Source organism: Diabrotica virgifera, chromosome 10 (assembly GCF_917563875.1).
Source record: "Diabrotica virgifera virgifera chromosome 10, PGI_DIABVI_V3a".
NCBI classification, from domain to species: Eukaryota; Metazoa; Arthropoda; class Insecta; order Coleoptera; family Chrysomelidae; genus Diabrotica; species Diabrotica virgifera.
Window position 1 is genome coordinate 141877671 of NC_065452.1, and position 248163 is coordinate 142125833.

General features: G+C 33.2%; 1 protein-coding gene across 4 annotated transcripts; it reads left to right on the forward strand.

The window, feature by feature from the left end:
- The first annotated feature begins 14599 nt into the window (after positions 1-14599).
- On the forward strand, positions 14600-233642 carry LOC114332769 (fibroblast growth factor receptor homolog 1). Of its 4 annotated transcripts, XM_050663222.1 has the most exons (13): positions 14601-14924; positions 159508-159609; positions 167794-167933; positions 167990-168383; positions 185138-185331; positions 195710-195857; positions 208536-208668; positions 215486-215606; positions 221072-221303; positions 223607-223908; positions 224145-224382; positions 224467-224782; positions 233114-233642. In XM_050663222.1, the coding sequence occupies exons 2-12, from the start codon at positions 159528-159530 to the stop codon at positions 224772-224774; spliced, it is 2292 nt and encodes a 763-aa protein (XP_050519179.1). In that variant the 5' UTR covers positions 14601-14924; positions 159508-159527; the 3' UTR covers positions 224775-224782; positions 233114-233642. The 4 variants fall into 4 exon arrangements, with proteins under 4 accessions (XP_050519181.1, XP_050519179.1, XP_050519178.1 ...); XM_050663224.1 differs by having other exon boundaries at positions 14600-14924; positions 195713-195857; positions 224467-233642; XM_050663221.1 differs by having other exon boundaries at positions 224467-233642.
- The last annotated feature ends 14521 nt before the right edge of the window (positions 233643-248163 follow it).

Below are 248163 nucleotides of genomic sequence, written 5' to 3' on the forward strand. Positions count from 1 at the left end.
GTCTTTCCCAAAAAGTTATATATCCTTTGAATTAAGCTAATTTTGTGGAGCACTGTACATATTATAATATTACTCCAGCTATTTATACTTTGCGACTTTTTCAGTATATTTGCTTTTACACGCTGTGTATCAACACAAGCGTCAAGCGTTTATGAATGTTCTACGTTGTAGAGTTCGTCGTCTCAAGTTCACACTGGATCTATTATAGTAATGGCTGAATATCTGTGAATGAATATTTCGAGAACTACTAACAGAGAAGCAAAACATTATGAGATGGAAAGAATACTTCGAAAAAAACCTAAATGCAGATAATGAAAATGATCAAAACAAAACAATATATTATACGGCTGAGCAGAACACTGAAAATCCGAATTATAAAGAAGTACATAGTTTAAATGATAAAAGTAACTTAAAAATAATAAAGCGCCAGGAACGGACGGAATGTCGGAAGAATTATTAAAGCATGGAGGATCCGAACTCTGGGAAAGAATTCGTTACTTAATAACATTAACATGGACCAAGGAGCAAATGCCGGAGGAATGGACAGTTGGCCTTAGGCCGATGCCACATTATGCGTTTTGACCGGATGCGTTTCCGCCGCATCCGGTGAAAACGCATAGTGTGACAGATCGATCCGGTTGCGTTGGAAACGGATGCGTTTTGAGTCATCGGTACGCGCTTACAAACTGCACCAGACTAAACGCATAGTGTGACAGGTCGGTCCGGTTGCGTTAGAAACGGATGCGTTTTCACCGCATCCGGTCAAAACGCATAATGTGGCATCGGCCTTATACAGCCAATAAATAAAAAAAAAGAGATAAGAGGGAATTAGAGATAAGAGGCCAGAATTATAGGCCAAATAAAATTGCTAAATATAATATAAATATACAATTCTTCCTAGTATAATCTACAATGTATTGTTAGAATACTCCGAAAATATAATTGGTGATTATCAAAATGAATTCAGACCAAATAGAGCCACTATTCATACTAAAAACGATACAAGAAAAAGCTTGTGAATACGATATAGAACTACTATAATATAATATATGTATATAGGCTTTAAACAAGCTCTTGATAGTGTGAAAAGAGACAAAATGCTGGAAGACCTTCGTAATCTAGGTATATCTAAGAAATATATATCAGCCTCATAAAAATGGCGTTGCAGGGTTCAAAAGCCGCAGTCAGTGTAGATGGACAACTGACTCCCCTGTTTGACATCAACATGGGAGTGCGACAGGGAGACGCTATCAACCATGTTATTCAACCTAGTTCTTGAGGCAGTCATCAGAAAAACCAATGTAACCGGCCATATAAACACCAAAACAGTACAGGTTACTGCATACGCAACGCAGACGATGTCATTAGTAGGAACAGGAACAAGCCACGACTAATGGAAGCGTTCAAAGAAATTGATCCTGAAGTGCGAAAAAGGAGGCTTAAAATAAACGAAGCAAAAACGAAGTACATGAACGTCAAAAGAACACCTGACAATGAAAATAATATAGCAATAGACAACTATACTATTGAACGTGTGGACGCCTTCCCAAATCTGGGCACAGAAATCGAATCAGAAGAATTCCTAAGTAGCGAAATTAATGCAAGTATTTCCAGCGAGAATCGTACATACTGTGATAATAAAAGATTGATGAAATCGAAATTGTTAGACAAAAGAACCAAAATGACTATCTACAGAACTTTGATTAGACCCGTAGTAACCTATGGTTGTGAAACCTGGGTAATGATTGACGAAATAATTACACTTTTATAAAAATAACTTTTTTATAATAAAACGTTTTTATTATTTATAGGATACAAAATATTTTGACGATATAAAATGCTTAAAATTACAAAAATTACACTATAACAAAAAAGTACTTTTTATAATAACACGTTTTGTTATATACAGGACACATCATGTTTTGAAAGAATAAAATATGAATTTTTAGTCGGTGTATTCAGTTAAAATTATAATTCCAAAAATTACACTAGTATAAAAAAGTAGTTTTTATAATACTACGGTTGTTTAAAAGTGTAAATATAATATTTATATGTGTAATAATTAACTTATAAAATATGAATTTTAAGTATATCAACTTTTAATTATTTATTAAAAAAAATTAAAAAAGATACGCAACAGCCATGTTCGAATTAGGGAACTCTCGATCTGCAGTCCAATGCCGCTGACCCACCATCAATTTGTAGATATCGATTTATTAACGTACTTTAAAATATCATTGCATTAGTCACATTTTTAAAATAGCTTGAAATAAAAAAAAAATCGATTTATCCATACAGGGTGATTTATTAGTGGGGTAAAGAAAGCTCCGTAGATCCGTTATAGTAATATATAGCAATAAAAGTTAATAAAAAAATTGTAGCCAACTTTGATTACACATTGATAAATAATCAGTAATCGTAAATTGTCAGTTTTAGACAATTCAGTCATGGTTTACCTAAAATTTGGATAGATTTAGAGATTTAGACCCGTAATTAATAATTTGCTCTGAAAAATGAAAATATCTCAAAACTAATAAATTTAGACATAGGGAATGTTATATAAAAATTAAAGTACGATAATAGTACTTTTCGATAGTGATATTAAATACAGGGTGTTTCGTTTAAAATACTGAGAAAATAATGTAAGGTAAGGTCGCCAATTAAGACCACCTTAACGTTTAAATATCTGTAATATTTTATTCAGGAAGAATATGGGGGAAAACTCTTGTATACGTATTGCCTAACATTTTAGCTATCGAATTTCAGGATAAAATACTTACTAAATAAATAAAGAAATATAAAATTTTAACATTGAATAAATCTGGAATATTTGGCCTTATTAGGAACTGGTAGCTTAATAAGGCCAGTTTCATTTTTTACGCAAATTGAGGTGGATAATAAATTTTAAAACTAAGAATTAAAGAACAAATACAAAATTTAGTGAAAGAAACTTTTATTCATATTAAAAACAAAAATTTGTCAATACATTAAGCACACATATCGCACATTTACACACATCTAGGACAATTGGCTTTATTAGGACACTGTCTACTTTTCTTATTTAACATAAAAAAAATAATAAAAAGCAATATAGAGAAAAAACAGTTCCAGTTCCTTAAAAAGTATTAATTTACTATCGCTTTACAAAGAAAAAATAATTGGCTTATATTCATTAAGTACCATTTTAGTAATTTTATAACTTACCTAAAATTTATAAACGAACTTCCGCACCGTAACAAACACGTGTCTAGTCTACTTGGCGCTGCTATGTGATACTACCGGAAAAATTTCAGATTGATCGGAGTAATATTCGACCCGCTTTGCCGCGTTTTCGCGCCAGCACTCTTGAGCGTAGTGAGAAACGTTAAACAACTGTTCGCCTTCTCTTTTGTAGATTACTCCGCGATTCAAAAAACATATTCCAATGTTCATCACTTTACGATTTGGCAGACAAATAAGAAGATGAAGATGCAGTTGTCAAAACTTTACACGCATTTTTCTCAAAACTGCTTTTTCAAATGCGGTGGACATTGTAACTGAAAAATTACTTGACCGATCTACCTGAAATTTTGCATAGATTTTCGTTAGACATTTCGTGAGGTAACGTTGAGATATTTTTCGTTTTGTTCACAAAATCTGTTGGTTTTCACAAAATTTTTATCAAAAATTTCGTATTTTTCACTTCTGAGTGATACCAAAAATTCAAAAATCATTAAAAATAAAAAACCCGACGTTGTTACCTCGTGAAATTCATAAGCTAATTAAATCTTTTTGAATTTTTTGTTTCGTATGATCCAGTGATGAGTTCTGATGTCCACCGCAAAATCCATTTTTTTTTAGATGCCTGCCAAAATTTGTCACTATTGGCTTATTTTTCAATATTTTGGATATAATTTTTTCTTAAATATTCTTTGAATTATACTTAATATGTTTATTTAATTTAAAAATAAAATAATTCTACCATAGCTTCGAAAAAAATTCACAAAAATGTGCTTGATATGTTGATTTCAAACCATACCACCCCTTAATAAAAAGATGAAGTCCAAGTCCAACTCAGGACACTCGAGAGAAACATACTGAGAAAAGTATATGGACCGGTGCAAGAGAAAGACGGCACATGGAGAAATCAGGAGAAACTACGAGGTTAATGAATTGAATGAGGTTATGATATTGTAAGATTTGTGAAAAGTCAAAGACTGTCAGAGCTAGGACCAACGGCGTAACCAGGATGATCCTAAGGGGGGGGGGGGTGTTACAACTACTGGAAGGACTCTGGGAGGTATGGTGTTAAGCGTATAGAACTCAAAGTACATCCCAATGGGGGGGTTATAACCCCCCTGGTTACGCCTATGGCTGGGATCAGAGACAAGACGATGCAAAAAGAACAAAGAAAATATTACAGTGGAAGCCGATAGGAAAGCGAAAAAAGGAAGGCCCATAACGAGATGGTTGGATGACGTGGAAGACGATCTGAAAACCATGAACATAAGACAATGGAGAAGAAGGGCACAAGAAAGATATGAATGAAAGGACATAGCCAGACAGGTAAAGACCCATGCCAGGGGTTATGATCCCAAAAGAAAAAGAAAATTCAATCATATTTTTTTATTTCGTTACGACTTTGCTCCAAAATTAATCGTTATAAAGTTATAGGCAAAGAAAGTAGAATAAAAAATATGAAAAAAAATATTTTTAAGAAACGCTTTTCTTTAGTTACGAGTGACTAAAATTAAACATATTATAAAAAAATCAACCAAAAAGCAAAATATAAAAAAAAAAATAAAAAAAAATCTAACACATTCGTCAAAGAAAAGCTTGGCGCGTCTTCATCGAATAAACGGTTTTCGCACCAAGCTTTTCTTTAACGAATGTGTTAGATTTTTTAAATTTTTTTTATTTTTTGCTTTTTAGTTGATTTTTTTATATTATGTTTAATTTTAGTCACTCGTAACTAAAGAAAAGCGTTTCTTAAAAATATTTTTTTCATATTTTTAATTTTTTAATTTTTAGTCTTACACTTTTCAAACATTAAAATATATCGTCATGTTTATTAAAATATGTATAAAACATATGATGTTGAAACTTTATTGTTTGTTTATGGAGCATAACGTAAAAAGTGAAATTATGTACAGTTCATATAATTAGCTACAATCTGTAAAAGTTTCAAGTTTCTTCATTGTAAAAAACAACAGAATTTAAGCATTTTCCGTTAAAATCGTTTTTTTTTATTTAAAATTAATAAACAAAAAAAATTTTTATTGACTATTCGTGTATTGTTCCCGCGACGCGAATGCATATGTCTGCAAATTTTTAGTCATTTGCATTGAAGAAAAGACAGTGAAATTAACGTCCAAAGATTTGACCCAAACGATTGAACTAAAGAAAAGCGTTTAATAATTAATTAATACGACAAAACGAATTCTAATGTTAATTGTAGCACAAAACGTCTCTACCGGTGGTTTTTCTAAGACTACGAGCAAAATAGCGCAAGAGATGGAAAACATAATACATTGCCAAACAAAAAGAGATGAAACTAGTGGAGGTGGAAATGATCGTTATAAACGTATAAATTAACATTACATTACATAGTTTCCCACCTTTAGACGTATCAGAGGAGTAAGACAACTGTCAATGTGATAGTAGAATTTTATAAAATACTCCTGTCACAGACGTCTAAAGGTGGGAAACTATGTAATCTAATGTTAATTATTTATACGTTTCTATCGGTCATTTCCACCTCCACTAGTTTCATCTCCTTTTGTTTCGCAATCGCAATGTATTATGTTTTCTATCTTTTGCGTTATTTTGCCGGTTATTAGCGCGCTCATTACTGTATAAACAAATATATGAGCGTTCAAAATTTGAAACTTTATTGTTTATTTATGAAGCATAACGTAAACAATTAACGTAAAAAGTGAAATTATGTATAGTTCATATCATTAGCTACAATCTGTAAAAGTTTTAAGTCTCTACATTGTAAAAAACAAGAGAATTTAAGCATTTTCCATTAAAATCTTTTTGTTTATTTAAACAATTAATAAACATAAAAAATTTTTTTATTGACTATTCGTGTATTGTTCCCGCGAATGCATATGTCTGCAAATTTTCATTCATTTGCATTGAAGAAAAGTCAGTCAAAGTAACGTCTAAAGATTTGATGCAAACTATTGAAGTCAAGAAAAGCGTTTAAAAAAAATCGATGGTTTTAGTAATTTTTAAATATTTTAATTTTTTTATTTGTTCCTGACCTATATGAGAGGGGTCAATTTATTATTACTACTGAAGTTAGTACCTATATAAATTTTTCTGCAAAAATCCGAATGCCACCTCTCACGTCCAAATGTACATGTTTATTTACAGGTCCGCCCTGGTCTACATGTAATTGTCGAAATATGGAACAACAACGAATTCGATTATATTACTTGGCAAGATTAGTAACTAATAATTACAAAACTGTGCAAAACACTACCGAAAAACCCTACTTTAGTCGTTTATACAGTAAAATTTCAAACAAATAACATTAAAAATTTTTCAGTTTAATAAATCTAACTTTATTACTTTCTTTGCTCTTCAAAAACGGTTATTTTTGATGAGGTGATTTGTATTCAGTAGCTAAAGATTTTCCACTATTCTTTGCTGTGTGCTATATGATGGCTTGATGCCACTTTTATACTACCTATAATTTATTGTAGTGTATTCACCGCCTCTGCCTGCAGTCCCTACGTTTTGTTCCATTCTTCACAATAAGTTATATTTAATTTGATACCACATTGGCGCGTATCTTTTTTCGAACTTATAAACCCGAATTTGAATTTTTGGATTCGAAAATACATATTATATCTTACAAGCCTTTCTGCATTTACCGAATTCGCAGTGGATATAGACAAAGAGCAATGTACTCTTAATTTTTATTTTAATACAATTTTTTTAATATTTAATATTTAATACATATTTATTTTTTCCCCACACGATTACTTAATTTTTTTATAAAAAAATCAAATTTGACTATGAATAATTAAAAGTTTGGTAAATAAAGTGAAACATAGATTTAAAAAAATTAACTTTTATTAAAAAAATTTATTTTTTTTAACAAATATTTTTTTACCCAATCAACTGATTTATTTAAACTAGAAAAAAAATCAGGCCCGGATTTAAAAAATTAGTTCGTTTGGGTGTTAAAAAAAATTTCACCCTGTATACGCTTTTTGAAAACTCTAATATGAAGTTTACAAATTAGACAAATAGGCAATTAAAATGGCATATTTATTTTTTCCCCACACGATTACTTAATATTTTATTAAAAAATCAAATTTGTCAAAATCGGAATTTTAACCTAAAAATGAAAAAAAAATGAAATCATGGTTTAATAAACTCGCTACAACTCTGTTCCATTTTAATATTTTTTTTCTGAAATTTTTACAGCACATATCTCTTACCATTGTGAAGACTAAGAAAATTGTTGTAGACTTTAAGTCTTCTTCTCGTAAAAGTTATGAATTTTTAAAAATAAAAGGTGCAGATTCGTGAATTGCAAAGTTAAATCTCAAAAATAAGTAAAAAATTTAAAATTTATCTATTTGATCACGTCTATGTTAAACTATAGAGTCTAAAGAGAAGTGTTATGGGGAATTTTAGATCTAGACGTGTCAAAGAAAAAAAAATGGTGAAACTTTTAATTTTAAGAAAAACGTTTAATTTTTTTTATTTTTATGGTAAAATTGCGATTTTGACAAAATTGATTTTTTAATAAAAAATTAAGTAATCGTGTGGGGAAAAAATAAATATGCCATTTTAATTGCCTATTAGTATAATTTTTAAAATTCATATTAGAGTTTTCAAAAAGCGTATACAGGGTGAAATTTTTTCTAAGACCAAAACGAACTAATTTTTTAAATCCGGTCCTGATTTTTTTCTAGTTTGAATAAATCAGTTGATTGGGTGGTAACATAAATTAAATATTTGTTCAAAAAAAAATAATTTTTGTAATAAAAGTAAATTTTTTTAAATCTATGGTTCACTTTATTTACCAAACTTTTAATTATTCATAGTCAAATTTGATTTTTTTATAAAAAATTAAGTAATCGTGTGGGGAAAAAATAAATATGCCATTTTAATTGCCTATTTGTCTAATTTGTAAAATTTATATTAGAGGTTTCAAAAAGCGAATACAGGGTGAAATTTTTTCTAAGACCCAAACGAACTAATTTTTTAAAGCCGGACCTGATTTTTTTCTAGTTTGAATAAATCAATTTATTAGGTGGTAATAGTGTAACGATTGGGCCAAATAAGAGACACATCGATCTGACCGTTCAAAAATTATGCCGAATACAAATTTCTGTCAAAATGCGAAACTCGCCCTGTATATTATTAAACAATGGGAGCAGACACTTTTTAATGGTCATTTGTTATTCCCCATAGGAGCCTCTATACGAGGTAGGAGTATGTACAGTTCCTCATGACTCACCCTGTATACAGTGAATACAGTGAAACCTCGGTATATGTATTTATTACCTTAATAAGTTTTTGAAGTTTGGAGTTTTTTTTAGACTTTTTTGACTTTTTAAAAATTATTTTTTGTCTCTGAGGCTAATTAACAAAATAAAAGGCCACAAAAGTTTTAGATTGATTTGATTGAATAATCATATTAGGCTATTGATTATGTTCCAAATAAGAGAGCTATAAGGAACTACAATGTTAACGGGATTTTATTGTCTCATATAATCAGTGGACCTCTAAATTTGAAAAAAAAGGAGAGTGCTACCATTTAAATGGGTGCGTTTTTGAGAAAGGGGTGAATTAGGGTGACTTCTATGCATTTTTGGTACAAACACGTCTACAGGAAAATTGTTCCAGGTTAAATTTACTATCGAAATATCACATTTTAAAGTAAAAAGTATTTTCTTTTACAAAATATATTCAAAAGAAAAGCAAGAAAAAAACACGAAAGAAAGCAATTTTGTTTTTTGCCCCATAACTTTTTTCCACAGGGATATAGGTATAGGTATTGCTTCAGCGAAAAATAACTTCCATTCTTCCTCTTTAAAATAAAATTCGGTAAAGGTCACTAGGATTTATAGTTTGTTTCGCAAACATTGTTCTGTGACTCTTTTTTACGCATTTATAGGTATATGCAATGGTACATTTAGTAGAAAGAGAAGTCAATTACCTTTAAAATGATCTACTGTATAAGGTTATACGGCTCTTTTTAAGCAAGTTAGGCTTTTTCGAGGTTTTATACTTTTAATGATTTTTGATATTTTTAATTAGTTTTTAAATTTCTCATTATGACTTTTTTTCTTGTACATTTAGGTATATACATTGTTGCATAAAAAATCTTATTTTCTTTACTTTAAAATGGCAAAAAATTCTGGGACTATTTTTAAACAAGATATCCGTAGGATATCCAAGGGTATCCGTAATTTGAGAAAAATTTAATTTTTTTTTTATTTTTTTCAATTAGAAGAATATAGTTTCATATTGTAACATTATTTTTAATTCCAAATAACTTTTCTGAATAACACTTTTCCATATTGTGAATTATAAACGTACTTTACTCTTGAGCGAAATACGACATATCTCGTACACTTTTGATAACATTTTTATCTGTTGATTGCATCTGAGGTTTTAGACTATGCAGAACATTTTATAAATAATAATTTTTTTTCATATGGTTCCAACTTAGTGGGACCTATTGCATGTGCATATGTCACATTTTGAAAAAGCATATATTGTTTAAAAATAATCATGTGTAAAAAATGAGAAATTTAAAAATAATTGAAAATAGTCTATTTTAAAAGTAATTGACTTTTCTTCATACTAAATGTAACATTGCATATACCTAAAGCTATGTAAAAAAAAAGTTACAGAACAATGTTTGAGAAGTAACAAGGAAAATGGGCCAAAATCGCTGTGAGTGACGAACTTAAAAAAAACATATTTTGGAAAATATAAATCAAAGAGACTTCTACCAAACGTCATTTTAAAAAGGAAGGATAAAAGCTTTTTTCTGTGAAGAAATGCATATACCCATATTCCCGCCGAAAAAAGTTATGGGGCAAAATCAAAATTGCTTTCTTTCGTGTTTTTTTCTTGCTTTTCTTTTGAATATATTTTTGTAAGAGAAAATACTTTTGACTTTAAAATGTGATATTTCGATGTAAATTTAACCTGAAACAATTTTCCTGTAGACGTGTTTGTACCAAAAGTGCATAGAACTCACCCTAATTCACTCTGTGGCTAGGGATTAATTCACCCCTTTCTCAAAAACGCACCCCTTTAAATGGTAGCACCCCGTGGGTTTTTCATATTTAGAGGTGCATTGACTATATGCAACAATAAAACCCCGTTAACATTGTAGTTCCTTTCTAAAATACATAATAATCAATAGCCTATATTACAAAAATACCGTATTGAGTTTCAGTTTTCTCATACTTAATCAATCTGATAAAAATTGTTTTAACCATATTACTTAAATGAATTTATTTTTATATACGTTTTATACATATCTGATATCTTGAGAACAAAGTATCTATGAATATGTTTGCCAACAGATTTTCGTGCATTAGAAGAGAAAAATGTCTTCTTCTCTTCAGTTCATGGGTCCTAGGTATTTATATTTTTTATCTGCGAGTTCTATTTCTTGCCCACCAATACGGATATTCTGTTTGGGTATCAAATTTGTCATTATTTTTGTTTTCGAGATGTTTATATTTAAACCTACATTTTTGTAGCCACAACGAGTTCTTGTACCATCTCTCTTGCCATTCCTTCAGCTATTATGACTCTATACTATATCATTAGCGAAACGTAAGTTGTTTAGAGAATTCTCCTTCTATTTTTATTCCCTTTGTTAGTCAATCCAAATTCTTAAAAGCATGTTCCAGCAGCGTATTACAAAGTTTAGCTGACATTGGATCTATCTGTCTAACGCTCAATTTTTTTAAGCGCCTGTAGTGTAGTATATTTAGTATTTTGCTTAGCTCAACTGTGCCAAAGGCTTTGTAAAAATCGATAAATATTAGCAATAGAGGTTTATCGTATTCCGTTACTTTCTCTATTCGGGTTTTTATAGTTTGTGGGTGGTCATTAGTTCCGTAACTTTTTTGAACTCCTGCCTGTTCTCTTGGTTGATATGTCTCTAATTTTCTTTCTATTCTGTTAACTATTATTCGCGTAAACAACTTATATATGATTGAGGAGGCTAATCAGTCTGAAATTCTCTAAATTTGCTTTGTCTCCTACTTTATGTAATCGAATCATAGTAGTGTTGTTCCAGTCTGTTGGAATATTGGCGTTGTGATCAGACCACTTGTGTGAAAATACAGACCATTTTCGTGACATCATTGACCACAATCTGCAACAAATCAACGACGAAACACAGGCCGAAGTTTTAAACGAAAATATAACACGCTTTTCTTTAACGAATGTGTTAGATTTTTTCAATTTTTTTTTTGCTTTTTAGTTGTTTTTTTTTTTATAATATGTTTAATTTTAGTCACTCGTAACTAAAAAAAGCGTTTCTTAAAAATATTTTTTTCATATTTTTTTTTATTTTTTACTTTTTAGTCTTAGGGGGCGGTCAAGTATTACGTAACGCAATTTTTGAAGATTTTTGACTTCCACTCCCCCCTATGTAACGCATCGTAACGTTTTTCTGTACCCCCTCCCCGTTATGTAACACTTAAGTGGCCATTTGAACTTGAACCTATGTAAATAAAAACAATTATGTTGCGAAAAGTACCCGAATGTCGATAAAATAACTTTGTTACAACAAATTTTAACGTTACATAAATAAATGTTACAATTTTTACTGCCGTAACGTTTTACAAGACTCCCTCCCCCCCAAGCTGCGTTACGTAATACTTGAACCACCGAACAACGTTGTTCGGTGCTTGAACGCCCCCTTGACACTTTTCAAACATTAAAATATATCGTCATGTTTATTAAAATATGTATAAAACATATGATGTACTGTTATGATCTGCTTTCTATTACTTTTATATTAATCATTATTTATTTGATTAATTATTTAATTGTCGCAAATCATACATAAAAATTAATAAAAATTCTCAGGGTGCCTTTTTGTCATAAAAAAAATAATTTAATTAGATTATACTTATCCTTTCTCGTGGCTTCAGTATCTCTTAGTTGATCCTTATCGGGATAAAAATAGGAAAAGGAAATAAATAGAAATAACATAAATAAACACATACAAATACCTTTATTATCAAAAGCAATGCTCTGTAAATTCATCAATTAAATTCTGTGGGCATAATTGTCCAAATGAAACCTTTATCATATAAATTAATCTAATTCAAAAAAATATTTATCGCTTTGTTCTCGATACCATTAATAAAACAAGCTAAAACAAACAAATTTGGTATTCGCAAAATTACTTATACTTCCTATTAAATTTTTGAAATGTTGGAATCTTAAATGCATATGCTTTTACGTAAAAAAATTAACTTCTGATTATAAAGAAAATCTATCACATAGGTTATTGACTGACCTTTTTGATTCACATACAATGATGTCTCCTCTTGACCCAAACAGCTCCTCCTTGTTGATTATGTTAGGCTACCAATCAAAGCCCTCTCCGTTCTCAGCAAACAATCCAGCAGGATACCAGCAACTATTTCTCCAAAACACAAGCCAGGCCTCTTTTTGCCAATACTCGTTCAATAAACTCCAAAACTCTCTCCTCTCTTTCTCTCAACAATAATCTCCTGAGACCCAAGTATCTTATTTACTTGGTGTCACAAATAATTTTAATAACGATAATTCTTGTAACTTACTTTCTTGGACTTTACAGAATCAAAGAGGTATTTCTTCTCGATTTGATTTGTCTGTTGTTCCACTTTTCACGTACTCTCACTATCAAAACAACCACTAGTACTTGCTTCTGAACTACTCACGAAAACTTTTGACTGCTCTTCTCGAATGCCGGTAACACAGTAATCCCTCTTTTTAAAACTATCTGAAAATTCAACCTTCTCTCCTTCCCATTCCAAATTTCCAAACCAATCAGAGACATTTCTTCTTCCCCACTCTTTTTTCATTCGAAAAACCCACTCATACTTTCAAAAATATTCCTAATATCATAATAATTACTTTAGGGAAATTCTACAAAATTTACTCGGGGTCAAACAAAAAGAGATTAAAATTCCAAACTTTCTTTACCTTAATTTTCTAAAAACTAATTACCTATGGCTTCTACCTTTCCCGTAATAAACAATCGGTTTAAATTAATAATCCTAAATAACTTTCACTTCACTTTTATTTACAAATGTCTTTAAGTCTTCATGGAAAAATTCATTAAGGAGAAACCACCTTGCGTGAAAGCTAACTTCTAATAAATATTTACAAATCAATATACAGGGTGTATCAAATTTATGTGCCCGCGTTATATTAAAAAATTAAAATTTTTATTCTATCTTTGATTGATAAATTGAAACACAATAGTACAAACATGCAAAGTAGTCGGAATCGGCAAAAAATGTGAAACTTTATTATTTATTTATGAAGCATAACGTAAACAATTAACGTAAAAAGTGAAATTATGTATAGTTCATATAATTAGCTACAATTTGTAAAAGTTTCAAGTTTCTTCATTATGAAAACAAGAAAATTTAAGCATTTTCCGTTAAAATCGTTTTTTTATTTAAACAATTAATAAAGAAAAAAATGTTTTATTGACTATTCGTGTATTGTTCCCGCGAATGCATATGTCCGCAAATTTTTAGTCATTTGCATTGAAGAAAAGGCAGTCAAATTAACGTTAAAAGATTTGACCCAAACGATTGAACTAAAGAAAAGCGTTTAATTAATTAATACGACAAAACGAATTCTAATGTTTTTTTTTTTTATTTTTTTTAACTAAGTTAATGGCACTGGCGTAGCCAAAAGGCCAGTCATGTAATTCTAATGTTAATTGTGGTTTTTCTAAGACTACGATAAAAACACGAGCTTTATGAATTCGAGTTTTGGTTGAAGTTTTGTTTCGTATCGTATTGAAATTTGACACGAATAAACGCCGATTTATATATAAACAAATATATGAGCGTTCAAAATTTGAAACTTTGTTGTTTATTTATGAAGCATAACGTAAACAATTAACGTAAAAAGTTAAATTATGTATAGTTCATATCATTAGCTACAATCCGTAAAAGTTTCAAGTTTCTACATTGTAAAAAACAAGAGAATTTAAGCATTTTCCATTAAAATCTTTTTTTTTATTTAAACAATAATTAATAAACATAAAAAAAATTTATTGACTATTCGTGTATTGTTCCCGCGAATGCATGTCTGCAAATTTTCATTCATTTGCACTGAAGAAAAGTCAGTCAAATTAACGTCTAAAGATTTAATGCAAATTATTGAAGTAAAGAAAAGCGTTTAACTGAAAAAGAAATATAAAAATACAATACATATATGTATATTTATATACATATTATAATAATATATTATATTTACATATCATATAGGTCAGAGTGAATTATTTAATTAAAGGAGGTATAATTCGGGAGAAGGGTCAAGAGTGGTAAACAAATTTGAGATTGCAAAGTAACATCTGTGTAGGAGAGGGAGCGCACATTGCTCAGTAGCAGTAGAGTCGGCCGCCTTAGTAGAAAATAGATTTCCTAAATAAGTCGTCGAGAAGCCATCTCAGTCCGTAAGTCGTAAGTCAGTTACATTGTAGTTGTGGGTTCGCGTAGATGTTAGAGAATAAAACTTTTATGAAGTGGCTGTATAATAATAAAGTTTGAATAGTCGTGATTCCGAAAACCCGCATCAACTATATCAGGGATTTATTTCGTATTATTGTTCCATTAAACCACCCGTAATCGTAGGATTTGTGGATTTAAACTCAAGTGCACGCAGTTATCTTCAGACTAAAAATGCCTTTCTTGGTTTTTTACTGATGGGTAAGCTATATTTTTCTAACATTATAAGCTAAATCATTAAAAAAACTTTCATGTTTATATATGCGATCCAAACAAATCTATAGGTGAATTTATTTTTAGATTATTTTGCCGAAATTTATTGAAACTGTTCAAACTAAACCATGGCCAGATTTCTGTCTATCATATAAATCAAGCACATAATTTGCTATTTTTTTCGTAAGATCCGAATCACATAAACAAAATTAAAAACTGTATGAGTTTTGCCGTTCAAAACAAACACGCGAAATAGAATGAAATTGATTTCCAGAAAGCAAATACACACTAGTTAAGTATTTGCGATAGTCTGTTCATGTTTCTTTTCATTAAATTCATTGTTTCTTCTGTTTTTGCACCTTTGAGTTTCTTTGATATTAATTCTATCGATATATCTTGTATATTGTATACTTGAATTCCTCTTGCCATCCGTTAATTTTAGAACATATTTTTAGAGTAAAGCGTCTTTCATCCCTTAAGTTAAGCTATCTCTCGGACCATTTGAAAAAGCGCAAATTAGTGTAGAGTCTAGAACCAATATAGATGCCATCTATATTAAGAGAAAAAAACAGAATTACTAATTTCTATAAATTTTATTCATTTTTTGTTCTGCATACTTGTGCATAACTTGCTTTTTGTTTTCCCCATGCATTATATAAATATGTATTTTTCATTAATATATACAAAAAGTAATGAATACCTTATTTTTAAAATCAAATTTATTCCCCTTAGGCCTTAGAGGGAGTGGGAGCGTATGGCTAAATCTGAATAATAATAATATTTAAGCAGTACGAAATGGCTTGGTGTAAGATTCTTTTCCATTTTCTTTTGTCAGTTGTTTTTCTTTCTCAGTTCGTTACCTTAGGGTAGGGTGACCAAACGTCCCGTAAAAACGGGATTGTCCCGTTTTTTAACGATTTGTCCCGGAGTCCCGAAAAAGAATCTCGGGACGCCTAAATGTCCCGTATTTGCGTTGGGTTGAGTTTTTTTATCTGACTCTATTTTCTCTCTTTAATTTTTCTTGAATTTCTGCATTTGTTTTCATTCTTATTTCTCCCTCTTTTGTTACATTGTGGCCCAGTATTGTTCTCATTATTTTTCTTTCAAATTTCAGAAGGCTATCTTCCTCTTTCTTGTTAATCGTCGTTGTTTCCATCCCATATGTAACACTAAGTCTTATTAAGGTCTTATGTAGGTTCATATTATACTTAGAGTCTTGCTTCTCAGCAGATTTCTACCGTGTAGATGTTTTTCTGTCCTTCAGAATTCTTTCCCCTGTTCTCTCTTTTCCGGTTTTCCCTATTTTTACTCCTAAGTAGCTAAAGGTGGATTACAGTTTCAAATTTATGGTTCTGTGTTATTAGATATTTCTGGGAGGGGTCATCTTTCCCTATCGCCACGTATTTTGCTGTGAGCTGGTTTATCTCTAGTCCTATTATTCTCTTCACTTCCTTATGTAATTTTCCAACTGCAAGTGTTATCTTCGTCTTCGCTGTGATGACTGAATCATCTGCATATATGTTACTAAAATACCTACTATAGTACCTGCGTTCCAATCGGCTGGTAGTCTGTTTTGTTCATATTTGTTGTATTAGCTGGTTTATGCCTTTACGTAATTCTTTTCCTCCGTATTTTATTCCACAGTTATTTCATCTTCTGTGAAAATGTTTTCTTCGTCGTTATCTTGTACGTCCTTACTTCTTCATCGCAGTGTATTTCCTTCACAGTGAATACCATTTTTTCGTAATATTCTTCCCATATTTTGGTGATCTGTCTGTCCTCAAACAAGGTTTTTCTTTTTTTGCTTTTTTAGTCCTCTTGTTTTAATGCTGGGCGTATTTTTTGCTGCTTTGACTTTTTTGTAAAATTATTGTTGTATTTGATAGTTTTCTCTGTCTTTTTCAATATCCTCCAGCGAAACCAGTCATTTTTCTTCTTTTTATTTGTTGAGTTGGCTTTGTTTCTCGATATTTTGTATTCTTCCCTGTTTTGTTCTGACGGGTTGTTGATCCATGCCATTCTGGCGGAGTTTTATAGTTTTCTGTTTCGCAGTCTTGATCGTACGTAAATTACACATTCAAAAGTAAATTGAAAAGTATTTATAGGTCCCAAATTAGCTAAAAGACCATGTTTTAATTTCCCCTACCTATTTCGGTATCGCTCCAAACACTCATTGGCAGTGGCGCACCCAGGGGGGTTTTGGGGGTTAAACCCCCCAGGGCATATGAAAAATATACAAAAAATCGTAGGAAAATACAACATGTCTTTCACAAATAATACAAAAAAAATTCGACGCCCAACCAACCCTCTCCCCCCAGAGAAAAATTCTAGGTGCGCCACTGCTCCTTGGATGTGTCCCGTTTTTTCAAGTTTATGATTTGGTCACCCTACCTTAATAATTCTTCTTATATCGTCTTTTACTTCGTTGTTCTTTACTTTAACTCATCTTGACCTAGGTTTTTCTCTTCGCCTTTTTCCCGCGAATCTTCTTCATAAGCTTTCATCTTCTATCAAAGGTTGGATATCAACATGTCAATTCTTATTTTACTTACAGCAGCTCTAAATAGTCTACCCATGATATTCATAGCATTCTTCGACAACACTAACGCTCAAAAGCTTCCAATTTCTTAATCTCTAATAGCCACTTTACACCATGCAGTGCGAAATTTATTGCATAAGTTCTTGCAGCAACAGAAATTGCATCGTGTCATACGAAAATTGCAGAGAAAAGCTGCAACTTCTTGCTGCAAGAAGTTGCAGCTAAATAGAACCTGCTCTATTTTTCATGCAATTTTTTCTGCAATTTGGTTATATTTTTAGTAACTTTTAATGCTACACTGTTTGTGTTTTATTTTTCTGTTAAGCTTCTGATGACATTGACTTTCTGTCATCCTCAGTTTCAAACTAAACAAATGATTTAACAAAACTAGAGGAACTTCTTACCAATTTCACGTTTCACAGATAACATTATTCTGGTGGGTAACTTTAATAAAGGTGGATATTTATGCAACACAGGGATAGAAAACTATTTTCTATTTTTATTTCTTACAACTTGTTTCTCTTTGTAAATGAATATAATATATGTATATGTACTTGGGTTATTGATTGATTTTGATATAATACATAATAATATATAATTTTCTTAAATTATAATCCAACATCTTTAATTTAATATCTGATCACTCTGCTCAAAAAATTACATTTGATATTAAAAACATGTTTATATCGATAATAAAAACAAACTACCTAACCGCTAACCTAAAATTTTCTGTCTATTTCATGACAGTTTATGCAATTGTTTCCACCGTGTAATAACTTTATTGCCGATAGTTGAAACTTATTGCATAAGTGTTTGCGCAAGAAATTCTGCAATTAATTGCGAAATTACTTGCTTCGTGTAAAGTGGCTATAATGGCTTTAATGTCCAGGCCTTAGATCCGTAGAGCAAAGTTGTAAAAACGTAGCAGCGCAACAACCTTATCCTTAGATCCATTCTTAGGTATCTACTGTAGAGATTTAACATATCGGAAAAAAACGGGAAAAATTGGGAAAAAACAGGTTTTTTTCCGTTTTTTTCCAGACCATTTGAAAAATTGGAAAAAATGGGAAAATTTAAATATTTTTTAATTGAGACTTAAAACGTGAGAAAATACCAATTTTAAAGTCGTGTAATATAATTTTGTAAAAATAAATACATAAACATACTTGAATAATATCTATTCATATCTTAGATATAAGTACAAACATGTATATAGGGTCAAAAATTATAATTATTATATAATAATTGAAAGTATCAAAACCGAAACTTCAAAGGTGGAAAGCACATTACTTAACCAAAGAGCTCAGTGGTATATTTTCATCCTAGTCTGAATCTTCAGACCAAGCCTATGATTCAGACTCGATCCCCGCTTCATCATCCTGGACGGATAAAACAACATTATTTTTGTCAGTCTCTTCTAAAAGTGGATCTGGTTTAGCACCGTAAATAAAAATCATCTGTTTTTCGTTTATAACCAAATTTAAATGAATAGCAACAACTCCTGAATTATTTTATCCTGTTATAATATATCATATTATCTGAGGATAAAATTCAGAAGTTGTTGATTATCAATTTCTGTTGCTTGCATGTATGAGGCCGTGTAAAGACCAGGGTCCATTTAAGATTCGGGAGGCAATTAGCATAAGTGGCTGTGATGTACACAAACCTTGCCACTGTAACGGGATAGTACTACTCGCACTATCACATAAAGAATTTGGACTAAAAAATCCAGTTTTTGTTCTAAATTGTCCTTCCAGATTTTACACCACCTTCCCTACATCTAGATCTAATGAACGAGTCATTTTAGAAATGAAGTCCATGGCTTCCATTATTTGATCTTCATTCAATTATTCTGCTTTAAAGCGAGCATCAAGAAGATTGGCTGCAAGGTGAATCGGCTTAGAACAAAATTCGTAACGTTCTTCAACATATTTTAGCAAATTTTGGATAATAGTCTGGTCAACCTGTTGGGGAATATTATATAATATTGTGTCTTTTATCTTATCCTTGATTGAATACACGTTTATTCAATCAACGCTTTTGTATACTTAAAGACAAAAGGCACGTGTGATAATATAGATTATCATCATTCTGCATCATGGGATGCAGAATTTGTTTTGTATTATTACAAATTTCAATTTTTCCGTAATTTTCTATTTTTTCCTGTTTTGTTTTTGGAAAAAACAGGTTTTTTTCCTGCACTCAATTTTTCCGGAAATTTTAAATCTCTACTACTACATAACAGATGTTTCATTTTCACAAACCTTGCTATTTCTATACGGTTTTTAATCTCTTGTGATTGCTAATGCAAGCTGTTATGGGAAGTCTAGATGGAATGATTCTTTGAACATGGCTCAACCTTTTATATAAGTATTTGGGATTGAATTACGGATAATATTGTAGGTTAGGAGCTCAGTTAGCTGTTAGCTCCCAGCTTATCCATTGCTCATTTAAGTTTTTCCCGCCAAACTACTCTTGGTGTTTTTTTGTTGTGGCCCATGTTTCAGAAGCATATGTCACGATAGGCCTTATTACGGTCTTGTAGGTCCTTAATTTTGCTGTTCCAGATATATTTTTGTTCCAACCTATTGAAAGCATATATGGTGGGGTTGTCCGATATAATTCTTTTTTGTATTTCTTCTTCACAGTGTTCTTGTCTGAAGAAAGTTCCTAAGTATTGCCCTCCATAGAATTGCTTATTTTCCCATTCCATATACTTTGTTTTTGCTTCATTTATACAATCCTTTGATTGCTGCCCTCTCTTCGAGTCGTCATCAATGTTGTTTTCATTAATCAGTTATATTTTGCTTCTAGCCAAGATTACCAAGTCGTCTACAAAAATGCTAAGCACTGATGATTTTTGTTGGTAGATCAGATCTGTTTTATTAACATTTGCTTCCTGTATAACCTTTTCTAATATTATGATAATATATCACTCTATTGCACTCCTTATTTGATCTCAAAGCTTTTTGTTATATTTACTGTTGTTAATCTTGACTTTATTCACTGTCCTTTGGAGAGTTAATTTGACCACTCTAATAAGCTTTGGACAACTTCTAAATCTTGCAATGCTGTGAGTAGTTCCCTTCTTTTGACTCGATCGAAAGCCTATTTAAAATCGATGAAAAGAAAAAAGAACCGAAGTGTCTTTAGTGTATTCTAGCCTGTACTTCTCGTAGTGTGAAAATGAAAATTTGATCTGCAGTACTTCTGCTTTTCTGAACCCATACTGATATTTTCCTATGTTTTTATCAACCTTCGTTGTTAATCTGTTCTTAATATGCTTAGCCAATATTTTATACGCTATGTTGAGCATCGCCACACCTCGAAAATTCTGGCATTTGGTCATATTCCCTTTTTTCTTGATAGGGTACAGTATTGCTTCTGTCCATTTCTCAGGTATTACTTCTTGTTCCCAGATATCTTTAATTATCTTCTCCAAATTTAATTATTTCATCCGTTATGCAGTCGCTTCCTGGCCACTTTATAATTTTTAAATTCTCGATAATATTCTGAATTTCGCTAATAGTCGAATCTTGTTCTTCGTTCTGCTAGTTTTGTGTTCTTTGCCAGATCCATTGCTTCCTCATTATTATTAAACGCTTTTCTTTACTTCAATAGTTTGCATAAAATCTTTAGACGTTAATTTGACTGACTTTTCTTCAATGCAAATGAATGAAAATTTGCAGACATATGCATTCGCGGGAACAATACACGAATAGTCAATAAAACAATTTTTATGTTTATTAATTGTTTAAATAAAAAAAACGATTTTAATCGAAAATGCTTAAATTCTCTTGTTTTTTACAATGTAGAAACTTGAAACTTTTACGGATTGTAGCTAATGATATGAACTATACATAATTTCACTTTTTACGTAAATTTTTTACGTTATTCTTCATAAATAAACAATAAAGTTTCAAATTTTGGACGCTCATATATTTGTTTATAAATCGGCGTTTATTCGTGTCAAATTTCAATACGATACGAAACAAAACTTCAACCAAAACTCGAATTCAAAAAATTCGTGTTTTTATCGTAGTCTACGTGATCGTGTAATCAACAATTTGATTATTTTTATAGCTTTTCTCTATATTTTTCAGCTTAGCTTCACAGTGTTTCTTTTTTCTCATAGTATTTTTGGTTTCTTTGCTCGATGTAATTTTTCTGAGCTTCTTTTGCTCTTTGGGTTACTTTTTTATCATAGCATGGCTGACTCTTTCAGTTCTTGTTCACGTTCTTCATCAAACCATCCTTTTTTTCTTTGTGTTATGTCAATGGTGCTGGAAATATTTGCTTTTTATATAATATGTCTTTTCTATAAATGCCTCTTGGTAGTACGTACTTTTCATAATGAGTTCCTTTGCTTTAGCAAAATCCACTAAGAATTATCGTATTTTTTCAGGTTTTTTTAATTTTCTGCTCTCTAGCCGTTTTTTGGCTTGTATTTCCCTTTAATCCTTTGTTAAATCATCATTTACAATATCCTTTTTCTTTCAGTCGGTTAAACTTCCGTTTTATTTTGCACTACTTTGGACTCTTCGTATTTATTATCTAGCTCTACTAGATATGTTTTATCTCTCAGCTTTCTTGCATCGTGCACTGCTCTTTAACTCTCATTTCCTTTTCTATGAAAAATCCTATTGCATTCTTTAGCATATTTGGATTGTCCGTGTCAATTGTAAGTCCTTGAATCACAATATTTCTTTTTCGCTTCTCTCCTTTTAGGTTTTGTAATCTTTCATTAGTAATGTGGCTGATTGATCGGTTTGCCTTATTTTAGAGTTTTGCAGCAACAAATTAATAGTACAACTTTTGGCAATCGCCATTTTAAAGCTTTGTTATGTTTTAAACGTTAAAGTTTTGTAATTTTACCTCAAATAATAAGATTTTTAATGATAAGCAGAATCCAAAAAAAACGAATGTGTGTGTACTTTGTACGCAGGTAAGAAGTTATACTTCTATTATGTGATTTCAACGAAATAAATATACTTTCAACAGGTTATTTGTACTTTATTTAAAAATTAAACTAATTTTTACTTACTACCTTCCAAAAAAATTTTTATTAAAACAATACCAAAAATACAAAAAAAAATTAAAAAATACACGGATTCGAACCGGGGACCTCTCGATCTCCGGTCACACGCTCTAACACTGAGCTATACTCCCTTTGCTTTGACAGGTTACAAGATTTCTCATACATACTGACAAATTTAATAGACCAAGTGAAGTATACAAAAATACTTTAAATATACTTACTATTATTAAAAATACTAAGACAAATTATTATAAAATACTAAGACAAATCCACAGACATAAAAATTATAATAAATATATTTACTAAAAACACTAATAATATATTCTTTTCACGCACACCTTATTTGCGCTACATAAAGATGTAGCGACTAATATCATACCTTCGGTGTGCGCATGCGCCCAGTAAAATAAAAATTCACCCTCGTGCCTAAAGAAGGATAACTTCAAAAATGGCATTTTTTACACTAAATTGTTAATATTTAAAAAGAAAGACGTCGAAATCTTTGAAATAAACCTATAGGTTTTCTTTATATAGGCCTTAATAACTAAAAAAACATTCAGATACCTGGGTTTATCATAATTACGAGAGAAATCTTTTTTCCGAGCTAAAACCGTAATGTCATGAATTTACAAATCGGGTATAACTCTATTATTGTGTCGTTTTATTTGATATTGTAATTAATTTCATATTTTTCAAAAGCTTCGTTGATTTTTTCTGATATTAGTAGATTTTTTAAAATTTATTTCTGCCTGTTTTATGCGAATTTTCACGGTTTTTTTTCTTGTCGCAATTCATCATTGTAATGATTTCTATGTCATGAATAATTACTTACATACATGAAAATAAATAAAACTGAGTCAGCAAATACAATATTTACAACGCGTTGAAATGTTTGTCTCTTGGTAAACATAAACAACAATTCATAATTGCAAATATATATGTGAGATTCCTTGTTAAGATGCGATCTGATATCAATATTTCATAATTATTATCCTCATGGATTATATATTATCTATTTCAATTAAAAGTGTAAATGATAACAAGACTAATACTTACCATTATCTACCTATTTTGTAATACCTATTTCCTTTCTCTGAAATGATAACCACCTAATACGAAGAATTAATTGCCACTTCCTGATAGGAGAAGAGGGAAGGACATGTCTGAAAGTGGGAAATATATTGGTAATGGTCTCGACACAGATAATAACTTATGGAGAAAGTTAATTAGGGAAATCAACCCCCTATAGAGATAAGGACAGAGTGAATGATCCTTGTCTTCTTTTGAGTAGTCTACTAAAGAGATCTAGATTCTAGATGAAACCAACCTTGGATTTAGGAATATGTTGCCTACACGTTAGGCATTTTTTGGTTTAAATGTATTTCTCCAGAAATGCCGCGACCAAAGTAAATATATTTTTATGGCTTTCTTCGATTACGGAAAGGCTTTTGATAGGGTGCAGCATGGGCTTTTGAACATATTGAGAACCAAAGGCATTGATGGTAGAGGTCCACGTCGTATCATAGAAAACTTGTATTGGAATCAGAAAGCAGTCGTACGAGTCGATGAGATATTAACTGACGAATGTTGCATTCAAAGAAGCGTAAGACAGGGATACATTTCATCCTCGCTATTATTTAATATAGAAGAATGCTCCGAATGCCTTAAGCAGCGATGCAGACCAACAAACCTGTGTTGAATAGAGCAAATGTCCTTTTTGACTTACTGAAAACTATTACAATAAGAAAAATTTCATACTTAGGGCATGTTCTTAGAGAAAACCGGTACAGAATTTCTTCAGTTTATCATGAAAGGTAACATCGAGGGCCTCAGAGGTATTGGAAGGAACCAGATGCCGTGTGAAACTCAAGAACATTTGCTATTGGACAGAAATATGCAGTACCGAACAACTATTTCGATTAGTTGAACACCTTGAAAGAAAAAGTCTGCTAAACCCCATATCAGTCTGTGCTCCCCAGTACCCAGCATAGTACAGACTTGGCAAAGAAGTTCTCATCTTTGACAAGGCGCGTCCCAATGGCTAATAGGAAACGTTCTACGGGCACGGGTATATCAGAAAATAAGATGACATGATAGGTGTGAATAAGATATAATCAAATAAATACCCTCAAATAAACTGATAACATGAGATAGATAGTCCAGAGAAATAAGGTTTTTGTCGGGACACTTGAGCAGCCAGGTTGCAAATGGATTTTTTGGGTACTATATACCTAATACATTATAAATACAAAAATGCCCGTCACAGTTCGGACGAGAAACTTAGTTATTAACAAATAAGGGTCAAAAATGGCAGTTTTTCGTTTAAATCGCTACAGGTACAAATAGGGTAATTATATATATATATATATATATATATATATATATATATATATATATATATATATATATATATATATTATTTAGGGTATTCGTATTTTAGTAGATCAGCCAAGGTTTAAAATGGCACTTTTTGAATTATGGTCCGATCATTTTTTGCTTCGGAAATTGCAATATAAGACTAAAATTTCAAAAATAAAAAATGTGCTATAATTTTTGCAAAAATGGCCTTTCATATTGCACGAAAAGTTGAGTCAAACATTCCATATAATGCACAAAAAATTTTAAGACGATTCGTCAATTAGTTTAAATTTTATTCAATTTGTTTATCGCAAAGAGCTTTTGTTCGCAATGTTATTGTTCAGAAAATAATAATGACATAGCAATTCAGTGGAAACCACATGCAAGAAGAATAGTTATATTTTCAAAGTGTTGAAAAAATCATTAAAAAGACGTTTTTATCACTCCGAAAAAATTTTAGTAAAATAGAGTCATCTTTGGCTTATAAATAATTTAAATAGCTTTGTTAATATTGACTATAGAGTAAACCTAATTTAGAATTTCAAAAGCTGGTATTTTTACACGAATTTTTAGAAAAAACTTTTTGCCTAGTTTAATTAGGTTCAAAGTTAGCCACTTTTATTATTTAATTCGCAGTTATTTCTATATACATCAAATTCTTCTGTAACAGTGTTAGCTACCATACTACTCCGAAACGGCTTGGCCGATTTTTATGAAATTTTACACGTACAGTCAAACCTGCCATATCCGGATCAATGTGGCGACAGACCGATCCGGATATAAAAAATCCGGATATCAAGACCACTACTTCTTTTACAGTCTCTGAAACGTTTTCTCCTCATACATTCCAGTAATCAACGCCGTCAATAACTTTCGTCGATAGACACGTTTTATAGATTCTATAATACATTATTTCGCCATCTTTTAGTTCTTCTTTTAGTGCGTTGTCCAACAGCAAGACTGCCTTTCTCGGTAGATTTCGGTAGATCCGGACGGCACAGAACCGTTCGGATATGGGGAGGTCCGGATATGACAGGTCCGGATATGGCAGGTTGTACTGTATATCCTATAGGACGGAGAAGAGGTTTTAACCTATTTTTTATACCCATAAGTTATAAGGGGGCTGCCCCCCTGACATTTTTTATATTTTTTTGGACAAAATTATCTACCTTAATTTTATATGATGTAGAATTAAAAAATACATTCAACCCTTAATTTTCACTCTTTTATCACCAACCCCTATTTGTTAATAGCCATCTATATATTTACATCTATAAAATTCTCCTGTCACAGTGTTTGTTTCCATACTCCTCCAAGACTGCTTGACCGATTTTTATGAAGTTAATGTATATTCGGTAGGTCTTAGAATCGGTCGTAATCTATTTTTCATATCCCTGAGTGATAAGAGGAGTTCCCCCTAACATTTTGTAATGTTAGGTGGGGATGTGTGTACATAACGTACTCTATAAGACTACGAGTACATACAAATTAAAAAAAATTATCAAAATCCTTCAACAAGCTCCGGCGATATTAATCGCAGCATATGTTTGCAAAATCAATTTCATTTTTTGAGTGCACGGATTTTATTAATTCCCCTCCACCGAACACGAATTAATTCCGTTCGAACGCCATTTTTAAAACTTTATTAACCACTCTGTTGAGGTTCAAAGTTACTTAAACTTTTACACATAAACTATATATCTTCAACTTCAAAATAGCTCAAGTTAGGTTAGCAAAGTAGCCGTCAATTAAATAAAAAAAAGTGACTAACTTTGACCGTAATAAACCTAGGCGAAAAGTTTTTCTTTGAAAATTCGTATAAAAATACCAGTTTTTCAAATCCCAGTGTAGTTTTAGCCTACAGTCAATATTAACAAAGTTATTCAAATTGTTTATAAGCCAAAAATGACTCTATTTTAGTAAAATATTTTCTCAGTGATAAAAATGACTTTTTAATGATTTTTTTTAAATGCGTTGAAAATATGACTATTGTTCCTTCATATTGTTTTCACAGAATTGCTATATCATTATTATTTTCTGAACAAAAACATTGCGAAAAAAAGCTCTTTGCGATAAACAAATTGAATAAAATTTAAACTAATTGACGAATCGTCTTAAAATTTTTTGTGCATTGTGCGGACTGTTTGACTCAACTTTTCGTGCAGTATGAAAGTCTTAAATTCATTTTCGCAAAAGTTATAACAAATTTTTTATTTTCGAAATTTTAGTTTTATTTTGCAATATTCCAAGCAACAAATGATCGGACTAAAATTCAAAAGCGCTATTTTAAACCTTGGCGCATCTGCTAAAACAAAAATATTATAAATAAGATATTTAAACACCCTATTTTTACCTGTAGCGATTTAAACGAAAAAACTCCCATTTTGACCCTTATTTGTTAATAACTAAATTTCTCGTCTAAACTGTGACGGGCTTTTTTGTATTTATAGTGTATTAGGTATATAGTACCAAAAAACCCATTTGCAACCTGGCTGCTCAAGTGTCCCGAACATGGTATATTTTTGCCTTATTTCCCTGGTGTAAGAGTAAACATGTAAAAACACCATGCACATACACAAATACGCATCTATGTACATAAATCATTCCCAATCAATTATGTAGAGAAAAAAGTGGTAAGCGAAGCCTAGAGCCAATCTGTGAAGGATTATAGCCGTGTCATGGTGTGAGCGCATTGCCCATAGATGCCCTTGGGAATAAAAAGTTATCCCAGAAGATAACTTAGAAATGAGTGACTCTTCGAATATACAAATAAAGATGTAAAGGGAAGGAGCAAGGAGGAGAACCCTGTCGCAGAATCTGTCTTTGTTCCAATTAGATATCACTGACTCCAATCAGTGTGTTGGTGGAGAGCTTGTATGTAGCAGATCTGTCAAAGTAGAATTTGTTTGCTAGAATTATCCTTCGTTTTATTTCTTTTGTGATAGAGTTTTCATTGGCCACAAGGGAGACTAACTAATACTAGACTAAATATATCTTGATCTAATAAGTCGGATACACCTGCAATCAAATTGTGCAATGGGAAAAACCTCCGTTGCGCAAATATTATCGCAGGTATATAAGACCTATACCTAGTAGAGGATCCGATATTAGGTCGAACAGTACCGATCTGTTTAAGGAATAAAAATTATTTGATATGTAATTTAGTATGGTAAACATTATAAAAACAAGGGGTGTCCGATATAATTTTGTTTTTTTACTTTATCGTACTATATACGGAGTATAAGTATAATAGATAAAGTTATAGGATCGTGCAAATTTTTTTTTTCAGATTTCACTTTTTTTCGACGTTTTGAGTCCCCCTGAGTCTAAAAAGCAAATAAAAAAAACATGTCGGAAGTATGTACGTACGTATGTACGTACGTACGTATGTCGCCACTGCCCAGCAAAAACTACAGGACCGATTTCGATGAAATTCGGTATGAATAAGTTTAAGAGAATTTTGTCGAGAAACTAGGCTTTTAAAAAAAACCTCTCAAAGGGGGCCGAAATAGGGGGGTTATTTAGGGCCCATTTTTGCAAATTTTGACCGAAACGAATGGAATTTAACTCAAAGTTAGCTCATCGATAAGTAAATACAAATACGGAATTTGACATTTCCAAATTCAAAATGGCGGCCAACATGGCCGACCGCCCACCCGACACATTTCCCTACCTATCTAAAAACTTGTTTAAGATAAGTTTAATTTGAAAAAGTCGTTATATAGCCTAACGATGGGGCTATAAGAAGAATATTATCGTTTTTCAGAAAAAGTTATGGGTTGCCTATATTTAAGGGGTCAAAATTTGACATAACTTTGAACCAGATTTTCTCAAAAATGGCTCCAAGGAATTTGTTTATTTTTTGATATATTTTTGATATCCGATCGGTAAATTGAATGGCATTAGTCAGATTTCTTAACTCCCCATAGGAGGGGAGGTATGAATTTTCTATTAAAAAATATTGGAGTGTCCGTAACTTCCTTTCTAATAGAAACTAAAATTTGAAATTTTGCAGACATATATGGTACTTTATTATCTGTTATCACAATAAATTTTACCCAAAATGTGGCTTCCGGTTGAACCGGAAATGAAAAAAATCTTAAGTTTTTCAGAAATATTTTGACATATTTTGAAAGAATGCAAAATTACCTTTCAAATGATATAAAACTAGTTGCTATAGCTCAAAAACTCGAAAAGTTACAGTAAATATAAATTTTGCTATAATCTTGTGTGTGTCCTCTTTCACGAGATCATAGCAGATCATTATTATAGGGCAGTCAATGAGGGTATTTGGCTCCGAATTCCATCCTACTACATCGATGTACCTACTTGAGTACGCATAACTCAATACTTTTTGAGTTATGCGTAGTTGAAAATTGGCATTTTCATTGAAAAGTGATTTTTGATTGACATTTTTTAGATTATAAATAACAAAGAGATTCGGTCCTTCGTAAATGTGCTATTTATAATACTAAAAGAGATATGGTAGGTGAAAAGAGTTTGTTTTTTGGTGCATGTTCAAATTGGTGTATTCAACTTGAAATAACAAAGGATCGGTAGGTTTAGGTGTATAATGCTACCAACGCCTTTTGTAGTGTTTGAAAAGGCCTTTAAAACGAGCACCATTAAATGCCGGTTACATTCAAACTAAGCGAGATATGGTGCAAAAAAATATATGACTAATGTACTTAAAGGAAAAATGAAAAGTACATACATTTAACCCCTCATCCACCAGAATTTAAATGCATTGTTTTTCTTCTGCAATACCTTTTAATATAGTGTTATTTCTACTTTCAAAAAGTTGAACGGGTTTAAAATGAATGGTTTTTGTAAAAAAATGTGATTAAATTATAGAATGCATTTTTAAATTTTCTTAAAAATCTTCTTTTTCTCCATGTAATTCGAAAATAAAAATGTTCCACCCCCGAGAAGTAGTGGGAACCGCCCCCATGATAAAAGCGCTATAGTATATAAGATAGACTTTGAATCAGGAGATTGGGTTACTCCCAAAATTTCATTAAAATCCATGCAGTAGGATAGAATTCGGAGGTAATATCTTGTTCTTAATCTCGCGCATTGACTGGCGTAATAGAAATAGAGTGGAATGCAAATATTGTAAACTATTAATTTCTGAGAAAAATGAACTATGTAATTTGAAATGAAAGTATGACTATAATATTCTATTGATTTATGCAATAATCTATACATCTATAGTGTGTCCCCGAAATATGGCATCGAACATTTTCTCAAATGTAGGAATTAATGATGCGTAGAACCATAAAATATTTTCAAGTATACAAGGTGTTTCTAAAATATCAAAATAACGAGTAACTTTGCTATTTTTATAGAATGCCAGTATCTAGTACGATAACGATAATAGATGGGTACGATAAAGTTCTCGGGCGGCCCTTCCGTCCAGCGTTTTTTTTTATTTACAACAATCCGCTTCAACCTAATAAGGTTATTAGCGGGATAGTTAACAGTTGATTACACTTTGTTTATCAGATTACAGTCTTTTAGATACAAAAGTAGATTATTAGTGTTGTTATTGTCTAAAATGTCTTTAAGATTGTTTGCTAAATGGTGTTTAATTCTGTCTATTGAACTTTTCACACTTTTCCACTAGCACATGCTTCACTGTAAGGGGTGAACGGCACTCATCACAAATTGGAGGTCCTTCTATTTTAAGCAAATGTTCATTAGAAAACTGGGTATGTCCAAGTCGTAAACGGGAAATAATTGTTTGCTATCGTCTGGATACCTCGGGTGGTTACCATTTTCCAATCTTATTTTTTACCTCCTGAAGCTTTGATGGTGTGGATTTTCATTTATTGTTCCAGTTTTCGAATAGATATTTTATGAAGTAGGTTAATGTAGCTTTTATGTTTTATGAAGTAATTTTGTTCTGAATATAATTAATTAATATCTAATTAACACCTTGGTTGCTGTAATGTTAAAAAAAGTTGCACCCTACGGCCGCGAGTAGGTATCCCGTTTCTATGCTTTTGAGACAACTATGGTGTGTCACGCGGCTCTTATTAACAACAACATAAAACACAACATTTGTGTCTAACGGCAGCTAACGTGTTAAAAAATGAGTTTTTTTATAAATAAAAAAATCTTGGCTCGAGCAGATATTATTTTAGATTTTTTGGATCATTCGAAACCAAAAAGGTCTTTTGTAATTTTTTTCTTAAGTTGATCGTTTTCGAGTTATAAACAATTTGAAACTAAAAAAAACTAAAAATGACGATTTTCAAGGCTCAAAATAATTTTTTTTAATTGTTAATGAGAAAGGTTCCTGATGGGAAGACGGGCGATCGAGCTGTATTAACAACTAAAAAATAACGTTTTAAAATGAAATGAGTACAAAATACTTAAAACTTTAAATTATTTTTAACTCGAAAACGATTAGGGCTTACAATACTATTTTTTACGATTTTTATGATTTTTACGATTATTTTAAATTAAATTTATATTGTGCATAAATTCAATTTTTATCAACTAAAATGTAATACCAAAATACCGGTATTTTTACATAAATACCGGTTTTTAATACCGGACAAAAATCGTCCGGGATTCCGGTATTCGGGATCCCGGAATCGCGGTATTGTAAGCCCTAAAAACGATCAACTAAAGACAAAAATTACAAAAGATCTTTTTCGTTTCGAATGATCTAACTAAAAGATCTAAAATAATATCTGCCCGAGCCGAAAACTTTTTTTTAATTTAGGGGCCGTTCAAGTATTACGTAACGCAGGTGGGGGGTCAAAAATCTTCAAAAATTGGGTTACGTAATACTTGAACGCCTCCTTATAGAAAAACTCGTTTTTTAATTATTATATCGAACACCCCTTGTTTTTTATAAATTGTTAAAATACTAAATTACATATCAAATAATTTTTACCCATTAAACAGATCGGTGCAGTTCGATCTTATATCTTATCTTAGACTGCTAGAAGGTTTTTACAGGCAGTTGTAATTTGCAAAAAAATTTTAATAATTAATCTAGCTCGAATTAGTTCTTTTTGTTTTGCATAATAATATATTTGAGCTAAATCTAGACAAATCCTCAAGTATTTTTCTTCTCTTTTTTACGAGACTTGTTTACTGTACCTACCTCAGTAAATGAGAGTTTTTCTTTCCATTTGTATCAATCTTGGATTTTAAATTGTTTCGATGTTTTGGGAAGCGACGATTGTTTTATAGAGTTGCGTAAAATTAAACGTTTAATTTAAGATTTTAATTGCTATGAACACTCTATTAAGTTAATGAAATCACCGTAAATAGTTTTGTTGTCAGATGGATAATTAACTGGTTGAATTTTTATGTTTTTGCTTGATTTTTCAAGAGTAGGTATTCAGTATGAATAGATGCCATATTTGGGGATGAAAATAATTAACTATGTTGAGAAACATTACCGAGATTTGTAATACAAGGATTTTTAGTAGGTTTATGTAGATAGATAGAATCACTTTTACATAACATGTTTGTTTTAAGTCCGTATAAAAAATACAGTAAAACACATAATGTAATATAAAATAGAAATATCTGCAAAATATTAGTCAAAAAGTGATTTAAACATAAATGTTGTTGAAAATAACGTTTATAACCATACAAATATGTAACCGCCAATAAAAAAAATATACAAAACACAATAAAATTCCTAAAATAAACATTAAAATTACCACGCTCTGTAAATAAAAACAGTTTTCCACAAAAAATTGAATACTGAAAACTCAAACTGACACTTTTTACACGAGCACGATGTCTCGTGCCTATCCATTTTTCGCCTGCGATTTTTCCCTGTCCATGATTGAAGAGCTGTTTTCTGGAACTTTACGTCTTGGTATTTGTAATTTTTCCAGGATGTCTTCATTTATACGGCATCAAATGTTTCCCTCAGACCCATAAATGTGAGATACATTTCCCGTCTTAACATAATATGCTTTGTTGACTACCAGAAGGCAGTCGGTTGTGTAAGCTAAATAAATTTTTGGTCCATTTAAAAAGATGGGTATACAGATATCCCTGGTGACACTTTAAAATATGCACCAGTCCGACTATGACAACAGTGCGACTAGATCAGAAGTTTTCAAGCCAATTCAGAGCAAAGACAGGCAATTTAAAATTTTCCTACTCCTAGAAATAGTAACATTGGAAGTGGAACACCCAACAACAATGAAAAAGAAGAAAACAAACTGGACAAACTTCAAGAGATTAATGAAGGAAGGAATTGAAAACATCCCAACAATAGAAAATCCACGAGATCTAGAAGAAAAAGTCCTAGAGTTTGAAAATATAAATGAAGCTCTAAGAAACAGTACCAGAGAAGAAGAGCATACGATCCAAAGGGATAGGCTTAGACAAATAAACTCGCAACTAAGATAAATACCATGTTTGCTTTCTGGGAAAACCATGTTTCCTTCTGAATGTGTTTCGTTTTTATTAGTTGGTTCATCTCAAGCGAAAAGCAATTTTTTTTAAATAACCATTTTTTTATATTTTCTGATAGTAGTAAAATGTATTTTGAATTAAATAAATTACATACATTCTTCTTTTTTGTGTCAATTAATTTAATTAAAAAAAGTTTTTTTTTGGTCATCCTGAATAAATTATTATGTTAATCAAAAATGAATAACCATTTTCAATTACGTTGCAAAACGAAAATACAGCCGAACCATATTCCAGTCCAATCAGAGAGTGCAGCAAGCACCTCTACCGGTTTCGAAACTTATTAGTCTCTCATCAGGAGGCACATATGTTGCTCTCCCTGATTCAACCAAAACAAACCCCAGCGTGGAGTCCCGGATTGCAACGAACGAAATGGCATAGATGCCCTAGCGGCAACTGCTAGCAAAAAGACTAAGTTTTCACTCTAATGGCATATAAAACAACATAATGCATATATAATAATATATAAACAACATAATAACATATAAAACTACATCCCACCAGAATGAAAACAATGGGAACCTTCTCTGGTTACACCTCCGAGGCTTCTACAATTTGCAAGCCATACGGATGCTGAGACTAAGGAAGATGAGGGAATTCTACAATTTACAATTTACGTCCCATCTGCTCAGCGCGGTAAAGTTCCAACGAGAATGGTTCCCTTCATACTCCAATCAGAGTAAATGTAAATCAAAAATGAATAACCATTTTCAATTCCGTTGCAAAACGAAAATACAGCCGAACCATATTCCAGTCCAATCAGAGAGTGCAGAGTTTTTTTCATTCTGGTGGGATGTAGAATAGCATTAGTCTTTTTATTATGTTAATGTTTATATTACTGAATAGAGAATTGCATAACCTTTCTAATGAGCTGTCACACAACCCCTATTCTCATTTAAAAAATCATCGATTAAGTCATTGCGCTCAGATAGATGATGTCACAAGTATGACATATATGCCAGAAAGTCATAATTTAAAAATAAAAATTGACCTGTTTCGGGATTTCTTTCCAAAATCACCCATTTACGAAAAATGAATTTATTCCAACCTTTACGTGCTCACTGGATATAGACGGGTCACTCTAGTAGAGTATAGGTCGCTCAGGTTTATGAGCTCTTTTAATCGATTTCATGTGATGGATTGGTCGGCATAAGTCCTCTTCATTATCGTTTATAGATTTTCGTGTTATTTTGCTTTCTCTGTGATCTGTTTTCATTCTTTTCTATTCTGTATTTTTTTTCTCCAGCCTGTAATTACCATATTGGATATATGATATATCATCTTGCAGTTGATCTTCCCATCTTATTTTCGGTCTTCCTTTAGGTCTGTTTATTACTGGCGTCCAATTTGTTATCTGCCTAATTAGTTCATCCGCTCCTCTTCTTTAAATATGGACAATCAATTTTGGTCTCTGTGCTTTAATGAATTTCACTATGCCTTCTCCTTCCATTAGATTTTTTATTCCTTGATTCATCAAAATTCGCATTTCTCCTTGATCTGTCTTAATTGGACCATGTATTTTCTTCATAATTTTTGTTTCTATTATTCTCAGTTTTTCTTCATCTTTTTTTGTAAGGCACATTACTTCTACTCCATAGGTGATAACTGGTCTAATTGCCGCTCTATATATCTTTGTCTTTGTTGTCTTGCTCAGGTTTTTATCTTTAAGTAGCTTGTGGTATTTCCAGAATGCCCTATTCCCTGATTTAATTCTTTCATTTATCTCATATGCTTATTCTGTTTTGACCATCTACTATCACTCCTAAGTATTCAAAGCAGTCAACTCTTTTGAATACATTATCACTTATTCTTAATTATTTTATTCTATTTATTTGGTCTTGATTTCTCGTATTTATTAAGTATTTTGTTTTTTTTTTCTGATTGATTTTTAACCCCCTGATTTTTGCCTCTCTTGTCAATGTTAGCAGTGCATCTTCTAGACTTCTCTTGTTACGGGCTATCACACCTAGGTCATCTGCATACCCTATTATTTGTGTCGAGCTTTGGATTATTGTCTTTTTTGTTAGTCCTGTGTTTCTAATTACTCCCTCCAAGGCTGTATTAAAGAGAGTTGTCGATAGGCTGTCACCTTGTCTTACCCCATGTTCTATGTTGATATTCTTTGTTTCACCATCCATTGTTTTAACCTTTGGTGTTGAGTCCTTCATTGTCATTATGGTCAATCTTATTAATTTTGCAGGTATATTCATGTTTTTCATTTCTTTTAGTAAGCTGTTTTTTATAGATGCTGTCGAAAGCCTGTTGGAAATCAATAAACAATATGTGCAATTATATGCCATGCTCGTAACTTTTTTCGACGTGGATTGCATCACGATGGCGCTTTAAAGCATCGAATTCTGGTGTGTTTCGATGTCATAACACTCCACGAATATGTCTATGATGACATAGATTTACGCCACAGGCTGGCATAATAATAAAAATGTGTTCGTCCTTTGTATAAACACAACAATTTAATAAACTAGGCAATAATTTACTCTTACATTCGAAGTGTTTTTCTTTTATAAAAATGACAGTAATGGAGTCGCTGTTTTTCTGTTCTGTTTTAACAAACCACTTCAATTTGAGATTGATCAGTTATGTTAGCCGATTTGTTTCACATGTGTATTTAAATATAGCGCGATACCGCAAAACGGTGGGTTTATGTTCTACAAATGTTTGATTTTATTTTTATATGCAACGTAATAAGGTTAATATAATAAATTAGCGGTTTAGGTGCAATGGTATTGATCACATTATGCTGGATATATACAGGGTGGGGCATTATTGTGCGATTACTCGTTTGTCGTAAGATATACAAAAAAAAATTTAGGTAGAAGTTGGGGCACGCACAGGACCATAATTTAAACATATTTTCAAATATACAGGTTCCCCCGTATTGACAGCATTCCCACCTTACATCTCCCTTGTAAATCGGTACTTGTAATCTGCGCTTCTGCTTCCTAAGGGTTTTCATCTCTGCTGTTTCTAGTAATATTTATATCTAGAGGACAAAATTCACTGTGTCCCTCATTCTGTGAGGACACACTTTGGTCGTGTTTCTGTTGCGTATGTAATTATTGGTCTGATGACTGTTTTGTAAATTCTGCCTTTCATTTCTTTTCCGATATTTTTATTTATCAATATTGTTTCATTCAAGCAACCTGCAGCTCTATTTGCTCTATTCACTTGGTCTTCCACTTCTGTTTCGAGATTTTAGCCCGATCAAGGAATACAAAACTTAACGAAAACCTCCAAAAAAATTAAGAAAGGATGAAAATTTGGGAATACATAGATAGTTAAAATTGTCTATTATTATATAAGAAAAAGTTTACAATTCTACATCCTCTGCATTTTACAAAAATGGAGGGGAATACACCCTTCTCGGGGGTGAAAATATACATTCAAAATAAGTCCGGAATTGGATAAAATAACTAATTCTAAGCAACTTTCGTTCTATAGAGTTTTTTCACTAAGCCAATACCTTTCGAGTTATTTGCAAGTGAATATGTTCATTTTTAACAAAAAAAAACATGCTTTTGGACGGTTTTTCGCAAATAACTCAAAAAGTAAGTATTTTATCGAAAAAAGTATTCTTAGAAAAAATAAAGCTTATAAAATAGTGAAACAAATGGTGTACGCATAAAGTCTGTCGACCCAGTAGAAGCAGAGTTGTAGCTAATGAGGAGTAGATTCTTCTTCGTCAAATTTCAAATATCCAAATATTTCGACGTGAAATATCCAAAAAACGGAGCACTTTTCAGGGAAAATTAATTACAACTTTTTTAAAGTGTTTAAAAAAGGTTTATTTTTGTTTTTTAAAAGAACTTCTAACATTAAAAGTAAGTGAGTTACGCTCAAAATATTGTTGGTCCCTTTTATTTTTTGGTATAAAAATCGCGAAAATCACCCCCTAATTAGCATCCCAAATAAATTTAATCGTTACCGCTTCACACTTTACTTTTCTTATGTATTCTTTATATGATCTGTAAGTTTCATCGGTTCAAAGTGCTTCTTTTTGAAAAGGATGTAGTTAAAATGGCTTGAACAAGTCACAACAGTCATAGCATAACCAATTTTTGTCTACCAGGAAAACAAAAAAATCCAAAATAATCAGAAAAGCAAAACGTACATTTTATTACTGTTTGAAATTTTTGGTATTATGTACTAATAATTTTTAAGTTATTTTGAAAAAAAAAAGAAATTTTTTTCAAAATCAGGAAAACATTTTTATTTTAAAACCAATTTTTTTTCAAAATTGAACAGTTTGAACCAATAAAACTTATAGATCATTATAAAGAATACATAAACAAAGTAACTTGTGAAGCGGCAACGATTAATTTTATTTGGGATGCTAATTAGGGGCTAATTTTCGCGATTGTTTTTACCAAAATATAAAAGGGGACAACAATATTTTGAGCGTAACTCACTTACTTTTAATGTTAGAAGTTAAAAAACAAACAAAAATAAACCTTTAAAAAAGTTTTAATGAGTTTTCCCCGGAAAGTGCTCCGTTTTTTGGTTATTTCACTTTGAAATATTCGATTTGGAATTGGACGAATAAGGACCTACTTTTCATTAGTTACAACTCCGCTTCTACTGGGTATACAGACTTCATGCGTACACCATTCTTTTCACTATTTATAAGCTATATTTTTACTAAAAATATCTTTTTCGATAAAATACTTACTTTTTGAGTTATTTGTGAAAAACCGTCGAAAAACTTGTTTTTTGTTATTAAAAATGAATATATTCACTCGCAAATAACTCAGAAAGTATTGACTTAGTGGAAAAACTCTATAGACAAAAGTTGCTTAGAATTAGTCATTTTATCTAATTACGGACTTATTTTGAATGTATATTTTTTCACCCGCGAGAAGGGGTATTCCCCTCCATTTTTGTAAAATGCCCTCCATTTTTGTAGAATGGAGGGGGTGTAGAATTGTAAACTTTTTCTTATATAATAATAGACAATTTCAACTACCTATTTCCAAATTTTCATCCTTCCTTTATTTTTTTTGGATCAGATTGTTCTTTGATTGGGCTATTTCCGTAGCTAAATAGTGTGATGCCTAGATATTTAAACTCCATCACTTGTTCTACTATCTGACCCTACAGCTCTAATTTACATACACCTTAGTAGATTGGCTGTTATAATCATGCTTTTTACTTTTTTAGGGAAACTAACATGTTAAATTTTCTAGCGGCTATATTAAATTGGTACAGCATACGTTGTAAATCTTCTTCTTCTTCTTCTTAATGTGCCTTATCGAGCCTTATCTGACGTTGACTAAGCTATTCTCACGATTGTTCGACTATCCGTATCCTGGTCTATTCTCTGACATTATTCAACCAAGAGGCTTGTTTTCTACCAATTCCCCTGCGTCCTTCGATTTTACCCAGTCGACGAATATTATACTGACTTCCACGCATGATATGTCTAAGATATGCTATTTTCCTGGATTTGATGCTACATATCAATCAGCTAACGAGTAACTTCTGCTCTCTTGAAAACTGCTTGATTTGCTAAGCCGCCCAAGTATTTTTAGTGTTAATTCCTTTATTTCCTAATATTTTAATTAACTTGTAATGATGTACTTACTCTATCGAATGCCTTTTCATAATCAATAAAACGGCAAAGACATCTTTACATTGATCTCGACATTTCTGTAGCAAAACATTCCGTACAAAAAGTGTTTCTCTAGTTCCCAATCCATCTCTAAATCAAAACTGCGTTTCATCTTGATCTTCACACTTATTCCTTATTCTACTGTGGATGATACGTAGGAATAACTTAAAAGTGTGACTCATAAGACTTATAAGTCTATAGTCGATACTTTTTTTCGGAAAATTGTTTTCCGAAAAAGCTACAGTGTTTTTATGTTCTGCATCATAATTATTTACTCTACTTCTAGGAAAGAGATGCCTCTATAGTTGTCAAATAACATTCCCTTCTTTTTTGTGAATCGGGCATATCCTTTTCTTAATCCAGTTCCCCGGCATTTGTTTTTATGTGCTTTTTATTAGCTCATGTATGTATTCAAGTAGTCTTTCTGTTGCATTAAGCATTTTTGCTGATATTTCCTTTATCCGTGGGCTTTTATTATTTTTCAAATTCTTCCTGTTATTTTCTATTTCTTGCTCTGTGGGTGACATTATTAAATAATCCTCATCTTCTATTTCAAGTGATTCTTCATGTCTTATCACCTAAGGCTTTCTAATTAATATAATATTATCTTCTTCATTTCTCATGTCTGACTTATGGTTCTGGTAAACTCTTTCCAGAACTTCTTTAAGAAGTATTAGGCATACAAGGTAAAGAAAGAAGAACAAGAACGAATGACTGGTTTGACGAAGAATGCCAGATTATAACAGACAGAAAAAACAGAGCATATTTACTGATGCAACAGGGGCACAGAACCCGACAAGCAGAGGAAGAATATAAACAACTACGCAAAGAAGAAAAGAAGACTCACCGAAGAAAAAAGAGAGAATATATGAACAAAGAACTTCAAGAACTGCAAGAACTAAGTAGATCGACAGAGACAAGAAAATTTTATCAGAAACTGAACAAAAGCAGAAAAGACTTCAAACCGAGAACGACGATGTGTAGAGATAAGGAAGGTAATATATTGACAGAACAGCAAGAGATACTAAGAAGATGGACAGAACATTTTACGGAAAAGCTTGAAGGAGATGGGAGTGAGACGAGCCCTGATATACCATTAGACCAAGCAGACAACAGAGAAAAGAGTCCACCAACAATAGCCGAGATTAGAACAGCAGTAGACAAATTAAAGAACAATAATTCACCGGGATCGGATCAAGTAGCATCGGAATTACTGAAGGAAGGAGGAAACGCACTACAGAAAACAATACATGAATTGATAACAAAGATATGGTCAAATAAACAGCTACCAGCGGAGTGGAATAGTGGTATTATTGTACCATTACATAAAAAAGGGAATCAGTTAGAATATGGAAACTACCGTGGAATCACGCTGCTGAATGCAGCATACAAAATAATGTCCAACGTCATTTATGAAAGACTTAGACCACACTCTGAAAAAATAGTTGGCAGGTACCAAAGTGGCTTCTGTAGACAGAAGTTAACAATAGACCAGATATTTGTTCTGCGACAGATCCTCGAAAAAACAAGTGAACATAACATCGACACACATCATCTCTTCATAGACTTCGAAAGCGCATATGACAATATAAACCGAGAATTCTTAATAAAAGCAATGAAAGAATTTAATATACCAACACAACTAATAGAACTGATAAAAGAATCTCTAAAAGTTGAAAGTAAAATCCGGATACAAAACGAACTAACGGAAACAATAGATGTGAAAAAGGGACTACGCCAGGGAGACGCTCTATCATGCATCTTGTTCAATATCGTACTCGAGAAAATAATGAGGGACACAACAGTCAATACTCGAGGAACAATAATTAATAAAAGCATGAAAATACTAGCATTTACAGATGATGTTGACATAATCACAAGATCAAGAAGAGAAAAATGATAGAGGCATTCAATCAAATAGAACGAGCTGCACAAAATAGTGGCCTTAAAAGCAACCAGAACAAAACAAAATATATGCAGGTAAGTAAAAACACAGAAATAAGGCAGCCACAAAGTATAACAATAGGAGAATACAACATTGAGGGGGTAAAAAACTTTACATACTTGGGATCCCTAGTCACATCTGATAATAACGTAGCAGAGGAAGTGAAGAGGCGAATATTTATTGCCAATAAAAGTTACCATGGCTTAATTCGGCAACTAAGATCAGACAACGTCGCCGTCGCAAGGAAAACAAAATGCCAAATATACAAAACCTTAATAAAACCGGTACTCACATACGGCTCAGAAACCTGGACACTCACTAAAAGAGAGGAAACATTGCTAGCCACCTTTAAAAGAAAAATATTGCGACACATATATAAGGGCACAAAAGAAAATGGAATTTGGCGAAGAAGGTACAACTTTGAACTATACGAAATATACCAGGATCCGGATATCATAACATTCATTAAAATAGGACGGCTGCGTTGGATGGGACATGTAGAAAGAATGGAAGAAGGCGAAATACCAAACAAAATATTCAAACAGATGCCAGTAGGAAAAAGAACAAGAGGAAGACCGAAGCTGAGATATTTAGAACAAATAGAAAATGATATAAAAACCTTAAAAATAAAAAACTGGAGAAAAAAGCACGAAACAGATCAGAGTGGAGAAGAATCCTGGAACAGGCCAAGACCCAGAAAGGGCTGTCGAGCCAATGATGATGATGATGAAACTCTTTCCATTTTTTGCTTCTTGGTAGAAGGATCGTATTTCAATTTTTTGAAATCTATTTTTGACAAGCTAGATTAGAATTGATTTAAAGTACCAAAGCCAAATTGTGACTCACACTTCGATATTTTTACGAACCATTGTGTTTGATTGTTAGAAACAGTTTTAGAATATAGCTCAAGTTTATGGATTCGCAATTTTGTAACACATTAATCTGCTTGGAATTGCAATAAAGGTGGAATTCAATGATTCATTCGTATTCGTATACTTCAAATTTTATAAATTACAATAAAAAATTTCGAAGTATTTAAGTGCAGTTTGATTACACTAGCGTAGCGGAATTTTATTGTAGTTTCTTATCGTTACATAAAAGTTCATCATCTAGTCGTTATCGTCCACTGCTGAACATTAATCGGCCTCCTCTAAGTTTCTCCATGTCTCGCTATCTTGAGCTACCGTCATCCAATTCTCGACAGTTCTCTTTACCTCTTCTCTGTTTCGTTTGTCCGCCCGCGGTCTTTATTTCAGTAATCTTCTTGTCCACGTGTCGTTCGGTGTTCTTGCCACATGACCTGCCCATCTCCATTTCTTTTTAGCTAAATGTTCTATTATGTTTCTAATTTTTGTTCTTTGCCTGACGGTATTATTCGTTATTATGTCTCTCCTACCAACCAACAAAAATAAATAGAGGAATTAGGCAAGGGGACACAATATCACCAAAATTATTTACACAAGTACTAGAAGATATGGGAAAAAACCCGAATGGCACAACAAAGGAATCAACATCAATGGACAACTGCTGAATAACCTGAGATATGCAGACATGCAGATGACATAGCCGTGATGTCAGACAATATGAAAGATCTTAACGAAATGATGACACAATTGGACAAGGAAGCAAACGATATGTAAAATAGGTCTAAAAATCAACTACACAAAAACTAAATATATGAAAAACGTAGAAGAGGACAACAAAAGCATGCAAATAAGAACAAGTACAATACAGACAGTGAAGGAGTAGGGGAGAGGCTTGTACCTTAAACCGGTTTTTTCAAAGCTCAATTATTTTTAAGTTTTTAAATTTCAAGGAAAAATTTTTGGACTAACTTGTAGTTTACACACCATAGTATACTATATTATTAAAAGGCCATTTTAATAAAACAAAACCAAACACATTTTTTAGAATTTTATTTATTAGAGCTAATTTGGTCCAAGGTACAAACCAGTCCTGTATCTTGAACCACGTAGTCCTGTACGTTGAACCACCCGTAAACCTTTAAAAAAAATATGTACATAAAAAAATTGTGTTATTCAACATTGAACCTCTCAAAATCTAAGTCAAACACATGTACTCCATTTTGCCTTTCAGACAAACCAGCCAGATTTGGTTCTTTAACATCTTCAATGTCAGTGTCAAATTGTTCACCACTTGGGCCAGAATATTTATTGCTGTTCAGAATTCTCTTCAGATACTGGACCGTTAAGTAGGGACTTACAGCAGTTACTTGTGCAACATAAAACTGTGTCTTCTTTTTTCCCATTAATTTTGTACGGTCCACCGTACAAGACTTATATAACTTGTACAACGACCTGTACGACTTGTACAACGTACAAGACGTATAGCGGTCCAAGGTACAAGACTCGGCCGAAAAGAAAACAAATGTGAATTTAACCTAATAAAACGGATTTGTTATATTTCTCTCTGTGTTTTTCAACTACCTATTAGTAGGGGCATATACACCTTGTGATTTAATTTACGATACCTGTTAATACAAAAATTAGAAAAGAAAATTTTCTATCCTATAAATAGTTACTTTTTACGAAATAAAACACGATATTTTTACGATAGCCGCAAACGATTTCTAATCACGTTCAACAACTATCCACAGAAAGACGACGATTATAGAAGAAATTTAGATAAGAAACATTGACAGTTCGCTCGCAAAATAAAAGAAAAATGGGGTGGCCCTTGGTACAAGCTGGCCCAAGGTACAAGCCTCTCCCCTACATAATCTAGGGCAAATAATGAAACTGAGTAAAGAAAATCAAAGAGCAGAAATCAAAAAGGATAATAATACTCGCATGGGTGACATTCGGAAAAATGAGCTATATCCTGAAAAACCAGAAATATGCCCAATACCTCCGCACAAAACTATATGATCAATATGTTCTACCAGTACTTACATATGGAGCACAAACATGGACCTTCACAAAGGAAAATATGGCCAAGACTCAAAGGGCAATGGAAAGTCAAATGCTGGGTATCAAGCCAAGTGATAAAAAGAAAAATACATGGACCAGAAATAAAACCAAAGTGAAAGACGTAAACAAACATGCAGCTACTCTGATAATTGAAATTTGCAGGACACAACAGCAGACAAAGAGACGGAAGATGGAATGAAGCGATAACCCACTGGAGACCTTGGGAGACCATAAAAGAGGAAAGGGCAGGCCACAGATGAGATAGTCGGATGACCTAAAAAGAAGTGATAAAAAGAAAAATACATGGATCAGAAATAAAACCAAAGTGAAAGACGTACACAAACATGCAGCTACTCTGAAAATTGAAATTTGCAGGACACAACAGCAGGCAAAGAGACGGAAGATGGAATGAAGCGATAACCCACTGAAGACCTTGGGGGACCATAACAGAGGAAAGGGCAGGCCACATATGAGATAGTCGGATGACCTAAAAAGAAGTGATAAAAAGAAAAATACATGGACCACAAATAAAACCAAAGTGAAAGACGTAAACAAACATGCAGCTACTCTGAAAATTGAAATTTGCAGGACACAACAGCAGGCAAAAAGACGGAAGTTGGAAGGACTGGAGACCATGAAAGAGGAAAGGGCAGAACACAAATGAGATGGTCTGATGACCTAAAAGTATACGCAGGTACCAGATAGACAGGATTAGCACTGAACCGAGAAGAGTGGAAAAATAAGGGAAAAGCCTGCGTTCAACTTTGGACAAGTGAAGGGCAATAGATAGATAGATATGTCTCTCCTTGTGATAACTAGCATGGCTTTCTCCATGTGCCTCTGGGTCACTCTTAAATTTTCTGCTGACCTTTTAATTAATGTTAGGGTCTCTGCTCCGCAGAAAGATGTTATCATTGGCAATTCGCACTGTTCATACACTTTTCTATTCAAATATATCATCATCATCATGGCATCTACACTCCTAGCGGAGTGATTGCCGCCCTCTTTGGGCTCTTCCGATTCGTTTGTCGCGGTGAATCAATCCGCATTAACATATTGGTTTTACAATTGGTTGTGTGACTTGGCATCTTCTACAATTTTTCTCCATTCGTTCCTCTTTTTGCTTCTGGTTACCCATTCTCTGACTCCCATCTTCTCAATCAAAGTTTTTAAACAAAGCAATTAGTTATTGCGGATTTTATGAGTGTTTTTATTTTATTAATAACATTTTAATTTTTAACGTTAATAAGTAAAAGAACATTCGCTCATTGAAAGCTGTTAGCAGCGAGTTATCGTCAGCAATGATGTTAGAAATTCCAGTGGCGTATCAACCGAGCAGGTAACATGAACAACTTTTCAACAGGCTTTTATTCCCAACCAAATTATGAACAAAATGTAAAAACCATGGCTCCAATGATCCAAAATCCTATACAAATTTCCACTTGTTCCCAACAACCTAATGATTCACTACAAATAAACCAAACAAATGAACAAACAGCCAGTATTGAAGAACAGCAATGGAATGAGGTTACCGGAAAAAGATTAAGAAGCAGCCCAGAAATGCCTAGAAGTAACAAAAGACAAACAAAACTTGGTGAGTACTGGTTAAGTAAACCTATAACAACACAAAATAAATTTGAAGCACTAAGTTCAATAGATGAAAGTGACAGTTTGGAGGACACAGTTAAAAATACAGATGCAAAACCAAAACCACCTCCAATATTTGTATCAGGCGTGCAGATCTGCAAGCCTCTTATCGATCTATTGCAACAAGTAGCAGAAAATGATTTTATCACTAAAGCTATCAACAGCGAACAAATAAAAATTCAACCAAAATCAGACAAAGCATACACCGCCATAATAAATGCTCTAAAAACAAAAAACACGGACTTCCACACTTATAAACCTAAAAGTGAAAGACACTACCGAGTGGTTCTTAAAGGCATGCACCCCACGACAAATGTAGAAGAGATAAAAGAAGATCTTAAAACCAAAAACCATAATGTAATGTTATAAATATATGGAATATATACATAACCAAACAAAAAAAATCGCTGCCTATGTTCTACATTGATCTAGAAACAAAAGATAATAACAAGGACATCTATAACATTAAACAAGTAATGCATTCCATAGTAGAATTCGAAGCACCGCATGTCAAGAGAATAATTCCGCAATGTAGTAGATGTCAAAAATACAACCACACAAAAAAATTCTGCAATAAACAACCGTGCTGTGTCAAATCCGCAGAACCTCATTACACTAAAGAATGTCCAAGGAAAACCAGAGACAGTAATGTTAAATGTGCTAACTGTGGTGAAAATCACCCCGCAAATTATAGAGGGTGTGAAGTTCACAAACAATTACAAAAACTTAAATTCCCTAACTTGAGACGACATAACGCGAGGACAAACCAAGATAGAACTACAACAGTCAACTACGTGCAACCTGGAATAACATACGCACAAGCAACGCAAGCAGTTAACCAGCAAGCCTCCAACCAAACTACTACACAACATATACCAAATCAAACTAATAACCACACAGACATGTCAGAACTGAAAGACATGTTAAAAAACTGACGGAACAAAATGAGCACTATGCTCAACCTCCTGACCATGATTCTCAACCAGAAATGACTCAGTTACTAAAGCTAGTATTATGGAACGCCAATGGCTTAAGTCAACATGTAGAAGAATTAAAACTATTTATTAACACACAAAAAATTGACATAATGCTGATTACAGAAACTCATTTTACATCTAAAAACCACATTAATATTCCACGATTTACAACTTATCATACGCACTTATCATATCCCAACGAAAAAGCACATGGAGGCACTGCAATAATAGTTAGTAATAAACTAAAGCACTACGAAATACAAAAACATGAATGTGACTATCTACAGGCCACCAGCATTGTTGTGGAAGATCAACTAGGCCCACTAACAGTATCAGCTATATACTGTCCGCCAAAGCACAATAACAAAACGGAACAGTTTGAAAATTTCTTTAAAACATTAGGAAATAGATTTATAGCAGGAGGAGATTTTAATTCTAAGCATACTACCTGGGGATCCAGAAATATTACCACAAAAGGCAGAGAACTTCTTAAAGCTATAAATGCGACCAATGCAAATTACCTCACCACAAGGGAACCAACTTACTGGCCTACCGACAATGCAAAAATACCTGATCTACTCGACTTCTATATTGTTAAAGGAATTAATGTTAAATTGGCAAAAGTAGAATCTTGTTACGATCTACCCTCTGACCACTCTAGCGTAATCGCGACATGGTATGCACAAATAACAAACAGTACTAAACAACCATCACTATATATAGTAACAAAACAGACTGGAGCATTTTCAAGACTAAACTAGATGAACTAATTGACATAAACATCCCATTGAAATCAGAAAGTGACATCTACGCAGCAGTAGAAAATCTTCAGAAATCTATACAAGAAGCTGCTTGGTATGCTACCCCTGACTGCTACCAAACAGAATTTAAAGAGAATTGCCCAACTGTAATAAAGGAAATGATTGCTAGAAAGAGAAAAATAAAGGAGGAGTGGCGAAGAAAAAGAACACCTGAGAACAAGACGAAATTAAATAAAATCACCAACGAAATTAAACTACAATTGCATAATATCAAAAATAACAAAATACAAGAATATCTTACAGGTTTATCAGCAAACGCAGATAGTGAATATTCCCTTTGGAAGGCCACGAGAAAAATCAAACACCCGAAACAACAAATACCGCCAATACGAAACCAAGAGGGAAACTGGTGTAGAAATAATAAGGAAAAAGCCGAAGCATTTGCAAATCACCTCACTAATGTATTCCAGCCACATCCCATGGAAGATGGTAACACAGAGGAAGAAATAAATGACTTCCTGGAATCGCCCTACCAGATGGACTTACCTATACACAAAATCACCACTAAAGAAGTTAGAAATATGATCCAGCATGAAATCAGTCCAAAAAAAGCTCCAGGGTATGACCTGATCAACGGGAAAGTACTGCAGCAATTGACATGCAAAGGTCTGAAAATGATAACGCAAGTATTTAATGCAATATTTAGGCTAGGTTACTACCCAGAACAATGGAAAGTTGCTCAAATTATTCTCATACCTGAGCCAGGGAAAAATAAAACTCAGGTGACTTCATACAGACCAATAAGCCTGCTACCTGTTCTATCAAAAATTTTGGAAAAACTTCTCCTTAAACAATTATCCCCAGTTATAGAAGAAAGGAAACTAATTCCCCAACACCAATTTGGGTTCAGAACACAACACGGAACGATAGAACAGGTACATAGACTGGTAAAACACATCAGAAGTGATCTAGAAAATAAAAGGTATTGTTCTGCTGCATTCCTGGACATTGGTCAGGCCTTCGACAAGGTATGGCATGCTGGTATACTCTTTAAACTAAAGAAAAACCTTCCTCATCCTTTTTATCAAATCTTAAAAAGCTATATTTCCAACCGACATTTCCTAGTCAAGCAGGATAATGAATACACAAGCCTAAGACCAATAAAAGCCGGAGTACCACAAGGAAGTATCTTGGGACCGATATTGTACTTGCTCTACACTGCTGACCTACCCACAAGTAACAAAACAACGTGTGCAACTTTTGCTGATGACACTGCTGTACTAGCCTCTCACCATGATCCAAATACAGCATCGAGAACCCTTCAGAAAGACCTTAATAATATACAAATATGGCTTAAAAAATGGAAGATAAAGGCGAATGAGAGTAAATCCATCCATGTAACCTTCACCATGAGAAGACAAACATGTCCATCTGTAACACTAAATGAAACTCAACTCCCACAAACCGATACTGTCAAGTACCTAGGAATCCATCTTGATAGGAGATTAACTTGGCAAAAACACATTTTTACAAAAAGAAAACAACTAGGAATAAAATTTCGAGAAATGTACTGGATCATCGGTCGTAAATCTCAACTATCACTTGAAAACAAACTGCTGATATATAAAACTATATTAAAACCAGTGTGGACCTATGGTATCCAACTTTGGGGGACAGCCAGTCAAACTAACCTAGAAATATTGCAGATATTCCAGAACAAAGTCCTTAGAACAATGCTGAATGCCCCTTGGTACGTGCCAAACTATGTGATAGAGCAAGACCTCAATGTGCCATCCATAAAAACAGTAATAACGGAATATTACAAAAAATATTCCAAGAGACTAGAATCTCATCCAAACGAGTTAGCCAGCAACCTCACTGATGACCACAATGATGTACGACGCCTGAAGAGATTCAAAGTAGTGGACCTAGCAAGAAGATTCGAATAATCTGTGATAACTAAACTTATTTTAAAATTGTTTTAATTTAATTTATGTAAAGAGGGTGATCACTGGATCTCCCTCTACAGGTCAAATTTTCAATTTTTGTCTAATAATTTACCTATTGTTCTTAGTTGAGGACAGATTGTAAATATTACAACATTAAAAAAAAATCTTAAGGTCCTCCACTATCTGGTTCTCCCATCTAGTTTTGGGTCTTCCTCGTGGTCTGTATGATACACGTCTCCATTTGTAAATTTTCTTTATAACGGCTTGTGGATTTCTTCTTTCTATGTGTCCCATCCATCTGAGTCTCTGCCTTGATAATTCTGACGATATCTTTTCCTTTCAGAAGTTTTCTTACTTCGTGGTTCATCAGTTTTCTAAACGAATTATTACCTAGTTTAGTGGGCCTGCTATCCTCCGAATTATTTTCCTTTCTAGGAATTCAGACATATTATGGACACATCATTTTTATATATTTCCCGTAGCTTACCAAACGCAGCCCAGACCAAACCTATTCTGCGTTGTATCTCATATCTCATCACATATAAAAGTTATGAACTCTTATTCAACATAGAAAAAACGTGCATAATAACAATAGCCATTTCAGATTAATCAACTTGTCTATATCTTGTGTAATTTAGAATACACCGATTTGATTGAACCAATTAAGGAATGGCTCATCGACTGAAAGATTGTACAACAATAACAATTAATTACCTTCAGGACATAGCAGTTTTTAACATACGATATTATGCTCTTTTAATCAGTCTTGGAATTTCAAAATAAATATTAGTACACATAGTGTAAAAAATCTAAAATCTATTAAATAGATTAAACTGGCGTCTGACCCCTATTTTTTCAGTTACGCTTCATTATGAATTTTCTGGTTATGAAGTGTATTAGAGGTCATGATTATGACGCGGTTCCAAATTTTTAAATATTTGTAATCATAACAGGATTCCCTAATATGCAATTATATTTGCTAATTTTCTAAACACTGATAAACATCAGATTATTTCGAAATCTTGCTAATTGTTTATTAAAATCGTTCGCCTGATGCATCGGCGCCCATACAAAAATTTTCAGGGGGGAGGGGCAGACATGAAAATGTTGCACATTACAAGGTGTAACCAAAATACAGGTCATAAATTAAATCACATATTCTGGGACCAAAAATAGTTCGAATGAACCTAACTTACCTTAGTACAAATATGCACAGAAAAAAAGTTATAGCGCTTTGAAGTTACAAAATGAAAATCGATTTTTTCGAATATATCGAAAACTATTACAGATTTTTTATTGAAAATGTATATGTGGCATTCTTGTGACAGGTGCATCTTAAAGAAAAATTATAGTGAAATGTTTTGTTCCCTTAAACCCCCCCAAAATTTTCTGTACGTTCCAATTAAATTATTATTGTGATACCCTTAGTTAAATTCAATATTTTTAAAACTTTTTTGGCTCTTAGTATTTTTTCGATAAGGCAGTTTTTATCTAGTTGCGGCTTCTTTTTTAATATGTTTACATAAAAATTTTATGGGGGTTTTGTTCCTTTAAACCCCGCAAATGTTTGTGTACGCTCCAATTAAACTATCATTGCGATACCATTAGTTAAACAAAATGTTTTTAAAACTTTTTTGCTTCTTTGTATTTTTTCGAGAAGGCACGTTTTATCGAGATATGGCTTCTTTTTTACTACGGTTCAAAATATACCTAAAAATGTAAATCATACATAAATTTTCATATTATTACCAAAGCTCCATAATCGTACTTAACCATATACAAATATGTCGTGCATTTGACAAATATTCAAAATATCTCGATAAAAACTGACTTTTCGAAAAAGTACTAAGAGCCAAAAAAGTTTTAGAAACATTGTGTTTAAGTAATGGTACTACAATAATAATTTAATTGGAACGTACACAAAAGTTTGGGGGGGTTTAAAGGAACTAAACCCCCATAAAATTTTTATAGGGTGTCCAAATTTCACTATAATTTTTTCTTAAGATGCTACTGTCATAAGAATGCCATATGTCCATTTTCAATAAAAAATCTTTAATAGTTTTCGATATATTGAAAAAAATCGACTTTCATTTTGTAACTTCAAAGGGTTGTAACTTTTTTTATATGCACATTTGTACTAAGGTAAGTTAGGTTCAATCAAACTATTTTTGGTCCCAGAATATGTGATTAAATTTATGACCTGTATTTTCGTTACACCCTGTATATTTTGTATACTTTGGATAACCATAAATAGATTAAAGCACCCGAAAAGGTAGGGGGGTCCACGCCTCCCCCCCTGCCCATAAGTATGGGCGCTCATGGCCCGATGCACTTTGATGTTAGGTATACACCAAAACAAGAAAACAAAAAAGTCCGTGAAAGTTCAACAGTTATTTGGAAGCCTGTTTTCTTCCATTCTAAATACACTCCTGGCCAAAAAAATGGACACCTTAAAAATAGCTCATTTTTGATGTCTCAAATTTTCTAAACCTGTCGTTCGATTTAAGTAATTTTTTTAATATGTTATAGTCTTATTCTTTAGCAATATCGTTGTAATAATATTGTTGCTAAACAAATAAATTTTAATTGGATACCGAGAGGACCAATCAAACTGTTTTTTTCTAAAAGTGTGCAAGACCCTCTGGAATATTTTAGCATTTATAAAATACTGAAATTGAAACCCAACTATAGCCACATGTTTTCTGAACATTCTGTTTTTTTATTTATTCGCTTATGTTGGATAATAAAAAAGGTAGGTACTTTAACAACTAGCCATATTTTTCAACAATACAGGGTGTTTTTAAATAAGTATGACAAACTTTAAGGGGTAATTCTGCATGAAAAAATAATGTCAGTTTGCTTTATAAACGTATGTTTGCAAATGCTTCGTTTCCGAGATACGGGGTGTTGAAATTTTTCTTACAAACTGACGATTTATGTATTGCTCTAAAACCGGTTGAAATATGCAAATTAAATTTGGTGGGTTTTAAGAGGTAGTTATTGCGCATTTTTGACATACAACTAATAATTTTATATTCACCATTGGCGCGCATAGTGGTAATGGTCTAAATCTTTTATAGAAAAAATTAGTACGGCACTGAGATATTTCAAATTAAAAATAATTTTTGAAGCTCTCGTTCAATTTAAAATAAAAAATTTTTCTTGCCGTGTTTTCATATGAGGCGCCCTTTTGGTGCAAACAATAAAACATCTTAAAACTTATGTACAAAGTATTCGAGGTAGTTTCCATATGCATATAAACTTATTTCAAATACTTTGTAAACGTTAAGATGTTTTATTTTTTTCATAAAAACGGCCCCTTTTTTAATTTGAAATATCTCAGTGCCATACTAATTTTTTCTCTAAAAAATTCAGACCATTATTCGTACGGGTCATATTATCCGTATACGCGTCAATGGTGATATAAAGTTCTTAGTTGTGTCAAAAAATGCGCAATAACTACCTCTTAAAACCCCCCAAATTTAATTTTCATATTTCAACCGGTTTTAGAGCAATACATAAATCGTCAGTTTGTAAGAAAAATTTCAACACCCCGTATCTCGGAAACGAAGCATTTGCGAACATACGTTTATAAAGCAAACTGTCTTTATTTTTTTATGCAGAGTTACCCCTTAAAGTTTGTCATACTTATTTAAAAACACCCTGTATTGATGAAAAACATGGCTAATTGTTAAAGTACCTAACTTTTTTATTATCCAACATAAGCGAATGAATCAAAAAACATAATGTTCAGAAAATACATGACTATAGTTGAGTTTCAATTTCAGTATTTTATAAATGCTAAAATATTCCACAGGGTGTTGCGAACTTTGAGAAAAAAACAGAGTTTGATTGGTCCACCCGGTCGGTATACAATAAAAATTTACCTTTTTAGCAACAATATTATTACAGCGATATTGTTAAAGAATAAGGCTATAACATATTAAAAAATAACTTAAATCGGACAACATGTTTAGGAAATTTGAGACATCAAAAATTACCCATTTTTAAGGTATCTGGTTCTTTTTGGCCAGGAGCGTATATGAAGACGCTGTATGCGAGCTTACTGAGATAAAGGTGGTTCTTTATTATATATTATATATTTCTTAGTTGTAGAGAGACTTTCAAGATGGGAGAAAATATGTAGGACGGCCTAGATCCTAGAGAAAAGTGGAAAGATGCAGTCAGAGGAGATCTGAAGAAAATAGGAATTAAACAATGGGAAATAGTGCCACAGGACCGATAAACATTGACGTCAAAGTAAACGCGGCAAAGACGCGTTACAACGCAGAGTTGTAACGCCATTGATGATGATGACCTGTTTTTCAAAAATGACCATACGGTTTACACAATTTTGAGTCAATATTCAAGTTTCACATCTATAGCTCACTATCTTTGTACTTTCTTTCTAGAGAAACAGTGTACATTAAATTATCACCGTGACGAAGATATTGACTTTATTAAATAAGTCGAAGAACCACAAGCAGAAATGCCCGAAGACCAATAGGGGATAATTATCCCAACATCTCCAAAGGAAATAAGACGAGTTAATCAGCTAAAGCTCGCCAAAAAAGTACCTGCACCGCACAAAATAACAAACAGGGCTCTAAAATATCTTCCAATCCAAGCCATAGTTTATAAATATCAGAAATGCAATATTGGGAAATCGATGGGCTTTTCATCGATGGAAAGAAGCCCAATGATTTACAAACCAGGGAAGAACAGAATTTTCCCGCAAAATTACGAGTCGATTAGCTTTTTCCCAGCAATCATCAAAATAGTAGAAAGAGTCGTATAAACCAGACTCCAAACAGAGACAGCTCAACTTGGGATAATTCCTGAACCACAATTTGGGCTTCAAGCGGGCATCAAGTACTCCAACTGAATACATTGCAGCTAGATTTAACGATAGACAATATACAGGTGCTGCTTTCCAGGATGTAAGCGAATCCTTTGACAGAGTATGGCATCAAGGGCTAGTATATTAAATAGTAGAATAAGGATACAGCGGGACCATGACAAGATTAGTGAACTTATACCTTCGCAACCGGAGGTTCAAGATCCGAATAGGATCAGTCCTGTCTAAACATGGAGCCAGAGTACCACAGGGGGCAGTATTGTTACCTCTAGTGTAAGACAGATGTCATGACTGTGTCATGGGTGTACATGACTTACATGACCCAGACTACAGGCTGGGTTAGATTCTATTGCTGCTTGCTTGATTAAAATTTAAAAAATTGGAATAATTCCTTTGTAAAAGGTATAAAATTTTATTATAAGATGTGGTGTGAGGTGTGAGGTCTCTGGGACGCCCAGCCCTTCTTATCACACCTCATTACAGTAAACAATTCTGATATCAAACCATAAATTTTTCATTATTCATTAACTAATATTTACCAACAATGCCAGCTTTATCCCAAAACACCCTCATACATCCATCCAATTTTAAACCTTTTCAATTTAACTCAGTAACTTGTTAAAAATATCCCTAATTCTTAAAACATTTTTAGTCCTAGATGTCTATGATACATAAAAGGATCTCGCATTTCTACCCAAGTTATTAGTTCAATTGATATCTTGTTTTCACTTCCAATTGAAACACCCACCTATCTATAGCCAATCAACCTACATATCTTTATATTAATATCATATCAGCCTCCTCCTGTAACTTACTTATACTGTATACTACTTATAATTTCAACACTACTTTGATATCAGACCTCCACATACTACAGACTATCTAATTTACTCTTACAATTAGTACAATTAAACCAACAGCCCTCATTTTTCATTCATAGTAAACTCAACTTTCATCAACACAGTTGGACTTGCTTCCATTTTGAATACGAACCACAATCATCAACCTATACACATAAATAAAACATCGTAGCAAAAAAATTTTTCCCACTTAATTACTAGGTCCCAGATGTTCCTCAACATAAATGGATCCATTTTCGCTAATTAATTCTTTTCATTATCATTTACAGATGGTTGCATACAATCTGGCTAATTGTCCATCCACACTATAAAAATCATTTTATACTCTAATACATCTTACATAATTGGAGTAACCATTATTATAGCCACATCTTTGTTGATGTTCGTTTTTACTGTTGGAAATTTAAAAAAAATCTTATCACAATCAGTTGGCTGAGGTAACACGTGGTAACTACTACGTCACATTGTCACATTGTTCGGTTTGATTTTTGACACCTTTCAGAAACATCACTCAACTTTCATTCAGTTGCCGTAAAGTCATCGAAATGTAAACAACTCAATTTTTTGTATCCCACCTGTTGGGAAGTTAAATACCTTACCTTAGGGCATTATTCCTGTTGCCATTTGCCCGTCACAAGGCATTTTATGTAAATATGCATCTATAAAGCATAAATTTTATATTTGAAGGGTTATTACCCCGATATTTCTTTGGTGGCTCAGCTAGCATCCAGACTGTGAGTATAACCGCTTGTTTTTAACCTTAGTCATAATTTAAATATCAATTTTACATTAATAAAATAAGTTATACTTACTTTTAGGTCTTACACTGATGATGATTTTGTAATAAAATCGAAAACGTTTTGTTCTGATGTAGCCCTTTAGGGATTTTAATAAAATTTTATACCTTTTACAAAGGATTTATTCCTATTTTTGTGATTGATGGTATACAGCCAACTACAGGAAAGATTTTCTTTCCTTGTGGATTTTGATTAAAATTGTTTTATTTACGTAACATAATAACATTGATGAATTTTAGCTTATATCTACATTTCTCACGATTTTGGGAGATACTAAATATTCTTTTTGAGAAGTATAACCGTAAAAATAAAAAATGGAAATGGGTACATTTTCTAGAGAAATTACAAAGTTAGCAACATAATACTGGAGTGCAATAAAAAAGAATGAAAGCCATATTATCAACGTTTTACAGTAAGAGGAGATGGTATTTACGAACTAACTTTAATGTAACTTCCACCATTTACAAATGTTTCTGTTTATGATTCCAAATATACTGCACTGAGATACCTACTATTTAACTTTTAAGCCTAATAAAAGAACAGAATTTGCTATTGAATAAAACATTGTGTAACAAGGGTTGAATCGTAATTCGAAACGACTGTAAGATTTCTATCTTTGTTTTTATTTTTCACTTCGGATTTATGAATTCTTCCATAATTTCTTGTTGTTTGTTTCGCTTATTTAAAAACGAAGACAAATCGAACAGAAAGACAGTGGCGTAGCGTGCACTAATCTAGACGTGGGCGAATTCGCATTAGTGAGGCCTTTCTCTTTAAAGAGGTGAATTAGTCCCTGGGCACAGGGTGAATTAGGGTGAGTTCTATGCACTTTTGGTACAAACACGTCTACAGGAAAATTGTTTCAGGTTAAATTTACTATCGAAATATCACATTTTAAAGTCAAAAGTATTTTCTCTTACAAAAATATATTTATATAAAAGAAAAGCAAGAAAAAAACACGAAAGAAAGCAATTTTGTTTTTTGCCCCATAACTTTTTTCCACGGGAATATGGGATATTTTTCCATTTCTTCACAGAAAAAAAACTTCCATCCTTCCTCTTTAAAATGACGTTTCGTAGAAGTCTCTTTGATTTATAGTTTCCAAAATATGATTTATTAAAGTTCGCCACTTACAGCGATTTTGGCCCATTTTCCTTGTTACTTCTCAAACATTGTTCTGTAACTTTTTTTTACGTAGCTTTAGGTATATGCAATGTTACATTTAGTATGAAGAAAAGTCAATTGGCTGTATGAAGAAAAGCCAATTTTTAAGCAAGATATGGTTGTTCAAAGTTTTATACTTTTAATGATTTTTGATATATTTTAGGATTATTTTTAAATTTCTCATTTTTTACACATTTTTTATTGTATATGTAGGAATATACATTGTACAATAAAAAAGAAAGCTTATTTTATTTACTTTAAAATGGTGTATTGTAAAAAATTCTAGGATTATTTTTAAACAAGATATACTTTTTCAAAATGTGACATATACACATGCAATAGGTCCCACTAAGTTGGAACCATATGTTCTTTATAAAATGTTCTGCATAGTCTAAAACCTAAGATGCAAGCATCAGATAAAAAATTTTATCAGAAGTGTACGAGGTACCTATGTTAAAAAATATGAATTTCGCTCAAGAGTAAAGTACCTTCATAGTTCACAATATGGAAAAGTGTTATTAAGAAAAGTTATTTGGAATTAAAAATTATGTTACAATATGAAACTATATTCTAATTGAAAAAAATTAAATTTTTTCTCAAATTACGGATACCCTTGGATATCCTACGGATATCTTATTTAAAAATAGTCCCAGAATTTTTTGCAATACACCATTTTAAAGTAAAGAAAATAAGTTTTTTTTATTCAACAATGTACATATATACCTAAATGTACAAGAAAAAAAGTCATAATGAGAAATTTAAAAAATAGTCATTAAAAATATCAAAAATCATCAAAAGTATAAAACCTCGAAAAAGCATAACTTGCTTAAAAAGAGCCGTATAACCTTATACAGTTGACCATTTTAAAGGTAATTGACTTCTCTTTCTACTAAATGTACCATTGCATATGCGTAGAAAAAAGTTACAGAACAATGCGAAATAATAGGGAAAATGGCTCAAAAATCTTATTTCGGAAACTATAAATCCTAGTTACCTTTACCGAACTTTATTTTAAAGAGGAAGAATGGAAGTTATTTTTCGATGAAGCAATACCTATATCCCTGTGGAAAAAAAGTTATGGGGCAAAAAACAAAATTGTTTTCTTTCGTGTTTTTTCTTGCTTTTCTTTTGAATATATTTTTGTAAAAGAAAATACTTTTGACTTTAAAATGCGATATTTCGATAGTAAATTTAACCTGGAACAATTTTCCTGTAGACGTGTTTGTACCAAAAGTGCATAGAAGTCACCCTAATTCACCCTGTGCCTAGGGACTAATTCCCCCTTTCTTAAAAACGCACCCATTTAAACGGTAGCACTCTGCGGTTTTTTCAAATTTAGAGGTCCATTGATCATATGAGACAATAAAATCCCGTTAACGTTGTAGTTCTTTTTGGCCCTCTTATTTTGAACATAATCAATATATCAATTATATCTTTAGTTATCTAAAATTTTACAAAAATAATGCCCCTCGGCTCTTTACTTTGTTAAAGTTCTCTTAGTAAGGATTTGTAATATATGTTAGAAGTTAACTCTGCTTTGATTGATAATATTCCTAGAGAAGACAGTCGGTCCTGCTTCATCGTCTTTTTCGTTAGGTGTCGTCTTTAATGGAGATTGGTGATGACTTCTGCAAATTTATCTCTATCCTGTGGTTTTCTTATTAAGTTTGGAGATCTAGTTCTGTCCAATCCTTGATGTTACGCAGCCAAGTTATCTGTCATCTGCAAAGATAAAACAGTTAACAAAACTTTAAAACAGAAAGAAGCATAACATAAACTAATATTGCGTGTTTTCCCCTCTACTTCGAATAACAGTTCTGATCGACGCTTAAGAGTAATTTGTCGAAAATGTGAGCGGTATGCACAGTGTAATATAAGAGAGACGAGATTGTTTAATGGAGGCTCTGTGATGTTTTGTAGAATTTCCTTGACACCAAGAATGGATTTGGTATCTTTACGTGTAGGCTCTTTAAATAGCGAAAGGTACATTATAGAATGTTTCTTTGAACACGTTGTTCCTTTCGCACCATATATAGGAAATAATTCAATCTTAATGCATGATGACGCAAGGCCTCACGTATTGCGTGTCCTCACTGAATATTTCAGTGAGGTAAACATTCAGAAATTGAATTGGCCTCTTACAGTTCCGACATCAATCCCATTGAATAACTATGGGATGTTGTAGGTAGGCAACATTATTATAAAAAATAATTTTAGTTTTTAAGAAAATAATAGCTAGTTTTTAAGAACAAATCTGACTCCACAGGCCTTCAACTACGTCATAATCGTACTCAGCAAGCCCGAAAATCCCCGAGTACTCTGTTTGCATTAGTTTAGTGCAGGGGCGGCTCGTGATAGTAGAAGGTGGTGAGGCACACTACACCTGAGGAATTTTATTATGATGGTTAGCTTCTCTTTAATGGCCGGAAGGTCGATTTTGTGACGTCATAACGCTAGGACGAAGCTAGGACCAATAATCCCGGACAAAAAATCCCCACAAATTATCCCTGGACAAAAAATCCCCAGACAAATAATCCCCGGACAAAAAATCCCCACAAAAAATTCCGGGCGAATAATCTCCACAAATTATTTAGACAAAATATTCCGGACAGAAAATCATTAAGAAATATTTGCTGCCGATTAGTTCTCTAAAAGTTTTCCCGTGAATGCGATCGACTCAAATGCTTTCAGCCTCAGTGTATAGAGTTACTTTGAATTCCAATTCCATATCGAAAACTTCAAATTTTACGTAACAAAAGAGTGTGAGTTTTTTCAAAAATCGTGGAAGATATGGGGAATGAGGTAAGGCTGTGAGAGTCATGTTCCAATATTATTTGCTTAAATCTTTTGCTCACTCTAATTTGAATAACTATGTTCAAAACATTGCTATTGTCCAAAAAAAATTGTGGGGATTTTTTGTCCGGGGATTTTGTGGGGATTTTTTGTCCGGGATTATTTGTCCGGGGATTATTTGCCGAACCCTCGCTAGGGCGTCTACAGAACGGCGCCGTATTTATTTTAATGCTTATCTATTAAAATATTAAATAACCATTTTATTCGCAAAAGAATAGCAACGAAAGCTCTAAGCCTCCAACAGGTTCACACTCATAGGAGCTGTTTTTTAGCTAAAAATAATTACTATAATACCAGATAATATCAAACCAATATGAATCAGATGTTTCGTCAGTTTATTGGTCTCATCAGCGTCGTTGTACAGCCATATTAAGCAAACTTTACATTACATCAGTTGCCAAATAGTTATTTATGTACCAAGTCAGTAAAGTGACTCTTTATCGAACGAGTCTGATATTATGAGCCGAGCGAGCAAGGCGAATAACAGACGAGTTCGATAAAGAGTCTTTACTGACGTGGTGCATACAAAATTTTATCGCCAATCATAAAAAACCATTAATATTAAACAAAAAAGTTTTCCTTACGGGGGATTCGAACCAAGTACTGACACGTCCGTAATTAGACACACATACCGCTAGCCTACGCAACCACTTGGTAGACGGCCGATATTACTTATAATAAAAAGAACAAATAGGCAAGTAAAAAATGTAAAGAAAATAATTGACATCAAATGAAAAGACATTAAACATAAATCATGGGAGATTCAAGGATATGAAAAAGAACTTTACGTACAATATAATATGTAATAGTAATTTTATTTTTGTTGAATTACCTTCATCATTAAAAATAATCGTTATCAGGTGCATTTAATAAGAAATTTAGCACTTCTTCGTGCGGCAGGGTTTTTGATTTTTTGGGAATGTAATTCCTTCCTTTTTGTTTCAAAAAAGCTGTAAGTTTTTTATAATTGCTTATATCTATGTCTTTATTTGTGGTCAAAGTTGCCTTTAACATTGAATAATAGGACCACATAGTCGATGGAGAATATTCTTTAGGCAATTCAGAGAAATATGCTAGTAAAACACTTTCACTAGAATTTGTAATACAATTTTTGTTACGCCATGCTTCAAATATGTCATATTGCCTATTGTATTTTTCGATGGATTTTGCTGGGAGAAGCTCTGAAATTGCCTCTAACGATTTCTTGCGTATTTCAGGTGGCGTTCATGTAATTTCTTCCATTTCCAAAGCAGTACTACTGTACTATAATTTGATATTCGTTTTAACACTTTTATTACAATAAATACAATTTTCAATTTAAATTTTTTAAATAATATGACAGTGATGACAGGTGACTTCTGCATGCCGCTTTCGATTTTTAATCGATAGATAGTTATCAATATTGAATAATTACTAAATCGGTAAAAATTTGATTAATTTTATATGAATATAATTGCAAAATACTACAGAATTTCACTTTTTGGCATAAATTTAATTAATAATAACGTAAATTGTGTATAATATTTTCAATAATTAAAGTAAATAAATTTTAAGTTCACTCAAATAAATAAGCGATTACTGCCATCGACCACTTACATTCAATCTCGGTTAATTTGATTAATCGCGGCAGGTAAAGTAAAATTCTTCTTTCAGTACAATAAAGTGTTACTTTACTGCCGCAAATGAGGGCAAATGAGTACAATAATGAATGACTTTAATGACGGTTGGCGATAAATGAAATTATTGTACGCAAACAATATACCCATAAACAGGTGATAACTTCATTTTAAAACCAATCTTATATTGTAAATGTATTGAATATAGGGAAATAAAAACAAGCAAGTAAGCAAATTACTGTTATATTATAAGATTTTATGTTAAGTACACTAAGGGTTAAACTTTGTTTTTTTGGTATTTTATTTTATGTTTTTTTTATAAAAAGCGTGCTTATAAGAAAATAAATCATTATAAAAGAAAGCATGATTTCTAAATTTTTTATTTATTTATTTAATTGGCATTGATAAATGCCACACAGCCAGTATGACATTGATAAAATCTTCTAAACATAATCTAAACTAATATAAAACAATATCTAAAACTACTTTACAAGCGTCTATAGCAAATAAGGGAAGCAAGGTCAAGTACTTAACTTCACAACTAAAAAAACACATGTTTGAAGCATGCCTCAAGGATGGGTGAATTTCGTTCCCAGAATTGGTGGCACATTTTTCAAATTTTGCCGCTTTTACTGTCACATTTTAAGAAATAGTAGTATGCTAGACAAAGAGAGGTTTGAAGCAAGCCTCATCTGTAATGATTTGAGAAAGTTGGAATGAGATGCATGATGCATATAATACTGGCACGTGGAAGACGGATACAAAGATAAAGATTCAGGGCCGTACCGATTTTAATTTTTTTCATAAAAGTAAAGTTACTTAGTAAATTTCAAAAAACTAAATTGTATTTAAAAAACTGATTATGAAATAACGAAATAACGTAAACAGTCAATTGATATACTGGTGAGGCACTGCTTCACCTGCCTCATAGGACAAGCCGCCACTGGTTCAGTGTCGGAAAGCCTCAACTCAAAATTTCAAAAGATGACGTGCGCAGCAGGCACCCTGGGCACTAGGTGCTCCGAGGGTCCGTTCTGATGTCATATTTGTGTTCAGCAACTCCAAAAACCCCCGAGGAATCTGTTTGCATCAATTTAGTGCCAAAAACCCTCGAAACTCCAGAAGAGGTTGTGCTTTAACAGTAATCTTGGGCACCAGGTGTTATTGGGGTCGGTTCTGATAGCGCAGTCATGTTCAGCGACCTCAAAAACTTTCGAGTAACAAAATCTGGCGCTTAATATACTGATTTTGATATACTTTATGTACTTTTGGATGCATTTTTTTTCTTGAAGTCATCCTGAACACAATGCATAAAGTTGCAAGTCTCTGTCTAGTTCTGTTACATAGGATCTAGTGAATAATAAAAATACTCCGCCTTTAAATTGATAAAACCGGCAGCATAATAACGGCTATCATAGATACACTTGTGAAGAATTCTAAATGTATTTTTTCTATTGCAATATTCATTCGCAAGGTGTACAGAAATGCTATAGGAATACAGAGTAGACATAACTAGCAGTCACTCTGAGCACTAGGTGCTCCGTGGGTCGGTAATGACGTCCTATTCGTGTTCGGCAACCCCAAAAACCCCGAGTGATCTATTTGCATTAATTTAGTGCCGAAAACCCTCGAAAGTCCTGACGACTTACCTTAGCAGGAACCCTGTGCACCAGTGCATCAGGTGCTCCAGGAGTCGGTGCTGATGGCGTATTCGTGCTCAGCAACCCCAAAAACCCCCAGAGTAACATCTGGCCCCTAATACAGGGTGAGTCATGAGGAACTGTACATACTCCTACCTCGTATAGATGCCCCTATGGGGAATAACAAATGACCATTAAAAAGTGTCTGCTCTCATTGTTTAATAATATACAGGGCGAGTTTCGCATTTTGACAGAAATTTATATTCGTCATAATTTTTGAACGGTCAGATCGATGTGTCTCTTATTTTGGCCAATCGTTACACTATTACCACCTAATCAACTGATTTATTCAAACTAGAAAAAAATCAGGTCCGGCTTTAAAAAATTAGTTCGTTTGGGTCTTAGAAAAAATTTCACCCTGTATACGCTTTTTGAAAACTCTAATATTAATTTTACAACTTAGACAAATAGTCAAATAAAATGACATATGTATTTTTTTCCCTACACGATTACTTAATTTTTTATAAAAAAATCAAATTTGACTATGAATTAAAAATTTGGTAAAGTGAACCATAGATTTAAAAAAAATTAACTTTTGTTACAAAAATTAATTTTTTTAAACAAATATTTGATTTATGTTACCACTCAATCAACTGATTTATTCAAACTAGAAAAAAATCAGTTCCGGCTTTAAACAATTAGTTCGTTTGGGCCTTAGAAAAAATTTCACCCTGTATACGCTTTTTGAAAACTCTAATATGAATTTTACAAATTAGACAAATAGAAAATTAAAATGGCATATTTATTTTTTCCCGACACGATTACTTAATTTTTTATTAAAAAATCAAATTTGCCAAAATCGCAATTTTACCATAAAAATAAAAAAAATTAAACAACGTTTTTCTTAAAATTAAAAGTTTCACCATTTTTTTTTCTATAACACGTCTAGATCTAAAACTCGCCATAACACTTCTCTTTGGACTCTATAGTTTAACATAGACGTGATCAAATAGATAAATTTTAAATTTTTTCACTTAATATTTGCGATTTAACTTTGCAATTCACGAAGCTGCACCTTTTATTTTTAAAAATTTATAACTTTTACGAGAAGAAGACTGAAGGTCTACAATTGTCATAGTCTTCACAATGGTAAGAGATATGTGCTGTAAAAATTTCAGAAAAAAAAATTAAAATGGAACGTTGTAGAGAGTTAAACCGTGATTTCATCTTTTTTTTTTCATTTTTATGTTAAAATTCCGATTTTGACAAATTTGATTTTTTAATAAAAAATTAAGTAATCGTGTGGGGAAAAAATAAATACGCCATTTTAATTGCCTATTTGTCTAATTTGTAAAATTCATATTAGAGTTTTCAAAAAGCGTATGCAGGGTGAAATTTTTTCTAAGACCAAAACGAAATAATTTTTTAAATCCGGGCCTAATTTTTTTCTAGTTTGAATAAATCAGTTGATTGGGTGGTAACATAAATTAAATATTTGTTAAAAAAATTAATTTTTGTAATAAAAGTAAATTTTTTTAAATCTATGGTTCACATTACCAAACTTTTAATTATTATTCATAGTCAAATTTGATTTTTTAATAAAAAATTAAGTAATCGTGTGTAAATTACTGGGGAAAAAATAAATATGCCATTTTAATTGCCTATTTGTCTAATTTGTAAAATTCATATTAGAGTTTTCAAAAAGCGTATACACGGTGAAATTTTTTCTAAGACCCAAACGAACTAATTTTTTAAAGCCGGACCTGATTTTTTTCTAGTTTGAATAAATCAGTTGATTGGGTGGTAACATAAATCAAATATTTGTTAAAAAAAATTAATTTTTGTAATAAAAGTTATTTTTTTTTAAATCTATGGTTTACTTTACCAAACTTTTAATTCATGGTCAAATTTGATTTTTTTTTAAATTAAGTAATCGTGTGGGGAAAAAAATAAGTATGCCATTTTAATTGCCTATTTGTCTAATTTGTAAAATTCATATTAGAGTTTTCAAAAAGCGTATGCAGGGTGAAATTTTTTCTAAGACCAAAACGAAATAATTTTTTAAATCCGGGCCTGATTTTTTTCTAGTTTGAATAAATCAGTTGATTGGGTGGTAACATAAATTAAATATTTGTTAAAAAAAATTATTTTTTGTAATAAAAGTAAATTTTTTTAAATCTATGGTTCACTTTACCAAACTTTTAATTATTATTCATAGTCAAATTTGATTTTTTAATAAAAAATTAAGTAATCGTGTGTAAATTAGTGGGGAAAAAATAAATATGCCATTTTAATTGCCTATTTGTCTAATTTGTAAAATTCATATTAGAGTTTTCAAAAAGCGTATACACGGTGAAATTTTTTCTAAGACCCAAACGAACTAATTTTTTAAAGCCGGACCTGATTTTTTTCTAGTTTGAATAAATCAGTTGATTGGGTGGTAACATAAATCAAATATTTGTTAAAAAAAATTAATTTTTGTAATAAAAGTTACTTTTTTTTAAATCTATGGTTTACTTTACCAAACTTTTAATTCATGGTCAAATTTGATTTTTTTTTAATTAAGTAATCGTGTGGGGAAAAAATAAGTATGCCATTTTAATTGCCTATTTGTCTAATTTGTAAAATTCAAATTAGAGTTTTCAAAAAACGTATACAGGGTGAAATTTTTTCTAAGACCCAAACGAACTAATTTTTTAAAGCCGGACCTGAATTTTTTCTAGTTTGAATAAATCAGTTGATTAGGTGGTAATAGTGTAACGATTAACAAAAATAAGAGACACATCGATCTGACCGTTCAAAAATTATGACGAATATAAATTTCTGTCAAAATGCGAAACTCGCCCTGTATATTATTAAACAAGGGGAGCAGACACTTTTTAATGGTCATTTGTTATTCCCCATAGGAGCCTCTATACGAGGTAGGAGTATGTACAGTTCCTCATGACTCACCCTGTATACTGATTTTGACAAGTTTTCATAAAATTCGATATGGCCCCAAAATTAGCATGCACATTTGGATACATTTTATGCACTGCAAATGAAATCATGTATTTCCACTAATTTTTCTATTGTAGACTTTTCTGTTGACGTCATCTGGAACACAATGTATATATATTTTTTGTTAGTTTTTTGTTCTAAATGTCCTGGTCTATAATTTTTGGTGCTGCAAAATTTTTGCGGTTAAGTACGTGTCACGACAAAAATTCTTTGCATTGTTTAAGTCTACAAACAAAACAATATAAAGTAAATAATATTTTGTTATATAATTTAGTGGTACAGTTCTCTTATACATAATCTAGTGAACAATAAAAATACTTCGCCTTTAAATTGATAAAACCGGCAGTATATAAAGCCGAACGGCTATCATAGATACACTTGTGAAGAATTCTAAATGTATTATTTTTCTATTGTAATATTCATTCGCAAGGTGTACAAGAATACTATAGGAATACAAAGTAGACGTAACTTAAGCATATAGAAATTGTTTAAACGTCGCCTTGCATCTTAATAAGCAGTAAGATTTGAATTGCCTGTTAAGTGACATCCGGTTTTCGATCCAAGTACCACTTGTGTACTATAGTCTTTCTTTCTTTTTTAATATACTGAATTTTTGATTCTGTTGAGAGATATAAGGGAGGTCTACATGTGCGAATAAAACTCTAAAATTTTTATACTTTATTTATCTTTAAATTAAACAATTGATATCCAATTTGAGAGGCTATAACATACTAATATTTTTACAGCTTACATAATTTCTTTAGTATACGCCAGTCAATAGGAAAAACATTAAAAAATCTTATACATACAGGTACATAATTGAAGGTTTTTAAAGGTATTTGGGAGGTAGCTGATTGCAATTCCTTGAAGACATTTTGCTTTGTTTCTTTTTTAACAATAATTATAAAGAATTAACAAATAATTTTTTGCGTATCAAACGTTTCTTATACATTTTCATAAAAATGGTTCAAATAAATGTTGTAGATATGTAGATCATAGAAATTCTTTAATTTTGAAGTTTCCAAATTAAAATACACAAACAATTGACCGAGATAGTTGCAAAAAACCCTTTGCAGTAATTTATAAATGTTAATAACTTTGTTTTTTGCATAATAACATGTATTATAATCACCCGAAATTGTGCCAGTTAGTTGATGGAGAAAATAATTTATAACTACAATTCAATTTGTTTGATCACGGAGACCCTTCACTTTGCGTGGCGATATTTTACGAGTATTTACCCTCACCTTGACAAGGTTTTTACTCATTCACTGCATATGGTGTTATACTATGCAATAACCATAGTTTCTACATCTTGCTGGGAAGCAGAAAGGGACTAAAGAAGGGTCTACCGATAGAATAGAATAGAAATATGCTTTATTGTCACTGAAAATTTTTACAATTTTATGGACAAAGCTTACATACAGTCAAAAGAAAAATAATATCAATAACAAATAACAACTACAATTTCCTAAAATTAGATAAATCGTCAATATACAGTATATAAGATATAAAAGCAAAGATAAAAACAATTTATTGCAAAATTTATATAAATTGCAAATTGAACATACTTACAAAAAATAAATAAATAAATAAAATACAACATTAGGAACTGACAAGCTACTGCGTATGAAACCCAATTTTCTTAGTTATTCGTTAAGAAATTCTTCTATTGAATAGTATGGTCTTTTAGATAGATAGGCTTTTGTCATCTTACGGAACTTTGGGAAAGATGTTACAGATTTAAGTTGTAAAGGGAGATGGTTGTAAAGTTTTTTTGCGGAATATAGTATAGATTTCTTTACTAACTCAGTGGATGGGATCGGTAAATAAATATCAAAGATTGAATTTCTGGTGGAGTAATAAAGGTGATTGGGCCTTGCTGGAAAGACATGAAGGTGTTTACGAATTAAACAAACCGTTTCTAGAATATATATAAAGATGGAAGTGTTAAAATTCCGTGATTTCTAAAGTAACTTCTGCAATGTGTAGATCTTCTGAGGCCAAACAGATATCTTATTGCTTTTTTGCAATTTAAAAATAACATCAAATTGGGCAGCTGTACTAGAACCCCAAAAAGGAAGACTATATCGAAGATGAGACTCGAACAACGAAAAATATGTTATTTTAGAAGATGCTAAATTGAGTTCCCTTGAGACAGATCTTATTGCATAGCAAGCTGAGGCGAGTTTCTTACTTAACGAATCGATATAAAGGGACCATTTAAAATTGCTGTCTAAAAAAATAACAAGAAATTTTACAGAATCGATGGTACTGATCTGGCTGTTATTAAGAGGCAAAGGTTGAAGAGCTCCTTTATAGGATAATGCTACTGTTTTATCTACGTTAAAAGAGAGTAAATTAGAGTCAGACCAGGTCTTTATCGTCAGTAGATCAGATGATATAGTTTCATAAAGAGATGCACCAAGTGATACTGGTATCATCAGCCAAACAAAAGAAAAATTTTCCCATCGATTTTTAAATTAGTGAGGTCATTTATAAAGATAAGGAACAGAAGAGGACCCAATACTTGTGAACCTTGTGGTACTCCACATACAATGTTTTTGAGACTAGAGTCAGTATCATTTACTCTAACTAGTTGTTTGCTATTATTCAAGTAGGATTTGAACCAATTCAAAGAAATACCTCGAATTCCATAGAAATTTAGTTTTTTAATCAAGATGTCGTGATTTACACAATCAAAAGCTTTGGCATAGTCACAGAAAACAGTGGCATTATAACGATTATTGTTTAGTGCTTTGTAAACCTCATGTAGTACAGAAAACATGGCATCAGTGGTACATGTATTAGTTAAAAAGCCGAACTGATTTTGTGATAAAATATGGTTATCAACGATAAGGGACATACGTGGAGTTTTAATGAGTCTCTCAATAATTTTGGAGAGTACCGGTAGTAAGACAATAGGTCTATAGTTGCAGGCATTAGATTTTTCACCACCTGCTTATGATATCTAATAAGCGTTCAAGAGGATTCATGTCTAGTCTGTTAGAGGGTCAATTCAATTTTTCAATACTTACTTCCCTTAAACATTCTGTAAAGACTAGAGATACGTGAGGCCTTGCGTTTTGCGTTATCCTGCATTAATATGAAATTAATTCCTTTACAAGGTGTAGAAGTAACAACATGTTCAAATAAACAAAATTTCTGCCTACACGTAAAGACACCAAATCTGACACAAAAGACCAAAGACACAAAATATCTAAAATAATTAGTAATTTCATACTCCAAGAATGTTTTCATTTATTTTTGATGTGAATAGAACAAAATTAATTCGATTTCAGGATTCGTCTAGCAGGAGGACCCTGTACTTAAACGTCAAGATTTTACGTAGTGTGATATTATGTCCAATTGCATCTTGTGGACGAGAAACATTGTACATTGGAGACCATGAGAGCACAATCGTAGTAGAGGAAGACCATAAAAACGATGGCTAGATGGCATCAAAGCAAAAGTGAGGAGAAACTAGCACCAAATTAAATAGCACAAAACAGAGAAGACTGGAGAACTCATGGGGAGGCCTTTGTCCAGGAGTGGATGCAAACAGGCTTGAGAAGAAGAAAATATTATATCCGAGAAGATTATCCTCCCTATCATGAATATAACTTTTATCGGAAAATCTGTAACGTTTTATCCAGGACCATAAGAGCGGAGAGGGGCGGTGCTCCACGGCGCCAAACCAAAAAGGCGCCGGCAGGTGCTGAAAAAAAAAAAAATTTGACAATACCGAAATTACCAGAAATATTAGTAATATTTTATTATCATGCAAAATTTAAAATTTACCAATCGTAGGTAGATATAAAAATAGCAGTTATTATTACTTTTATCCCCTAAGTGCACGAACCGTTTTCTCATTAAACTGAACTGCATTCACTCACGGTAAATTATTGCAAAACCTCTGAATTTTAAAGAACAACTTGGCTGTTTGGCATACACATAACTAACATGTCAAAGAAGAAAATGATATTGTGTCGACGTATGTGCTTTTTCCCTAGGGGAGTGCCACCCCTTCACGGGGGTGAAAAAATATGCGTTTAAAATAAGTTCGGAAGTGGATAAACTGACGAATTTTAAGTAGCTATAAAAGGTTGTTCTATAAAGTTTTTATATTATAATTAACTATTTAGATAGGAAATAAGCCACAATTAAATTGAAAAAAATAATTTTATTAATGTTTCGACACCCAAATCGGCTGTCGTTGTCAAAATACAAAATATTACTAAATTGAACAAAAATGTTGTTGCTTAGTAAAAAATTCTTCTAATAATTATATTTTTTATATTATGTAAGTACTTAAGTCAATATCTACTTTTCGAGTTATTTGCGAGTGAATATCTTCATTTTTCAACAAAAAACCACGTTTTTAGATGGTTTTTCGGAATAACTCATCGAAATTTTATCGAAAATATATTCTTAGGAAAAATTTTGAAAAAAGGCCATATCCTTCAAAATTTCAGATTATTTTTTTTTATTTAAAACAATTTTTTTTTCAAAAATAAACACTTTGAAATGGTGAAACTTCCAGATCATATAAATATACATAAGTGAAGTACATTGTAAAGCTGTAACGATTAATTTCATTTAGGATGCTAATTAAGTGGAAATTTTTACGATGCTTTTTACCAAAAAAGGGACTGACTTTATTTTCAGCGTTACTGACTTAAACTTGTTTTAAAGCTTAAACTTGTTTTCTTTAAAAACAAAAATAAAGCTTTTTCTAAAGACTTTAAAAAAGTTATAACGAGTTTTGCCCGAAAAGTGCTTCATTTTTTTATTATTTCACGTTGAAATATTCGACTTGAAATTTGACGAATAAAAACCCACTTTTCTCGAGCTATAACTCTTCCTCTACTGTATCTACCGACTTCATGCGTGCACAAGTTTTTTAAATTTTTTTATAGGCTATATTTTTGCTGAGAACATTTTTTTAAATAAAATACACACTTTTGTGTTTTTTGCAAAAAACCGTCTAAAACCGTGGTTTTTATGTTGAAAAATGAACATATTCACTCGCAAATAACTCGAAAAATATTTACTTCGTGAAAAAACTGTATATGGAACCAAAGTTGCTTAGAATTAGTCAGTTTATCCACTTCCGGACTTAATTTTAACGTATATTTTTTCATCCCCGACGACGAATTATCAATTTTTTTCTTTGTTAGATCGTTGACTAAAATATTAGATATATTTCAATCAACGGTTAGAAATAAATTAGCTATGCGTATGCCAAATTTCACGTCAATCCAAGCGGTTCTTTAAAATATGGAGCAAGAACCGTGAGCAAATGGACTATAATAATAATTATATATTTATTTGTTCTCTGATAATGTAATCGTTGTTTTCTGTAAATATTTGTATTATTCATAATAACTTATCAGTATATTACTTTCCTGCTGCTGACAATCTAAGAGCAGAAAATAAGGGTTAGAAAATAATGGCCCCAGAGGGCTATGCTAAGAATTACAAGGAGACAGAATACCAAATAATATAAGGCAAAGAACAAAAATTAAAGACATAGTAGAATTAGTAGAACATGTAGCAAAAAAGAAATGGAGATGTGCAGGTCATGTGGCAAGAACACCGAACAACAGCTAGACTAGAAGATTATTGGAATTGCGACCGTGGGTGGACAATCGGATAAACGAAGCAGAGATCGACCAACAACGTGCTGGAGTGACGATGTAAAGAGAACTGCCGGGAACTGGTAGCTCAAGATAGGGAGACATGGAGAAACTTAGAGGATGCCTATGTTCAGCAGTGGACGATAGCGGTCAGATTATAATGATGATGATACTTTCCTAACACAAAAAATAGTTTGTAGGTATACCTTATAACGATTCACTAAGATACAAAAAACTATTTACAAAGGAAGGAGGAAAGGGGCGCCTAAAATTACTTGCCCCGGGGCGCTTGAAAGCCTTGGCGCGGGCCTGGTTTTATCTCTTTTGCGCGTTCACTCTTTCATTTTAGTTGTTTGTAGTAGTTTGTACTAATGTAAACCATATAGGTAAACAGCCTACATTTATTTCAAATTTGTATATCTGAGTAGGTTTCACAAAATATGTAATTATACTCAGATCTCGTTCTCCGTTTTATGTTTTTTTGAAGTCTACAAAGTATCAGAAGCATTCTCATCATACCACCATATTTATTTAATGAAGTTTCTGTTTTACCGCTGTTGTTTGTGATACCTGCCCTCTTTTTACCCGACCTTTATTATGATACATCCCTGTTTGAAGGCGTTTTATGGTACCCCGTAGGAGATAAAATTCCGTTTAAGATTTTATCTTATTTACAAGGATTATGAGTGTGCATTTCCGCGCCCCAGACAGAAAGGAAAGGAAGGTAATCTCGAGAAAAGACAATGTGCAGGTTACAGTACATAATGTTATGAGTTTTGTATTAGAATGTGAATCCCTGACAAAGAATATAAATATAGAGACTTGTGTCTATCTCCAAACCTAAATATAGGATTAATTATTATAATTAGAATTTTTCTGTGAATATAATGTATAATATTATAATAATCTACATGGTGGGCCAAAGAAAAGAGTCCACCTCGATATTTGGCAGTAGTTATTAGATTTTAAGGACATGTCGAAACAGGTCGATTTTTGTTCTAAGGGGGACACATTTTTACGATACATACAACTGTCATTTATCAACCCCCTCCCTTCCACGTCCCTAATACCTTATTTTGAAATAGGGAATAGGGGTGGTGTGGTAGCTCATTTGAAAGGATATTCAATTCTCTATTCAGTAATATAAATATTATCATGGGTATTTATACGGGGTGTCCAAAAATTTTTTTGATTAAATTAGTTGACAAAAAAAAGAATGATGTATTTTATTTAATTTAAAATATATTTTACTGTTGTCAAAAACAGAAATAAATATTTATTTCACAAATAAACATTGCTTTTCGCTTAAATTAAATGTTCAAACTTCCAAGAGACAGGTGGATGGCGGGAGCTGGTTTGAACATTGAATTTAAGCGAAAAGCAATGTTTATTTGTAAAATAAACATTTATTTCTGTTTTGTGACAACAGTAAAATGTATTCTAAATGAAATAAATTACATTCATTCTACTTTTTTTGTCAATTAATTTAATTAAAACATTTTTTTTGGACACACTGTATAAATAATTACGATAATGTTTATATTATTGAATAGAGAATTGAATACCCTTTCAAATGAGCTACCACACGACCCCTATCCCCTATTTAAAAATAAAGTGTTGGGGACGTGGAAGGGAAGGGGTTGACAAATGGCAGATGTCTGTATCGTAAAAATGTGTCCGCCTTAGAACAAAAATCGACCTGTTTCGGCATTTCCTTAAAATCTAATAACTACTTACTCCAGGCTGTGGGTGAAAAATAGGTCGATTTCAGGATATAATTCAGGAATTTTTGAAACCTATCAGGTGTTGTAAAGGACGATGCCAAGAATAACTTCTACTAAAATGTGACCAAAAATATTGTGATCTTTTTTTTTATTGCGATTTTCATTTGTTAAATTTGCAATTTTTAAAGATTTTTAATTTTGCAGCTTAGGATATTGATTCTAGAGAAAAACTTTTTAATAGAAAGTTGTAGTAAATTAAAAACCTACAATTTGAGCTATGGTAAGTTTAATTTCGTTTATTGGTTATTGCAAAACAGCTTGCGAAAGGTCCAAAATGGCCGTTTTTTACAATTGCGTTATTTATTGTACAAATAATTTTTTTTATTTTTTAAAGCTTTAAAATGAAGATCTTTCAATTCCAAACATAAAACAAAACAAAATTGTAAGGTCGGATTAACGAATTTGTTGCTTAGATATTATAAATTGTTTATCCCAAGAGGTCAAATGTCGAAGGCTATAACTTTTTGAAAAAAAATCGTAGAGAGTTGGTGAAACATCCAATCTCCTTCTAAAGAGTTATATTTTCATATTCTGATGTAAATAAATGCGTAAAATATTTTTAAACCTCTAATTTTTGGGTTTGAAAATAAGAGGGCAAATTTCGTTATAAACATTTAGAGCTGAAGCGGCCCTGTACATCCTATGAGTTTTTAACTTACAGATTATTGTTGCTGAAGACGAAACGAAGATTTATTAAAAATAAAAAATTTCTACGACCAACTGAAGCCGAGATAATTGTTTCTTTTTTTTTAAATCGTAGTGCCTTTATTTATAACAATTAAGAAATTATTTTACAGTCATTGACTAAAGAAAAACTTATATTATCTTAAAATAAAAATTATTATAAAATATAGTTACATTTAATTATTAAAAATTATTTTTAAAATCGGTGCTTTTGCGAGCAGCCGTATTTTGCAAATCGCCCGGCTCGCTTCAAATCCGCGCGCTCGGATTTTGACCGAAAATATATACCATATACCAGACAATATATTACCATTATAATATACTGTCTATTTAGCACTGTATTTGTTTTTCTTGATAAACTTTCATATGTGAAATCTCATTTCTGAAGAAATAATATTACAAAAATGATACATATATATGAAATATATAACTATATTTTAAATTTTTTCATTGTTATATAAATATAATAATAATAATGTTACTTCTTATTATACAATATAAAACTTTTTCTTCTTGTAGTGACTATCCGTTTTGGATGTTGGCGACCATCATGGCAATCTGTACTTGCACACTAAATCGGTACTGCTGCTCTAAAAAGATTTGTACTTGTTGTGTTGAACGACGTACGTAAATTTTCTAGCAAGGTAATCCTTCGCCTTCCTGGTTCTGTTTCCAAATGGGGTTTGCCAAATTGCCATGATGGTCGCCAACATACAAAACGGATAGTCACTACAAGAAGAAAAAGTTTTATATTGTATAATAAGAAGTAACATTATTATTATTATATTTATATAACAATGAAAAAATTAAAAATATATATATTTCATATATATGTATCATTTTTGTAATATTTCTTCAGAAATGAGATTTCACATATAAAAGTTTAACAAGAAAAACAAATACAGCGGTAAATAGACTGTATATTATAATGGTAATATCATTAAACTGTTTTCGGTGAAAATTTAATACAAGTTACGTAAAAATTTTCCGAGCGCGCGGATTTGAAGCGAGCCGGGCGATTTCCAAAATTCGGCTGCTCGCAAAAAAAAATAATTTTTAATAATTAAATGTAATTATATTTTATAATAATTTTTATTTTAAGATAATATAAGTCTTTCTTTAGTCAATGACTGTAAAATAATTTCTTAATTGTTATAAATAAAGGCACTACGATTTAAGAAAAAAGAAACAATTATCTCGGCTTCAGTTGGTTGTAGAAAATTTTTATTATTTTATAAATCTTCGTTTCGTCTTTAGCAACAATAATCTGTAAGTTAGAAACTCATAGGATGCACAGGGCCGCTTCAGCTCTAAATGTTTATAACGAAATTTGCCCCCTTATTTTCAAACCCAACATTTAGCTCGGCTTCAGTTGGTCGTAGAAATTTTTTATTTTTTTTATAAATCATCGTTTCGTCTTAAGCAACAATAATCTGTTAGTTAAAAACTCATAGGATGTACAGGGCCGCTTCAGCTCTAAATGGTTTTAACGAAATTGCCCCCTTATTTTCAGACCCAAAAATTAGAGGTTTAAAAATGTTTTACGCATTTATTTACATCAGAATGTGAAAACATAACTCTTTAGAAGGAGATTGGATGTTTCACCAACTCTCTACGATTTTTTTTTCAAAAAGTTATAGCCTTCGACATTTGACGTCTTGGGATAAACAATTTATAATATCTAAGCAACAAATTCGTTAATCCGGCCTTACAATTTTTTTTATGTTTGGAATTGAAAGATCTTCATTTTAAAGCTTTAAAAAATAAAAAAAAATTATTTGTACAATAAATAACGCAATTGTAAAAAACGGCCATTTTGGACTTTTCGCAGGCTGTTTTGCAATAACCAATAAACGAAATTAAACTTACGATAGCTCAAATTGTAGGTTTTTTAATTTACTACAACTTTCTATTAAAAAGTTTTTCTCTAAAATCAATATCCTAAGCTGCAAAATTAAAAATCTTTAAAACTTGCAAATTTAACAAATGAAAATCGCAATAAAAAAAAGCTCACAATATTTTTGGTCACATTTTAGTATAAGTTATTCCTGGCATCGTCCTTTACAACACCTGATACGTTTCAAAAATTCCTGAATTATATCACGTTTTTTCACCCACAGCCTGGAGTAACTGCCAAATTTCGAGGTGGACTCTTTTCTTTGGCCCACCCTGTATAACTGAATGTACCGGGTAGACAACTAAGAACTGCTATTGAGAATGGATTTTAATACAGGTTCTTCTTTTGCATGTACCATGTCCTTTCAGAACATTGCTTATCATCGTAGCTATCTTAATTTTATTCACTGCCACTCTAAATAGCATGCTTGTATCAATGCCATACCAATATCGTAAGTTCTTTAACCATGAAGTCCTTCTTCGTCCTGAACTTCATTTGCCTGCTATTTTTCCTTGCATAATATTTTGTATCGACCGATATTTGGACCTCTCATTGCATATTCCAAATAATCTAGCTTTCTCTTCGTGAGGCTTTTTATAATCTCAGTAGTCTTGCTGAAACGTTCTAGTATTGTTGAGTTTTGAATCTTACCCGCCCAAAAACTTTTAAAATTCTTCTATAGATATGATATGAGATGATATATCAATTTTATTCACAGTCCAAGACTCGACACCATAAAGCAAGACCGAGAACACGTAGCAGCGAAGTAGACGAATCCTCAATGCCAATTTTAGGTCTCTGTTAAATACATAATACCTTTGACATCCTTCTGAAAGCCTCTGACCTGCGCTCTATTCTGGATCTAATTTCACCGTGACTCTGTGCGTTATAATTTAACTAAGGTCAACAATTTGAGTTTGGGTACTATTTACATATACACGGTTTTATATTCTGTTGGTTTTTCGTATGTTCAGATCTAGACCTGCTTCCTTACAACTCTCAACGACACTATCACGTAATGTTTGCAGATCTTCTTGAGTAGAAGTATGCGTCGCCTGCATATCTCAACAAATTATTTGTGACTTCACCATTCACAATACAGGTTCGCGATAAAAAATTATTTAGGCTATCTAGCGGTGGACCTAAATAGCTCTGTAAATAATTTCCAGGTTGTTGTCGAGGTCACTTTCAGAGTCCTAGGTAGATCTATCTATCTATCAGCGAGGTTCCTACAGCCTCTGCGGCTTCTCGCATTTCGACTGCTATCGTTTTCTGTCCATCCATTCGTCTTCTTTGATGGCTCTATCTTTCATGATGTGCCGTACATTTTCTTCCCAGGCAACTGAAGGTCTTCCCCTTCTTCTTCTTTGGTGTGGTATGTAATTTAAAGCTTTCTTTGGCCATCTATCTTCATTCATTCGTTTCACGTGACCATACCACACTAGTTGTCTAGTTTCAATTTTATCTACACTGGAACATACAGTATGTGTCCTCCTTCTAATATCTTCATTCCTGATGTGATATTTTTTAGATATACCACACGCTCTCCTTAGATAATCCATTTCTGCTACTTCTATTCTTTTCCTATCTTTTTTTGTCATCTGCCAAACTTCTGCCCCATAAGTCATAATAGGCTCTACCAAGGTACGATAGATTGTCAATTTCGTTTCTTGCCTTATATCTTTAGACCACAGTAGAGAGCTCAGAATGTTTACCGCTTTTTTGCCCTGCTGCGTTCTCTTTTCGATGTCTCTTTTGGTAGTGCCTTCTTTAGATATTATAGATCCGAGATATTTATATTCATTACATCTTTTCGTGGTTCTAATTTCTAACTCTGGATCTTCTTCATCATCCCCTATTTTAAGATACTCTGTCTTTGACATATTCATATTGAGGCCCCATTTTTCATATTCTCTCTTTAGTTTTCTAAACATGTAGTCCATGTCTTCCTCATCATTCGCTACGACTACCTGATCATCTGCAAAAAACAAAGTTGTTAGACATTTACCACTGCCTATGTCTATTCCCATTCCGGATACTTGTTTCCTCCACTGCTCTAGCGATGATTGAATATATATTTTAAATAAAGTCGGAGACAGACAACATCCTTGTTTAAGCCCCTTTGATATAGGGAATGATTCAGATATAAAGTTTCCTTCTTTAACGACACTTCTTGCATTTTTGTATATATTTGCGATAGCATCCACATACTCTCTACTGAGACCTACCTTCGTCAATGTTTGAAACAGTTTTTTCAAAGGTACCGTATCGTATGCCTTCTCCAAATCTACAAACAATAGGTGGGTAGATAGATTCCTTGCCTTCCGTTTTTCTATTACCTGCTGCAGAACGAATATATTATCAGTGCACGATCTTCCTGCACGAAATCCACTTTGTTCTTCCATGTCTTCGTATTCTGATTCTATTCTTTTCTTTATTATTCGACCGTACAACCTCCCTACTGAGCTGGTAACAGTTATTCCTCTATAATTAGAGCATATGCGTTTATCCCCTTTCTTGACTACTGAGCTGATGTATCCAACATTCCAATCATCAGGGATATTTTGTCATTTTAAGCATTTATTAAATAGTTGAACCAACATCTCATGTAATATGTTTGGTCCGTACTTTACCAACTCAATTGGGATGTCTCCAGGTCCTGCTGCTTTACCGTTTTTAGATCTTTTGAGGGTTTCGCTTAACTCTCCGGTTGTTATCTCAACTATTTGTGTATGTTCGGCTAATTCTTCCATTTCGATCTCTTGGAATTTACATATATCTTCTGTCAGTAAAATCTCATAATGGTGTTTCCACTGTTTAAGATCTATTAACTTTATGTTAGATTTTTCCTTTCCTTCCCTCCGGAGAGACTTTATTACCTTCCACGCTTGCCCAACTGTTGTTCCACCCATATATCTATCCACTTCTGCGCATTTTCGGTCCCACATCTCATTTTTACTTTTCACTACTTCTCTTTTTACATCTCGATTTAATGCTGCATATCTCTTGTGATCTTCCTCCTTTCTTGTTGACATCCATTTCTGATAAGCAGTTTTCTTCTTGTTTACTAACGTTTGCATATTCTCCGACCACCATTCTGTATTTTTTATTTCATGTTTTTATTTATACCCCAAAGCTTCACTTGCAGCCTCATGAATGTATTTTTTAATTTGCTGGTATAAGTCTTCCGCTGTTATATTTTCTCGTCCCACATTTTGTAATTTTGTGGCCAGTCGTAATTTATATAGAAATTTCGTTGAGTCTTCTTTCAAGCTTTCTAGGTTATATTTATGAGATCTTACTTCTTGTCCCTTTTCTATATTCTGTACCTGAGTATTATTGTTTTTGCGATAGTTAACTATCACGTTGGCCATAAGTAAACGATGATCGGATCCACATTCTGATCCACGGTATATCCTTACGTCAGTGGTTTTCAGATGGGAAGTTTGACGTTGAATTACATAGTCGATTATCGAGCGCAGATTCCTAGTAGGTTGTATCCATGTAAATTTGTGGATGTCTCTATGTTGAAAAAATCCATTCATAATCTTGAGAGACATTGTTTCACAAAAATCTCTAAGACGCATTCCGTTGTCATTGGTTATTTGTTCCCCATATCTTCCTACGACTCTATTATTTTCTTCTCTACCTACTCTGCCGGTTAAATCTCCTAGTACATAGATTTCACAGTTATCTTTAACTTGAGAGATTATTTCATTCATCTTGTCGTAGAAATCGTCTTTACTTTCTGGATCTGCATCTTCATTTGGGGCATACACTCCGACAATTACGATATTGTGCCCATTCTTTGTCATTTCCAGCATCAGCAGTTGTTCATTTACTTCAGTCCACGATTTAATATTATTTTTAAGATTTTTTCGAATAGCAATAGAGACTCCTCTCTTAGCTCTGTTATCTTTGCTCACTCCACTGAAGATATGTATATACTCTCCTATCTCTTCATTTCCTTTTCCCTTTTTCTTGGTTTCGGTAAGAACACATACATCTATTTTTCTTTCCGCTAATTCTTTGAATACTTCTGCTTGTTTGGTTTTAAGTCCTTGCACATTCCATGTAGCCAATATCATTTTCCTTTTCCGTTGCATTAGTCGTCTTTGTTTTGATCCGTCCGCATTCCGAGGCGTTTTGTCGAAATTTGTAGCATTTATTTCTTTTGACAAGGGACGAGTTGCTAGCCCATCGCCTCAACCCTCCTCCTTTATCCGGGCTTGAGACCGGCACCGGCATTTACTGAGCTACTCAATCCACCCAGCACTTACCGGAGGCGGAGTTACCTAGGTAGATATATTCAGAATTTGTCCTAGGTAGATATATATATTCTTGGACTTGTCTCATCTATCAACTTCTGTCTCATTGCCATTTATAATTATACGTTTGAGGTCATCTGTGTTTGTCACCGTTTTTGTTTTTGTTATATGTATTCGTTTTTAGGCCGACGTATTGAGAGCTATCTGCGAGGCTTCTTGCACCGGTACATTCTTCTTCTTGATGTGCCTATCCGTGACGAATATTGTGATAATCATGACACTCTTTATTTTATCTGCAACAGCCCGGTAAAGCTGCATAGATGTTGAGTTGAACCAGTTTCTGAGGTTCTTCAACCAGGATGTTCTTCTTCTTCCTGGACCTCGCTTTCCAAATTTTTTTCCTTGCAAGATGGCTTGTAGTAGGGCATATCTGGATTCATTTCGCATAATGTGTGACCCACTCCTTCAAATTGTATAAAACTAACAGAAACCACAATGGAGAATACGCCATAGATAGATGATGATAGAGATAATAAGATAAAGATACCAACCTATGAAAGATATTTAAAAGTCATAAAAGATAAAGCAGAACAAACGCAATAGTTCACATGAATCTCCGTATTGGAAATTTGTTCAATACTAGCATGTTATCGGTATTTTAAGGTATTTGTCTATCATTAATAACATTGCAACAACATTTAGAATAATCAACAAATTGAGATTTATTTTATCTGAAACTTAAACCAACAATGAACTAGGAAAACAAAGGATTATGATGTATATAATTTGTGTAAAAGTGTTTTCTAAATAGAGATTGTGATAAAAATACCTTTTGAATATGAAAACTTCGATTTGAGTGGAATTAATAATTTGACCACGCAAATTTTTTCTTCATACATCAGCTTATTGGATAGTGGAATGTTTTGTAATTTTATTTGGCAATAAAAATTAAAAAATATTTTAATTAAAAACTTTTATTTAACAGATATCTATAGAACAACTGCAACAATTGGTCTTCCGGTGTGTCCTGCCTCGTCTTGACTCAATATCAGGGACAGACTAGCTCAAAAAAGGCGCCAACCTTTTCTAAACGAGTGGCACCAGACCTCTTCTAAACATTTATTTTTAAAAAGGTGTGAGTACAATATTTCAACTGCATTTACAGAAGAATTTACCCGTTTAAAAAATTTGAAACCAAGGTCATTGATGGTCATTAGAATTCCTTTTCTGTTTTTTTTTTTAAATTCTTTAATGCGCTCGAAGCCTCTATCAAAAATGGGAGTATTCTACACTATATGAACATAGCTTTCACCGGTGTAATTTTATCTTCTTGAGATAATACTTTGATTTGCGCTCAAAACTGGAAAAAGGGAAAACCAAAATTCGAAAATTTAGAAATAAATACCCAAACAGAAAAAATGCTTTATATAAATGCTATACTCCCTTTGGAGTGATAAGCCCCTTGAACCCAGACAGATGTATATAAGCGTAATAATACTATTATATGCATCTCCCTATATTTCCCATTACTCTGTAATAAGATAAAGCAGAAGAAACGCAATAGTTCACATGAATCTCCGTCAAAAAAGGAGTGAATCAAAAAAGGAGACAAATCGGACCCGGAGAATTACAGAGGAATTAACTTATTAAACACAACATTAAAATTAACAACCAAAGTGTTAACAAACAAATTGAATGAAATTATAACATTAGCAGAAGAACAACAAGGTTTTAGGTCGGGAAGGTCATGCACTGACGCTATATTTATAATAAGGCAAGTTCAAGAGAAATCGTTGGAATACAACAAACCGGCATATTTATGTTTCGTGGACCTTAAGAAAGCATTTGACAGGGTCACATTAAAGGACGTTATCCATTTGTTATACTCGAGAGAGGTACCTCTAGGAATAATTAAAACGATCGAAATCATCTACCAGAACAACACAATAAAAGTAAAAGTGGACGATGAATTAACTGACCCAAGTGAAGCCGGCAATGGAATAAGACAGGGGGATTCCTTGAGTCCTTTATTGTTCACCCTGATCATGGACGAAATAATAAAAAAAAGAACTAAAAAAGGATACCAAATGGGAGAAAAACAACTTAAAATAATCTGCTATGCGGACGATGCAATACTAATCTCTCAAAGTGAAGATGATTTACAACGTGTGCTGCACCAATTCAACATAATCGCCAGAAAATTTAACATGTTAATTTCCTCACAAAAGACAAAATGCATGGTTATAACAGCAGATCCAATAAGATGTAAATTGGAGCTGGAAGGTCAGATAATAGAACAAGTGATGGAGTTTAAATACCTAGGCATCACACTATCTAGCTACGGAAGGCTCGAAACAGAAGTGGAAGATCAAGTGAATAGAGCAAACAGAGCCGCAGGTTGCCTGAATGACACAATATGGAGAAATAAAAATATCGGAAAAGAAATGAAAGGCAGAATTTACAAAACAGTCATCAGACCAATAATGACATACGCGGCAGAAACACGACCCGATACATAGAGGACAAAAATATTGCTCTAAACAACTATTTCCCTTCCAGACCCTGAAAATCTAAATGAATACTTTGTTAATGTGAGTAATAGCTATTTGTATAACAAGGGAGGAAAGTGCTACTTTTCCTCCCGAGAATGAAGTTTACTGCCCGACGCGTAGCGGAGGGCAGTAATCATTCAAGGGAGGAAAAGGCACTTTACTTCCATGTTATACATATGGTTTTTCCACCTTCCTCAAATAACAAGTAATTCTTTCATTTTTACTTAATTTATTTATGTAACTAACCAACAAAATTTATTAGAACTAAAACTAACAAGTACGTACAATATAACTGTCAACTGTCAAATATAAGTCAAATTATTAATGTAAACATTGTTAAATCAGAATAACAATTTACGGTTTTTTACCATTCTGCAAAATACAGAGTGTTTTTAAATAAACGTTAAAATGTATAAATACTTACGTAATAGAAAATATATATTGTACAGGGCGTCAATAAGTTATATTTCATGAATTAAATACCATGACGTCACTTTTACTTTTCCTCCCTAGGGAGGAAAAATATTTTCCTCCCTAGGGAGGAAAAGTACAACTTTGCTCCCTACAATCAGGTCCGGAAAAATATACTTTCGGTAGAGGTAGGTGGAAAAAATATTACATCAACTATTTTGCCACAACAAGATCCCATTTCCTATCTCCCTAATTCAAGAAAGGTCTCGAATTCATTCTTTATAAAACCAGTCGATAAATCTGAACTGATCCAAACAATCAATAGTATCAAAAACAAAAATCTTCCTGTAGTACTGATGGTCTATCGATAAAAATTTTTTCTAATCTTCCAGAAAATGTGTTAAAAGTCCTCATCTCACTAATTAATGATTCTTTTGAGAAAGGTAAATTTCCAGAGTGCCTGAAGACAGCCATCATTATTCCTCTTCATAAGGGTGGTGAAATATCTAATACCTGCAATTATAGACCTATTGCACTACTACCGGTACTCTCCAAAATTATTGAGAGACTCATAAAAGCCCGACTTATGTCCTTTCTAGTTGAAAACAACATTTTATCACAAAATCAGTTCGGCTTTTTAAATAATAAATGCACCACTGATGCTATGTTTTCTGTACTACATGAGGTTTATCAAGCACTGAACAATAATCTTCACACTGCCACCGTCTTTTGTGACTACGCCAAAGCTTTTGATTGTGTAAATCACAACATTTTTATAAAAAAACTAAATTTCTACGGAATTCGAGGCATTTCTTTAGATTGGTTCCAATCTTACTTGGATGATAGGAAACAACTGGTTAGAGCAAATGATACAGACTCTAGTCTCAAAAACATTGTATGTGGGGTACCTCAAGGTTCAGTATCGGGTCCTCTACTTTTCCTTATCTTTATTAATGACATCACTAATTTAAAAATCGATGGAAAAATCTTTCTTTTTGCTGATGATACCAGTATCACATGGAGCAACTCAAATATTGCAACTCTTCATGCTACTATAACTTTTGATCTACTTACAATAAAAACCTGGTCTGACTCAAATTTACTCTCGTTTAACGTAGATAAAACAGTAGCATTGTCTTATAAAGGAGCTCTTCAACCCTTACCTCTTAATAACAGCCAGATCAGTACCGTTGATTCTGTAAAATTTCTTGGTATTTTTTTAGACAGCAATCTTAAATGGTCCCTCCATATCGATTTGTTACGGAAGAAACTCTCTTCAGCTTGCTATGCTATAAGATCTGTTTCGAATGAACTCAATTTAGCATCTTCCAAAATAACATATTTTTCTTTGTTCGAGTCACATCTTCGTTATGGTCTTCCTTTTTGGGGTTCTGGTACAGCTGCCCAATTCGATGTTATTTTCAAATTACAAAAAAGAGCAATAAGATATCTGTTTGGCCTCAGAAGAACAACACATTGCAGAAGTTATTTCAAAGATCACGGAATTTTAACCCTTCCATCTTTGTATATTTTAGAAACTGTTTGCTTAATTCGTAAACATCTACATGTCTTTCCACCAAGACCTAATCATGACTACTTCACGAGAAATTCTACGTTTGACGTCTATTTGCCGACCCCGTCCTCGGAGTTAGTAAAGAAATCGATATTATATTCCGCAAAAAAAATGTACAACCATCTCCCCCTACAACTAAAATCTGCATCATCTTTCCACAAATTCCGTAAACTGACAAAAGCCTACCTGTCTGAAAGACCATATTATTCAGTAGATTTTTTTAGTCAATAACTAAGAAATTACAGTACCCTTTGCACAAGTAGTATTTTTATTATTTTTTTATCTATATTTGGGTGTCATATGCAGCAGCTTAACTCTTTAACTTTTAAACCTTTTTTATTAATTATTAGGTACACTATGCATTTGCAATTTATTTAAATTTTTGCAATTGATTATTTCTGTTTTAACTTCACTATTATTATTATTTAAATATATTGACGATTTATGTAATTTTAGTAAATTGGATTGTTACTGTTTTGTTTTTTTGACTATTTATAAGCTTTGTCGATAAAATTGTAAAATTGTTCATGGCAATAAAGCATATTTCTATTCTATTCAACAGCGGAGATGAAAACCCTTCGAAAAATCGATGGTAAGACTCTATGGGACAGAGCTAGAAGTACAGGTATACGACGGAGATGCAAGGTGTATAACATTAATGACTGGGTAAGAAACAGAAGAATAGAATGCAATGACCACATAAGCTGAATGGCAACAAATAGGATAGTCAGTACAGCGAGAGCGTTTCCCCAATAGGAAGACGATCAGTGGGAAAACCACGAAAACGATGGAATGACAACTTACTAGAGGCATATTGAAAAAACAGACAGAGTCATGTCTATACAAAAAGAAGAAGAATACTCTGTAATACCGATCGTAGGTACTTAAAACTCACTTGTCACAATCATTTCACCATCCAACGATATCATTTTATTTATAGTAATTCCATCTTTAAACTAACGTTCCAAATACTCTGTCTTTGTTTAAAATTTTTTTTTACTAAGTTTTAAACCTTTTTCCTCAATAGCTTGTCTCCACTGTTCCGGTTTTTGTTCTAAGTCGCCTTCACTATTTTCCACAATACCACATCATCAGTATACATTAAGCACCAAGGAATGTTACCCTGTAGTTTCGCTGTTATCTGATTTTACCCTGTGGTTTTGCTGTTATCTGATCTTACCCTGTAGTTTCGCTGTTATCTGATCCAAAACAAATGAGAATAAATACAGACTAAGCACTGAGCCTTGGCGCAATCCTAGTTTCACATGAAACTTATCAGTCTCTCCCCCACCTGTCCAATATATGTATATCCAATCATTCTATTATCAGCTATTGGGTATATTATATTGAGAGCAACAAGCAGCATACAAGAAAACATTGTTAGGATTTGGGTGCCAGTTGTTGGATCCACCGTTTTTGTTATGTTGTACTTACCTTACTCACTTTACTCCTCTTGGTTCCATTTGAAACATAGGGCCTCTACAGTCCCCCTACATTCATATCTGTTTTTAGCTAGGGTTTCACCTCTTTCCATGTTAACTAGTTGTCGTTTAGCTCTTTGGTAATATTTCTTTTCCAGGATGTCATTGGTCTACCTTGATTTCTTTTTCCAGTTGGTTGGTAATCCAGGGCTTGTTTGGTTATATCATATGTTTATATAGGGTGTCCCAAAAGTAGTGGAACGGTCGAATATTTCGCGAACTAAACATCGGATCGAAAAACTGAAAAATACGTGTTCAATCATTTTCAAAAATCTATCCAATGACACCAAATACCAACCCCCACTACACCCCCTGGAGGTGGGGTGGGGGTAACTTTAAAATCTCAAATGGAAACCCCTAGATTTTCTTGCAGATTTGGATTCGTTACGTAAAAGTAAGCAACTTTTATTCAAGACATTTTTTCGAACTGTGGATAGATGGCGCTATAATTGGGAAAAACGATTTATCCTGATACCATAGGTAAATTATAGAAACGGTCTAATATCTCGAGAAATACACTTCCAAATTAGAAACCAAAAAAACACGTTTTTAATATTTTTCGAAAACCTATCGATAAACACCAAAAATTACCCTCCAACCCACCCCCTGGAGACGGGGTGGGGGTAAATTTAAAATCTTAAATAGCAACCCCCACTTTTTATTGCAGATTCGAATTCGTCATGAAAAATTAAGCTACATTTATTCGAAACATTTTTTAAAATTGCTGATAGATGGAGCTAATAAATCATATTTTCCAATTAAAGCCCCATCTATCAACAATTCTAAAAATGTTTCGAATAAATGTTGCTTAGTTTTTCATGACGAATCCGAATCTGTAATAAAAAGTGGGGGTTGCTATTTAAGATTTTAATGTTACCCCCACCCCACCTCCAGGGGGTGGGTTACAGGGTCATGTTTAGCGTTATTCGATAGGTTTTTTTGTAAAGTATTACAAACCTTTTTTTTGGTTTCTCATTTGGAAGTGTATTTCTCGAGATATTAGACCGTTTCTATAATTTACCTATGGTATCAGGATAAATCGTTTTTCTCAATTATAGCGCCATCTATCCACAGTTCGAAAAAATGTCTTAAATAAAAGTTGCTTACTTTTACGTAACGAATCCAAATCTGCAAGAAAACCTAGGGGTTTCCATTTGAGATTTTAAAGTTACCCTCCACCCCACCTCCAGGGGGTGTAGTGGGGGTTGGTGTTTGGTGTCATTGGATAGATTTTTGAAAATTATTGAACACGTATTTTTCAGTTTTTTGATCCGATGTTTAGTTCGCGAGATATTCGACCGTTCCACTACTTTTGGGACACTCTGTATAATCTGTTTGTTATTAGTAGTTGCCGCTTACTATTTTACTCGTATCTGAATGTTATCAAATCTCGCTTACTTAAGTGAGATACGCGTAAAATAGTAAAACCTAAAGTGTAAGGGCGCTGTTTGTTATATCCACTGGCTACGTTATGTAGGTTTCTGGGGCGCAATAGTCAGCATCCACTCCTATATGTATAATGAAGTTAGTGAGCATAGAAAACTGTATATTTTAGGCCAATTGTGTGGTAAAACTGTTAAATCTTAACAGAATCAGCGGATATTGATACTAACGGTGCCCGAATCGTAAAAATGGTCTTCAAGGGCGTCGCACGTCGCATCTAAACCTAAACCACCGAACCCTAAACTATTAACACAAAACCCTGGGTGCCATTTTCGAGCTATGTGTATTTCGAGCATTTGATTCTTTTATACGTGATGCGAGTTTAAATTTGCAAAAAAACGCCATTTGAATGATATTTAATTGACATTTGCACCAATCAACCAAGTTTAAAATTTTAGGGGAACAGTAGCTGCATCATCTTTGGATAAAGGTTCAAAACATTTTTCAGCATTAAAGGTTTTACGACGGTTGTCTTTTTATAGCCATAAAGACAAAAACTATATGGACTTCAAAGTACTCTATTGCTTTTCAAAATATGTCCCACTAAGATCGATACACTTTTGTATACGTTAAAACCAATTGGTAAAACAGTTATTCCAGTCTTCAGTTGACACCTGCAATATCGCTGTTTTAAAAGGCATCGATGGCTTCTTCTGGGGACTGAAATCGCTGCCCACGCATTGAATTCTTTATCGTAAGATGATGATTCGCCGTTGTGTGTTGCTTTGTCGGAGTTTCGCGATAATAACCGTTCTTCGATCTTCTAAAGCAATTGTTGCCACATGACCAGATTTTGACACAAAAGTTGCGACCATTTTCTTTGACACACTTCGAGAACGGATCACTTTTGTCGGTTTTCCCTCATCGTGAAACACCCACACAGTGGATTAGCGTTTATTTTCTGGTTCATAGGAGTAAATCCAATATTTATCACCATTAACAATACTATAACGTTTTTGAGCTTCCTTTGTTAAACCGTTTCAATGTTTTTCGACACCAATTGACGCGAACCGCTTTTTGCTCTTCTGTTAGCAAATGAGGGATCCAATGGTAAACCAACTTCGTAACACCCAGTTCTTCATGTAGGATCTTTTATGTCAAGCTCTTTAAAATGTCCAAAGATGTCTCTATCTCCCGGTGTGTTAAACGGCGGTCATCCTTAATTGGATGACGAACCGCATCAATGTTTTGCTGTGTGACCGCTGTTTTGTCGTCGCTGAAACTGGAGCGACCACATTGAAATTCGCAATACAGCGGGAAATAGTTGACTGGTGTGATGCTTAATTCCCAAACACAGCAACCATTTCAGCAAGACATCGCTGTTGGGATAATCCTCTTCGAAAATTTAAAAAAAATTATTGCTTGAAAATGTTCTCGGCTAATCCATTTTTCGACCGACTTGCTAATTTCAAAAATTCACTGTATCTACACTACACGACTTGTTGTATCGCAATTCGCAATGAAACTCTGGATTTATGCCAACAAAAGATTGAAGTTACATTTGTGTTAGAAGGTTTTATTGGGGGTTTCCTCTAAGCAGCTACATGGAAAACTAAAAAAACAAACCTCTATGCATAGATGCTAACAAAGGTGAACCGTCACGCGGGCCAGACCGGACCTGCTTAATATACATATTGTATTTTAAGCAACATAGCAAATATATGTTTTACTATATAAGATTTATCTCCTTCATCCTTTTATGAGTAATGACATTTTCTAACAAATTTCATTTGGCAATTTTTATGGGTCATTGTACACTACGTGGACGTAACCGTTATGTTATTCATGTACACTGTTCTTTCGGACTATTGCCGGTATTATTGGTGTAAATGTGTTCAAAGACTCCACTCATCAATGAATCACTGTTTATTTTTTTTAATAACGGATCTAAGTCGTTCAAATGTGGATTCTTCCGATATAAACCGCAATGTTGTTGCTAATTTCTTTCACTTTTAAGCGAAATCTGTTTCTGGTTGATGTGTTTGTTTTTCTCAACGTTCTAATTTTGACCAGGAGATAATTAAATTTCTAATAGTTGATTAGAGTCAATGAAACTGAGCGAAAATACATTTTATAAATAATAAAGCATTACTCGAAATGGATAAGGGTCTCTTGTAAACTGGGAACACTCAACCCCAATATCCTTGATAACAAAACGAAACCCCGTATTAATAAGAAGGGGAGAAATGATCGTAAAGATACAAGTTAGGGAAATCCTGGCATTACTTGAAATGGCGGATTGTAGAGCCATAAAGAAGATGAAATAAATAATATCCTCTAATTACCATATTCATTTGATATAACTGCTTCTGATTTTCTCTATTAAAGTTGTACTTGTAATTCAGCACAATATATTAACATTAAAATTAAAACTACCATAACTTTGGTTCTCGACCGGCTAAAGTCTTGTTAAACGCTTAAAATTTAGGTTTTGTTATCTATTTTAATAATTCGTTGAGTTCTAATATTGTTGAATAATTAAACAGATAAGAGAAGTCATTAACGGCAACCTGTGTTGGATTACCTACTTATGAAGCTGAAAGTTCAATTTTTCATCATCATCAATGGTGCTACAGCCCTAGGAAAGAGCCTCGACCTTCCCAAGTATATTACGCCAGTCATTCCTATCCATTGCCAACCGTTGCCAGTTTGCTGCGCCTATTTTTCTCCCATCCTCATCTACACCCTCCTTCCATCTGGGTTTTGGCCTACCCCTATTTCTACTTCCCACAGGTTGTGACATAAGGATTCTTCTAGGAGGGTTGTTATGCTGTGATCTTGCTAGATGTCTTGCCCATCTTAGTCTTCCTATTCGTATAAGAGATACTACGTCTTTACCACCAAATATATGTTTATATCTGTGGTATACCTCGTAGTTGTACCTCCTCCTCCAAATACCATTTTCACAGATGCCACCGAATATGCCTCTCAGGATCCTTCGTTCAAATATAAGCAGAAGGTTTTCATCTGCTTTGGAGATGGTCCATGTCTCCGATCCATATGTCAACACTGGTTGTATAAGGGTTTTGTATATGGTTATTTTTGTTTTTTGGCTTAAGTTTCTGCTTCTCATATGTCTACTTAGTCCAAAATAGCATTTGTTCGCTAGGATTATCCTTCGCTTGATTTCTTCTGTCATGACGTTCTCCTTGGTGATCAGGGAGCCTAAGTATGTGAATTTGTCCACCACTTCAAAGGTAGAGTTATCAACAGAGAATTGGTGACCGATGTTTCTGGCTCTATTGTTGGGTGTTGATGCCATCATCTTAGTTTTCTCCTCGTTTACTTTCAGGCCCTTATTTTTTGAGGCATTTGAGAAGGTGGTATACATTTCTTCTAGTTTGCGTGTTGTGCGGGCAACTAGGTCCACGTCATCGGCATATGCCAAAATTTGGGATGATTTATTAAAAATATTTCCTCTGTTGCCTATTCGGGCATCTCTGACCGCCTTTTCCAGAGCTATGTTGAAGAGGAGACACGCCAGCGCATCTCCCTGTCGCAGCCCAACATTCGTTTCAAACGCCTGTGATTGTTCACCCTGTATTTCGACTTTGCAAACGACTTTACGCATTGTAGCCTTAACCAATCTTATCAGTTTGTCAGGGATGTGGAATTCATCCATGGCTTCATACAATTTATTTCTTAGGGCACTATCATAGGCCGATTTACAATCTACGAAAAAATGGTATGTGTCGATATTGAATTCATTAGTTTTTTCCACTTTGATATTCTCCAAGAAGCTCCTCTGAATATGCACTTAGGCGACCATATAAGATGCTCGAAAATATTTTTTAAGCTGTATTAAGGAGGGTTATTCCCCTATAGATTCTACATTCCAATTGATCACCCTTTTTGTGTAGCGGGCAAACGATTCCAATACACCACTCTTCCGAGATTTGTTCCTCATTCCAGGCTCTCAGTATTATTTTATATATTTGATTAGTCAGGGTAGCACCTCCATATTTAATAAGTTCCGCGGATATACCATCACTTCCTGGAGATTTATTATTTTTTAGGTGTTTTATTACATCCCGTACTTCTTGAATTGATGGAGGCTCTAATGGTGTATTGTTGGTTGCTCTTGGGTTCGGTTGATTTGGATCTTCTACTTCGATGGTAAGTAGTTCTTTATAGTGTTCCACCCACCTTTTCAATATTTCTTCTTTTGTATTGAGTATGTGCCCCTCCTTATCCTTACATAGTCTTAGCCTTGGTTTGAATTCCTTTCTTGCATTATTCAGAGTTTTATAGAATTTTCTTGTTTGATTTTCCTGTTTTAATGCCTCAAGTTCTTCCAGTATTCTATTTTCATAAATTCTCTTTTTTCTTCTATGAATGTACTGCTCTTCTCTTCTAAGGTCTTTATGTTTTTGTTGTTTTTCTCGGGTTCTTCTTTGCTGCATCTTTTTATATGCATCCTTCTTTCTTCTTGTAATGTCCTCACACTCAGCATCGAACCAGTAATTGCGTGATGGTGGTTTCTCTGGCCCTAGAATATTATTTGCTGCGTCTTTAATATTACTTTTACACATTTCCCATTGTTCGCTGGTTGTTAGAATCTCATTAATTATGCAGTTAGTTTCGATATAGTTTTGAAACCTTTCTACCGTTTGCTGATTTTTGAGGAGTTCAATATTAAGGCACGTTGTTTTGGTACTTCTCTCCTTCTTCGCGTTTGAGATTCTAGCTCGAATTCTTGTGCCAACTAGAACGTGATCTGAATCAATATTGGCGCCTCGATAGGTCCGGACATCCATCAAGTTTGAGAAAAGTCTAGCACATTGATATAAAAACACCCAGGATAGAACCTATGAGCAAAATTCTGGCGTCCAAAGTAGCTGATAAAAAGTAGCTAATAACTTGACATAACAATGGCCGACTCTTGGTTTCCGGAATAATTTCTTGATTTACCAACAGAAATGCATTAAATTATTGGTTTAATATTTCCTTAATACATAATGTTACCTGTTTTACAATGTATTTTACATTAAAATATGTCACCAAATAAAATATTTATTATTTATTAACCACAAAAACACCTGTCAACGCCAACTTCACGTCAGAAATTGTAAACAGTATGTGACGTCAGTTCCGTCGCAGATCAGATGCATGTAAAATTATACACAGTTAGACCGCTTGGTCTAGCATCTATGAGCATATGATCAATTTGGTTGTTCGTTAATCCATCGGGCGAGGTCCAAGTTCCCATATGTATTGTTTTGTTTAGAAAACATGTGCTTCCTACGATCATGTTCTTTGCGGCTGCGAAGGTGACTGCTCGGTGCCCATTCGAATTGGTGTTATTATGGAGACTATATTTACCGATTTGTGGTAGATATATTTCTTCCCTTCCGATTTTTGCATTCAGATCACCGATTACTATTTTAATGTCACTTCTGGGACAACTGTCATATGCTCTTTCTAATTCATCATATAATTCGTCTTTTTCTTCGTCTTTCTTGTCCTCTGTTGGGACATGTACATTAAGAAGACTTATATTAAAGAACTTGCCCCTGATCCTTAAGCAGCTCATTCTTGTATTAATCGGCTTAAAATCTGTAACCAAGTGCTTGACTTTATTATTGACTATAAAGGCTGTCCCAAATTCATGTCTAGTTCTATGGCAGCTATAGTACATGTTGTAGTTTGTTTTTTTTTAGTTCAATTTTTAGGCGGTCAAAAAAATAGTTAAAAGGTGGGGCCACGAAATCCAATAAGTAGAGATTGTTGTATACATAAAAAACTACCTTCACCTAAATGTTTATGTAATTTTAGGAAAAAGTACTATCTGTCATTTTACAAAAATGATAAAAAATTCGATTTTCGAAAAACTGGTTATTTTTAAACAGCTGTATCTTCGATGATACTAGATGAATTTTAATTGACGAATGCTCGTTTGAAAGGTATTTAAAAACCCTTTGATTTACCGGTTCCTACGTTTTTTTGCACCGATTCGTTAAATTTTAACCCTCAACTGGTATGGTGGGTCAATATTGACCCAACAATATTTAGTTTGACAATTTAACCAATATTACAACCGGCACACGGCACTGGCCAGCTATAAATTCTATTTTCTACAGTACTCTTAGTTAACCTAAGGGAGCGTTCAAGTATTACGTAACGCGATTTTTGAAGATTTTTAACCCCCCCCCCCTACGTAACGCACTCTTATGGGAGTTTAATTTCGTAACGCAATTTTTGAAGATTTTTGACCCCCCCCCCCACAACCTGCGTTGTACGTAATACTTGAACGGTCCCTAAGACCAGTGCGCGCGGGCGACTGTTTTTTTGAAAACTTCAGTTTTCGAATAATTTCAAGGTACAAAACACACTAGACTTTTTGACATTTTGACTAAAATTCTTAATTTTTTATTTCTTTTTTTACAGGACGAACATAAATAAGTTGGGAAACAAGTATTTAATCAAATTGGCGTTTTTTAAATATTTCTATTATTATTTCGTTAGTTTTTGTGTCAATGTGCAAAAATGCAATGTTTATGTTTAATTCATAATAATAAGGTATATAATCTCTGTATCTATTTATTTTCTTGTTTATATTTTCCTAAACGTTTAATTAATAGAATAAACTACATAATTACAACATTATACAACTACTCAACATACCTTAGGGAGCGTTCAAGTATTACGTAACGCAGTTTGGGAGGGAGGGGGGGGTCTTGTAAAACGTTACGGCGCGTTACATGGGGGGAGGGGGTTCGAACAGCGCGTTACGTAACATTCTTTTTTAAAAAATTAGTAAATCCTTTATAAAAGGTATATATTTTAAGGTAAATATATACCTTTTATAAAGGATTTACTATTTTTTGTATTACATGGTATACAGCCAACTACAGGATAACTTTTTCCTTGTGGATTCTTTTTTAACTTAAATGAAAAAAAAACTACGGAATTTCATTTATGTTTTACATAGACCCCTGAATTGTTTTATGTTGCACTCTCACGCTCCGTTCATGTTCCGACAAGAGGACAATACATAATAGTACGTTTTCAAGTGAAAAAATCTTAAAATTTGTAATACAGATGAAGCACAGTAACATTTGTTTCCAATAATTAGATGGACCTGTCTCCACAACAAAAGATTAAAAGATACAGATGTTATTTAAGAGGTTGCAGAAGGGAACTACATGTTCATAAATCTTGTATGTTTTCGGAAATCGTTTTCTGCAGTAGGTATTCATTAATGTTTTAAATACGCAAATTTTCAAATTATTTAAAAATGTGTTTAAATAAAAAGCATTAAATACAAAACCCACTATATTGATGCTTAGTTTAGAAAATTGATAGATATTTAAAAAAATAGTACCCTTATTTAAAGTGTTATTTCAAAATTTCACCTTGCATTATTCATAATAGACCCTACATAATACACATTTTTGAGATGAGGTTGTTAAGCAGCTTCTAAAAACAAAAATATACAGGGTGTTTAATTAAAATTAAAGATAATGGACTATGCTAGACTTGAGTGAATCAACCTGTATATTCAAATTTATGTTTAATTAGTCCATAGTTGAATTTAAAAGTTGACGTATCCTAGCGTTTTTATAATTTTCTAAAATAATGACACATGACAAAAACAATTTTATTCCATAAGTGGTTTCCATACATTATAATTTTAAATGATCACCCTGTATTATTCATAAAGACCATAAATTCAGATTGTTAAGCAGCTTTTAAACATAAAAATATATAGGGTGTTAAAAAATAAAGCTTATGGACTACGGTAGTCTTGCATAAATCACCCTGTACATTTAAATTTATGTTTAAAAAGCACACATTTTTATATATTAAAATCTACGGGTCTCAGCGTTTTTTAAAATTGATTAAAACATGGACAGAAATAATTTTATTCCATAAGTGCCTTCTTACATATACAGAGTGTTTCAGAAAAAGGTAACACGATCTCTAAGATAGGTGAAAAACTGAAAAATAATTGGGGTTTGCTTAGTATAAAATTTTTGTAACGGCATGCGTTTTCACGATATAGGGCGTTGAAGAACAAAAAGTTTTACACATTTTTTTCACTATTTTTCCGAAACTACTGGCAACATCGTATATTATTTGTTATACAAAAATTTTTACTAAGCAAAATAAAATATTGAAATAATAAATATGTTATTTTATTTTAAGTTTTTATTAAAGAAGATCAAATAGAAGAATGCATGAGAAGAACAATAAAGGATGAAGCCAAAAATGTATGTAAGGATGGGGCCAAGCAGGGAAAATGTAAATGTAAAATTAGTAATAAAAGATTATTATTCTAAGTTTTGGACATATTTCATGTCATGGGACATGAAATTACGATTGGCAGGGATAACCAGACACATGAACTAAAAAGAAGAATCGTTCTTGGGTGGGCAGCATTTGGAAAACTGAGAGAAACTTTTAAGAGTGAGTTGCTCATATGCCTAAAGAGAAAGGTATTTGATCAGTGCGTCCTCCCAGTCTTGACGTACGGATCAGAAACACTTACCTTACCTAAAGCCTCGGCTACCAAACTAAGAGTAACGCAGAGAAGAATGGAGCGGTCAATGTTAGGAATAACTCTGCGAGACAAAATCAGAAACGAAGAAATCAGGAGAAGAACAAAGGTGACTGACGTCATCAAAAGGATAGCTAACTTGAAGTGAAGATGGGCAGGACACATAGCGAGAATGACACATGGTCGATGGACAAAAAGGTTATTGGAATGGAGGCCAAGAGAAGACAAGAGAAGCGCCGGTTGACCGCCTACAAGATGGACAGACGACGTAAGAAAGCTAAATAAAAACTGGATGAGAGCGGCGCAGGATAGACGTGGTTGGAAATGAGGGGAGGAGGCCTTTGTTCAGCAGTGGACTTTTGAGGCTGGATGATGATTGTAAGTTTTTATTATTACCTCAAATGCGATTAAAATAATAATTACGGTACTTTTCGCAACCTAGTTTTCCATTTAGGTTCAAATGGTGACTTGGGTGTTACGTAACGTTTAGGTAGGGGGAGGGGGGGTACATAAAAACGTTACGGTGCGTTACTTGGGGGGAGGGGGGGTCAAAAATCTTCAAAAATTGCGTTACGTAATACTTGAACGCTCCCTTAGATTTTAGGTGGCTAACTAAATCACCATACTAGAGTGTGGTGGGGCTGCGATGTTGAAACATCTTTTTTGTTTTATAGAGCTTATATACGATCCATTATAGATTATGGTGCTACTCTCTACGGTTCTGCTTCCAAAAACCTTTTAAGAAAAATTGACGTTTTCCAAAATTCGGCCTTGAGAATCTGTTTAGGTGCTATGAGATCTACTCCTATACAACCAATACATGTTAAAGCTTCTGAGCCTCCTTTGGAGATTAGAAGAAATTTACTAAGCGAAAAATGGGTACTTAAAGCACACTCTACAAATTTCGAATTATTTTCCTGTATATGTCATCTTAACGAATCAGATCTTACTCAAAAGTATTGGATTGAAAAACCATCTCCGCCTTTATGTACTGCATTACAGAACAATCCTATTTTTTCAAAGGAATTAAACACAGTAGACAAAAACTTAGACTACTTTGCTCTCTTCCATAAAACTGATGTAATAATACCCACATACAACGAAAACAACATAATCAGCAACAATATCCTAAAATCTATTTTGAACTGCTACAGTTACGCAACAATTATATACACAGATGCATCTAAATCAAGAGAAGGGACTGGGTGTGCTTATTTTTTACCCTCAGGAGGTTTCGAATTCAAGTACAAACTTCCCAATGAGTTTTCAATTTTCACTGCGGAATCATTGGCCATACTCGAAGCGTTGAAATATATTAAAAACTCTTATACTAAAAAAACGTTAATTATTTCAGACTGCCTATCAGTTTTACAGAATATCAAAAATACTTTTTTGCCCAAAACATCTAATAATCCTTACATATTTTTAATAAAGGATATGTTAAAGCATTTAGAATTTTAGAAGACTCTGGCTTCAATATAACATTTATTTGGTTTAAGGCCCATATTGGACTCAAAGATAATGAGTATGTAGACTAGTTAGCTAAATCCAGTATAACATCAGGCACTTTATTGTCATATTCTTTATGTGTATCAGATGTTATTACTATTTTTAAAAGAAACCAACTATCGATATGGAAAGATCAATGGAATCTTTACTGCTTAACAAACCCCACAAGATACACCACTTTACAACCAGTGATTCCACAAAGTACCTGGTTTAAGAGTTTTAAAGCTCCACGTAAATATATAACAACTATAAATCGACTACGTTTAGGGCATGCTTGCTATCCAAGTCATTTATACAGGGTGTTTCATTAATAATTGTCCATATAGTAACTGGAGAAACCTTATCACAAAATACGAAGATTTAACCTAAAACACTTTAATAAAATGTGGTTCCTTACTTAGTTACAGGGTGTTTTATCTAAAAATTTAAAAACTATTTTTGCTCAGCATTTTAAAACTATTCGACGTATCCTTTTCATACTTGGCAGAAAGTGCGAATACTAGACACTCTACTAAATTATGATAAACAAATGTTTCTAGCTACTACCAAAGGCGTACGACAGGGGATGGTGAATGGTTGACACTTCTCAAATTCTACGCCACTGGAGGAATCACTATTTTAGTGCCATTTTTAGATTCTACAATACTTTCTACGTAAATAATATACTCTTATTGGTTACGATAAAATCATTAGTTTTCGAGATATTTGAAGTTAAAAATGAAACGGCACAGTTATTTTGATTAATTTATGATATTATGATTCATAGGATTAAAACAAAAAATATTTGTACCCAGTACTTTAAAACTATGTGGCGTATCCTTATCATACTGGGCAGAAAGTTTAGGTACTGTACAGTGTACCCCCTACTAAATTAAGATAAATAAACGTTTCTAGCTACGACCAGAGGCGTACGACAGGGGATAGTGGCTGGTTGACCCTTCCCAAATTCTACGCCACTGACGAAATTGTTATTTTAGTGTAATTTTTTGATTTTTCAATAGTTTTTATGTAAATAATATACTCTTCATTCGTAACGATAAAATGATTAGTTTTCGAGATATTTGAAATTAAAAATTAAGCGACACAATACACTGATCAAAATAACCGTGTAGTTTCATTTTTAACTTCAAATATCTCGAAAACTAATGATCTTATCCTTACGAATGAAGAGTATATTATTTTCATGTAAAGTATTGGAGAATCCAAAAATTCAACTAAAATAGCAATTTCACTAGTGGCGTAGAATTTGGAAAGGGTCAACCATTCACTTTCCCCCGTCGTACGCCTCTGGTAATAGCCATAAACGTTTGTTTAACATAATTTAGTAGCTTGTACAGTACCTATACTTCCTACCAAGTATGAAAATTATACGACGAATAGTTGTAAAATGCTGAGCAAAAATAGTTTTTAAATTTTTAGATAAAACACCCTGTAACTCAGTAAGGAACCACATTTTATTTAAGTGTTTTAGGTATTTCGTATTTTGTGCTAAGGTTTCTCTTACTATATGGACAATTATTAATGAAACACCCTGTATAAAATAAATGTGATTGAAGACGATAATTGCAAACATTGCGGAAAGCAGGGTGATCTTGATCATATCTTTTTTGAATGTACCAAGTTTCAACAGCATTCAAACTCTCTCTATAAAAATTTAATCAAACTTGATATGCATGCACCATTCAATATCCAGTCTCTGCTGGTTACAGGCTCACAACAAATATACAATATCATTATAGATTTCTTGTCAGATACACGCACGGTCCTATAAGATTTGTACGGGGCATGATATTTTTTATGATTTAAGTTCAGATTTGCATCATTTTTTATCATAATTGTTATATCACTTTATCAGAGATCCATTACTGTTTTTATTGTATTATTATTGTATTGTATTATTTATTGTATTACTATATTGTTTCTGTTTAATTTTGTATTAGGGATAGGATTGTATATTCTTTATTGCAAGTGGCTGAATGACTAATGTCTATGCCATTAAATAAAAAAAACTAAATCACCATACCAGTTGAGGGTTAATAATTAGTTGAAAATCATAAAATTTTGTAAGTTTTCTTTTCGTTCTTCTTAACCTATAAAATAAAACGTATCTCTTGCGGGTTTGCAAAATTATTTCATCAAAAAGTTGACAATAGGTTTGTTCGTAGTACGATCCAATCGATCAGAAACCGTTGCCAACCATCAGACGCATGCGCAGTTAACAGTTAGCGCTACGCAGTTGACAGTTCGAGTTCGTAGACTACGAACGCGCTTGCGTCTGACGGTTGGCAACGGTTGCTGATCGTTCTACGAACAAACCTATTATAACATGCGCTATAAAATGATACCTTGTACGGTAAAATCGGTCTACTGGGATATCTCTTCAAATATAGATTAAAAAAGGCTATTTTTGACCCTTTCGAGTAGCATATATCAGGCCTAGAGTTACCTTGAGGGCTACAAAAATAGCTATAGTACTTCTTTAAGGCACAATACTATACTAAAATTTGGTCAAAATATGGGTACCCCCTATAAAAGTGGTCGAAAAGTAAAAATATTGCTCATATTATATCTTCTTTTATTTTTCGTTTGGTTAATTGTAGTGTATTTTGGGTAAATATTGTCTTATTTGTCTTGTTAGTTGTAATGAATAGGCTTTATTTAGCATGTCATTAAAGCTAACACTAATATAAATAAATCGCCAGAGTACGTTATTTTATGGGTACATGTGGCTTGGTAATAAAGGAGTAGTTCATCTCATGTGTTCTGTGATTTTCATGGTTGATTAGCCCAGGAAAAATTCTTACAATAAATCCTGTTTCTCTAAAACATGAGTAATCAGAAAATATTCAAAAAAACGGTTATTATACAGGGTGTAACAAAAAGGCAGGTCTTAAGTTAAATCACGTATTCTGGGACCAAAAATAGTTCGATTACAGTGAAATTAAATTATTATTATGGTACCATTAGTTAAACACAATGTTATTAAAATATTTTTGCCTTTTAGTACTTTTTCGATAAGCCAGTTTTTATCAAGATATTTTGAACATTTGTGCATGTTAATTATTCGACCCAGTTGTTACATATGGAAGTGAAACATTGACTCTACATCAGCGGAAAATAAATACACATACCCAAATTTATATAGAATCATGTGATATTTCTTATTATTTCATGCAAATTTAAAAAAAAACGAACACACGAAGTCAAACATAATTTATTTTAAAGCAATTTAATAACAAATACGTAACAAGTAAATAAAACAATAAAGTATTTAACAAACAAACTAAAACTAGTTGTTTTAAAGTCAATAGAATATAAAATTTCAATGTAAAACTAATAATGTTTAAATTGTTTTTATTTTTTTTATTTTTGAAGTTATACTTCTTTAGGCGCGATTAAGATCAAGGGTGAATTTATATTAATCTGCGCGCATGCGCACACCGACAGTATGGTATTAGTCGTTATACGGGCTCTGATTAGGTGTTGAAATGATCTGTCAATAATAAATAATTGTTCAATATGAAGGTAAACAAATGTATAATATATTAGTTTTATTGTTGTGAGGACAGAAACAAAAAGTTTATAATTGTAGTGACTTTTAAATAGTTTTTAAAAGCAACAGGTACGTAATAATTGTAAATTTATCATAGGTACCTACCTATTTGAACCTACCAAAATACATAGTATGTAATACTTTTATTTACATAATTTGATTACCTTCAAAATTTCTATCAATATTCACCTAATATATTGTTTCTTCTCTATGTACTTACTCTACGTTTTGTTGTATTTTTTCAATTTTATATCATTTCAATTCAAAATTAAAATAATTTGATTTAATTCAAAAATGTCAAAAGTTTAATCCGTTTAGTTAGTCGATCTTCGCACATAATGACACATTGCCTCCGTGGCGAAGCGTTTAAGGCAAATGAACCCCAATACCAACCGCGCTGATAAGCTGGTTCGAATCCCAATAGAAACTTATATTTTTTTATTTTTTTTATACATTTTATGATTGTAAGTATATTTATTATATAATTTTATTTTCAGAAAATACGTATTTAGTTAAAAAATTGTCCGACAATTAATGTTCAGAAATCATTTGTGGCATTTTTAATGTGTTTGTGTGTGTTTTATTCTTTTATTATTTTAATTTTTGGCACTGTTTTAATAAATATGTTTGAGAAGTAGTAAGTATAAATTAGTTTAATATTTAAATAAAATATAAATAAAAAGTATATTAATTTCGTTTAAATAATATGATAGAAGTATAACTTAATGTTGTTCTGAAGCTATTTTCTTGTGGCATTTTTATAATCAAGTATATTCAAATGGGAAATAAGCCACAATTTTACCTAAAAATGATTTTATTAACGTTTCGACGCCCAAGTCGGGTGTCGTTGTCAAAATACAAAATAATACTAAATAAACAAAAATGTTGTTGCTTAGTAAAAAATTCTTCTAATACAGTAGAACCCCGCAAATCCGAACTAATTGGGGGGACAGCCTGTTCGGATTCCGAAAAGTTCGGATTATCCGAAAGTTAGCCTAAGAAGCTAAGATGATTTTTAAAAGATTTGGATTGCCACCGATCCCTTTATGAAACTCTATCCGCACGTTTATGCCTCCAATATTCTAAAGCTGAAAAATATTTAGATCACTGAAATATTAAATCGCTAACGCCCTAGTTTTGTTTGGTCACGGGACATGGGAATTCGGCCATGTAAATGATTCATTTAATTTGTAATCTGGATATTAATTACACTATGTTTCTCATGTTTCTTATCTTTTTTAATGTTTTCGTTTATAGTATACCACGGAAAATGTGTATTATGCACATTCCTTTATTGATTGTGTTTAGTCTAACTCGACGCTTTTATTCACCCATTAGTGTTCCAGTGTTTAATACTGTACTAGCATCTTACGTAATTATTTTCTCACATAATAAACATGTTTTTAAATTTTTATTTTGAATTTTTAAAATTTTTTTTCACTTTCCGTTGGTTCGGATTTGCCGAAAGTTCGGATTTGCGGTGTTCGGATTTGCGGGGTTCTACTGTAATTTATTTAATCTGACTCATTTATATCGGCAATTCAGACACGTATTATACATTTTAAAGTAGACGACTTTAAAATGATATTGCCAATATTGATGAGTTGCGTTCCTGGGACGACTTTACTAAAAGATAGTTCATTCGATTACATGAAATCAATCCCAACTCAAGAATATCCGCCACAAAAAATCATAGCATGTGATCTGTCTTTAAAAAGACAACCAAATGCAACGGTGGCACTGAAATTCTCGCGTTAGAGATTCCATAGTAAATTATGGTTATTATTATTATTCATTAATAAAATCATTTTTAGGTAAAATTGTGGCTTATTTCCCATTTGAATATACTTGATTAGAAGTATAACTTCTTACGTGCGTACAAAGTACACACACATTCTTTCTTTTTTTTGGTAGTCAGTGTTATCACCTCTAGTCCTATGCAAGATTCAGTTTGCGTGAGCACGCTCCTAATCAAATTTCAACATTTTGTTGTGGTAGGTTGCTCCATTCTTCAAAAGCAGCTTATCTAGCCGTCCAGTGTTTTGTGGATTATCCCGGCGAGCTCTAATTTTTCTTTTAAACATATCCCACAAATACTCTATAGGGTTAAGCTCGAGTGAGCAAGCAGTCCACTCCAAACAAGGGATACCTTCTGCTTCAATGATGTCTCTAGTCACTCTAATGGTATGTGGAGGTCCATTATCATGCATGAAAATTAAATTTTCTCCTGTTGCATCTCTCCAGAGCCTAACTACAGGTTATCAACATACCTGTGAGCAGTTAAAGTTGATTGGATGAAAATTAAAGAAGTTTTTTTACTGATCACAATTCCTCTCCAGAACATTATTCTTCCCCTTGTATATTTGTGAACAGATCTGACAGTTTTCGTTCTTGCTTGTCTTCTTCGACCTCTAAGTACACGATTTCGTGGGTCATCTGATTTTACATCAATCCTGACTTTTTCTGAAAATAGCACATTTTGTCAATTCCCAATGTTCCAGTTTTGGTGGTGAAGACACCAATAATTTAGGCGATCAATCTTGTGCTGCCTAGATAACTCGGGAACTCGTATGTATGCTCCTGCTGTATACTTCTTGGCACGAACTCTTCTTCTTATCGTTTCAACTGAAAAAGTTACACCTGTAGCTTCCAAAAGCTGCCTTTTGAGCTGCAGGTGAGAAATGGTGGAGTGTTTTCAATCTGATTGGACAATTAAACGATCGTGGCGAGCCGTTATTACTTTTTGGCGACTTTCTCTTGCTTTATTTTTAAGTTTTCCTAGTTCCTGTTACCTTTTTTTTTGGATTGAGTTGGAACGCTCTTAGCAGACTAGGGAAGGTGTCCCTAGTACTGTTGGACTCGGGGAGCGTTCAAGTATTACGTAACGCAATTTTTGAAGATTTTTGATCCCCCTCCCCCCAGGTAACGCACCGTAATGTTTTTATGTACCCCCCTCCCCCTACCTAAACGTTACGTAACACCCAAGTCACCATTTGAACCTAAATGGAAAACTAGGTTGCGAAAAGTACCGGAATTATTATTTTAATCGCATTTGAGGTAATAATAAAAACTTAAAATCATCATCCAGCCTCAAAAGTCCACTGCTGAACATAGGCCTCCTCCCCTCATTTCCAACCACGTCTATCCTGCGCCGCTCTAATCCAGTTTTTATTTAGCTTTCTTACGTCGTCTGTCCATCTTGTAGGCGGTCAACCGGCGCTTCTCTTGTCTTCTCTTGGCCTCCATTCCAATAACCTTTTTGTCCATCGCCCATGTGTCATTCTCGCTATGTATCCTGCCCATCTCCACTTCAAGTTAGCTATCCTTTTGATGACGTCAGTCACCTTTGTTCTTCTCCTGATTTCTTCGTTTCTGATTTTGTCTCGCAGAGTTATTCCTAACATTGACCGCTCCATTCTTCTCTGCATTACTCTTAGTTTGGTAGCCGAGGCTTTAAATAAGGTAAGTGTTTCTGATCCGTACGTCAAGACTGGGAGGACGCACTGATCAAATACCTTTCTCTTTAGGCATATGAGCAACTCACTCTTAAAAGTTTCTCTCAGTTTTCCAAATGCTGCCCACCGAAGAACGATTCTTCTTTTTAGTTCATGTGTCTGGTTCTCCCTGCCAATCGTAATTTCATGTCCCATGACATGAAATATGTCCAAAACTTAGAATAATAATCTTTTATTACTAATTTTACATTTACATTTACATTTTCCCTGCTTGGCCCCATCCTTACATACATTTTTGGCTTCATCCTTTATTTTTATTCTCATGCATTCTTCTATTTGATCTTCTTTAATAAAAACTTAAAATAAAATAACATATTTATTATTTCAATATTTTATTTTGCTTAGTAAAAATTTTTGTATAACAAATAATATACGATGTTGCCAGTAGTTTCGGAAAAATAGTGAAAAAAATGTGTAAAACTTTTTGTTCTTCAACGCCCTATATCGTGAAAACGCATGCCGTTACAAAAATTTTGTACTAAGCAAACCCCAATTATTTTTCAGTTTTTCACCTATCTTAGAGATCGTGTTACCTTTTTCTGAAACACTCTGTATATGTAAGAAGGCACTTATGGAATAAAATTATTTCTGTCCATGTTTTAATCAATTTTAAAAAACGCTGAGACCCGTAGTTTTTAATATATAAAAATGTGTGCTTTTTAAACATAAATTTAAATGTACAGGGTGATTTATGCAAGACTACCGTAGTCCATAAGCTTTATTTTTTAACACCCTGTATATTTTTGTATGTTTAAAAGCTGCTTAACAATCTGAATTTATGGTCTTTATGAATAATACAGGGTGATCATTTAAAATTATAATGTATGGAAACCACTTATGGAATAAAATTGTTTTTGTCATGTGTCATTATTTTAGAAAATTATAAAAACGCTAGGATACGTCAACTTTTAAATTCAACTATGGACTATTTAAACATAAATTTGAATATACAGGTTGATTCACTCAAGTCTAGCATAGTCCATTATCTTTAATTTTAATTAAACACCCTGTATATTTTTGTTTTTAGAAGCTGCTTAACAACCTCATCTCAAAAATGTGTATTATGTAGGGTCTATTATGAATAATGCAAGGTGAAATTTTGAAATTCACTTGAAATTTTTGAAATTTTGAAATCACATTAAATAAGGGTACTATTTTTTTTAAATATCTATCAATTTTCTAAACTAAGCATCAATATAGTGGGTTTTGTATTTAATGCTTTTTATTTAAAGACATTTTTAAATAATTTGAAAATTTGCGTATTTAAAACATTAATGAATACCTACTGCAGAAAACGATTTCAGAAAACATACAAGATTTATGAACATGTAGTTTCCTTCGGCAACCTCTTAAATAACATCTGTATCTTTTAATCTTTTGTTGTGGAGACAGGTCCATCTAATTATTGGAAACAAATGTTACTGTGCTTCATCTGTGTTACAAATTTTAAGATTTTTTCACTTGAAAACATATTTACTATTATGTATTGTCCTCTTGTCGGAACATGAACGGAGCGTGAGAGTGCAACATAAAACAATTCAGGGGTCTATGTAAAACATAAATGAAATTCCGTAGTTTTTTTTCATTTAAGTTAAAAAAGAATCCACAAGAAAAAAGTTTTCCTGTAGTTGGCTGTATACCATGTAATACAAAAAATATTAAATCCTTTATAAAAGGTATATATTTACCTTAAAATATATACCTTTTATAAAGGATTTACTAATTTTTTAAAAAAGAATGTTACGTAACGCGCTGTTTGAACTCCCCTCCCCCCATGTAACGCGCCGTAACGTTTTACAAGACCCCCCCTCCCCCCAAACTGCGTTACGTAATACTTGAACGCTCCCTCGGACAGGAGAGGAGAACACGCTTGGCCCCACAGACCAGAGTATGGTTCATGCGTCCCGCGTGCCCCCCATAACCAGCCGCCTACCAACTAAAACCACCCCCTCTTCCGACCCGAAACATCCCTGGACGTGTTCATTAGTGAACGATACATAGGGATATTCCGCGCGGTCTGTTACCTAGCATAGGTTTTGGACAGAACGCCCTGTGTTACGCATAGCTCTACAGCTATGTCCCTCTGAAAACATTACTTTCTCCACAAGACCAATATCTTTCCCCGTTGTAAGTTCTATAACCCCACATGAGGCATATTTTCGTTTTTGGACGCAAAAGTTAGTTTATTTTCGTTCAATTTGCAACTCTAGCAAATAACCTATATCGTACCAAGCTGTACTATCTGATTGTCTTAGCGATTTGTTTATTTTCAATAAAAACCTTTAATCTTAGCAACAATAACAAGTTTGAGTGTGTGTAAGCTGTTGGTATTTGAAAGGAACGTTCTCAGAATGATATTTGCCATTCAAAGAGATGGATTGACAGGAGAGAAGGCGTCGTAGTGCTGATTTGGTGACTCTGTATGGTACTGAAAACATTGTCAGACATATAAAATCTAACCGGATAAGATTGGCAGGTCATGTGGTAAGATCAGAGGAAGACAAAATGTTAAAGACAGTATTTTTTGAGAGACCCGTCGGTAGAAGATCAGTAGGCCGTCCCAGAAAGAGATGGAAGGATGATTTTAAAGCCGATTTATCTATGATTCGGGTACAACAATGAGAAATGGAAGCTGAAGATCGTAGAAGATAAAGCGCTATAGTGAATGCGGCGAAGTCGCCCCGAGTTGTAAAGCCAGTCAAGAAGAAAAAGAATAATAATATGAATGGCCCTGTATAGGTGGTTAAAAATATTTTCGAAGTATTTCGAACTATCCGTTCTCCAACTTTTACCTAAATATTTTTTTTCCTATCTCTTGCGACAAATCAGTACTAGTACATTATTTGACGGTTTTTGCTGTAAATTTTAAAGAACCGTTTGGATTGACATAAAATTTGGCATACGCATAGCCAACATGTCAAAGAAAAAAAGTGATATTGTGCCGATGTGTGGTTTTGCCCTGGGAGTGAGTGTCACCCCTTCTCGGGGGTGAAAAACATACGTTCAAAATAAGTCAGAAATTCGATAAAATGTCTAATTCTAAGCAACTTTTATTCTATATAGTTTTTTCACCAAGTTAATACTTTTCGAGTTATTTGCGAGTGAATATGTTCATTTTTCAACAAAACAAACACGTTTTTAGACAATTTTTCGCAAATAATTCATAAAAAAAGTATTTTATCGAAAAAACTGTTGTTAGCAAAAGTATAGCTTGTAAAAAAGTGAAAAAAAATGGTGTATTTATGAAGTCTCTAGACCTATAGTACAAGCAGAGTTGTAGCTAAAGAAAAATAGGTTCATATTCGCCAAACTTCAAATATATATATTTCAACGTGAAATAACCAAAAAATTAAGCACTTTTTGGAAAAAACTCATTACAACTTTTTTAAAGAATTTAAAAGCTTTATTTCAATTTTTATAAAAAATATTCTGACATCAAATGTGAGCAAGTTACGCTCAAAATACAGCTGATCCGTTTTGTTTTGGCATAAAAAAATCGTGAAAATCACCCCCTAATTAACAACTTAAAAAATAGAATTAATCGTTATTGCTTCACATGTTGCTTTATTTATGTTGTGTCTATATGATCTGTCAGTTTCATCAATTCAACGTGCTAATTTTTGAAAAAAAAAGGTTTTAAAATAAAATTTTAAAAATTTTTAATTTTGAAAAAAATGCTCCTTTTCAAAATAACTTAAAAATGATTAGTAATACCAAAAATCTCAAGAAGTAATAAAATGTAGGTTTTGCTTTTCTGAATATTTTGGACTTTTTGTTTTCCTGTTAGACAAAAATCGGTTATGCTATGACTGTTCAAAATTTGCATACACTAGGGATTAGTGACTCGTTCAAGCCATTTTAACTACAGCCTTTTCAAGAATAAGCACTTTGAACCGCTGAGACAAATCGTATAAAGAATAAATAAGTAAAGTAACTTGTGAAGCGGTAACGATTAATCTTATTTGATATGCTAATTAGGAGGTGCTTTTCGCGATTCTTTTTACCAAAAAATAAAAGGTACCAACAATTTTTTGAGCATAACTCAATTACTTTTAAGGTTAGAAGTTTTTTAAAAAACAAAAATAAACTTTTTGTTAAACACTTTAAAAAAGTTAAAATTAGTATTCCCCGAGAAGTGTTCCGTTTTTTGGTTATTTCTCGAGGAAATATTCGATTTGGAATTTGACGAATAAGAACCTACTTTTCATTAGCTACAACGTTGCTTGTACTGGGTCTACAGACTTGATATATGCACCATTTTTTAAATTTTTTTATAAGCTATATTTTTATTAAGAATATTTTTTTCGACAAAATACTTACTTTTTGAGTTATTTGCGAAAAACCGTTTAAAAACGTGGTTATTTTGTTTAAAACTTAACAAATTCACTCGCAAATAACTCGAAAAGTATTGACTTGGTGAAAAAACTCTATAGAACAAAAGTTGCTTAGAATTAGTCAGTTTATCGAATTCCGAACTTATTTTGGACATACATATACTTTTTCACCCCGAGAAGGGGTGAAACTCACCCCCAGGGCAAAAGCACACCTCGGCATAATATCACTTTTTTTCTTTGACTTATTAGCTGTGTACGCCAAATTTCATGTCAATCCAAGCGGTTCTTTAAAATTTAGAGGTTTTGCAATATTTTACCGTTAAAGAACGTACTATACTTGGATTTTGGATATCCTCGTACTGATGCCGCATCCTGTATATATTATTTACAAGATAATTGACTATGCATTCGTTATTATTTTAACTGAGACCTAAACAGATCTCTTACAAAAACTGGAACCTTTTATGTATAGCATAGATGGTTCAGTAGAATTCATAATAGATACCCAAAGTTCCTGGTAGGGCTATAAACAACGATTTTTATTCAATATCTTCAAACAGATGTGTACCTCACGGAGTCTTTCTTAATAGGTAAATGATGTGTACAGCTATAACTACAAACTTTGTATTATTAAGTGGAAGAACGAAGAATAGCAAAGGCATTTGTCGCCCACATGTCATCAGGTTAAAATCAGTGGAACTGAACTTTCTATAATAATTTTATTTACAGTAAACAGTGGGTTCGTATTTGTTAGGTGGTATTTTATGATTAATGTTTGTAATGTATTTTATGTCGGGATTAGTCTGAGATAAAATTTATGCATCACGGTTTAGTTTTACATACTATTATTTATTTACTAGTAATTTTTACAGTGAAATTTCGTGAAATGTTGTATTTAAGTAACTTATGATCTCATCTGTCATTGTACACACACTTGAAATCATTTCACGTTTTGAATATTATGTGTTAAATTTGTTTTTTATTATTAGTGTTGACTTTGTAAAAAGCTGTTAACACAAATTGTTCACTTAACTTTTGTTGATCGTTTGTTTGATTTATCGTTATTTAAAAACAAAATATGCTATCCAGGACAGTAGCAGTTTTACACTTTAACCTTCTTCTTCTTTAAGTGCCGTCTCATAATCGGAGATTGGATATCATTACTACTATCTTTAGTCTATATACAGCTGCTCTAAAGAGTTCGATTAAACTGCATTTAAACTAGTCCCTTAAATTGTTTAACCAGGGTCTAGGACATTTCGGCGTCGCCGTTTCGGCGTGGCCATTTCGGCGTGGCCGTTTGGGCGTAGAGCCGTTTCGGCGTAGGCCGTTTCGGCGTCGGCCATTTCGGCGTCAGAGATTTTATTTTAGTTGACTAAATACCTACATTGGAGTCTATTAGTAAGACATTATTTTGAAAAAAATCTTTTAATATAGTTATTTAAGTAGATACATTGGAGTCCATTGATCACAAAATTTTAATATTAATGGTAGATTTGTATATGTCAATTTTATACTTATGTGTGTGTGCTTGTTATTTAGCTCATAGTTAATGTAATATCTGTAATTGGCTTCTAGCTGTAGATATTATATATAAATAAATGAATAAACAAGATTTTGGAAAAATGAATATTTTATTTTAGTTATTATTTACATGTTATAATTAGATATGTGCTAGTCCAATTAAAAATTCTGAAACATTTATACTTACATACAAGACATTTATATTTAACCTACAAAACTTATTCACGAAATATTAATTAAAATAAAGTACCTACTTACATATTATAATTATGTGCTAGTCCTCTTAAAAATTAGTCAACTAAAATAAAATTTCTGACGCCGAAATGGCCGACGCCGAAACGGCCTACGCCGAAACGGCCTACGCCGAAACGGCTCTACGCCCAAACGGCCACGCCGAAATGGCCACGCCGAAACGGCGACGCCGAAACGTCCCATTCCGGTTTAACCATGATACTTTCCTTCTTCCTAGACTCTTTTCTCCTATTATGTTTCCCTATATTATCACTCTCCCCCATCGGCGGATAATTATCCGATTTGCGTACCTTTTTGAGAGTTGTCGTATCTTCTGCGTATCTTTAAATAAATCGGATATTTGCGGATATTTTTCAGTGTATCTACCATCGACTAAAACTTTCTCATCCATATATTCCCAACACCAACAACACATTAGTTTTGTTTGATTCCACCCAAATTTTTATAAATAGCCTATACTGGATGAATGTTAGTGACATCCGATACTTTTCATCTTTTGACAAAAGGAACATGTGCCGATTCTTTTGTTTAGAATTTACATGCACAAGTGCATCCACTTAAGGCATACTAATTCAATTCAAATTTCAAAAACCGTCTGCAGTCCGATGTTATTTATGAGTTTTTAGTTTTTAGTCTTTAAACTTATGAAAGCTAATTCACCCACGATTTAGTTTTATTTTTATTTTATGTAGTGCAGTGCTTAAGTAACTCAGGACTCGAAAAAAATAATGCATTTTAAAAGCATTGACCAGAAATTTTACGCCTATGCCATTAATGTAGCTGTAGTTTATTTTGTATTGATTTATTTATTATTTATTTTTCCAGTACCTAGTTTTAGGTAGTTATTACGTTTTAATAAAATAATATTTATAAGTATTTTTTTTTACTTAAATAATTATAATAAATTAATATAACGATCCAAACAGATTATTTATTTAAAATTTAACACTTACGATAACACAAAATACGAATAATATAATAATAGTAAGTAAATAGTATTTACATACATGAATTAGGTAATAATCAGCTAGGATACGAGATTTTCATCTATAAACGAAAATTTTTAAACCGTGAAATAGAGAATCTAGTAGATTAAATTGGGGAGTGCATATAGATTTTCACTTCGGAAAAAATCAAACAAGATAAAACTTTTTGTAATTTCATTAAGAAATGTAATTTTTGAAATCTTCGTAGTTTTATAGAATTACCACCATTTTAAGAAGGTATTACTCAAGTTTGAACAGATCTATTACAGTTTTATAAGTGTTTTTTTAAAGCTTAGGATGTAATCTCTAAAATGCACTAAATTATTTTACTTTAGAAATGAAATAAACTATTCCTCTTTAAAAAAATTAAGAAAGATAACAAAAATGTAATACAAAAACCGAAAATTACCAGCTAAAAAAATGTTTGTACAAAGTGATCAAAATGTTTTTCTGTAAAACTTACCTAAAATACATTTAATAATAAGCTTCAACAATAATAAATATTCAGCAAAAAACATTTTTTTAGCTCTTATACAGTATGTCTGCGTAACTTGAAACCTATTGATAACATTTTTATTATCAGTTTTACGAAAAAAAGGTATTGTTTATAAAATACTCTGCATCGTATTTAATCTAAGATGCAATCATCAAATATCAAATTTAGTTAATGTTATACGAGCTATGTCAAAAAATATGAATTTCATTCAAGAGTAAAGTACCATTAGATTTCACAATATCGAAAATTGTTATTAAGAAAAGTTGTTTGGAATTAAAAAATTTGTTTTAGTGTTCAATTACATCCTTCTAATTATAATATTGTGAATAATAAAGGCACTTAACTCTTAAGAAAAATTCATATTTTTTACATATCTCGTATAAAATTAAACAAGTTTGATGTCTGATGGTTTTATCTTAGATTTTAGACCAGGGAGAGCATTTTATGAAAATTAACTTTTTTTCGTAAAAGTGATAATAAAATGGTTATCATAATTATAATAAAGTGATGATGAGTATCCGTAATTTGAGAAAAAAATTTAATTTGTTTTTTCGATTAGAATGATGTAATTGTATATTTAGACATAGTTTCTAATTTCAAACAACTTTTCATAATAGCATTTTTTGATATGCTGGAATATAAAGGTACTTTACTCTTTAACGAAATTCATATTTTTGACATAACTCGTATAAAATTGATAAAATTTGATATCTGATGGTTGAGTTTTAGATTTTTGACTATTCAGAGCATTTCATTAAGAATAACTCTTTTTCGTAAAATTGATAATAAAAAAGTTTTCCATGTGGTTCCTAGCTACGCAGACACACTGTATAAGAGCTTCTGTATAAGAATTTTCAAATTGTAATGCCATATTCGGATTCAGCATAATCAAAAACAAAATAGAAACATATTTGATCAAAGTAAAATGATGAATTTAACGATATTTTTAATATTATTTATACAAAACAATTGTTATTGTTTAAAGAATTAATAAACAATTGCCAAATCTGCGAGTAGAGCTTTTTACTTTAACATGTATATAAACTAACAAAAAAATTTTTAGAAAAATATAAGCTTGTTTGAATTTTTCCGAAACAATGCATTTTTTCGTTCTAATTGCACTCCCCTAAAAGGGTCGGTTGTTCGAACGCTAATCAGAAATGGAATCAACTGATCATTATCAAATATTTAATTACTGTCAATGTCAACTTTGATTGGGTTGCTGAAAACATAATTGATTACAATTATGAGATTAATTGATTAATTAATCAATTATGTTAATAATTGTTACGTTAATTGATAATTAATAATTAATTCATCAATCAATTATGTTAATTATCATAATGATAATTGATTACAATCAACTGATTGGCGTACGAACAACGGATTTTGTTATTTGATGGTTGTTAAGGGGACTAAAAGAATAACATTGGCAACATTGATTTTAATAACAGAATAATTTTTGACCTAGCGTACCTTTTCGTGACAAATCGGATATTTTTCGAGCGATCATCGGATAATCTAGAGAAATGCGATTGGCAACACTGCTCCCCTCATTACATGTCCCAGATATTGTAGCTTTCTTATTCCTATTCTTTGCCATTTCTCGCAATCCTCCCGTTTTCATTTTTTTTCTGTGTCCATACTGTCGTCCATGCTATTCTAAACATCCTTCTGTAACACCATAATATTAATATTAACACCATAATATTTCAAATGACTGTAGCTTATTGATGTGTTCTTGCGTCAGTATCCAGCTTTCAAGTCTATATTGTATTATTGAAAATTGAAAATACATATCATATCAGACCTCTGTTTCTCAGTTATAAACTAAGGTCTTTATTTTTATTGCAGAGAATTTTTTCCATTTTTATAAACGCATTTCTTGTTGTTTTTATCCTTGCCCTTATTTCTGTTGTTCGATCATTATTTTCTGAATTCCAGGTTCCCAGGTATTTGTACTTATCAACTCTTTCTGTCAGTACATCTCCCAAATGTATTAGTTTAGTACATTCTTTCACTTCACGGTTTTTGCTGTAAATTTTAAAGAACCGCTTGGATTGACATGAAATTTGGCATACGCATAGCTAACGCTACACGACAATTAGACCGAAATCATTAGACCGAAAGCAGTAGACTGAACTCATTAGACCGAAAAGCACTTTACCGAAACCTCACTAGACCGAACAGCATTAGACCGAAATGGTAAATAAATAAAAAGTTTGCAGTAAATTATGCTAAGATTTTGTATATCTGTCTTTTGGTTTATTGTATTTTTTTTGTATTATTTTATATATAGACTGTGTAAATTGTTACTCTGTACTGTACAGTCTGATATGAAATAATTTTCATCCGTTAAACAAATTAGTGAAGGTAAAAATAAATTAAGGGTAGAGTGACGTTAACACCATTTTAAATGTTTATAATAACCATCCAAATGACATTTAGTTGTAATTACATTAGTCTTATTTCTTTTACTGCGACAAGTAAAAAGAACTACTTTTCGGTCTTCTGCTGTTCGGTCTAGTGAGGTTTCGGTAAAGTGCTTTTAGGTCTAATGAGTTCGGTCTACTGCTTTCGGTCTAATGATTTCGGTCTCTTTACAGTAAACCATAGCTAACATGTCAAAGAAAAAATGTGATATGGTGCCGATGTGTGCTTTTGCCCTGAGGGTGAGTTTCACCCCATCTCGGGGGTGAAAAAATATATGTCCAAGATAAGTCCCGAAATGGATAAACTGACTAATTTTAAGCAACTTTTGTTCTATAGAGTTTTTTTACCATATCAATATTTTAGAGTTATTTGCAAGTGAATATGTTCATTTTTCAAGAAAATAACCACGTTTTTAGACGGTTTTTCGCAAATAACTCAAGTTATTTTGTCGAAAAAAATATTCTTAGCAAAACTATAGCCTATCAAAAAGTGAAAAAAATGGTGTAAAAAAATATATTAGGCATCTATACCTAGCAAAAGCCGACTTATAGCTAATGAAAAATAGGATCATATTCGAAAAATTCCAAATTGAATAATTCAATGTGAAACATCCAAATAATGAAGCATTCTTGAGGAAAACACATTACAACATTTTTAAAGTGTTAAAAAAAGCTTTATTTCTGTTTTTATAAAAAAAATTTCTGTAAGCAAGTTACGCTCAAAACAAAGTTGGTCCCTGTTGTTTTGGCAAAAAAATTCAGGAAGATCACCCCCTAACTAGCAACCTAAATGAAATTAATCGTTACCGCTTCACAAGTTACTTTACTTATGTTGTGTTTATATGATCTGTAAGTTTCATTCATCGATTCAAAGTGCTAATTTTTGAAAAAATTTGGTTTTAAAGTAACATTTAAAAAAAATTTAATTTTGAAAAAAATGCTTTTTTTCACAATAATTTAAAAATTGTTAGAGATACCAAAAATCTTAAACAAAAAAAAGTCAGCTTTACTTTTATGAATACTTTGTATTTTTTTTGTTTTTCTGTAAGACAAAAATTGATTAAGATTCGGTGTTTCTAAATTTGCATACACTTGTGATAAGTGACTCGTTCAAGCCCTTTGAACTACAGCTCTTTCAAAAATAAGGACTTTGAACCGATGAAACTTACAGATCATATGATCAATACGTACGCGAGTAAAAAACTTGTGAAGTGGTAACAATTAAGTTCATTTGAAATGCTAATTAGGGGGTGATTTTCCCGATTTCTTACCAAAAAAGAGACCAACTTTATTTTGAGCGTAACTTGTTTAGTTTTGATGCTAAAAAAATTTTTTTAAAAAACAAAAATAAGCATTTTTTAAACACTTTAAAAAAGTTAAAATGAGTTTTCCCCAAAAAAATGCTTCGTTTTTTGGTTATGGCACGTTAAAATATTCGATTTGGAATTTGACGAATATGAACCTATTTTTCATTAGCTATAACTCTGTTTCTACTAGGTATAGTGACCTAATACACCATGTTTTTCACTTTTTTACGTGCTATATTTTTGATAAGAATTTTTTCTCGATCAAATACTTACTTTTTGAGTTATTTGCGAAAAACCGTCTGAAAACGTGGTTATTTTGTAGAAAAATTAACATATTCACTCGCAAATAACTCGAAAAGTATTATTTTGGTGAAAAAGCTTTATAGAACAAAAGTTGCTTAGAATTAGTCATTTTATCCATTTCCGGACTTATTTCGAACATATATTTTTCACCCCCAAAAAGGGGTGAAACTCACCCCTAGGGCAAAAGCACACATCAGCACCATATCATTTTTTTTTCTTTGACTTGTTAGCTATTTGTATGACAAATTTCATGTCAATCCAAGCGGTTCTTTAAAATTTAGAGGTTTTGCAATATTTTACCTTTAAAGAACTTACTATATGTTTGTATAGTTGTTCTCTTAGGAGTGGGGAGCTGTTTGTCTCGAGACAAACAGCTCCCCACTCCTCAACCTCTTCAGTTAAAGACTTTAAAAAGGCAAACACATTGTAAACTATATCACTTGAGAAAGGCACTCTGCCGAAACCGCTGTAGTCACATAGTTAAAATAAATTTTGTGGAAGTATAGAAAACAAACGTTTTCAGTGTTTTATTGTTAGATAAAATGAACTTCCATCAAGTAACGGTCGAATCCATCAATGATTATTAGTTATAGAAAAACCTTGTATATGGAAACAAGAATAAAAACGTGGAATGTAAGTTAATGTAAAATTCACTGTGACTTTTATTAATTGCATTGGATCGAATAAGATACATTAGATCTTCATACTTTTTTCTGGTTATTGGAATTTTATTTTGATAGATAGTATTAATTTCAATGTCTTTAAAAGATAATATTTTGTTAGGATTCATGGTTCGTATTTTTTTTAATAAGTTGGCCATTTTAAAATAAAATTCGTTAAAGGAAGTTTTATACAGGAAAATGCTATGATTATCCTTTTCGACTTTCAGTATTGAAACATCACTTAACAACGATTTCTCCCTAAAGAACTAAAGTAATACATAAAGTTGAAGTGAAAAAAACTTTGCACACCCTCACTTTTGTATCTTGTTTAACAAAATAAAAAGCATTGTTATTGGTTCTTCCACCAATCTTTGCTGCATGAACCTGTTCCATCAATGCCATTATAATGTAGTTTAGCTCCTTGGAAATGTCTCCCAAATCCCAGTACAACTTAAAAACGCTCGTCTCTCTTCTTTTGTGCATTTCCGGTACATGTTTGCCTGCATTTTGTGATGTCACACGGATCTTTTGCTGATCTGGCTGGAACGTCTATCTTATTGCTGTACATTTGATAAGATTGTCCAGAGTTTCGGAGGCGTTTAATTCGGTTTTGTATCCACTTCTTACATTCTTCTTCTACTTACATTCTAAGTGAAATATAAGAAAAAGTAAACCTATACTGACACAACTTTGTTCTTTTATGGCATAAAGTAAAGTATTTGAATTTAAGTAAATTCTATACCGACACAACCTTATATTTTGGTGACACAAAATAGTATGTTTTTGTCAAAAAATTCATTCCATACTGGCAAAACTTTTAATGTGCCGGTATAGACTAAAAAATAAGATATTTTGATTTAAAGTTATAAAAATTATAAAATGGCATAACATTAGTTTTATTAAAATGTGCCGGTATTCCACGTAGAAGCAACACAAACACACCTAAAGTCAACGGCATATTAAATATGTGACGGTATAGTGCTACCGCTCGAGCGAAATGGAGGGAAATATGCACGTGGTACAATAATAGTCCAGAGAAATAAGGTTTTTGTCGGGACACTTGAGCAGCCAGGTTGCAAATGGGTTTTTTGGGTACTACATACCTAATACATTATACATACAAAAATGCCCGTCACAGTTCGGACGAGAAACTTGTTATTAACAAATAAGGGTCAAAAATGGCAGTTTTTTCGTTTAAATCGCTAATAAATATCTTATTTATAGTATTCTTCTTTTAGTAGATGAGCCAATGTTTAAAACGGCAGTTTTTTAATTTTGGTCCGATTATTTGTTGCTTCGAAAATTGCAAAATAGAACTAAAATTTCGAAAATAAAAAATTTGCTATAACTTTCTCGAAAGTGACCTTACGACTTTTATATTTCACAAAAAGTTGAGTAAAAGAGTCCATATACTGCACAAAAAATTTTAAGACGATTCGTCAATTAGTTTAAATTTTGTTCAATTTGTTTATCCCAAAGAGCTTTTTTTTGTAATGTTATTGTTCAGAGAATAATAATTATATAGAAATTCTGTGAAAACCACATGAAAGAGCAATAGTCTTGTTTTCAAATTATTGAAGAAAATCATTAAAAAGTAATTTTTGTCACTACGAAAACATTTTACTAAAGTAGAGTCATTTTTGGCTTGTAAACAATTTGAATAGCTTTGTTAATATTGACTGTAGAGTAAATTTACCTTGGAATTTCAAAAGCTGGTATTTTTACGCAAATTTTCAAAAAAAAACTTTTCGCCTAGGTTAAGTACGGTCAAAGTTAGCCACTTTTATTATTTAATTCACAATTACTTCAATATACATAAAATTCTTCTGTAACAGTGTTAGTTACCATACTACTCCGAAACGGCTTGGCCGATTTTTATGAAATTTAACAAGTATATCCTATGGGACTGAGAATAGGTTTTAATTTATTATTCATACCCATAAGTTATAAGGGGGGTTGCCCCACTGACATTTTTTTTTATTTTTTTTGACAAAATTGTCTATCTTAATTTTATATGATGTAGGATTCAAAAATACATACAACCCTTAATTTACACTTTTCCATCACCAACCCCTATTTGTTAATACCCATCTATATATTTACATCTATAAAATTCTCCTGTTACAGTGTTAGTTGTCATACTCCTCCGAGACCGCTTGACCAATTTTTATGAAATTATATACATATGTATATTCGGTAGGTCTTAGAATCGGTCGTAATCTATTTTTCATATCCCTGAGTGATAAGGGGAACTCCTACTAACATTTTGAAATGTTAGGTGGGGATTTACGTACATAACGTACTCTACAAGACAACGAGTACGTACAGTTTAAAAAAATTATGATCAAAATCCATCAACAAGCTCTGGAGATATTAATCGCAGCATATGTTTGAAGAATCAGTTTCATTTTTTGAGTGCACGGATTTTAATAATTCATTTCCACCGACCACAAATCGATTTCGTTAGAACGTTATTTTTAAAGCTTTAATAACAACTCTGTTAACGTTTAAAGTTTACTCAAACTTTTACACATAAACTGTATACCTTCAACTTCGAAATGGCGCTAGTTGGGTTGCTTAATTGTTATAAACAAAGTAGCTGTCAATTAAAAAAAAAGTGGCTAACTTTGACTGTAATTAACCTAGGCAAAAAGTGTTTTTTGAAAATTCGTATAAAAATACCAGCTTTTCAAATCCCAAAGTAGTTTTAATCTACAGTCAATATTAACAAAGTTATTCAAATTGTTTATGAACTAAAAATGACCCTACTTTAGTAAAATGTTTTCGGAATGATATAAATGACTTTTTAATATTTTTTTTAAAATACTTTGAAAATATGACTTTTCTTCTTTCATGCGGTTTTCATGCGGTCACAGAATTGCTATATCATTACTATTTTCTAAACAATAATATTGCGAAAAAAAAGCTCATTGGGATAAACAAATTGAATAAAATTTAAACTAATTGATGAATCGTCTTAAAATTTTTTGTGCATTATATGGAATGTTTGACTCAACTTTTCGTGCAATATGAAAGGCCATTTTTGAAAAAATTATAGCACATTTTTTATTTTTGAAATTTTAGTCTTATATTGCAATTTCCGAAGCAAAAAATGATCGGACCATAATTATTTTAAACCTTGACTCATCTACTAAAAGAATAACAGTATAAATAAGATATTTAATGACCCTATTTTTACACGTAGCGATTTAAACGAAAAAACTGCCATTTTTGACACTTATTTGTTAATAACTAAATTTCTCGTCCGAACTGTGACGGGCATTTTTGTATTTATAATGTATTAGGTATATATATATATATATATATATATATATATATATATATATATATATATATATATATATATATATATATATATATATATATATATAGTGGCTAAAACACCCCCGTGGGGGTAGCGCCGCCTTCACAGGCTCTCTAGATCCATGTTTTCGAGGTGGATCAGTTAGGTATATAGTACCCAAAAAACCCATTTGCAACCTGGCTGCTCAAGTGTCCCGAACATGGTATATTTTTGCCTTATTTCCAACTCTATCTAGGGGATTCTATGCAAGCTACCTTTATGCCGGTTTCGTTCAATTATAAAGTGAAATTTCGTGATTTTTAAGTACGTAGTGGTTATCACAAAACACCATTTTTTGAAAATGTGCCACTATAGAACTCAGTGAGCGATATGCGTTGTCTTGTTTGAGCCGCCCTGTATCCTTGAAAGTTCTTCTCTTCTTCTGCTTTCTCTTTATAAGCAATTCTGCTGGCGGATTGGTACCTCTATGGAAGGTTGTCACTCCATCTTTTGCGCGGTCGGCCGATACTTCTTCTACCGATTGGTGATTTATCTCGTGCTATTTTGACCACTAACAAGTCTTTTTATTCTCAAAACTTCTCCCCTGAGGTTTTTCCAAGTATTTCAATAGCAGCATCTCTAATAGTACCAGTACCATCTTTTTACAATGACTTTCTTTTACGTTTCAGCTCATTTGTTCTACTGTTCTTGATACGACTAAACTCATTTCTAACCTCTTAAAATCCATTATTTGATATTTTGGTTTGCTTTGCTTTTTACTTCATCATAATATATTTTATAATCTTTCTTATAAGAGGAGTATGATATAAAAGTATAAATTTTGTCGGGGCTTGTTGTTAAAATTAACGAGATGGTCACTGTTGTATGGTATTAATACTATTTTAGCTAAGGGTTAATTAGAAAATCTAAGAATAATAGTAAATACTAATAGACGACGTTTTAGAGCGTTAAAAAAATGTTTCTAGTTTCCTGTTGAAATAAAAAATAAAACCGGCAAAAGTAAATATAAATAGCTACAAAATTTTTACCGGAAACGAAAAATTTATCACTTGTATCTATTTCTATATTTAAAAGATTGACTTTTTCTTATATTGTGTTTGAGGAAACACTAAATAGCTGCATCCATTAGTTTAGATCATCCAAACGGAAGTCACAGAATGAGCATTATAATAAACTTTTAATTATATAGCTCTATTGATACATTCCAAGAATAATTGATAGACGGATACGCGGAGAAACCGAAATATCCGATAATCAATTTGGCTTTACGCAGGACAGACCAACAACAGATGCAATTTTCATTATAAGGCAGTTGATGAAAGAATGCAGGAATAAATAAACAAATGCTCATATGGTATTCATTGATCTTAAGAAAGCATTTGATAGAGTTCTTCGAGAGATTCTGTGGTGGGCATTCGTGAATATGTAAATATTGTGAGAGATATGTATGAGGGAGTAACTAGTGTTACGACAGGTGTGGGAGAGACTGATAAGTTTCATGTGAAAGTAGGATTGCACAGAGGCTCGGTGCTTAGTCGTTATTTATTCTCGTTAGTTTTGGATCAAATAACAGCAAAACTACAGGGTAATATTCCCTGGTACTTTGTATGCTGATAATGTGGTGTGGGTGGGAAATAGTAAAGGCACTTAGAATAAAAACTGGAATAGTGGACAAGCTCTTGAGAAAAAAGGTTTAAAACTTAGTAGGAAAAAGACAGAGTATTTGGAAATTTCGTTTAAACATGGAGTTACTACAAATTAAATGACATCTTTGGATGGTGAAATGATTGTGAAAAGTGAGAGTTTTAAGTACTTAGGATCGGTATTACAGAGTAATGGGGAAATATATGGAGATCCACGCAGTGGAATTAGGGTTGGATGGATGAAGTGGAAGGAAGCGAGTGGTGTGTTGTGTGACAGAAAAATTCCAATGAAGCTGAAGAGAAATTCTATAAAACAGCCATAAGGCCGGCTATGATGTACGGAACTGAATGTTGGGCAGTTCAAAAGAAAGAAGAACAACGAATGCATGTGGCGGAAATGAGAATGCTTAGATGGATGAGTGGAGTGACAAGGAAGGATAAGATTAGGAATGACTATATTAGGGGAAGTTTAGGTGGGGCAACAATTGATGCCAAAATGAGAGAGCATAGGTTAAGATGGTTTGGTCATATTCAACGTCGAGACTTCAGGAACCCAAGACGAAGAATTTCTGAACTGCAGGTTCCTGGAAGGAATAGGATAGTGGTGTAAAGCGCCAATACATTATAATACAATACAAAAACAACTCAATATTAATATCCAACTTAATCTTAAACTTAACCAATATTCTGCTATACATTAGGTACAAATTTACAGTATCCCGAATAAAGTACGTGCCTCCTAGTGGCGGGATACGGGCAACAATACATTGGCTTATAGGGCAGTCCTTACAGTAGGGATCCTGGCCTATATAGAAAAATGCAGGCGGGTGTGGAGTAAAACTGCACTTTGGTTGCATTGGTGGTGTATTGGCTAAACGTGAAGGGCAGGATATGGTGCTGATAGAAAAGGCTTTCAGGCATCAAATATCCAAACAAAATCTTTTCAGGCCATAATAATGAAAAGACCTTCTCCAATGATATAAAAACTTATACTGAAATGATGGCATCTCCTGAGGTAAAATATGCCGGAAGTAAAATGAGCCTCCGTTCGGATTTCCGGGTGAGGACTATCTCAGGGGAAACACCATTGCAGGTTAGAAAAATCAGGATAGGGTCGTGGAATTTTGGCAGTCTTACAGGTAAGAGTCTGGAGTTAGTGGATGCGCTCAAACAAAGGAGAGATCAAATTGCTTGTATTCAAGAAACTAGGTGGAAAGGACAAAGGGCGAAAGAACTAGGTGAAGGATACAAATTGTGGTATGCAGGGAGTAGTAACACTAGAAATGGAGTTGGTATAATTGCTTATAGTGAAATGAAAGATAAGGTAGTGGAAGTTGTAAGAACGAGTGATAGAATTATGTCAGTGAAATTTGTAATTGATAAAGAGGTATTGAATGCTGTGTGCGTGTATACTCCTCAAACATGTCTGGGTGAGAATGAAAGAAGAGCTTTCTATGACCAATTAGGAGACGTACTGAGTGATATTCCGTCAGAGGAGAAAGTTATAATAGGAGGTGATTTCAATGCACATGTGGGCCAAACCAAGACAGGATACGAAGCAATACATGGGGGATTAGGCTTTGGAACTACAAATGAAGCTGGAGATGATATGCTGGAATTAGCAACAGCACTAGATATGGCGATTGTTAACACATTCTTTAAAAAGAGAGAAACTCATCTTATTACGTACAAAAGTGGACAACATCAATCCCAAATAGACTATTTCATGATAAGGAAAGAAGACATACGTTAATGCAAGGACTGCAAGGTAATAGTTAGTGAGACAGTAAACCAACAACATAAGCTGCTTGTTCTGGACATTGAAGTAAAAAGTGAAGCTAAACCAAAATATCGGAGAGGACCACAAAAAATCAAGTGGTGGATGCTAAAAGATGAGAAAGAAGGTCTATTCAGAGAAAGAATAGTAGAAAAAATATGTTGGAACATGAAAGGATGCCCTAATGCAATTTGGAGACAAATGGCCAGTAGTATTAGAGAGACTGCTATTGAAATACTTGGGAAAACGTCAGGAAGAAAGTTTGAGGATAAAGAGACTTACTGGTGGTCAAACGAAGTACAAGGAAAAATAAAAGAGAAGGGAAAATTATATAAAAAGTGGCAAGAAACCAGATCCGACACAGACCTTCAAAACTACATAATATATGGTGTATATATGGTGGCGAAAAAGGAAGCGAAAGTAGCAGTAGCAAAAGCCAAAGCAGAAGCGTATTCAAACCTATACGATCAACTTGATACCAGAGAAGACGAAACGAAGATATATAAAATAGCCAAACAGAGAACAAAGAAAGCAAAAGATTTTAATCAGATTAGATGTATCCGAGATGAAAATAATAAAATACTAGTTCACGAAAAGGATGTCAAAAAGAGATGGAGAAAATACTTTGACAGCTTATCAAATGAAGAATTTTGGTTCATAGGTTCATTGTCTTTTGAATTATATTATTAATTTCGCTTTCCTTTCTTTCGTTGTCTTCTAATTCTACTCAAATATAAAGACATCGTCAGCGAATGCTCGTTTACATTCCTTTACAGCCTTACATGAAATCACCCTAAACGACTATCCCCAAAGGTATGATGATCTATTAGGCAAAACCTTTTTTACTAACCAATGTTGGTTTCATCTAACTAGATACACAAATATTCAGAATATGAGGATGTGGAGTCCAGATAACACGCATTATTTTATTGAAACTCCTTTATATCCACAGAAACTTGGAGTTTGGGCTGTTATAAGCAAGCGACGTATAGGACCCGTATTTTTCTAAGAGATTCTAAATCCTGAAAGATACTGTCAAGAAATTTTAACTCCATTTATAAATCAATTGATGGATGATGAATATTAATACAAGGATATTTTCAGCAAGACGGGATCCGAATTCTTACAACGCTGCAAAATTTGAATTTTATTATGGATTTTTTCGACAATAGGGTCACAAGTTTAAATACTCCTATGCCCCTCTTGATCCTGTGATTAGACTCCCTGGGATTTCTTTCTGTGGCCACATTTAAAACATTCGATTTTTAAAACTCCTATAGCAGATTTGGAAGATTTTAGATAAAGAATAGAGAATCATATTGAAGAATTACATAATACTCCGTAGGTCCTAAACAATGTTATAGACTCAATGAGAAGAAGAGTTACGTTATGTGGAGATATTAGTGGTGGACATATAAAGCATGTTCTTTGTTTTTTTTATTATTGTTACTTATAATTTTGTTATTTTTGGTTGAAGTTCTGTATTAAAGGTTTTGGCTGATTTTTATGTTTTACAATGGTAATCAAAATTAATTTATAAACCAATGATACAAATTCAGATTAAAACAAGACATACGTAATTTTTTGCTTGAATAGCTTTGATGAAAATAATTGTGGATCGCTCGTTAGTTTTCTGGTCTTTTGTTTTGTAAGTATGTTTTCCAAGCAATTTTCTTTATTTTAATTTATGAGGTACAGGTTTAGATATTTTTTCGCACGCCCCTGAAAAGTTAGAACACAAAGAATCATGGCGAATACCTAGAGCACCTTCAAAAATGAAACACGCAAGGGGTGTGGAGGCAGGGCAAGCATGTCCTGTGCCTAAAAACAGCAGCATGTGCGGAACAGATGTGATGGAGTTGCGCGAGTTTCCATACAAAAAGATGCTGCTTTTAGATGTCAGCGGACGGTATATACAGGGTGTAACGTAACTCGATTTTTCTTTCCAAATTTATGTCCCTTTCGATTTTAACTTTATAAAACCGTGCAAATAATGCGAAAACAGGGTGACAGTTTGAAAACTTCCCAACGTTAATATCTTCATTCCTGCAAATAATATGAAAAATCGACAGGTTCCTTTCGTTTTTATGGCTTGTTTATATGCGGGCGGTTTGCCAACGTCGACTGCGCGGTTCACCTGCTTTCCCCCTGTTTTTCTTGGTATTAGGGTGAAATTTCAAAGGCGGCATTAGGGGGAGATTAAGTAAACAGATAAACCGCGCAGTCGACGTTGGCAAACCGCCCACATATGGACAAGTCCTTAAGGGATAAACTTTCAGAGAATATACAAAGTCCTCAATGTTCAATCCCCTGACAAGGCTAAACGTTCTTCTTTTTCTGGTAGCACTACAACCCGGGGTGGGTCTTGACTATGGACATGGCTAGCCCATCTTAGGCCGCGTTCAGAGTGGACGAGCAAAGAGCAAAGCGGAGAAATCAAACACATACTGGGAAATGGAGGTACACAGAGTGCTAGCAAAGAGCAAAGCGGCGAAACCAAACAAGTTTGATTTCTCCGCTCGCACTCTTTGGTCAATGTGGTGAGACCGCTCCCGTCCGAAAAAATTTTTGATTCGGTTTCTTTGTCAATTCCTATTCAAAAATGTCCCCTTTAAACAAATCTGAAGAGCACCGGGCGGAATTTTTGGGCAGAAATTGTTTAAACAATTTTATCTACTCTATGTTATATTATGTGTAAGTTTTTAGTTTGTGAAAACTGTCATTCTAGATAGCAGTGCGTGAAGTGTTTAAAGTGAGCGTGAAGTAACAATGTATTTTAAATGGGACTTACTTTTTCGCACTGTTTTTAACACACTTTCATATAATCAAATATCCTTAACTTTGGCGTTGTCATGGTGATGACATAATGAGCAATAAATTACGACAAAAGTTTTTACAGTTTTGTGGTTTGAAAGAAGTTAGACTTTTTAAATGTCAAAGTTCTAAAAATTGTAGAATAGAAATGAATTCCAGTGACGAAGAGTTACAGTTTTTTTATTTGTTTATGGTAGAGTAGATAAAATATTGTATGAAACTGTGCGTGAAGTACTTTTTGCGAACTTACGCGATGTATAGCACTCGCTTCGCTGTCGCTCGTGCTCTATAAATCGCGTGCGTTCGCAAAAAGCATACTTCACGAACTGTTTCATAAATAACTATTTTTAAACAAATACAAAAGATCACCTTTTTTGCCCCGAAAAATATTTTTTTAGGTTTTTAGGGTCATTCTAAACAAGAAAGGTATCTTGTGATTTTTCTCAAAAATTGATAGTTTTCTAATTATAGGCGATTTAAAATATGAAAAATGCGAAAATACGCATTTTCAAAGCTTAAAAACTCATATTTAAATTAGTATTTTTGAGGTTGTCAAGTACTTGAATTGTCACGTTTTTTCACGTTTGCAATTGCATCACTTTTGCAATTTTGCAATTGATCACGTTTTTTTGCTCCGGAGCATATATTTTTAGGTTTTTTTGGGTTATTCTAAACAAAAAAGGTTTCTTGTAATTTTTCCCAAAAATTAATAGTGTTCGAGTTATAGGCGATTTAAAATCTGAAAAATGCGAAAATACGCATTTTCGAGGCTTAAAAATTCATATTTCAATTAGTATTTTTGAGGTTGCCAGATACTTAAATTGATGATTAAACATTCAGCTTCGATTCTGAAGAGTAATCGCGTCTAACCTTAATTTATACCCTTGTTTTTTAATTGTTAAATATGCGTGTTTATCCGATTTTTTTGCCGGTGCGGCGCGATCTATTTCAAAAATCTCCCATTTCCTCCGAAAATTATTTTTTCTAGATTTTTTGGGACATTCTAAATAAAATAAGTTTCTTGACATTTTTTTCAATAGTTAATAGTTTTAAAGTTATAAGTTAATAAAATACTCATTTTTGGATTTTAAATCGCTTATAACTTTAAAACTGTTAACTTTTGAGAAAAATGTCAAGAAACTTATTTTATTTAGAAAATCCCAAAAAATCTAGAAAAAATAATTTTCGGAGGAAAATAGGAGATTTTTGAAATAGAGCGCGCCGCACCGGCAAAAAAATCGGATAAACACGCATATTTAACAATTAAAAAACAACGGTATAAATTAAGGTTAGACGCTATCACTCTTCAGAGTCTTGAAGCTCAATGTTTAAACTTCAATTTAAGTATCTGGCAACCTCAAAAATACTATTCTAAATATGAGTTCTTGGGCCTCGAAAATGCGTATTTTCGCATTTTTCAGATTTTAAATTGCCTATAACTCGAAAACTATCAATTTTTGAGAACATTTACAAGATACCTTTGTTGTTTAGAATGACCCACAAAACTTAAAAATATATGTTCCAGAGCAAAAAAAGTGATCTTTTGTATTTGTTTAAAAAAATTGTTTAAACAATTTCTGCCCAAAAATTCCGCCCGGCACCCTTCAGATTTGTTTAAAGGAAATTTTAAAATATTTTTAAATAGGAATCCACAAAGAGACCGAATCGAAAATTTTTTTAGACGGGAGCGGTCTCACTACATGGACTACTGTGAGAGTAAAGAGCAAATATCCTACCCTGCCGAGTGGAAAAGAACTAAACTCTCGTCTAGCGTAACTACCCGCTATTAGCACTTCTTTGCTCTTTGCTCTTTGCTCGTCCACTCTGAACGTGTACTTTTTGCTCTTTGCTCTTTGCTCTTTGCTCGTCCACTCTGAACGCGGCCTTAGACGTTGAGAGTTAATAAGGTCCAAAGATTCTTCTGATGATTTTTCTCTCAAAACATCTAAGTTTCTTTTCAATTGCTTTGATGAGAGTCCACGTCTCACACCCATACATGAGCATCGGTCTAATCACTGTTTTATAGATATATTCTGATCTTTGGTGCTCGTGTTAGGCTCTTAGATTTAATAGTATTGCGTAGGCTATACATACATCATACATCTGTTTGCTGCCTGAATTATCCTTTTAATCTCTTCCGTGATATCGTTATCTGCAGTGATTGTTGCTCAGTTGCTCCGAGAGATTTAAAACTCTCCACCTACACTCTTTCAAAATTATATGGGGCCCTGATTCTAATTCAAATTTAGACTGAAAACAAGTCGCAATCAATATGGCGACGTTGAAATGCGACTGTGCGGGCCTTGTGGATTTTAGTTGAACTAACGAAATGATGTCATAAAATAACGACTTATCGAAATTAATAGCGACTCCAAAAAAGTGGTTGATATTATAATTTCGAGTCGAAATTATTGTGACACGAACATGAATGAATGGCCGAAAGCGAGGTTAGGTTTAGTTTAAGAGATGTGTTTTGTTGTTTCTTGCAAGGAAAACTAAAGCAAAAGGTATTAATATGGCTGGGTTTTATGGAAATTTGCTGGTTTTGGAGGAATTAGAATAGTATTAAATTAGAAATATAATAATTGAGAATGTTTACAACGTGAATTATCAACTCAATGAAAGGTGTACGGTAATAATCCGGGAAAATTAGTATAAAACAAGGAGAATTATGTACCAGCTATTTTATTACTGGACATGTTGAAATAAAATCTTAAGATTTCATATATTAGTAATATAGCTATGCAAAGTCCGCAGAAAGTGTGCTATTTGGTTTATAAACAAATTAGCGCTCCGAAATCTTTTTTTCAATTATTGCTCTGTAACACAGAAGATTTTAACGTTAAACCAAAAACACTCACATAAAAATTCACTGTAATTTAATTCTGCACATAGATATTTTTTTTTCGATTTCCTTCGGCAGAAATTTTCCTCGGAAAATTCGGGTTTTCCAAACAAAATCTTTAATTTTCAACTAAAATTTTAAGGAAGTAATTATTTATGAATAATTAAATAACTTGGTGACATAAATCTTTTTTGTTATGAGTGTCTTGAAGATATGAAAATTTGTATGTACAAAGAGGACCGGAATTAAAAGGTATCTAATGGTTCAAAGATTGAAATCCTGTTGTTTATAACTCTGTCGCAAATGCCGGTCAAATTTGACCGGTTATACCTGGAACCACTCAATTCGATTTGTTTTTTCTTCGAAGAAGAAGCCGTGCCGTTTTCAAGAGCGTTAACTTAATTTAATTTAATCTGACATTTTCTGAGGCGTTCCATTTGTTTATAAGCCAAAAAATTGTTTCAACGTAGAATGAAGTAAACACTTCTGTTGTATGTAGGTATATAATTTATTAAAAAATTCTTAAAATTTATCCACAAGGGAGTGGAAGTACAACAAAACGTTTTCGGTCAAACTGACCATCCTCAGTGTAAACGTCCAGTGTACAAGTAACCTATTCAAATGGCTAGTTTCAATTACTTGTACACTGGACGTTTACACTGAGGATGGTCAGTTTGACCGAAAACGTTTTGTTGTACTTCCACTCCCTTGTGGATAAATTTTAAGAATTTTTTAATAAATTATATACCTACATACAACAGAAGTGTTTACTTCATTCTACGTTGTCTTAACAAAGGTATACAGCCAACTACAGGGTTTACCCTTTTAAAGTTTTAAAAAATTGTTTCTTTATAACATTCCTGAGACCGCTCAAATAGTCCAATTTCAATTCTGTAAAGTACGTTGAATAGGTATATGTAGTGCTTTTTTATACGAAAATCATAGTTATTCTGGTGTATCATAATCTGTCTGGTTATTATTTCGACCGAAATTTTTTAATTAACATTTTCATTATTGCTAAACTTTTGGTTAGATTGTCGCCGGCCTCCTTATATATTATCTACTATAAAAAATCTTTCATGTCACCAATTTATTTAATTATTGATAAATAATTACTTTCTTAAAATTTTAATTGAAAATTGCAGATTTTTTTTTGGAAAACCCGGATTTTCAGAGTAAAATTTTTGTTGAAGGAAATCGGAAAGAAAATTGTGCAGAACTAAATTGCGGTGAATTTTTATTTGAGTGTTTTTGGTTTAAAGGAAAAATCTTAGGAGTTACAGAGCACTAATTGAAAAAAAAAGAAGATTTATGAGTGCTAATTTGTTTATAAATAAAATAACACACTTTCTGCGGACTTGTCATACCCCATATTACTAATATATTTATGCAATCTTAAGATTCGATTTTAGCATTAATTCCCAAAATGACATTTTTTCGATTTGCCCAGACTATCAATAAACGTTGCGGTGGTTGCATAGCCAATAAATCCAATAAACAGGAGGACCAACCCAAATTCTGAACAGTGTCAAAATGATAACGTTAATATCCCCAGTTGAAACTAATATCGAAATGAATAAGAATCTAAAGGACTAAGTTTTTCAACCTAATGAAAATATTTGTGGTCCAGGTAAAAATTTTCGACATATTAATCCCCCATTGCAACTGAAGAGAAGGTAGTAGGTGCGTAGCGGCATCTGCTAAATAAAAGACTAAGTTTTTCAACCCAATGAAAATATTTGTAAATGAAATATTTTTAAAAGATTTTTAATTGAAAAACTTATTGGCCCATCTTCCTGGTGACACCTCCAAGGCTTCTACAATATGCAAGCCAGATGGATGCTGCAGTGAAGACAAAAGGGAAGGAATTCTACACTATGCAATTCACAACCGCCGTCTGCAGCGTGGTAAAGTTCCAACGGAAAATGGACCTAGTTACTCTATAGGAGTAATACTAATATAAAAATAAAAATGTATACCATTTTTATTCAGTTGCAATGCGAAGCCAAAACTGTCTTAATTTTTACTTAGATCAGAGAGTGCAGCCAGCACTCTTATCGACGATTTCACCTCTTGTTAGAGGTTCATCAGAGACTGCATAGGCTGCTTCTGTGGTCCAGGTAAATATTTTCGACATATTAATCCCTCATTGCAACTGACGAGAAGGTAGTAGGTGCGTAGCGGCATCTGCTAAATAAAAGACTAAGTTTTTCAACCTAATGGAAATATTTGTAAATTAAATATTTTTAAAAGATTTTTAATTGAAAAACTTATTGGCCCATCTTCCTGGTGACACCTCCAAGGCTTCTACAATATGCAAGCCAGATGGATGCTGCAGTGAAGACAAAAGGGAAGGAATTCTACACTATGCAATTCACAACCCCCGTCTGCAGCGTGGTAAAGTTCCAACGGAAAATGGACCTAGTTACTCTATAGGAGTAATACTAATATAAAAATAAAAATGTATACCATTTTTATTCAGTTGCAATGCGAAGCCAAAACTGTCTTAATTTTTACTTAGATCAGAGAGTGCAGCCAGGACTCTTATCGACGATTTCACCTCTTGTTAGAGGTTCATCAGAGACTGCATAGGCTGCTTTCTCTGGTCCAGGTAAAAATTTTCGACATATTAATCCCCGGGGATTAATATGTCGAGAATTAATAATAATCGGGGATTAATATGTCGAGAAAATTTTTACCTGGACCAGAGAAAGCAGCCTATGCAGTCTCTGATGAACCTCTAACAAGAGGTGAAATCGTCGATAAGAGTGCTGGCTGCACTCTCTGATCTAAGTAAAAATTAAGACAGTTTTGGCTTCGCATTGCAACTGAATAAAAATGGTATACATTTTTATTTGAATAAGAATCTCTATAAATTGCATCTGTCATGGCGGAGTCGAAATTAAATTGCGACATCGAAATTAATTAGAATCAGCCCCTGGGTCTGTCGTAACATTTTGCCCTATTCTATCTCGTCTCTTTTGTCTGTTGATGCAGATGTATTTGGTTTTCTCTTCATTTACCCTTAAACCTTTCTTTGCCTCTACCTCCAATTTATTGAAAGTCTCTTTCAAGTTCCTGACTGTGTTTCCTCTAATGTCAATGTCATCTGAGTATGTTAGTAGTAGTTTTGGTCCATTTACTGTCAGTCATTCTGTTCTAATGTGCTGTTCTTACTACTTTCTCCAGGATTATATTAAAAAGGAGAGGTGATAGCGCGTCTCCTTGTTTCAGGGAAATGCTTATTTCGAACGATTTTGAGAGTTTATTACTTATCCGTACTCTGGATCTTACACATATCACAGTTTTTTTGGAACTGAAAGTTACAGGTAGGCTAAAAGTAACGTTTACAATTTTATAGAAAGGGTCACCTCGTCCATGATTTTGTCCTCCATAGTTTTAGTTCCCCTTTATTTCTTCTAAGCCTAGCACTTTTACTTAGCTCTGACTCTATCCATCTCTGGATAAAGTCAGAGAGTCCTCTTTGTTTAGAGTCAATCCTGCCTCTCATAAGGAGTAAAGTAGACCCCTTTTTCTCTTTCTCATTGAGATTGTTTATGACATCATCGAGGAACCTCGTCAACTCCTGCGAGACAGAAAGAGTGGAATACACGGATTCGTCTTCTTCCTGAGGTTCCTTATGGAACATTCAATCGGTGTTATCTTCTTTCCTGTGCGAGGTCTTGGGTGTTTTAGGTCTGCCTTGTTCTCCATCATTCATCCACGTGCCACCCCTGGAGGTACTGGGTAATATTTCCCGCGGGGGTGAGAGTCAACCTGTAAAAGAATACAATATTAGAAAATGGTAGCGACTCACCTACTGAAACTGTCGATGTGGTCTTTTTCTGATTCTTTTTTCCTTCTCCATGACGCAGGTTGAGATCTTCTACCTGAAGCAATAGGAACTGAGTCCGGCCTCGTTGTTGTATCGACGTTCGTAATGGCCTGAATTCTAGTGGCAGCACCACATCTGAACCGGGATTTCCGAGGAGAGAGGCTGATGGATTCCTCTAGCTTCCTAGTATTCTCCCTTTCCACATATAGTACCTACAGCTGCTTGTTCCTTCTTTTGGTCTCTATAGTGCTGAAGGCCAGCTCAGTTTCTTCTATTATTGTTTTTAAGAACGGAGTGTTAAGAGGCTTTCTGTTGAAATTCGTTGCTAATTCTTTTTCTTATTGGAAGCCCCATCCTCCAGCAGCCTTTGATACTCTTCTGGATAAGACATATAATTTCAAAGGGGATTTATTTTTCTCTGAAATGGTGGCGTAGTCTAATATTTTCTTTTCTATTATTTTTCGATTCATTATTCCGATTACCTTTCCTTTTGTTTGTTCAATTTCGTTTATTTTATCTATCCGTTTTCGTCTTGGTCTCTCTCCTTCTTTTCTTTGTTATCTTTGATGGTTCTAGGTTGAGATTAAGGCTCCATTTAGCGTTTTGTGATGTTTTAATCGAAGAGATACATTTCGATGCATCCTATATTCATCCATCTATAAATCCATCCTATTCATCTATGAATGTCTGTATATCAGTTTGTTTCAGAAAACCTTTAGGTGCCTGAGGGTACGCCAAATCCAATAATCTTTTAATATTGGCTTCAAATTCTTGCAGGCTTTCGTCATGTTCTTAATTTCGAACATTCAGTTGACTTTAGAAAACCTGCTTTAGATGCTGCTGGTCAAACGAGAGGGTGCATCCTGGAGAAGAAATTGCAAAACAGTCGCTGCCTGTCCTCGAAGCGACACTACCAAGGAAGTTGCCATTTCTTTCTTAACCCGGGAGCAGTCGCGCTCACTTCTGTAACGTGAACAGTCGCGTGTTAGATTTTATCTCACAATACGAATTTAAATACGAATTTACAACAAATTTTTATTTTATAGCATTTTTATTTACTTGCTATGTTAGAAATATGACTTCTAACAATTATTAAGCTAATTAACTCTACCCAAAGCCATACATTCCACAAAAAGAAGAAGAAGAAGAAAAAAAAAATACCTACGCATTACTGTATCCTTCCTCGAGGCACTTACGAAATTTTTTCAAAATTGCAAAATTTTTCATCAAGTTATCGCGAAAAAGGAGAAAATGTTAGATTTTATCTAACGGCGCGATTGCTCGCGGGTTAAGCTTTATTTGCACTTGGCAAGTTTACTGGTTGAAAGTTCTTGCGGCTACTAAACTTGCCAACAGGAAAGTGCACTTGCTAGGACTTTTCTGGTGTTTACACATGGCAAGTTTAGTGGCCACAAGTACTTTCAGCCAGTAAACTTGCCAAGTGTAAATGAAGCTTCAGTCCAGCCACTCGCTTTAGCTGCAATTAATTGAAAACAATAAGTTTTCCATGCCTTTTGACCATCGAATGTGGATGGTTTTAAAATTTTGAGCCCTAGACTCCAACGTCCAAGGCTACAACCTGTGAGTGGTATGAGGGGGAACGACAGCAGTACGATTTCATTTTCTCGACACAGTTTTATTTCTTCCACAGAAATGTGGGATTCATGGTTAGCTACAAGAAGCAAAACCCTATTTTGTTAAGTACAATTTACATGATTGACGAAGTGTTTTATTGCCCCAAGAAAAACTTAGGATGTCATCCACCCCCTTTTGTGTTCAAAAGCAATAGATGAGGCTGAATATTCATCTCCTAAGTATTCTTCTGAGTTTACATACTTCTGAGTTGAGCTCTATTTAAAATACCTACCTACAAAAGTAACAACTTTTTTTTCTATATGGAATAAATATTACGAAACTATCGAAACAATATATTCTTACATTCCAATCTCCTATTATTATGATTTCATTATTTTCTTTTCCCTAACGTTTCGATTTCCACCTCAGAAAGATTCGCCATTGTCAATACAATAAAACTGATTTGAAATAGAACATTTGTCGTGTTTCTAAATCCCTTTAAATATTTCCTACTGACACATTATCAGCATAGATTAAACACTAGGGACTGTAGTTATCATCTGATCCAGCACTAATGATAATAAATAAGGGCTAAGCCCTGAATCCAATCCTATTTTCACGTGAAATTTGTCAGTCTTTTGCATACCTGACACTAGTTATTAATCCCATTTGCTATGACAAATCTGTGTCGATTGTTGATTTATATTGTTGTTTCCCTGTGGCTCTTTCATTGATCATCTTCTATTCTCGTTAATAATTTTAATCTAGATTCAAGCAACGTTATTTCAATGTAATTTCCTGGACCATTATTAATCCGTATTCGTGTATAAGGGTGGTTTATACATCCTCTCTATTTTTGTGGTATGGTCCAATATCGTACAATTTTTCAAAGTGGCTTCATTAATTTCTTCAAGCTCGCTGGACGTTTAGAGTTATGTTATCGTTTACGGGCGTTTTCGAGGTTTATTTGATTGATTACCATTTACACCTCTTCATTTTTTATATGCTTATCTTTGTTTTTTTTTGCGGTGTCATATTCCCTGTTCTGTGGCGTTGAGATTTGAAAAATTTTATACACACGCTCATATAACATAAATTGTATATATAGATATATATTTATACAAAAAAAGGTTAATGCGAACCAATAGTAAAATCAAGATATATCAGCATGTCTCACAGCAAGGATGAAAAAAAAGCAAAATATGTATAAGATGGAAAGCAACCGAAGACACGTGTTTCTGACTCATTAGTCGTCATCAGTATGGTATAGGGCATAGGCAAATTATAATAGGTGTATGTTAACTTGAGAAAGATCACTAGAAATGCAACCAATTTGTGGCTGTAATGTTAGAAGGCCCTGAGGATTCCAGAGCAACAACTAACACATCCACGGAGGAAGCTACAGCTAACTCGCATTGACCTTTCCTTGTTATTTGATTGTTTGAAACGTTTTAAACGTTTGGCATTCCTTTCCTCACCTCAGATAGCGGTAGCTTCCTCCGTGGATGTGTTAGTTGTTTCTATGGAATTCTCAGGGTCTTCTAACATTACACATTACAGGCACAAATTGGTTGCTACAAGAGTGTAGTGATACTTTCCCAAGTTAACATATAGGTACCTATTCTAACTTGGCTATACCATACTATAGAGGAATATCTCTATTGAGTACAATATATAAAATTCTAACAGCCCTCATCAGACAAAAACTCACTCAATTCACAGAGAAAAAAATTGGGGACATTCAGAGAAAGCAGATCCACTACAGATGCGATCCACATAATTACCCAGACAATCGAAAAATGCCACGAACACAACATAGAACTCCACATCCTTTTCGTAAACTTCAGGACTTTCAGGACTATACTTGAATCTCTCCACTGAACTCTATGTTCATTATCCCATGCGTGCTGACATAGAGTTCACTGGAGAGATCCAAGTATAGTCCTTAAAGAAACAGATAGTAAAAAGAGAAAAATCAAAGAAGCGGCTCTAATTATGCTAAATGAAAACAATTGTGTCGCAAATTCCTCGGTAGAATGCAGTAGGATGTGGTTACCCATACTAAAAGTGGAAGTCAGTAGAAAGAAAATACCACGATTAATAAGTCATTAACATATCGAGTTAGTACATATTTTATATATTAGTTTTATTTATATAATATCTATGTATTATTAATGTTATTTATAATTTAAAATAGCATATATACATTAAAGTCAGAATTTGGTATTAGTTTTGAGAGCAAACTAAATGTAAGCCCAAATACTTACGATGTCGGGATAGTATCACGAGGTTTTTTCCTGGTTTTCCCTCGTGATTTACTATGGAATCTCTAGCAGAATTTTACTGCCATCGTTGCATTTGGTTGTCTTTTTAAAGGCAGATCACATGCTATGATTTTTTGTGGCCGATATTCTTGAGTTGGGGTTGATTTCATGTAATCGAATGAACTATCTTTTAGTAAAGTCGTCCCAGGAACGCAACTCATCAATACTGGCAATATAATTTTAAAGTCTTCTACTTTAAAATGCCTGAAATACATGCCTGAATTGCCGATATAAATGAGTCAGATTAAATAAATTATTAGAAGAATTTTTTACTAAGCAACAACATTTTTGTTTATTTAGTATTATTTTGTATTTTGACAACGACACCCGACTTGGGCGTCGAAACGTTAATAAATTTTTTTGGTAAAATTGTGGCTTATTTCCCATTTAAAATAGTTCATTAAAAAATGCCACAAGGAAATAGCTTCAGAATAGCCTTGATGATGAATTTAAGGACCAAAGATGATTGATGTAAGTTATGATGTGATGTGAACAAAGTTATGATATAAAAAACTTTATGTCGTTTTATACACATTTACCCTACATAAGAATTTCTTTAAACCATCTGTTTATCGCATTTCCGATAAAAATCGGGGATAGGGTCAAGACAAATCAATATCAGGTGCAATTCTCATTAGGATGTAGGTAATCAAAAGATCTAGTAATTGCGTTCCTGACGGTATGCTTATTGTCCTCTGATATGGCTATTATAATTTTCGATCCCGTGCCCTCAACGACTCGATGCATTCTAAAGACAGCCCTTAATTATTCGTGACCTCATATTTCTCTTTAGATCCAATAGACCAGGGCGCATCTGTAAAAATATTAGTACATTTGGATGTTGAGAGGTGACTCATATTTTTTTGCAGAAATTGCTTGGAATTAACTCATATAATAATAATTGAGTTATCCTCCCACTCAAAAAGTCCGGAACATTGTTTAAATAATCAAAATATCAAAAAATTAAGGAAACCTTCGATTTTTTTCTTCGTTTTTTGATTATAACTTTAAAAGTATTCATTTTCGGGAAAAATTGCACTAATATAAAAGTTGCGTAATTAAATTTCCTACAATATAGGATTAGTTAAAAATTTTAAAAATTGTCACCCTTGTTGCAAAATAGCAATAATTGCGAAAAACCATAAAAAACAATTATTCGCATTTTACGTTTTTCAACCATTTATGCTACACTTAGGACCTTCATATTTCACCCAGAAAAACTTTATGATACAATAAAACAATTCTGTAAATTTCATTAAAATCGGTGTAATAGATTTTGCAAAATAAATTTTGCAATCCAGCTTTCGCAAAAAAATTCATTTTTTCAAAATGTTGCAGGACTGAAAATAAAGCAGATAGCAAGTTGAATTTTTATACATATAGAAGAATACTGTACCTTTCATTTGCAATTTGCAAAATTAAAATCAGTTAACTACCACGGCGCCGTCAGGAATTTTTTTAAATAAACATTAATTTTTTGTGCTACGCGCAGGACTGCGGATATGTTTGCTCTGATTGGGCATTCCAATGACCTTTGATAATGATTGATAAATTTTAATTTTTAGTACATTTCGATATAAATAAATAAATTTGTTTATTGCAAAATAAAAACACATACTCTGTCTTTTGAAATAACACTTTTTTAGAAAAAACTTTCTTTGTTCATATATTTTAACTTAGAGTTCTTTATACAAAAATAATATATTAGATAAAGATTGGAAGAAATTTTGGTGGAAATCAACTTGTGTGAATCGAACACCGCTGTCCTGCGCGAAGCACCAAAAATTAATGTTTATTTAAAAAAATTCCTGACGCCGCCGTGGCAGTTAACCGATATTAATTTTGCAAATTGCAAATGAAAGGTACAGTATTCTTCTATATGTAAAAAAATTCAACTTGCTATCTGCTCTATTTTTAGTCATGCAACATTTTGAAAAAATTAATTTTTTTTGCGAAAGCTGGATTGCAAAATTTATTGTGCAAAATCTGTTGAACCGATCTTAATGGAATTTACAGTATTGTCTTATTATATCATAAAGTTTTTCTGGGTAAAATATGAAGGTATTAAGTGTAGCATAGATGGTTGAAAAACGTAAAATGCGAATACATAGGTACTTGTTTTTTTTATGTTTTTTTCGCAATTATTGCTATTTTGCAACAAGGGTGACAATTTTTAAAATTTTTAACCAATCCTATATTGTAGGAAATTTAATTACGCAACTTTTATGTTAGTGCAACTTTTCTCGGAAGTGAATACTTTTAAAGTTATAATTAAAAAACGAAGAAAAAAAAGCGAATTTTTCCTTCATTTTTTGACATTTTGATTATTTAAGCAATGATCTGGACCTTTTTGAGTGGGAGGATAACTCAAATATTATTATATGAGTTAATTCCAAGCAATTTCTGCAAAAAAATAGGAGTCACCTCTCAACGTCCATCTCAAAACAGATGCGCCCTGGACTACAACGGAAATACGGGAAGAGAAGGGACCTCAAAATGCATACAAGGATTTCAGAAACTACAGCTCGAAATATTTCAAAAAATTACTGCTGTCTTAAATGTATCTTTGGTTCGATATTTATAGTGCTATGAAGTGCAGTAAACAACAAACCTGTAGATATTTTTAGGTTTATTATGTGAAGAAATAATTGAAATTTGAATAACGGATGTAAAGGATTTATGGGATCTACAACATAAACTTATAATTTCGATTCTATTTCAAAACATGAAAACAATAATTCTATTTCAACATTTCAAAAATGGCGATAAAATTGCAGAACTACAATACACTTGATTGATATATAAATAGGTAGGGAATATGAAGCTGGTGACAGAAGTTTTTGGAGAGAATAATAACTTTATATTTACATTCGTATTTATAGATTTCAAACAAGCTTATATTCACAAAAATGGTCAAAACTCCCAAGCTTTTAGAACAAACAACGGTAGGTAAAGTAACGACAAGAAACGAGATTAGCAGGATCAAACTGACGTGGGTAGCAGGATCAAAGAAGGAGCTAGAATATAATTATTTTTATTTTATTTACAAGATATACATTTTTTCTAAAGAAAATAGCCATATATAAAAACAGAAAACAAAAGATTTTAATCAGATTAGATGTATCCGAGATGAAAATAATAAAATACTAATTCACGAAAAGGATGTCAAAAAGAGATGGAGAAAGTATTTTGACAGTTTATTAAATGACGAATTTGACAGACAGCCTGTAGAGTCAACGGAGACAGTAGCAGCAATGGTCACCAAAATAACAAACGAGGAAGTGGCTCAAGCGCTTCAAAAAATAAAGAAAGGAAAAGCGGTAGGACCAGATGATATTCCTGGGGAACTATGGAGAGCATTGGGAGAGATAGGAACAAGGTGGTTAGCAGGTCTATTTAATATAATTATGGAAGTTGGACAAATGCCAGACGAATGGAGAAGCAGTATATTAGTACCTGTCTACAAAAACAAGGGAGACATACAACAATGTACAAACTACAGGGCTATAAAACTACTTAGCCACACCATGAAAATATGGGAGAGAGTAATTGATAGACGGATACGTGAAGAAACCAAAATATCCGATAATCAATTTGGCCTTATGCAGGGCAGATCAACAACAGATGCAATTTTCATTGTAAGGCAACTGATGGAAAAATACAGGAATAAAGAGACCAACGCTCATATGGTATTCATTGATCTTGAGAAAGCATATGATAGAGTTCCTCGAGAGATTCTGTGGTGGGCACTCAATAAGAAAGGAGTCCCTGGCGAATATGTAAAGATTGTGAGAGATATGTATGAGGGAGTAACGACTAGTGTTAGGACAGGTGTGGGAGAGACTGATAAATTTCAGGTGAAAGTAAGATTGCACCAAGGCTCGGTGCTTAGTCCTTATTTATTCTCATTAGTTTTGGACCAGATAACAGCGAAACTACAGGGTAGCATTCCATGGTGCCTAATGTATGCTGATGATTTAGTGTTAATAGAAAATAGTGAAAGAGACTTAGAACAAAAACTGGAACAGTAGAGACAAGCTCTGGAGGAAAAAGGTTTAAAACTCAGTAGGACAAAAGTAGAGTATTTGGAATGTTCATTTAAAAATGGAGTTACTACAAATAAAATGGTAACTTTGGATGGTGAAATGATTATGAAAAGCAATAGTTTTAAGTACCTAGGATCGGTATTACAAAATAATGGAGAAGTAGATGGAAATTCATGCAGTAGAATTAGGGCTGGATGAATGAAGTGGAAAGAAGCGAGTGGTGTGTTGTGTGACAGAAAAATTCCAATGAAGCTGAAGGGAAAATTCTATAAAACAGCCATAAGACCGGCTATGATGTACGGAACTGAATATTGGGCAGTGAAAAAGAAAGAGGAACAACGAAAGCATGTGGCGGAAATGAGAATGCTTAGATGGATGAGTGGAGTGACAAAGAAGGATAAAATTAGAAATGAGTATATTAGGGGAAGTCTAGGTATGGCACCAATTGATGCCAAAATGAGAGAGCATGGGTTAAGATGGTTTGGTCATGTTCAACGTCGAGACGTTAATCACCCAATACGAGGAATAGCTAAAGTGCAGATTCCTGGAAGGAGTAGAAGAGGAAGACCAAAGAAGACCTGGGGGGAGACGATAAGGCAGGACATGTTGGTAAAGGGGATTAACATCGATATGACCCAAGATAGAATTGTGTGGAGAAATGCAATTAGGAAAGCCGACCCCGCATAGGGTTAAGGCAAAGAGAATGATGAATGACATTTCTAAAGAAATAGTAGCTGTTCTAACGAACTGTTCAAATCCGTTTGCAGTGGCAGATCATCATCATTGACCCTACAACCCATAGTGGGTCTTGGCCTGTTATAGGATCAGCTTCCATTCCTTTCTATCCTTCGCCTTGATTTTCCAATTTCGTACTCTTAACACCCGTAAGTTGTCTTCCATAAGGTCCTTAAATCGTGCACAGTGGTAGATGAGTCCACTGTTTATTCGATTATATACATCTTACAGGTCCTGACAATTCTAGCCTTAAGCACTTGCCCCAAGTTGCTTTATCCATTTTGTGTCCAGTTCTTTATTTACAGATATCTTAAATCACTTTTAACTTGGTTCTACCATTGTATCTTAGGTTTTTCCTTTTAGTGTTTCTCCTTTTTGGTGTGCATTTCGTTAATCCTCTTTAAGCTGCTTTTTTGCTTTCTTGAATATATATTCGCACTATCTAATTTTTTGTGCTTTTATTATTCTTAGAATGTTTTCTCCCCGCATTATATTATCTATTTCAAAAGTCATTCATTATCATCATCCAGCCTTCTGCATCCAAAGTTGAACATAGGCCTCTCCTAATTTCTTCCAGTTTTGTCGATCTTGGGCTTTCTGCAACCAATTCCCAGCAATCCTTTTGACGTCGTCTGTCCATCGTGTAGGTGGTCTACCTCTACTTCTTCTGTCTTCTCTTGGTCTTCACACTATAATTATTTGGGTCCACCTCCCGTCCTTTATTCTGGCTACATGGCCCGCCCAATTCCACTTCAGCCATGCTACTCGCTCTATGACATCTGTGACGCCTGTCCTTCTTCTGATTTCTTCGTTTCTTTCCCTGTCTCTGAGAGTCAGTCCAAGTAGTGACCGTTCCATTCTTCTTTGGGCCACTCTAGTTTCGTTGCTGTGGTCTGGGTTAACGATAATGTTTCGGCGCCGTAAGTCATGACTGGAAGCACACATTGGTTCAACGTCTTCCTTTTCAAATAATTTGGCAAGTTGCTCTTGAAGATGTCTGATAGAGCTCCATATGCGGCCCATGCTAAGGTGATCATTCTCTGTAATTCGGCAGTTCGATTGTCCCTGGCAATTTGGATTTAATGCTCTAAGTATTTATATTTATGGACCAATGCTATTTCGTTGACGCCGACTTTTGGATTTTCGTTTGGTACCAGGTTTGTCATGTATTGTGTCTTTCCAAAATTTATGTTTAAACCAACTTTTTTACAGGCGGCATCTAACTCAGTAAGCATAGTTCTAATCTCTTTTAAGTTGTCTGTTATAAGAACTATGTCGTCTGTGAATCGTAGGTGGGAGAGCCTTTCACCGTCGACATTTATTCCTTTGGCGTCCCACTCCAATTGTTTGAAAGCATGTTCAAGTACTGCCGTAAAGAGTTTGGGAGATAACGTGTCTCCCTGTCTAATTCCTCGTTTGATTTTTATAGATTTGGTATCTTTGTGTAGTCGGACGGTCATGGTTGCATTATTGTATATGTTCGCTATCAGTTTGGAGTACGACTTTCCTCCAATGCTCTCATTATGCTGTTAATTTCTATCGTATCAAATGCTTTGCGAAAGTCTACGAAAGCCAGGACCAATGGTCGGTTGTATTCGATAGATTTTTCTATAATTCCTTTTATGCAGTGTAGGTGGTCGTTAGTGCCAAAGTTTTTCCTAAAACCCGCCTGTTCTCTAGGTTGGTAAAAATCCAATTTTGTTTCCAGTCTATTTGTTATTATTCTTGTGAATAACTTGTAGAGGTGGTCTAATAGGCTTATGGGCCGGTAATTCTCGAGGTCTGTTAGATTGCCCTTTTTGTGTAATAAGATAATAAGTGCACTGACAAAAGTCATTAATTAATAAAAGTCTTACTTCGTTTTGGTTGATTTACTTGGGTCCCATAATCATTCTAATAATTTTTCTTTCGAAGATTTAAACATTTCATCTTCTTTATAAGTAAGCCTTGTAATTTCTGTAAGCTGCTCTATCCATTTTGGTTTTCTTGGGAATCTTTGGTTTCCCTTTTAGCCTTTCTCCTTTTTGGTGCCTACTTCGTTAATATTCTTTGAGCTATATTTTTTGCTTTCCTGGATGTATATGTTCGCACTATCTAATCCTTTGTGGTTTTATTATTCTTAGAATGTTTTCACCCTGAATTATAATATTATGTAATTCAAAAGTCATTAATTATCTTACTTCATTTTGGTTGATTCTCTTAGGTCCAATAATCATTCTAATAATTTTTTCCGAAGATCTTAACATTTCTTCTTCTTTATAAATAAGCCTTGTAGTCTCTGTAAGTGGCTCTATCCATTTTGTGTCCAGTTCTTTATTTCCAGTGTTCTTAAATCACTTTCAACTTGGTTCTACCATCGTATCTTGGGTTTCCCCTTTAATCTTTCTTCTTTTTGGTGTCCACTTTGTTAATCTTCTTTGAGCTGCGTTTTTTGCTTTCTTGAATACATTTCTCACTATCTAATCCTTCGTGCTTTTATTATTCTTAGAATGTTTTCTCCCGTCATTATATTATCTATTTCAAAAATCATTAATTATTTTATTTGGTTTTGATTGATTCTCTTCGCCCGATAATTATTCTAATAATTTTTCTTTCGAAGATCTTAATATTTCTTCTTCTTTATAAGTAAGCCCTGTAGTTTCTGTAAGTTGCTCTACCCATTTTGTGTCCAGTTATTTATTTCCAATGTTCTTAAATCACTTTCAACTTGGTTCTAATATCGAATCTTGGATTTCCCTTTTTGTCTTTCTCCTTTTTGGTGTCCACTTTGTTAATCTTCTTTGACATTACATACTACTACACTTTTTCGCACCATCTAATAGTTTGTCCTTTTATTATTCTTACCATGTTTTCTTCCTTCAGTAATCTATTTCAAAATTAATTAATTATCTTATTTGGTTTTGGTTGATTGTCTTGGGCCCCATAACCATTCTAATAGTATTATTAATATATTATATATAATAATATTCTCAGTTTGGTATTTTCACTTTATTTTTTATATTTTAATATCTTTTTATTTGAAAATACTGTTTTATAACGTTGTTGTATGCTTTGCAGTATTTCTATTCATTCATTTCTTCCAAGGATTTACCATACCTGCCAAGATAAAATAGTAAAAATCCAATTTTTTTTCCATTGTACTAGTGTCTCGTTCATAAGAGGAAATCTTAGAATCTTAAACAATCTTAAACAGTCACTATAAATATATTTGTGTAGGTACTGAATGAATTAAGGCTAATTACATATGTAGTATAACACAGTTCGTCGTCACTTTTAAGAACCTACCGTTAAAACAACACCATTAGAGACGAAGGACGGGCTAATTAACCAAAATGAAATTCCAATGTAATTACTTGATATTTTGCATTGTATTATTAATTTTTGTCTTTTTTTTTTTTTTTTATTTACACACATAAACCCGCATCAACCACTAGGGGTTATTAGCGGGGGGACATACACAAACAGTAAGATACATATTATTATATAAACATGCTTTACAATCTGGTGTATTGTTTAGTCATTTTGAGATAATTTAATAAGGAGTTTAGGTTTGAAGTCAGTACACTTTTAATATTGTCACTAAGAGCACACGCGATCCTTTCTTTCTGGTACACTGGACACTCGATAATTATATGTTTCACTGTCAGTTGCGTGTTGCAATTGGTACACATCGGAGCGGCCTCCTTGTTGAAGATATGCTTGTGTGTTAGTAACGTATGTCCTATTCGGAGTCGGTTGATGATGACTTGGTCTTTTCTATTTCTTGGTAACATGAGTTTAGTTCCTACTTGACTTAGGCATTCTTTTAGTTTGTTGTTAGTCTGATCCCAAGTAGTTTGCCACGTTCTGTGGACATGACCTTTGATATTTACTTTGTGATCAGTCCAAGGTATTTGATCTGTGATAGAAATACTTTGGTCGGTAGTTGCATTGCTTGCTAGAGAGTCCACTTCCTCGTTGCCAATTATTCCCATATGGGAAGGTACCCAGATGAAGAGAATATCTTTCTGTTGATTCCGTAGATAAGATAATTCTTCTTTGATTTTGAGAAGAATAGCGTGAGTTGTATATAGCTGTTTTATCCCAAGTAATGCGCTCATTGAATCGGTGATAATCACAAATTTGCTTTCATGGATAGAACCACATTTTTTCATTGCCTGGTGAATTGCTGTAAGTTCTCCGGTATATATACAACAATTTGTTGGGATTCGTACGGTAGACTTGATGTTTCCGCAGATATAAGCTGCAGCATGTCCTTCATCACATTTGGAAGCATCAGTGAAGATTCGATGAGTTGTTGGGTATTTGGAAATTAAATTTTTAAAAGCTTGCTGGATAAGGAAAGGATGTGTGGAATGTTTAGGGAGATCTTTTAGAGACATATCTATTTTTGGAGGATTGATCATCCAGGGAGGAAAATTTACATGAATGGGTATAGTGAGACTGAACTGTTCTAAATTAAAACCAATACGTTTTGTTCGCTCAGGAAATGGTAGCATATTTCTTGCAATGTTTTCGTAATGATCAGAAGATATATTTGTTCTGTAGAATATTGTTGAGTAGGTTACGTTGCTTTTGTTTGCTGAAATTCTGGCAACGTAATTCAGTGATAGAAGTTGCCTTCGTTGGCTTAAAGGGAGTTCATTAGCCAGAACTTGTAAACTACTTACTGGACTAGTTCGTGTGGCACCTAAAACCAATCTCAAGCACGTATTTTGAATGTAGTCAAGTTTTTTTAAAGAAGTTTTGTTAGCAGTATCGTAGCATAAACAGCCGTAATCTAATTTACTTCTTATTAATGATCTATATAGATTAAGTAAAGTTGTTGTATCAGCCCCCCAAGAGGTATTTGACAGCATTTTTAGTAGGTTAATTCTGGATTGGCAAGAACGTTGCAGATTCGTTACGTGGTTTTTCCATTTTAAGTCACGTTCAAAAGAAAGTCCTAAGAAATTTATTTCTTCTGACTGCTTCAGCATAACTCCGTTAAGTGTTAATTGAATATTAGGATAGTCTTTCCTTTTGCTAAAAATTAAATAACGTGTCTTTTCGCCAGAAAATATAAAACCCGTGTTTTGCGACCAGTTTTCAATTGTATGCAAGGCCGTTTGCAATATATGTGATCCCAGAGTTACATTATTTGTTTTTAGATAAATGACTAAGTCGTCTGCATATAGGCTAGTAAATACAGGCAGCTTTATTTGATGTATAATACTATTTATTGCAATCAGAAAGAGTGTAGGACTTAGAGTAGATCCTTGTGGAGTGCCATTTTGCAGTACTCGTCTGGAAGATGTGAATCCATTGGCTCTAACTCGAAAAGTTCGTGTTTCTAGAAAATTTTTAATAAACGACAACATATGCCCTTGGACATTCCATTCTTGAAGTGTTTTTAGTATAAGATGTCTCCATGTTGTGTCAAAAGCTTTTCTTATGTCAAAAAATACGGCAATAAGTTTTTGATTGTGCAGAAAAGATTCATGTACAGCTGATTCAAGGGTTATTAGATTGTCTGTTGTGGATCTACCCGTACGAAATCCACTTTGTCTGATACTTATTAGGTTATTGTTTTCGAGATACCATTTAAGACGATAATTAAGGATTTTTTCTAAAAGTTTGCAGGTACAGCAAGTAAGTGAGATTGGACGATAGGAATTTGGATCGTCTTTTGGTTTATTATATTTAAGGATTGGAATTATAGTTGCTTGCGACCATAGATCAGGAAAGTCGTGCTGAATGAAAATATTATTAAAAATATCAACTAATATTAGTTTTGCATTTAGAGGAAGATTTCGTAAGAAAAGAGGGTGGATATCATCAGGTCCTGGCGTCGAATTTTTTGCGCTTAAACAAAATTCTAATTCTTGAAGACTTATGGGTTTGTTTATTGGATTGTCGCTCTCGGTGATTTGTATATTTGACGATTCCATTAGATTTTTATATTCTAAAAAAGATATGCTATAGTTGGAATCACTAGAATTAAGTTCATATATATCTGCTAGTATTTCTGGAATAGCTACCTTGTTTGAATGCATTTGGTTATTGTATGATAGCGTATCTATGCCTCGGAAGTATTTTGTTCCTTTTATTCTGCGTACTTTGTTCCATATGTCGCCTATGGGAGTGGAAGGATTTATTGAAGCCACATACTTTTTCCAACTGTCTCGTTTTCCTTTCTTGATCAATTGTCTGCTTTTTGCTCTGAGATTTTTAAAAATTATAAGGTTATCGATAGTTTTATGTTTCTTATAAACGTTGAAAGCGTGTTTAGACAAAGTAAGTGCTTGCGCAATTTCGTTATTCCACCAAGGAATTGGCTGCCTTTTACTTGATTTTGTTTTCCTCACTGCGATTGTTGCTGCAGAAATAATAATATTATTAAATAGTTCCAGATTTTCGTTTGCGGTATTGGTTAAATTAAAGTTGTTTGTTTGTCCTTCTATAAGTGTTCGATACAAATCCCAGTCAGCTGACTTTATTTTCCATGTTTGGTGAATTGGAAAAGTCAATATATCATTAGTATCTATGTTTATTGTGATAGGGAAATGATCACTATCATATAAATACCCCAATGTGTCCCAGTATAATAAAGTAGCTAGCGACGGACTGCATAAAGAGAGATCTATAGCTGAAAATGTACCATTGTATGAATTGAACCTAGTAGATTTGCCAGTGTTCAGTAACACTAAATTTAAATTGTCGATGAGATTGTTTAAGAGATTACCACATTTGTCGGTTTTGTTACTTCCCCAGGTACTGTTGTGACAGTTAAAATCGCCTAATATTATTTTTGGGTGTGGAATTTGGTTTAAAACATTGCTTAGTTCAGTTATATCTACATCAGTAGGATGAGGTAAGTATACGTTGCAAATATTGATTTTCATTTTGTGGGTGACTGACACTGCAACTATTTCCAGGTTTGTTTGCAGTTGTATTTCGGTTGACTCTATGTCATCCCTTACGAAAATTGCTGTTCCGCCGCTTGAATGATCTGTAACTCGGTTTCTTAGAAAAGGAACATAATTTTTTAATGTTACATTTTGATGTTTGAAATGGGTTTCTTCTATGCATATGACTAAAGGAAGATAATCGTTTATAAGAAGCTTGATGGATTCTATATGGGTAAAATAACCATTGAGGTTCCACTGTAATATGAATGTATTATTGGCCATTTTAACTATTTACTTGAGAACTTGATTCGTAGTCAGTTTCGTCAGTAGAAGAAAGACTGCTTAGAAGTAGTTTCTTCTTCAATCTGGTAATATTGTTTTTTAAACTTTTATTTTGTGTTTGAGAATATATAAAGTTTAGAAGTTCTTTGATTTCATCGCTTTCATTTGAATAATTTTTAGCAATAAGTTCAGGATGTTTTGAGTGAAGGGAATTTGACAGAAAATCACATATTTCATGAAAAGAAAGTGTGAAGGAAGGGATTCTATTTTCAATTTTTTCTTTAATTTCATTGAGAATATCTGGAATAGAATCTTGAGTTTTAGGCTTTTTATTTTTTTGTTTTTCAGTAGTGGGAGGAGGTAGGTCATTTTCAAGGATTTCGGGAGAAGTGGAAATTTGTCTTTTAGTAACATGAATAGCTTCAGAGATTTTTCTATCGCTTTCAATTACTGAATCTTGGGATATTTGTGGTTGTGACGAAATCTGTAGTTCTTTGTTTGTTTGTATGGAAGTGGTTTGGTCGTTTGTGGCTGATGTTAATTCGTGATTTTTTGTAATGTTAAGTTTCGGTTCCTTTAATGTCTGGGTACCTTCTTCGTGTTCTTTCCGTGGTTGTTCTTCTGGCTGGCTATATTCTTTATTGGCAGAGTTGAGTACGTTCACTTGATGGTCAGTTTCCGTTTGATTAATTGGACTACTTAATGATGATAAAGAAGGACAGTCAGAATCTTGATGTCCGACCGTCTTGCATCTGGAGCAGTTTAAACCGTCTATGGAAATGTATATTCTATATGATGTATTGTCGAATGAAATTAGGAATGAGTCAGGAATCGATGCATTTTCTAAAGGACTTATGAAGATTTGCCTTCTAAAGCTAAGCACGTGGCTATATTCCGGGTCTTGCATGCCTACTCGTAGAAACGTCATGTTGGAGACGGATTTTATACCCATAGTTTTTAGATGGTCTTCAATTATGCTATTAGGTATAGTAGGACATACACTTGATATGATTAATCTCTGGGCAGGAGTTATTAATCTTCGTACTTCAATTTGGTTGCCGTCAATAATTACATGTTTGTGGGAGCTAAGAAATTGGTCAACTATATATTTAGACGAGAGGTAGATGCAGATGCGGTTGTTTGCGATTCTGGATGCCCAAATAACGTTTTTGGGCTGTACTATTGATCCAACAGCTTTTACATATTCGAAAACTTGTATTCCTTGTATGGTTGAAAGTATGATACCTTGGTCTTTTGAAGGATGTTTAAAACTGTTTAATGCATGAGAGTAAGAGATATGTGACGTAGTCGGTGTATTTCGTGAAGTAGTAGCTAATTCCGGTTCAGCCATCGTCCCGTTGAAAATTTACATGCATTGGAACAGCGGATCTGAAGCCGGACCTGGCCTCTTAACAAAATTAGACGGCAGCCTAATTACTTGAATCAGCAAAAAGTTGTTGTCGATAATCGATAATTTGGATTGAAATCGATAAAATATTGCCTTTTAACTTCTGATTTTATGGTTAGATATAAATAATGCAATTTTGTACTCACAGAATCGTTGGTTTTTTAACACACTGTCACATTTAAACTTTATCTTGCAAACAATGTAAAAATTAAATTATATTTCAACTTTTAACTACTTGAATTTATAAATTTGTCAGGAGTGATATAAAGCTGTAAGATTTGCTTGCTATCAGGACCGGACTCACCTTTTTGTCTTTTATAGAATAAAATCAGGTAAAAGGAATTTATATGAGCAATATTTTTACTTTTCGACAACTTTTGTAGTGTGGTGTTCGCGATTTTTATCAAATTTTATTATATTATTGTACCTTAAAAAAGTAGCCTATAGGTAGGGTTACCATAAGTCAGGATTTCGTCCGGACAGTCCGGATTTGAAAGACATGTCCGGATTGGCGTCCGGATATGAGAAATGTCCGGATTTTTTCTTTACTAAAAAAATATCTAAAAAAACATATTCAACAAATTACTCGAAGATCTCAAAAGATGCAAATTTTATTACGGTTACAATTGATAGTTCAAACAAAAACGAATTCAAACTGACTCCGGTATGTGTTCGTTATTTTAAGCAAAATGAAGGTGTCAACGTGAAACTTTTATTTTTTGATGAACTTTCGGCTGAAACTTCTGATCTTTTAGTAGAACATGTTTTAAAATGTATTAAAAAGTACTCTATTGATTCAAAAGTAGTTTGCCTTTGTGCTGATGATAATACTAATACTAACTTTGGGGGTGTCAAAAGGCAAGGGCAAGGATATGTTTTTTTCCTTGAACTACCCCTGTCTGGATTTGGCCTTAATAAATTATGGTAACCCTACCTATAGGTATTCTTTTTAGCTCGCTAGGTGCCCGTGGGCCTCAGATATGCCCCTCGAAACGGTTAAAAATAGCCCTTTTTACTCTGAACCCAGTGGAGCCCACAAAGTCTCATTTTTCTTGTTATAATGTCAGCATCTTAAAAAAACCAAGCCCCTGGCACACATGGAATAACTGGTTAACTGATAAAGAATGGTGGACATGTGCTATGGAAGCGTGTCCATAAACTAATCTACCGCATATGGACACTACAAGTCATCCCAGAAGATTGGAAAGTAGGAATCTTACTTCTTATGTACAAAGGGGGAGACAAACGACTCTGCGAAAATTATAGGGGCATAACAGTCACAGATCACTTAACTCTATTTAGATGTTTCACCAGGTGTCTCAAGGTCATACTAAACTAAATGTCATTTTTAGTAATGATACGTTTTTTGAGATGTCGCCATGCACCTGGAGTGAAGATTTCTTCTATATCACTGAGTCTGAGTGTCATTATAATTTGTCAATTGTCATCATTGTCAGTGTCAGTATGCCTTTATCTTTTATCTTTATGTCAGCAAAAATGTTTATCTGATAATCTGATTGTTAGCAATAATAAAAAATCCTGATTTAGATAAAATGGATTCAAATACAGTTTTTGAAACAAAACGAATGTGATTTGAAGATCCCTAGGAAGATCAAATTCCTACCTCACATTTGCATGGTGAGTTCAACAAGTATTTGTTATTAGAGAACAAGTAACACAGTTAGTGGTGTAGGGAAGCAAACGAATGTAACACCAAGACCAAGTAAGTAACCCCTATAGAAAATATATAATTAATACAAATTATTTTACGTGAAATGAATATGGTTATTATCAAATCAATTATATTAATTTTTTGTTTTAGTTGAAAGTCCTCAACAAGTAGAGATGCACACATGTTTCAATCATTTGAGATACCCTTTTGTAGAAGTATTTGGAAGATAACTATTAATAATTTCATTTGTAAAGATACGATTTGTAAAAAAGTATATACAAAATGGTTTTGCTGGTATTAAATAAATAAATAAAAATACGTTGTCATGTCTTATTTTTTCCCAAATGGTATTTTGTATATTTGAAATTAAAAATAATTTGCATATTTTAAAACCAAATTATTTTTTTTTTCAACTATACAAAAATTTTTAACCTAACATTTTCTTCCCACCAAAATTACATTTTGAAATTCCCGCTTGAAATTAGTTCCGATACAAGCGGCATGGAGCGCTGTTTTTCATATTTAACCAAAGCGTTATCGTGAAACATCTAGAGGAGGTAGGTGATCTGTGATAACAGTTTTAAATGTCGTCTACAAGATATTATCGGGAATTATATACAGCTGCCTGGAATTTTTTTCGGAAGAAATGATTGGTGAATACCAATGCTGTTTCATACTAAAGAAGTCAACTATTAGTCTAAGAGCTAGAGCCGAAAAATCATCGTCATAAGTAATATGGAGTTTGGCATGTGAAATGTGTCTATTGTATATTGATAATTATGACCCCTTTCAGGCTGACACCTCAGTGGATACAGGAAGTAGCAATAAGGGATGAAAGGGGAAAGTTAGTGTAGTCTTTAAAGGTTTTCACCTCCTATTTTGTTAAACCTCCATCGATTTGCATGAAAGTTGGTGACTAGTTAGAACATACCTCAGGAAATAAAAATGATTTGGTGCCAACTTGCACTTTTACCCTGGGGGTGGATACCACTCCTTCTCGGGGGTGAAAACCATTTTATTAAAAATATCCCCACAAATCGATAGAGGGACAAATTATAAGTAAAATTTGTTATATCATGTTATTAAAATAAATCAATACTTTTTGAGTTATTAAAGATCAAAGATTTGTCTGTTTAAGAGCACATGCGTGAAGTTACGGATGATAAAAAGAAAATATTAATTAATTGTATGTTACTAAAATATTATTTTTATATTATTTCGATATTATAAATTTAGCAAAAGTGTATTCGAATATGTCAAATGTACCCATTATTGGACACCCCCCAGTTTCTGGACATATTCAGTTTATAATGAAAAAAAAAAAAAAATTCAATTAAATATCGAAATAATATAAAAATAATATTTTACTAACATACAATTAATTAACATGTTCTTTTTATCATCCGTAACTTCAAGCATATGCTCTTAAATAGACAAATCTTTGATCTTTAATAACTCAAAAAGTATTGATTTATTTTATTAACATGATATAACAAATTTTACTTATAATTTGTCCCTCTATCGATTTGTGGGGTTATTTTTAATAAAATAGTTTTCAGCCGCGGGAAGGGGTGGTATTCACCACCAGGGTAAAAGTGCAAGTGGCACCAAATCAGTTTTGTTTCTTGAGATATGCTCTAACTAGTCACCAATTTTCATGCAAATCGATGGAGGTTTAACAACATAGGAGGTGAAAACTTTTAATGACTGCACTAACTTTCCCCTTTCATCCCTTATTGCTACTTCCTGTATCTACTGAGGGCTCAGCCTGAAAGGGGTCATAATTGTCAATATACAATGGACACAATTCACAGGAAAAACTCCATATTACTTATGACGATAATTTGTCGGCTCTAGCTCTCCGTCTATATAGACGAAACACATAATACTTATTTTAAGAGGTATACAGTATACATGAAAAATGTGTTGAATATAACATACCAATTTACAACTTGTATATCGATTTCAAACAGGCGTTTGATGGAGTATATAGACAAACGATGCTAAATCAACTATCTATGTTAGGGATGCCCAATAAGTTAGTTAAACTTAAACAGTGCTCTTAATGTTGTTCTGAAGCTATTTTCTTGTGGCATTTTTACAATTTTAACTATTTAGAATGGGAAATAAGCCACAATATTAAAAAATGATTTTTATTAACGTTTCGACGCCCAAATCGGGTGCCGTTGTCAAAATAGTAGTATTTAGATAATTTATTTATTTATATTTAGATAATATTTAGATAATAAAAAAAGATATTATATATATAAAATATCAGAATAGTATTTTGTATTTTGACAACGGCACCCGATTTGGGCGTCGAAACGTTAATAAAAATCATTTTTTAATAATATTGTGGCTTATTTCCCATTCTAAATAGTTAAAACAGTGCTCTTAAACAGATAAATATTTTACCTTTAATAACTCAAAAAGTATTGATTTATTTTAATAAATGATATAACAAATTTTACTTAAAATTTGTCCTCTATCGATTTGTGGGGTTATTTTTAATAAAATAGTTTTCACCCCAGAGAAGAGGTGGTATCCACCCCCAGGGTAAAAGTGCAAGTTGGCACCAAATCAGTTTTATTTCTTGAGGTCATTTCTAACTAGTCACCAATTTTCAAGCAAATCGATGCAGGTTTAACAAAATAGGAGGTGAAAACCTTTAATGACTACACTAACTTTCCCCTTTCATCCCTTTTGCTACTTACTGTATCCACTGAGGTGTCAGCCTGAAAGGGGTCACAATTATCAATATACAATAGACACATTTCAGATGCCAAACTCCATATTACTTATGACGATGATTTTTCGGCTCTAGCTCTTAGACTATTATTTATACACAAAACAACTGTGGTGTAGCCGTAAACATCCAATAATGAGCGGCTAAGCACAATTACAAGAAGAAGAAAAATCCCTTTTTCTAGTGACCCATAGTGTAATAAGGGGTGGGGGTGGGGACACCTTTTATCTGTTGAGCGATCAGGATGTTAGAAAACTTTCAGAAATTCTAAGAAATCAACCATAAATCCGTATTAGTATTCTAGTACGTCATTGAAAAAGAAAAATAAAACATTAATCGGATATGACTACTGTGAAGCACCTTTAAATTGTATTATACACCTACGCAAATGATTACTCCTAAAAATCAAAACGATTCGAATTTCCACGAAAAATCATCGATCCACGAATATAAATATTTTTACAAAATAAATTTCGAAGTAACCAATTTTTCGTTCTAAATATATAACATATTATATTCTAAGTATAAAACGGCTCAGGAGTGATTCCCGATAAACTGTTTATAAAAAATTAACGCGGTTTTTTGACGCAGCTCTGCTTGATTTCATGCAGGATTTTCTGAAAGGTTAAACATGATTGTGAAAAATATTTTACTTTTCCTGCCGTGTTGAGTAACATTTATAAACAAACTTCTTCTTCTTCCTTCTTGTATGTAGGCTTTAAAGCCTGTTTCTTCTTCAATATTAGCCTCCTAAATTGTTTAAATTATCGCACCATCTTTTTCTTGGTCTGCCAATACTTCTTCGTCCATTTGGTGACTTATCTCGTGCTATTCGTTATATCCTATGCTCTGCCATTCTACTAATGTGTTCTTTCCACTCCTGTTTCCGTTTTGTCACCCATCCATTTATGTCTTCTACATTGCATGATCTTCTTATGTTTTCGCTTCTCTCCCTATCCAACAGACTTTTCCCTGATATTCGTCGAAGTATTTTCATCTCGGTTGTTTCTAGTAGTCGTCTCGTTTTAGATGTGTCAGGTCTTGTCTCCGCCGTGTATGTCAATATAGGTCTAATTGCTGCTTTATAGATTCTTGCTTTTGTGTCTTGTCTTAGGTGTTTGTTATTCCAGATTGTGTCATTAAGAAATCCCGCCGCTTTACTTGCTTTTAAGCTTTGTTGTCGTACTTCCTCTTCAACATATCCGTAACTGGTTATATAATCTATTCCTAGATATCTAAACCTTGTTTCCTACTTTATTATTTTCCCATCAATTTCGATTTTACATCGTAGAGGGTATTTAGATGTTGTCATACATTTGGTTTTTTCTGCTGATATTATCATATTGTATTTCTTAGCTGTCGTATTGAATATGTGTGTTAATCTTTGGAGATCGTCTTCTGTCTCGGCGATTAATGCGGCGTGGTCTGCATAACATATTTAGATTTCTTTGTTCCACATTCTGTAACCATGACCTTTACGCACTGCTTCTGTTATTTCGTCCATTATTATATTAAAGAGAAGTGGGCTTAACGAGTCACCTTGTCTGACTCCGCTTTGTACTGGTATAAACTGTGTTAGTTTTCCATTTACCTTTGACTGTATTCGATTGACGGGAAAGACGGGAAATTCCCGAAAGGCGGGAAAGCAGTTGGACCTGATCAAATTCCTGTTGAGTTACTCAGATTGTTAGATGAAGAGGGAATTACGATACTCCAAAGATTTTTCAACCAAATTTATAAAAAAGGAAAATTCCCTGTCCAATGGCTTGTATCTACCTTTATCCCTTTGCCAAATTCCTCAAAGTTCTTCACTACAGAATCTCCACAAAATTCGATAAGGTTATTGGTTGCTCACAATTTGGATTTCGAAAAGGCGTGGGTACCAGGGAAGCACTAGTTGCAACCCAAGTGCTAGCTCAGAACTGCTACGATCAAAGAAAAGATGTAATGATGTGCTTTATAGATTATGAAAAAGCCTTCGATCGAGTACAACATCATAAACTCGTACATATACTAAAACAACTCGACATAGATCAAAAAGACATTCGTTGCATAGAAGCTCTTTACTGGAATCAAACAGCTGTCGTCAAGGTGGATAATGAAACAACGCAAGCTCAAAAAATTCTCAGAGGTGTAAGACAGGGATGCATTCTCTCCCTACTACTGTTCAATTTATATTCAGAAAGTATCTTCCAAGAAGCTCTTGAGGAATGCGAAAGCGGCATCAAAGTAAATGGTACCTAGGTCAACAATATATGATATGCGGATGACTCGGTCTTAATAGCAGACAATATAGAAGACCTCCAAAAACTTCTTAATAAAATTGGAGAGCATAGCGAAAACATGGGACTTATTATCAACATAAAAAAGATGAAGTTCCTTATATTCAGCCGCCAATTATGTCAACATCAAAATGCAAGACTAGCATATAACAACCAAGATGTAGAGCGCGTAAGAAAGTTTAAGTACCTGGGAACCTGGCTATGTGAAGACTGGATGTCGGATATGGAAATTAAATGTCGGATAGAAAGGGCCAGAAGTGCATTCATGAAATTCAGAAACGTCTTTACGAACTCTGACTTTGACCTAAACCTAAGACTAAGATTCACAAAACGCTATATATGGACGGTGCTCCTATATGGCATGGAAGGATGGACTTTAAAAATAAACACAATGAATAAGCTAGAGGCATTTGAGATGTGGATCTATCGACGAATCCTTAAAGCTCCCTGGACCGCAAGAATAACAAATGAAGAAATCCTGAGAAGAATTGGTACAGAACGACAACTGCTATACACAATTAAACAGAGAAAAACGGCATACCTGGGGCACCTAATTAGAAATGAAAGATACCAGTTTCTGCAAACCTTAATTGAAGGAAAGATCGAAGAAAGAAGAGGAGTGGGCAGGAAGAAAATGTCATGGCTCCGTAATGTCAAACAATGGACAGGACTAAAAAACATAGGAGACCTAATACATACAGCAAGGGATAGAGAAAAATGGTCAAACGTGATCGCGAACATCCATTAGTGGATTGCATAAGAAGAAGAAGAAATATTCGATTATGGAAATAGATGTTTTCGATGGAGGTGACATTCGTCCATTGTCGTAAGGGTTTTAAGCCATGAGTTGCGTCTTCTTCCTGGTCCCTTTTGATATTGATTTTGCATTCGATTATAAGTTGGAGCAGTTCATACTTTTGATTTCTTACGATGTGGCCAAAATATTGTGTTGTCCGTTCTTTTATTATAAGCATGAGCTCTCTTTCCTTATTCATCCTCCGCAAGACTTCCGCATTTGTTGTATGGCTTATGTAGGATATTCTGAGCATTTTACGGTAACACCAGAGTTCGAATGCTTGGATTCTTTCTTGTGTTGCTTCTGTCATTGTTCAGGCTTCAACATAATAGAGCAAGGTGGAGAAAACATAGCACCTAAGTATTCTAGTCCTCAATGAGATACCCAGACGTGTTCTTATCTCTAGTGAGTGGTCCCAAGTGTCATGAAGATTACTTCCAAGGTACGTTATTCTTGTTACTCTTTCCAGATCTGGTCCGTCGACATTGACCTTTACCCTTCTGTTTTGGTGCTTGCTGATGACCATCGTTCTTATCTTCTTTGTGTTCAACTTTATTCCAAATTCTTTACAGGATGTCGTTACTCGGTCTATTAGGCGTTGCAATGCTTCAGCATTATCTGCCAGAATGACTGTGTCATCAGCGTATCGCAGGTTATTTATACATTGCCCTTTTATAATTATACGATCCGAGGTGCCTTCCAAAGCTTTCTTAAATATCTTCTCAGAGTAAACGTTGAACAGTACAGGTGACCGGACACATCCCTGTCTTACTCCCTTCTCGATTTTGATTTTTCCAGATTTTTGCTTTTTATTCTTTTGTTCTTGGTAGAGGTTTGAAATGATCCTTAAGTCTTTATCGTCGATATTACATGACCTTAAAATATCTATTAGTTTTATTAGAAATAGAAGATAATAAAAGGTACAAATAAACGCAAAAATTATTTATTTTAACCGAACCGTATTATAAATAATATACAAAGGAAGAAATTAAGATGTGTGTTCTACAAAATATTCTTAAGGCGCATTTAAATCAAAGCGAACACGAACGAACGAACGAAGGAACGAATTCGTAGGTGTTCGCTTGGTCATTCGTTCGCTACAAAGTAGGGCCATTTACATTGAAGCGAACGTTCGCATTCGTTGATGATCGGGAGTGCATATTGCCCGCAGATTGGGTATTATAAGAATTTTGTTTCTTTTAATTTTTCCAGTTTTTTACGCAACTTTCGAACAAGAAGAGTAAGTTTCCCCTTCCCCTTCTGTTGTTTTTTTTTCAAAATCAAGAATAATTGTTTCCCATTCATGTAAGTTGTATTGGCGTCGGCATAGAAAAAAACAGGAAACAAAAGACATAAAAGCATCATTTTTCTATCGTTAACATTTTAAAAGTAAAATATAAACAAAAGTTTCCTTAACCATGTCTAAATACAAAAATTCTATCATTTACTTTTTTTTCAGAATCTGGTGGGGCATAAATCATGGAGGTTCAGATCTGGTATTTGGTGGTTTTAACGCTGTATATTACTAAAGAATTTGAAGTATGTGCGGTAACTTTTTCAGGTTAGTATGAACTTTTTACCATATTTTTGTGTATTGGAGATGATTTATATTTAAAGTCAACCAACCTGTATCAATAAAAACAATCAACCAACCAAAAAACATATATCAAGGGCCTCTCTCTAATATATATTTGAATTTAAATAATTAATTGATACGACACTGGTAAGATGGACATTTGAAAGCACACAAACAGAACACATGTATTTTTGTTTTAAAGGAATCACCTTGAAAATTTAGAGGCCGAAATAAGAATTATATCTATATCTATCTACATATAATTGAATTGGCATTAATTGGTGTCACCCCTAAACTTCCCCTAATATACTTTTTCTTAATTGTATACAGGGTGGTTCATCTTATTCGCCTCGGTGTCTGTACGGAAAACCACTTGATATTTTAAAAAAATTTGTCCACGGAAATATACAGGGCCTTTAATACTACAATTTAAAAATAATGTGAATTATACAGGGTGCTCCAAAAAAGAGTGGTATATCAAAGTTATATTTTTTCTTATGGAATGCCCTATATCTGTTGACATTACTGAATTGACCTTAAAAAATAAGCTATACTTTCATAAGGGTTCCCTATACCTAAATACAGAGTATTTTGAGTTATTTCGTTTTTTATGAAAATGTAAGGTTTTAGAAAAAAATAAATATCTACAAATCTAAGAATCAGTAACAAATTCTTTCTTGGATCTTAATAATAGACTATTTAGCATACTTAAACAGATGCTTACTGCAACAAAAGTTCTTACAGGGTGGTCAAAATATGAGATTGTTCTATTAACAAATTCAAGCTGTAATACGTTACTTATTTTAAATAGAACACCCTGTACCTTACTAGTCTATCGCGTAGAAAATTTACTTAGCTTTTAATTTATATTAGGGTTTCCTATACCTATCTTTTACAGGGTGGTCAAAATACTAGATTGTTCTATTAACAAATTCAAGCTGTAATAACTTACTTATTTTAAATGGAACACCCTGTATCTTACTAATCTATCGCATAGAAAATTTACTTAGCTTTCAATTCTTATTAGGGTTTCCTATACCTATCTCCCTTCTTTTTTAAATATTTAAAGATTTCCTAATTTGTAAGCTTTAAAAATTAGAATTAAGTACCTATGTCGTGGTTATGTACAACACATCACCAACACCGGCAATATACTTAAATATCTTAGTCAAGATACTTTCGTTAATAAAATTCATATTTTTATGATTTAATCACACAGAGTGTTCTGATTTTAAATGACATACTAGATATTATATTCTTTATAATGGAAGATATTTAAAATCTCTTCAATTCCATGTAAACATTCTCAATACACATGTTATTCTGTAAATATAAATTCCCATGTTATTCTGTAAATACCCATTTTTACATATTTTTGTACAATAGGCTCGTTTTCGTCATAGTAGCTATTGCGTTTAATTGTTTGTAATTGCGATTCAAAGATTCAAACAAAAGTGGTGTTCTTAAATTTACTTAATAAGCGTCGGTTTAAGATATAGAAAATACTTATACGGAATGAAATATATTTTAAATATCTTCCAGAATACGGCATCTAATATAGGGGTTTAATATAGATGCAGGTATAGGTGCAGTTTAATATAAATATATTATTCAATGTCACATTTAGGCCAAAATCAACTAAAATAATACAACACTCTGTGTGATTACATGATAACAATGAACATTTCATTAATGACAGTATCTTGTCTAAGTATATTGCCAGTGTTGGTGATGTGTTGTACATAACCACGACATATTTACTTAATTCTAATTTTTGAAGGTTACAAATTAGGAAATCTTTAAATATTTACCAAATAAAGGGAGATAGGTATGGGAAACCCTATAAGAATTGAAACCTTAATAAATTTTCTACGCGATAGACTAGTAAGATACAGGGTGTTCCATTTAAAATAAGTAAGTTATTACAGCTTGAATTTGTTAATAGAACAATCTAATATTTTGACCACCCTGTAAAAAGATAGGTATAGGAAACTTTAATACAAATTGAAAGCTAAGTATATTTTCTACGATTCTACGCGATAGACTAGTAAGATACAGGGTGTTCCATTTAAAATAAGTAAGTTATTACAGCTTGAATTTGTTAATAGAACAATCTCATATTTTGACCACCCTGTAAGAAACTTTGCTGCAGTAAGCATCCGCTTAAGTATGCTAAATAGTCAATTATTAAGATCCAAGAAAGAATTTGTTACTGATTCTTAGATTCGTAGATATTTACTTTTTTTTAAAACCTTACATTTTTATAAAAATCGAAATAAATCAAAATACTCTGTATCTAGGTATAGGAAACCCTTATGAAAGTATAGCTTATTTTTCAAGGTCAATTCAATAATGTCATCAGATATAGGGCATTCCGTAAGTTAAAAATATAACTTTGTTATACCAGTCTTTTTTGGAGCACCCTGTATAATTCACATTATTTTTAGATTGTAGTATTAATGGCCCTGTATATTTCTGTGAAGAAATTTTTTTTAAATATCAAGTGGTTTTCCGTATAGACACCTAGGCGAGTAAGATGAACCACCCTGCATATTTTTGTTTCTCCGCTTATCCATCTAAGCATTTTCATTTCCGCCATATGTATTCATTGTTTCTTTTTAACTGTCCAACATTACATCATAGCTGATCTTATGGCCGTTTTATAAAATTTTCTTGTCAGTTTCATTGGAATCTTCTTGCTACACAAAACACCACTCGCGTTCTTTCACTTCATATCTACATCTAATGCCAATTCTATTGTATGCATCTCCATCTATTTCCCCATTACTCGCTAATACCGACCCTAGGTACTTAAAACTAGTACTTTTCACATTATTTCATCATCCAAAGATATCATTTTATTTGTAGTAACTCCAGTTTTTATTCTAAATTGCTTTCACCATTTCCTGCTAACACTACATCATCAGCATATACTAAGGGGCCGTCCATTAATCACGTGATGTTTTTTTTTGGCATTTTTTAACCCCCCCTCCCCATTGGTGATACATGGTGAGGGTTAAGATTTACCCCCCCCTGCCCCTATATCACGTGTATTTTTTAGGATCTACAAAAAATCTATTTTTTTAATAGGTATCTATAAAATACACGTATAAGTAGGTAGATATTGTCCTTTTCATGAGCATTTTTCAGTGCGTAACAAATGATAGGAAAAAGCGTAAGTCCGTGATGATACACATTTATGACATTTATTCTAACATGACATTTTAGTTAAATCTGACAGTTGTCACATTTTATTTTCAATTTGGAATAAAAACAAATCAAATGTGTTTCTTGCATTTATAAAATGGTATTTTCTTTGATTTGTATAGTCTTATAAATTATAGAGAATATATTTGTAATATTATTATCTAATTAAAAAAAAATTATTTTTTTATTATGGCGCCATCTATCGACAACTAGAATAATCACCGAACTAGGATAATTACCAAAGTAATCACCGACGTGCCTTTTTTTCTGTCATATACAATTTAAAGCGTTAGAAAGAAATCGAAAAACTGTGACGCACTGAAAGATGATCATGAGAAAAAACTATCATCTAATTTTTTTATAAAAAAATTAAAGAACGTTTAGAGGTAGACAGAAAGGTTGCAGGTTGATTTTTATTATACATAAACATTATTTAATGTACGGTACCCTGGGATCACTAATGAGCAAGACTTTCTTCAACATCAATAACTGGATAAGCATCTATCAAGTCAGTTGTTGGCACAGTGCGTTGTTGAAGATCAACATCAGTTTCATCAAGCCACTCGGAGTCATTATTTTCGCGCACTACGCAGAGAATCTCTCGATCTACCATTCAATTTCAATCGTCGCGTGAGGATGCAGGAAGGACGAACATTGTGCATGTACATCTCTATAGTGTTATTGCTCAGATTCAGTTGCTTGTGACAAGTATTCACATGCGCTTTAGCTATTTTCTTTGTACAGAAGTCCAGTGCACACAGCTGACATGTCCTTTCAAAAGTATCTGATGGTCCTTCTGCAGGCTAGGGCACTACAGGTCATATAAATCAATTTGCCGAAGCCTTGATACGTTGGAGTAATTTCGAGAGACCGTCGCAGAAGTTGTCATGATGCTCTTGAGGCTCTGGAATATATAGGCCACCGGACGACTGCAAAATCTGGTAAGGAGGTATAACGAAGCGTTCCGAAAGAATGAATCGTATAGAACTCCGCATATTATATATCTAAAGCAAATATTGACTTTCTCACACATGCTTGCTATACCACTGCTGGGAAGACAGATCTGGAATAAAACTTTCAACAATGTTATCTGGCTTGACATACTCAGCTACGACGCCATGGCCGTCAATAACCATATTACTCCATACTTCTGAGAGAACTTCACCAGCCTTCTGAAAGTTCTTTTCAAGGTAATGATCTTTTGTTCTCCCTTGTTCATCCAAATGGGTTCCATAAGAATCATGCGGAATTGTAAGTCCAGATAATTCCCGGCTGAAAGGCGCCATTCTTCTCTCAACGCGATTGAACGCGCTATACCAGGTGCATTTGTAAAGATAAATATTGCTCTGGATAATGCTTGACAAAGTTGTGTAAGGCATGTTGAATACTTTTGAAGTATTGATACATGAGCTAAAATATTGAGTTTATTAATAGAATAGTATAATGTTTTGATCACCCTGTACAAAATTTTGTAACAATAAACATAAGTTTTAATATGTCAAATACTCTATTGCTAAGATCCAAGAAGAAATGTGCCTCCGATTCTTACATAGATTCGTAGATATTCAGTGCCAAAACAACAGAATAACTCCCACCACTTTATCAATTCATTAGATAGTAGGTATAATACATTATAATATTAAGCCTAAAAGCCCATATTGAAGACGGCAGACTGACCAATATTTCTAAAGGGTCGTTTAAACACAGCGATAAATCAAACAACTTATCAAGGTCAATCGAGTTGTTGCAACTTATCATTGTGTGTAAACGGTGCATCGCACAACTTATCAAAGTTGGAGTTGGGTTGAAGGTGGTATCGCATTGAATCGCAGCGTCTAAACAGTGTTTCAACTTGTCATCACAACTAGTTGCTGTGACTTATCGTTGTGTTTAAACGACGCTTAAGTGGAAACATCTGGTGGTGCATTCAAAACAAAAGATCTGAAAGTCCTTTTTTATCGTAGGCACTTAAAATAATTTACCATTACCATGTAAAAGTATCCCGTGTCACTACAGAAATTTGGGTTCATATAATATTAGAATGAGAAATGATTTTTTTTATCAGTCACACCAATGCCACTTTCGAATTTTGTGTGCATTTAACGAAAAAATAAATACATGTAACGCCACTTTTCAGTTGAGTTTCGGGCTTTTTTTTTTTTAAATAAATATACGTGATATTATTACTAGACCCCCCTCCCCCTTGTGATGTTTCGTGATTTTTTATGGAACCCTCCCCCCTTTCGAGCCTCACGTGATTAATGGACAGCCCCTAAGCATCAGTGAATGTTACCCTGTATTTTCGCTGTTATATGATTCAACACTAATGGGAATAAATAAGGACTAAGCACCAAACCTTGGTGCAATCCTACTTTCACATGAAATTTGTGAGTCTCACCTATACCTGTCCTAACACTAGTTACTCACTCATACATATGGTACTAAAGTAGCTTTTGGCCCTGTAGTTTGTACATTGCTGTATATCTCTCTTGTTTTTGTAAACAGGTACTAATATACTGCTTCTCCATTCATCTGGCATTTGTCCCACTTTCATAATGCTATTAAATAAACCTGTTAGCCAACTTGTTCCTGTCTCTTCTAATACTAATTCTAATATTTTATATACATTTTTTTCTTCTTCCCTGGTATCAAGTTGATCGCATACATTTGTATACACGTCTGCTTTAAACCGACCACTTACGGTACTGCGGTGTCGTTCGACAATATCTTCGATAATAGCAATTCTGCACTACTGCAGCAGACAGGCCAGTCTCCCTGTGGTCAAATTGTACGATGTTGTTGGATGCACGGTCACATACGATCAAAATTTTTGCCAATTAGTCGAATTCGACAAAATTGAACGACGCCCCAGTACCGGGAGTGGTCAGCTTTAGCTTTTCTGCTACTACTAGGTACTGTTGCTTCCATATTGGCAACAGTGTAGTTTGAAGATCTCTCTCCAACCTATTTTCTTGCCACTGTTTATATTAGGTTTGTTCTAGCATCAGTTTCAAACGGTTTGAAACCATCAGCGAATAGTCGACCAGCGCGAGTAGAGGGGATAGCACTGGTGACTGTATTATGTTCTCTCACTGACTAACTGTTTGCTGACGTTTTCTGACTAGTTTGACTGTTTGCTGACGATTTCTGACTAGTTTGACTGTTTGCTAGAACAAACCTATTATTGTCTCTTTCAAACTTATTTCGTGAACTTTTTCCAAGTATGTCAATAGCAGTATCTCTAATCTTCCACTAAATTTCATGTAGTCGAAGCAATAAAGCACTGAACCTCCGAAAAAAAAAACGACAAGACGGATCTTAATAATTCTTTTTGCATTCGATTCGTGAATGCGCCAGGAAACTTTGTAACCCCGAGCCATGATATAATATTGAAAAACTGCATACAAAAAATGCATTCTTAAAGAGCATCTCAAACAGACAATAAAAAAAATTCAGAACTCGTCAATTATCGGCGGAAATGAGTTCAATTTTGGTACTCGGGGGTTTTGGGGTCGTTGAAAACGAATATGTTGTCGAAAGTGATCTCCGGAATACCTGGTGCCCAGGGTACCTACTGTTTACCTCGTCTTGTGGAGTTTTCGGCAAATTCATTAAAAATTAGTCAAAAATCATTACTCGGGTGTTTTTGGGGTCGCTTACGACGAATATGACATTGGAAGTGATTTCCGGAGTACCTGGTGCCCAGGGTACCTACTGTTTACCTCGTCTTGTGGAGTTTTCGCCAAATTCATTAAAAAATTAGTCAAAAATCATTACTCTGGTGTTTTTGGGGTCGCTAACGACGAATATGACATCGGAAGTGATTTCCGGAGTACCTGGTGCTCAGGGTACCTACTGTTTACCTTATTTTGTGGAGTTTTCGGCAAAAAATGTATTAAACAATTAGTCAAAAATAATTACTCGGGGGTTTTTGGGGTCGCTAACGACGAATATGACATCAGAAGTGATCTACGGAGTACCTGGTACCCAGGGTACCTACTGTTTACCTCGTTTTCTGGGGTTTTCGGCAAATTCATTAAAAAATTAGTCAAAATTCATTACTCGGGGGCTTTTTGGGGTCTCTGACGACGAATATGACATCGGAAGTGATCTCCGGAGTACCTGGTGCCCAGGGTACCTACTGTTTACCTCGTCTTCTGGAGTTTTCTGCAAATTCATTAAAAAATTAGTCAAAAATCATTAGTCACGAGATAAACAGTAGGTACCCTGGACACCAGGTACTCCGGAGATCATTTCCGATGTCATATTCGTCGTCAGAGACTACAAAAACCCCCCAAGTAATGAATTTTGACTAATTGTTTAATGAATTTGCCGAAAACTCCAGAAAACGAGGTAAACAGTAGGTACCCTGGGTACCAGGTACTCTGTAGACCACTTCCGATGTCACATTCGTCGTCAGCGACACAAAAACCCCCAAGTAATAATTTTTGACGTTGACGCAAAAATGTTTTAATACATTTTTTGCCGAAAACTCCACAAAACAAGGTAAACAGTAGGTACCCTGGGCACCAGATACTCCGGAAATCACTTCCGATGTCATATTCGTCGTTAGCGACCCCAAACCCCCCCCCCCCCCCAGCCCCGAGTAATGCTTTTTGACTAATTTTTTAATGAATTTACCGAAAATTCTACAAGACGAGGTAAATAGTAGGTACTCCGGAGATCATTTTCGACGTCATATTCGTTTTCATTGACCCCAAAAACCCACAAGTAACAAAATTGACATTCATTTCCGCCAATAATTGATGATGTTCTGAATTTTTTTATTGTGTCTTTGAGATGCTCTTTAAGAAGGCATTTTTTGTATGCAGTTTTTCAATATTATATCATGGCTCGGGGTCACAAAGTTTCCTGGCGCCTTCACGAATCGAATGCAAAAAGAATTATTAAAACCCATCTTCTCATTTTTTTTTCTAATGTTAATCATTTAATTTCCTTCAGGTGATGATGAGGACGTTGACGTCCTTCAAAATGTCACCGTAATAAGCCCCAACACAACAGTACTTGTGTGTCCAACAAACGAGGGCCAAATAACTTGGAAATATTTAAATAATAGCGATGGACCGGAAACAAATATAGAGGTAACATAGCAATAAAGTATTTGATTTTGTAATTTTATAACTGACTTTATTTTCAGAGTGACTCTCCCTCTTCGTTTACATTAATACCGAAAGAACATGGCAGTGGCATATATGAATGTTTGGCGAATAATTCTTTTTTGATTAAAAAGTTTAACGTTACTGTGTTAGAAGCGCCATATTTTACACGAAAAAACCAAATGACGAAGCTATTAGTGAAGCCTGCCGGAAACATGGTGAGGCTCACTTGTAGAGCTGAGGGAAATCCCAAGCCGAATATCACGTGGTATCGAGATGACAAATCTCCCCCTACAAGGAAATTAGGAGATATCAAAATCAACCACTTCTCGTTAACATTGGAAGATTTGGTTCCTAATGATAAAGGAAATTATACCTGTTTAGTGTGTAACATCATTGGATGTATCAATTTTACTTTTGCCGTGGATGTAGTAGGTAAGTACCTAAATCAAATATTTAACAACAATATTCTTGTGATCGTTATTTTCCCATTACGTTCTTTATACAGGGGCAGATTTATAGAGACTAAATTATTTTAGACAAGTATATAAAAATCTTGGAGATATTTAAAAACGTTTATTTCTTTTTGAAGACATCTTCACTTTGAATCACATTAAATAATCTATTATACAGTGAGGGACAAAATTATGGAAATAAATTCATTTTTCCAAAATGGGCAAGTCGATTTTTATTTTTAAATTATGATTTTTTGGCATTTACGGAGGGAGGGGGGATTTCACTCATTGCTATCTCTTCTTGAAAGCATTTCCTGTGACGTGAGATCGTTTGCAATGTGAACGTTTAAATTCATCGTTTTTTAAGTACATTTCAAATGCCTCATATTTGTTTCCAAAACTCAAAATCAAAATTTCATGTTATAGGTTTTGAAAATTAGGTTCTAAAAATGGAAATTCCACAGCGACTGGATCAATGGAAGACATTTTACTGATCTTATGGGACAAAAATTGCGCAAGGTTTATTTATTTAACAACTTTATAGAAACTGACACCATTTGCGGCAAAATGCAAAAGTGCATACAAAAACTGCAGTTTTCACCTTTAAAACGAATTTTAATTTTTGTCGATAGGATAGGATACTTTTATCAAAAGATATCGAATTTTTACCGATTAGTTGATACCATTATTTAAAAATTGATATCTCGCGCGTAACTGATATTCAAAATCGCCGATCGCTTTAAGCGTTATTTCTGAGGAAACAGTTCATTCTACATTCATTACATATAGACCAGGGCGCATCTGTAAAAATATTAGTACATTTGGACGTTGAGAGGTGACTCATATTTTTTGCAGAAATTGCTTGGAAATAACTCATATAATAATATTTGAGTTATACTCCCACTCAAAAAGGTCCGGAACATTGTTTAAATAATCAAAATGTCAAAAAATGAAGGAAAAATTCGATATTTTTCTTCGTTTTTTTATTATAACTTTAAAAGTATTCATTTTCGAGAAAAGTTGTACTGACATAAATGTTGCGTAATTAAATTTCCTACAATATACAATTCGTTAAAAATTTTAAAAATTGTCACTCTTGTTGCAAAATAGCAATAATTGCGAAAAAACGATAAAAAAACAAGTATTCGCATTTTACGTTTTTCAACCATTTATGCTACACTTAGGACCTTCATATTTTACTTAGAAAAACTATATAATATAAGAAAAGAATACTGCGAATTTCATTAAGATCGGTTCAATAGATTTTGTAAAATAAATTTTGAAATCCAGCTTTCGCAAAAAAAAATTATTTTTTCAAAATGTTGCAGGACTGAAAATAAAGCAGACAGCAAGTTGAATTATTTTTTACAAATAGAAGAATACTGTACCTTTCATTTACAATTTGCAAAATTTAAGTCGGTTAACCACTACGGCGTCAGGAATTTTTTTAAATAAACATTATTTTTTGGTGCTACGCGAAGGACTGCGGATAGTTTGCTCTGATGGGGCATTCCAATGACCTTTGATAATGATTGATACATTTTAATTTTTAGTACATTTCGATATAAATAAATAAATTTGTTTATTGCAAAATAAAAACACATACTCTTTCCTTTGAAATAACACTTTTTTGGAAAAAACTTTCCTTGTTCATATATTTTAAGTTAGAGAATAAAAGTTTATTATTTTTAAACATATGTAATTGTTTAAGCAATATTTCACAAACAATAATCAAATTAGTTTGATTTTTGTGGAATTAAAATATTAAAATACAACAAAATATAGAGTAAGAAAATAATATATTAGATAAAGATTGGAGGAAATTTTGGTGGAAATCAACTTGTGTGAATCGAACACCGCTGTCCTGCGCGTAGCACCAAAAATTAATGTTTATTTACCAAAATTCCTGACGCCGTGGAAGTTAATGGATTTTAATTTTAAAAATTGCAAATGAAAGGTACAGTATTCTTATATATGCAAAAAAAATCAACTTGCTACCTGCTTTATTTTCAGTCCTGCGACATTTTGAAAAAATGAATTTTTTTTGCGAAAGTTGGATTGCAAAATTTATTTTGCAAAATCTATTGAACCGATCTTAATAAATTTTCTGTGTTCTTTTATTATGTCATAAAGTTTTTTCTGGGTAAAATATGACGGTCCTAAGTGTGAGCATAAATGGTTGAAAAACGTAGAATGCAAATACTTGTTTTTTTTTATGGTTTTTTCGCAATTATTGCTACTTTGCAACAAGGGTGACAATTTTTAAAATTTGTAACCAATCCTATATTGTAAGAAATTTAATTACGCAACTTTTCTTGGAGTGAATACTTTGAAAGTTATAATCAAAAAACGAAGAAAATAATCGAATTTTTCCTTAATTTTTTGACATTTTGATTAATTAAACAATGTTCCCGACATTTTTGAGTGGGAGGATAACTCAATTATTATTATAGGAGTTAATTCCAAGAAATTTCTGCAAAAAAATATGAGTCACCTCTCAACGTCCATCTCAAAACAGATGCGCCCTGGACTAATACATGTTTGTTCAAAATATCTCGGCTACATTTCTTGTCTGAAACATTTTTTTCTACGGCATACCGATTCTAGGTAAATCGATGTTTTCCGTTTCTCCCGCTGCGAGGGAGTGTTTTAGAGGAGAAGGGGGTAGAAGTGGCAAACATTTTGCATCTTTTTGGGGTCACAAAATTGACATTTTCAAAATAATTCAGCTTGTTCGTATGTTTTTAGAGATGATGACTGGACTATTAATATTTGTTGTTTTCATCCAATTTTGAAAAAATGTGAAAACTTTGAATTATCCACGTCCGTCTGTCCGTCTGTCTGTCTGTCTGTCTGTCTGTGATCACAACTCCTCCGTCAATATACCAGCTAAAATGGCAAGTGAGGTGTCAAATGAAAGCTTATAATCCAAGGATGGTACTAAAGGTGAGAAATTTTACCTAGGCTGTCTGTCCGTCGGTCTCTCCGACCGCGAATATAACTCCTCCGTTTATACCAGGCAGAATGAGAAATGAGGTGTCAAATAAAAGCTTATATTCCAAGGACGGTACTTAAAAAGGTGAGAAATTTGATTTAGGCTGTCTGTCCGTGTGTCTGTCCGACCGCGAATGTAACTTTTACGTCATTGTACCAGGTAGAATGACAAATGAGGTGTCAAATGAAAGCTTATAATCCAAGGATGGTACTAAAGGTGAGAAATTTTACCTAGGCTGCCTGTCCGTCGGTCTCTCCGACCGCGAATATAACTCCTCCGTTTATACCAGGCAGAATGAGAAATGAGGTGTCAAATAAAAGCTTATATTCCAAGGATGGTACTTAAAAAGGTGAGAAATTTGATTTAGGCTGTCTGTCCGTCTGTCTGTCCGACCGCGAATGTAACTTTTACGTCATTGTACCAGGTAGAATGACAAATGAGGTGTCAAATGAAAGCTTATAATCCAAGGATAGTAATAAAGGTGAGAAATTTTACCTAGACTGTCTGGCCGTCGGTCTGTCTGACCGCGAATATACCTCCTCCGTCCTTATAAAAGGTAGAATGACAAATGAGGTGTCAAATGAAAGCTTATAATCCAAGGATGCTACTATAGGTGAGCAATTTGATCTAGGCTGTCTGTCCGTCTGTCTGTCTGTCTGTCTGTTCGACCGCGAATATAACTCCTACGTCATTGTATCAGGTTGAATGACAAATGAGGTGTCAAATGAAAGCTTATAATCCAAGGATGGTAATAAAGGTGAGAAATTTTACCTAGGCTGTCTGTCCGTCCGACCGCGAATATAATTTCTTCGTAATTTTACCAGGTAGAATGACAAATGAGATGTCAAATGAAAGCTTATAATCCAAGGATGGTACTAAAGGTGAGAAATTTGACCTAGGCTGTCTGTCCGTCTGTCCATCCGACTGCGAATATAAGTCCTCCACTATAACAGGCAGAATGACAAGAAAGTTGAGAAACTTAACATAGGACTTCCGGTTTTAGAAATGCGACCAGAAGTACTGTTTTAGAGTCACCGGAATAATACAAGTGATATATTATTCGACGCGACTTCGCAAGAAAAGAACAAATATATACTTCCGGTTTCATGACTGTCTGTCCGTATGTCTATCTCCTCCGTTATTAATACTGATAGAATGACAGATGACGTGTCGAATAAAACCTTATAACCCAAGGATGGTAATAAAGATGAGAAATTTGACATCGGACTTCCGGTTTTAGAGTTGCAACCGTATGAACTGTTTTAAGTCACTGAAATAGTATAAGCGATATATCATTCGACGTGCCTTAGCAAGATAAGAACAAATGTAAAATTTTGGTTTTTATATTATTTCTGGTTAAAAAGTTCTAACCAGAAGTGCAGAAATATTACATGTAACACATCAATCGAAGCGTATTGAAAAGTTTAGTTTGAATCATTAGTTTCGGTTTTGAAGTCATTTCTCTTTAAACAATGATGACTATGACCCAAACTTAAAATTGACTCAAAATTAGTAAAATCCTTTATCAATCGGCGCAAAGTTACACGAAGCGTTCAAATATCGACTTCCAGTTCTACTTTCGATTACTTTGGGTGAAAACCTAGGACTTACGAAGTCCAATTACTTGTTTTTTGTTATTTCCTACTAATTATATATTTTTGTATATATATTGTAGTCTTTTGATTCCCTTTTACTTTTCAGTATCGGGACTGACACGTCTTTTCACGTGTGTACAAAAATGTTGACCATTGTTTCTTGTTATATGCTAATCTGCTTGCTTCTGCTATTATTTTTCCCTTCCTTTGAATGATTTTCGCGACTGCTGCATCCCAATCTTCTCTAGGTCTTCTTTTATTTCTTTTCTTTTGTATCCTGGCTTCCCATATTTTCTTCACCAGTATGTTATCTTTCATTCTTTTCATGTGTCGCCACCAACTTAGTTGCTTTTCTTCAATATACTCAAGTACTGATGTCGTCTTAAGATCTGTCCGTATATCTGTGTTACTTATTCTGTCTCACATTGTCACTCCTCTAACTCTTCGTAAATACTTAATTTCTAGGGCTTGTATCTTACTCTTTAGTTTTCTAGTTAGTATCCATGATTCGCAGCCGTATGTCAGTACTGGTCTATATATGAGTATGGTTTTAAATACAGCTAGTTTGGCTTTCCTGGTAATTTCTTTCTTATTGAAGCTATTTTTTTCAGTTGTAACTCCTAAGTAGTATTCGAAATGGTTCACTTGTTCTATTTCCTCTCCATTAATTTGCATGTGGGTGGAAATGCATGATTGCATTTTAAAGTGCATAAAATGCGTCCAAAAGTGCATAAACCTATTTATACACTCCTGGCCAAAAAATCGGGACACCTTAAAATGGGTCATTTTTGATGACTCGAATCTCCTAAACCTGTTGTCCGATTTTAGTGATTTTTGAAGTTATACTTCTATAGGCGCGATTGAGAGTAAAATTTCATAATCTGTGCGCATGCGCACACAGACAGTATGGCGTTTAGTTGCTAAATCTTTTAAGTTATGTATAAATATATCAGTGCAAGAAAAGGTGTGAAAAGAATATTATATTAGTTTTTTTAGTAAATATATTTATTATAATTTTTATGTCTTTGGATTTGTCTTCTCAGGAGTAAGATGAGTATTATTAAAACATTTTATTGTATATTTATTATACTTGTCTGTTTGTTACCGTGAATTGTCATTAGGTACGTCCGAACCGATACAGACACAGTTCTCGTAGCGTATTTGGTATAGCATTTAGTCGAGGCATTGAAGGATTGAAGTGTCGATTTTTCGAGTGTTTTGTATAAATGTACCTATTTACGAATGTTTCTTCTAAAATTTAGGAGTATATTAATTTTATAATACATTTAAGTATGTAGTAATTTTCTTTACAATTTTTACTTACCTATTTGTTTTTGTTTATACCTAATATCGTCCGTGTCTAGCAAGTGTCTGCGTAGGCTAGCGGTATGTGTATCTAGTTACGGACGTGTTAGTACTTGGTTCGATTCCCCATAAGGAAAAAATTTTTGTTTATTATTAATGGTTATTGACATCTTAGACTATTATTATATGGACTTAAAAATGATTAAAAATAATTAAAATAATAAATCGGGATGTTGCCCAACTATTTACCGAGTTGCAAATTTATAATAATTGCCTATTTCAAAATGAACTTTTGAAATGCATTTTTCTTATGCACAAATGCAATTTCAGATTTCTTATTCATTACATTAGTTCACAAAATTTCCTGACATTCTCACGAATCCAACGCACCAAACTGCATTAAAATCCGTCTTACTGCGCCAGAAATCGACAGTAAGGCTTTTTTTGTGCTTCAATGCCTCGACTAATTCGGCAAGATATCGAGAGGTCTTGAGTTCGAATCCAGTGCAATCCTATACCTACTTTTTTTTATTATTTTGAAAGCGGTAAGCACAAAATTAGTTTGGTGTTTAAAAAGAATTAAAACAAACTGTTTAAAGTATATTTATTTTTAAGAAATCATATAATAGAAGTATAACTTCTTAGGTGCGTACAAAGTACACACACATTCTTTTTTTTTAGTATGTTATAGCCTTATTCTTTAAGAATTTCGATGTGGTAATATTGTTGCTAAACATGTAAATGTCATTATATACCGGGTGTAACAATAATACTGTGTTTTTTTTCTTAAAGTTCGGAACACCCTGTGGAATATTCTAGGATTTAAAAAATATTGAAATTAAAACTTAATTATAGCCTTAGCCTTTCTTAACATTCTGCTTTGTGACTCATTCACTTATGTTGGAAAATAAAAAAGTTATGTACTTTAGCAACTAGCCGTGTTATTCATCAATACATGGTGTTGCTAAATCAGTGCGACAAACTTTAAGGGGTAATTCTGCATGAAAAATAATGACCGTATGATATATGATCATATGTCTGCAAATGCTTCGTTTCCGAGATACGGGATGTTGATCTTTTTCTTACACACTGACGATTTATTTATGGCTCTAAAACCGGTTGAGATATGCAAATGAAATTTGGTGGGTTTTAAGAGGTAGTTATTGTGCATTTTTTGACCTACGATTATGTATTTTATATTCACCATTGGCGTGCATAAGGGTCATATAACCCGGTCATATACCCTGTATGCACGCCAATGGTGAATATAAAATTTTTAGTTGTACGTCAAAAAATGTAAAATAACTACCTCTTAAACCCTACCAAATTTCATTTGCATACCTCAACCGGTTTTAGAGAAATAAATAAATCGTCAGTTTGTAAGAAAAAATTCAACATCCCGTATTTCTAAAACGAGGCATTTGCGGACATATGCTTATAAAGCACCCTGTCATTATTTTTTTTATGTAGAATTAACCCTTAAAGTTTGTCGCACTTATTTAGAAACACCCTGTATTGATGAAGAACATGGCTAATTGTTAAAATACCTAACTTTTTTATTATCCAACGTAAGTGAATGAGTCAAAAAACATAATGTTAAGAAAGCCTAAGGCTACAATTGAGTTTTAATTTCAATATTTTTTAAATGCTAGAATATTCCACAGAGTGTTCCGAACTTTGAGGAAAAAACACAGTATTATTGTTACACCCGGTATATGATGACATTTACATCTTTAGCAACAATATTACTACATCGAGATTCTTAAAGAATAAGGCTATAACATACTAAAAAAATTACTAAAATCGGATAACAGGTTTAGGAGATTCGAGACATCAAAAATTACCCATTTTTAAGGTGTCCCAATTTTTTTGGCCAGGAGTGTATATAAACATATCAAAATAAGCATATTAAGGGCCAGATTTTGTTACTCGGGGGGTTTTTGGGGTCGCTGAACACGAATACGCCATCATAATCGACCCCAAGAGCACCCGTGCCCAGTGTCACTGCTAAGACACGTCATCTTCTAGATTTTTGAGGGTTTTCGGCATTAAATTGATTCAAACAGATTACACGAGGGGTTTTTTGGATTTTTGAATACGAATATGCCATAAGAACCGACTCCCTGAGCACATGGTGCCCGCGGTCACTGCTATAGAACGTCAGTTTCGAAGACTTTCGGTACTGAATGTATGCTAATAGATTACTAGGTGGTTTTGAGGTCGCTGAATACGAATAAGTCATCAGAACTGAACCACCTGGTGCCCAAGGTGACTGCTAAGGCTAAGGCATGTTATCTTCTAGAGTTCGAATTTTTCGGCACCAGGTGTACCGGTGGTCGGTTCTGATGGTGCATCCTTATTTAGCAGCCCAAAAACCCTCCGAGTAATCCATCTGGCCAATCTGGCCCTTAATACACTTATTTCGACATGTTTATGCACTTTTAGATGCATTATATTATGCACTTTAAAATGCAATTATGTATTTCCACCTATTTTTCTATAAAAGACTTTTTTCCTGGCATCATCCTGAATACAATGCAAAAAGTTGCAAGTCTATAAGGTGCTATATTTTAAAATCGATTTATTTTGTGCTAAATGCCCCGGTCTATAAGTTATTTTTCTTGTTTTTCTCGGTTGATTTTATATTCGTAACACTTCGTCCCACGTTTTTATTTCAATAATTTTTAGAATAGCGAAGCATTTGTTCTTTTGTCGCCGGAATTGTCGACTTAATGATCTATTCGATATGCCTCTGTAAAAGGTATCAGTAATTAAATGTTCCCATTATGAAGCACCGATCCATAGATGGGTTAGTCAAGTGGTACGGCTGCAATCTCAAGGCCTCTTCAACTGCCTGTTTTGCTCTCGGGGTTCTTTTAAACGATAAATTTGAGTTTTAAGGCGCCAAAAACTAGAGATGATGAAATCCAGTTCCAGTTCCAATAAAAGCTTCTAAATCCAAGAAGTCGCATTCTTGATGTGCAACATAGTGATGTTGATTATAGTTACTTTCGAGTATTCGTTACAAATCGTTACTTTTGTATAAAGTAATCATTTACAGTATTCGTTACTTTGGTTACTTTAATTACTTTTGTTACTTTTGTATTTGAGTACCGGTAATCATATCGAGAATCGCATTTCTCAGTATTTCGTATAAGTATAAGATCCGATAATATAACAACTCCCTCTAATATAAATGATCTACCTCCCTCTGTTTTAGCTACTTCTCAGCGCCCTGTAATCCTGTAAAACTAAATAAAGTAAATGTAAAAATAAAACTCTTCATAGCCTTCGCCCTTCATAGATATAATTTTAGTTGACTGTACTGATACAGAACACTCGTAGAATACCGGTCCGATTCCGATATCAACCGATCGTAGATACAGTACTCAAAAATAGATACTCGCTCTGATACGATTAGTACGAAGTAGAGATTTAAAATAACCGGAAAAATTGGATGCAGGAAAAAACCTGTTTTTTTTCCGGAAAAAAACAGGAAAAAATGGAAAAATTCGGAAAAATTGACATTTGTTACAATATACTAAACAAATTCTGCATCCCGTATCAAAATCGATAAATTTAGTAGAATTCGATAGATCTATATTATCAGAAGTGCCTTTTGTCTTTAAGTAGGTATTTAAAAGACACAATATTAAAAAATATCCCCAACAAGTTAACCAGACTAGTTCTCTTATCGAAAGCTTGCTAAAATATGTATGTTGAAAAACGCTACGAATTTTGTTCTAAGCTGATTCACTTTTCAGCCTCTTGATGCTCGCTTTAAAGAAGTATAATTGAGTGAAGACCAACTAATGGACGCCATAGTCTTCATTTCTGAAATGGCTTGTTCACTAAGGCCCGGTCTTTTCACCTCCGAATAACTAGTTATCGGGAAGTTTATTTGCCAGATTTACATGTAATCTGCCGGATAAACATCCCGATAACTATTTATTCGGAGGTGAAAAGACTGGGCCTAAACCTAGATGTAGGGAAGGTGGTGGCAAATCTAGCCCAATTTTAGAACAAAAACTGGATTTTTTAGTCGAAATTCTTTATGGGATAGTGCAAATATGTAGTACTAATCCCGTTATATGGTAACAAGGTTTATGTACATCGCAGCCACTATGCCAATTGCCTCCCGAATTTTAAATGGACCTCCATCTTCCGCCTCTTCAGAAAGAAACTGGTCTTTACACGGCCTCATATATACAAGCAAAAAAAAATATGTTATCACAGGATAAAATTTATAAGTTGTTGCTATTCATTTAAATTTGGTTATAAACGAAAAACAGATATTTATTTACGATATTAGACCAGATCCACTTTTAAAAGAGACTGACAAAAATCATGTTGTGTTGTTATCCGTTCAGGATGGTGAAGCGGAGATCGAATCAGATGCTTGGTCTGAAGATTCAGATTCAGACTCAGATAAAAATATACCACTGAGCAATTTGGTTAAACAATGTGCTTTCTACCTTTGAAGTTTCGGTTTTGACACTTACAATTAAAGTTTCTTAGTTTAAGTACACTTAAGTCTCAATTAAAAAATACTTCCAAATGTTCCCATTTTTTCCAATTTTTCCAATGGTCTGGAAAAAAAACGGAATTCCAATTTTTCCCGTTTTTTTTTTCGATATGTTAATTCTCTAGTACGAAGTAATCAGAGTAATCAAAGTAACGATTTGCCTCTCTGTACAGTAACCGTTACTTTCGGTATTCGTAAGTAACGAGTACTTTGTAACGAACAGTTACTTTTTCAACATCACTAGTGCAATAGCAAATGTTGTAGCTTGCGCATACAAAACGAATTCTGCGACTTAAATTAAAATTTAAATGGAAACGATTAAAAAAGAACTTATGAATCTTCGCCGAACAATCCATAGGATTAAAAGAACTGGAACGAAGTACCAGGATTTAACGGAATCAACGCAGAATTCCTGAAACATTGTGGGAGACACGCAAGAATGTGACTAAGAAAATACTACTCTAATATCCTTACAACGCGTAGTGGTTCCAAATGCTGAAAACGTGGTCATGAGGCGAAAAAATAGTCCCTATCTAGGGATTTTCATGTTTACAGTTGTTTTCTCATACTATTGTAGAGTAGTAATACTACGCGGGTATAAGCATCAGACTGGATGTATTCTGGTTCATAGCTCAGAATTCAGAAACAAGTGAGCCACGTCCGAGGTTATTTTGGCCGGCGGAGAAAGTGAAAAAGAACGCGTATATTGAAAACGCTGTAAAACGTTCTGTAGTTTATCAATTGTATCGCTGTAAAGCAGGTTCTTCTTCTTTAAGGCCGCTATTATATTAGGCAACTGGTGACGCCACCAAGTTGCTCCACCAGTGACTCATGACGTCACGGGGCATTTAAGTAAATGAGACCTATTAGACTACGGCAACTGGTTGCGCCACCAGAAATTGTTGTCGATCTGGTGGCCGAACCAGTCCACCAGCCGGGTAACCGGGTCTGGTGGCGCCACCAAGCCGGGGCATTATGTTATATGGACCCTATTAGACTGAGCAACTGGTGTCGGCCACCACTAGTCCATTTGTATTGTAATCGAGTGCTTCGTATTTCTTTTCTATTAACTTCTATATTTTCTATTAACAAGCGTATATTTTTCTAAAACCTTTTTTGTTGATTTATAAAATATGCTATATTAAAAAGTTCTTCTCGCAGATTTAGCCGTTAATTGTTTATTCATTGTTTAAACAATAAAAACTCTTTTTATATTTTAGAAATATCGGTGAATTCATCACTTTACCTTGATCAAAAATGTTTCTATTTTGTTTTTGATTATGCTGAATCCGAATGTGACGTTAATTGGAAAATTTAAAAAAAATTGAGCTTTTATATATAGGTACAGTATGTCTGCGTAACTTGGAACCATATGGGAAACTTTTTTCTTATCAATTTTACGAAAAAAAAATATTTTTTATAAAATGCTCTGCATAGTCTATGTTATACGAGGTATGTCAAAAAAATTGTATGTAAAGTACCTTTAGATTTCACATCGAAAATTGTTATTATGAAAAGTTGTTAAGAATTAAAAAAACTATGTTTTGGGACGCATTAATTTTATTACATCATTCTAATTGAAAAAAAAAATGCAATTTTTTTTAAATTACGGATACCCAACATCATTTCATTACAAATATCTATTAGTATTTTATTATTAATTTTACGAAAAAAGTTATTTTTTACAAAAAGCTTTATATGGTCTAAAATCTAAGATGCAATCATAATATATAAACTTTTATCAATTCTATACGAGGTATGTTAAAAAATATGAATTTCGTCCAATAGTAAAGTACCTTTACAGTTCACAATATTTCAATTAGAACTTTTTATAAAACATTTTTTGATATTGTTTAATATAAGGTTACTTTACTCTTGAGCGAAATTCATCTTTTTTGACATACCTCGTATAAAATTCACAAAATTTGAATCTGATGATTGCATCTTATATTTTATACTATTAAGAGCATTTTATGAAGAATAACTTTTTTCGTAAAATTGATAACAAACAAATTTCCAATTGCATTTGATTATTTTTCCAATTCCAATTCATTTTATTATTTTTGCTGGTGGCTGTTCTCGGCCACCAGTTGCCCGTGCTCACACTTTGGTGGGCCCACTAGTTGCGCCACTAGTTGCGCCACCAGTTACCTAGACTAATAGAGCCCTAAGTATGTAGTAATGTAAGATGGAAGTTAACTTAAGATTTAGTAACAATAAATTCCTTAAATTTGTTAATGCATAAATAGTGAAAATATACTTGAAATAATCAAAATTTTGTAAAGATACATTCAAAATTTTAACTATTTATAATGGGAAATAAGCCACAATATTATTAAAAAATGATTTTTTATTAAAATATTAAAATATTTTATTATTTAATAAAAAATCATTTTTTAATAATATTGCGGCTTATTCCCATTATAAATAGTTAAAATTGTAAAAATGCCACAAGAAAATAGCTTCAGAACAACATACATTCAAAAAGTACAAAATTTTGCATAATTCTGCAACTAATGTTTATTATAATATAGTAAGGAGATATAGAATTACTTTGTTTTAGCTGCCTATAACTGCCTATGCATTGCTGGTAGTTGTTTGAATGCAAGAGTGGGAAATGACGCATATTACATGATTTTGGCGATTGTTGAGTATGTATGGGCGGTTGTACATAAGTAATTCTGAATATTGTATTTCATAAAGAAAATGTACCTATTTGTAATCAGCAATTTCAAAAGTCCCTTATATTATAAAATTTTCGAATTTCTTTCGGCCATATTGGATCCGCCATTTTGTTTAAAAAAAAGTAATGTTAGATTTGTAATCAACGACCTTAAACTACAAAACTTGACAAAAACATTTGCGTTTTGATTGATATTTTAAATTTCTTTCCGCCATGTTGGATCCACCATTTTGTTTTTCAGTAAAAGTAATGTCAGATTCGTAATCAGCGATGCCAAAAACCCAAAAAGAACGAAAGTAATTCCGAAGTGTGTAAACAATATACGCTTTTGAATATTTGGAACCACAGTGCAACGGGGTGTGGGTCAATGGGTTTTAAAAAAGCAAAAATAATTGCAGTGCTTAAACCCAATAAAATCAAAAAAGAGGTAGAAAGTCTGATTGGGCTAATTTTTTTGTGCTCAATTTGGCTTCAGTAGTCTTTCAAGTAGTTTGTGCTACTCGCAAGCAGACTCCGTTCCCATTGCAGCTGCACAGATCAACTGCTCAGTCTTACCACACATACAGAAGCTGGATTTCAACGTCTTTTAACAACTAAGATAGCTTACATTGATCTAACGATCTGTGCGATTGGTTTTTTCCTGGAGGCAGAAAAGCAGGATAAGGAATTGCAAAATGGTTCGGTGCTTGCCCCAATCCTCTTCAATCTGTATATATCTGACATGTAGCATCAACAGGATTAAAATAAGGATGTTGCCTGTCTGTCCCCCACTTTATTTAAAATATACCTCGAAAGTTTAAACAGATGGGAACAAAAGAGTAGGGCAATGGAGATACAACTCGCCAACACTATGGTATATACGCTCAACTTTGCTGATATCCAAGTAATAATGGCTCAAGATTATGACGATTTAAACTATATGGCCCGAAAATTAATTGAAGAGTATGATATAATATGAATGCCGTGAATAAACAGAAAACCGAATATTTGTGCATTGGAGGAGAAATAACAGATCTCATATTAGACGACATGGCCACGATAAAGCACAGCTACCACTACAAATACCTAGGTATCAATCTTTCGCACGGTGGAACATTAGACAAAGCCACAAGAGAAAGAAATACGTCAGGTAGAAAAGCCATAACAATGCTAAACAGCATTTTATGGGACCAATCTACCAGCAGAGAAAACAAAAAGAGAATATATGAGACTATAGTGAAAAGTATCATGCTATATGCTATAAAGCTATGAGGTATGACCAAGAAAGAACACTGGCAACGCTGAGAGCAACGGAAATGGATTTTTGGAGAAGAGCAGCAGGAAGATCTAGAAGAGGAAGGATTACCAACGAACGCATTAGAGAAAGGGAATCAAACGACCAATCACGGATGACTTATAGACAAAACAACTTATCTTTTTCGGACATAATATACAAAGAATGGACGAACAATGAATCATCATGGCCTAGCACATTCCTAGCTTAGTGATTGCCGCCCTCTTTGGGCTCTTCCCTTGTGTGACTTGGCATCTTCTATAATTTTTCTTCATTCGTTCCTGTTTTTGCTTGTGGTTACCCATTCTCTGACTCCCATCTTCTTAAGGTCCTCCACTATCTGGTTCTCCCATCTAGTTTTGGGTCTTCCTCGTGGTCTGCCTGATACAGGTCTCCATTTGGAAATTTTCTTGATAACGGCTACTGGATTCCTCCTTTCTATATGTCCCATCCATCTGAGTCTCTGTGCCTTGATAAATCTGACGATGTCTTCTCCACTTCTCCTTTCAGAAGTTCTCTTACTTCGTGGTTCATGAGTTTTCTAAATTCATTATTACCTAAGTTTTGTGGTCCTGCTATTCTCCGAATCATTTTCCTTTCTAGGATCCTCAATCTTTCTTCCTCTTTCTGTGTCAGACACATTATTTCAGCACCATATGTGATTACTGGTCTAATTGCTGCTTTGTAAATTTTCAGTTTTTTATTTCTTATCTTTGAGGAAGTTACTGTATTTCCAGTAGGTTCTGTTTCCTGCCTGGATTCTTTCATTAATTTCGATACTTCTATCATTAGTTCCATTAACTGAGACTCCAAGATATTATTTAAAATGTTCTACCTTTTCAAATTCATATTCACCAATATTTGAGCTTATCATATTAACTGGGTTTTTTCTTGAGCATATTAGGTATTTTGTTTTGTTTTGATTTATTTCTAAACCCCTTTTGGATGCTTCTTTGCATAACTTCGTAAATTCTTCCTTTAAACTGTTTAGGTTCCTGCTAATTAATGCTATGTCGTCAGCATACGCCACAAGTTGCGACGTCGATGTTATAATCGCACCTTTTATTTCTGTAGCTCTTATTGTTCCTTCTATAGCGACATTAAATAGTGAGGTTGATAGAGAGTCGCCTTGTCGTACTCCACTTGCTATTTCTATATTTTTGGTGATTCCGTTATCTGTAATTATTGCTGCAGTCGATCCTCTCATTGTCATTTTCGTAAGCTTTATAAGTTTCATTGGTATATCTAGGTTTTTCATGTCTTCTATTAGGTCGGGTCTTGTTAAGCTGTCAAAGGCTTGCTTGAAGTCTGTAAAAAGGATGTGTAAGTCGATATCATGTTCGTAACATTTCTCAATTGGCTGTGTGATTATGTGAACTGCGTCTATTGTTAACCTTCCCTCCCTAAATCCGTGCTGGTAGTCTCCTATTTTAGTTTCAATGGGTTTTGAGAGTTTTTGTCTGATTAATGATGTAAATATTTTGTAGCAGCTGTTTAACAGTGTTACTCCTCTATAGTTGTTACATTTTCTTCTTACCAAATCCTTATTATTAGATCGTATATTTTCCGTTGTAGTTCTTCTCCGCCTCGTTTTATTAGCTCATTTGGGATTTCATCTGGGCCTGCTGCTCTCTTTTGTTTTAGATTTTTTTCTTATCACATATAAAAAGTCCTCATATGACGGCTTTTCGATTTCATCATCAAGGTCTGTTTCTTCTGTATATTCGATAGAACTTTCTCTCGCCTTAAATAACTCTTTGTAGTATTTCTCCCATATTTTGGTATCAATCTTAACTGTGGGTTTCTTCTTGTTTTGTGATTTTATATATTTGTAAAGCTTTACATTATTCTTGCTGTTTTCTTCCAACTCTTCTATAACTTCATCAGTCCATATCTTTTTTTATCTGTACAGCATTTGTCTGAGTCTTTCTTTTTTCTCCTATATTCTTCCAGATGTTCTTCTCTACCTGTCTTCAGCCATTTCTTTCGAGCTAGGTTTTTTCCCTGGTGAACAACGAATACCCAAGGAAATACTAAAATGGTAAGTAGAAGGAACGAGAAAACGAGGTAGCCATTAGAAAAGCTAAACTGAGAAAAATTTGGAGCGAAGGAGTAGACAAAGAGCTGAGAGACAGAAACGTAGAAGAGGACCTATGGAACAACTGGATGAAGTGGCGATTGGAAGTCCTAAAAGGCGGAGAACGTCATAAACCGACATATTATAGTAGTAGTAAAATGTTGTTTAATGTTTAATGATTCGGGAAGATAGTCTTATAAAATTGTACTAATCTTGTATTTTTCTATGTAATCACATATAAATGTATAAATTTTAACATATTAAACATTTCTTTTGAACAGAGCGATACCCCTCAAAACCGTACATTAAAGATGGATATCCTCAAAATCAAACGGTTTTAGCTTACACCAATATAACCCTAGAATGCCCACAAATCATTGTGGATTTGGAACCCTACATTCAATGGTTTAAGTTAAATGACACTGAAATCACTGAGGATGACTTAAGTAATTTGAATTGGATACAGTTAGAACAGGTTAAAAATTGTTTTAAAATATTCTTGGTGAAGGCTCTAAGCTTACTCAGAAAAGTACAAAATCTACCTATTTCAAAATCGAGATGTTTGATTTTTTGTATATATTTTTAAACTGAAGATATTTGGGGTGTGAAATTAAGTGGCATAACCAAGGAGTGAGTGCTATTAGATAGATTATTGTGGGCACCCTTGTTCATTCTCTGTTTTTCTGATCGTCGATACATGTCAGATTCAGAAATAGAAGTTATATATTAATTATTTTAAATAGTTTTAATGCAGACTAATCAATAAAATGTAGCAAGATATGATTAGCGATACCGAAAGAAGTTATCAATAAAAATATACCAATGCTAATAAGGTAACAACATGTCATGGACATATCACCCTCTTCTTCTTTAAATGCCGCCTCCCAATCTGAGGATGGATATCATCATCAAATCTTACGCTTTTTCAAAATCAATGTAACAAACATGCACATCCACCTTCATATCCATGCATCTTTGAGCTATCAGATTAAAAGCAAATAACGCCTCTTTGGTTCCTAGTCCGTTTCTTTACCAAAACTGACTATCGTCTATTCCTTCTTCCAATTTTTTTTATTATACAACTATCAATGCATCATTTATGCATTTTAACCTTTCTACTGGGATTTGTCTGGATCTACTGCTTTGCTAGTTTTGCTATTTTTTTATTCCCATTTTAATTTCCTCTTTAAACATCTTTAAAACCACACCATCTGCTAATTCCATCTGTTCTGCTCTATTGCCTTTGAACAACTCATTGGTGTATTGTGTCCATCTCTTTAATTTTTCGTTAGCGTTCAATACTAGTTTCCCATTTGTATCTTGCAGTATTCCCTGTTTTTTTTTTGTATTGTGAATTAATTCTTTAAATTTTTTGGGTGATAAAAGTATCATGTATTTACTGGTATTCTTTTATTTCTGCGCATTTTTCTTTTAGCCATTCTTCTTTCGCTTGCTTAATTTTGTATTTTATTTGTTTATCCACTTTTTGTATATCTGATTATCTTTATTTTTATGTTGACGTCTTTCTTCCATTAAATCTAAAATGTTCTACGTCATTCATTGTTTCTTTTTGTATCTTGTTGTTGTCAGAATTTCTTTTTGACTTTGATTTATTTCTGTCTTTATTAATAACCATTTTGTATCCGTTTTAGTATTTTGCAGAATTGGTTCTTTAACATTCATTCATCGATTATTGATTTCATCTGTCAGGCATTGTCTTATGAGTGGGTTCCTTTTTTACTTGTATCTGGAATCTGCATGGAATCTCTTTAATAAAAAATTCCCAATTTTTCGTAAGAAAAAGTTTTTATTCCCGGTTAGAACTTGGTTATAATAATTTCTGTTTATTAAAGAACAATACAAAATGTTATTAAGACTTTGGTATACCAAGGTACTATTAAAAAATATGTTAATTTGATTGAAAAACGTTATTTTATATTGCCACTTTGTTTCGGCCCACAATATTTTATTTAAAAAATGATTATGTCGTAAAAAACGAATTAATCTAAGGGTAGATTTTGTGCTTAGGATAATGTAATTGAATGAGTTCTTTTCTATCAAAAAAATAATTTCTAAATGTTATCAATATATGTGGAGAAGGGTAATGTGACTAAGGTGATGGTTTCTATTACATGTATTAATAGTTTGCAAAATTACAATAAACATTATTTTATATGGTGACGGTAACCCTTTGATTCTAGAGAGATACCACAACACCCCCATATTAACCACAGGACTTGAAAATACCACAGTTGTTGTTGGGGACTCCCTTAGACTCAGTTGTCTGTTTGTTTCTGACTTACACCCTTATATTGTGTGGACAAAGTTACCCTACAATTATGCTAACTGTTCTTATGAAGCTTTGGATGATTGCAATGCTATTGTACTTCAGGTATATTGTTTTATGTTTAATGTTTTTGTTTTGTATTATATTTTAAGACCTCATAGTAGTTACCATATACAGCATGTTTCGTTTTAAATTAGATATACACATTATAAATGGCAACACTGCACGCCGTCAAGTACGAGACAGTCCCCTCTTGCTTCGCTAGTACACCTAGTCCAGGGCGCATCTGTAAAAATATTAGTACATTTGGATTTTGAGAGGTGACTCATATTTTTTAAAGAACTTGCTTGCAAATAACTCATATAATAATAATAATTGAGTTATCCTCCCACTCAAAAAGGTCCGGAACATTGTTTAAATAATCAAAATGTCAAAAAATTAAGGAAAAATCCGATTTTTTTCTTGTTTTTTTGATTATAACTTTAAAAGTATTCATTTCCGAAAAAAGTTGAACTGACATAAAAGTTGCGTAATTAAATGTTCTACATAATCTACAAGATAGGATTGGTTAAAAATTTTAAAAGTTGTCACCCTTGTTGCAAAATAGCAATAATTGTGAAAAAACATAAAAAATCAAGTATTCGCATTTTACTTTTTTCAACCATTTATGCTACATTTAGGACCTTCATATTTCACCCAGAAAAACTGTATTATGATATAATATATAAAACAATACTGTAAATTTCATTAAGACCGGTTCAATAATTTTGCAATTCATCTTTCGCAAAAAACATGCATTTTTTCAAAATGTTGCAGGACTGAAAATAAAGCTGATAGCAAGTTGAAATTTTTTTACATATAGAAGAACACTGTACCTTTCATTTGCAAAATTAAAATCGGTTAATTAGCATGGTGCCAAGAATTTTTTTAAATAAAAATCAATGTTTTTGCGTATAAACGAATAAAATATCTTTTAAACCACGCAATCAAATTAAATTTATAAAAGCTCATTGGAAATGTCTTCAAAAAACGCTTCTTTAAAAAAAGTTATGTTATGTTCGGTACTTTCCGAGATACAGACTTGCAAAGTTAAGTGCCATTTACAACAAAAGTGCAAACAATAGGTGAATTTTTCTCCTTCTTGCGCCAAAATGTTTATAATTTGAAGCTTTTTCTATGTACAAACTTTCATAATGTTTGAAAATCACAATCATCTTAAAAAATTAATAAACATATTCTGGATCAGTAAAAAATACTAATTATTGAGATGAGAAAAAAAAATGAAATCTAACTTTCAAAATGGAAAAATAAAAAAAATTGCATTATCTTGGGTTCTAGTGAAGCGATTTTTATCATTTTTTTAAACTTATGTAACTCGAAGCGAAAATCACAAATAACGTATTGATAAATTTTAACTTTTAGTACATTTCGATATAAATAAATAAATTTGTTTATTTAAAATAAAAACACATACTCTGTCCTTTGAAATAATACTTTTTTAGCAAAAACTTTCTTTGTTCATATATTTTAACTTAGAGAGTAAAAGTTTATCATTTTTAAACATATGCAATTGGTAAACAATATTTCACAAACAATAATCAAATTAGTTTGATTTTTGTGGAATTAAAATATTAAAATACAACAAAATATAGAGTAAGAAAATAATATATTAGATAAAGATTGGAAGAAATTTTGGTGGAAATCAACTTGTGAAAATCGAATATTTTACATTTTCCAAATAGAATATATAATTTTTCACTACAATGCTAAAATATTTACACTTAAGTACCTGTTGCTTCTAAAAACTATTTAAAAAGTCACTACAAGCATAAACTTACTTTTGTCTCTGTTCTCAAAACAATACAAACTAAAACACCAACTTAACAATAATTATTGACAACAACACATTTGTTTGTCCACAGCCGCTATATTCGATAATTTTTGACAGGTCATTGGAATGTCTAATCAGAGCAAACGTATCCGCTGTCCTGCGAGTAGCACCAAAAATTAATGTTTATTTAAAAAAATTTCTGACTCCACGCGCCATGGTAATTAACCGATTTTAATTTTGCAAATTGCAAATGAAAGGTACAGTGTTCTTCTATATATATAAAAAAAATTCAACTTGCTATCTGCTTTATTTTCTGTCCTGCAGACTTTTGAAAAATTGCATTTTTTTGCGAAAGCTGGATTGCAAAATTTATTTTGCAAAATGTATTGCACTGATCTTAATGGAATTTACAGTATTGTTTTATTATATCGTACAGTTTTTCTGTGCGAAATATGAATGTCCTGAGTGTAGCATAAATGGTTGAAAAACCTAAAATTCGAATATGTACTTGTTTTTTTATGGTTTTTTTTTGCAATTATTGATATTTTGCAACAAGGGTGACAATTTTTAAAATTTTTAACCAATCTTATCTTGAAGGAAATTTAATTACGCAACTTTTATGTTAGTTCAACTTTTCTCGGAAATAAATACTTATAAAGTTATAATCATAAAACGAAGAAAAAAATCGAATTTTTTCTTCATTTTTTGACATTTTGATTATTTAAACAATGTTTCGGACCTTTTTGAGTGGGAGGATAACTCAATTGTTATTATATGACTTATTTCCAAACAATTTCTCCAAAAAAATATGAGTCACCTCTTAATATCCATTTCAAAACAGATGCGCCCTGGACTAACCTGATTCTCGCCGATTCTACCTCCGTCGCTCCGTCCTATTTGTCGTTCGTCACAACGATAGTGGAATAAGCAATGTTGCCGATCTTAGCGCTTTCTTCAGTCGCCTATATCTATTTGAAAACTAAACGTATTGTATGTGTATATTTTCTCTTTTTGTGTCTAAACCAAAAGCAAGGTCCCAATATACGTTGTATTTTCTTTCTTCATAAAGAGTTTCTCATTATGTTAATGATCAACTCAAATAATATATAAAAGAAGTACAAGTTCAGTCAATCAATCAATAAATTAAATATCAATCCTCTTGAGAAACATGTCCTAACTACCTTCTATCTATGTAAGGATTTTTACAGCTGTAGCCGCCCCCCTTCTTTCAACCAATGTCTCCAGTCGTTTCTGTTCTGCCATTCTCCGTCTCTAAGGTCTCGTCTTTCCATGGCCTCGTCCACTTCATCCCTCCATGATCTTCGGGGTCTACCCCTTCTTCTTTTTCCTATTGGGCTCCAATCCAAAATCTTTGATATCCACCTTGTAAAATCTGCTCTTCTCAGATGTCCATACCAAATTAAACGTTTTTCTTCGATCTAGCTAATGATGTCTTATTCTACTGCCATTCTTCGTTTTATCTCCTCATTTCGAATGCGATCTATTCGTGTTACTCTGCAGGAAGATCTTGCATAGACCACATATATACACTCCAACAAATAATTGAGAAACAAATGGCTAAAAGTAGACCAGTACACATGGCATTCATCGATTTAAAAAAGGCATATGACACGGTTTCCAGAAAACAACTATGGAACACTATGAAGGAAATCCGAATAACTCAGGTTAATAGAAGCCGTAAAAAACCTTTACAACAACAACATGGTAAGAGTTAAAACCGGCAATAAATACTCCAACGAAGTTACGACCACAAAAGGCTTATTGCAGGGATGCTCTACGTCTTCGACACTGTTCAAGATATTCCTAGAACAAATATTAAGACCATGGAAAAGGAAATGTGAAGGGATGAGAATTCCAATCCGAGACAACTTCTTGTACACATTAAGTTTACAGCTGTCCTATATGATCCGAAAACTAGAAGAGGAATACACAAAAAATGGACTGGAAATAAACCTAAAAAAGACCGAATACTTAACAACAAAACAAGAACCAATGAGAAACTTGGAAATGGACGATGATAGGGAAATTAACGGCACTGAAAAATTCAAATAATTAGGATTCATATTCTCAAAGAATGGAACCACCGCGCCAGAGATAACCAGCAGACTAGCACAGACAAGAACATGTATTAAACAAATGAACGGGGTATTGTGGGATAAACACATTACCAGAAATACAAAGAAGATAATATATAACACCTTGGTACGTAGTATAATGACGTATGGAGCAGAGAATTGGGTAATAAACAAACGAAAAAGGTCCAAAATTACAGCAACTGAAATGGACTTCATGAGAAGAAGCTGCAGAGTAACTATCTTCCTTCATCCTATATATTCTTTTCTATATCATATTATTTAGACTTCTTCTATTTGTAACTCTACTGGTCCATTTTCATTTCCGTAACAAGCATTAGATGTTATTATCTCGTCAGAATTTACTAAACCCATAAAGAAATTGAAGAAAAACCCAATATACTCGACACTAAAATAAAACTGGCTCAGTATACTTGATAACAAATCACCAGATCCAGATATGATAACAGCAGAAATACACTTCTTTTGCTCTGTAACAAAATATGGCATTCCAAGCAATGGCCTGAGGACTGGACAAAATCTTTGATGGCAATACATAAAAAGGCAACTTCCATAAATGCGGCAACTATAGAACTCTTATCTTAAATGCAAGTAAAATAATGTTAGCTAGATAATGACAACATAATCAACGAGAAATTGAAAACTTAAGAGCAAACTGGATTTACCAAAATTTACTGAATTTACTAAGTACATATTCTTCTTCTTCTTCTTCCTTCTTGTATGTAGGCTTTAAAGCATGTTTCTTCTTCAATATTAGCCTCCTAAATTATTTAAGTTATCGCACCATATTTTTCTTGGTCTGCCAATACTTCGTCCATTTGGTGACTTATCTCGTGCTATTCGTACTATCCTATCCTCTGCCATTTTACTAATGTGTTCGTTCCACTCCTGTTTCCGTTTTTTCACCCGTCCATTTATGTCTTCTACATTGCATGATCTTATGTTTTCGCTTCTCTCCCTATCCGACAAACTTTTCCCTGATATTCGTCGGAGTATTTTCATCTCTGTTGTTTCTAGTAGTCGTCTCGTTTTAGATGTGTCAGGTCTTGTCTCCGCCGTGTATGTCAATATAGGTCTAATTGCTGCTTTATAGATTCTTGCTTTTGTTGTTAGGTGTCTTGTGTTAGGTGTTTGTTCTTCCAGATTGTGTCATTAAGAGATCCCGCCGCTTTTACTTGCTTTTAAGCTTTGCTGTCGTACTTCCTCTTCAACATCTCCGTAACTAGTTATATCTATTCCCAGATATCTAAACCTTGGGAGGAACCAGATTACTGAAGGTAATCCTTCAAGGCAAAGTATTCGGAAAGCGAGGAATTTGGAGAAGAAGAATATCATGGTTAAAGAACCTGAGGAAATGGTTCTCCACAACAACCACTAATCTATTTAAAGCATCAGTTAATAAAATAATTATAGCCAGAATGATCGCGCCAATATTCGAAACGAATAGGCACCAAGAGATGAAGAAGAAGGATTTACCAAAGGTAAAGGTATTCGAGATTATCGTCTGAACATAAGAGAAATAATCCACAAGGAAGAATTTCCTGTATATAATTAATTACAAGTAAATTTAATGAAACATTTTTCTTGGTAAAAGGTATATTTATTTAAAAACCCTTAAAAGGGCCACAAATATCACAACAATATGTTTTCGCTCTGTAAAAAGAGTTTCTTGCCTTTCACCTCTCTCAATGTGATGACCTAATTAAACTGCGCGTCATAGAAAACGGGCACCCTAAAAAATGGGTAATTTTTGAGGTCGCGTATCTCCTATACCTGTTGTCCGATTTAAGTGATTTTTTGGATATGTTATAGCCTTATTCTTTGTCAATATCCCTGTAATAATATTTTTGCTAAACAGGTAAACTTTCATTGTATACCGGGTGTACGAATCAAACTGTGTTTTTTTCTCAAAGTTCGCAACACCCTGTGGAATAAACTAGCATTTATAAAATACTGAAATTAAAACCCAACTATAGCCTCAGGTTTTCTTAACATTCTGTTTTTTGATTCATTCGCTTACGTTCTATAATACAAAAGTTATGTACTTTAACAACTAGTCATGTTCTTCATCAGTATAGGCTGTTTGTAAATAAGTGCGACAAACTTTAAGGGGCAATTCTGCATGATAGAATAATGACCGTTTGCTTTATAAACTTATGTCCGCAAATGCTTTGTTTATGAGACACGGGATGTTGATTTTTTTTACAAACTGACGATTTATTTTATTGCCCTAAAACCGGTTGAGATATGCAAATGAAATTTGGTAGGTTTTAAGAGATAGTTATTGTGAATTTTTTTACTTGCAACTAAGAATTTCATATTCACTATTGGCGTGCATACTGGTAATATGACCGATCATATTGTATGCACGCCAATGGTGAATATAAAATTTTTAATTTTATGTCAAAAAATTCGCAATAACTATCTGTTAAAACCTACCAAATTTCATTTGCATATCTCAACCGGTTTTAGGGCAATAAAGTAAATCGTCAGTTTGTAAAAAAAAAATCAACATCCCGTATCTCGGAAACGAAGCATTTGCGGACATACGATTATAAAGCAAACGGTCATTATTTTTTAATGCAGAACTACCCCTTAAAGTTTCTCGCACTTGTTTAGAAACACCCTGTACTGAAAAAGAACATGGCTAGTTGTTAAAGTACCTAACTTTTGTATTATCGAACTTAAGCGAATGAAGCAAAAAGCAGAATGTTAAGAAAACCTGAGGCTATAGTTGGGTTTTAATTTCAGTATTTTATAAATGCTAGGTTATTCCACAGGGTATTGCGAACTTTGAGAAAAAAACACAGTTTGATTCGTACACCCGGTATACAATGAAAATTTACCTGTTTAGCAAAAATATTATTACAGGAATATTGACAAAGAATAAGGCTATAACATATTCAAAAAATCACTTAAATCGGACAACAGGTTTAGGAGATACGGGACCTCAAAAATTACCCATTTTTTAGGATGCCCGTTTTCTATGACGTGCAGTGTATTACCTAGCAACCACCCACCACGTGTGGGAGTCATATGTTGCCCTAGGGCCATATCCGTAGGGATGATATCCATCCTTTGGATTTCATAATGTATCTAATTATGTAAGACATTTACTCAACTTTTAAAAAGTTTTAACCTTTGTATTTTTGGGTGGCATACCATGTTAGACTTGTAACATTGATGATGTTCTTTTTACAGAGCGAAGACGTTTTGTTGTATTATTTGTGGCCCTTTTAAGGGTTTTTAAATAAATATAAGTCCCTTTTACCAAAAACAATTTTTCATTAAATTTACTTATAAGAAAAATAATTCAAAATTTTGGGAATTCAATATACAACTATTTATTTGTTTTACTATTAACATAATACCATACCAATTTAAGTCTATGCACCAACAGCTGACAAACCAGATGAAGAAATTGAGCAATTCTACAGCGAAATTAAACAAATTCTCCGGAGCACAAAAAAACATGAAGCTACAATTATTATGGGAGACTTCAACTCAAAAGTTGGTGCCGAAATCACACAAGATATAACCGGAAAGTATGGACTTGGAGAAAGGAACGAAAGAGGGCAAAGACTAATACAGTTCTGCCAAGAAGAGAAATGCATTATAGCAAATACTTTGTTTCAGCAACCTAAAAGACGACTATATACCTGGAAATCTCCAGCTGATCAAGAGGGAAAGATAGTCAGAAATCAAATTGACTACATTATCATTAATAGAAGGTTTAGAAACAGTATTACATCTGCAAAAACATACCCAAGTGCAGACGCAGCAACTAACCATAATCTGCTCTGTGCTGGATTCAAACTAAAACTAAAAAGAATGAAAGCCCCCACAACACAGAAGAAACCTAATACTCGACTCCTAAGAAATGCCGTAATAGCAGATGAGTTCGGAAATAAGATAAATCGTGAGATTAAAAAACAGTTAGAAAGATCTGAACAAGAAAATATCGGTCAAAATCTAGATATCATGAATTCCGCCATGGTCACCATAGCAAACGAAGTTTTGAAACCAGAAAAAGACCCGGCCATGTTATGAGAGCAAACACAGAAAACATGGAAAGACTCATTATACAAGGAAAGGTGGAAGGCCGAAGATCACGAGGAAGATCCTTAACAAGATGGATCGATCAAATTAGAGGAATATGCAAAAGACCTATGCATCAGTTAAAAGAAATGACCAGAGACAGAGATCTTTGGGAGACTGACAATACACGACATCACGTCGACCACTACACTCCCTCCGAGGGGTCAGGATTGAAAAGAGTTTAATACAATTTTTCTTTGTGCTTTATTGGAATCTTCCTTTCACACAAAACACCACTCGGCTTCTTCCTTCTTTGCTCTAGTTTACTCATTTCGTGTTTCGAAAATGGAATATTTCGTTGTTATTGATTTTACTTGTATTTTTCTTTCTTAGTTTGTGTTTAAAATCTCATACGAATATTAGGACCTTGCATTTTACTCATGTTGACTACAAGCAAGCATTCTTTTTAAACATTATTTGTGTTAACACTAAACATGTGCTTCTAACGATATCCAGTAACGACCAAAATATTTTTATTTATTAACAAAATTATCTAGATTATAAATTTTCCTTTTTTGTATAGAAGAGTGATGATGGTAGGGGAAACCCGGAAGCGTATGAGATATTGAATGTAACTCATCAAGATGAAGGATGGTATGCCTGCTTTGCGTCTAACAGTCTCGGCACAACAGTGTCTAGAGCTTACATTACCGTAGTCGATGAACAACCAGGTAAGAAATATTTAATGCATGATATAAACATCACAAATGTATCCACAAACATCACAAATGAATATTACATATATATGCTAACCGTTAACCATTTTCCGTGTATGAGCCGCAATACCCAAACAGAGACAGAATCGGCCAGAACATCACCATCGATGACTTTAACTTCGAGCGCGTTAGAGATTTTAAGTATCTTGGAACAACAATAACCGAAGACAATGACGGATCACAAGAAATAAACAATAGGATACAGGCCAGCAACCGATATCTTTTTGCCCTCCAAAACCTTATAAAAGGTTTTGGAAACACAGCCAGAAACAGAGAAGTGCACCTGACATTCGTTGACTTACAAAAAGCTTATGATAACATACCCTTAAATAAGATGTGGGAAGTTCTACATTCTTACCAGTAAGCTACACTCTCACCAATGCATTAAAAAATCTATATGCAGGATCACGTTCACGAGTAAAGATAGGAAACTCACTTACTAACAGCTTTCCAGTAACTAAGGGGCTTAGACAAGGATGTTGCATATCTCCGACCCTGTTTAAAATCTACGTTGCACCAGCAAGGTTGGAAGAGGAAACTAAATGAAATGGGCACCGAGCTAAACAATACATGCCTCTACACGCTCCAATTCGCGGACGACCAGGTCGTAATAGCAAACGACAGGGAAGACATAGAATACATGATGCGTAAGTTGGTCGAGGAATATTCAAGATGGGGATTGGACGTCAATATAGATAAAACAAAGTACTTATGTGTTGCTTCAGAAGACAACGATATTCATCTTATTATTGAAAATAATAAAAAAATTAAAGCCTGCCAAGATTATAAATATCTAGGAGTAACATTTGATAAAACTGGAACTGATGACAAAGAAATTACTTCCAGAATTATACAAGCAAAAAGAGCAATCCGATGTCTCAATAATATTCTTTGGAGTATTCAAATATCGAATAAGAGAAAATTTAATATCTACGAGATTATGATTAAGAGTAGTTTATTATATGATGCTGAAACTTGGGGGCTTACAGAAAAAAACAAAAACAAAATTGAAGTAGTGGAAATGGATGCAATCAGAAGGTCATTACGTATATCCAGAAGAGAACATATCAGAAATGAAGACATTAAAAATCGAATGGGAATAGAAGGAACAATAATGAAAGATATAGAGAGAAGACAACTGATCTGGTATGGACACGTAAACAGAATCAATGACGAGAGACTTCCAAAACAATGTCTGGAATGGCAACCTCCTGAACATCGGAAGCGAGGGAGACCGAAAGTTAATTGGACCACCGGCATCCGGAAAGCGATGAGCGCTCGAGACCTCAGGGGTGACCTGTGGCAAAATAGGAAGGAATGGAATTTGGAAATCGGACAACGCCGCAAGACGTTCTAAACCGATCATATATACAGGGTGCGCCAAACCTCTGGTTTTCTTTGATTACGGCTAAACTATGGGATATACAAAAAAATGATTTTAACAAAATTAATGTATATCAAAACCGTCTATAATTTAAAATTATTTTCGATTATACAGGGTGAGTCAGAACGACGGTATGAACCAAAGTTGTATTTTTTTAAATGGAACACCCTATATATTAAATCATTTTTTAATACAGTTTTTAAAAATATGAAAAATTTGTATAAAGTCTTATAGGCCTAAAGTCAAAGTTTTTATAATATAATGTCATTTTTAAATAATTTAATATCTTTTACTTATAGCCATATACATTTACATATACAGTGTGATCACTATTTGCAAATTCAAAATTTTCTGTTTTTTTTTTAAATGGAACCTGTATATTATTATTGCATTTTGTTGTAAATATTACAACCTTTCTTTTGGTATAAGGTTGTATGTACATAGCATGTTTGGTTTTGTAAATATTTAATAAAGAACTATAGATTTTACGTTTCGCGGATATTGGTTATTTGGTTATATCCGCGATAATTTTAATTAAATTTTTTTGCAAAAAAAATTATACTCTGATTTTAGAAACATACACTAAAATATGAAAGATACAAATAAAAACGTAATTAAAGATTAAAATAAAACGTATGCAAGTGCAACTTAATTGAATGTAATAACTTTAAAATTATGTTACTAACAATTTTTTACCATACTAATAAGTAATTAATATGGATAAATTAATTATTAAATTAAACAACCAATTTTAAAAACTTCCTTAGAAATTTTTGTACCCTAGTAACTTTATTGTACCCAATTTTGTTAGTTAAATTGTATTGAGTAAGATCAGTTAATAACTTTTTAATTTACCTACATCTTGAGAACGTATAAAGTATGCTTTGAAACAAATGAACGCTATAGAAGTATATTATGAATAAAGACCGGATTATATGTTTTTTGCATATCGAAAACCATCAAAGATACAATCAAACGCTTCAGGATGTGGACGAATTATGATAATTAAAGGCGTTTGACACTAATTTAATTTTACATATTTAGAATATTTTCGGTTTTTTAACATATTTTGATGGTTTGAACATATTTTCGACCGTTTGACATATTTTGGCATATTTTTAACATATTTTGGCATATTTTTAACATATTTTGGCATATTTTGACATATTTTTGGCTGTAAACAGCTTGACACAGTTAACCATGTAACAATGGTTAGGTTTTTAAATGATGCATTCATGAACTTTTTCCTTCCCGACATTGTTCCAGCTAACAAAATCTTGCTTATGGTTTCCGATGCTGCGTCATACATGGTCAAATCTTGCCAACAACTAAAAGTTTTATATCCCAATTTAATTCATGTGACGTGTTTGGCGCATGGTTTAGACTTTTAGACAGAGTGGCGGAAGAAATTCGAAATTCATTTCCTACATTTAATAGTTTAATTAGTAACGTGAAGAAAATATTTTTAAAATCGCCTTTAAGGATTCAGATATATAAAGAAAAATTTCCAAATACTCCTTTGCCACCGGAGCCTATAATCGTTGGGGAACATATTTAAAAGCTGCCTGTTTTTATGCGGAACATTTTCTCCCCATAAAAGAACTAATTTTATGTTTTGAAGAAACAAATATTGGTGCGATTTTAAAATGCAAATCAATTTTAGAAAACAGAATCGTTTCCACTACAAGAGTCCCTTAATTTAATTCAGAAATTTAAGGAAAACGCTGAAGAAGTTTCTGGAAAAATTGGACAATCAATAAATAAAAAATGGATTGAAACTTTACAGAAAAATAGTGATTTAAAATTATTATTACAGGAAGCAAACCAAATTATTTGTGACGATTTTGATGTCACTACCAATTTAAATGCGGAGATTGTTAAAGTTATAAAATTTGCATCAATCACATCAGTTGATGTTAAACAAAGATTTTCAACATACAAATTACTACTAACGGATAGGCGACATAATTTTACTATTGAAAATATTTTAAAAAATTGTGAATTGTTTTTATAACAAGGAATAAAATGTAGAAACGTAAGTAATAGTAATAGGTACTAGATAGGTATACATTCGTATATTTAGGTTAATTTTGTCAATATATGTACTTATCGTTATTTAATAAAACTTTTATACATTTTTTAATGCACATTTTCTTCTTAATTTAAAATATTTTTCACATATTCCACATATTTGGAACATATTTTAAACTTTTAGGGAATATTTTCAACATATTTTACTCATATTTCAGACATATATATGCACATATTTCAGTCAAAACAGGAACATATAATCCGGTCTTTAATTATGAAGTAAATATTATCTATATAGTCGTGTCACAAAAGCTGGTAATAATTTCTAATGGTTTCACCCAAAACAAATGTCATATCCATCAATTGTTCGGTTGAAAAATTAAAATTTAAAATATAAAAGATTGTTACAAAAATTTCAACTACAAAAGTATTACCAGCTTTTGTGACACCAGTTAATACTATTTATATTAATAAATAATTTGCCTGATACATTTAACATTAATTTGTTTCAAAGCATACTTTATAATTATGTTCTCAAGATGTAAGTAAATTTAAAAGGTAAATTAAAAATTTAACGGATCTTACTCGTAAATACAATATAGCTAACATTTAATTTGGTACAGGAAAGTTGATGTGGTAGAAAAATTACTAGGGTAGATATCAAATTTGGTGGTTTATTTAATTTAGTAACTAATTTATGCATTCATTAGTATGGTAAAATATTTTTTGTAAAATAATTTTAAGTTACTAAATTCAATTACTAGTACTAGTATACGATTTATTTTAATCTTTAATTACGTTTTTATTTTCATATTTGATATTTTGACGTATGTTTCTAAAACCAGATTATAATTATTTTTTTTGCAAAAAATTTTTTAATAAAAAATCCGCAAAAACGTAATATCTATAGTTTTTTTTTAAATATCTACAAAACGGAACACGCTAGGTACATACAACCTTACACCAAAAGAAAGGTTGTAATATTTACTACAAAAGGCAATACTAATATACAGGAAGTCCCATTTAAAAAAAATGAGAAAATTTTGTATTTGCAAATAGTGATTACACTGTATATTTTATGGGTATATGTCAAATACGTTAATTTTTTTAAAAATAACAGTATGCTAAAAAAACTTTGACATATCATTTAAATTTTTATTACCTTGAAAGCCTAATCCACAGCCCTTTGAATATTACCATTTTTCTCAATACAAGTGTAAATATTTCGAAAATTGTTAACTTTAGGTCTATAATACCTTATATAAATTCTTAATATTTTTAAAAACTATATTCAGAAATGATTTAATATATAGGGTGTTACATTTAAAAAAACATAACTTTGGTTCGTACCGTCGTTCTGACTCACCCTGTATAATCGAAAATAATTTTAAATCATAGACGGCTTCAATATACATTAATTTTGTTAAGAATATTTTTTTGTATATCCCATAATTTAGCCGTAATCAAAGAAAACCAGAGGTTTGGCGCACCCTGTATATATAAACCTTATAAAATCGAAACAACTAACAAGACGTACGAAGATACAAGTGTACAAAACAATCATTCAATCATACGACCCATTGTGATGTATGGAAGCGAAACGTGGACGATAACAAAGACAAACGAAGAGGGACTACGCGTTTGGGAAAGAAAAATCCTAAGGAAGATCTTTGTGGCGTGTGCTGGACGAAGCATCAGGACAATATAGGATAAGAACTAACAAAGAGCTCGAAGAAGTTTACCCAGACGCCAACATCATAAAAGAAATAAATTCCACAAGACTCCAATGGGCAGGACACCTCAGAAGACATTCTGACCAAAGAACAGTAAGGCTTGTGTGGAAGGAAGTCCCAACTGGAAGAACACCACGCGGACGCCCTCGACTCCACCCGTGTTGAGCTGCCCCCCCGCCCCCACTTGCAAAAATCAAAAAACAAATAGCCCTGATTTATGAGCTATTTATGAGCTCTCATATTCCGCAAACTAAAAATTTTGAGCTCGTTCCACTGAGCAGGAATTTAATACTTTAGTCAGCCCCCCCACTACTTAAAAATAGGAATATTGAATCGGTTTTTGCGGCAGAATTACGAGCTATTTATGAGCTCTTGAAATTATATAGTTTCGATTTTTGAGCTCATCCCCTTCACCCCCAAACAACCCTTTAATTGATTTAACTTAAGAGAAAAATGCTGAGAAAACTTAAAATATATCGTATTGCGGATATAATTCCTATAGCGTATATACTCTAAGAATAAACTATTAAATCACGTGCATTTCGATTATTGAGCTACAACCCCTTCGCAAGAAAACACCCTATCTTCCCGGCTTAAGAGAAAGTTGTACTTAAAATGCATTAAATTAATTATTTGGCGACTACATATCATTTAATAATTTATAAGCTTCCAAATTACACGCATTTAAATCAGTAAATTGCAATTTATTTTGTATAGTGCAGTCACTGAAAGTAAAAATCAACGATTACCTTCAATTTCGGTGAACCTTCATCGATTTTCACGAAAATTGATCAGTAGTTAGAGGATACCTCAAGAAACAAAGGTGACATGGTACCACCTTGCGCCTTTACCCTGAGGGTAGATACCGCCCCTTCTCGGGGGCGAAAATTATTTTATAAAAAATAACTACACAAATCTATAAAAGAACAAATTATGAGCAAAATTTATTTTATAAAGTTATTAACATATGTCAATACTTTTTAAGTTATTAAAGATCAAAGATTTTAATTATTCGTGAAAAAAATGCATGTTTTGAAGCGGTTTTTCGTAAATCACTGAAAAACTATAAGTTTATTCTAAGAATAAACTCTTAAATCACGCGCCTTTCGATTATTGAGCTACAACCCCTTCGCAAGAAAACCATCCCATATTCCCGGCTTAAGAGAGAGTTGTACTTAAAATAATTTAAATTAATTATTTGGCGACTAGATATCGTTTAATAATTTATGAGCTCGCAAAATATACGCATCTCAATTATTGAATTGCCATTTTCTTTCTATAGTGCAGTCACTGAAGGTAAAAATCAACTATGACTTTCGATTTCGGCAAATCTCCATTCATTTTCACGAAATAGGTGAGCGGATTTTGATGCTATCAACTTTTTCTGGAGCTCATTTTTGCTAGGTATTTCTAAGTACTTTGACAAGTATTTAGTACCTAAGTGTTATAAAATACATCTCTTTCCCGTTATTTAACTTGAATCCTTAGATTTGAACAGTCGGAGAAAAAAATATACATTTAATTAGCAATAACTTACTTTAAATTAACATTAAAGTGTTTTTCAAGTAAGCAATTTATTATATTTTTTATTAGCTTCAATTTTAGTAATGAAAACTTTTTTGTAAAAACTTACAGTTTTTGAGTTATTTATGAAAAATTGCTTTAAAGCATGCATTTTCTTTCACAAAAATTAAAATATTTGATCTTTAATAACTCAAAAAGTATTGATTTATTTTAATCACATTATATAACAAATTTTGCTTACAATTTGTCCCTCTCTCGATTTGTGGGGTTATTTTTTTAATAAAGTAATTTTCACCCCTGAGAAGGGGTGACATATAACCCAGGTTAAAACCCCAAGTTGTTATTGTCAATTCGTGAAAATGAATGGAGATTTACCGAAATCGAAGGTCATAGTTGATTTTTACCTTCAGTGACTGCACTATAGAAAGAAAATGGCAATTCAATAATTGAGATACGTATATTTTGCAAGCTCATAAATTATTAAACGATATGTAGTCGCCAAATAATTAATTTAAATTATTTTAAGTACAACTCTCTCTTAAGCCGGAAATATGGGATGGTTTTCTTGCGAAGGGGTTGTAGCTCTATAATCGAAAGGGCGCGTGATTTAAGAGTTTATTCTTACAATATAAGCTATACGAATTAAACTACTATTAACTTTTTTGTAAAAACTTACAGTTTTTCAGTGATTTACGAAAAACCGCTTCATAAGATGCATTTTTTTCACGAATAATTAAAATCTTTGATCTTTAATAACTTAAAAAGTATTGACTTATTTTATTAACTTTATATAATAAATTTTGCTTTTAATTTGTTCTTTTATTGATTTGTGCAGTTATTTTTTATAAAATAATTTTCACCCCCGAGAAGGGGCGGTATCCACCCTCAGGGTAAAGGCGCAAGGTGGTACCATGTCACCTTTGTTTCTTGACATATCCTCTAACCACTGACCAATTTTCGTGAAAATCAATGAAGGTTCACTGAAATTGAAGGTAATCGTTGATTTTCACCTTCAGTGACTGCACTATACAAAATAAATTGCAATTTACTGATCTAAATGCGCGTAATTTGGAAGCTTATAAATTATTAAATGATATGTAGTCGCCAAATAATTAGTTTAATGCATTTTAAGTACAACTTTCTTTTAAGCCGGGAAGATAGGGTGGTTTTCTTGCACAGGGGTTGTAGCTCAATAATCGAAATGCACGTGATTTATTAGTTTATTCTTAGAGTATATAAGCTATAGGAATTATATCCGCAATACGATATATTTTAAGTTTTCTCAGCATTTTTCTCTTAAGTTAAATCAATTAAAGGGTTGTTTGGGGGTGAAGGGGATGAGCTCAAAAATCGAAACTATATAATTTCAAGAGCTCATAAATAGCTCGTAATTCTGCCGCAAAAACCGATTCAATATTCCTATTTTTAAGTAGTGGGGGGGCTGACTCAGCCCCCCCCCACTAAAGTATTAAATTCCTGCTCAGTGGAACGAGCTCAAAATGTTTAGTTTGCGGAATATGAGAGCTCATAAATAGCTCATAAATCAGGGCTATTTGTTTTTTGATTTTTGCAAGTGGGGGGGGGGGGGGGCAGCTCAACACGGGTCTCGACTCCGGTGGCGAGATAATATAGCAGGAGACCTGACCTGAACACTATGGGCGTGGAGAATTGGATGGAGGCTGCTCAAGACTGAGAACAGTGAAGGCATGTTGTCGAGTCGGCTAAAACCCACGAAGGGTTGTAACGCCACGGAGTAAGTAAGTAAGTTAACCATTTTGTTACCTACCTTGTATACCGTCGGCTCAAGAGTAGCAGGTTTAGTGCTATAAACTCCTAACTACAGTAGCCTTGTACCATTTTTTGACATATAATTATTTTGTGAAGTTTGTGGACTCTTATACAGGGTAGCGAGAGAGTATGGAAACACGGTGATTTCTCGGAAACCGCTTGAACGATTTTTATAAATTTTGGTGGATAGGGGTGTCCTAATACGGCCGACATTATGGTGGTAATTACATTGTTGTCAAATCTTCCGTTTTTCTGGAAATCTAATGAACTTTCTTATTTTAAATGGAACACCCTGTATATTTTTTGTGTTTTAAAGTCCTTAAGACTTACTGATTATTTTTCATGTTATGTCCCTCTACCTAAATGCCATAATTTCGGAGTTATTGCTTCATTTATTAAAAAAAAAAAAATTAACAATTTATAAAAATCAATTTTTTCGGCCCAAATAGACTTTATTTTAGATTATTTGGATCATTGGGAACAAAAATGGTCTTTTGTAATTTTTCTCAAAAGTTAATGGTTTCCGAGTTATAAACAATTTAAAACTGAAAAAAAATCGAAAAATGACGATTTTCAAGGTACAAAAACACAAGTAAAAAAATCATTTTTAAAATTACGAATTACCTAAATTCAAGCTCAAACCTTTTTCTATCAGATCCCTATAGGAATTTTTGGCATATTTTATTCTAAAACATTGTTTTTTTTTAATTGTTAATAAAGCTCATATGAGAGGACGGGCTATCGCGCATCATTAACAACTAAAAAATAATGTTTTAGATTTTAGAATGAAATAAGACCAAATCACTTATCGGCATCTGATAAAATAAAGTTTGACCTTGAATTTAGGAAATTCATAGTTTCAAAAATAATATTTTTTCATCTTTCGATTTTTTTCAGTTTTAAATTGTTTATAACTCGGAAAGGATTAACTTTTGAGGAAAATTACAAAAGACCTTTTTTGCTCCTAATAACTCAAAGAACCTAAAATAATATCTACCCGGTTCAAAAAAATAAATTTGTATAATTTGTTAAAAACTTTTTTTTAAATAAATGTAGCAATAACTCCGAAATTATGGCCTTAAGGTATAGGGAACATAACATAAAAAATAATCAGTATTTCTTAAGGACTTCAAAACGCAAAAAATATACAGGGTGTTCCATTTGAAATAAGAAAGTTCATTAGATTTCCAAAAAAAACGGAAGATTTGACAACAATGTAATTACCACTATAATATCGGCCGTGTTAGATTACCCTGACCCACCAAAATTTATAACAATAGTTCAAGCGGTTTTCGAGAAATTACTGTGTTTCCATACTTTCTCGCTACCCTGTATGTATATTATATACGCAGTAACATTAGAATTGTTACACCCAAAAGGAGTAATTTCTTGAACTTAATTTTTTGGCAACAGAATGAATATTTATTTAACGCATGCTATGATTACAATATCAATGTTTTATCTTTTATACTTTTTGTAAAAATAAAATTTTATCTAAATTTTTTTGTGGAGATACCGATTTATGTAGACCGGCTGGTACAGACATTTTTAGTTATTATCCCTCAGTCTAATTGTATTCAGTGTAAGAAAATGCCTCGAGTTCGAATACACCAAAATTGCCGCCATGATTTTGACATGGGTAGAATAAAATAAATTGTTGTCTATAGAAAAAGATCCCAAAAGATCCGAAACGCCCGAAAAGGAAACTCTGTGTCACTGACATGCGGAAATAATTAAAAAATTTATTTTGGCCATTTCTTAAATCTCCAAAAAGTGTATGATATAAACCTACTTCTCTTCTTCCATTGATTGGATGCACCCAATATAAGCGATTACGTCTCTGTTTTTTTGTTACGGCGATAAATTAGCCATAAAGCCAAAATTTTTGCCCGATTCATTCTACGATAATAAGATGAATGCTGTCGTAAAGTGTGAAAGTCCGATGAGCACGACAAACGGTCGTACGACCGTTTGTCGTGACGACCAAAGTCGTAAACTATGAAATAGGTCTATAGAGATATGGGTTTGTCGTATCGTGAAATCGGCCGTCGTGTTAATTGTACGGCGTTCACGGTTATGCGTGTGTGTCGTATGTGGACAAACAAAGGTAGAGGAACACGAGGAAGATCAACTGGTCAGCCGAGGTATATCTACCACAGAGCGTCAAGATATGCGCTTAGACTACTGGCTCTGCGAGAGCGTTTTGCTACTACGCGTCAAATCTCTGACCATGGTTTGAAGTAGAAGGTAGACCTGTTACTATGCGTACACTATACCATCGCTTTTGGGCTTTTTCGACTGGTTTCATTCTACTCACACAAACTTCCTGTGACTGCTAACCACTGTCATTAACGTTTGAATTGGTGCATCATCACATTGTTTGATTTGCTTGTCTAGAAAATGCTAAGAAGAAATGCGTTCAATGTGCTTCCCCGTTTAGGATTTTGTCCTCTTCAGGGTTTGAGGTGAATGTTTAGTGTTGGCAGCAAAAGCAAACAGTCCGAAAAACACACTGGGGCAAGCGCCGTGTCCTGGTGTTCTTGGATCCTGGGTTATGCCGGACGGTGGTGTCCAGAAGGCTAAGAAGTCAACAGAGAAGAAAGTTTGATGGATTGTTGTTGGTTCCATAGACATTTATGTGTACTGTCCGTGCTTTGCTCTCGACCAGTCTCCCTAGAAACCATTGTACAACGACAGGCGAACCTGCGTCCCTCGTCGGCGGTCAGGAGGTGGCTTTGAGCGCAGCGTGGACAGTGTGCGTTCGAGTGGAGAAAATAGTTGCGGCTATTTTCTTGGGACGAACAGGTATAATTGTGCAATGAAGTTGGGAAACCGCAAAAAACCAACTTCTCCCTGTTCGGGGTAGGGAAGAGGAAATGTTAGAGGTGGGTACGGTAGGCTAACGGGGTAGCCTCAAGGATGTTTTCGTACTCCACCGGGAGTTCGTCAATGCATGTTTGCATTAGAGCGGACGGTACATGAATCTTTTTGCGTTTGGGCTTTCGGTGGAGTACGTGGCCGGAAGATGAACAGGAACATTTGAGGAATTGGTGCAGAGAACGGCAGCATTGGGCGGCAGAATGGCATAATGTAGCATTCAGCGATGGATTGCTATTTTGTTTACAAATGCATGGTGGTCGTAGGATAGTAAGACGCCACCGTGGAGAGAGCCGAGATAATGGTTCGGGGGGCTATTGCCTATGGTAGCCTATCACCACTTGTATTTATTCGAAGCAGTATGACAGCTGTGCGTTATATTAATGACATCTTAAGAACCACTTTACCGCCTTATCTAGACTGTCGTCGACACGTCCTTTTTCGGCAAGACAACAAGCGTCTCCATATTGCTTGTCGAACTATGGACTTTCTACAAGAAGCTGGGGTTAATGTTTTGACGTGTCCACCCCTTTCACTGGAATTAAATCCTATCGGATATGTGTGGGATATGATGAAAAGGAGACTATCCAATTTGCACCATCCTCCACAGACTCTGGCACAGTTAATCCATGAAGTTCAAGTTGCTTGGAACGAGGTGCCACAAGCAAGCATCTATCATCTCATTGCGTCAATGCCTAGACGTTTAGAGGAGTATATTCAGCTATAAGGGGTCGCCAAACACATTATTATTTTTTGATTACTTGTTAATAAAAATTATTGCCAATGTTATCGTTTTATTCTTGATCCAAATCTACCACGTTGCCAACAAATTAAGTTCATGAAATTATTCCTTCAGCGTGTAAAGCGTCGTTTAAACACAACGATAAGTCACAGCAACTAGTTGTGATGACAAGTTGAAACACTGTTTAGACGCTGCGATTCAATGCGATACCACCTTCAACCCAACTCCAACTTTGATAAGTTGTGCGATGCACCGTTTACACACAATGATAAGTTGCAACAACTCGATTGACCTTGATAAGTTGTTTGATTTATCGCTGTGTTTAAACGACCCTTTACACTTCCAGTGTCACTCGGTGTATTTAACTATAAATTCGAAGACATAAATGGAACATGTGTATTTTGCAGATGTTGTACAGATGGAACCACTGGAGATACCTAGTACTAATGTAGGGTTAATTATTGCCACAATTGAAACTGTGGGAATACTTGTTAGCATTACTTTATCATTCATATGTATTCATCTTTATTATATCATTCGTGTGTATTTTGCAGATGTACAGACGGAACACCAGGAGATACCTAGAACTAATGTAGGGTTAATCATTGCTATAATTGGAACTGTGGGGATAATTGTCATCTTTATCATATCATTCATATGTATTCATTTCCGTCAAAAAATAAAACGGTAAGTAACATTTTATATTAACATCAATAATATATTGTTAGGGAGGTTTTCTGTTTTTTCTCGCAAGTTACTAAAAGTAGTCACCACTGGATTATATATACAGTGAGCACGTAAAGGTTGGAATAAATTCATTTTCTCGAGAATGGACAATTTTGGAAAAAAATCCCGAAACAGGTCAATTTTTATTTTTAAATTACGACTTTTTGGCATACATATCATACTAGTGACGTCATCCATTTGGAAGTGATGAAGTCATCGATGATTTTTTTAAATGGAAATAGGGGTCGTGTGATAGCTCATTTGAAAGGCTATTTAATTCTCTATTCAGTAATATAAACATTTACATAATTATTTATACAGGGTGTCCAAGAAAACATTTTTTTTTATTTAATTTATTGACATAAAAAGAAGAATGCTTGTAATTTATTTAATCCAAAATACATTTTACTGCTCTCAGAAAACAGAAAAAAGTGTTTATTTGAAATATATTCATTGCTGTTCGCTTAAACTAAATGTTTAAACTGTCCAGAGGAAGGTGGGTGACGGCTTTGATATTGAATTTAAGCAAAAAACAATATTTATTTGTCAAATAAACATTATTTCCTGTTTTCTGATAGCAGTAAAATGTATTGTGAGTTAAATAAATTACACACATTCTTCTTTTTATGTCAATAAATTTAATTCAAAAAATTTTTTTTTGGACACTCTGTATAAATAAATATGTTAATGTTTATTTTACTGAATAGAAAATTAAATTACCTTTCAAACTAGCTATTTCACGACCCCTATTTCCATTTAAAAAAATCATCGATGACTTCATCACGCCCAGATGGATGATGTCACTAGTATGATATGTATGCCAAAAAGTCGCAATTTAAAAATAAAAATTGACCTGTTTTTGGATTTTTTTCCAAAATTGTCCATTCTCGAGAAAATGAATTTATTCCAACCTTTACGTGCTCACTGTATATACACCGTTATTACATAGGCATCAACGCCCTTATCCTTTGCTGTATCGCTCCTCCATAGGCCGATGAAACACGAAACACCTAGCTTATTCTAAACCAAGCCGTAGATTCTATATAGAATTTTATACTACGACGTTGGCCTTTTTATTTTTCAATGTCCGAGCCGGGAATCGAACACCGATCGAAAATGCACTAGAGTTGCCCATCTAGCGCCTCAGCCCACTAAGCCATCTGACCGACTGGATTAACCTTTGTTTATATATTACTGAATCCTATCTGACTTGCTATACCAATAATTTCTATACGAAGTTGTTCATAATGAGGCAGTTGGCAACCACAGGTTGACCTGTTCGTACAGTCCGTATTTAGTTGTATCTATCAAGTATAATATATTTTTCTTCTTGAATGGCTTTACAACTCAGGATGAATCTTCGCTGCATCCACTATAGCCCTCCATGTTTACGATCTTACGCTCTCATTTTCCATTGTTGTACCCCAATCCTAGATAACTCTCCTTCCTCCTCATCATTCGTTCATCTTTTTCTGGAACGGCCTACTGATTTTCTCTCCTTGAGAGACTATCTGGTCTCTCAAAGAACATTGTCTTTAACATTCTGTCTTCCTCTGATATTACCACATGACCTGCCCAACTTATCCGGTTAGCTTTTTATATGTCTGACAATGTTTTCAGTACCATACAGTCACCAATTCAGCATTCAGCTCTTGTCAATTCATCTCTTTTAGGGCCAAATATTATTCTGAGAACCTTCCTTTCAAATACCAGTAGCTTATTAATTTAGTTCCCGCTGATGTAGAGTCCATGTTTCACTTACATATACATAACAACTGGACAAATTATTGACATGTACGGTCTTAATTTAGATTTTGTTTTTAGCAGTTTAGATCTTAATAATGATTAATGATGATACAATGAGAATATAATGCTCTATTTCCCACAGCTATCCTTGCTGAGACTTCTTTTACTACTCCGAAGTTGTGATCATTATTAGTTGTGTTCTGCTTAGCTCTTGATCTTGGATCTTTAGTTACTAGTATGTATTTCGTCTTCTCTTCATTTATTCGAAGGCCCAACTACCTGTTTTTTCCTCGAGTTGTGAAAACACCTCTCTCACGTCTCTTGTACAATAAGCGACTGCATCTAGATCATCAGCAAAGGCCAACAATAGTTTTGATCCTCGATTCGCAAATCCCCTGTCAGCTCAAATGATATTTTACTCATTGCATAGTCTAAAGCCAAATTGTATAGCAACGGTGATAAGGGGTCTCCTTGTCTAAGTTCTGATGTTATACTAAATGGTGTTTTATTTGAACATCGACGTTCTGTTTCCTATTTTTAACTGTGCATATGAGTCTGTCACGCAGATTTGAGTTAGCTCCATTAATTTTCTTGCTATTCTCATTTCTAGTATTGCTAGCCATAGTCTGCTTCTTTTTATCGAATACAATATAATATCAGGGACACATATATAATGGGGGATATAGTTGACCTGGAATAGTTTAATTTTAATAGGTCTTGATGGAGTATGTTGCCGACTAACTGCTTAGGCGGTATAACCTATTGTGTACCACTGGTTGGTTTGTACGGACGTATCACGTACGTAACACTGTACGGACGTAATATAGCTTGTAGTCACTTTCAAGCATACTATCAGTGATGTGTTTATAATTATTGAGATGTCCAATTTGAAGAAGTACCAACTTCTGTGCTAGCTCTTAGTAGGTCTGCTATAAGGGAATTCTAAGCTGAACAGGCAGTTGAACCTGATGGGACTGGCAGTTGATGACCTATGCAGATTCTGTCATTTAGACGAAGAAACAGCAGAGCATATTTTATGTCAGTGTGACAGCCTGACAAATGTGCGAATCTTTGGATTAGTCGGGCTATTTACCATAGAAGGGCTGTAATACTTAATGAATAAAATAACGGAAACAAGTAGAACATATGGATTAGATATAAACACCAGCAAAACCAAGCTAATGATCATCAGCAAGCAAAACATAACTGGAACAAATCTGTATGTGAACCAAATGAAAATTGAACGTGTCTCACAATACAACTATTTGGGAACTATAATCAATGAGTCGTGAGACAATACTCAAGAGATTAGATGTTGCATCAGAAAGGCAATCAGTACATTCTTGACTATGAGCTCTGTGTTCAAGAGCCATTACCTCACCCTAGAAACAAAAATAATACTCCTCAAATGTTACGTGTACTCAGTGCTTCTATACGGAGTAGAAACGTGGACATTGAAGGCAGAAACTCTATCGAAACTTCAGGCTTTTGAGCTATGGTTGTACAGAAGGATCCTGAAGATACCATGGACAGACAAAGTCACCAATGAAGAAGTACTACGGGGATGAATACAACCGCAGATTTAGTCAACATGGTGAAGGGCCGTAAGCTGCAGTACTTGGGACATATAATGAAAAATCAAGGCATTTTACCATGCACATACTCCAATGCATTTTACAAGGTAAAATTAAAGGAAAATGGGCCCCAGGACGAAGAAGAATATCCTGGCTTGCTAACCTGAGAGCATGATATAGAAATACCTCAACACAGCTATTCCGTATAGCAACCAACAAAGTCATCATAACCAGAATAATCGCCAACTTTTGGCGCCCGTACTCGCCTGTCTACGAGTAATGATTTTTCTTTGGTAACAAAATATGACTTTCTGTTAAGTGAAGCCTCCTTTGAGTTTTCCTTAGTTTACAATAAGAATCTTAATCTTTATATTATTTGCATTTATAGATCACCTGCCTCTTCCGTGGAACTATTTTTTCAGAACCTGCTAAATTTGTTAGATGACCTGCCCCATAAAAGTAGAAAAATTTTATGCGGGGACTTAACATTGATTATGCTGCTGCTTGTGCTACACAAATATCCTTGGTCAACATATTTGAATCGTATGGTCTAACAATGCACGTTGATTCTCCTACAAGGATTACAAAAACTTCATCTACCATAATTGATTATACAGTCTCAGATTTCTCACCCCTTGATGTCAACTCTACAATAATTATTAATGCTGGACTATCTGATCATGAAGCAGTTTATACGAAGTTTAATATCTCCAGCAAACCCTCCTCGAAAACCCGACGTTTAGGCAGGATTGTTTTCCCCCGGAACTTTCGTAAATTCCAAAATTTATGCTTAACCTCTGAGTGGCGCTTTCCTGCCATGGACGTGGATAATAATTTCAGTGAATTCTTAGATAAGCTTATCTGTCTCTTCCATAAAGCATTTCCTTTAATTGCAATTAAGCCAAAACATCACAAACCCTGGACTACTAAAGGTATCCGAATACCTTCCAAGAATATGCGTTCTCTTCTCTATATCAAGAAATTTACTACCAACGTCTCTATCACTGAATATATCACCAAGTACAGGGCAACCTATCTTAAACTTATAAAATCAGCTAAAAAAGTCTACTACCAGAACCGTCTGGGAAGCTCCAAAAGTGTTACAAAAGAAACTTGGTCCATAATAAACGATCTTCGAAATAAAACCCACACTGCTCAAACATTTTCCCTTCCAGACCCTGAAAATCTAAATGAATACTTTGTTAATGTGAGTAAAAATATTACATCAACTATTTTGCCACAAGATCCCATTTCCTATCTCCCTAATTCAAGAAAGGTCTCGAATTCATTCTTTATAAAACCAGTCGATACATCTGAACTGATCCAAACAATCAATAGTATCAAAAGCAAATCTTCCTGTAGTACTGATGGTCTATCGATAAAAATATTTTCTAATCTTCCAAAAAACGTGTTAGAAGTCCTCATCTCACTAATTAATGATTCTTTTGAGAAAGGTAAATTTCCAGAGTGCCTGAAGATAGCCATCATTATTCCTCTTCATAAGGGTGGTGAAATATCTAATACCTGCAATTATAGACCTATTGCACTACTACCGGTACTCTCCAAAATCATTGAGAGACTCATAAAAGCCCGACTTATGTCCTTTCTAGTTGAAAACAACATTTTATCACAAAATCAGTTCGGCTTTTTAAATAATAAATGCACCACTGATGCCATGTTTTCTGTACTACATGAGGTTTATCAAGCACTGAACAATAATCTTCACACTGCCACCGTTTTTGTGACTACGCCAAAGCTTTTGATTGTGTAAATCACAACATTTTGATAAAAAAACTAAATTTCTACGGAATTCGAGGCATTTCTTTAGATTGGTTCCAATCTTACTTGGATGATAGGAAACAACTGGTTAGAGCAAATGATACAGACTCTAGTCTCAAAAACATTGTATGTGGGGTACCTCAAGGTTCAGTATTGGGTCCTCTACTTTTCCTTATCTTTATTAATGACATCACTAATTTAAAAATCGATGGAAAAATCTTTCTTTTTGCTGATGATACCAGTATCACTTGGAGCAACTCAAATATTGCAACTCTTCATGCTACTATAACTTCTGATCTACTTACAATAAAAACCGGGTCTGACTCAAATTTACTCTCGTTTAACGTAGATAAAACAGTAGCATTGTCTTATAAAGGAGCTCTTCAACCCTTACCTCTTAATAACAGCCAGATCAGTACCATTGATTCTGTAAAATTTCTTGGTATTTTTTTAGACAGCAACCTTAAATGGTCCCTCCATATCGATTTGTTACGGAAGAAACTCTCTTCAGCTTGCTATGCTATAAGATCTGTTTCGAATGAACTCAATTTAGAATCTTCAAAAATAACATATTTTTCTTTGTTCGAGTCACATCTTCGTTATGGTCTTCCTTTTTGGGGTTCTGGTACAGCTGGCCAATTCGATGTTATTTTCAAATTACAAAAAAGAGCAATAAGATATCTGTTTGGCCTCAGAAGAACAACACATTGCAGAAGTTATTTCAAAGATCACGGAATTTTAACCCTTCCATCTTTGTATATTTTAGAAACTGTTTGCTTAATTCGTAAACATCTACATGTCTTTCCACCAAGACCTAATCATGACTACTTCACGAGAAATTCTACGTTTGACGTCTATTTGCCGACACCGTCCTCGGAGTTAGTAAAGAAATCGATATTATATTCCGCAAAAAAAATGTACAACCATCTCCCCCTACAACTAAAATCGGCACCATCTTTCCACAAATTCCGTAAACTGACAAAAGCCTACCTGTCTAAAAGACCATATTATTCAGTAGAAGATTTTTTTAGTCAATAACTAAGAAATTACAGTACCCTTTGCACAAGTAGTATTTTTATTATTTTTTATCTATATTTGGGTGTCATATGCAGCAGCTTAACTTTTTAACTTTTTAACTTTTAAACCTTTTTTATTAATTATTAGGTACACTATGCATTTGCAATTTATTTAAATTTAAGTTAAATTTTTAACGGTCTCGTTATTAGACCTTTTAAAATGGACCAGGTTAGAGAATGTAATTCGGTCTAGAGGACCAAAATAGATATGAAAAGGTCGCAGTGCAATAGGTCAAAAGAATTGAATCTATCTATTTATCTATCGTGCTGCTCTATATACTCACTTCTGTCAAATATTTGGAAGCTCGCGATAATATTTTACATGGTTTCTTGGGTTTAACATGTTTTTAATGTCGTTTTGCACCTTCATGTCTTTGAAGAAACATTTCGACAAGTTTTCCAAGGATTTATCTATTGTAAGTAGAAAACCCTCTGTTTCGGGAACTATCTTTCCTGCTTTATTGTCGAAATCGTCCTGGCTGGGTTTATGGGATGCTCCTGTAGAAGTTTCTCTATCCAGATGCGCCTTTTTTATTTCTGAGATTTTTACGCATTTATATGATTATTATTACGTGATTACTACAATTAAAATAACCTTTTTAGTGAAAAGAGGGAGAAAATGATAGCTGTAGAAACAGCCCGGGCTGCCATTGTTACTCAGTGGACCAAAAAAGTTATTATTGAAAAAATCAGTAACTCCTCTGAAAACATAGCAGAACCGTTGGTAAGTTTACCTATTATTTTTATTTATTTACGTAGATATTGCTCGTCCACTCTAACTTTTCCATGCGTCGCGATTCATTTTCAAACAAATTAATGTCAAAACATAAAGTGAAACGAACGTCGACGTGTATATACATTTTGTATACTGCATATGTTTCACTTTATGTTTTGATTTAATTTGTTTGAAAATGAACCGTGCCACATGGGAAAAGATAAAATGAAACTACTATACATAGCCCAGTAAATGAACGGGAAATACGGCGATACCGTGTAATTTTCAGGGGCAACTCCGAATTGCATGAAAATTTGGATTTAGGTTCTACTTACCCTCCACTTCAAAGTTGAAATTGTGCCGTTGGTTGCTTTTACTTGGGGGGTGACAATGACCCCTTCTCAGGGGTTAAAAAACATACGTTCAAGATAAGACCGGAAATGGATAAATTGACTGGTTTTAAGCAACTTTTTCTCTATAGAGTTTTTTATATAAGTCAATACTTTTCGAGTTATTTCCGATTGAAAATGTTTATTTTTCGACAAGAAAACTACGTTTTCAGACGGTTTTTCGCAAATAACTCAAAAAGTAAATACATATTTGATAAAAAAAATATTCTTAAAGTGTAGCTTATAAAAAACCGAAACAAATGGTGTAGGTATCAGTAAAGTCTATCAATCGAGCAAAAACAAAGTTGTAGCTCATGAAAAATACGTTCTTATTCGTCTAATTCCCAATCGAATATTTCAAGGTGAAATCACCGAAAAATTAAGCACTTTTCGGAAAAAACCCGTTCAAACTTTTTTAAAGTGTTTATAAAAAGCTTTATTTTGATTGCTTATAAAAGTTTCTAGCATTAAAAATATGCGAGTTACACTCAAAATAAAGTTTGCCCTCTTTTTTTTTTGGAAAAAAAATGAAAATCTCCCTGTGTTTAGCTCCCCAAATAAAATTATTCGCTACCGCTTTACAAACAATTTACTTATCTATTTTTGATATGATCTGTCAGTCACACCGGTTTAAAGTGCTTATTTTTGAAAGGGTTATAGTTGAAAAAGCTTGAACGGGTCACTAATCACGAGTGTATGCAAATTTTGAACGGCCATATCTTAACCAATTTTTGTCTTACGGAAAAACAAAATGAAACTAGCATATTTATAAGAGCAAAACCTACATTTTTTTACTGTTTAAGATTTTTCTTATCACTAATACTTTTTAAGTTATTTTGAAAAAAGGAAATTTTTCAAAAATTTTTAGAAAATTTCTTTTTACTATAAAACATTTTTTTTCAAAAATAAGCACTTCAAACCAATCAAACTTACAGATCATATAAACAATACACATAGTTAAAATAAATGGTAAAGCGGTAACGATTAATTTTATTTAGGGTGCTAAAAAGAGGGAGGTTTCACGATTTTTTTTACCAAAAAAAGGGGCCAACTTTTTTTCAGTGTAACTCGTTTATTTTTGATGATAGAAACTTTTGTAAAACACAAATATAAAACTTTTTTTTAGATACTTTAAAAATGTTAATAAGCTTTTCCCGAAAAGTGCTTATTTTTCGGTGATTTCGCGTTGAATTTTTCGATTTGGAATTAGACTTTGCTTTTAATCAATTTATAGACTTTACTGATACACCATTTTTTTTCGGTTTTTTATAGGCTACACTTTTGCTAAGAGTGTTTTTTCGATAACATATTTACTTTTTGAGTTATTTGCGAAAAACGGTGTAAAAACGTAGTTTTTTTGTCGAAAAATAAACATTTTCAATCGCGAATAACTCAAAAAGTATTGACTTACGTAAAAAAATTTATAGAACGAAAGTTGCTTATAATCTGTAAGTTTATACATTTCCAGGTTTATTTTAAACACGCGTTTTTCACCCTCGAGAAGGGGTGACTGACACCCCCCAAGTAAAAGCAACCAATGACACAAATTCAACTTTGAAGTGGAGGGTAAGTAGAACCTAAATCCAAATTGTCATGCTATTCGGAGTTGCCCCTGAAAATTACACTCCAAAACGGTCATTTATTGGGCTAACAATCCTATTTGTCCCCTTAAGGGGAGGGTATGGTTTGAAATCAACATTTCGAGCACATTTTTATGATTGTGTTTGTAACTATGGTAGAATTATTTTATTTTTAAATTAAATAAACATATTCAGTACAATTCAAAGAATATTCAAAGAAAATTTCAAGGCAAAATATTGAAAAATAAGCCAACGATAGCAAATTTTTACAGACACCTCAAAAAAAATGGATTTTTCGGTGGACATCAGAACTCGACATTGGATCATGTGAAACAAATGAATAAAAATAATAAAAAAAGATTTTATTAGCTTATGAGTTTCTCGAGGTAAAGCTGTCGAGTTTATTTTAGTTTTAACGATTTTTGAGTTTTTGGTATCACACAGAAGTCAATACATCGAAATTTTTTTGTAAAATAGGGTAAAAATCAACATACCTTTTATTGTTAAACAAAAAATAAGCATAAGACAAAAAATATCTCGACATTGTTACCTCACGAAATGTCTAAAGCAAATATGTATATGCAAAATTTCAGGTGGATCTATCAAGTAGTATTTGAGTTACAATGTCCACCGCCTTTGAAAAAAAGCAGTTTTGAGAAAAACGCATTTAAAGTTTTGACAACTTTTATTTTCAATTTCTTTTTGTCTGTCAAATCGTAAAGTGATGCGCTCCGGAATATATGTTTTTGAATCGCGGGGTAATTTACAAAAGAGAAGGGGAACAGCTGTTGAACGTTCTTCACTACACTCAAGCGCGCTGGCGCGAAACTGCTGCAAAGTCAATCAATGGTAGGGGTATTCATTAGGGTGCATCGAAAAAATAAAAGTTGGAAATGTTATATCTAATAGCGTGAAAAGTTGCTAGTGTTATTGTTCAACATATTAGTATTTTTATAAAAATTTTTTTCTGAATTTTCTGCCCCCCCCCCCACAACGACCTTGAATTTTATTAAATACCTGATTTTTATGGAAACTTCAATTTATATTATTTGGAATAAAATATGTGCACTAAGATCAATTAAAGAAAACTTAAAATGTTGTAAATTACAAATTTAAACGATATTTAAAGTTTTATTTGTTTTTTTAGTCTCCCCAGCCCCTTTGAAATGTCCCGCTTCGTGAGTCCGTGCGTGTAATTTTCACTTATGTTTGGTGCGATGTCTTACTTTGTTATTATTGTTGTTTGTAAATTAAAGATTTTTAAAATAGATAAACCAGGACCGTGGGGAATAAAATCAAGATGTGCTGTGGACCGTCCCATTTTTTGGCAACCACCAAATATACCTGCAAATGTTTTACCGAAATACAAACAAGCGATGAAGTTTTGTGGTTGCAAGGGGATAAAAAACTCGGAAAGAAAGAGCCAGAATTTTCTGGTATTGCCGAACAGGTTACAATTAAATTGGAGGAAATATGGAAAAAGGTTTTAATTCCAATAATTTAATATACAAGAATTATTCAGCTTTTAAAAGCCTATCATGACAAATATATGAAACTTATGAAACCATTTAAGAACAGGCAAAACAGTGAATTTTACAAAAATAAAATTCAATGCTTTAAGAACAAAAGTAAAACTACACGTTTCGATCTTGCAGCATGCAAATGTGACACTCTGATTAATTGTCTTTGTAGCAAATCTCAAAAAGTGCCTCTGCATGAGCGCGAATTTCTATTAAATCAAAGAGGTCCCAGAAAAATGATGATAAGCTCAATTGATAGGGAAAACAAAAACAAATGTAATCAGAGAGAACAACGGTAAAACAAGAAAGTTACCGACGCAAAGACAAAACTTTGGCTCAAGTAAAAAACAGTATCAAGTTTTATGGTCAATATGGGTATCCGCTGTCTGGTATATCAGAAAGTATCAAATCCAGCTATTGCATGTGACGAAACAGTCGTAAATACTGGTGTTAAGGGTGATGTAATACTGCTGTTAGAAGAACATCTTAAAAAATAGCTTCAGTGGTTTGTATGTCTGCGACATTCAAATGATCTACCCCTTGGACATCAAAAGAAGTTTGCCAGTGACCAAATCAAAAACGTGGGGGTCTTCAAAGTTTCTCCTATAAAAATTTTGATTCAAACTACTACTTTGAGTTAATTAACTAACAAGAATATCACCTTACAGAACCACCTATATTCTCTAAATTTTCGAGTGACAATCTGTGAGATTTTATTAAGAATCCTAACTTAGACCCTTTTAACATTGAGATTGAGAAATTGAGAAATGTGTAGAACGATGTGTCAAGCTTGTGACACAAGCTTCTCTAGCAGTTTGTGGAGCGTATTCGAGGAATGGATTTATAAAAACTCGAATTGATTCCAGAAAAACTATGCCTCACTTTAATGCTAAATCGGAAGACATCTTCTAATAGAAGGCTTTTACCATATTTTTTTGTAATATTTATATAAGTACCCAATTTTGTACTTTGCTTTATATTTATTTTAGTATTAAAAAACTTGGGTGACGTCAGGGAGACAGATAAGTTAGGCTAGTTTGTTATAAAAAGAATGTTTTAGTACACTTTTCTTAAGTAAAATTTTTAATTGCCTTGTGAAACCAGAAAAAATTTTCCAATTTAAACCGAATTTATTTATTCAAGTTCTATAAGGTATTACATTTCCCTTGCAAAAGAAATTTGCATAATAATGTATTTTTTCTAATTTTTAGTTGCCGTGGGGGGCAGAAAATATTTTTTTATTTCAACGTAATTTTACTAAAATACTGAAGAGTGTGTTAGGCAAGTTTTGTGAGCTATTACATTTTCGTTTCAAAATAAAAATTTTTTTCGTCTGTTAACATTTTTTCAAAATTTTTAATTGTCTTGGGGGGCAGAAGATATTTTCCAATTTCGAAAAAAAAATTACCAAAATACTTAACAGTTGATTGGGCAACTTTTGTAAGATATTACTTTTCCATCGCAAAGAAAAATTTTTTTCGCCTTTTTCGATGCACCCTAGTATTCATCATGCTGTGTTACCGGTAATTTTGCTCCGATAAATCTGAAATTTTCAGAGAGTATTCTTGAAGTTATGTACAGTCGAACCCCGATAAGTCGGCCTCCGATAACCCGGAAGTTCGGCTAACCCGGACAGATTTTCATCAGACAAAACAAACATTTTTCCACTTTGACCGAGTTTTTTACCAAGAAATAAAGATTACTCTATACAACTGTACGTAATTTAGATATATTGCATAGTTATGTTCTTGTTTTTGCAATTATAATGTGTATTTGTTTATTATTTATATGTATTTTATTAATTTTTACCATATTCTCCGGCTAACCCTGATTTTCGATAACCCGGATCGGCCGCGGTCCCGATTAATCCGACTTATCGAGGTTCCACTGTACTTTCATTTAAAATAATTAAAAAAATAGAAAATTTCAAAACTAATCTAAGGTCACGGTAGTGATCTTTTTCATTTTATTCGTTTACATTTTAGCTTATGCCAGTGGTTAAAATCGAAAAACAAAAACTTCAAGTTAACAACAATGATGATGGCAAAGTTTCTGAATACGAATTGCCCATGGATTCTGATTGGGAAATACGTAGGGAAAATTTGTTATTGGGCAAAAATCTTGGAGAAGGGGCTTTTGGTAGAGTTGTAAAAGCTGAGGCCAGTAATATTGTCAAACCAGGAAACTCAGTTATTGTAGCAGTTAAAATGTTAAAAGGTACACTATTTTTAACAGTTTCAACAGCTTCAACAGCCAGGGTACTGAAGGGTTTTTTCGACAGGTAATACCTGTTAAGAACAAATTATAACTATTTCCTGCGTATGATCTGGCGGCCATTTTTATTTATAAACAATTTAATCTCAAAAAACGGTCCTTTTTCCTTTTTTTTGCAAATTAATGGAAAACAGTAAAACTTATGGCTTTCTTAGTACAAACACCTTCTAGAGAATGGAAAAAGCTTTAAAATGGCATATTACAAAGTTTAATACACTCAATTATTGTTAATATAATTGCGAAAAACGGTCTAAATTTCAAAAAAATTAATTTCGCAATAACTATTGTAAAAATAAGTATAGAGCTTTAAAAATTTTGTCAAATGAGGGTTCTTTGGTGCTTAATATGTGACAAAAATTTCAAAGCGATTCATTTAATTGTTTAAATTTTATTCAAATTGTTTATCCCAGAGAGTTTTTTTGCAATAACATAAGTCAGAAAAAAATAATGTTAGAACCATTCTACAGGTGTCAAATGAAAAATCATGAGCTAAACTTTCAAATTGGTTTAAAAAAGTGAATAAAAAATGCATTTATTAGTAATAAATAATTATGCAAAAGTATGTATGTTCAATTTTTCCTTTTAAACTTTTTATTTTTTTATATAATAAATTATATATATTTATTACAATGTTTCATGAATTATCATATAAATAACATTACTTGGTAGTTATGCACCTAAAAAACGGTAAAAAATAGATTTTTTTGAAAAAAGTTATTCAAAAAGTTTAAAGGATTCAAAAAAAGAAAAATTGACGACACTTGCGTAATTATTTATTACTAATAAATGCATTTTTTATTTCATTTGTTTTAAACCAGTTTGAAAGTTCATGCTCTTTCGTTTGACACCTGTAAAATGGTTCTAACATTATTTTTTTCTGACTTATGTTATTGCAAAAAAAAGCTCTCTGGGATAAACAATTTGAATAAAATTTAAACAACTGAATGAATCGCTTTGAAATTTTTGTCACATAATAAGCACCAAAGAACCCTCATTTGACAAAAATTTCAAAGATCTATACTTATTTTTACAATAGTTATTGCGAAATTATTTTTTTTGACATTTCGACATTTTTTCGCAATAGGGAACTTGCATAAAATTTTAAATTCGAAAAAAATGTTATAAATCACAACAGAACATAACTTAAAACATGTATCAAAGATTAAAAAGTTTTGTTTGGCTTTCGTTTGGCCCCTAAAGATGATTAAAAATTTAAATTAAAACAGGTGGCCCAAAAGCGTCGTGACGTCATTCGTTTAAATTATGTTTACATTCTTCCAAAAAAGTAAACAGAATTTAAAATTAGACATTATAAACGTCAGTAGAAAATACAGTTATGTAACCTCACAAGTGTTTTTGATCGTTTGAACTATTTTAAATTGACTAAAGGTTTAAAGTTAAATTGACTAAAGGTGACTAAAGGGCCTCTAAACCAAGGCCAGAAAACAAAAAAATATATATAGATTTTAAATTTGTACTTCTGTTATTATGAGGTTTTAAGGCGTGAAATTTTGAAAATCTTATTTTTAAAGGAAACTGAATATTCTTATGCAATAAAAAAATGTGCAAGTTCCCTATTAGGTTTGGCATTCGTTTTGACACTGACACTATTAAACGACATTTAAAATAGTTCAAACGATCAAAAACACTTGTGAGGTTACATAACTGTATTTTCTACTGACGTTTATAATGTCTAATTTTAAATTTTGTTTACTTTTTTGGAAGAATGTACACATATAGATTAAACGAATGACGTCACGACGCGTTTTGGGCCACCTGTTTTAATTCGAATTTTTAATCATCTTTAGGGGCCAAACGAAAGCCAAACAAAACTTTTTAATATTTGATACATGTTTTAAATTATGTTCTGTTGTGATTTATAACATTTTTTTCGAATTTAAAATTTTATGCAAGTTCCCTATTATATTAACAATAAATGAGTGTATTAAACTTTGTAATACGCCATTTTAAAGCTTTTTCCATTCTCTTGAAGATGTAGGTACTAAGAAAACCATAATTCTTACTGTTTTCCATTAATTTGAAAAAAAAGGAAAAAGGCCGTTTTTGACACTACATTGTTTATAAATAAAAATTGCCGCCAGATCCTAAGCAGGAAATAGTTACAATAATTTGTTCTTATAAGTATTACCTGTCGAAAAAACCAAAAAACCCTGGCTGTTGAAGTGTCACGAACAGGGTATATTTTTGTCTTATTACCCTGGCCTAACTTGACTTATTAATTTTAGAGGGTCACACAGACAACGAAATGATGGACTTGGTATCAGAAATGGAGATGATGAAGATGATTGGAAGGCATATAAACATCATAAATCTTTTGGGATGTTGCACGCAAGGTGGTCCATTGTATGTAATAGTAGAATATGCTCCACATGGGAACTTACGAGACTTTTTACGACAGCATAGACCTTCATCTGGCTATGAACTAGCTGTCGGAGAGAAAAAAGAGAAAAAGACCTTAACGCAAAAAGATTTAGTGTCCTTTGCTTACCAAGTTGCAAGAGGTATGGAGTATCTCGCTTCTAGAAGGGTAAGTCGAAAATTAGATTAGGCTAGGTATTCTTCTTTCGCTCACAATTCCTTTAGCTGAGCCTAAGAAGTTTGATTTAAATTTAATTTGATTCAAATCGGGTGAACCAGGAGGCCGTGTAGGGTGCTAACCTTGCTGAAGACTTCCTCCTCCTTTATGCAGGCTTGCTAACGGCAACAGTACTGTTAAGCCACCGCTTTAGGTTTTTATATTTTAACTTATATCGTTCTTTTTAGTGTATTCACAGAGATTTGGCTGCTAGAAATGTACTAGTCAGTGACGACTATATCCTAAAAATAGCCGATTTTGGTCTGGCTAGAGATATTCACTGCAGTGACTATTATAGAAAGACGACAGATGGAAGGTTACCAGTTAAATGGATGGCTCCAGAAGCACTATTTCATCGAATGTATACCACACAGTCAGATGTTTGGTCTTATGGAATTCTGCTTTGGGAAATCATGACATTGGGAGGTAAGCTAGGAGATATCTGTTAATGTTGTTGCTATCATGTAAATTGAACCAATATCTAAATTCAACATATTATTTATTGTTTAGGTACACCATATCCTTCGGTACCAAGTGTTGAAAAACTCTTCCAGTTGTTACGGAATGGTCATCGAATGGAGAAACCTCCCTGTTGTTCTCTAGAAATATACATGCTGATGCGAGAATGTTGGAGTTACCAACCAAACGAACGACCGATATTTTCAGAACTAGTGGAAGACTTAGATAGAATATTAACAATTACAGCGAACGAAGAATATCTTGATTTAGGTCTTCCTCAACTAGATACTCCTCCTTCGAGTCAAGAGTCAAGTTGCGATGAGGAATTTCCAGTTTCTCTTACACAACATTTGTCCTAGTCAATAATGTTAAGTATATATTTCTGTAATTATAGCCTGAGTTCTGGTCATTTCTTAATGGTTAAATTAACTGATCTAAATGGTTCCGTGACATCTCGTCACGCGACAGTTCGTAACTCCACAAGAAGTAACGCATAATCCGTAACGCTGTCAATTTGTAACGGCAACACCTCGTAAAATCGACAGTTCGTAACTATATCTATTCGTAACGGCATAATTCGTAACGCCAACACTTATTTTTTTTATTTTTCGTCCTGAATTATTATTTTAAAGTGATATAGCTACTGTTACAGGTAGATTATATTCAGTTTAAGACACAATTTTTAAAACATATTTCTCCATGAAATATAAAATGTGTTAAAAATGTTTATCCTGATGCTCTTTCGTTAAATTGATAAATGTAATTTCAATTAAAGCTGTAATATTAATTGGTTTCCAGCAAAAATAAACAGAATAATTAAATTTTGACGTTAAGAATGAATTATACCGTTAGGAATAGTTACGAACTGTCGATGTTACGAGATATCTTAGCACCAATCTTAACACCGCGTTAATATCGAATTTTGAGATTAATTGAGGTATAATCAACATTTTCATCTTTATAAGAAGCTTCTTAGGGAATGTAACAAAATAGACTGGTGGGGGACAGTAGACGATTATCGGTACAACATGAATCTGCTATACAATTTTCGTAATCGCCACGGAGTAATAAAATTGTAGAAGCGGGCAGTGTCAGGTGTGGGTGCCCATATTTTTGCTTACAGGGTACACAAAATAGACATTTAAAAATATTTGTTACGAGTAGGTAATGATATTTCGGTATCTACTTTACATGTTGTTTCAGTTGTTTGTTGTAAATCTATAAAAGTGACTATTACACTTATTGCATTAGGAATAAATTAGCTCATAAACTTGCGCTGATGAGCAACAAGGTTTCTTTATAGGAAGGTCGTATACAGAGCCAATATTCGTCATAAGACAGATTACAGAGAAAGCATTAGAATGCAATAGACTCGCATTTCTATGTTTGATTGACTTGAAGAAGGCATTTGACAGAGTAAGATGTAATACATCTCTTGCATAATAAAGAGATGTATCTGGATATTATAACAGCAACTGAAAAGGTCTGTCAAAATCATAACATAGAAGTCAAAATTGATGGGCAACTTACAGAATGTATATATACAGACAGAGAGATTGACTAAGCCCTGTGCTATTCAACCTGACGATCTCAATCCAGTAAACTGGAAGATGTAAGAAGTAAACTGGAAATCGATGGAGTTGGCATTGAACAAGTAATTGAAATAAAGTATCTACACTATCCAGCTGAAAAGAAATAAAAGATCAAGTACAAAGAGATAATAGATTAGCAGGATGCCTTAATAATGCCCTATACGGCGTAACCGACACTATAAGTGTGATATGAAATCAAGAATCTGTAAGTCCAGTATAAGAACCATACAGTCAGAAAAATGAAAGAATACCCATGGACAAACATATAAAACACGCTGTATTTCCCTGTCACCGTGTAACAAAGAAAATTGCCCAGCGCAAGTACATGTAATAATAATTATTACATGTACTTGCGCTAGCCAATTTTTTGTGTGACACGGTGACAGGAAAATACAGCGTGTTTTATATGTTCGTTCATGGGTATTCTTTCATTTTTCCTACTGTAATGACGATGAAGTGCGCATCAGAAACAAGACCCTACACAGCTTAGAGACATGTTAACAACATTATATCTGTGCCATTACATCCCTAAGGAAGATGCTTATAATGTAATGAAACATTAAATCGATCTCATAAATACGTCACTTAATAAGTTATATTGTTATAGTGATGAATGTTTCGTGTATCCGATGTAGGATTTATACAGATTTTAAAAAAAATCTTCAAAACTGGTGACTATAAAAACTACTTCTGAGAAACACTAAAATACTCTTTGCGGTAAAGTTATGACCAAAACTTATTATTTCTTAATAACGATTTGTGATTTTATTGAATATTTGTAATTTGATCAATATTGAATATTTGTAATGCATCAAAATATTATCAGTATTAATTATTCTACATCGAATACTCCTAGAAAGCCATATACCTTAAAACAGTTATCAGATTTTAATCCTAGAATTCAGTATCAATTATTTATGGATCCTTTATAATGTGTCAATTAAAAAAAAACTATTTTGTGGAATTTATTGTGTGACTTTTATGGTACATAAGCTTCTACATTTTCTTGGCTTAATAAATATTCTCTGAAAATATGAAAAAAAAACAGAATGAGAAAAAAAAGGGATTTAACACGTTCTTCTAAAAATCTGTTTTTTACATACTGCGACCACGATTTCTCAAAATTGATTGGACCGCTCTTTCTAAAATTTTAACTAAGTATTTGCTACACATTTGAGTATCGCATGAACTAACATAACGCTATAATTTCAATTTTTTTTCTACCTTTTTCGGTTGTCAAACTGCCAAAAATAGCAAAAAATATCGAAGTCAATTCTTTATAGAACTTGTTTTTTTTTTAGTTCATACTATAGTTACTATACTAAATTTACAATCAAGATGCAGTAGAAATAAACAAACCAAAACACGTTAACTGCTACTAGGAGCACCCCCGAATCATAATTAACAATGTATAAATTTTGGAAATCATGATTTGGGATTTACAATGTACATACATTGTAAATTATGATTCAGCAGTGCTCCTAGTAGAACTTAACGTGTCTTGGTTTGTTTATTTCTACTGCATCTTGATTGTAAATTTATTATAGTATACTACACAGAAATCTTCGTGAATCTTATGTTTCAGATAATTTCTTGGAATTGTTCCTTTCAGACAATTTTGGGACAATCCGCCATTTTAAATTTATAAGATGTTGAAATAAAGTAATTAAATAAAAAAAATTTTTTTGCACATTTTAGGATGCGTTTATTAAGCCAAAAAATTTAGAACCTTATACAGGGTGTTTCATTGGGAAACGGAAATACTTTAGTGGTGAATAGAGGTCACCGAGCCGGTTCAAGATATACTACATTTTTTGCCCTACCGACTTTTATAACCGAGTTACAGGTTGTTTTATCGATTTTGCCCATTTCTTTCCTAAGCCATAACTTTAGAACCACCCTGTATATTTTTTTGATATTTGGTACACATATGTCTCATTCAAAACCGAAACGACCGACATATTAACCATAAGAAAAATCCAGGTCCGGATTAACAAAAAATTATAAAGTAATTGTAATCTTAAAACAACACCCTGTATATTGAAATTTTGAAAATCTGTTTGCATATTTGAAAAGAGCAGAAAAAAGTAAGTTTAATGGTTTGCTTCAATTTTTCGGCCAGACAATTTTATGACTTTCATTTTGAAATTATATTGAATTTTTTAAAAACTTTGACATTAAAAAGCAGATATTATTAACTTTTAGTTATAAATTATTAAATTTAATGAATAAATACTCATTTTAAAATTAAATAACACTTATTTACCACATTGGAACGACCCAATTACTAATGACAAGAAAAATCCAGGTCCGGATTAAGAAAAAAATATAAAGTAATTGTGACCTTGAAACAACACCCTGTATATTGAAATTTTGAAAATTTGTTTGCGTATTTTAAAAGAGCATAAAAAACTGCGTTAAAAGGTGCATGTCAAATTTTTGCGCAGATAATTTAATTACGGCAATTTTGAACTCATATTGATTAATTCTGTCAACGTCACAAGAAGCTACCAGAAAAATGAAGAACAATCCCAATATACTTAGAAAATCGATTCGAAATATTTTAAAACGAGCAAGGAAATGCATCGAACAAAATGGCGGACATTTTGAGCAACTGTTATAGTTCAAATATTTTTAATTTATGTTAAATTGTTGAATTGTAACGAATTTTTGTTTTATTAGATATAGCAGTTTTTTTAATTCTTTACTAAATCATTAAAATATCCCAATTCTCGCATTTCTAATTTTTAATGATGTGCATACAGCTACAAATCCAGAGAATCTATGAAGCCAGCGTAGTAAATAAGTATTAAGTATTTTTAAAGTAAGTATTGATTCATTAACATTAAATTATTATTAAAAGTTAACAATACCTGGTTTTTAATCTCAGAGTTCTTTAAAATTTCAATATAATTTCAAAATTGATGTAATTAAATCAACATCGAAAAAATTAAAATAAGCCTTTAATCACAGTTTTCATGCTCTTTTAAAATGTGCAGACAAATTTTTAAAATTTCAATATACAGGGTGTTGGTTCAAGGTCACAATTACTTTGTATTTTTTTCTTAATTCGGACCTGGATTTTTCTTGTCATTAGTAATTGGGTCGTTACAATGTGGTAAATAAGTATTGATTATTTTTAAAATGAGTATTTATTCATTAACTTTAATAATTTATAACTAAAAGTTAATAATATCTGCTTTTTAATGTCAAAGTTCTTAAAAAATTCAATATAATTTCATAATTAAAGTCATAAAATTGTCTGGCCGAAAAATTGAAGCAAACCATTAAACTTACTTTTTTGTGCTCTTTTCAAATATGCAAACAGATTTTCAAAATTTCAATATACAGGGTGTTGTTTTAAGGTCACAATTACTTTATAATTTTTTGTTAATCCGGACCTGGATTTTTCTTATGGTTAGTATGTCGGTCGTTTGGGTTTTGAATGAGACATATGTGTACCAAATATCAAAAAAATATACAGGGTGGTTCTAAAGTTATGGCTGGGGAAAGAAAAGGGCAAAATCGATAAAACACCCTGTAACTCGGTTATAAAAGTCGGTAGGGCAAAAAATGTACTATATGTAGAACCGGCTCCTTGACCTCTATTCACCATGAAAGTTTTTCCGTTTCCCAATTAAACACCCTGTCTACCATAAAAATCACAATAAATTCCAAAATAAATACTTTTTTTCGAAATTGACACATAATAAAGCCCCCTTAAACAGTAGCTCAGATTATTACATTTTTATATGGTCATATTTTTTATAACAGTAGTGATATAGCAATAATCAACATGATAATATAAACAATGGGCATTAATAAGTTAATAGTAAAAAATACAGGGTTTTTTCTTCAATATGTATAAATTATACAGTGTCAAAACCACTTATGGAATATATATATACCTAGGTTCTTCTATCAAAAATAAAAATATACTCAAGAAGATTCACCCGAGTCCAGCATTGATGGTATTTTTCTCCTGTTCTCCCTTAAAGTGTCCACTTCGGGGGAGATGCAGGTTAAGAGGCAGATACTCCACCTCCTCCCATCTCCACCCACGAACAACAGAGACAAGAAGATTCAGCAGAGACAAGAAGGTCCATCTGGTCCGTATGGGCGGGTAATGTTACTTACAAGGGGGTTAAGTGTGGTACCTCCAGAGGAACGCTACAGTCACTATTACTACAGCGACCTCCATCCACAGAACGTTGCCTGCATTAGGAATTGGAAAAGGTCATCATAGGTCATCAGCAGTTGTGGTGTTTTGCCAAGCTATAGACGTATTTACCCTCTTCTCAGCCTTCCTGAAGTACCTCTACCCATGTTTCCAACTGTTCCATTATTTTGTACCTGGAGACGCTCCCAGTACGTGCGTCATACCCAGGGAATAAAACCTGATACGTTATAGATAAGTTTCTTAATACACGACTTCAAAGAACTATAAATATTGCGGAGAATATGGATAATAGGGGGTGAAATTTGGAAATTACTTAAAGTGTTCCTGTGTTGACAGTAGTTCTGCTAAAGTAACGTCAAAAATAATATTCCATAATAGCTTTTCACACTGGATATATAATTATAAGTAATAGCTTCCGTAGATACTTTATGAATAATGTGTATATTTATTTTGTGTCCTGAACATCCTTCCTGAACTTTTTTCCCACCTGAACCCATTTTTTTTAATATCCTTAAGGTATCTGGCTAAGAAGACGATATCTTACTGTTGCCTATTAGAAATATTAACTTTTGGCAAAATGAAACACTAATTATGGCACTTTTATTGACGTATGACATATGTTTTATGCAAATCGTAGGTGCAAGACCATTTCGCCGTCGACATTGGTTCCTTTGGCGTCCCACTACAATTGTTTTAAAGCATGGTTAAATTATTGTATTATGTTCGCGATAAGTTTGGAGTACTGATAATCTATACGACTTTCCTCGGACGCTCTCATTATGCTGTTAATTTATATCGTGTCGAATGCTTTGCGAAAGTCTACGAAAGCCAGGACCAATGTCCTTTTATATTCGAAAGATTTTTCTATAATACCTTCTATGCAGTGGAGATGGTCGTTAATGCGTTTTCCTAATACCTGCCTCTTCCTTCATCAACATCATCCTCCAGCCCTTTGCGTCCACTGCTGGACATAGACCTCCCTAATTTTTGTCCATTGTGCTCTATTTTGAGCACTTTGCATCCAATTTCTTGACATTTTCTTGAGATCGTCAGTCCAACGAGTAGGTGGTCTTCTTCTACTTCTTTTGTCTAATCTCGGCCTTCACTCAAGTAATCTCTTCGTCCACCTCCCATCACTGATTCGGGCGACGTGTCCGGCCCAGATATACTCAGCATTGACCTTTCCATTTTCCTCTGAGCTATTTGCAGCATTTTAGAAGTTGTAGCTGTCAATCTCAAAGTTTCGGCACCATAAGTCATCACAGGCAACACACATTGGTCAAATGTTTTACGTTTTAAAGAAATTGGTATATCGCTTTTAAAGATATCTTTGAGTTTTCCATAGGCTACCCATGCTAGGTTTATTCTTCTTCGTAGTTCGCATGTTTGGTTGTCTCTTGTGATCTTTATTTCGTGTCCAAGGTATATGTAATTTTTCCACTAGCTCTACTTCGTTGTCTCCAATATTGATATTTCCGCTAGGTACTAGGTTTGTCATGAATTTTGTTTTGGAGATGTTTATTTTAAGACCTACACTGGCACACGCTAACTGAAGTTCATGTAGCATTGTACATATCTCCTTGAGGTTGTCAGAGAATAAAACTATGTCGTCTGCGAATTTCAAATTTGTTAATCTTCTACCGTCAATATTCAGGCCTCGCTCTTCCCAGTTAAGTATTTTACAAGCATATTCTAGTACTGCGGTAAACAGTTTAGGCGATAAGGTATCGCCCTGTCGGATTCCTCTGCCGATTGGGATATGGTCTGTGTTTTTATGTAGTTTCACCGACATAGTTGCGTTCTTATATGTATTGTAAATTAACCTTGTGTATCGGTAGTCAATGCGGCATGCTTGTGGTGCTTCCAGAATTTTGTGAAATTCTACCGTGTCAAAGGCTTTATGGAAATCTACAAAAGCCAAAACGAGTGGTCGATTATATTCGATAGTCTTTTCTATTACCGTTTTAATGCTCTGTAAGTGATCATTTGTTCCAAATCCGGTACGAAATCCCGCTTGCTCCATTAGCTGGTAGAAATCAAGTTTTTTCTCAAGACGATTCGTTAATATTCTTGTAAGGAGTTTGTATAACTTGCCTCTTCCTTAGGTTGGTAAAAATCTAATTTTTTGTTCAGTTATTATTCTTGTGAATAACTTGTAGAGGGGGTTTAACAGGCTTATGGGTCGGTAATTCTCGAGGTCTTTTGGATCTCACTTTTTGTGAAATAAAATGGCAGGTGCACTGTGCCATCTTGTAGGTATTTTTAGTGCAGACATAAGTTGAACGTTCCTTTATATTCTCTAAAAGTTCGTCTCCATTATTTGCAGCTTCTATAACGATATTATCTTCTTCCAGAGCTTTATTTCTTTTCGTTTTGTTCAATGCATTCGTAATTTCGTCTGTTAATATAGCAGGCATCAATTCCGGTTCTTGGAATGCTGGTTAATAGTAGTGCACACTATTTCTAATTCTATTGTGCCGGACTCATCGTGCTACCAGGTGGAGTGGGTATTCCATCTAAAGTGCTTAATTATCTGACGCCACAAAGTTATACAGCATGTTTAGTTATAAATTAGATATATGTACATATTATAAATGGCAACACTGAGCGCCGTCGAGTACGATACAGTCCCCTCTTCCCACGCTAATGCATCTGATTCTCACCGATTGTAACTCCGTCGCTCCGTCCTATTCGTCATTCGTCACAACGATAGTGGAATAAGCAATGTTGCCGATTTTAGCTCTTCCTTCAGTCGGCTATATCTAATCGAAAACTTAACGTATTGTATAAATGTGTATTTACAGGCATTTTGCCAACTGATAATTTTAATGATCTTAGGGAAAGCTAAAATAACAGTATGTTTCTGTTAATTAAGACAATTTAATTTATATTTGAGTTATAGTTGAATAAAGTGTTGCTTTTTTAGGCCCTGGTCCATCTAGGATTTAATGGTTTTGGTAAACCGAAAATTGCAATCGAACATGCGCAATAATTGTTATTTTTTACCTTAAACATAATATAGAATGCAATAATTGTTATATTTTACATTAAACATAATGTATAAGGCAATGCATGTTATTTTTTACCTTAAACACAATATAGATAGGATTTCTACTTCAGGGAATAGTTGAACAAACAGTATAAATACAGTGTGTTGCATTAATAGCTGGACTGGTAATCATACTTTCGTACTAGATTCAACTGAGAGATTATTCATGTATCACTGATTTAGATGGTTTTTATACTACTTATAGAAATAACATATTTTAATTGAATGTTAAAAACAAGACTTAGTTGTATGAAGTACATTTTTTTATTTATATTACTTTTACTACCTTATCCGTAATGTAATCAAAACATCACGTTTCTTTTTACATAAGTTAAATAAAATGTTTGATATAGATCATGTCAGAACTGCATTGTTTCGAGTTTAAATATATTTATTATTAAGAGAAGCACGAGTGTTTTATTTAATCCCATCTATACTAAATTTACAATCAAGATGCAGTAGAGATAAAAAAACCAAGATACGTTAAATGCTACTAGGAGCATTTCCGAATCATAATTTACATTGTATAAACTTTGGAAATCATGATTTGGGAATGCTCCTAGTAGCATTTAACGTGTCTTGGTTTGTTTATTTCTATTGCATCTTGATTGTAAATTTAGTATAAATATAATATAGCATGCGACGAAATACCAAAAAAGACATGCTATTAATATATACTGGGGGACGCAATCGCCCAACTGGAAAAAGAAGGATATTTGAAAGGCCTAATCGGAAACAGAAAGGGTCACACACAAAACAACCAATGGGTTTGGGTACACAAAAAAAAAAGATAATGACAATGGCCACAGAATCTATCAACTCACAGCAAGAATAAATATGACTTGTCTATAGAGCATCCTTCTGAGCATCCAAGAAAACAAAGGCAACACCCATCTGGCAGCGAAAATCAAATCGACCACGTCCTAGCAACCAAAGAGTTAGTACAAAAACATTGGATAAGGGGCAAACGCGAACATGGACCACTTTCTGGTAATAAAAATGAGCACGCTCGGATGAAAAAAAAAAAAGATATTAAGCTAAAACAAACCCTAAGAAATGGAACCTAGAAGCATTAGAAGAAACTAAAATAAGAGGAAATTTGATCAACAGATGATTGAAAATATATCCAACCTCATCAGTCATCATTCTCTTTGCCTTATCCCTATGCTGGGTCGGCTTCCCTAATTGCATTTCTCCAGACAATTCTATCCTGAGTCATATCAATATTAATCCCCTTTACCAACATGTCCTGCCTAATCGTCTCCCCCCACGTCTTCTTTGGTCTTCCTCTCCTACTCCTTCCAGGAATCACTTCAGCTACTCTTCGTATTGGATGATTAACGTCTCGACGGTGAACATGACCAAACCATCTCAACCTATGCTCTCTCATTGTGGCATCAATTGATGTCACACCTAGACTTTCCCTAATATAATCCTTTTTAATTTTATCCTTTCTTGTCACTAAACTCATCCATCTAAGCATTCTCATCTCGGCCACATGCATTCGTTGTTCCTCTTTCTTTTTCACTGCCCAACATTCAGTTCCGTACATCATAGCCGGTCTTCTGGCTGTTTTATAGAATTTTCCTTTCAGCTTCATTGGAACTTTTCTGTCGCACAACACACCACTCGCTTCCTTCCACTTCATCCATCCAGCCCTCCATTACTCTGTAAATACCGATCCCAGGTAGGTACCTACTTAAAACTATTGCTTTTTACAATCAGTTCACCATCCAAAGATATTTGTAGTAACTCCATCTTTAAATGAACATTCCAAATACTCTGTCTTTGTCCTACTAAGTTTTAAACCTTTTTCCTCCAGAGCTCGTGCCTACTGTTCCAGTTTTTGTTCTAAGTCTCTTTCACTATTTCCTACTAACACCACATCATCAGCATACATTAAGCACCATGGAATGTTACCCTGTAGTTTCGCTGTTATCTGGTCCAAAACTAATGAGAATAAATACGGACTCAGCACCGAGCCTTGGTGCAATCCTACTTTCACATGAAATTTATCAGTCTCTCCCACACCTGTCGTAACACTAGTCGTTACTCCCTCATACATATCCCTCATAATCTTTACATATGCACCAGGGACTCCTTTCTTATTGAGTGCCCACCACAGAATCTCTCGAGGAACTCTATCATATGTTTTCTCAAGATCAATGAATACCATATGAGCTTTTGTTTCTTTACTCCTGTATTTTTCCATCAACTGCCTTATTAACCTCATCAGTAAACCTACAAATATAAACGAAAGATGGCAAGAATTAAAAAGTAAAGTAAATGAAACGACAAATAAAAAATTAAAATGAATTAAATTAAATAATACGAAAGAAAAAGATAACAGACAGAAATAAATACTGGTACGATCAAGACTGTGAAACAGAGAGAACACTAAAAAACTCATCCATAATGAAATGGATCAACAACCCGTCAGAACAAAACAAGGAAGAACACAAAATAGCGAGAAACAAAGCAAACGCAATAAATAAAAAGAAGAAAAATGACTGGTTACATAAAAAGCTGGATGCTATTGAAAAATATAGAACAAATCATGAAATTAAACAATTGTACAAAAAAGCCAGAGAAACAAAAAATACGCCCAGCATTAAAACAAGACGACTAAAAACCTAAAAAAGAGAAACCATATTTGAAGATAAACAGATCAGCAGAATATGGAATATTACAAAAAATACTATTCACTACGAAGGACACACATTAAGATGAAGAAATAGACCAATAGTAAGATAACGACGAAGTAGAAATTACCACAGAAAAAGAAGCACAAAAAGATATTAAAAACAAAAAGTATTAAAAACGAAAAATACGAAGAAAGAACAGAGACGCCTACACTCGGATATGTTGAGAAGGATAACTAACTGAGCACCACTATGGCCAAGGTATAGAGGAGGTATTATAAGTTTTTTGGGTCGCTGAATCCAATGGAAGTGGTCTGGAAGCCCAAATGTGGTGCGTTTAATTGTTATTAACAAATTATGGTAAAATTAGGTGTTTTGCAGGAATTATTAGAAGCCCTGTAAATAAATTGATAGTGTGAAGGTCTTCTCTGGGGTATTTTTGGTCGCTGAATCGAATGCGACTAGTCGCGATTACTTAAAATGTGTTCTTATTTTGTTAATAACAACATAATTGTTTATTCGCCGAAAATCTCTAAATGCGTTATCTACAGCAAGTTTGTAGTCTTTTTCATAGTATTTTTATACGCAAAATCGATTGTCACTAGTCTTGATAGCTTAAACCACGTTCCGACTTTGTTATTATTAAATTATTGCAAAAATAACCGTTTACATTACGTTTACTCACGGTTTTTGCTCTAAATTTTAAAAAACCACCTGGAATGACATGAAATTGGCATACACGTAGCTAACATGTCAAACAAACCAAGTCATATTGTGCCGATGTGTGCTTTTACCCTAGGGGTGAGTTTCGCCCCGTTTCGGGGGTGAAAAAAGAAACCTTCAAAATAAGTCCGGAATTGGATAAACTGATTAATTCTAAGCAACTTCTGTTCTATACATTTTTTTTTTCACCAAGTCAATACTTTTCGAGTTATTTGCGAGTAAATATGTTGATTTTTCGACAAAAAAACAAAAATAACTCGAAAAGTATTGACTTAGTGAAAAAACTGTATACAACAAAAGTTGCTTAGAATTAATCAGTTTATCCACTTCCGGACTTATTTTAAAGGTTTCTTTTTTCACCCCCGAAAAGGGTTGAAAGTCACCTCCAGGGTAAAAGCCGACATCGGCACAATATCACTTGTTTTGTCTGACATGTTAGCTACGTGTATGCCAAATTTCATGTCAATCCAATTGGTTTTTTAAAATCTAGAGCAAAAATCGTGAGTGAACGTACTATAAACCGTTATTTTTGCAATAATTTATTAATAACAAAGTTGGAACGTGGTTTAAGCTATCACGACTGGTGGCAATCGATTTAGCGTATAAAAATACTATGAAAAAGACTACAAACTTGCTGTAGATAGCGCATTTCGAGCTTTTTGGCGAATAAACAATTATTTTGTTATTAACAAAATAAGAACATTATTTTGAGTAATCGCGACTAGTCGCATTCGATTCAACGACCAAACATACACCAGAGAAGACCTTAACACTATCAATTTATTTACAGGACTTCTAATAATTCCTGAAAAACACCTAATTTTACCATAATTTGTTACTATAACAATTAAACGCACCACATTTGGGCTTCCAGACCACTTCCATTGGATTCAGCGACCCAAAAAACCTATAATACCACCATCAAATCGCGGCGACCTAAAAGTGCCCACGGGACCCCCTATGTTGCGACTAGACTATAAATATATCATGTTATAACTAGAATTTTAATTGAAATATTACGGCTGAAACAAACATAGGCAACACTAATTGCTTACATCAAAGACAGGGTCGAATTTACCAGAATTTTGAACAGCGAAAAAGAAGTAAAAAAATATTAAGAGAAAATAAAAGAAGATATATAATGAAAAACTTGAAGAAATTGAGCAAACTTACCCAAAGAAAGACATGAGATCTGTATCGGGGGGCAAAAAATGAAAGAAAAGATATTGTGTTAGGTAAACCTCTATTTATGAGAGACCAAAATGGAAAAACTCGAATAAATATTTCGAACATTGCTGTATGGGCAAGTAAACTTAGATAACGAGGAAGAATATCCAAGTACAGTGGAACCTCGATAACTCGGATTAATCAAGACAACGGCCGATCCGGGTTATCAAAAATCCGGGTTAGCCGGAGAATATGGTAAAAATTAATAAAAGACGGTATACTTACAGATAAACTCCGTTATAATAATTGAAATACGACTGTACTACACATAATACGGTCAAAATCGGAACGATTTTATGTTATTTAAGAACAGTGGAGACTAAGACCATTGTTTAAAAAAGCATTTTTTAAATAGTCTTTTAGTCTTTCTTAAACAATGCTAAGACAGTTTGAAATAAATAAAGGAATAACAGGTGCTTGTTGTTTCCGATAATCCGAGGTAATGAACGTCGCTCTGTCGCCATGTGCCATGAGTCATTTTTACTATCGTATAGTTCAAATTACACAAATACCCATTATCTCTCAAATATTATATTACATACATTTTTATTGTTGAAATGTTTGTCTGATGAAAATCGGTCCGGGTTAGCCGGACTTCCGGGTTATCGGGGGCCGACTTATCGGGGTTCCACTGTATACAGTCAAATCCAAATCAAATATATACCTCCCACCAGGGAAGAAGTTAAAAATATTATAGAAAGCCTAAACAATAACAAAAGCTCAGGAAACGACCTAATAACATCTGAGATGTTCAAATATAGAGGGAATCACATGCATGAAGAAATGCAGATATTAATCGAAAAAATATGGAATGAAGAAAAATTACCAACAGAACAGTCGGAAGCAATAATATGCTCCATTTACAAAAAAAGAAAATGTAGTCAGAAAACAAAACACCTATTTGTAGGATACAAAAACTTACAACCGATCGAAATATCAGAATGTGCTTTTGCAGATGACATCGTTATAATGGCAGCAAAAGAAAAGGACCTACAAGAAAACTTACAAACGTGGAGTGAAATATTAGAAGAAAGTGGCATGAAACTAAACCTAACAAAAACAAAAGTGATGGTAATAGCAGAAACTAAAGAAAACGTGAGTATACAGATCAATGGTATACAAATACAACAAGTTGAATGCTTCGAATACCTAGGTGTAAAAATTGAAGATTCAGGTCAACAAGGTTTAGAAATTGATAAACGTATAGAGAAAGCAATAAATTCATATTATGCAATGAACACAACTTTTATAGGAAAAAAGGAAATAGCGCAAAGTACAAAAATGAAAGTATTTAAGGCAATATATAGACCCATACTCACCTTCGGTTGTGAATCGTGGACATTAACAGAGAGGCAGAAGAGCAGACTACAAGCGACGGAAATGAAGTACCTAAGAAGAGCGAGAGGAATCACAAGACTTGACAGGGTAAGAAATGAGCAGATAAGGGAGGATCTGCAGGTGGAATCAATCTTAGAATTCATAGAAAAAAGACAAATCAGCTGGTGGGGACATTTACAAAGGCTAGATGATAGAAGACCGGTAAAAATGATTTGGGAAGCGAAAGTAAATATCAAGAGGAAGAGAGGAAGACCAAGAGAAACATGGGACCAAGCTATTGGAAAAGTTCTACAAAAGAGAGGCAAATCCTGGAAAGAAGCAAAAGTATTGGCACAAAATAGAAGTCAGTGGCGTAAATTTGTACACAATATCTAAGTTATTATTGTAATCCCGACACCAATAGGTAGAAGGGAATTTGATTATATATATATATATATATATATATATATATATATATATATATATATATATATACAAAAAAAGGAGATAAGAGCGAATGCAAAAATTACAGTGGCATAGAATTGCTAAACGTCACATAGAAAATATTGCCGATCCGGAAGAAGAATGACATAACTGCAAAAAAGCAAAATTCTTCAGGTGAGCAAAAAAACGATTTTTAAATATTTCAAATAGGGATTAAATGAAGAGTAATCGTCCAGGAGTATCGGTATATCGTTTATTCTTACAACGATGGCTTTTATTTTCATCCCTATTGGTTCGAATTTCATTACTTTAATTTAATCCCCTCATTTTCAACTCTATCCACAGTTGCGTCATTGTTCATCTTAAAATTTTTAAATATTTAAAATATTGATTAAATAAAGACTAATGGCCCAGGAGCATCGGTACTGCGTTTATTCTTACAATGATAGCTTTTGTTTTCATCCCATTTTTTTTTCGAATTTCATTATCTTAATTTAATCCCCCCATTTTCAACACTATCTACAGTTGCGAAATTGTTGATCTTAAAATTTTTCTGTACGAAAAAACGGTTTTTAAATATTTTGTATGATGTTTATTCTTACAGTGATCGCTTTTATTTTTATCCCTATTAGTTCGAATTTTATTATCTTAATTTAATCTCCCCATTTTCAACCCTATTTACAGTTGCGTCATTGTGCATCTGAAACAAGGTCTAAAATGTCAATAGGTATAGTCTCCAGTGAGACGCATTTTCAACGAAAGATTTCTCCAAATTAAGAGACTTTTATTTAGTTTGTTGCACTAGTTATTAATATGTCTGCTCCACTGTAATTTTGGATGCAAAGGAACTCCTAAAAGCCCAATCTTTCCGACTCCATCACTCATATAGCTCATTGTAAAAATCACTCGTTTAGTTCTATTGTCGTTCAGGGCCAACCTTTTTGCAGCAAACCATTGTTCAGTCCTGTGCTGTGTCACCATAGAACCCTCCAGCATATCCTCAATATTATCAACTCCGAAGGCCACTGTAGTGTTATCTGCAAAAGTGCAAGAACCAACCTACACATTTGCAGCAAACCATTGCTCAGTCCTTTGTTGTGCCACTGCAACCATAGAACCCTCCAGCATATTCTTAATATTATCAGCTCCAAAGGAATAGTGTTATCTGCAAAATTGCAAAGAGTGTATACTCAGCCCTATGTTCCACGTTTGGAAGATCGTTAATATAAATCAAAAATAAAATGGGGACAGTGTTGAACTCTGTGTACTCCAATATTTAACACACTCACTGCCGATAACACTTCACCAATCCTCACAACCTGCATCTTATCTTTCAGATATGATTTTATGATCTCAATACTCTCGGGACAAAAGTAATATTTTTCTAATTTCTGTTTCTGCAGGAGGATTTCATGACTGACCAAGTCAAAAGCCTTGCTCAAGTCACACAAAACGACTGATTTAAATTGAAGCTTATGAAATGACTCTGGAATTAGTCGAGGCAATAAAGCACTCAACCTCCGAAAAAAAAAGGACAAGACGGATCTTAATAATTCTTTTTGTGAACCGGAGCCATGATATAATATTGAAAAACTGCATACAAAAAATGCATTCTTAAAGTGCATCTCAAACAGACAATAAAAAATTCAGAACTCGTCAATTATCGGCGAAAATGAGTTCAATTTTATTACTCGGGGGTTTTTTGGGGCCGCTAATGACACATCGGAAGTGATTTTCGGAGTACTTGGTGCCCAGGATACCTACTGTTTAGCTCTCTTGTGGAGTTTTCGGCAAAAAATTTATTAAAAAATTAGTCAAAAATAATTACTCGGGGGTTTTTGGGGTCGCTAACGACGAATATGACATCGGAAGTGATCTCCGAAATACCTCGTGCCCAGGGTACCTACTTCTTGTGGAGTTTTCGGAAAATTCATTAAAAAATTAGCCAAAAATCATTGCTCGGGGGTTTTTTGGGTCGCTGACGACGAATATGACATCGGAAGTGATCTACAGAGTACCTGGTAACCAGGGTACCTACTGTTTACCTCGTTTTCTGGAGTTTTTGGCAAATTCGTTAAAAAATTAGTTAAAATTCATTACTCAGGGGTTTTTGGGGTCTCTGACGACGAATATAACATCGGAAGTGATCTCCAGTGTACCTGGTGCCCAGGGTACCTACTGTTTATCTCGTAACTAATGATGTTTGACTAATTTTTTTATTGAATTTGCCGAAAACTCTAGAAAACGAGGTAAACAGTAGGTACCCTGGGTACCAGGTACTCCGTAGATCACTTCCGATGTCATATTCGTCGTCAGCGACACAAAAACCCCTCGAATAATGATTTTTGGCTAATTTTTAATGAATTTGACGAAAACTCCATAAGAAGTATGTACCCTGGGCACGAGGTATTCCGGAGATCGCTTTCGATGTCATATTCGTCGTTAGCGACCCCAAAAACCCCCAAGTAAATATTTTTGACTAATTTTTTAATACATTTTTTGCCGAAAACTCCACAAGAGAGCTAAAGAGTAGGTACCCTGGGCACCAGGTACTCCGAAAATCACTTCCGATGTCATATTCGTTGTTAGCGGCCCCAAAAAACCCGGAGTAATGATTTTTGACTAATTTTTTAATGAATTTTAATGACGAGGTAAACAGCAGGTATTAATACCCTGTACCCTTGGCACTAGGTACTCCGGAGATCACTTTTGACGTCATATTCGTTTGCAGCGACCCCAAAAACCCCCCGATTAATAAAATTGAACTGATTTACGCCGATAATTGACGAGTTCTGAATTTTTTTATTGTCTGTCTGAGATGCACTTGAAGAATGCATTTTTTGTATGCAGTTTTTCAATATTATATCATGGCTCCGGTTCACAAAGTTTCCTGGCGCATTCACGAATGGAATGCAAAAAGAATTATTAAGATCCGTCTTGTCCTTTTTTTTTCAGGAGCAAGGCCGATTTTAGTGCTTTATTTCTTCGTCTAAATATGAAATATAAGGTTTGAAACACCTAAAATATTGTATTTGGGTCATTCCATTTCAAATCACTCAATTTTGGAGCAAAAAAAATTTTGGACCTCCGATTTGTCTGAAAATTGGTATATAGCTTCTGCGGGACGTACAAATAAGATATTTAAGGTCAAAAAATCTTCTTCTTTTTTTCTTAAAATGTTATTTTATGCGATTTTACAGTGATTTGGTGTTTATTTATACAAATTGGCATCTTCTATCGTAAAGTATCAATGAAAAACATAATATTTTAATAGAAAGCACTCAAAAATGTCATTATATGGCATTATAACAAGTTACTTTGATTCAAAACAAGCTTTTGAGCAAATTTTATAGTGTAGAAAACGTTAAAATACCGTTTTTTACATTTTTGTCCATTCCCAAAATATATCATAATCGATTTGGCTGAAAATTTGCCCACAGATAGACAAAACATAGGACTTTAAGTGATGAGAAGGATTTGAATTATATTACAATACCAAAAAAGTTACATGCAATATTATAGTCAAAAATATAGGCGTCTACTGTAAGTAAAATTAACTCGAAAATATCGACCTCACGACAAAAATTGTTAAAAAGAAATTGTAATAATTGTAAATACGATTTATTTGGTACAATTTCAGTTCCTACCATTTTTGTCGAAAAGTTAAAAATGGCGGAGATATTGAGCCAAACAGGTTCTCATTTAAAATCAAGATGGCGGCTAACGTAACGGAGGAATTCATTCGTGATTTTAAATTTAGGCTACTATTGACTCCCTTAAAGGTCAGAAAAATAAAATTTTGGGCAGCTCGGCATTCAAGGTCAAATGCTATCCCGACTGGAGTAATATATACTTTTGAGTCTGATATTACTGCATGTAACTTTTTTGGTATTGTAATATAATTCAAATCCTAACCACTTAAAGTTCTATCTTTTGGATATCTGTGGGCAAATTTTCAGCCAAATCGATGATGATGTATTTTGGGAATGGAGGAAAATATAAAAAAACGGTATTTTAACGTTTTTTACACTATAAAATTTGATCAAAAACTTGTTTTGATTCAAAATAACTTGTTATAATGCCATATAATGACATTTTTGAATCCTTTCTATTAAAATATTATGTTTTTCATTGATACTTTACGACAGAACATGCAAATTTGTTTAACCTTTAACTACACGCGCTGGCGTACTTTGTACGCCAGATATAAGAATTCTACTGGAAATATATTTAAAAATTTAATTTTTGACCTTGCTTATTTTTCTAACCTATCACTGGAATGTGCTTTACAATTTGGTTTTAGTTTCGTTTTAATCGGCGTTCTGGAAAGATCGTAATTTACATTTTATTATTTGTTGTTTCCGGTGGTGGACAATATACCCCAGGATTATATTACTATAAGTCGTAATATAAGTACATATTTTAATTGTTTTTTTTTTTAGTCATTATGGCAAAAAATATATTTTTCTTTGTAAACAATACTTTTTCTCCTGTAAAAAATCACATTTAAAAAAATTTTTTATTAGTAATTTTATTTATCATGGAATCCAGTTATTCCATGATTCCAGTTATAAATCCCAATTGGCTTACTGAAAAGAAACTCCAAGTATTCACTGATGCCGAATAAGGTTTATAATAAACAACTAAGTGTATTTTTTCAAAAAAAATTAAACAAATCCGCTGTTTTTAAGTGTATTTTCTTGTGGCGTACAAAGTACGCCACGCGTGTAGTTATGTTATAACTTGATGCGCGGGTATTTAAAGGTTAAATAAACACCAAATCACTGTAAAATCGCATAAAATCACATTTTGAGAAAAAAAGAAGAAGAAGATTTTTGACCTTAAATATCTTATTTTTACGTCCCGCAGAAGCTATATACCAATTTTCAGACAAATCGGAGATCCAAAATTTTTTGCCTGAGTGATTTGACATGGAATTTTTGCCATTTTTATTTTTGCGAAAATCAAATGAATATTCAGAAAACATATTACTGACTTCAAAAAATCTGCTATTTGTGGTGTCCTACACTTTTCCACAATTTTCGAAATATGAAATTGGCAGTAGTGAGACGGGCCCATAATTTTTATGGCAGGTTTGAGTCCCCTTTTTTGAAAATTGGACAAATTATTGCTTTTTAAGGACCGATGGAAAACATGTTCTTTTCTGCAGATATTAGTAAGTTCTGCTTAGTAAGAGGAACTTACTAAGCGACGTTATGCACTTTTTGGATGGGGAAAAAGCATTGAATTCGCGACCGTTATCGCTTCGCTCAAATAAATTCTGTACGTATATAATTACGTGTATGTGTATATAAATACACTGCGCGTGAGAGAAAAGGGCACCCCAAAAATGTGTCATTTTTGATGTCTCGTATCTCCTAAACCTGTTGTCCGATTTAAGTATTTTTTTAATATGCTATAGCCTTATTCTTTAGCAATATCGCTGTAATAATATTGTTGCTAAACAGGTAAATTTTTATTGTATACTGGGTGTACGAATCAAACTGTGTCTTTCTCTCAAAGTTTGCATCACCCTGTCTAGCATTTATAAAATACTGAAATTAAAACCCAACTATAGCCTCAGGTTTTCTTAACATTCTGTTTTTTGATTCATTCGATTATGTTGGATAATACAAAAGTTAGGTACCTACTTTAACAACTAGCCATGTTCTTCATCGGTACAGGGTGTTTCGAAATAAGTGCAATAAACTTTAAGGGGTAATTCTGCATGAAAAGATAATGACAGTTTGTTTTATTATCATATGTCCTCAAATGCTTCGTTTCCGAGATACGGGATGTTGAATTTTTCTTACAAACTGACGATTTATTTATTGCCCTAAAACCGGTTGAGATATGCAAATGAAATTTGGTAGGTTTTAAGAGATAGTTATTGCGCATTTTTTGACATGCAAATAAGAATTTTATATTCACCATTGGCGCGCATACGGGTAATATGACCGATCAGATTACCCGTATGCACGCCAATGATAAATTATGTCAAAAAATGTGCAATAAATACGTCTTAAAACCCACCAAATTTCATTTGCATTTCTCAACCGGTTTTAAAGCAATAAATAAATCGTCAGTTTGTAAGAAAAAATTCAACATCTCGTATCTCGAAAATGAAGCACTTGCGTACATACGATTATAAAGCAAAATGTCATTATTTTTTACTGCAGGATTACCCCTTAAAGTGTGTCGCACTTATTTAGAAACACCCTGTATTGATGAAGAACATGGCTAGTTGTTAAAGTACCTAACTTTTGTATTATCCAACATAAGCGAATGAATCAAAAAGCAGAATGTTAAGAAACCTGAGGCTATAGTTGGGTTTTAATTTCAGTATTTTATAAATGCAGGAATATTCCACAGGGTGTTGCGAACTTTGAGAAAAAAACACAGTTTGATTGGTTCACCCGGTATACAATGAAAATTTACCTTTTTAGCAACAATATTCAGGCTCCGTCCATATGGGCAAGGTCGTGCGGAGCACGACGGCGCCAAGGTGTTAAAGGCGCCCTTTGACTCGGCAAAGTTAAATATATATCCAATTCAAAACTAAATATTTTTTGAAGCAAAAAAACATTGCAAAAAATAACTTAGGCCACTCATTCCCAAACATTACTATTTCGTTACGTATATTATTAACTATAGGTACCAATTTCTGTAGCTTCAGCCGTTCTAGCTAAGCGTTTATTTGAAAAACAACACATGTCCATTTTTCGAAAATTCGACTTTATGTATTGTTCTTATATAATAGTAGTTTATTTCTCCAGTTCACACATTTGGTTCACATTGCATAGAAAATTTTGATAGTTTTAGAAAAACAACAGATTGATGTCCATGCGGTTTTTTGTAAAAACAACACTTGTCCCATCCTAGTCAACGGTAGTTGTAAGTGTGAATGATCTTATCCTTAAATTTATCAGTTGTGTGCATTCTTTGATAGTAATAATGTGATGTTTGTTTCTTTTGTATTAGAAATAGTTCAGCATAACAGAAACTATATGTACAACACAATACCTCTCTATTTTCGAATATATTTTGGTAAGTTTGTAAAATTATTTTGATATCCACATTCCTTCCGATGAATGTCTTAATAAAAGTAAGATTTGAAATAAATTAAAGCTGTGCAGTTTGACTTGATTTTCCAAAATTTTCATTTTTGGACAAGTGTTGTGTTTCAAATAAACGCTTCAATTACTTAAGATCTAGAATGGGTCAGGAACGGCTAGAAAATCTTACTATTTCTACAGAATCTGAGTTTTTAAAGGACCTGAATAATGAAAATCTAATTAATGAATTTGTCAAAGGTAAAGCAAGAAAAGTTCCATTTCTATAAGAAATATCCGTTGGTTTTCATCATAATAAGTACATTTGTTATGTTTGTATATGTTTCATTTTTTTATCTTCAATCTTTTTTAATAATTTTAAGTAATGCTGTATCACTTTAACATAGTTCTTATTATGATTTGTTTTATTATGCAATGTAGTTTAAAAAAATTATTTTTAACAACTACTACACTACTAGAAACAACAGGGATGAAAATACTTCGACGAATATCAGGCAAAAGTCTGTTGGATAGTGAGAGAAGCGAAAACATAAGAAGATCATGCAATGTAGAAGACATAAAATGGATGGGTGACAAAACGGAAACAGGAGTGGAACGAACACATTAGTAGAATGGCAGAGGATAGGACAGTACGAATAGCACGAGATAAGTCACCAAATTGACGAAGAATTATTGGCAGACCAAGAAAAAGATGGTGCGATAATCTAAACAATTTAGGAGGCAAATATTGTAGAATAAACATGCTTTAAAGTCTCCATACAAGAAGGAAGAAGAATATATTATTTTTTATAACAGTACTGTGTACTTATTATTTCCTTCAAAAAAAAATCTGGGTAGATGTAGAAAAAATTTCATAGTTTTCCACGTTGAAATGTGAAGGAGTGATTGATATTTCTACCCTGGTAATTTTGATAAAGGCGCTTATCAATATTTTGCACGACGGCGCCGAAGTTACTTGGCGCGTCCCTGACAATATTCTTACAGCGATATTGTTAAAGAATAAGGCTATCATCATCATCATCAGTAGCTCGACAACCCTTTTTGGGTCCTGGCTTGTTCTAGGATTTTCCGCCATTCTGTTCTGTTCCTTGCTTTGTTCTTCCAGTGGGTAATCTCAAGTGTTTTCAGATCTTGTTCCACTTGTTCCATGTATCTAAGTTTGGGTCTTCCCTTTGACCTTCTCCCTACTGGTGCTTGTCTCATTATATGTTTTGGTGTTTCGGTCTCCAACATCCGTTCAACATGGCCCATCCAGCGCAGACGTCCGATTTTTATGGATGTTATGACGTCGGGTTCGTTGTATGCTGCGTATAGTTCAAAATTATATCTTCTGCGCCATACGTCATTTTCTTTCACCCCCTTATATATGTGTCTAAGGATTTTTCGTTCAAACGTACCTAATAAGTTCTCATCGCTTTTCGACAGTGTCCATGTCTCTGATCCATATATAAGGACCGGTTTTATCAGGGATTTGTATATTTTGCATTTGTTTTTTCTCGTG

What these genes read in the sequence shown, in the direction of transcription:
- LOC114332769 (XM_050663221.1), top strand. Translation starts at nt 159,528, where the DNA reads ATGGAGGTTCAGATCTGGTATTTGGTGGTTTTAACGCTGTATATTACT. An exon ending in CGTAGTCGATGAACAACCAG is followed by an intron (nt 195,858 to 208,535) that starts GTAAGAAATATT and finishes TGTATTTTGCAG; the next exon opens with ATGTACAGACGGAACACCAG. An exon ending in AGCAGTTAAAATGTTAAAAG is followed by an intron (nt 221,304 to 223,606) that starts GTACACTATTTT and finishes TATTAATTTTAG; the next exon opens with AGGGTCACACAGACAACGAA.